Source organism: Pecten maximus, chromosome 11 (assembly GCF_902652985.1).
Source record: "Pecten maximus chromosome 11, xPecMax1.1, whole genome shotgun sequence".
Classification (NCBI taxonomy): domain Eukaryota; kingdom Metazoa; phylum Mollusca; class Bivalvia; order Pectinida; family Pectinidae; genus Pecten; species Pecten maximus.
Genome location: NC_047025.1, coordinates 20,892,766 through 21,158,093, shown reverse-complemented (window position 1 = coordinate 21,158,093; position 265,328 = coordinate 20,892,766). Strand labels below are relative to the sequence as shown.

Genomic DNA, 265,328 nt, shown 5'->3' with positions numbered 1-265,328 from the left:
ATATGACAGAATATTGATGGGTTTTTTTCAGGAATGAAAATCCACATTCCATCGTTATTTTTTCAAGAATAAAAATCCACATTCCATCGTTAAAAATTAAATAGAGGTATATACCGGTATTTCGTCACGATAGAATGTTGTATTTCTGCATGACCTGAACTGGTAAGAAAATGCTTTGTCGTTCCGCGATTTGTCAATTATAGTAACTGAACGAGGTCCCCGTGTTGACAATCATCATGTATATTTGATAGAAAGTTAATTAAATGAATCAAATTTTATTAGCCACGGTTTAAAGTTTGAACACCTCCGTGAATTGCTAATAAACCAGTTATATAATCGATAACATATATATTGTCTGTTATGTTACAGAAAATTACAGAATCTTGAATTGACTTTAGCTGTATTATTTAAATTCATCAAATGGTGATTTCCTCTTTTAAATAGTGAAATGGGGTTAGGATCTAGCGATACACGAGTCTATACCGTACAAAATAGTCTATTAACACTGCTTAATTACATCAGCTAATGTGGTAAAGAATGTTACACGGAGGAAACCGGATAAAGTCACGTGGGTGTAGGGTGAATTCATTCTTGTCGGACCTACCGAATTGTATAGTTATTATTTTACACTGATTTAGATATTTACAAAATAAAAAAAATGGTTCCGAACCCTTTAAATTTTTGCAATTGAGGGAAAGTCTTATGATATATGTTTTGTTTATAAAACTACGCCTGATACTACTTTCCAACAGTTGAAGACACTTTACTTCAACAAAAATCCACTAAAGGAAGTGTATGTAGCATATAAAGCTGGACCTGAAGTTTTAGATTCAATTTTGACAGTCAGCACGTCTCCTCGACTCAATACCAGGACTGACGTTTGTGATCCCATGTCTGGGTAATTACTTTGGTATGCTATAAAGGAATATCCCACAGAGACACCGTTCTTCTTTAGGTGAGTTTGAATGCACCCTTGATTAGCCATTGCTGTGGTCCAAGTGATCACATACACACCGTCCTCTGGACACGTAAACGCGCCCGTTACTGGGCTGTAGCCGTTTCCAGCATTCGTGACGACGTGGTCATATTTGATTGAATAGTCACTTCCAGGTTCTAATATAGTATGAGAGAGATACGCTGTGAAAGCCACGATATTGTCTGTGGGTGCTGAAAAATAAGAATGTAATTCACTTTTACATAGAATTTTCCAAACTTGGTATGAAGGAACATAACACATTATATTCAGTAATTTGTTAAATGTAAAACAATCTTGAAAATATATACAACTTAATTGATAAAAAATGTTTACATTGATGTATATAGAGAATATTGAATGGTTTCCCGTTTAATATAACATATATTTCACAAGTATGACAGAATATCGATATTTTCACGAGTGCGAAGTGCAAATGAAAAATATCGAAATATTCTGTCATACTCGTGAGTGACCTTCTGACCCGGACGTACTTCCTGAACTACTTATTGATTGACGTCAATATAGTTCCCGTGTTGATATTTAATGTTTAATATACGTAAGAGACACAAAGTTTTATTTAATGACCAGATGTACTGTTGTTAACATCAGAAAAAGTATCATTGATACTATTAGTGTCTGTTTGAATAAATATTTTGAAATTATTTTTCCTACCTATATTTGTATGTGTAATGATATTGGTGTGCAATGTTTGGTTGTAATGGGTACTTCTTCAAATGAGGATAGCCATGCGCCGATCATGTGCATTTGTTTACAAACAGACCTCCATCACCGATGGGGTATGCAATTATTTAAGGTTGTGGGTGAAAAATAATGATTCCCTAACTTGGAAGTGTGACAAAGAAATCTCAACCCTCGGGGGAATTCCTAAATGTCCAACCCTCGGAAAGCCTCGGGATGGACATTCATGTATTCCCCTCGGGTTGTGATTTCTTTGCTACACCCCAAGGCAGGGAAAGATTCTTTTAATTTGTGGTTCCAAAGAAGTTTTTATTCATTCATTTTTTTTTGCCACACACATATATATACAGTATATGCGTGCGTGCTTAAAACTATAATTATTCAGTTATAATGACGGCATGATCCGATATAGATACTCGACCGGAAAATGATTATTTCATTGGATGCTTAACAGCTATCAAAGGTGCAAATACAGAGACGTTCATTAAATAACGTGGAGAACGAACATTCAAAATTATTGTAACCTAAAATGTATATCTACCTCCAACGCGCGGAGATGATCCTAGCTTTGGATTTTCAGAATCCATATAACTCCCCGTCCTGGCAGTACGTTGGGTTTTTGTCGATCTTTCTGTTCCAGAAAAGACGTCTCTTGGAGTTCTAGCATAGATCGAATTCCAACTCATCTCTGTTGTATTAGTTATATTATGAGGATCAGTAGCATTTTGCCAGTTACGGATGACATTCATAATGAACTTTCCCGGAGAGTCTAGAGTCCGATTTTCTGGTTGGAGATGTTCAGGCCTAGTTGATTCCTGATGTTCGACAGGTCGCCGAAGGTTCTCAAGGATTCCGACCCTCTCTCTTAATCTACTATTCTCCTGTAGAATGTTCTCATATTTTTGTTCCAGAGATGTTATTCTTGTGAAATCTTCAGTTTGAGACTGCTTTAAGTCCCTAATCTGCTGTGTAAGGTCGGAAACAAGAAGAAGAACGCCTCTGATCTCGGGAGTTACGTGGTCTGTGATGTCAGCTGACTGTCCATGTGCAGCGAAGAACCAGACTACCAATAAAGCAATTCTGGAGAGTCCCATATCTTGTGAGTGGTGAATGTAAAGAAAATGTTTGCCAAATTAAAATGGGGCGCTTAAAAAACGTTAAAGGCGTATACGGATATGTTTGTATATAAATATGTTCAAATTTCAAACTGTAAGTGATATTTTGCCTTGTCACATTTTGACGAAAGTCGATTCTGCTTGATAACAGAAGTATGTATTTACAATACTTGTGCTTTTTCGTATAATCATTAAATTAAAACTTTTTTTTCAAAGTTTTATTTGTCGAAAGTTTTTTATAGCAGACATCCTGCCAAATAAAATATTGAAACAAAAATTAAAAAATAAAAATGTCCGCACTGGCAGATAGCCCGCAAATGGTCTAAAACCTGAAAAGCACTTTGATATGTAGGTAATGGTCTTAATACATAAAGACAATATTACTATTTTTTTTTATTATATACGTATTTCATGATAACGTCTTTGCTCGTTATATTCCGTAAATATGACAACGAACCATTGTACACACGTTTATCAGTTTTGAAAAGTCCTATTCAGGTGGACTTTAAAGATAAGAACTATTTCTCGGTCATTTCATTCAGTTTCAATACTAATTGATTCATTTATTAGTTAAGATATCTTAAGTATTGCGAAGACATGGATATGATTTTAAATATCAAATAAGAGATGCTGTGAAATTGCATTAAACACAAAATCAAAAAATAATAATTATAATAAAAATAGAAAGAATAAGAAAAATATAAAAGAAAGAACAAGAAAAAGGAATTCCAATCATGATACCAAATGGTAAATTAATCATTCACACACAGTTTAAACAACATATTACATACTCAATTTTCCCTATAGGATCATCGAAAATAATATACACTTACTTTTTAGTTACTGTGTCTGTTGTTTGCAGTGTTGACAGTTTTCTATCTTGTGTCCCGTATAAAGTCCCTTATCATGACTTCAAGGCTAGTTTTGTAGACTGATAAAGGCGCGACCGTATTTGTAAGGTTAACGTAGTTGTACAATACAAAATAATTTCACATATGCCATGGTCAGAGAAACAGTAGGTCAAACTCAGATACAAACATCTAATACCAAAGTGTCAGAGAAACAGTAGGTCAAAGGTCAAACTCTGAATTAATAAAGGGAGGGACAAAACATGAACAAAATAACGACTTTAATGAAACTCATGAAAAATGGATGTAAGGACAATGTGTATTTGTCACTTTAAAATAGACGTACAGTTGGGAGTAAACTAAACTTGAAAATCTAGTACAATAACACCAGTTCTTTACAATGCTCTTATGCCTCGAGTTCATTTGTTTGACAAAACTTGGCCCTTCTGGTAAGATCGGGCTCATCTTTTAAACATGTTCTGAACACTAAGGCGCTTTCATTTTTTTCAGCCAGCTCCATAGCCAATGCGTCTTGTTCTGGTGTTCTAACATACATATATATACTGTTCTACCGAGAGCCTCGATGAAAGCAATGAAACAGTTGGAGGCAAGTTGTGTTTTGAAAAACAGCCATGGCTTGAATCGTCCGTGATATGACTCCATTACCCATCTGAAGTAAGCCATATATCTATCAACGTCAGCTTGAAGGTCGTCATGTTGGGCTTGTCCAGGTTTAAGATAAGACGGCATCTTTGTTGTCAAGCCACGTGATTCCAAATCTGACAAAACATCGAACCCTCGATCAACAACAACGTTGTCATCTTTCTTCAGCCAGGAGAGACAATCCATGATGGCTTGTGTAATATTCGCATCATCATCGCTTCTAGGAAAAGGTCCCATTGTATCCAGAATGTTCTGTTTCTTGTGGCCACAATAGGAGAGTCTCTTGAGTTTGTGATAATAACCTCTTATGTTCCGTCAAGTATCACATTCGCCCGCTTGCCAAATGCTTCGGAAGAAACTGTGTTGTGCTCCAGAATGTTTTCTCGTGAACGATGCTCATGTCCCAGGAACAATATAAAAATAGTTATGTCTAATGTTTTTATGGAATGATATGTATTCGATATACTGGAAACTGACATGTTAAAAGAGTTGAACACTGTTTCCCCGACATGTCCGTCTTCACTTTTACCCAGAACAACATTAGTGTATCCTCATGGTTTGGAATGTAGATACAAGTGTTAATAAGGGACAAACAATGTGAAAGACTTTCTAGAAACTGTGCTCTTGTCCAATCTGTCGAGGCTTTAAAATCTGCATCATCCAGAGAGGAGAAACGCAGAGTAAAGGTAGACTCCTGTTTTGATAGCATATCTGGAATGTAGCTGGGTATTCAAAGTTTCTATTTACATCAGTGCTAATTCCAACGTTAGGATTAAGATCTTTCCCCAAGATAATGTGAAATATACATGAGGACCAAGGACACCACAGTTTGTGTTTTTCGTGCTCGGGCAAAACGGTCTAGTTTTGATTGAAACTCTTCAAACATGGTGTCATTTTGGTTGAGAAGACCTGCCATAACATAGATCCTCTATGGATAATAATGGGATGTTCCGTCACGTATCATCATCAACACCAGCGTTTTGATCTTCAGGTTGCGGCTTTCGTTTCTGATAATTCTTGAAAAACTTCGCATACATGTAAATCTCTTTATCATCTGTAAATGTATTGTCATCTGCTTTTAAAACATCAAGCAATTAATTGTGATTGGGAAGTCTTATGTTTCTAGCAAATTGCTTGGTTAAATGGCAATGTTTTGAACTTTGGGCATGGTTAGGTATGCAAATGAGAACGTTTTCATACAACGTTAGGGTTTCACGTCGGGGCAACGTTTTGTTCTTGTTGTATAGACGTTGTCACTACGTCGTACATTATTATTTCCCAATATTATCATGCCTATTATGTAGAACAAAAACGAATATGTTTAGCAATATTTTAATGTCATGGTGTGCATGGGTCCAGGTGCTTGCACTCCTCCCAACACATCTTCTCCTGTCTGATACCTCTTTGATCCAGTTATCACCATTTAAGCTGTAAGAAGAAAATGGTAAAACAAGAATTATTAATATACCGTATAACTTTTCGGCAATAAATCATTAACATGCTCTATATGTTTGTAAATACACGTCAAAAGCAGTGAAATAACGAAAATACGAATCATATTAAACTTACTTTGAATTACTAATCTGTATTTGGAAAGCAAGTTGGCGTTATATGTTGATTTGAAAGTAAATACATAATCGAGTACAGCCGACCAATGAGCATGTGTGTTGAGCCCATTTGTGTTGCAGAACAAAGAACCGCGCAAATATTAAATGCGTTTTTCGGTATAGCCGTATAATATTCTTTTGGCCTCGGATTTGACGCGACAGATGGCGTTACTGGTCAAGATGAAGTATGTGATTGGTCAATGTAGCGGTAAATGCAAAACGCAGATATGCAGTTAAAAATGAAACAAAGTTAAGATTGAATGCAAGCTGAATAAGTGGATGTATCTTTTCAAATGACACATTCATAAAATTATATTCCTGATTCAAATGCAGTCTTATTATCACCAAAAATGATTCAAACTGATATAATTTTGTTATCCGTGCTGAAACGCATTAGTTCGTTAATTTATTTCACTAGCAGGTTTACATTATGACCACCAGCAGTAAAACTATGTCGTTTATCCTTTTTAAAGATAGTTCTTCTCCCTTTCCATTTCTTTCTAGGAAATCTTTGCAATGGTTTCAAACGATAAAGTATATTTTCATGCAATTAAATTTAACCTCTGAGTTCGTGTTTAAACATATTTATTGGTTTATAAAGAGATGAAACAGCAAAATTGGATCAGGAAATTATCAATGATTAGTGTAATATCACTTAAGCTCATTATAGGGCAATTTAGATTACTTTTTAACTAATGTAAACAGATTCATTATTTCTCTTGATGTAGTGTATGGATGTCGGCTTTATCCCAGAGTAAGATGTTCCTTCAAGGCAGCTTCAGGGCTGTTCTCGATTCAATCAGCACGGCGTCACGGTCGCCGACGTCCGGTATGGTCTGGAACCAGGGCTATGTTGTTCAAAAGGTGATTAGGCTAATTGCAGTTTAAGAACAATTTTAAAATCCTGATTAAACAATTTCTTGTAGAAATTACTTATTTCATGAAACTATAGCACTCTTCTGTCCCTTCCAACCTGATTGTTTAAAGAAATATACGCACACAAAGGCTTTAATATAATGGAGAAAAGAGGTTTTAATTAAGCTAATCACCTTTTGACCACCTGGACCCTGGTGATTAGGGTAGGGTTGTTGGCGAGGAAAAGCTCTAAATATCTACAAAAGAAAGATTTCAAAGAATTTACTATATTTCCCCTGTTGTGACCCCGCCCCTCGGGCTCCACGGGGAAGAGGGCAGAAGACCGACCTTTTATACTTTTATAACACTGGTTCCTCTTCATCCAAGGAAGCTTCAGACCAAATATAGACCTTTCTTTCGGTATAAGAAGAAGGATCTTGGAATAATTTGCTAGATATCCCATTCGGGCATTAAGGCACCAGGGGGGCCAGGCACAAAGCTTATACAAATTGGTTCCCTTTCACCAAATTGCCAAGGCTGTTTCGAACCAATTATGACAAAAAGGGTTTTTAAAGAATTTGCTATATATTTAACCTATCTGGCAGCAAACCTTGCCAGGGCACAAGTACCAGGTGACCTAAAGAACATGATAGACAACAATTAAATGGGAAGAAATGTCACAAAGCGTGAGTGAGAACATCATACTGAATAATTGATTATCACACAACAACTTTCTACCGTTATCATCACCAACAAAAGACTAGGAGCATTATTGATGATCCTGATGAACACTTCATTTGGTATCAGCCCGCGGAGTTTTCAGAACAGTTTGCCGGAATCGACTGTCAATGATGGTGGTGAAAGGTCTATCCGACATGACGAGGACTTTATGGACAGTCTTCTCGGTGTTGTGTTGCTATTGCACAAGTAAAAACTACATTTGATAACTATTTCTTATGGTGTTTGTTTACGTATTTCAAGTACTATGCTGCCCTACACGAAACAATGAGTTGAGTGTTAATGGGAAATTGTTTTGAAGACATATCATACCTCCATTTGTGAACTTCAGAAGTACAACCTTTGAGATCCCCTGTCTCACCCCGAAGGGAGGTGAAATATTCTATTAATCTCATGATGGGTCATAACAATATTAAAAAGATGAATATGAATTCGGATTTTTATATCTAAAGATACCCCAAGCGTCAAATCTTTGTATTTCCTTAGAAGCCCAGCTTAATCCATCTATTATCTAATTCGTTTTGCCATAACTAGCTCAATACTTGACCAATTTCTTCGATAGCTCATTTCTCTTGATACGTAATAAGTTGGATTAACGACGCATTACTTAATAAAACAAATAAATGACTTGCTGTAAACGTTGATATTTTAGCGGTAATCTTTCGCGCTAGAAGCGTTCAGTATGCTTACGCTAATTTTACATTGGTTTCTATGGCAATCCTTGTTGGTACGCTAATTTATCAGTTCGTTAGTCTGTTTTAATTTGGCGCTAAAGTTTTGATTGTCTCAAATTAAGTACGTATATAGTGTTCGGTTTTCTCTTTTTAGCATTTACTACCCTTGCTTCATGTATTAAATATATAGAAATTGGGAGAGGTATACCACAAATTTTACACTCACTGTTCTTATATTATCCCTCAAAGTCAAGAGTTTAGTTATCCCTGAGCGCTAGTTTTTATCGATTTTGGGTTAGAACTATGGTTTCGTTTTGAATTTCATAGCTAAATGGTAGTTGCCAGTTTAACTCTATACAATGTGTCTCATATATCATGTATGTCAAAATAAATATACAACAGGGCACACTATGTTTTCGCTACATATCTTAGAACCAAAGTAATATTTCATGGACCATATCGATCGGATAAACCCACGTCGAACTTCACTTCAGACGCTGACCTCGATCTTTACTTACGTTGTTATCATGAGGAACAGCGTCATGATGTCGATTTCCCAATTGTTAGCTTTCTATTTCTAGATAGTTACATCCATGCTTCCCCTATTTATGACGATAAATTGTCCCAGTTTCTTCGATATGCATGGATCTGTTCCCGTTTTTATGATTTCCGTGATTGATGTTGACTACTGACGGAAGACTTACAACACAAGGTTTCAATAGATTCAGGTTGTTAGATACGTAAACCAAGATTTATAGTGGACGCCCTGGTCTCATTAGGAAATAGTTCACCCCCTGTGTCAGTGCTATTTGATACATGATAATTTGCCTGGTGGTTCCGATGTCAATATCTTAATCCTTTGGTCAGTTAGTATCCAATAATGAATCTTCGTCCGACCTCCATTCGGTTCGATCAGTGTATCAAACCTCCATGACTGACTGCGTTTCCCCCTGCTCCACAAATCCAATGTTGGGGTGGCTATCTTCCCTTATTAAACATTACAACGTCTGTACTTCCGGGTGAATTACGTTGATAACGGACGTCTGCTTAATAAAATTTACATATGGGCTAAGCGAAAACGTAATTCGTGGGATGCGCGAGCACTTCGTCTAAGTTAACAATATAATATTCGTAATATTTTGGATCTGGAGATAAGCCTACGCAACATACTATGGACGTTATAAAATCTTTAATTTGGCAGAAGGACGAAAGCGAGTGGTCAACTCTGGAACGATCGGGGTAAGTCCAACGGAAATAAATTACGGACGTATCGGCAGTTTAAGAAGGATCTGAGACCGGAACATTATAATTTAACTTGCATGCCTGAAGCCTACCGTAATGCTCTAACCAAGGTACGATGTGGGAGTGCTCCTTTAAAGATAGAGACTGGTCGCTATAACAGGCCCCGGATTCCTTAAACGAGAGGCTTTGTCCTTTTTGTAGTGACTCAGTAGAGAGCGAAGTGCATTTTCTGTGTGACTGTCCTTTATACAGTGACTTTGATCTCTTTCATCAAATAGAAAACTGATATATTTAATGATTGTGATAGTTACGACAAGTTCTGTTCATTAATGAAACATCCGGATATTCAGTTTTTATCAAACAAAGCAGTGTCTTTAATGTTGCGTAAAAGAAGACGGTTTGCAAACTGATCTAGAAACTGTTCCTTTTGATAATTGTAAATAATGTATTTGTATTTTATAACTAGGTCATCATTTATGTACAGTCTGACAGATACTATATGTGAGCTGATATTTTAATACGCTTAGCATATGTTGATCTATTTCATTGTAACTTTAATCAGTATGAATTGCCAAGATCCCAATGTTGGGGGTTGTGTGATCTGTCGGTAGGGATTGGCCCAACCACATGCTTATTTTTACTCTTCCTTATTAAACTGTTTTTAGAAGTTGGAACACATTTATATGATATATAGTGTCTCATAAGCCACCAAGTTGCTGGATGTTAATATTGGTTTTTCAGGTTATTGTGCCTCAAATACCTATTTTATTATGTAATACATTAACATGTGACTTGCTATTTCTCCATACACCATGTTATTAGCAGTACTCCTTCAAAGATTTAACAGTCTCTTACAAAACTGTAAATAAATCATCCGAACCATATGTAAAAAATGGCAACACTATCGAGTCAAATAAATTTAGATGGATATCAATTGGTAAAGGAAATTTTCTATTTATTCTACGTACTGCAAATAATGCTTTTCGAGTCTGCAGAATTAGTCGTTCTTTCGCTTTGGTAAAATTGGCATTGTAGTTAAAGACAATTTCATGGTACATCAAAATCTGTTTTTTCCTTTTCATAAATATCATATTTTTTTGTTTTCTGTGTGTTAACCGAGAGCTTCCAATTTGAACAATATAATTCAAAAGCATTCAGTGCAAACTGCAATCCTTCTGGCGTTTCTGACATTAGAACGGTAACGTCTGCATGTTGTATAATAAATAACTTCAGATATAGTCCAATGGTATCAACACTTGTATACTATAAGTCCGTGTATTTTACTGTCTAGTTATATACGAATAATGAGTTTTATAATAACAGCTGTATTGCACATTTTTTTCGAAGCACTTTGATTTTCTACATGAATGCAAAAAAAAAATTTGAAGGATTGTACATTCAAAGCAAGGTTTTCTTTCAAATAACTTTTTATTGAACATACATATGATTCTCCCAAATATATCAATCGAAAAACAAATTATCGAAGATCACCCTCGCCATAAGCAGATTTTGTCACATGCCTGCTATATCTACCTGATGCTCATTGTCGGATACCCACGGTTGGTTGCACTAGGCTACGCTACGTAGCCTAATGCAATCAACCGTGCGTATCCGACGATGCCTGTTTCTAGGAAAATTAACATGTACGAGTAATTACGATGTTTACAGAACACGCCCACAAATACTATACCCTGTCACTTACAGCATCTCACAACCAATCCCCTCGAAGCATTCAAGTCAAATAGATGTATCTTTGCTTCTAATCGGCAAATCATACTCTGCCATAATCATGTCCTTATCACGTGATAAAAACATCAAACATTCATAATAAATAAATAAAATATGAGTAAACTAATTGACAAAAGTCCGCTGTAAAATACTGACATTAATGATTAAATGAAGAGTATTATTTCAGTGGTATATACTGACAAATTCATGAACAAATCGATGACAATATTGTGCGTACTGTATAGTGTATTTGTAATTGAATTTCACTAGAAGAACGAAACAGGTGGATGATGTCCCTATCACTACTGACGAGTCCTAGAAGAACGAAACACCTGTACGATGTCCCTATCACCACTGACGAGTCCTAGAAGAACGAATCAGCTGTATGATGTCCCTATCACTACTGACGAGTCCTCGAACGAAACAGGTGGAAAATGTCCCTATCACCAGTGACGAGTCCTAGAAGAACGAAACAGCTGGATGATGTAGTTTCATAAACATGTTTCTGCCTACACTATATGTATATTACTTAATTGATATATCGATGTGCTTTTCACGTTTTTGATTTTGAACAATTCTATTATATCAACATAAATAACGAAACATTCTTTTGTATTTTTCATATTTCTGTTACGATTCAGTCCATTGCTACTTCTCCAGTCGCGTCATTTCTAACGTCGCAACGGAACAAGGCAACAAGCCAATCATCGACATTTAATGCTTCCTCACTGGCTGTGGACGGATTCGTCGACCCTCCAACATGTATGTCAACCTTAGGGACTGGTTACCAGTTGTGGCAGGTTGACCTCGGATCAGTCTACACGATTACGAACGTTTCCATTCAAATAAATATTGATGAGCGTACGCATTTATAGCATTCTCATGAAAATATCTTATTACATGTTTTTTTTATTATCATTATTTTTTATTGATAGAGCCTTTCAGAGGCGATGTTGAAGTTAAATCCCCGAAGAGTTTCGTTAATTTCACAAAAACAAAATGAAAACGAGTGTAATATTTTGTTTATTAAATAAGATATTTGTTAAAATATCCATAATGCATCAGTTTATAAGACTTATATAAAAATCTAAAATGGCGATATTATTACTTATTAACTCTTTCTTAGGTGCCACGTAATGACATCACTATTGTAACAATAAGAGTATACAACAGTTCCGGTTGATATATATGTATACGAGCGTGGTTTCATAGAAGTTAGACTCATACAGTAACAAAAGGAATCTATTTCTCATTGGAGAAGAATTGTTTCTTCATTGATATTTACTGTAGAGTTAAAGTATGGGGTTTGGGGATATAACAAGTTGTTGGTGTTTCGTTCTTCTAGGACTCGTCAGTAGTGATAGGGACATCATACATCTGATTCGTTCTTCTAGGACTCGTCACTGGTGATAGGGACATCGTACAGGTGTTTCGTTCTTCTAGGACTCGTCAGTGGTGATAGGGACATCATCCACCTGTTTCGTTCTTCTAGGACTCGTCAGTGGTGATAGGGACATCATACAGCTGTTTCGTTCTTCTAGGACTCGTCAGTGGTGATAGGGACATCATACATCTGATTCGTTCTTGTTCTTCTAAGACACGTCAGTGGTAATAGGGACATCGTACAGGTGTTTCGTTCTTCTAGGACTCGTCAGTGGTGGTAGGGGCATCATCCAGCTGTTTCGTTCTTGTTCTTCTAAGACTCGTCAGTGATGATAGGGACATCATACAGGTGTTTCGTTCTTCCAGTCGATGGGAAAATACATAGAGGAAATTCCCTTTTTCTTGATTTTCCTTTACATGATTTGATTTCCTTCTTTCTTCCTAGCAAAGTAAATGTGTCGTCTATTTTTTTTTATTAATGTTTCTTATTGGTGATACAGCATTTGTCCCCATACAATATACATGTTACCCATTATAGTCTCCCTTTTGAGAGATATGGGTAATTATAATCATCGTCGTTATCATTGATAAATAATATATAATATCAAAATGTGTGCAAATATAGCCCCCTCTCTACTTTATTGGAAAACATATATTATATGAATGAGTCTGGAGAAGGAATGGTGTTTCAAAATTGGGTAAATGTGAAAGAAGTGAAAGAGACCTAAGTATCAATAAACATCACCATTCTTGGCATTGTCATCTCATTATGATCAGCCATATTTTTGTAAATTGCAAGATCATTACCACCTTCAAATATAATACTTTTTGTATATATATATATAAAACAAAAAATAAAAACAAAATCTGAAATTAAATCACTCAATGTGGAGGATCACACCTGAATATTATGGTAATTTTATAGTGGTGTATTTTGTGGATATGCATCCAAATTGCATAACACTAGCATATAACGTACCTCTACAATACTCTGAATTACATGTCTGCAGTCATGTTGATGTAAATGCATATACATTACAATATGAAATCTAGACATAAATAAATCCAGGAAATGTAATCAGAGCCAAGATAAGTTTTCATGAAAGCAGTGATCTCATTTCTCTAACTTGAAAATTATAAATAAAAAAAAAAAAGTCACAACATTTATAGTCTTCTTCATATACCAGTATATATTTACATATGTTCTCCCAAAGCTGGATGATGCACTTATATATAGGGTACGGATCTCCCCACTTTAAAGAAGTCTATTATTCAATATTTTAACAAAACTTTGCCATTATACTATTGTATAAATTTCATCAGCATTCGACAGAAATCAACCACGTGTCCTCCACAAAGCCAAATATATGTATTGCAGTAATGTGGTGATTTTGGAGTATTTTTTTTTAAATAAGCAAATGAAATTCAAACGAGCGCAAGATTTTAAGTTATACCAAACCCTTTTAAAAACGATAAAATAATAACTGTGTAACAATATATAAGGCATATCAATTTGGCAGATTTTTTAAAGTTTTATCACCACTCATAAATTATTATTTGATGCTCACAATCATCAATTCAACATTATATCATATGCTTTCACCATTATTTATTTCACGGAAAACTAATGATATACTTTTAAATGGATCTAAATTTACATTTGTTTTTGTAATAGGCTGTCATATTACGTGCACGTTGTCTAGGTCTATAACCAACTCTGGTCAAGGTGTGAAAATGAACTGGATATAATTCACAGTCCAATCAACTAGTTAGATTCACATTGTTACAGAAATTAATTTCTATATGAATAATGCTGGGGGAATAACATATTTGTATAAAAAAAATATCTCTTCAGAACGTCCTATCGATGACGCGGATCAGCTAATTGAAGTCCAAATAATAGTTAACGGGGAGCACAAATTAATATCCAAAATCTTGATAGAGGAAAAAGGATTAAGTGTAATTTAGATTACTGAAATAATGGATGGATTAATAGTCGAGTTTTATGTAAAAGAAGACTAAGTTATTAGTCCGCCACTGGTTTCTGCCATAGATTAAATATCTTTGATACTTCATTAAATTTCAGGTACATATCTTTATGGATCTATCTTTTATAAAAATCACTAATTTCGACACAATGTGTCCTTACAGACATGGGATATTTAAGAATTTAGTACATGAAATTCAATTACAAATACACTATACAGTACGCACAATATTGTCATCGATTTGTTCATGAATTTGTCAGTATATACCACTGAAATAATACTCTTCATTTAATCATTAATGTCAGTATTTTACAGCGGACTTTTGTCAATTAGTTTACTCATATTTTATTTATTTATTATGAATGTTTGATGTTTTTATCACGTGATAAGGACATGATTATGGCAGAGTATGATTTGCCGATTAGAAGCAAAGATACATCTATTTGACTTGAATGCTTCGAGGGGATTGGTTGTGAGATGCTGTAAGTGACAGGGTATAGTATTTGTGGGCGTGTTCTGTAAACATCGTAATTTACTCGTACATGTTAATTTTCCTAGAAACAGGCATCGTCGGATACGCACGGTTGATTGCATTAGGCTACGTAGCGTAGCCTAGTGCAACCAACCGTGGGTATCCGACAATGAGCATCAGGTAGATATAGCAGGCATGTGACAAAATCTGCTTATGGCGAGGGTGATCTTCGATAATTTGTTTTTCGATTGATATATTTGGGAGAATCATATGTATGTTCAATAAAAAGTTATTTGAAAGAAAACCTTGCTTTGAATGTACAATCCTTCAATTTTTTTTTTTTTTTGCATTCATGTAGAAAATCAAAGTGCTTCGAAAATAATGTGCAATACAGCTGTTATTATAAAACTCATTATTCGTATATAACTAGACAGTAAAATACACGGACTTATAGTATACAAGTGTTGATACCATTGGACTATATCTGAAGTTATTTATTATACAACATGCAGACGTTACCGTTCTAATGTCAGAAACGCCAGAAGGATTGCAGTTTGCACTGAATGCTTTTGAATTATATTGTTCAAATTGGAAGCTCCCGGTTAACACACAGAAAACAAAAAAATATGATATTTATGAAAAGGAAAAAACAGATTTTGATGTACCATGAAATTGTCTTTAACTACAATAATGTACAGGGGTACTGTCACTCATCATACGTCACACTCTCATACTGTCAGAAGGCAGTGTGGTGGGAGACAATAATGTACAGGGGTACTGTCACTAATCATACGTCATACTGTCATACTGTCAGAAGTCACTGTGGTGGGAGACAATAATGTACAGGGGTGCTGTCACTCATACGTCACACTGTCATAAGTCAGTGTGGTTGGAGACAATAATGTACAGGGGTGCTGTCACTCATCATACGTCACACTGTCATACTGTCAGAAGTCAGTGTGGTGGGAGACAATAATGTACAGGGGAGCTGTCACTCGTCATACGTCACACTGTCATACTGTCAGAAGTCACTGTGGTGGGAGACAATAATGTACAGGGGTGCTGTCACTCATACGACACACTGTCATACTGTCAGAAGTCGGTGTGGTGGGAGACAATAATGTACAGGGGTGCTGTCACTAATCATACGTCACACCCTCATACTGTCAGAAGTCGGTGTGGTGGGAGACAATAATGTACAGGGGTGCTGTCACTAATCATACGTCACACCCTCATACTGTCAGAAGTCGGTGTGGTGGGAGACAATAATGTACAGGGGTGCTGTCACTAATCATACGTCACACCCTCATACTGTCAGAAGTCGGTGTGGTGGGAGACAATAATGTACAGGGGTGCTGTCACTAATCATACGTCACACCCTCATACTGTCAGAAGTCGGTGTGGTGGGAGACAATAATGTACAGGGGTGCTGTCACTAATCATACGACACACCCTCATACTGTCAGAAGTCAGTGTGGTGGGAGACAATAATGTACAGGGGTGCTGTCACTCGTCATACGACACACCCTCATACTGTCAGAAGTCAGTGTGGTGGGAGACAATAATGTACAGGGGTGCTGCCACTCATCATATTTCAGACTCTCATACTGTCAGAAGTCAGTGTGGTGGGAGATTATAATGTACTGCTATATATATATTGAATATACATAAAATATAAGTATCTGTAACAGTTACTTTGATTTAAGTTGAAACATTTAAATACTATACTGAAACGTTGTCCCTAAATACTAGTTTTTTAGTATTATCGTTACTATTTACTTCTAGTAATACTAAACCGATTCAAATAACTTATAATAAATGCTATTAGAATATTAACGCACCTAATCTTGGAATTATCTCTCTTGAGTATAATAGGCAGTGTTTCTAGAATATGTGTTGCTACAGTGCAAGCTATCGAGATTGTCTGACGGGAACGTCTTTCGCGCTCTCTTTTAACCTTTCTCACAAGATCACATGATCTCTCTCAGCCAATCAAATCGTGTCTCACATCCAATCTCATAAAAATTCCTCTCGCTCGCACTATTACAAATCTATTATTTACAACATTAGAAGCCTTAGCAAAAAAATATAATTATGTATTTAAAAGTAATTTAAATACTAATCTATTATTTACAACATTAGAAGCCTTAGCAAAAAATTATAATATGTATTTAAAAGTAATTTAAAGTAAGGAGAGAGAGAGAGGATGCATACATGCATGGAAATTTAATACAGAAAGTTATGTAAATGTACAATAAACATGTATATTAATGACTTTCCCTCGTGGATTTTTCGGGAACACTGTATGTAATAAAATTATCGATGAACAAAGATTGTTTATAGACTTAACGTTACTGAACACAATAATACATATATATATATCGAAATCCCAAGTGGATTTCAACATGCTCACAGTCATTATACCCATCAAGTATAACAATGATATCATTAAATAGAATGTTTTTATTATAATAAAATGGATTTTCCCTACACCTACAGGTAAACCGGTTTCTTGTCCCGACGACCCTACCTGTCGAAAGATGCCAACGATAAGACAACGTGACGACCGATCTCTGAAGGAAATTGTCATGGAGTTGAAAAAACTGTTGTCCGGAACCGGAAGCAGGTGCACATTCAAGAGGAAATGGATCGATGGAGGATGGTATTGGTCCTGGTGGTTCCCGACATCCTGATTTGGCACCCGACAAACACGACACATCATTGCTCTATGACAGTGACAAGGATGACACCATGACAGTGACAAGGAATTCACTGTGACAGTGACAAAGGTTACACTCTGACAGTGACAAGGATTACACTGTGACAGTGACAAGGATTACACTGTGACAGTGACAAAACACTCTGACAGTGACAAGGATTACACTGTGACAGTGACAAGGATTACACTGTGACAGTGACAAGGATTACACTGTGACAGTGACAAGGATTACACTGTGACAGTGACAAGGATTACACTGTGATAGTGACAAGGATTACACTGTAACAATGACAAGGATTACACTGTGACAGTGACAAGGATTACACTGTGACAGTGACAAGGATTACACTGTGACAATAACAAGGATTACACTGTGACAGTGACAAGGATTACACTGTGACAATGACAAGGATTACACTGTGACAGTGACAAGGATTACACTGTGACAATGACAAAGATTACACTTTGACAATGACAAAGATTACACTGTGACAGTGACAAGGATTACACTGTGACAGTGACAAAAATTACACTGTGACAGTGACAAGGATTACACTGTGACAGTTACAAGGATTACACTGTGACAGTGACAAGGATTACACTGTGACAGTTACAAGGATTACACTGTGACAGTGACAAGGATTACACTGTGACAGTGACAAGGATTACACTGTGACAATGACAAAGATTACACTGTGACAGTGACAAGGATTACACTGTGACAGTGACAAAGATTACACTGTGACAGTGACAAGGATTACACTGTGACAGTGACAAGGATTACACTGTGACAGTGACAAGGATTACACTGTGACAGTGACAAGGATTACACTGTGACAGTGACAAGGATTACACTGTGACAGTGTCAAGGATTACACTGTCAATTATACTGAAATAACGACAGTGATTACACTGTGTTTTACACTGAAATAACGACAACAATATTATGCTGCGACAAAGGTAGTACTGAAATAGCAACAAGGATTACACTGTGACAGCGACTAGGATAATACTAGTACCAGCAATAACGACAAGGATTACACTGTGACAATGACAAGCAAGGATGACACTGTAAGGATAACCCTGTGCCAGCCACGTGAATTACAATGCTATAACGACAAGGATGACACTGTAAGGATAACCCTGTGCCAGCCACGTGAATTACAATGCTATAACGACAAGGATTACACTGCGACAATTACAAGAATTACTTTACCATAACAAAAGAGTTTATAATGTGAAAAAACATTACACTATAACACAACAACAAAGACCTCCAAAAATACACACACATTCACCACACATGCATCTCGCACACAGGGGAGGCCATCCTAGTTGTTTGTTGTCACGGTGGCGGAAATATTTGTTCTACATCCCTTTACAGTATATATGATCAATGTAACGATTTGTCCGACTAGAAGTAACTCAAGATTTATGTATGTTTGTAATTTTTGGAAAATTGCAAAAAAAAAAAAACCTGCTACAGCTCTTTTAAAATTAACTAGCAAGAAACAAACATCCAAATCATCGAGAGAATGCTTGTCGAACAATTCGTTATATTGATCACTCGAGTGAAATAAATGTCATATCGTTGTCTATTCTCTATGTAAAACATGTGACGAACGTTTGTTTGAGCTTGCTTGGGCTGGCTCTTTGTTACATATCTAGATGTATGGAATGTTTTCATTGCTTTAATGGCCTATGCCATATAAGCGTTATATCGATTTAGCCATGATAGAATGACACGAGTGTATACTGTTTGTAACACTGTAAAATTGTAACATGTGATACATATGTTTAAAAGCAACAGCTGTTATTATAAACTCGAATGTACTAATTTCATGAACTGACTTGTACATTTTTACATGGTTATTAAGTTGGTGGACCTGTAATTTGTAGCTTGTCACTTAGTTAAAGTGTATGTGTTTATATTAGATTTGACTTTGTTATATACTCTAACAGTAAGTATCAGTGTTATTTAGAACGTTAGATTTAGACAGAAAAAACGATTGTTTGTCTGACTTCATGATTTGTTCTATGTGGGAAGCCATTTCCTGTGTCTTTGTGGTGATTTTTCATTAACCTCACATTGGCCTTTTGATGATATGTACTGAGAAGATCTTAGATGATAATTATGCATTGAAAACACTAGAAGGATATTTCATTTTATTTTCTTATTAATTTATTTATCGTTCGCCTTAGCCATAAAACCTTTATCGTTTCTGAGAGGACGTCTGATTGGTCAGTTCAATTCAATGGATGCTGAAGCTCCTTTTATCAGTCAACCATCTTTTATTTTAGCTGAGTCAAAGTACCCATCACAAAAGAAGCGATTTTTATTCTACAAAACACTTGATCTATACGTCCCTTGTAATTTCATTTTCTTCTCGATAAGACTCTCTCTTGTTAACCCCGCACTACTGTTTTATGACACGTTCTAAAATCCTATGAACTGGCGGATTTATTTTAAGTCATTTCATCAAACTGATGTAAAAAAAAAAAAGTCCTTGAAACATAACTGCATGACATGCATAAAAACATGCATCTGTTTACATCTTACAGGAAGAGATTTCTTATTTGAGGAGGCATATGTGTATAAGTGAATAGGGTTGTCTTCAATTCATATTACTAATGTGTACGATTTGCTGTCTTTTAAATTAAGTCATTTTATCAAAAATATGAAAACAAACTCAAAATATCATTAAAAATGTGAGAATATAACTTCACTTTCAACAACCCTTTACATTATCAAGGTCTACAATATTCGATGAAATTGTATATCTCTTACTTAGTTAAGAGAATATATCGTTGTTATTTTGTCCGTGTGTACGTCTGTGCTTCAGGCAGTCCTTGCGTCCGTACATAGATGATAACCTAGTGCATTAGATATTTCAGCGGAGAATAAGTTCATACCACATCATAGCATAACACTATCAGAGTATACATCGATTTAGGTTCAATGTCACAGGTCGCCCTTGGCTAATACTAAATAAAAATTATAAATTTCATGAAGACCTGAACATATCTAGTTCATATTCACATCACATCATCAAATATCAAGGTCTAAACCTGATAAGAGTTAAAGTAGTCATCAGTCACGTTTAGAGGTCAAAGGTCGCACTTGATCACTTCTAAATTACAACATAGCTTATGTACATGATATATCATGAATCTTAACACAGATTATTCACTACGGGACTACATCATCAATATCTATATCAGATATAATGTTGATGACTACCACAGCATTACACCATCAAGGTCTACACTAGATATAATGTTGATGACTACCACAGCATTACACCATCAAGGTCTACACTAGATATAATGTTGATGATCACCACAGTATTACACCATCAAGGTCTACACCCGATATAATGTTGATGATTACCACAGCATCACACCATCAAGGTCTACACTAGATATAATGTTGATGATTACCACAGCATCACACCATCAAGGTCTACACTAGATATAATGTTGACGATCACCACAGCATTACACCATCAAGGTCTACACCCGATATAATGTTGCTGATCACCACAGCATTACACCTTCAAGGTCTACACCCGATATAATGTTGATGACTACCACAGCATTACACCATCAAGGTCTACACTAGATATAATGTTGATGATTACCACAGCATCACACCATCAAGGTCTACACTAGATATAATGTTGATGATTACCACAGCATCACACCATCAAGGTCTACACCCGATATAATGTTGATGATCACCACAGCATTACACCATCAAGGTCTACACCCGATATAATGTTGATGATTACCACAGCTTTACACCATCAAGGTCTACACCTGATATAATGTTGATGATCACCACAGCATTACACCATCAAGGTCTAAACCCGATATAATGTTGATGATCACCACAGCATTACACCTTCAAGGTCTACACTAGATATAATGTTGATGACTACCACAGCATTACACCATCAAGGTCTACACCCGATATAATGTTGATGACTACCACAGCATTACACCATCAAGGTCTACACTAGATATAATGTTGATGATCACCACAGTATTACACCATCAAGGTCTACACCCGATATAATGTTGATGATTACCACAGCATCACACCATCAAGGTCTACACTAGATATAATGTTGATGATTACCACAGCATCACACCATCAAGGTCTACACTAGATATAATGTTGACGATCACCACAGCATTACACCATCAAGGTCTACACCCGATATAATGTTGCTGATCACCACAGCATTACACCTTCAAGGTCTACACCCGATATAATGTTGATGACTACCACAGCATTACACCATCAAGGTCTACACTAGATATAATGTTGATGATTACCACAGCATCACACCATCAAGGTCTACACTAGATATAATGTTGATGATTACCACAGCATCACACCATCAAGGTCTACACCCGATATAATGTTGATGATCACCACAGCATTACACCATCAAGGTCTACACCCGATATAATGTTGATGATTACCACAGCTTTACACCATCAAGGTCTACACCTGATATAATGTTGATGATCACCACAGCATTACACCATCAAGGTCTAAACCCGATATAATGTTGATGATCACCACAGCATTACACCTTCAAGGTCTACACCTGATATAATGTTGATGATCACCACAGCATTACACCATCAAGGTCTACACCCGATATAATGTTGATGATTACCACAGCATTACACCATCAAGGTCTACACCCGATATAATGTTGATGATTACCACGGCATTACACCTTCAAGGTCTACACCCGATATAATGTTGATGATCACCACAGCATTACACCATCAAGGTCTAAACCCGATATAATGTTGATGATCACCACAGCATTACACCTTCAAGGTCTACACTAGATATAATGTTGATGATCATCACAGCATTACACCTTCAAGGTCTACACAAGATATAATGTTGATGATTACCACAGCATCACACCATCAAGGTCTACACCCGATATAATGGTGATGATCACCACAGCATTACACCATCAAGGTCTACACCCGATATAATGTTGATGATTACCATAGCATTACACCATCAAGGTCTACACCCGATATAATGGTGATGATCACCACAGCATCACACCATCAAGGTCTACACCCGATATAATGTTGATGATCACCACAGCATTACACCATCAAGGTCTACACCCGATATAATGTTGATGATCACCACAGCATTACACCATCAAGGTCTACACCCGATATAATGTTGATGATCACCACAGCATTACACCATCAAGGTCTACACTAGATATAAAGTTGGTGATCACCACAGCATTACACCTTCAAGGTCTACACCCGATATAATGTTGATGATTACCACAGCATTACACCATCAAGGTCTAAACCCGATATAATGTTGATGATTAACACAGCTTTACACCATCAAGGTCTACACTAGATATAATGTTGACGATCACCACAGCATTACACCATCAAGGTCTACACAAGATATAATGTTGATGATTACCACAGCATTACACCATCAAGGTCTATACCCGATATAATGTTGATGATTACCACAGCATTACACCATCAAGGTCTACACCCGATATAATGTTGATGATTACCACAGCATTACACCTTCAAGGTCTACACCCGATATAATGTTGATGATTACCACAGCATTACACCTTCAAGGTCTACACCCGATATAATTTTGATGATTAACACAGCATTACACCATCAAGGTCTACACTAGATATAATGTTGACGATCACCACAGCATTACACCATCAAGGTCTACACCCGATATAATGTTGATGATTACCACAGCATTACACCATCAAGGTCTACACCCGATATAATGTTGATGATTAACACAGCATTACACCATCAAGGTCTACACCCGATATAATGGTGATAATCACCACAGCATTACACCATCAATGTCTACACAAGATATGATGTTGACGATCACTACAGCATTACACCATCAAGGTCTACACAAGATATGATGTTGATGATTACCACAGCATTACACCATCAAGGTCTATACCCGATATAATGTTGATGATTACCACAGCATTACACCATCAAGGTCTACACTAGATATAATGTTGACGATCACCACAGCATTACACCTTCAAGGTCTACACAAGATATAATGTTGACGATCACCACAGCATTACACCATCAAGGTCTACACTAGATATAATGTTGACGATCACCACAGCATTACACCATCAAGGTCTACACTAGATATAATGTTGACGATCACCACAGCATTACACCATCAAGGTCTACACAAGATATAATGTTGATGATTACCACAGCATTACACCTTCAAGGTCTACACAAGATATAATGTTGATGATTACCACAGCATTACACCATCAAGGTCTACACTAGATATAATGTTGACGATCACCACAGCATTACACCTTCAAGGTCTACACAAGATATAATGTTGATAATCAAGGTCTACACCTGATACTGTATAATGTTGAAGATCATTCATCGAGTTTAAGATACATGTTATAATGTCTTAAATATTTTTAAACAATGTTGTATAGCATATATCTATTGAGATCGACAGAACTAATGGTCTGTATACTTTGATTTGTTGTTATTATGGAGAGTTAGTCTGGACACTTTAATTTGTCGTTTGACCATACCGAGGGAAATGCAGACAGTCATCCTTTTGCTGAGATGAGGCAATGTAGGAAAGGTTTTATTATAAAACCTGAGCCATATGATGGAAAAAATGACTGGGAAAAATGCATCTAAGCTTGGTCAGAGATTTGGTAGTACTAAACAACAAAACCGGTGGCTCTCAAGACTTGAGATGAGGAAGCGTGCACACGGAGAGTACATAAGCAGTTCTGGGAGACACAAATGATAAGAAGCGTGCAAATGTACGAATGACCTCAAACCACAAGTCAAACTCTAAAGGTTCAACAGAGTCCAAAACAAAATATGAAAACGAAGATGTGAAACAATTATTGGAGAGAATTGCACAGCTTGAAAGTAAAAATGCTGCACAGCATAACAGGGGAGATAACTCATCTCGGCATGTCAGAAAGTGTTATGTTTGTGGGTCCACAGACCATTTGTGTCGTACGTGTCCACAGAAGAACAGACGTCAGCTGAATTACTCCGAAAGTCTACTTTCACTAATGGACGGGAAAACTGAGTTCCGTTGCTACTGAAGGCCAAGAGCTGACGGGTAATTAAAGCCACAAACACAAGATGAAAAGAAGAAACATATTGATCACATTGGAGCTAAGAGAGGAAAATGGGATAATGGACTGGGTTTGTTGGAGAAAATGAGAGTTTCTTATAGATAGTGGGTCCGCTATAACCTTACTATCTTACAGTGCCTACATTAGTATACCTGAAAGTGACAGACCAGAATTAGAAGACAATTCACTTGAAATATTAGACGTAAATGGAAAGGTGTCACTTCTTGAGTTCGTCATGAAACTTGGTGGCGACAAACAGAAGGTATGGACCATAGGATGGGAGAAGGGCCACCCGAAGCCAAACTCTAACACTAGCATCCCATTCACCAGAGCACCATCTATGGAGAGTGAGAGTGCTTTTGTACCTGATCATGAAGAGAACCCTATCATTCATCATTCCAACATCGTCCAAGAAGGCCAGGAGGGATTCCTAAGACCCTGCCAACCCTGATATTGATTAACCAAGGAAGGATGGAATTCATGTTAAATTGAAAGTTATTTCCATCATGTGTGGCAGTGTCTGGGCATCTTTCACCAGAGGTAGCAGTTGGGTGAAAGTCGAGCTTCTGCAGAACATACTGAGAGATCCAAGAGCGATGCAAGCACTGACACGGAGGATGTCCTGGCTAGGCAATGATGTTACTCTGCCAAGAGGATCATGGTACGGGGTGAAGGACCCCCATCAGTTGGCAGAGCTGAAATATGCCACATTCCGGAGCTTGGCAGTATCATCGCCATATTGGAGGGACATATTTAGACAGGTTCAACATGTCCAGAGTCCAGTGCAAATTCTATCAGGACCACGGGGCGTTGTGACAATTCCATCTCCATCATTTCCTGTGATACCAACTACATCATCGCCATCGCCCATGTTACCTTCTACATCATTACCAACTCCTGCGTTGCAAATCCTTGCGTTACCCTCTCCTGTGATGTCTTCTGCATCATTGACATCTCCACTGTTACCATTGTTGCCGTTAACTTCTTCGCCATTGCGATCTTTGGAATTTCCGCCAGCGCAAGCTTCACTGCCGATACCTTCTTCGCCATTACCATCTTTGGGATCCACCAGCGCAAGCTTCACTGCCGTTACCTTCTTCACTTGGAAGCAGAGGACATACTCAGACGATGCTGTATGCCAGTCTTCCCTTATTTATATTCAGTGAACGTAAAGCTGCTTGTAAACCGAAAAGTGAGTTGCCGACTGGAATGTCATGTAGACCTAGCAATTCTTAAAGTATTTCATTGTCCATTTATAACTAAGATAATTATATTAAAGGGCCAATATTGGAATTTGATCATTATTTACAAGTTATATTAAACCGGAAGTGCTATCAATTGGATGTGTTAATTATAACCATACGAACTATATCGTTCTAACCAATTATCTCTATTTTGCAAGTAACATTTTGCACGCCGTCTGCTATTATTACAAGACGCTACATGCCAGAAAACATTTGTCCTATTTATGGATACTTCAATCTAACTTGTCCTTGATATTTAAATTACTTTTAAATACATAATTATAATTTTTTGCTAAGGCTTCTAATGTTGTAAATAATAGATTTGTAATAGTGCGAGCGAGAGGAATTTTTATGAGATTGGATGTGAGACACGATTTGATTGGCTGAGAGAGATCATGTGATCTTGTGAGAAAGGTTAAAAGAGAGCGCGAAAGACGTTCCCGTCAGACAATCTCGATAGCTTGCACTGTAGCAACACATATTCTAGAAACACTACCTATCATACTCAAGAGAGATAATTCCAAGATTAGGTGCGTTAATATTCTAATAGCATTTATTATAAGTTATTTGACTCGGTTTATTATTACTAGAAGTAAATAGTAACGATAATACTAAAAAACTAGTATTTAGGGACAACGTTTCAGTATAGTATTTAAATGTTTCAACTTAAATCAAAGTAAATGTTACAGATACTTATATTTTATGTATATTCAATATATATATAGCAGTACATTATAATCTCCCACCACACTGACTTCTGACAGTATGAGAGTCTGAAATATGATGAGTGACAGCACCCCTATACATTATTGTCTCCCGTCACACTGACTTCTGACAGTATGAGGGTGTGACGTATGATGAGTGACAGCACCCCTGTACATTATTATCCCCACCTAACTGACTTCTGACAGTATGAGAGTCTGAAATATGATGAGTGACAGCACCCCTGTACATTATAATCTCCCACCACACTGACTTCTGACAGTATGAGAGTCTGAAATATGATGAGTGACAGCACCCCTGTACATTATTGTCTCCACCACACTGACTTCTGACAGTATGAGGGTGTGACGTATGATGAGTGGCAGCACCCCTGTACATTACTGTCTCCCACCACACTGACTTCTGACAGTATGAGAGTCTGAAATATGATGAGTGACAGCACCCCTGTACATTATTGTCTCCCATCACACCGACTTCTGACAGTATGAGGGTGTGACGTATGATTAGTGACAGCACCCCTGTACATTATTGTCTCCCACCACACTGACTTCTGACAGTATGAGGGTGTGACGTATGATTAGTGACAGCACCCCTGTACATTATTGTCTCCCACCACACTGACTTCTGACAGTATGACAGTGTGACGTATGAGTGACAGCACCCCTGTACATTATTTTCTCCCACCACACTGACTTCTGACAGTATGAGAGTGTGACGTATGATGAGTGACAGCTCCCCTATACATTATTGTCTCCCACCACACTGATTTCTGACAGTATGACAGTGTGACGTATGAGTGACATCACCCCTGTACATTATTGTCCCTACCACACTGACTTCTGACAGTATGAGAGTGTGACGTATGAGTGACAGCACCCCTGTACATTATTGTCTCCCATCACACTGACTTCTGACAGTATGGTGAGTGACAGCACCCCTGTACATTACTGTCTCCCACCACACCGACTTCTGACAGTATGAGAGTGTGACGTATGATGAGTGACATCACCCCTGTACATTATTGTCTCCCACCACACCGACTTCTGACAGTATGACAGTGTGACAGTATGATGAATGTCAGCACCCCTGTACATTATTGTCCCCACCACACTGACTTCTGACAGTATGACAGTGTGACAGTATGATGAATGTCAGCACCCCTGTACATTGTTGTCCCCACCACACTGACTTCTGACAGTATGACACTGTGACGTATGATATAAGTGACAGCTCCCCTGTATATTATTGTCCCCACCACACTGACTTCTGACAGTATGACAGTGTGACGTACGATGAGTGGCAGCACCCCTGTACATTATTGTCTCCCACCACAGTGACGTCTGACAGTATGACAGTGTGACGTATGAGTGACAGCACCCCTGTACATTATTGTCTCCCACCACACTGACTTCTGACAGTATGACAGTGTGTCGTATGAGTGACAGCACCCCTGTACATTATTGTCTCCCACCACACCGACTTCTGACAGTATGACAGTGTGACGTATGATGAGAGGCAGCACCCCTGTACATTATTGTCTCCCACCACACTGACTTCTGACAGTATGAGAGTGTGACGTACGATGAGTGACAGCACCTCTGTACATTATTGTCTCCCACCACAGACTTCTGACAGTATGACAGTGTGACGTATGATTAGTGACAGCACCCCTGTACATTATTGTCTCCCACCACACTGCCTTCTGACAGTATGAGAGTGTGACGTACGATGAGTGACAGCACCTCTGTACTTTATTGTCTCCCACCACACCGACTTCTGACAGTATGACAGTGTGACGTATGATGAGTGACAGCACCTATGTATATATATGTTATACAGTACTTATGAAGTTATCAAAAGTATATAGAACTGTTCCTATGGTGTTTGTCAAGTATTGTCATACTTCGCTGATGACCAATGAAGAGCGACAGTACGAGAGTGTGACGTATGATGAGACGCAGCACCCCTGTACATTATTGTCTCCCACCACACTGACTTCTGACAGTATGACAGTGTGACGTATGAGTGACATCACCCCTGTACATTATTGTCCCTACCACACTGACTTCTGACAGTATGAGAGTGTGACGTATGAGTGACAGCACCCCTGTACATTATTGTCTCCCATCACACTGACTTCTGACAGTATGGTGAGTGACAGCACCCCTGTACATTACTGTCTCCCACCACACCGACTTTTGACAGTATGAGAGTGTGACGTATGATGAGTGACATCACCCCTGTACATTATTGTCTCCCACCACACCGACTTCTGACAGTATGACAGTGTGACAGTATGATGAATGTCAGCACCCCTATACATTATTGTCTCCCACCACACTGACTTCTGACAGTATGTCAGTGTGACAGTATGACGAGTGACAGCACTCCTGTACATTATTGTCTCCCACCACACTGACGTCTGACAGTATGACAGTGTGACGTATGAGTGACAGCACCCCTGTACATTATTGTCTCCCACCACACTGACTTCTGACAGTATGACAGTGTGACGTATGAGTGACAGCACCCCTGTACATTATTGTCTCCCACCACACTGACTTCTGACAGTATGACAGTGTGACGTATGAGTGACAGCACCCCTGTACATTATTGTCTCCCACCACACTGACTTCTGACAGTATGACAGTGTGACGTATGAGTGACAACACCCCTGTACATTATTGTCTCCCACCACACTGACTTCTGACAGTATGACAGTGTGACGTATGAGTGACAGCACCCCTGTACATTATTGTCTCCCACCACACTGCCTTCTGACAGTATGACAGTGTGACGTATGAGTGACAGCACCCCTGTACATTATTGTCTCCCACCACACTGACTTCTGACAGTATGACAGTGTGTCGTATGAGTGACAGCACCCCTGTACATTATTGTCTCCCACCACACCGACTTCTGACAGTATGAGGGTGTGACGTATGATTAGTGACAGCACCCCTGTACATTATTGTCTCCCACCACACTGACTTCTGACAGTATGAGAGTGTGACGTACGATGAGTGACAGCACCTCTGTACATTATTGTCCCCACCACACTGACTTCTGACAGTATGACAGTGTGACGTATGAGTGACAGCACCCCTGTACATTATTGTCTCCCACCACACCGACTTCTGACAGTATGACAGTGTGACAGTATGGTGAATGTCAGCACCCCTATACATTATTGTCTCCCACCACACTGACTTCTGACAGTATGACAGTGTGACGTATGAGTGACAGCACCCCTGTACATTATTGTCTCCCACCACACTGCCTTCTGACAGTATGAGAGTGTGACGTACGATGAGTGACAGCACCTCTGTACTTTATTGTCTCCCACCACACCGATTTCTGACAGTATGACAGTGTGACGTATGATGAGTGACAGCACCTATGTATATATATGTTATACAGTACTTATGAAGTTATTAAAAGTATATAGAACTGTTCCTATGGTGTTTGTCAAGTATTGTCATACTTCGCTGATGACCATTGAAGAGCGAGGTCATGCCTGTTATATACATAGTCTTTGGCATAGCGGGGTTATCGGTTTGGTATACCAGTTACTATACGTTTATTCGAAGGAAGAATTCGACGATGGTTTTTCGGAATATTACATTCTATACTTGTACTGTTCACGCGACAATGAATGTTGGTATAGTCTGTTCTCAGCTTATTGCCATTAATATTAATGTATAACCAGTATCACTCCAGGTTCCCTTTAACGAGTTCAGCCTATCAACACATTCTAACAGAACTATGTACAGATGATTTTAACACTGAATTATTATTACCATCAAATCCAAAATTAGTAGGATTAAAATCTAGTTCAATCAAAAGAATTTTAACTCTTGATTTCCACAAATCGCCCATTTGACATCTACCAATTAGTATAAGTTCAACTTCAATTGTTTATTAAAGTGTCATACACCTTACAATTTAACATATAAAATACATCATAAAATATTTCTCTCAAAGTAAGTTATGTCCAGCCATTTATGACTTATTTAGACACTATAAAACAAAATAAAGTATAAGTTATTCCATGCTAAAAGTTAATAATATGCAAGCCTACCCCAAGCTACAGTACGTAGCCACGTTATGTTACATAAATAAAAAGCTACGAAAAGTTGCTTCTTCTCCTCCACATAGCATAAAGTTGATTGGCTAGAAGATTTGGTGGAGATTTATCTACTAGATATTTGAACTGATTAAAACTGTCCATACTATTAAGATCAACATACTTGTTAGCGTCAACTAAAAGAGGCCAGCGTAAATCATAAAAACTACATTGTATGAATAAGTGAACTTCGTCTTCAACCTCATTTGATAAACAATATTTACAGATTCTGTTTTTTATGGGTAAATTCGGCTTGGCATGCCGTCCCTTTTCAGTTTCTAGGGAAAGTGAACCAGTACAACAAATCTATCAGCCATGGTCCCCTGGAGGCGTAACATGTATCTAACAGACACGTGACCAGTATAATTTTGTCATACACAATTAGAGATCGAAACGTAAAGGTTATAGTACATGATCTGAGGCTGAGGCTGAGGCTGACCTGGGGTTGATAAACCCGCATATTAACCGAATACATATTATAATTCCGAGAAAACAATTGTATGTTGCGATAATAGTGCGATAACCTCATAAAGTGTAGTTTATTGTACATACTGCTTACCTGAGATTATGTTAAAAGTGCTGAGTGTACATTTTCATCTATGTACTGATGGGCTATAAGGTCTAAAGTTAATGAAATCACATGCCACAATGAATTCTAAATCTTAGATTTTAATTTGAAAAAGGATTAAAGTTTGACAATGGCCCTAAGCATGCTTATAGCGAACGTTTTTCGATATCCGCTAACCGTCGTGGATTGATAAACCTCTTACGAATAAAAGTCCGTGGTAAAATTGATCGATAAATGCAAACTTTCAATAAGTCAACCGAGAACAGCAGTTTCAAACATTTAATTTTCAAATTAGATTCCAAAATACAAAAATGTAGTTGAATTGTCATAAGATCTACATGTACATTTTCCCGCCGTGAACATTCCCAAAAGTGCATGGACAAGTATCTGTTATGATCGTTTATTTTTTAAGTGTTTTATAGTCTACTGAAAATTGAATGAAGTGATATATGACTCGATTTCTTATAAAAAGGGGGTCTTAATTAACGTTCTATAGATATATTAATTGGTAATAATTGATTAATTGCTGAATTATCCTCTCAATTTTTACTCCCCCGGAAAAAATGTTAGCAGGTAAATGCAAAATCCTGCATTCTAGTGTATTTCACGATAGATTCATACAATTTTAGAGGGGGGCGTCCCCCTTAAATCCGCCAGTGGTTTCGTTCTACTATACAGCCATGTCATGAATATCCTAAGTCACGCGCGTTGTAACACTATTGTGACGTCGCAATGACTTTTGACGTTAACGCCACAATGATTTTGTGGCGTCGCACGATTGTCTCTGCTGAGAAAATCGTACCGACCGAGTCGAAATTCACTATACGAGTTATGTGATAAACAGAATCTTGCACTCGTTGCTCTCTGTAATACGAAATTTTATCAAACTCGTTAAGTAATTTGATATAGATTGCATGTGTCTAGATATACCACTAGCCTAATTAATTTTCTGTTGTCGTATAAAAGATTTTTTTTGAGTAGAATCTCATATATTATCTGGCATCAGATAAGTGATTTGTTTTATTAGTCTATATAAGAAACTCGAGATATCAAAAAACATCTTTTTCTTTAAAAAAAAATATAATTCATGATAACATTATATCAAAATCTGATTTAGGTACTGTAGACTAGTATAGAGACTTTACATATGGATATGCCTATACTTTAATAGGCCTATATTTGTTTCAGTATATTAAGTTAATAAATCATCTGCTTATTTTTGCTTGTCAACATTAGCTAAATGGTCCTTCATACTTCAGAACGTCACACTCTAGCTTAACTTTCGCCTGGAAGAAAGTAACAGGCTCTTCGATGCTAGCTGCGCATGTCGGGTGACCTTTAAGAAAGGTCATATATATTTTACTGGAGACACTCGTAGGAGTCCCCACTACGATAGGGGATTGGCGACAGTCTGGCCACACGATGGCCACGGACACGAGTTTACGATAACCAGGTTACCATCGTCAACTGGTAACACTGTTTTTGTCTTCTGTTCAAGAGCATTTGTCAGAATGAACGGGAAAACGCGATGGCTGTCTTTGTTGGCGATCAGCTGTGCGTTTGTGTATTGGGTGCCCGTGAATGGCCATGACTCCGAAGGACAAGAATCAAACAACGAGACAGAGCGATACCAGCTGGTTGTGTTCGACTTCGCTAGAGTGGAACTACCTTATGTGATATGTCTGTGGATTCTGATTGTTAGCTTGGCCAGAATAGGTAAAAATACTAAAACACCTGTGAGATTGGTGATGAAGAAAGGGGGGTGGGGGGGATATTGTACTAAAAATACTCTATCCCCTCCCCATGCTGTTGTACCTTCAACGTTTCTGAATAGTATGGATATGAGTTCTTCAATAAGAAAACAGTTTAAGTCAACAAAATTCAGAAAAAAATGATAGTTAAATTTCTAAAGCCTATAGCTAGTTCTAAAGCCTATAGTTCATACTTCCATGCTTGAGTCTGACAGTTAAAATTCTGCTTTTAAGCGTACAATGAATCACAGGTAGACAAATATAGCAAGAAAGAACAAAGAAGTCGTGTAAATGTATCGTCACAATAAAACCGGATACATGTTAGCTTAAATTAGAGGTTATTATAAAAAAAACAAAGATGAAGACTCGCGATGGCCTGCCGGTTATTGACCATGCAGGTAAGTTTTTCTACATGCTATACACACAGCCTACGCACACTATTGTAAACAAGGTGGTCTTCTGTATAGAAATAAATCGTGTCATTTCCCATAATTCTATGGTGACGTACGTCAACAAAACAGCTGGCCACTCTCCACACCTTGATTACAAATATCTACATCACTGTAACAAAGATTCTATAGCATTGTTCAGATTGAATCAGATATGATGGATATTGAACTGATTCTCATTGAATATCATTGTATTTATACTTCACTACTGCAGTATAGTTTGACAATTTAAAAAAAATAAAATTTCACGAGTATGAAACACCAAAACAAAATATCGGTATATATTCTGTTGTGTGATTGAAATACAATGTATATTATATAACATTATATGATAATCAATAGAAAATCATTCATTTTCTATCTATCAGACAAGTTATTTTGGTTTTTACCTATTTAATTCAGATATCTATTTTTAGATAGATATATCTCTATTTATTGACAAATTAGATATCTGTTTTTGAAAAAGAATATCCCTATTTAAAATAATTTATCAAATGAGTAATTTCTTATACATGTATTTCACTGGTAAAATCATTTCAAAATGGCCTTTTAAGCTCCAATCTTGGTGGAACTACAGTTTACAATGTCTGGGACCCGAAAGCAATTGGCACAGATCAACTATAGAATAGTTATAAAATCAGATTCTATCATTACATGGAAATGATTGAGAGCACCATTCTTCTAAACCCTGGCCTACTTGCTGGACGCCCCTTGCTGGACAAAATGATAAAATAATGCTACTAGGATAAGCCTCCTGCATCAAACAAGCTCATTAAAGCAATCATTTATACAATGTAGAAACATCTTTATTCTTAACAGCAAATTTAATATTAATACTTGTTCTTAAAAAGATTCTCTATTCTTGACCCAATAAACAATAAACACCAGTTGTTTACCTTGCTATCTTAAACCTATTTATACTGGTTTGGTTTGGTTTATTTTGTTTAACGTCCTATTAACATCTAAGGTCATTTAAGGACGGCCTCCCGTGCATGCGACATTTATGAGACAGCCTTTGGAATGTCTATAGGGTAAACACTGTCTTATGTGGAAACCTTTTTATACCGAACTGAAACTTCCATAGTTACACCATAGTCTAAGTTCTACTATACACAATATACCAGGCTGTATATAGTGCATGTACAGACTCATAAAGTGCAACTAGTGTAACATTTTCAATAGCAACTCCGACATGTAAAACACTTCAACATGCACCCTGGCACCTTCACAAGATAAAAGAGTAGTTGAATTATAAATGTACAAGTTAGTTGACAAGTCAATTCAGCTTGGCTAGGTATTGTAGGTGTATTTTTCACTGATTGTGCTATATTACATAACATGTATATGTAAGGGTTGATGATCGGTTCTTTTTCCTCTTGACACTGTACATGTGTGACAAAACTAGTGCCAAACCAAAGCAATAAACAAAGAAATAATGTCACTCCATTATGAAAATATCTCGATGCACCTTGTCCTTGGATTGTATCTATCAATTTAGTCTTTATTGTAAGGATATATCTTTAATTAACACGAGCTTGTATTGTACAAAAGCTTTTTCAGTGGTACAGCATACTGGTCACAATTAATGATCTAATATATAAAATTACTGCTATCTCAAGTTCTGCTAGTCATTATTAAAGGAAGCGTATACATAAGTAGTAGGGAATATACTTGCTTATACCAGTGAAATATAGGTAAATAAAGGTAAACTACTAATTATAGGTAAATAGAGGTAAATACAACTTAACTACTAATTACAGGTAAACAGTAATTACCATACACATGATTATAAATACAGATGAATACAGGTAAATGACCAATTACAGGTATATGCAGGTATACAGTACTAATAACATGTAAATACAGATGAATACAGGTAAATCCAGGTAAAGCGTAAGAAACATTCATGGCACACGTGAACATTACAGAGTACCCTTGCACTAACAGTGAACAAATACCATTTAAAAATACACATTTTGATGTTGCCACATGGTGTAATTATGTAAATGATAGCTGCATCTTTATGGGAGAAGAGATATGATACTCTATAGGGAAGATATTTAACCAGCCTGAAGAAGAAATGTTTTAAAATACTGGGTTTTGATAATTTTGAGGAAAATAAAATGGATATAGAAATATTGTGGTCAATATAAGATTTACAGCTTTGGAACAACTTATTAAAAATGCTGAAACAAATTTAGCTTTAAATTCAATTTCAACTTCAGCCTGACGCTACAGACATGTCAACAAACATAATTGTTGACAAACCCTGTTGACTCTTGCTGAAGGATTAATTTGGTCGGAATTATCTGCTGAGCAATAGAAAGATGTTGATAAATATGGAGGATCTAGTTGTAGACTAATAACTTTGTACCTTGGAGATAAATCAAACCGTTTTACTTGTAGTAGTACATGGTGTGGTGTGATTTGACAACCGAGGAATTCTCTATCTGGTCAGCGGAATGTTTACATTGTCCAGTAATTAGGTCATACAGTATCCACATGTATTGTCGTACTAATAACAGCCAGTCGTAGTAAAAGTCAGAGCGACTTGTGATTTACTAAGGAGGTAAAATCCTGATAAAATCCTCCTCGGGCCCTTATCCTCAATGACAGATATAAATAATATTATCAGTTTATATCGATGACTTTTGTTAGCCCAGATGAACAAGTGGTCAGATAGGTGATCATACCTTTTCATAACATAGGAGCTTGTTTCTGTTGACAAGTAAGTCAAAAATTTGAGTCCAGCAGCAAATATATATACACAGCAATGCTCTATAAATCATGATTCTGAAAAATATTATTATTGCTAATGAATGGAAACAAGCTCCTGTGATAAGAATGTAATCAAAGAAAATCGATGTTATTTACTAATAAAGTAATAATAAACTGCTATGAAATCTTTGTCACCTCAGCATGTACCATTGTCCCTCTAGTATATATATGTTTGTTAAAAAAATCTCACAAGAAGGGGGATGACCTGCAGTATATTGTCTGTTTTGTAAGACATTCACTCTCAGTTTCTGACCAATCTTTTTGAAACTTGATAGATATATAATTAGGCTTTGCTTAGCAGTGTCTAGATGCATTAATATTTGAAGGAATTATTAGCCATTCTTTAGTATTATAAAACTTGTCCGGTGATCATCCATTCTGTCCGGCCCTTTCCCTCGTCCTTTCTGTTCGAGCCTTTCCCTCATCCTTTCTGTTGGAGCCTTTCCCTCATCCTTTCTGTCCGGCCCTTTCCCTCGTCCTTTCTGTTGGAGCCTTTCCCTCATCCTTTCTGTCTGACCCTTTCCCTCATCCTTTCTGTCCGACTCTTTCCCTCATCCTTTCTGTCTGACCCTTTCCCTAATCCTTTCTGTCCGACCCTTTCCCTAATCCTTTCTGTCCGACTCTTTCCCTCATCCTTTCTGTCCGAGCCTTTCCCTCATCCTTTCTGTCGGGCCCTTTCCCTTGTCCTTTCTGTCCGAGCCTTTCCCTCATCCTTTCTGTCGGGCCCTTTCCCTCATCCTTTCTGTCGGGCCCTTTCCCTCATCCTTTCTGTCCGACCCTTTCCCTAATCCTTTCTGTCCGGCCCTTTCCCTTGTCCTTTCTGTCTGACCCTTTCCCTCATCCTTTCTGTCAGGCCCTTTCCCTAATCCTTTCTGTCTGACCCTTTCCCTCATCCTTTCTGTCCGACTCTTTCCCTCATCCTTTCTGTCCGACCCTTTCCCTAATCCTTTCTGTCCGACCCTTTCCCTTGTCCTTTCTGTCCGACCCTTTCCCTCATCCTTTCTGTCCGACCCTTTCCCTCATCCTCTCTGTCCGACCCTTTCCCTCATCCTCTCTGTCCGACCCTTTCCCTCTTCCTTTCTGTCCGACCCTTTCCCTCATCCTCTCTGTCCGACCCTTTCCCTCATCCTTTCTGTCTGACCCTTTCCCTCATCCTTTTTGTCTGACCCTTTCCCTCTTCCTCTCTGTCCGACCCTTTTCCTCGTCCTGTCCTGTTATATATTGTCTCCCTCGAGCTCTGATAGTCACCACTCCTGTCCTGTTATATATTGTCTCCCTCGAGCTCTGATAGTCACCACTCCTGTCCTGTTATATATTGTCTCCCTCGAGCTCTGATAGTCACCACTCCTGTCCTGTTATATATTGTCTCCCTCGAGCTCTGATAGTCACCACTCCTGTCCTGTTATATATTGTCTCCCTCGAGCTCTGATAGTCACCACTCCTGTCCTGTTATATATTGTCTCCCTCGAGCTCTGATAGTCACCACTCCTGTCCTGTTATATATTGTCTCCCTCGAGCTCTGATAGTCACCACTCCTGACCTGTTTTAAGTTCTCCACACCGATGGTGGCATTAAACTAAAGATAATATTTTAAGAAAATGTTAATATTTCCCTCTCGGGCGAGGAAAATGCCATTTTTGTATTCCCCAGTGCTCTGATAGTCACCACTCCTGACCTGTTTTAAGTTCTCCACACCGATGGTGGCATTATGCCAGGATTATACTTAAATACGTGAACTTTGCTTAATCTGGTATAAAAAATGTACCAATTGACAAGCCCTAAAGGTCATTAAGTGTAGGTTTGATGGACTTTTGAAGGTGATCAGTAGACATATTTAGAACATTGTGTTGTCGGTTATTCAGAATGGAAGTGTTATTGCGTCAAGATGTCAGAAGCAGTAGTTATGCACATGAGATAACAGAGCTGTTGGTCTCTGAAAGACACTGTTCTTAACCACACATGCTAATAAAATGAAACAAAAAAGGAAATAAAGTTTTATTGCTGGTACACATTTAGTTCACTAATGATGCATGTATACTTCACTGTTGGTACCTTGCTTTACTCTGTAACAATTTAAGAGATAAAAAACACCCTGATTTTAAGTAGTTTTTACTGTCAGCATTCCTGTATGTTGGTATAGAGACACGGTAGAACATTAACATCCCCATCAAGCTTGCAGTATTGTTGAGAATTTACTCAAATGTTCCAATAAACCTTGTAAAAACGGAAAGTGATGAAAATGCTGGTCTGCAAATGGCATCATTGCAAACATTTAATGTCAAAATTGATCTGAAATGTGAGTATATGATGAAGGTCAGTCACTAGAACAGTATACAATTTTCCAGTGGAAGGATGCAGCACAAGTTAGAATATGAATTTATGAAACAATGATACCATTTGGTCATGTGATCATTATTGTGATGTCACCACTCTCATATAGGAGAGTAAAAAATAATGTAACAAAAGCTTTTAAATTCAAGCCTCACTACTGAGAATCATTTTAAAACAAAAGGTAATTTTTGATCTGTTTCCTGTATTTCAGCATTCCATCTTCATCACAAGCTACCTTTAGTTATCCCTGAGAGTTGTCTTCTCATCGTGCTGGGCCTCATTGTCGGTGCTATCCTACACTACAGTCATGTCGCCACAACCAGCGAGTATGTCCTTGACGCCGACATCTTCTTCATCTACCTGCTTCCTCCCATCATCTTTGAGGCGGGTTACTTCATGCCAGTCAGGTCTTTCTTTGACAATCTTGGCACCATTCTGCTCATGGCAGTGGTTAACACCTGTATTAGTGCCGGTCTCATCGGAGCATCTCTATACGGCTTGTCCTGCTGGGGACTGTTCGGCCGCCAAATCAGCCTTCTCAGTTGTTTTATTTTTAGCAGCCTCATCTCAGCCGTGGATCCAGTTGCTGTCCTATCAATTTTTGAAGAAGTCCATGTCAATCAGATGCTTTACATCATCGTGTTCGGTGAATCACTCCTTAATGATGGCGTAACTGTGGTAAGTGTTTATACCAAAACATAACACATTCCTGCTCACTGTCACTACAAATATAGTATAACCAGTTAACCTGCTCTAAAGGCCACCATATATATATATAAACCTGTCTACAAAGACCACATATTTCAGTTCCAAATATATAATGTAAATAATGAAAATTTCACTCTGTAGCATAATTCATTTATAATATGAACATCTATTTTAAAGGTTCTATAAAGATCTCTCTACTCCCTTGAGTGGCCTGTATATTAAAGTCACCTGCCTATCAACGCCAGTTTTTTCTGTTCCTTTGAGAAGCTTATGTAGAGGTTAATTGTTTTCTAAATGTCATCACATTTCATAGCTGTATTATACCCAAAAAGATACAGAAAGAATGTGTGAAATGTTAAAAGTTTCCTACCTTAAACTTGACATGTACATGACACCTACAGAGAAAATGGTTAATCTTTCAGGTACTCTACCATATGATGGAAGGATTTATAGAGATTGGAGAGGATAAACTCATCGCTATCGATATTGCCACCGGCCTGAGTTCCTTCTTTGTGATTGCCTTTGGCGGTACTCTCATTGGAATCCTGTTTGGATTATTCGGGGGTTTCATCACCAAATATACCCAACATGTAACCGTCATTGAACCACTGTTTGTCTTCGTACTTGGCTACTTGATGTATCTTACGTCGGAAATGTGCCACCTGTCAGGGATTCTGGCGTAAGTCCTCAATAAACGTAGACATATAAGGTCAAAGTTGATTGACTATATCCAATATCTTGAGGCTTGTATCTGAAGTATTGTTGTTATGATTGATGCCAGTTACATTTTAACCTGTCCTAGAGGCCACCTGTACATGTGTATAACTAATACTTGCCTATAAAGGCTGCTTATGCTTATTCCTGTTCCCAGGATAATATGATTAATAGTAATTAAACCTCTCTACAAAGGCCACCTGCCTATAAAAGTCACCTGACTGATGTAGATACATTTGACAGTAGTTTTGTTTGAGGTCACTTATCCATGATCAAAGGCATTTCCAGTAAAACATTTTATTACATTTTTACCAGTGAAATATCAAAAATTATTCATTCTATAAAAGTGATATTTTTCACTAGTGAAAAATATCACTTTTGCTGATTTGACCAATCAAATTAATGATTAGAAAATACCAAAATAATTGACCAATCAGAAAGCCCGACATATATGTCAGCACCTGGACAGGGGAAACTACTTTTTTTGTTTACAAATTATCGCTGTAGGCCTAGTTAGCATACGGGGTAGGTTTTTCGTTGATAAAAAATGTAATAAACAAAATATTTGCGCACTCGTGAAAAATATCAAAATATTAGCCCCACTCGTGAAATATATTTGGTATTACTGAAGACAATGTACTGTTAGATATCCTCTATGGATTATAACAAAATTACAAAGTTCACTTCCTCAAGAATAACTTGATGGATTGAATAACAATGATATATTATATCAGTATTCAGTAATCGTGTTGACATGTTTTCCAGGCTATCCTTTGGAGGAATTGTACTCCGCCATTATCTGGAGGCAAATATTTCCCGTAAAACCAAAACCAGCATCAAATACTTCATGAAGATGTTGGCCAACATCAGTGAGACGATTATCTTCATGTTCCTCGGTCTCTCGACGATGGTCGACACGCTTGATTGGAATTTCAGCTTCATCCTGTTTGCTCTGCTCTTCTGTCTATTGTTCAGGGCCATTGGTGAGTTTAGATTTAATCTGTCTATTGTTCAGGGCCATTGGTGAGTTTAGATTTATTCTGTCTATTGTTCAGGGCCATTAGTGAGTTTAGATTTATTCTGTCTATTGTTCAAGGCCATTGGTCAGTTTAGATTTATTCTGTCTATTGTTCAGGGCCATTAGTGAGTTTAGATTTATTCTGTCTATTGTTCAGGGCCATTTGATGTAAATTGCAGAAAGTCCTCAGGGAGGTAATGTCTTAATTGTTGTATTAAAACTGTTATGGATGGAATATTACTGGAATGTTGCATTAGCACATAGCTTTTGGACATAGAAATGTTGCTTAATGGAAGTCAAACATGACTAATTATCTGATATTCTTGAAATAACATCATCAAAGCTCTCATTTATTTACCTGTTCTAAGGTACACACAATGTTGAAGTTATTTGCTTCATAAATACCTTTTTATCTGGGTTTCCTTGATAATTTTGTAAATTCATTCCTACTTTGCCTGATTCTAGTTGAACTTTGTTATAAATATGTGTGGCAGGGAAACAAAAGGAAATCCGCTATTTTATTTAATCCTTTATCAAAATGGAAATATGTCTTGTAATTCAGAACAATATGAAATATGATTTAAGGTATGGTATTTATTTTCACAGTATCCATGAGGATCCTTTTTTTAACAGTAGAAATAAAATTGTAATATCACACATTTCTATTACAGGCGTTATAGTTCTTTCCTTCATCCTGAACCGTCGCCGCCTGGTAAAATTAACAGGAATTGACCAGTTTATCATGGCCTACGGGGGCCTCCGCGGAGGAATCGCGTTCTGTCTGGCTTTATCTCTCAAGGAAGAGCTGGTTCCAGAGAAACGCCTTTTCATCACAGCGACAATAATCATTGTGTTCTTCACTGTTTTTGTACAGGTAGGGTTTGATCAAGGAAAATAAGAATAAGTTTTACAACAGGAAGACATTAGTTAGCTGTATGTTTGAGAAGTTGTGTGTTTGAGAAGATGCGTGTTTGAGAAGTTGTGTGTTTGAGAAGTTGTATGTTTGAGAAGTTGTATGTTTGAGAAGTTGTATGTTTAAGAAGTTGTGTGTTTGAGAAGTTGTGTGTTTGAGAAGTTGTATGTTTGAGAAGTTGTGTGTTTGAGAAGTTGTGTGTTTGAGAAGTTGTATGTTTGAGAAGTTGTGTGTTTGAGAAGTTGTATGCTGAGAAGTTGTATGTTTAAGAAGTTGTATGTTTGAGAAGTTGTGTGTTTGAGAAGTTGTATGTTTGAGAAGTTGTATGTTTAAGAAGTTGTATGTTTAAGAAGTTGTATGTTTGAGAAGTTGTGTGTTTGAGAAGTTGTATGTTTAAGAAGTTGTATGTTTGAGAAGTTGTATGTTTGAAAAGTTGTGTGTTTGAGAAGTTGTATGCTTGAGAAGTTGTATGTTTGAGAAGTTGTATGTTTGAGAAGTTGTATGTTTGAGAAGTTGTGTGTTTGAGGCTGTGAAACTTATATGGTAGGGATAATTAAAGTTTAGTGAAAAGATGTTTTACAAAATTTTATACACATAAAGTCTTTTTAAACATTTGTAGTTTTACATTTAAATCTGTATAAGTAACATTTGGGAACATCCTTGTCAGATCTCTACCTGTGTCATTCCAGGGTATTACTATAAAACCAGTGGTCAATGCTCTGAAGGTCAAGAGGGAAAAGCATGGAGACCCATCACTTCATGAGAAAATCAATGAAACAGTAAGTACTTTTCACTTTTCTATGCTCCCTTGAGTGGCCTGTCTATAAAGACCCCTTTCTATGCTCCCTTGAGTGGCCTGTCTATAAAGACCCCTTTCTATGCTCCCTTGAGAGGCCTGTCTATAAAGACCACTTTCTATGCTCCCTTGAGAGGCCTGTCTATAAAGACCACTTTCTATGCTCCCTTAAGTGGCCTGTCAATAAAGACCACTTTCTATGCTCCCTTGAGAGGCCTGTCTATAAAGACCACTTTCTATGCTCCCTTAAGTGGCCTGTCCATAAAGACCACTTTCTATGCTCCCTTGAGTGGCCCGTCTATAAAGACCCCTTTCTATGCTCCCTTGAGTGGCCCGTCTATAAAGACCCCTTTCTATGCTCCCTTGAGTGGCCTGTCTATAAAGACCCTTTTCTATGCTTCATTGAGTGGTCTGTCTATGTGAACACCTATTTAAGAATTCTTTTTTTGATTATTTTATTTTGAAAATCAAAAGTTTGTATCTATTTTTTGGGGGAAAACAAGTTTATGTCGACTTTTGACCTTTAATTATAGTTCATTGACCACTTGATGGCTGGTATAGAGGGCGTGACAAAGCGATCGGGACATAACTTGATGCGAAGCAAGTAAGTTACAAATCACAAGGGGGAATCACATGATATGCTTAGCATTGATATGGGCAGATTTTGAAATGATGGCATCTGTGCGAAGCATTGAAAACTGTACACATAAAAGTTCATTGATTGCTGGTATGTGTAGAATATACAAGAGTTGCTGGTATGTGTAGCAGCATCACCTCAGCTGTGTGTCAGCGTACAAACACTTAAAATAATGTACCTTGATCACTTTCTCAACATTTTCCCTACTATTACCTGGTATAAATCCTTGCTCCATATCAACTGTATATTATCGCCATTGTTCATATCATAAATCCAGAATAAAGATAGTGGTACCATGGTAACAAGGATGAAGATGCAGTAAAATAAACAATGGAATTAATTACCATGGCAACAATAACACCTTACAAAGGATTGCTGATCATTGATTTCTTTCTATGCTGTTTAAAGAGAGTTGGTGGAGAAGAGTACCGCAGGGAAATATAGTTGTGTCTTTTTACTTTAGTTAATTCATAAATCATTCTGATGCTGGAGTATACTTTTATCCTAGTGCTAATGATCTCTCTAATAACTTCTCATTTTGTTCAAGATTCCGGCATATTAACCACAAGTATATCAAACCATGGCTTAATCGTGAATCTGTCAAACTGACCAGTACCAAGGCCGATAAGGTCCTGGATATCTATCACAGTATAAGTGTCCAGGACGCCCTCCACCAGATGGGAGATGGCGAGGCTGTGGAGGTCGTGGGGGGACACAAGCTCCCTCTACTATCAGCTGAGTAAGTTATCTCCTTTTTTACCCTTTTCCTGTTAATAACATAAATAATGGTGACATTAACGTAAGAGATAATTCTCTTTAGGAAATCTTGTGTAATTTGAGTTTTTTCACCTTAAGCTTTTCCTGTTTATTAAGATAAGTGATTTTCAGCTTTAGCTTTTCCTGTTTATTAAGATAAGTGATGAAATCAACAGAAAGCCAATAAATTTAGTATTTTATGTTTAAATATTTTTTGTAATAAAGCTGAAATTTGTTTTGTTGTTTTCAGGTCTAAAATGAATGGATACCATCAGGACAATGTAAAAAATGGCCAATTTGTGCCTTCATCAAATGCTGAGAAAAGAAGGAAAACCTTCACCACCTTCTGAATGAGGGCATGCTTAGACCTCGACCTACTGTGAGTACAGTTACAATCTGTCTAAAGCTGAAATTTATTCCAAAATATGAAACATTTTCCCAAATTATGCATGATCGATCCCTACCCAATGTAAGATTCTTTTAATCTGAATCAAGGGGGTGAATGATTAATTTTCTCTTACCCTGTTTACCCTCTTTATTAATGTATCTAATTTTGACATTAAATCAACGCATGACATGGCAGGATTTAATTATCAACATGACGTCATGATAGGGTTGCCATGACATCCTTCACTGCAAAGGAGAATCCCAGCATCTTAAACCGAGGGTGAAATACGGAAATTTCACACTGGTTATTTAACTGGTACAACTGGCAAGGGTTATATGTCTTGTCCAAGGGTTAAGACAGTAGCATTTCATACATTTCGTTTTCTCACATTGTGGTCCATGTGGCTATATATTTGTCTTTCAGTCAAGGTCATTCAGAGTTTTCACCTGTTATCTTGCAGTGTGTAGTCAACCAGAAGAATTCTGTCCCTGAGATGGAGGAGAGCAAGCGCCATGCACGTCCAGCAAAGCTCTTCACCGACACCAGCGGCAGTCATCACAGTGTTTCCACACCAAACTCGCATAGCAACAGACACACAGAACATACGTCGTTTTCTCCAGAAGTTGTAGGTAGGTATCTAACCATTGTTACACAGAACATATGTCGTTTTCTCCAGAAGTTGTAGGTAGGTATCTAACCATTGTTACACAGAACATACGTCGTTTTCTCCAGAAGTCGTAGGTAGGTATCTAACCATTGTTACACAGAACATATGTCGTTTTCTCCAGAAGTTGTAGGTAGGTATCTAACCATTGTTACACAGAACATACGTCGTTTTCTCCAGAAGTTGTAGGTAGGTATCTAACCATTGTTACACAGAACATACGTCGTTTCTCCAGAAGTTGTAGGTAGGTATCTAACCATTGTTACACAGAACATCCGTCGTTTTCTCCAGAAGTCGTAGGTAGGTATCTAACCATTGTTACACAGAACACCCGTCGTTTTCTCCAGAAGTCGTAGGTAGGTATCTAACCATTGTTACACAGAACATATGTCGTTTTCTCCAGAAGTCATAGGTAGGTATCTAACCATTGTTACACAGAACATACGTCGTTTTCTCCAGAAGTCATAGGTAGGTATCTAACCATTGTTACACAGAACATCCGTCGTTTTCTCCAGAAGTCGTAGGTAGGTATCTAACCATTGTTACACAGAACATATGTCGTTTTCTCCAGAAGTCATAGGTAGGTATCTAACCATTGTTACTGAGTGCACACTTTGTTTGCACATAGATCACAGGTTTAAACTTATTTGATTTTCTTTCCTCATTGATGAGAATCTTAGACTGGAGTTGATATAATCAGGAAATGAATCGGTTAAATATTTTTCACAATTTGCAAATGAGAACAAAACCGCAATTTTGAAACCTTGGTCAGAAGTTGTCATGAAATTTTCTTTCTTTATTTTTCTAGATGAAGTCTTTGATAATGATTCAGATGAACATGAAAATGTTACTTTGAACTTCAAACCCAATGCAGAAGATTTCAAAGAAACAACATGTAAGTAGCACGGGGAGATAACTCTGTTGGATTTGAGTGGATAAGACAGTGTCAAAGTATGTTACAGGGAGGTAACTATGTTAGATTTGAGTGGATAAGACAGTGTCAAAGTATGTTACAGGGAGGTAACTCTGTTAGATTTGAGTGGATAAGAAAGTGTCAAAGTATGTAACAGGCAGGTAACTCTGTTGGATTTGAGTGGATAAGACTGTCAAAGTATGTTACAGGGAGGTAACTCTGTTAGATTTGAGTGGATAAGACAGTGTCAACGTATGTTACAGGGAGGTAACTCTGTTAGATTTGAGTGGATAAGACAGTGTCAAAGTATGTTACAGGGAGGTAACTCTGTTAGATTTGAGTGGATAAGACAGTGTCAAAGTATGTTACAGGGAGGTAACTCTGTTAGATTTGAGTGGATAAGACAGTGTCAAAGTATGTTACAGGGAGGTAACTCTGTTAGATTTGGGTGGATAAGACTGTCAAAGTATGTTACAGGGAGGTAACTCTGTTAGATTTGAGTGGATAAGACAGTGTCAAAGTATGTTACAGGGAGGTAACTCTGTTAGATTTGAGTGGATAAGACAGTGTCAAAGAATGTTACAGGGAGGTAACTCTGTTAGATTTGAGTGGATAAGACTCAAAGTATGTTACAGGGAGGTAACTCTGTTAGATTTGAGTGGATAAGACTCAAAGTATGTTACAGGGAGGTAACTCTGTTGGATTTGAGTGGATAAGACAATGTCAAAGTATGTTACAGGGAGGTAACTCTGTTAGATTTGAGTGGATACGACAGTGTCAAAGTATGTTACTGGGTGGTAACTCTGTTAGATTTCAGTGGATAAGACTCAAAGTATGTTACAGGGAGGTAACTCTGTTAGATTTCAGTGGATAAGACTGTCAAAGTATGTTAGAGGGAGGTAACTCTGTTAGATTTCAGTGGATAAGAAAGTAAAGTATGTTACAGGGAGGTAACTCTGTTGGATTTGAGTGGATAAGACAGTGTCAAAGTATGTTACAGGGAGGTAACTCCGTTAGATTTGAGTGGATAAGAAAGTGTCAAAGTATGTTAAAGGGAGGTAAATCTGTTACACAGGTAAGACAGTGTCAGAGAGTGTTAAAGGGAGGTGACTCTGTTAGACTTTGAAAAATCAAGAGGTATACATGTAATGTGCGTACTAACATGTTTATTAGAATATCATTGGGTATAAAAATGTACTGTGACAATGGAGTTCAAATGAAGAGATTTTTTGTGTTTAAAGTGGAAATTCAGTTAAATGAAGAATTAAAAAAAAATTATTCTAATAATGTCTGAAATTGGATTACAGTTGAGCCGTTTCCACCAACAAGCACAGCTACAGAACTGGAGTTGCCATGGAAACGACTCTTGTCACAGGAGCCAATCCCGTCATCATCACATCTGTCAGCGTGCGAGGAGCCATTGCCAGCTGAGGCCCCTACCTGGGTAAACAATCTGTCATATAATCACCTGCTGGCATCGGGGTCACCTTATGCCTCACCTGAGGTAACAGTTATCCCCATTACTAAGGAAACCAAGGTGCCTGTGTATGCGGTATTCCCTCCAGCTCCGTGTAATGAAGGCAGTGGCTTGATGCCTCCACCTTGGTCCACTCACAGTGAGTGTTCACAAGAGGACGATGCACCTCTCACTTCAGTCAATACGTGTCACCCAGGTGACAAAAGTAACAATTACTTATTGTCAAATCATACATCTCCTCCTCCCTCCCATCACATCATAATTCCCACCATACACCACCTGGACGGCTCCGTATCGCGGGGTCAGGTCTGTGAGGAAGGGGATAACAAACCCCTCCGCTCTTTGCCAGGGTCAGCCTCTGCACCTGACCTTCCCAAACACTGGACACACTTTAACCCCAAAGGTAGACTACACTCTGAGTCTGTGTTGGAGGAGGCCAAGCTCCAGGAACAGCTTCAAAGTCGTGTTCAGGAATGGCTGTGTACGAACAATTCAAACAACGATGGTATCATCATCAATCTTATTGGTCATGGCACCCCAGACATTGTCAGCGACAATGATGCAGATGATGAGAGCGATGATAAGGAAGATGACAACGAATTAGAGAGCAGTCATTTATAACAGTAGTAAACAGTAGGAGCATCCTAATGTGCCTGATACTGATGCTGAGGAAGCAGCTGACCTGATGTTTTAACTTCCGCACACACCAGACTTATCTGGTTAAAGGTTTTATCCACATAGATTCCCGAAAAGTTCATGGGGAACATTCCAACGACATGCAAACAAGTTCCTTAATGAGATGTGGTTAAAGTGGTCATGAATTCCTTTATGTGTTTTAATAGTGATTAATGTCTTAATGGCATACTGATAGTAAGCCACCAGGTGCTGTGTCAAGCTTCACAAATTAATTATGCATTAAAATCACTTGTAGAGACAACTCTTTATCCTCCTCAAAATCATTAATTGAATCAAGTGTGTATACTCATTAAAATCAGTTGAATTTCTTAATTGAATCAAGTGTATATACTCATTAAAATCAGTTGAATTCCTCATTAAATCAAGTGTATTTCCTCATTAAATCAAGTGTGTATACTCATTAAAATCAGTTGCTTTTCTTAATTGAATCAAGTGTATTTCATCATTAAATCAGTGTATACACTCATTAAAATCAGTTGAATTTCTTAATTGAATCAATTGTGTATAGTCATTAAAATCAGTTGAATTTCTTAATTGAATCAAGTGTATATACTCATTAAAATCAGTTGAATTTCTTAATTGAATCAAGTGTATATACTCATCAAAATCAGTTGAATTTCCTCATTGAATTAAATACATACACTCATTAAAATCAGTTGAATTTCCCCATTGAATCAAGTGTATATACATACTCATTAAAATCAGTTGATATTCCTCATTGAATCAAGTACATACACTCATTAAAATCAGTTGAATTTCCTCATTGAATAAAGTGTACTGTATACACTCATTAAAACCAGTTGAATTCCTCATTGAATCAAGTGTATATACTCATCAAAATCAGTTGAATATCCTCATTGAATCAAGTGTACAGTATATACTCATTAAAATTGTATTTCCTCCAAATCAGTTGTATATATGTGAATGTACTTATTGAAATCAATTGTACATTGTTGTCAAAACAAATAAGCTGTGTTTGTTCATACTAATAGTCTTAGGACAACATGGATAACGTTTCACACATATTTTGACCATTTTCAAGAAGGAATGATTTGAAATTTAATGTATTAATAACATAATGAAGTTTGACACAGCTGGACACTGGTGTGCTGGTGTATATATATATATATAGTACATATGTATTTATAAACATGTGATATTTGACCTTGTTTTTAAGTCCTACACAACATACATGGATATACTTGTAATGTGAACTTTGAGTAAGTTGAATCTCCAAGTGTATGTATGTTGTCCATGTTGACAGGAATGTGTGACAGGTGTTTACAGCCTGCTTTATATTTAATATACACGTATTTATTGTGATATGAACACGTGTTCAGTATTATCAACTTCACCTTTATCATTAGTATTAAATTTATATTTCAATACAAAATTACAAAACTGGCCAATTTGAGTAGATCTGTATAAAAATTACTAGTCATGTTCGGTGGTTAAATCCACCTCCTATTTATAATTTCATAATCTGTCGCCATGACTTCAATATGATAAACACTATTTATTTAAAAAAAAAAAAATATGCCAGTTCTTTGCCAGGATTCCTTTTTTTCTTGTTGGTAATACTAGCCCTTGACTCCTGTGGAGACATATATGCTTTTTTTGTAGGATGTGACCATGTGAGTGATAACTCGCTTCGTATTGGTGTAATATAACGAAAGTGTTCCAGAACACTTCGTATTGGTGTAATATAACGAAAGTGTTCCAGAACACTTCGTATTGGTGTAATATAATGAAAGTGTTCAAGAATTTTGTTCTTCAGTGTCTCCTAGTTTCTCTTTGGTATAAGTATTGGTGTTGAAACACCAGTGTTAGATATATGTTTAGATTGTTCTGGTTATAACTAGATCTACATTACTAGTCAAAGCTGTCTTACACGAGGTTTGTACCAAAGATGATGATAATTATATATATGGAAGCTTTACAATCAGGGTGTATTTACCAATGTGACACCTTATTTTTTACTGTCAGCTGATTAATCCCCGGTAATTTTACTTTCATCTGTACACCACTGTACGCCTTCCTAGTATTTCACTAAAATGTTGCCTTTTGTCTTTCAAATGTATTTGTCCTTTGCTAGAATTGTCACTCATATATCAGTTTGATAAATTGAAGAAAAACAATTTGACCCCTGATTGACACTTTATCAAATATGCCGTCTTTAAGTCTTCATCTCGATATGTAACAGAGGTGATTATTGATTGTATTTATTTTGATGGCTCTTATCACAGGGGCTTGACACATTCCTTTCCCATAAAATTAAATATTTACCCTCGGGATCCATCCCCCAGATCACTTATAATTGAACATTAACACAACTGACTGAAGTTTTCAATCATAAGTGATCTGGAAGTCTGAACATTGGGTTCAACATTTAATTCTGCGTCATAGAAAGGTGTCAAACCCCTGTGGTTCTGATAGGGATAGCACCTGAGAGTTTTTTGCTCAACCTATCGACATAAAGAGTAAAGAGACATTCTCTCTAGTTGTACATTAATTATGGTTAGTGTTACAAAGAGGAGCAAAATAGATGGTTGTCTTTTGTTTAAAGGCTTCATTGTTGTCACTGGATGGCAGGACACATATCAGTTAGGGAGTTAACACTGTTACACCTGTAACAAATTATATAGGTTACCTGTAATAGTGTATTTAGTAACCCTCAGCTTCGGCAGGAGTTAACAATGTTACACCTGTGACAAATCTAATGTAGGTTACCTGTATGTTACATGGTGGAGTTAACACTGTTACATCTGTGATAAATTATATAGGTCACCTATAGTAGTTAACACTGTTACACCTGTGACAAATCTACTGTAGGTTACCTGTAGGAGTTAACACTGTTACACCTGTGACAAATCTACTGTAGGTTACCTGTAGGAGTTAACACTGTTACACCTGTGACAAATCTACTGTAGGTTACCTGTAGGAGTTAACACTGTTACACCTGTGACAAATCTTCTGTAGGTTACCTGTAGGAGTTAACACTGTTACACCTGTGACAAATCTACTGTAGGTTACCTGTAGGAGTTAACACTGTACACTGTGGACAAATCTACTGTAGGTTACCTGTAGGAGTTACACTGTTACACCTGTGACAAATCTACTGTAGGTTACCTGTAGGAGTATACACGGTTACACTGTGACAAATCTAATATAGGTTACCTGTAGGAGTAACACTGTTACACCTGTGACACATCTACTGTAGGTTACCTGTAGGAGTTAACACTGTTACACCCTGTGGACAAATCCTAATATAGGTTACCTGTAGGAGTTAACACTGTTACACCTGTGACAAATCTTCTGTAGGTTACCTGTAGGAGTTAACACTGTTACACCTGTGACAAATCTACTGTAGGTTACCTGTAGGAGTTAATACTATTACACCTGTGACAAATCTACTGTAGGTTACCTGTAGGAGTTAATACTGTTACACCTGTGACAAATCTTCTGTAGGTTACCTGTAGGAGTTAACACTGTTACACCTGTGACAAATCTTCTGTAGGTTACCTGTAGTAGTTAATACTATTACACATGTGACAAATGATATAGGTTACCTGTATGAGTTAACACTGTTACACCTGTGACTAATCTACTGTAGGTTACCTGTAGGAGTTAACACTGTTACACCTGTGACAAATCTACTGTAGGTTACCTGTAGGAGTTAACACTGTTACACCTGTGACAAATCTTCTGTAGGTTACTTGTATAGTATTATTTGTAATGAGTGATTGTATATATACAAAGTGGTTAGGTGTGTGTACCTTACAGCTGTGCTATTTTTTATGTATGATATACATGATGTACGTATACTTTACTGGTTAATTAACATAGTCACGCTTTCTGAAATCTTTAATATAATTTTAATACTTGTTATTGTGTTTATATTAACTAGTCGCTCTTAAACTTCATTATAATATTACAATCTATATTTGGCTGTAGGTGAATTCTTACTATGATATACAGATATTATACATGATATATTGATATACACGTATAAACCTTCACCATATATGTCGAGAGATAATATACATTATATTACGATATTTATTCAGATATGACTGTATGTTATTATGTATATTAAGAAACTATTATTAAGATTAATTGTTAAGACACATTAAAACGTCACTAAAATTATGCAGAATGATGTGTTTTAGAAATATGACTTTTAACTAATGTCCATATCAGCAGACTAATACTGTAATAATGTTTAATGTTTTAGCCTTCACTTAATGTTAAATGTCTTAATTGTTCAAGTATTTTATCATTTTTTAATATCTTATCTGTTCCGATTTTTTATCAATGTTTAAACTGTTTTGTATTTTTTGTCTTTGATATTCATGGCTGTCTTACTAGTAGTTTCTGAAAACATGTCACATTTCATGATGTATATAACTATTGGAAACCTTTTTCTGTCCTACGCTACCCTCCATTACACCATGAGGCTGTCTTACACCGCCCTCCACTACACCATGAGGCTGTGTACCACTGCCCTCCACTACACCATGAGGCTGTCTTACACTGCCCTCCACTACACCATGAGGCTGTCTTACACCGCCCTCCACTACACCATGAGGCTGTGTACCACTGCCCTCCACTACACCATGAGGCTGTCTTACACCGCCCTCCACTACACCATGAGGCTGTCTTACACTGCCCTCCACTACACCTCAGGCAGTGGTCCATTGCCTTCCACTACACCATGAAAGTTTCTTCACTAGAATATACACATTGTAATACTATAAGGGAATGTGAGGAAGTCCATGACATCTAATGATAGTCTGTGATTAATGAAGCCCTGAAGTTCTCCCCACACTTTTGTACTTTTACCATACCTTTGAAATCTCCCGTTGTGGATCTGAATATCCTGTTTAATTAGAAGTCTCTAGTGGAAAATTGGAGATAATTCTATAGAACTTTAAACTATGGTTTATCTTTTAACTTGGGTAAATAACGGGTTGTATGAATAATAATGCTAGGCAACAAAAATGATTGCATGGAATTAAAATAACAAACATTTTTTTTAGTTTGTGAAGACATTTTCATATCGGAAATCTCCAGTTTTTTAGGTCACCTGAGACGAAGTCTCAGTTGACCTATTGCAATCGCCTTTTGTCCGGCGTCGTGCGTCGTGCGTCGTCCGTCGTCCGTCGTGCGTCGTAAACAATTTACATTTTCAACTTCTTCTTAAAAACTGCTGAACTAAATTCAATGAAATTTTACAGGAAGCTTCCATGGCTGAGGGTGAACCAAAATTGTGAATTATATGGTCCCCACCCCCCAGGGGCCTGAGGAGCGGGGCCAAAAAGGGTCAAATTGACTAAAACTTCAAAAATCTTCTTCTCTACTCTCAGATAAGGTGGAATCAAACACTCTTCATAGATGAAAGGGTCTTAAGGTGCTTTACCAAAATTGTGAATTTCATGACCCTGGGGTCTCATGTTTGCCCCTGGGGAGGGGGTAAACTTTACTATAGTTTATATAGGGAAATCACATTTTTGACTATTATTTATTGGATTTGTATTGGAATTCATTCTAACTTGTATCAAATTATCAGCATGGGATGACACTTTGATGGTATGTACATGTTGGCCCTAGTTGACCCCCAGGGGCTGGTGGGCGGGGCCAAAAATGGTCAAATTGACAAAAATTTCAAAAATCTTCTTCTCTACTCTCAGAGATGGTAAAATCAAATACTCTTCATAGATGGAAGGGTCTTAAGGTGCTTTACCAAAATTGTGAATTTCATGACCCTGGGGTCTCATGTTTGCCCCTGGGGTGGAGTAAACTTTACTATAGTTTATATAGGGAAATCACATTTTTGACTATTATTTGTTGGATTTGTATTGGAATTCATTCTAACTTGTATCAAATTATCAGCATGGGATGACAGTTTGATGGTATGTACATGTTGGCCCTAGTTGACCCCCAGGGGCTGGTGGGCGGGGCCAAAAAGGGTCAAATTGACTGAAATTTCAAAAATCTTCTTCTCTACTCTCAGATATGGTAGAATCAAATACTTTTCATAGATGGAAGGATCTTAAGGTGCTTTACCAAAATTGTGAATTTCATGACCCTGGGGTCTCACGTTTGCCCCTGGGGAGGGGGTAAACTTTACTATAGTTTATATAGGGAAATCACATTTTTGACTATTATTTGTTGGATTTGTATTGGAATTCATTCTAACTTGTATCAAATTATCAGCATGGGATGACACTTTGATGGTATGTACATGTTGGCCCTAGTTGACCCCCAGGGGCTGGTGGGCGGGGCCAAAAAGGGTAAAATTTACAAAAATTTCAAAAATCTTCTTCTCTACTCTTAGATATGGTAGAATCAAATACTCTTCATAGATGGAAGGATCTTAAGGTGCTTTACCAAAATTGTGAATTTCATGACCCTGGGGTCTCACGTTTGCCCCTGGGGAGGGGGTAAACTTTACTATAGTTTATATTGGGAAATCACATTTTTGACTATTATTTGTTGGATTTGTATTGGAATTCATTCTAACTTGTATTAAATTATCAGCATGGGATGACACTTTGATGGTATGTACATGTTGGCCCTAGTTGACCCCCAGGGGCTGATGGGCGGGGCCAAAAAGGGTCAAATTGACTAAAATTTCAAAAATCTTCTTCTCTACTCTCAGATATGGTAGAATCAAATACTCTACATAGATGGAAGGATCTTAAGGTGCTTTACCAAAATTGTAAATTTCATGACCCTAGGGTCTCATGTTTGCCCCTGGGGAGGGGGTAAACTTTACTATAGTTTATATAGGGAAATCACATTTTTGACTATTATTTGTTGAATTTTTATTGGAATTCATTCTAACTTCGTTAACATTATCAGCATGGGATGACAGTTTGATGGTATGTACATGTTGGCCCTGACTGACCCCCAGGGGCTGATGGGCGGGGCCAAAAAGGGTCTAATTAACAGAAATTTTAAAAATCATCTTCTTACAGCCCAAATAAGGTAGAATTAAATACTCTTCACAGATTGAAGGGTCTTAAGGTGCTTTACCATAATTGTGAATTTCCTAGCCCTGGGGTCTTGCGTTTGCCCCATGGGAGGGGATAAACTTTACTATAGTTATAGGGAAATCACTTTTTTGACTATCATTTGTTTTATTTGTTTTATAATTCATTCTTTCATTCAAATTTACTGAAATATTTCAAAAATCAGGTGACCGTTAAGGCCCATGGGCCTCTTGTTTTTTATAGTTTTGACCTCTTGACCTGTTAATATAACATGATTTCTGTAACTTGCCGGGGTTAAGGAAGGTGATTTAGATTATAGTGTTGGCCAGGAGTGTGTGCTACATTCCTGAGGTTGTCATATCCTGATCGAAATTTAGCTTTATTGATGCACCAATCAATCAAACGGATGATTATGTAATAAAACATTGAAATGAAACGTGTCTGGTTCACTTTGTCTTTCTTATAAGAGAGTCTCCACACAGCGTTACTTTGTTTGGAGAGTTCAAACAAATTGTATTGCTTTGTTCAGTGACTTCGTTTAGAGAGTACAAACAAATTGTATGGCTTTGATCAGTGACTTCGTTTGGAGAGTACAAACAAATTGTGTGACTTTGATCAGTGACTTCGTTTGGAGAATACAAAAAAAATGTGTGACTTTGTTTGGAGAGTACACACAGATTATGTGACTGATCGGTGACTTCGTTTGGAGAGTACACACAGATTGTGTGACTTTGATCTTTGACTTCGTTTGGAGAATACACAAAAATTGTGTTACTTGTTTGGAGAATACACACAAATTGTGGGACTTGATTAGAGGGAATACACAGCGTGTGACATGGTTGGAGAGTATATCGTACCATGAGGCTTGGTTTGAGTGTATACGTATACAGTTGTACTGTGTCGTTTTGGTTGGAGAGTACACACAAATTGTGTGACTTTGATCAGTGACTTCGTTTGGAGAGTACACTCAAATTGTGTGACTTTGTTTGGATTGGAGAGTACACACACATTGTGTGACTTTGATCACCGACTTTCAATGCACAAGACCATAACTATTTGTAACTTGGAAGACATGAGCACACAGAACAAAGGAGATTAATGAGGGTTTTTTTTATCAATACCTTCAACCATTATACAAATCAATGTTTAGAACACATTATCACATTATGTGTATAGACATTGCCACTTTTTCTGTCATGAATACCACTTTAGCAGTTGTCAGAACTATTTCTTGACTACGAATGTTGTATCATCATGTGTAATTCACAATCATTACATCTTCCGTTTTAATTCGTATGATGGCGACAAACTGGAAAGGTCTAAAACTTATCGGAGTACATGTATTACATTTCCAACGTTTTAAAAGTGATAATTAGCACTGTTTGCATGTGATGGGTCACATATGTCCCACTGACAACCAATGATACAGGATAACTTCCTGTTGTGTGATTCTGTCCCTCGGGACTGTTCATAGTTGTTATAATATTCCCTGTCAAAAGTTCCGATAGCTGTACCACCTGAGATAAATGGTCTCAGCTAGTGATCGTCCAGTTAGGCAATAGAAATGTGTGGAAGTTTTAATTGCTCCTCCAGTCTCTAGGCTGATCACAGCAAACACGTACATGTAAGTAATACTGATATATACATCACAAACGTATACAGGTAGGGTCGAGTTCAGTAGCCCAGTAGCATTAGATCCTCACCAACTTAAAGCGTATTTTATAAAGTTCTGTCGACTTGTGTCTGACGCTTTACCAACATTGGTAACAGGGGTAAATCTATGTTTTGCCGTTGGGAAGACTATCAGAAGTCAATACACTTTCAGACCTGTTGTTCCCTGTTGTGTTTGCCCCCATTTCTTGGCCTTCCACTATATCGGCTCCTGATTTGATTGCCTCCAGTCTTGTGTAATCCAATACATTCGGTTGCGTTTTGTGTCTCTCCAGTCTGTTTTGGTCCGGTATGTTGCCTTCCGGTTTACGAGAATGTTGAGATTCTTTGTACGTTCGAAAATCTCGAAATATTGCTGAAGTTGTTTTTCGTCTTTCAATGAGTTGCGGGAGACGCGCTTTTTCAATCATTTTGTCCAATTTTGCTTTGTCTTTCTTTGGTGATGAAAGCACGACAATCCTATTTGACACTTCACGTTCAATGAACTTCTTCATCCCGAACACCGTTTTACAGTCTCCCGGCAACAACGAGGATGGTCGTGATAATGGTGCCCGGATGTTGGTTGATGGAGGAGCTTCACCTGTAGTCACTTTCCGGACAAATCGTGGACGTTCCGAGACAGCTCGTTCCGGAATCTTGTGCATTTGTTGCTTCCACATAACCAAAGCGTGCAACTTGATTGCAAGGATTGTAGATAGGGCCGATGTTATTTTCTTTTCTTCTTCCTCCTCGGCATTTGTAATTTTTTCCTCGGGGATAGCTTCCATATCATTTTCCAGATCGTCTATATCAATGTTTCTATTGTCCACGGGTGTGGAAATATCACTGATATTGCTCTCGGCAATAGAGGAAAATCTGGTTCGCGTGTAAACAGTGTCCGTTCGTCTGATCTCGGACACATCTGATTTACTCCTTCTGATAGGGTTCCTCTTCACTATCCTCACATATCCCGGGGCATCATCGATGTCAGGTAGTTGTGTCGAACACAATGAAGTTTGTCGAGAAAATGGAGTTAAGTTGTTATTCTGAATGTTGTTTTTCTCTGTCGTTGGTCGTCTATTCAAAGCGGGGTCATACCTCTCGAAGCCATGCTCCTTATACACACGGCCACATGCTATCATCTTTGTGTACTCGTCTCGCAGCATCTCGAGCTCGCGACTATTGTGTATCCGTGCTACCTTCTCGTTAGAAATCAGTTGTTTAAGTTCCTTCAGTAATTTCCATCTCTCATGTTCGTTTTTCATCTTTGTCTGCAGCATAGCCTCATTGCTCATCCGCAAGATAGAACTATTAGCTGTTTCACCAAACAGGTGGTCCGACAGCAGTCTTCGGGGCATGGTTCTTTACTTCTGAAAGTATACAAAGTAACAGTGACATTTATAACATGTTCATTTATAACATACAAATGTTCTCGGTTAAATAATCTCTCATTTCTGTGAACGCTAATAATTATCTGGACTCTCTGCAAGCACAATAATACTGATAACAGAGTTACGATTTTTATGCGTGACATTCCCTGACTTACACTTTTGGGTTCATGATATAGCTAACCAGTGAAGCGTTTGTACACATGTGAATTATGAAATATTAATGGACAAATCTTTCCTGCTAACCATATGCACATTAATGTATGACAATGCTTATACCCAAATTGATTTGTTATTCCCTTTGAACTTCCCTTCTGGATTTGTCCCTAGCATCACTTCGATTCCAAAATAGGATGAAACCACGCTTTGATTTTATTTTATCTAGTACAGTAAATCACTATTTCGCGTGGGATTTATTTTCGCGTTTATACGCGCGAAGAGTCAATCGCGAAATCAAATCCTTCGCGATTATTTGTAAGAAAATAAGGTTTTTGGATGGCGCCCAAGTTATCGGTATCTCATATAGGAGTTTGGCAGATTCCATGACTAATATTTCAACATTCGAGATTTTAACGTAATTTCTAGATAAGCGCACGCGAAATCGTGTATGTATTCACAAATATGTCTGAAAGGTAAGTTCGCGAAATAAAGTATTCGCAAAGTGATTTACAGTATTTGGAATTTACATTATTTTTATACACGGTTCATATTTCAGAGTACTTTTCACTAAAGGCGTGTGTTGAACAATTTCCTGAGGGTAGATCCATTACCTCCAAATTAGCTGAATTACTGCAGCAGCATGTTTCTGTTCTACTTCTCGATACACCCACGGTCCAGTTGGACAGTAACTTTGCATTCCAATGTAAGCTTCGAGAGTTTTTCACGAAGGGTCAGAATTAACCATTAAAATGGGATGTGAATTATGTGAGTTACTTTTGGATTCCGTCGAAGAATACGCCTGAGAATAAGTAAATGATGACATGCTTCAGTGGATTCACTTTCGGAGTGAATTGAATCCATAATTCGTAAAAGAATAAACAGCTTAAAATGCTAAATGAAAACAAAAACACAAGTCTAAACCCCATAAGAATCATTATAAACGACATGTATTGCTGGCTCGAGTAGTTCATAAACTAAGTCTTTACCTAAACATTCTTACGACCATTCTTGGTACAGTTATGTCGGGCTGAAGTCGTATTAGGATATTGTTTACTCCAAAAGTAAAATTAATGTAATGTGGATTTTGAAAAACTCTTCATTAATCTTGAACATTCGCCCGAAAAGAACGTTTGATTGTCCTGCTCTTTTTGCCACCATTTCCCATTCCAAACTTCGTTGTCTTCGTATGAGAACTTTTTAACTTCATAGCTGTGGACTACTCGGGAGCACATTTCGTAAAACAGACGACTAGGGCCATAGAAAATAGACCGAAGATGAAATCTTGGGATTGATTAAATTTCAAATAAACATATTTGTTGCGTTTGGTAACCAGATCTGCCAACAGACTATTACCATATCCATGGGAACGAACTGGTCCCTCTGATGGCCGACTTGTTTCTGTTTTCATGCGAAGCTTGATATATATTAAAGAGCTTATCAGAACAGATAACAGAAACCAAGCTAAGTCCTTTAATTTCGCCCACATGTATATTGACGATGTCGTTTCTTTAGATTACAAAACCTTCATTGGCCATGTCGATCGGATATTCCCTGAGGAACTCACAAACAAGGACACCACAGACTCGTCAACACCACGGACTCGTCAACACCAGCCGCATAGTTCAGTCCTTACTTACAACGCAACCAACAGGGGCACCTTACAACTTACATCTAAACTGTATGATAAGCGTGACGATTTCAATTTCCCAAATTGTTATTTTTCCATTTTTAGATAGCAGCATCCCTGCTTCCCGTACCTACGGTGTTCAAGACTTGTTCCCATTATCACGATTTCTGTGACAAATATCAACTGATGGAGAAATTAAAACACAATGTATCCAATGATACAGGTCGATAAGGACCATGGGACAGTGTTATCGTAGACATCATGATCCCATTGGTAAATATTCTATTTTATTGTGTGATATGAAGTCTGACGTGTTTGATGCTTGTTAAAATGCCTAGTGCTTCAGTTGTCAACGCCCTTACTCTCATTTGAGATTGTGGCAAACCCGGATTTGACCTAGATGAGAATTATGATTTCGTTATTATGTCGATATTCTTTGTTGTTTTTTGAAGAATGAGATAATGATATGTTCGCCCGCTGACAGCATACTAAAGTAGTCTCATATTACCATATCGAGGGCTGAACGTCAGTGATGATACTCTAGAGACATAAAGTGACCACAGTTCTCGGGTGACATTCTTGTGTCAAAACTACTGGGTGATAAGCCCTAATGCCATGTACAAGGCAGCGGTTCAGAAGATTGAAAAAAGGCATACAACAGCTGTATATGATACAGTTTGACAAGTCGATAGAGAATGCCGAGGAACCCTTGAGATAGCAATGGATGAATTGTAAACAAACAAAGCTATGATAGCTGAGCGATATACAGTAATTGGCAAAATTGACGGAAATCTGCAAATTACTATTACTTGGTTTGAGCATGAACGAATCTTCCAGCTATTATTAGATAGTGCCTCGCACAAATAATCATGATATAACATAGATCCAATCTGTAGCTTTTTACTTTATACGGTTCCTATATCATTAGAATATTATTATATAGCTTCACACCACCAGCGATATACTGAATAAAATTACATTCAATTAGCAGGTGTCCAATTAAATTATCTACAACTGTAATAGTATACATTCGCCGGGTTTTTAGTACATTTATAAGTCATATGTGTACCTGTATTGTAGTTAGTAATGCAAGACACATCCGTGGAGAAAACATGTCGTGAGTCATTAATAACATAACAGCCGACATTGATATAAACTGGTCCAATACTTACATCAGAGAACAACACAAGTCATTGAAACTCCCAGCTCGGATAAGTACGGCGGGTTTGTCAGATGAAACCAATCAAACTGTCCTTTCTGTGATGGCGCGGAAGAGCATGTGAACTTATTTCTTCGAGACGCTCTCTGAATTCTCAACTTAAAGTAATATTTATAGTTATAGTAATACCAAATGCTACAAAAAGGATTTGCTCCTGGCACTTGCATTACAAATATTCATTTTGTTGATCATTTTTAGACAAGTTTATCCCGTCATTAGCAAATCTTCAGTCCTTTTTTCCGCCGCGATATGTAAATGTTCTTCACCGTTGAATTTCTTTCACAGGAATCACCCAGTCTAAAGGTGTCATTTCAGTCGATTGTTGATGGTATCGAGAGTGAAATAAATTCATAAAATCACAATGCTGCATGTACACTCTTCTGTCCAGTGATGTATTCGCAGTTATATCAAATGTCAAATATTCAAAGTTCATATCTGCTGGCTTCCCAATCACAAATGTCCCTCAAGAGGACACCTACCTTAAAGCAATCTCACATCTAAATTGAAAACTTTTGTATCGACAAGAATACACCTCGAGATTTTTTAAGGTTATATGCCAATAATCAATTAACTGTATAAAGTGAACTGACGTCCTTTAAAAAATATACTCCTGTCGCTACCAGGCCCGATATTGACAACTTAAGTGAAATTTGACCTTCTACTATTTTTATATTGGCTAACACTATACAGTCGTCAAACGGGAATTAAATACTTTACAGAAACAAACTTGCCATACCTCAAGGGAAAGTGTGCGTTACTCTATCACAAAGCTTATTGACAACTTACTATCGAATATCTTAACGGTCAGGTCAACAGATGCATGGCAGTGCTAATGCGTCATAATAGAGAAAGGTCGGGTATGAGACTTTTTTACCGACTGCCTTTATAGGTAACATGGATCATTAAGTGGAAGTGTAAATGTTGCTTTTACACAATAGGTTTATTATTTATTGGGTTTCCTGTGTCTTTTGTGCCACACAATACACAATGGAATCATATAAGTATTGTTTACCACGTGATCGAGTTTTGACGATGATTACCCGACGGCCATACACGGAAAACCGTTTATTCTCTAAGTAAACATCCAGTACGGTACGCCCTACATGGCTGCTCGTGAGGTCTTTTAGAATTAATCTTAATTATTAGAAATTTTAATATTACGTGCATGCTTGTCTCTCGTAAACTCATCCCATATTAATTATTCCATTTCTATATAGCATTTTTTCCTTGTGGAGTTGGGGTTTTTCGTGCGTGTTTCCGTTTAACGAGATTGAATGACTCATCGGAATTCCAAGTGTAAGGGACTAATTAATATTTAGATTATACATAGAAGTGATATATTCGCAAGTCGGGTAAATTTCATGTGAAGTGTATACCAAATTATATAAAACTTCAATTGACCCAGTACGTTTTGTGGAATATGAGGTTTGTACTACATAAAGCCTGTAGATTCGTGTCCTTATGGAAATTTTGGTCAAAATTGAGTTACATTACATATACCAAATGTAATCAATTTTGTCTGGTGCATTAACAGTGTGGGTTTTTTTTTATCATAATCTTATTTTTTACTTTTATCAAAATTACTGCATAAACATTGTCTATGTAATTTGAGTTTAATTTTAGTTTCATCTATTTCATTGCAAATTTATTGGACAAAAGTTTTCAGAACTTATCACAGCTTATCACAGCTTATATGGCATTCTGATGTATCTGACAACATATTGTTAATAAATAAAGATAATGTTACGTTCTCACAATGATTGGTGGTGACAACAAACCTAGCAGGTTTCATCAGCATCCCTTAACTGTAGGGAAAGCCCTTTACTTAAAAGTTACCATAGAAAGCAGTATTGGATCTAGATAGAAATATTATTTAGTTCACGATTTTCCCCTAAAATTCTGTAATTCTTTCCCATTTACAACTTTAAGTAAAGGAACCAGACATACTACTGGGCAATACGAAAAAGTATATCGTATTTTCGTAAAAGGAAATCAAAACATCCCATTCAGCTCACATCAATCGAAACATATAATTATTGGAGTTTGATGGAACTTAATTAGCCGATAATTATTTTCCCTTCATTGTCATATTTTCTGATAGGGGGCGTTGTGGTTGGGTTCGTGCATGGTATGTGGCTGATAGTCGCTCCGGCAGTGCACATGTTAGTTTTTTTGTTGTTTTTGATTTAATATATATAAGCCTAAATAATAGTCATTTAGGTGATTGAGTGGAAATTTACAATTAATAAAAATTTTATAGAATGTGGTTTGATAGGATATCAGAAAAGTGAGGTGTGTGAGTTGATGACATATTGTACATATCTGTCGGCGATTATGCGCTCCTTATCAATAAATATTATTATTTATTATTGAAGAGTTGAGTTTTTCCTGACAGAAGGTAAGGTTTTGGAGGGAAACGTGTTCCTCGATGGTCGACGTCAGGGAAATCACCATACTTGGAACAAAACCCCGAATAATGCGGGGCACTGATACAATCATGGAATGAAAAGAAATACAATACAAATATTGAAATAATCACACGATTCATTTAACTTATAGGCATGTATATACATACCGTGTTTTGGTGGTCCCGTTTTAAATAAAGATCTTATAGACAGCTAGTGCAGGAAAATAGTTTTACAAAGTCTTTGATAAGATCTTTGTCGAAGTCACTTTCACTTAAGACAAGTTGGCCAAGAGTGGGGCAAACTCTGTTCCCATGTGTGTGTACATGTATAATGGAACAATCTAACCGACGAACCCAACACGAATATAGTCAACAAGAAATTCAGTTTTCTCCGCGTCATCTTTATTAAAATTAATCTTTAAGTTTACCAAATATATGCTCTAAAACAATTTATAACAATATGTTTAATTTCATGAGTTTTAATAATTAGATAAAACCAGAAAACCAATACGGTCCCTGGATTTGTAATGGGGTATTACAATGTGGAGAGAAGTCAAATATTAGGAGTAATATGACTGAGACACTGACGCTCAAACTGACTAAAATATCTCTGGAGTTCTTCATACCCTCGTCATATTAAACTCCACCCCTGAAGTACACAGTACCACAGTGGTTTTACAATCAGTCCCTAACGAGGTTAGTACCTATGGTCGACGAAGGGCACAATCAGTCCCTGACGAGGTTAGCACCTATGGTCGACGAAGGGCACAATCAGTCCTTAACGAGGTTAGTACCTATGGTCGACGAAGGACACAATCATTCCCTAACGACGTAAGTATATATGGTCGACGAAGGAGACAATCAGTCCCTAACCAGGTTAGAACCTATGGTCGACGAAGGACACAATCAGTCCCTAACGAGGTTAGCACCTATGGTCGACGAAGGGCACAATCAGTCCTTAACGAGGTTAGTACCTATGGTCGACGAAGGACACAATCATTCCCTAACGACGTAAGTATATATGGTCGACGAAGGACACAATCAGTCCCTAACCAGGTTAGAACATATGGTCGACGAAGGACACAATCAGTCCCTAACGAGGTTAATACCTATGGTCGACGAAGGACACAATCAGTCCCTGACGAGGTTAGCACCTATGGTCGACGAAGGACACAATCAGTCTCTAACGACATTAGTACCTATGGTCGACGAAGGAGGCAATCAGTCCCTAACGAGGTTAATACCTATGGTCGCCGAAGATGACAATCAGTCCCTAACGAGGTTAGTACCTATGGTCGACGAAGAAGACAATCAGTCCCTAACGAGGTTAGTACCTATGGTCGACGAAGGACACAATCAGTCCCTAACGAGGTTAGTACCTATGGTCGACGAAGGACACAATCAGTCCCTAACGAGGTTAGTACCTATGGTCGACGAAGAAGACAATCAGTCCCTAACGAGGTTAGTACCTATGGTCGACGAAGGACACAATCAGTCCCTAACGAGGTTAGTACCTATGGTCGACGAAGGACACAATCAGTCCCTAACGAGGTTAGAACCTATGGCCGACGATCTATGGTTAGCTCATAGTTAATGCCTGGTAAATCCGTATTCGTGTCCTGGTTAGCTCGTAATTAATGCCTGGTAAATCTAGTTAGTGCCTGATAAATCCGTGATCACCGCCCTGGTTAGCTCGTAGTTGATGCCTGGTAAATCCATGTTCGTGTCCTGGTTAGCTCGTAGTAAATGCCCGGTTTATCCATGTTCGTGTCCTGGTTAGCTCGTAGTAAATGCCCGGTTTATCCATGATCATCGCCCTGGTTAGCTCGTAGTTAATGATCACTGTTCTGTTTCCCATTTTGAGGACATGACATAACTTAAAGAGGGCCTTCGTTGAAGGCCCCTTTGATGAAGCAGGCTTCATTCCTTGGTTGATTTTAATCAAACATGATGATGAAGGATCATAATATCTCATTGATTTCTTGCTTTAGCAGTAGCCAGCATGTTTGTTATCCTTGTACTTTTTCGATGGTCCACTGCTTCATTTTATTAATATTTTCTCTCGCTTTATCAAGGTTTGAGTTATACTTATGATTTCATTTACATATCGATATTCTCTGCTTGTTTTAAAAGAACGGAAAATTATCATTAATTTCTATATCGTTGAGCAAGCCAAAATCATTAACAGAAAGTGGTCTGCTATATAAATTGTGTTATATACTGTCATGACAAGCCGTTTTGATAAAATACAGATATCTGTATAAATTAGTGATATCTGTTTATATAATTAAGAGATATGCATATGTTTATTAACAAGATACATATATCTGTATCTAAATTAGAGAAGTCTGTATTGAGATTAAAGATAGCTCTGTTTAAAATCTCTATTAAATACAGACAACTGTTTTATGTATGTGTTTGTACTTAAAATAGAGATACATGTATCTAAATTCTTCAGTAGGGATATCTCTATTCAAAACACACGTTAACTTTATTTTATTTTAAAAACACATATATCTAATTATATTAGATAAATAAAGATATCAGAATTTAAATAGGGATTTATCATAATTCAGTAAAATCCCAAATGTTACGTTACAGAAATAAATGGAGCGATGAGTATATCAGTAAATATAACAATGATCCAGAGTAATTATTAAGTCCGTGGCTTATAGATATATACTTATTTAGAAAAAACATTCTATGTCAATCCATGGGAGATCATTGCATTCAAAAGATAACAGTTACCTCCCCTTCGTCAGTGGCGTCAACGTACAGTGTACAAACGAACAATGACTAAGTGATGACTTTAGAGAACTATATATATAAATGTTGAGGTTGACGAGATGGAAGTAATATATAGAGGATATTGAATGGTTTCCCGTTTAATATAACATATATTTCACGAGTATGACAGAATATCGATATTTTCACGACTGCGAAGCACGAGTGAAAAATATCGAAATATTTTGTCATACGAGTGAAATATATGTTATATTTAACGGGAAAACATTCAGTTTTCTTTTTATTGCATTTCATATATTTAAAAACAAAACAAAATGAAAAAAAATGAAAAACTAATATTGCCAAAAGTGCGGGAATCAGTAATGACGTCATCTCTTTGTGACGTTACTCCACGTCAACTTCAAAGGACTGATCAGCGCATTTTAAGCGTTTTCTGCTGTTATCGGCGAAACTGTGCATGAATAGCTAACGTCAAGTGAGTATTTTGTCAAAAACTAGTCAGAATATTTCGGAAATACAGCAAAATAACCAATTTATCCATCTCCGCTTCGACTGGAAAAATCAGCAAGTTTCAACGAGGTGAATACAAAGGTTAGCTCTGATTTGTCAAAAACGGAAAACTTATTTTTTTCACTGCAAAACTTATATTTTCACTGCAAAATCCTATATTTTCACTGTTCATAGCTGCAGTGAAAATACAAGTTTTATTAGTTTGATAAATTTCTATATTTCACTGGCAAAAATGCAATAAATATAAAACATCATGATAAGTGACAAAAGAAGACCTTACATATCGCACTAGCGCTGTCATTGTTACTATGCACCAGAATGTCCAATACAGTGAAAGCGATAGTGAAAATGTAACGTCTTCTTTTGTCACTTATCAGTCATCACAAAACTGCATTGTTCTAATAGACGAGATATATTAGTTGCGTTTTGCTTGTTTTCTCGTTTAATTACGACCGCTGTAGCGTTGTTGTTTTGTTTTGTTTTTGTTTATGTTATATGAACTGTATTATATAATTCATCTTTTTCCTGTTTTGTTTTAATTGTTAGTTACATCAGAGACGTGTATATCCCAGAGATTGTGATATATATACACGTCTCTAATAACATATCTGAAAACTGGTCCAATATTAAAATAAGATTCGTGCCACGGGAAAAAAACAATGAATTGTGACCTATGGGTATATAAAACCTTCAATAAAGTTACATTACAGGTGAGGTCATCCAGTGGAAGGATACATGTCAAACTCCTTAATGTGTTGGCAACAAAGTCCCAGTTATAATGTCCAGAGTCCATCTACCATTTATGCACACAACGAATACAAGTGTAAAATATGTATGAATGCGGTTTATGTCAAATCATTAAAGTGTACCCTGAATGATTTTGTTGTTATTTATTGTTAGATAAAGTTGTGTAATAAAGTACTGTAAAGAAATCATTATATGTTGATGTTATTAGTTCAGACTAAAACAGTTTATTGACCACGTGTTAACAAATTCCAACTAAAACGAGGTTAGAATAGGAATAAAAGAACGATTTCACATCGGGGTGGGGGCTACGAGGAGAATAAGACCAGGGGTCCCAGTAGTGTAAGCGTCTCACTCCTCAATATATCAATGGTATCATTATTTCGACAGTAAAACTTCATCAATCTGCATCTATTGAAACCCTATCTTGTAAATTATTTTCTATCAGCAGTAGGACTGTCGTGGGAATCTTAGATATCGAATTAACTGTCAACATAGGTTTCTATCTATGAATTAAAATTTGGCATTAAGGTGATGGTAAACATCGAGCTACAAGACATACAGACCAGTGGTTAGCTGTACCTGTATATGTTATTAGGTCGAGGTAAGTAGATGTGGATGAGTGCGTTGTGTTTCTAATTTCACGAGTTTGAGGGATTGAAAAATCAGTTAAAGATGGAATGAAAAGGGTTGTATAATACTACGGAGAATTAATATCTGACAAGATACACGAGTCCGGATGGAGCGAGACACTTGAATACATATGTACCATACAAATCATCGTATCTGTAAGTGCTTTCACAAGGAGAGACTTTCACAAGGAGACAGCCACTTTAAAATTTTGTCTGTAGTTACAAGAAATCTGGCAGAACCACATCTACTATGCCAACATTTAAAGCCGGACAGCGAATCTCAGAAACAACAGGCAGAGGCATGTTGGGACTAGTAGATAACTAAAAAAATCACAAGAGCAAGGAATTAAGTGATTTTTTTCCTCCTTCTTTCATGTACGGAGACAAATGTAGTTTTCAACATAATATACATAGACACACCTCCCCCCTCCCCTTGATTGATGGGACTTAACGTCCTTGTTCCGGTTATAACCGAGCCTATGACACTATTAAACTATGGACTGCAAATGACTATACATGTATACCTGTATAATGGATTATATTTTTATCTGCTCATCATTCGTAGCAACATAAAATATGATCATTTCTAAATAGCCTGTATTGCACAATGACGGACGCAGTCTCATTCTGCAAGAACAGCAACTTACAAATATTCTATTTTCATCCATTATCAATATATGTATTATTTATTTATTTATTTTGTTGTGATGGGGGTGGTGTATGTAGGGTGGGGTGGCAGAGATGATGATACTTTAGATGATATTTTTTTTTTAAATTAGAATGTCGTTGACAAATCAAACAATTAACGCGGCTGTAGAAAAAACATGCAAATTTGCAAAGGGTAAATATTGTTTGTTTAAATATGAAAAAGAATAATATTCTGATAAGCTTTTTCTATAAATGGCACCTTCTGTAATCGAATTTCAAATATATCATATTAAAACAATATATATATTGGAAGTTCGCACCTGATATATGCACCTGGATGTAACAAACACACGCTTAATTAGTCTTATACATGTAAAAAAATACGTTTTCATCAATTGGTCAGTTATATCATATAGTCAAATGGGTACTTGCATACAGACCTTTATAACTATGTAATTATATATCTGTTATAGGTCCTCTGGTACAAATCAAGTTATAATAGTATAATGGGTCATAACTGTATATGTTAGGTAATTAAATATACATGTTCAGGTGAGTATATATATTTCGTCTATTACAAAGCAGTCTATGACTAAGTAGACCTAAACGACTACAGATCACTAACTGATATTGTTGTTTTTTATAAAGAAATAATATATTGACCACCCGGTCGATCGTAGCATAGTGAGCTGGCTAATTTCTTTGTAATGTCAGTTCCGTATGGGCTCCTTAAGAAAAAAAATACATATGAAGGTACCCGTCTTAGTTATGTCCATAGGGGAGGAAATGAAGTTTAGGAGACAGGCTATTGTTAACTGGATTGATTTGCGCCTGGCCATTGAAAAACAAATTTAGTAATTGCATCCGGGGATCTTTTGAAAGAGTCCATTGTGATTGGTTTATCTTCGGACAGCGAAGATATGCCCATTGCATTAAACGCATTTGTAACAGCTGATCTGATTGGTTGACACGGCGAAGCGTTCAAGGATAAAAAATTATGCGGACACTGTAAAAAAATTGCTAACACATCATAAGTAAAATATTACCAACTTAATTTTAACTAATTCCACCTGCTCTATTGATATATCACATTGTTAATTTATTGCAAAATATATAAACATTGATTTTTTGCTAGTTCCAAACTTCATCCTCTGGCCAATCAAAACCGTCCTTATGGAAGGGCACTTGCTATTCACACGATGCATGATGTTGAGGTTATAAGCGGTCTAAACTCAACAAAATCATCCGGTTGAAAATTGTCTATTTTTCTTGACAAAGGACAGGTAGGGTGTTTATATGTTGTTTGAATTGTGTATTTATTTGTTAATTATATCATCCTCTGTGTCATTTACCTTGGAGTAACAACATGCCCCTTACGGTGGTCCCTATTTTGTCCCTGGCTTCTGTTGGATAAAATTCTCCAAAAACTACACACCGAAATGGCGTTCAAAGAAAACTTTCCATTGTTGTGTGGTGACAGAGATAGGTAAATGTGCATTTTGGTTATGGCTTATGTTTTAATTTATGAAATATGAGTTAATTAGTGAATAATAATCAGTTGTTGTCACTCGGAAAGCGCTGCACGTGCGTCGGTAAATACACAATACGGGTTGTCCCGTGGATGGGGCCCAAACAGAAAAATCATTATCTTGGTACACACGCGGTACACTAATGGCCGACCTCTTTGTCTTCGTCAAAATGTTGGTTTATATTTCGTGAGTTTACCATGTTTTTTGGTTTATTATATGTCTGAATTTGTGTCTAGATCTTATTCTGAACGTCGTAGTACAGGCAAGAGAGGTTCATTCGTGGTTCATCTCGACCTCAAATGGGGCCTCCAAAGGGGTAACTGGTCAGCTTTTGGACTATCTTTATAATTGTTCTGTGTTGTTTAGCTATTGTTGGAGAAAAACAAATGTTGGGCAAAATTACGTTTGGTTTTTGTAACCTGTCTTATATTTTACCACATTTTCTATTCATTTGTTTTGATGTCTTTGTAATTTATCTAGGAAAGCCCCTTGTAGTTTATGAGGATGGGGAAAACCCCATTTATTTGTGAAGATTTACCTTTATTTTTACCTTTGTACATTGCTGAAGTGATACTGAATGAAGTAAATATCTGTAAGTTGGGATTTATTTCTTACTTTAAATACTGACATGCCAATTTTAGGACAAGTTTGAAGTATGAACCTTTGTTGCTTCAAGTATTGTATTTCAATATATATCAAAATAACATTCACTTCCTTTTCATTCCAGATATGATATAATTCCTGTTTAATACTTTTTTGTTGAAGCAATCATTGTTAGCCAGGATAAATTATGAATTAAGGATATGCTATGCCTATTCAACCTTTCATTTCGTCATATAAATGTAATTCAGCTTTTATTTACAATCATAACAATGCAAAACTAGAATCTTTAGTGGATTGAATTGATAATTATATAAGAGGGTTGACGTTCTCAGTAACGAAACATGCTGATGCTGGTATTAATGAAAAAAGTCAGCATTTGGTTTAACATTTCTGATAAAAAGTATTATTCTATTGAAATAACAATTTTGTTGATTGAATCTTCATTTAAAATGCTGATTGTTAAAAACATGTACGTAATCTTTTATTTGATTGGGAATATTTTGGTGTAATTCAATGAAATTTATTAATATTACAGACCAAATGAGCATCAAGATATTTCAGATAGAAAAAACTTTTAAAAAAATCAGGCTTACAGTTCTCATATCTCGAATATTTAAGTCCAACAATATTGCTATAGAAGAGAATAATCTGTTTAAGTTAAGTCCAAACCGTGCAGATATTTTTTCATATTAAAGAGAAAATTATAATTATTCAGATTGATATGAAGGGGTAAAAAAATCATCTAAGGTATACAGTTTACATCCTTGTATGTATGTCTGAAATTGAAACATGAATTATCTATAGCTTTTATATAACGGAACTTAGGAAGAGATAAAAATGCTAGCTTCATACTGACTTTGAAATCGACTGAAGAAGGCAGTAAAAGCGATTGAACTCGCACATTTTATTGATTTTTAGCCCACCTGGCCTGAAAGGCATCTTGGATTATTCTATAGAATAGTGCTTTGCCATTTTTAAGCTTGAGTTATATTGTACAGTGTCAACTGTCAACATTGATCTACAGTGAAATTTCTGTCCATTTTACCATGAACTTCTCCGGTCTTCATGTATCACAGTGCTGTAGTGTTTTCCATTTCGTCAAGTGGGTTTATTGTTTTATTCAATTCCATTCAATTCAACTTTTTTCAGTGATCGACCTGTAAATTTGTATTGTGTAGTGTGGTGCAGTATTTGTCAAGTTTGTTTTCATGTATCCTTAAGCTGTGCCAGCACCTTGTGATAAGGCCTAAAAATGTAATACATGTGTTTCCGCTAACATGCCAGAAAAAGTAGGGTAGGTAGGTGGGGATATCTTTTTATTTTTGTAATAGTTTTTACTAGGGCTGGGACGATACAGTGATGCCCCGATCCGATACTAGAGCTACGATCCGATACATATCGCGATACATAGAGAAACCATATTCAAATATTATACATTATTTGTTTCAATAAAAAACAAAGTACCTTTTGTAGCAAATGCTTTATTGACATAAAAACAACAGTGGACTGGACTAAGATATTAATGACTGCAGAGGCAAGTGAAATAAACCTAAAAAAAAATCTTCTTTGGGAAATAAACCAACAACAACCAGCAACAACTGTAAAACATTTTATTAAAAGGTAAACCAGTGGACTAGAGTATTAATGTTTAATGGTGATCTCGGTGCTGTCATTATCTATGTTTTGGTACAAGAACCTTGTAATGTTGTATTTTGTACCCGGTATTAAGGCCGCTTTCTTCAAACACTGGAAGGCCAAACGTTTTCCATACATCGGATTTTGATCCGAGAGGTGATTTCAAAGCTACCCATTTGTTCGCCATGATGTTTTCGGTTTGTTGTGAACGAGTATGTGTTAAACGCTTTCTGTTTGGCCTACTGCAGTTGGCTTCAAACCAATCATTTAACTGCTTTCACTTTCAGAGTAGCATTCTGGTTTCCCGGAAATCGATAACACTTTCGTTTTCGACAATTTTTTAATTTCCAATTTTTAATATCCAATTTTGCCAGATGTTTGGTTTTATCAGATATATGGTGCCTTAAAGTACAAATCAGTTGAAATGTGGTGTTCTAGTTTTTAGTGGTGTAATGATTCGCTGACGCATCAATGTATTGGATCACAGTGATTCATCGTCTATCCATGATTTGTATCGCAATACTTGTAAATTTGTAGTTATCTCCCTTGACCAACGTTAGCTTACGTTTTGTAGTAAACAACAGGGCTGGCAAGGCTGATCCAGTGGCTTATAAAGCTGCCTCTTGGAGTTCTTTCAAAATCAAATATCTAAATTCAAGAACGCTTTGTGGGAAACTGACAAAACATATGTTTTTTGTAACAAATGTAGACAAAGACTCTAATATTCCGGAAATACCACCAACACAAACATGACTACTGTACGATGGAATACCAGGTATCTGATGGGTCATCAGCTTCTCATATATCGTGATACGTATTGTGTCTTGACCCCTGTATCGCGATACGAATCATATCGCTACCTACCTTGAGATACACAGATCTACTAGTTTTGACAGAAGTTTTTCAAAATCAGAAATGTCTTATGTATTAAGAAGTCTGTTTCAGTATTTTATTATATTATTATTTTTGTAAATTTGAAATATGATTATTTCTTCTGTTGATGTTAAAGGATAGCTGTATAAAGGAATATGGATTTGCTCCCAAAAGTATTAATGAACAGAAGGAAGGCATGTTTCTTGGCTCAAAATATTTTTTTTAACATAAACACTACTTTAATATTCAAATATTTTTACAGTTAAGTAGATTGTAGTTTTAACATTTTTATCATTCCGAATAAGGGGATACTTGAATAACTTACTTTAAAAAAATTATTAAATCTGTACCGCTATTATATTTTTCAGGTGCTAGTCAAGTGCTGGTCCTGTCAATGCTACTACAATGGACTTTATAGAGAAGTAGAAGTGGACGATACATTGATTGGGATCAACCAGACACTTGTGTGCCTGGTGTTCGCCTCACAATGACTGACGAATCCATGCTCAGTTTGTTTGATGCGGACGGCGGCTTTTTGGATGAGTTGACGGGAGGAGACACTGGAATTGGGGGTCCTGGAAATGGGATGGACTCTTCCATACTCAGCCAGAATACGGGTATGGGAGGCATTCAACCTGATCCACTGCTCAACACTGGCTATGGTGCATCTCATTCTCAAATGCCTAACCTCTCAGGGAACCAATTTTCTGGAATGTCTTATCAAGGTACTGGTGCACCACAACAATTTTCTTCAGAGAATTTTGCTGCACCACAGTATAATGAACAGCAAGGGATCCACCAAATAGGCAACGTAGCCATACCGGGCATTAATGGTGGACAAAGACAACCAAGAATGATGATGCCAAACCAGCAGATGACAAATCAGTCTCAATTTGGTAGCTCATCGGCTGGTAGAGGATTGATTCAACAACAGCAGACCCCAGGTGGGTATCAATCGTATCGAATGGGCAGTGCACCGATGGCGGGACCTCGTCTTCCTAATCCCCACCAGCGCCAGATCGGGATCAATCAGAACATATCACAACCGACCAATAATATGTGGAACAGCAGTCAGACTAGTCCTAATCAAGCAAGTACTTTTCTTCACCAGCAGAGGCCGCTGCAGTCCCAGCTTCAGCAGACCCCACAACCTCAGCAACCACAAATGGCACCGTCACAACTTGGAGACGGAACCCAAATGACAACATACCTCACTCACCATGACTATGCCTTACCTAAATCCTCTTCAAATATTGTTCCCCAAGTAAATGTTAGTCAATATCCAAACACTAGTGCAAACCAAGCGGGTGTGTACAATATGCAAAGGTTAGCCTCGCCGCCTGGTAATCATAATGTTATGTCTAATGTGCCATTGTCTGCCAGCAGTGCTTTGAATGCTATGGGCCAAATGCAGCAACAGCAGCATGCCATCCCACAGGTACAGCCATCATTCCAGCAACCCGGCATTAGTACGGCAAACAACGTAAGGCTTACTTACAGTGCCAGTACACAGATGCAGAATATGCCACAACAGCAACCGTTCCAAGGAAATTATTTGCACCAGCGACCTCAAGTGAACTCTGTTCCAACGTCGAACTATCAAAGCTTTCCATTCCAACAGACACAGAATGCTATGTCACAAGGGATCGGAGACACATCTAGTCGTCTTAGCCATTTCCAGAACACCAGTCCTAATCAGACCAGCACACTCATACCTGGTTTCCCTGGTGTGAACTCGCAGCGTGTGACCACCCCCTCCCCCAGACCAACCCCACCTCCCCGGCCCACACCTCCTCCATCCCATACCCCTGATATCACACATACCTCCCCTACATCTCAGGGAAATGCCAGACAGTTACATCAATCCCAGATGGAGCTGATGTCACCGCCCTCTGGTGGCCAGACCACGCCAACTGCCAGTCCTTACCATAGCAGTGATGGCAGTAACTCTTCAATAAACCAAACTCCTATTAAATCTAATACGTATGCCCCAGTGGGGAACAGTCAGATGCCATCCGTGGGCATGAGAATGAGTGTCGGCACTACTGTCCAGAATAGAGCTACAGGTGGGGCACCTGGAAGTCCCAATGTTAAAGGTCTTGTTCAGGGTATGGTTCCTCCCACTGTAAACATGGGTGGTCAGTCTGCTGTAGACGTAGGTGGACCAACCGTTATGTCAAACATGAATATGAGTGGTCAACAGAATGTGAATATGAATGGACAGAATAATATGAATATGGGTAATGTTCAACAAAATGTGAATATTGAAATTCAAAATCTCCAGCAGCAGATTCAACAGCTGCATAGCATGCCCCAGACCAATCAAACACAACAGGGTATGTTGGATCTACAGGAACGAATTCGGACGTTACGTGCAAAACAGGAATTAACACACCAAAGACAAAAGCAACTGCAACAACAGCAGCAGCAGATGCAGCAACATATACCAAATTCAAATATTGTTTCCCAGCAACAACATCAACATAATCAACAACAGCTGGTGTTTCAAATTCCAAATCCACAGCAACAGCAGCAGCAACAAGACAATCCACAGGCACAGAAAGTCATCCACCTGCAGTCCAGTGTAAGTGGTACAGGAGTAAGACAATCGTTTATACAGATCCAACGACCAAACCTCCCGAATCAGTCACAAAATCAACAGCAGAAGATTGTGATTGTGAGTTCTCAGCCAGGAGGGGGCGGAGGAGGATCTTTGAGTATGCTCCAACAACACCCTCACACTACCCAGCCACAAGGTCAGCAGACAGGGCAAATTGACCCTTCTCAGGGACAGTTCACCCAGGTGATGTCCCAACAGAATCAGCAAAATCTACAGGTGATCATACAGGTGAGTCTTCATGATTTTACTGCGAAAACTTTTATTGGAAATGCTCATGTTTGATGTTTTAGGTCCGAATTGGATAAAAAATTCAATTCTGTGTCTCATTTGCTTTTACTAATTTCAAATTTTTAGAAGTTCCAAATCCCATTTTGAAAATGGTATAAAAAACTAAGTAGCTGTATTTTCTTCGAGGTATGGAGGCTTTGAATAGATCATTTTAAGTAATCTTAATGTTATAAGGACTAGATTTAGCTTTTTGAACAAATCTGCGATGAATAGCAACATCTTTCATATATGATATCCGGTCAAGTTGCATTGTCTTGCTTCACTCATCAAAGTTGATGGGTTGGGGAGGGGATATAGAGATCTTTTCTTTGTCTATCCATTCTTCAGGACATCCAGAAGACCATTGAGAATATGTTTTTTTGAATCCCTAAAATGAGACCCAACTCTTGGGATTAAAGGGACATATCTATTTGACTGTATATCTATAGGATTGAACTCTTGAAATATTTGAGAAATAGTTATTTGACTTCTGAAATTGCTAAAAACCAAGGTCAACTGGCCATGGATGTCCTTTCATTAGGTGGTTGAGAACATTATTCTGTTATTATTTAGGTAACCATATATATATGTAGGTGGTGCATATGTATGCAGCCATTCGGGTTGGTCCACTCTTGTGGGATATTCTGGAAGAAAAATGTTCAGGTACCTAAGGCCATTATTTTTTAACCCATGACAAAAAACCTAGGAAAAGCCCCATTCAGTCGGATTTAGAATGATTTTTCCCCTAATCGAAAGTGAAACCGATTCCCATAGCTAAAATAAATTAAAAATAAAAAGAAATTTTTTACATTATTACCATGACTTGTCTTAATCTTCACCTACATGTAACCTTTTCAAATGTTTTTTATGTGATGTGCACAAAGCTGTGAAACATTGTGTGACATTAAAAAATGAAAAGTAATTTTAGATTATCAAAATGTATACTTATTACATTTTTACCCTATGCAACTTCTTGTTGTTCTCATATAATGTGATTAATATCTCCAATGAATATCAGTATTCTTTATAACTTCAAAAGTTAAATAATTGCTTTATAATTGAGTGAAAATGTCAATATTCATGTTGTGCACAAATCTTTCTAATTTTAGGCAGAAATCCCTTAAAATAGTCATCAGTCTCACTCTTGGTCTATATGGCGTATATGTCAGCTGCAAAATGATTCAATGAAACGAAACAAAAAAATCACTGCATATGTTGTTTTAAAGTTCAGTGTTGAAACTTTTTGCGAATTAAAATGTACTATTTATGTTTTTGTATTGTAATTATATAATATATGCATTATGTTAAAAAAAACCTCAATAGTTTGAGTAATGTAGCAATATCTTACTGCAGTGTTCCAGCTAGGATTTGAAAAGGGCAGGGCGCTGCCTAAAAAAGGGGCATTTTTGTGCGCAAAATTTTTTCCGGGCCTATCTATCTTCTACCTTATTTTACAGGACAATTTAAGTACATCCATGCATTACATATGACCTGATTCATAAGAGACAAATAGAAATCTGTTGATTTTTTTTAATTATTTCGTTTGTGTGTAAAAATGTCTTCTTTCTTCTCTTTATTCTTCAAATATTGTTTTAAATTTTGATGGTAAAAGTTATGACCTAGAGTAATTCAAAAATAAAATGATATTAGCATTATTTCAATTTGAGGGTGTATTGAGAGAATCCATATACGATAATTACGTCCAATCAAAAAGTTACTATCAGATTATAGTCAACAGAGCGATATTTTCAAGTTTCAACCAGAAGTTAGTCAGTCCGTTGTGATTGTAAGACGACTAATTGTAAGTGAAGATATTATAGAGCAAAAGAGAAAAGGTGATCAAGCATATACGACAAAAAAATGATTAAGTAAAAGAAATTATATTATTTAATATCTGAATAAACTTCGTCCAAATAACTGCGATGTATCTTGTAAGCGGCGGTTAATTTCTACTTTCACTTTAGACTCTTTAGAAATAACGGTAAACTAAAATCAGGAAATTATAGCAAGTTAACATTTTCTTGAATTAATTATCAGAAATGGTAAACGAATTAGGGCCGATCATGATTCGCAAGTTTCTGATCAAACATTTGTTCCGTTGCTCTCGTAAACAAACGGCCCCCGCGTGTTGTAGAAATGTAATCACTTGGCTATCACATGACCCGCAGTTAATGCAGAGTCGGCATTTCAGATACGAAAATAACACAATATAAACTAAACTTTTGCAACCATTATTCACATGAGCAGATATTTTTATGTGTCCTTTATTTATTTATGAAAAATAAACATTTTGTATAGAAATCCGTCAATCCAACAAGGAATTTGCGACATCTGCATTTACAACGAACCATTTCCGGCGTCCCGCCAAACTTCATTAAATAAAATCAACCGAAAGCTAATTTTGATCACTGGAAAATCACTGGAAAGTGATCTCATGATCATTTACTTAAAAGTTGCTTGGTTAAAACCAGAAGGATTTCGTGTTGTCATGTGAAGAAAATTTCAAAGATATATAGATCGATCGCCAATTGCACACGTGCTCATGGGATAACTTTACGACAAACGTGCGGCTCTTTTCGGTCTTGACAAAAGTTGTTTACATAAAACAACATTTCCATCCATTATCATTACTTTGTCCATCTTCAAAAAGCCTTCGTGATTATGATTTAATTGGATTACCAACCGATCCTATCGACTTGTCACGGTTAAATGAATCTATAAAACACCAGCTCGATCCCCAGCTGACCGATCTCTGCCTCGGGCAGCGTCCATCAGTACCGTGGATAAAGGTCTACAGGTAAGGGGACTGGTGTTACAGGTGGCCAGTTAGTGACTGACTGACTGTATATTGCATGGCTTCAGCAAATCGGATCTAGAGTATACGAGGCAAAATGAGCATCAATGACACTTAGAAAAAGGGCAGTACTACAGGAAAAGGGGCGGGGCGCATTTCTAACTTTGAATTAGGGGCAGGGCGCCGCGCCCTGCTAACCCGACCTAGCTGGAACACTCGTTCTTGTGTTCTGTACCAGTCAAAATAAAAAACAGCTTCTTACACATGACATGATCTACAATTAAGTCCTACATTGAAAACAATACCCTGACAAGTTTTATGTGTATATTGTCCAGGGATGTTGTTCAGAAATATTAACAACACATTGTAATTTACACTAAAATCTATATAGACTTCATAATAGTTTTTAATCGAGGACCCCTTCCGAATTAGATCATGGACTTTGACTTAAATTTCAGACAAAAAATGCAAAGTAGATAAGATATATACTATTGTGCAATAATAAGTATTCCTAGATTAAAGGCTTCCCCCATCTTTCAAAGGGTTTTTTAATTTTTTGAAAGCAACTGCAACAACAGCAGCAGCAGATGCAGCAACATATACCAAATTCAAATATTGTTTCCCAGCAACAACATCAACATAATCAACAACAGCTGGTGTTTCAAATTCCAAATCCACAGCAACAGCAGCAGCAACAAGACAATCCACAGGCACAGAAAGTCATCCACCTGCAGTCCAGTGTAAGTGGTACAGGAGTAAGACAATCGTTTATACAGATCCAACGACCAAACCTCCCGAATCAGTCACAAAATCAACAGCAGAAGATTGTGATTGTGAGTTCTCAGCCAGGAGGGGGCGGAGGAGGATCTTTGAGTATGCTCCAACAACACCCTCACACTACCCAGCCACAAGGTCAGCAGACAGGGCAAATTGACCCTTCTCAGGGACAGTTCACCCAGGTGATGTCCCAACAGAATCAGCAAAATCTACAGGTGATCATACAGGTGAGTCTTCATGATTTTACTGCGAAAACTTTTATTGGAAATGCTCATGTTTGATGTTTTAGGTCCGATTTGGATAAAAAATTCAATTCTGTGTCTCATTTGCTTTTACTAATTTCAAATTTTTAGAAGTTCCAAATCCCATTTTGAAAATGGTATGAAAAACTAAGTAGCTGTATTTTCTTCGAGGTATGGAGGCTTTGAATAGATCATTTTAAGTAATCTTAATGTTATAAGGACTAGATTTATCTTTTTGAACAAACCTGCGATGAATAGCAACATCTTTCATATATGATATCCGGTCAAGTTGCATTGTCTTGCTTCACTCATCAAAGTTGATGGGTTGGGGAGGGGATATAGAGATCTTTTCTTTGTCTATCCATTCTTCAGGACATCCAGAAGACCATTGAGAATATGTTTTTTTGAATCCCTAAAATGAGACCCAACTCTTGGGATTAAAGGGACATATCTATTTGACTGTATATCTATAGGATTGAACTCTTGAAATATTTGAGAAATAGTTATTTGACTTCTGAAATTGCTAAAAACCAAGGTCAACTGGCCATGGATGTCCTTTCATTAGGTGGTTGAGAACATTATTCTGTTATTATTTAGGTAACCATATATATATGTAGGTGGTGCATATGTATGCAGCCATTCGGGTTGATCCACTCTTGTGGGATGTTCTGGAAGAAAATGTTCAGGTACCTAAGGCCATTATTTTTTAACCCATGACAAAAAACCTAGGAAAGGCCCCATTCAGTCGGATTTAGAATGATTTTTCCCCTAATCGAAAGTGAAACCGATTCCCATAGCTAAAATAAATTAAAAATAAAAAGAAATTTTTTACATTATTACCATGACTTGTCTTAATCTTCACCTACATGTAACCTTTTCAAATGTTTTTTATGTGATGTGCACAAAGCTGTGAAACATTGTGTGACATTAAAAAATGAGAAGTAATTTTAGATTATCAAAATGTATACTTATTACATTTTTACCCTATGCAACTTCTTGTTGTTCTCATATAATGTGATTAATATCTCCAATGAATATCAGTATTCTTTGTAACTTCAAAAGTAAATAATTGCTTTATAATTGAGTGAAAATGTCAATATTCATGTTGTGCACAAATCTTTCTAACTTTAGGCAGAAATCCCTTAAAATAGTCATCAGTCTCACTCTTGGTCTATATGGCGTATATGTCAGCTGCAAAATGATTCAATGAAACGAAACAAAAAAATCACTGCATATGTTGTTTTAAAGTTCAGTGTTGAAACTTTTTGCGAATTAAAATGTACTATTTATGTTTTTGTATTGTAATTATATAATATATGCATTATGTTAAAAAAAAACTCAATAGTTTGAGTAATGTAGCAATATCTTACTGTCGTTCTTGTGTTCTGTACCAGTCAAAATAAAAAACAGCTTGTTACACATGACATGATCTACAATTAAGTCCTACATTGAAAACAGTACCCTGACAAGTTTTATGTGTATATTGTCCAGGGATGTTGTCATCTTGTTCAGAAATATTAACAACACATTGTAATTTACACTAAAATCTATATAGACTTCATAATAGTTTTTAATCGAGGACCCCTTCCGAATTAGATCATGGACTTTGACTTAAATTTCAGACAAAAAATGCAAAGTAGATAAGATATATACTATTGTGCAATAATAAGTATTCCTAGATTAAAGGCTTCCCCCATCTTTCAAATGTCTGTGAATGTATTGATGACAGACTTTGCTGTATCTGTCCAGTGTCTATGTGGCTGTATAGATGACAGACTTTGCTGTATCTGTCCAGTGTCTATGTGGCTGTATAGATGACAGACTTTGCTGTATCTGTCCAGTGTCTATGTGACTGAATAGATGACAGACTTTGCTGTATCTGTCCAGTGTCTATGTGACTGTAGATGACAGACTTTGCTGTATCTGTCCAGTGTCTATGTGGCTGTATAGATGACAGACTTTGCTGTATCTGTCCAGTGTCTATGCGACTGTATAGATGACAGACTTTGCTGTATCTGTCCAGTGTCTATGTGACTGTATAGATGACAGACTTTGCTGTATCTGTCCAGTGTCTATGTGACTATAGATGACAGACTTTGCTGTATCTGTCCAGTGTCTATGCGACCGTATAGATGACAGACTTTGCTGTATCTGTCCAGTGTCTATGTGACTGTAGATGACAGACTTTGCTGTATCTGTCCAGTGTCTATGTGACTGTATAGATGACAGACTTTGCTGTATCTGTCCAGTGTCTATGTGACTGTATAGATGACAGACTTTGCTGTATCTGTCCAATGTCTATGTGACTGTATAGATGACAGACTTTGCTGTATCTGTCCAGTGTCTATGCGACTGTATAGATGACAGACTTTGCTGTATCTGTCCAGTGTCTATGTGACTGTATAGATGACAGACTTTGTTGTATCTGTCCAGTGTCTATGTGACTGTATAGATGACAGACTTTGCTGTATCTGTCCAGTGTCTCAGTGACTGTAGATGACAGACTTTGCTGTATCTGTCCACTGATGACAGACATGGCTGTATCTATCTAATATCTGTGTTACTATTTAATGACACTCTCAACCATCAGTCCTCTATATGTCTGGTATAAGGTGTGTAGATGGTGTTGTGTCCCTGGTCTTGCATATATCCTTCTATGTGACTAAGACGTATGGAAGCGACCGATCAATCGTTAAAAATGTGTAAACAGGTTGATGGCGGGAGAGCTGTATTGAGCTTGACACAGTGGTGTAGAGAAAGGCCACTGCTGCCAGCTGAGTTGCGAGAGGACACACTTGTATTGGTATATCTGTGCTGGTATTGATTAAACTGACCAATAATCTACCTACACCAACATACACGGACGGCTGACCTGAAATAATCTCCCTCTATTCACCACTGTCTAGCAAAAAAGTTACTTCATTGTCACTGATCCAGCTTATTGAATCCTATCATGGGAGTAAGGCTTGACAAGGGCCAGTTTCATTTGTGACAGATTAGATCTTGCAATCTTCAATTGTTTTTTCTTCAGTCTGAAGGCATATTGAGATGCTGATCACAAAATTAATAATTAAGATGTTTGACCACAAACTCAAAGTCTTAGATTTGAAATCAATATTAGATTCATCAAGGTCATACCTAGGTCATTTTTTCCAAGTGCCTTATTGGGGCTTGAACCCAGGTCTACATATTACAAGTCTTGAAAAACAAGAAATAAGATATCTAATGAACCTGTTTTACGATTTATTTTTCAAACAATAATCACACCAGTCATTTTCTACACCTGATCAGATTCCAATTGATTGGTCAATGTTAAAGGTCAAAAGTCACACTTGACCAGCCACTTTAAAAATAAAAAGTGTGTGCAACATTTAAATATGGAATTCAAACTACACATGTGATATTTTATGAATCAGAATATTGGTTTTCTGTGTGGTCAGACAACTACTTTGCACTGCCTGGTAGACAAGCAGAATTAAGGTAGACTTAAGCTTGGTCCAACAGAACACTGTTAGTGTTAATATATAAACACTGCATCTGAAAAAAAAATATATTAGGCCATACAAAAATAGCCTGAGAACCAACTAATTAATTTCATATGACCTTAATATATATGTATAAATTATATGTTGTGTATGTTAAAGAAAGAGCTAAATCCATGTTTTCCTTTTAAAGTAGAATGGGGGAGGGAGGGGCATATAATGAAACAGTTATTAACTACAAGGTGAAACTTTTAAATGAAATCTCTGTAAATTACTGACAAAAAATGCAATAAATCTTTGTTGACAATGCCCCACACTTAGAGGACTAGCTTCTGTCTCACTGTTATTTATTCCTACTATGAAATCAGATGTGCTATATAACGTGTGTATCATTGTGTGTGTAACTGTAACATTAAATACGGTATATCTGGAAATGACTGGATCATATACCTGTACCATTTGGTATCAATTAACTAAATAGTATTCACTGGTTACATGATTCACAGACTTGTATGACCAACTTATGTTGTCACATGATCAGTCTGGTCACGTGACTTAGAGTGAATACTGTTTAGCTGATATGAAGACCAAAATGTTTAGTTTGAACTCCACCACAGATCATAAAGGTATAAAATGTGGTATTTTGTTGTAAAATGTTTCTGATTAACAATTAAGTAATGTGTTTTTGATAACTGTATGTTACACAGTCCTAATTTATTTCAACATCAGTACTCCAAGCGAAAGAATGCAATTCATCTTCAAGTGTGCAAGTGTAACAGAGCACATGATTAAGTATCTACCTTTCATATATCTTATAGCATAAAAAAAAACAAAAAACTTTCTAGATTTCAGAGTGTTTTTCTTTAAGCTTTTTTGGGACTATGATCAGCCCATTTCCCAATCAGATTTCTTCTCAAGAAGGGCAAATACCAAAATAGTGAAAAAAGAAAACTTGGGTTTTGTTTGCTCCATACAATGTTGGCCATTTTTGTCTCAAATCATTGAGAAAAGGGGAGAATTATTGTTGTTGGCAGCAGGTTTCTTATGTAATATTGGTTTCCATGGTTATCAGCTTTAATGATTTATGTGATAATAGGTTTCTGAACTTTCTGTCTTAACAGGTGTATTCAATTTCATGTTTATAGTAACATGCTTATCCTTATTTTGAAGCTTTTTCGGAGATAGATCTATGATGCAAATATTTATAAGTACAGGAATTAATTATTTAATTGAGTTGAGCATTCAAATGAACCAGCCGACTGTGTTAGTTTATAGTGGTTTAAGTGTTTGTCAAATGCATTAAATGTTAATGAAATGAAGCCGTTGACTCCAGATGCTGCGTGTCCTGGCTAGCAGCTGATTGTACATGTACAGCAGTACTCTACATTTTAACTCGATCTAATGATATCAACTGTTATTCTAAGCAATGGCCAATTTGTTTGTTTCTGTCTCTGTCTACATGCTATTGGCTAAAGGCCTGACTATTTTGTGCCACACAGGTGACACTTCCACATCACAAATTGGTTGACATAACTTTACTCATTCTTTGTCTCCCTTGTCTATACATACAAAATATTTAGTAAAGAAGTTTTACAGAGTTGGCTATTCACTTATTGATAACACTAGGATACTGACATTTGCATGAAAGTTCTTTATGATCAAATATTGTTGTGAGGTCAAATTCATTGGAATTATTTTGATTTTGATTTTGGAGATATTATGATCTTGGGTAAAAGCTTCAGTTACTGTCGGCAAGAGCATACATATATATATATATTTAAGCATTGAACGGCTTTCAGTTGGCATTCATATTGACTATGAATTCCAACTGAAAGCCGTTCAATTCTTATATTTACCATCTGCGATTTTTTATTTGTCATGCGATTTTTGTTTTGAAATTTTCAAATTCAAATTTCCCGCGCTTACCAGTAGCAGAGATCACTTCCTGTTGGCAGTTCATAGGCTGGTGAACTCGCAACTGAATTGGTAGGGTTATATAGTGGCAGTGCCATACAATGGTAAATATATATATATGCAAGACTATTGCAGATGTTGTTTTGTGTTTTGCAGCCCCAGCAACAGCAGTCTGTATTACAACAGCAGGGCCCGTCGGTCATGATGAGTCCCCCTCAAGTGCCTACTTCATCCTCTAACATACCTCAACAGCCCCCGCAAGCCAACATGGCTGGCATTTCTGGTCCTCTCATGCATCAGGCCGTGGCTTCCTCTGTACAGCAAGCGGCACCACCCAATATGCCTTCCAATATACCAGTGCTACAGATCCAACAGCTGGGTCAGGCTCAGTCACAGCCTAATTCCCAAGTACCTCTAGTAGGTTTCCAACCAATGGACCAATCAGAGCACATGGATACTAGTCAGATGACTGGTTCAGTTACACAAGGTGCAACCGGTGGTAAAAAGTCCAAGAAAGCTAAGCAACAGCAGGAAAAAGCGAACAGGATTGTAGCTGAGGCGGTGGCTCGCGCCCAGGCTGCCGGAAACACTGGGCTACCTCCCCTCTTAACCCAGAACCCAGCAATTCCTTCCACCGTTGGGGATGTGACAACACCAGAAATACGGGACGAGGATGACGATGAAGAAGGAGGTAAGAAAAAGAAGAAAACAAAGCGGAAGAAGAAACCATCTGAGCCGAAGACTCCAAAGACACCCAAAGTAAAAAAATCTAAGACTCCACCTGCATCTGTAACCTCTGAACCTGCTGAAAAGGTGGAAGCATACAATACAGACAAAAGTGATGAGCTTATTGTAGACATAGAGGCTACTACCCCTACAACACCAGAAAAGAAGAAAGTTGTCAAGAAGCCCAAATCAGAATCCAAACCAAAGTCATCAGTCAAAAAGAAAAAGAAGTAAGTACAATATGTAATTGGCTATATTTTTACCTTGTCTGTCTGTTTGTAATCTATTACTGCTATTAATTTGATGGTATGTTAATGGTATTTTGTGATTTGAAGTTAACTATACTTACAATTTAGTGTGACTGAATTCTGATGAAGCATGGTCAGCATGAAATATACTATAAGGGAGACGAACAGCTTAAGTTAAAATTAGAGCATATTGATAAAATATCTACCTACAATTAGTTGGCACACAAGCCTGTTGTGATGGAAACGAATGATTTATAATTAAACAGTGAGAGGTCCATGGGAAGCATTTATTTACTTCTGATTTTCTCGGCTTTACCAACATTCATCCATTCATGGCAATATATTTTCACCATGATTGATTTCTTGATATAGATACTACCGGTATAGTAATGAGGAATTGTTTTAGTGGTGTGCTTGGTAGATGACTATGATAATAAGCAGTAGGCTGACCTAATGTATGTAATTTGGGGTGATTTATAGTTTGGGGAAGTTGACTTGTCAGACTTGTGTTAAGTTAGGTAGGATTTAGGCGTTGGAGCATAAAACAAAAGGCATTAATGTGATAAATACATATATCTAGGCCACTGGGCCATAACTGGCTAAACAATCCAACGTTGTTAGGTACATATATCGGATTATTCAGAAAACAGGTAAATTTCAAAAGGGAAACATGTTAAGCTGGCACGTAGGAGGGCATTGGAGCATGAAACAAATGTATTAATATATGAGAAATATATATCTAGGCCACTGGACCAGAACTGGCTAAACAGTCCAATGTTCTTACATACATATCAGATTATTCAGAAAACCGGTACAACTTCAAAAGTAAGCATGCTTAGCTGACACCTGGCTGTAAAGGCCTTTATAGCACATAATCATATATGATGGTCCACTGACATCAATTGTTGTATTCTGCCAATTAATTCATCGAAACAATTATAGAATATGATGTCAATAAGGATCCATGAAATTACCAACTATGGACTATTTAACTTTTCAAAAACAGTTCTTTTACCGTTCTGTTTACAATTCTGTAGATTTTATACATTATTTTAATATACCTAATGAGGATTCTGAAACATCAAGACTGGTGATATTTTTTATATACCTAATGAGGATTCTGAACATCAAGACTGGTGATATTTTTAGGTCACCTGAGACGAAGTCTCAAGTGACCTATTCTAATCGCCTTTTGTCCGTCGTCGTGCGTCGTGAATCTGTAAACAATTTACATTTTCGACTTCTTCTCCAAAACTGCTTAACCAAATTCAGTGAAATTTGGCAGAAATTTTCTATTGCTGAAGGTCAAGCAAAATTGTGAATTATATGGTCCCCACCCCCAGGGGCCTGAGGGGTGGGGCCAAAAAGGGTCAAATTGACTAAAACTTCAAAAATCTTCTTCTCTACTCTCAGATATGGTGGCGTCAAACACTCTTCATAGATGGAAGGGTCTTATGATGCTTTACCAAAATTGTGAATTGCATGACCCTGGGGTCTCACGTTTGCCCCTGGGTAGGGGGTAAACTTTACTATAGTTTATATAGGGAAATCACATTTTTGACTATTATTTGTTAATAATGTTATGATTTGTATTGGAATTCATTCTAACCTGTTTACATTATTAGCATGGGATAACAGTTTGATGGTATGCACATGTTGGCCCTGACTGACCCCCAGGGGCTGAGGGACAGGGCTAAAAAGGGTCAAATTGACTGAAATTTCAAAAATCTTCTTCTCAATACCTATATAAGATAGAATAAAATACTTTTCATAGATGGAAGGGTCTTATGGTGTTTTACTTAAATAGAGAATTTCATGACCCTGGGGTCTCATGTTTGCCCCTTGGGAGAGGGTAAACTTTGCTATAGTTTATATAGGGAAATCACATTTTTGACAATCATTTGTTTGATTTCTATTGGAATTCATTCTAACTTTCTTAAAATTATCAGCATGGGATGACAGCTTAATGATATGCACATGTTGGCTCTGACTGACCCCCAGGAACTGATGGGTGGGGTCAATTAAATTAGATAAAATAATTCAAATCTCAGGTGACCGTTAAGGCCCATGGGCCTCTTGTTATATACCTAATGAGGATTCTGAACATCAAGACTGGTGATATTTTTATATATCTAATGAGGATTCTGAAACATCCAGACTGGTGATATTTGTATGTATCTAATGAGGATTCTGAAACATCCAGACTGGTGATAACAAGTACCTTGATAGTGGAAGCATAACATAGACAGATTTTGAATTCTTTAAACAATTAAGGGTTCCAGTATCAGACATAAAAAGAATAAGATTTGTAGGGTTCCAGTATCAGACAAAAAAAGAATAGGATTTGTAGGGTTCTAGTATTAGACATAAAAAGAATAAGATTTGTAGGGTTCCAGTATTAGACATAAAAAAGAATAGGATTTGTAGAGTTCCAGTATCAGACATAAAAAAGAATAGGATTTGTAGGGTTTCAGTCTCGGACATAAAAAGAATAAGATTTGTAGGGTTCCAGTCTCAGACATAAAAAGAATAAGATTTGTAGAAGTCAAAGCATATATACATATTCTATATATATATTCACCCATATTAGCATAGTCCCTCCTAAGTTTCCACTGTACCACGGTTGACCAATTCCACCATACTGTTGATCTCTAACACAGCTTTAATTACACACATTGTGTTTGAATTTCAGACCACCAGCCACCTTTATGAAGTTGAAGAAAAGGAAGAGAGGTGCATCTTCTGATGGCTCAGATGTGGAGTTAAAAATAACTCCGCCCCCTTCACCTATGGGAGATGATGACGGACTACAGGTAGAGTAAAATAGTACTGACATGCCAGGTGTACTCTGATTTTATCTTACAAATGTAAGATTTCCTTCTTGAGACCGAGACCATACTTAGATAGATATGACCTAATGATTTGCAATCAATTTAATCATGGAAGTGTCAGATGAAGGGCCTGTACTTAAGGTGAAAGTTACATTTTCAAGGTTAACTTTTAGTAACATTTCATCTACTGAAGTCTTTTTTTTTGACAATTAAAAAGTGGCCACATTTAATGAGAAATGTTTATCCCTGTTTCTATAGAAGCGTCGATCGGCCAGAAATACCAAGCGGAAGAAGTACATGGATGATGTGGATCTCAACTTATCTGACGACGATAATTTAGACATTGATGTGGAAGGCACAGATGGTGCCGTTATGAAGGCTTTGGACTCTGTAAGTCACCTCACGACCTCATTACTGCAATATTTGAAGACATTTGTGAAATTATAATGCAGTGTACTGAATTTCTTTATATTGTTTTAATTGGCATAGAAATTTAAGAGTATGCTCAAGATTAAAAAAAAAAAATCAATTTGTTTTGTGGCTCTACAGATATTTGAAAAAGAAAAGTTTGTATTAATATTTATTTACAGAAGAGTGAATATTCTTATCCATGATATTTACAAAATATGTTTTGTCAACAGGAAAATGCTGTCGAGGAAGACAATAACATTGTAGTGGAAAAGATTCTGGGAATGAGGATGAGGATTAGTGACAAAGATGTAAGCTATTTGGTTATTGTATATTTATACCATACATAAACAGGTTAATCACTGAACAGGCTTTTTATACCACGTCATACAGCCATGCCATCGATATCACAAGATACACACAGATTGCTTCACACTCATGAAAATATCAATATTCAGTCATACTCGTGAAATACATGGTATATTTAATGGAAAACCATTCAATACCCTGTACATAGGTTTGATTCTATATAGACATGCATAGTAACACTAAGTATGATATAAGAGGGGTATGTGTGTTTCAAACAACAAGTCCCACAAATATCTCGGACAACAGGAAAGCTATTCTCATGGACATTATCTTTGAATAATTAATGAGTTGCTGACTCTGTCTCTCTTACTTTAGGTTTTGTTTTACAGATTTGTTATAGATATTACAGATGTTTTAAAGTCTAATGGTTTTCCCCACATTGTAATAGAATGTAAAAAGTCTGTTAAGATGTTGAAAGGGTTCATTGTGACAAGAGTGTTAGCAGTTTGATATATTTGAAGGGTTCATTGCAACAGAGTGTAAAAAGTCAGTTGAGATGTTGGAAGGGTTCATTATGACAGAGTGTAAATGTTTGATATATTTGAAGGGTTCATTGCAACAGAGTGCAAAAAGTAAGATATATTTGATCAACAAATATAAACTATAGAATGATTATGCTATTATAGTTAGTTGACCATAGTTGATGCCCTAACATAAGTCTATAACTTCTATTATATGCCCTGGCAATGTTACAGGTGGACGTGGAGAATGAAGATGAACCCCCAGAAGAGGAGGTGGAGGAATATTATGTCAAGTACAAAAACTTGTAAGTTCAACAGATTTTTCAATTGGTTACCATGGGAACAAATTGGGGCCTTTGATTAATTTGAAATTTCCCCCTTTGTTTGATCAGAACAATTCTTGATTGAAATTAAGATATTGTCTGTTTTCCAGTCAATTGTATTGTATGTTAGTCCAGATAAAAATAAAGGTTATGAGTCAAAGGTTAATCAGTCAAAAGTATTTGTATGTAAGTCCAGCTAAAATTGAAGGTTATGAGGCGCAGGTTAAATCTATTCCCTATTTTGATGAGTTTCATAACTCTGAACTGTTGTGATGCATTGTTCACATTACAAATGTAGTTTAGGGGAATGCTGTAATTGTGTCCGTTACAATAATTTACGGTTTCACATTAAAAACTTGCCTGTATATCCTTTCAGTTCTTACCTGCATTGTGAGTGGAAGACTGCAGTGGAGATGTATAGAGATAAGAGGATACACCAAAAGATCAAACGCTACAAGATGAAGAAGCTGCAGTCCAACAATTACTTTACTGAGGTATGTAATAGCTCATGGAAGGAAATAACCTTTCTTGTGCTAATTTTAACTCATCAACAAAGAAATTACCTTCATTGTGCTAATTCAAGCTTACCTGCAATGAAAGTACCCTTCCCATGCTATTTTTAGCTCACCAGCAAGGAAATAACCTTTCATGTGCTAATTTGTAGCTCACCTGCAAGGAAATTTCTTTGTGCTAATTTGTACCTCACCTACCCAAAGGGCATTTTGTTATTTGGTGTGTTGCACCAATATTGAATTGTACTATGAACACTGTAATCAGGAATGTTATCCCATTACAGATTGATGATGAAGAACTCTTCAATCCTGACTATGTGGAGGTAGATAGGGTGCTGGAAACCTCGGTAACAACAGACCCAGCTACAGATGAGAAGACCACTCATTTTCTGGTGAAGTGGCGAGGACTTCCATATGAGGATTCCACATGGGAACTGCAGCAAGATGTTGACCCAGAGAAAGTTAAATTTTTCAACTTGTACAAGGACCCACCAGACGAAGACGATAGAGAAGTATGTGGTGGATCTATATGTATTACTGCCACACATATTGATAAAAAGGTTGAATGTTAATTTAGGGTCACTTATTAGTCCCCAACTGGTAAAACTAGCGGGAATGTAGGTTAACTCCTTGTCCGTCTATCGGTCAGGCTGTCTGTCTGTCCATCTGTCAGTTTGTCCCCTCAATTTTCTGACTAGCTACAGATCATGTTTGAGTTTCTTGATTTTTGAGTCAAGGTTGAGGTCACTGTTACTATTTATTAGCAGGGGCTGGTAGAGGACATGTATTGCTTTTAATAGCAATACCCAGCATGCTTGTTTAAATAACAAAAACTTGCACAATTCTAAGGGTTAAGTTATAAAGTGTTCAGAGTTTATTACTGAAAATAGAAATGAAAAATAAACAAATACAGGTCACATGGGCCTCTTTTGTTTGAAAAAAATACTTATTACAGATATTTTAATATAGAAATGTCTTATATTAATTGATAAAGTACTACAATATTAAAACAATGTCATATCACGTTTAAAAAGTATTAGTTTTAATGTTTAGCCTGTGGAGCGTCCCAAGGCCAGCAACTGGAAGAAGAGAGACGAGACCCTCATATACAAGGGAGGTAACACAATCCGGGAGTATCAGTTGGAGGGCGTTAACTGGCTCACATTTGGCTGGTATAACGGGTATGTGTTAATATGAATCCATATATGCAATAATAATAAATTGAAAATTTGTATTATTTTATGTACAATGATAATTTCCTGAAAAGTAAATAGTTTCGACAGAGTCATGTATGTTTGAAAAAATAGTTTAAATTAATGGTTTAGTCAAAAAGAAAGCCAAATAAGGTACATTAATCTAGTCAATTGAGAATTGGTCAGATTAATTAGTTTGTATAGAGTGGTGTTCCCTCAGAAAAAATTCTGTCCTTGTTGATAAGAGTCAGGATTTGGACACGATTTCTTTAAATACAATTTGTGATAATCTTTGTTTCTTAGACAAAACTGTATCCTTGCTGATGAGATGGGACTTGGTAAGACGATCCAGAGTATAACATTCCTGCATGAGATATTCCTCACTGGCATTAAAGGTCCTTTCTTGGTCGTCGTTCCGCTTTCCACTCTTGGTAACTGGCAAAGGGAGTTTGAAACCTGGACTGATGAGAATGTTATAGTGTACCATGGAAGGTAGGTTTCATACCTGTTAAAAGTTGTCTGGACATTAATAAGAAAACACCAAGTTTCCCTACAAAAAATCACTAGTATTAAACTTTCACAAATCATCACTTAATAATGTTTCATCTCATTCTCATCTATGAAACGGACTAGGAAATGTATTTTAGTTCTATAACAGATACTGATGTTTATTAGTACATAGTCAATGATATTTCATGTCTCGCCATTCGCTAAGTCAAGGCAATTTTGTTTTATTCATTCCTGATTATCTTGCAATATTTATCAACCAAACCAGGATGCAGATGTATGTATGATATATTATCAAAGTTAACAAAGAGAATCAGGTTTTGTAGTTCTTTGCTTTAGATGTTCTTTGGTAAGATCATGTGAAATAAAATCTTGTTTAAACTAAGATTACACAATGTCTGTTTGTAGTTCTGTGAGCAGGAGTATGCTGCAGCAATATGAAATGTACTACCGCAACACAAATGGCAAGAGAATCCCCAACATCTGCAAGTTCCATTCTCTGATCACCACATATGAATGTATCATCTCCGACTGTGATGTACTGAGCAGTATTGATTGGCGTTGTCTCATCATTGACGAGGCCCATCGCCTCAAGAACAAGAATTGTCGACTTATGGAGGGCCTCCGAATGGTTGACTGTGTAAGGCCAATTACCTTGCAGTTATATATCAATTAATCTGGCCCTGGTTTCATCAACATTTCCACATCTTAAAATTTTCTATAGGAAGACAATATTGGAGTTAAATAAAAAGTCTTACTGAAGGAAATAGTCTTTAAATTCTGTAATACTTTCTAAAGGAAATGTCTGACATTTTCTTAAGCTCAGGAATGTTGATATAACAGGGACCTGGAAAGGATTTACATTAAACAGTTATAATGGTCCTTAATAACATGTTACCCAAAGTTGAAATCTTTAGGTAAACAGGATATCCAGTCACCAGTGTCATAGTTCTGAAAGGAAGTAGATCTGTTCAGCACAGTTATTAAAACCCAGACAATGTACAGTTTTAAGCCTGTATTCTTTGTGACTGTCAAACTTCTCAAATCTCTACACATAGTATGCTATAGATGTTATCCTCTAAAATCAGATTCAAGTTTCATCATTATTCCTAAACTGAGATTTTTTTTACAGCATTTTGGGAGTAGGATGACTCGTTTGCCCAGACTACTTGCGAACCAGTCATCCTTGTGATACAAACACAAGCGTACTATAGCCTCCTAATATACGTACACCACAAAGGGGAGGCCATTCTTAAATGATCATAACTGTTGATAGGACATTTAACAGTGCAAAACCAAACCAGCCATTAAAGTGTGACTGGCGGACTAGTACTTGTAGTAATGTCAGGCAGCTTTATGTTATCCTTCAATCCTATTTAAAGAGATGAACTTAATTTAAGAAACATTGATGAAACCATGGCCAAACTGCTCTTTGGGCATTTTTTTTGTAAGCACATAACCTACAAATCATAGGCAGTTACCACTTAAAATTCTGAAGCCGATACTTTTTTCAATTAACTATACCATGTCATCCCTGGGTTATAATAAATGCAAGATGATTAGATTCACTTTGAATATCCTACAGGAACACCGAGTGCTGCTTACGGGAACACCTCTCCAGAACAATGTTGAAGAACTCTTCAGCCTCCTCAATTTTCTGGAGCCAGAACGGTTTAGCTCGGTCAGTAGTTTCATGGCGGACTTTGGTGATCTGAAGACCGATGCTCAAGTAGACAAGCTGAAAGCGGTAAGAGATTAGCTTAATCATTGAATTAGTGAAAATCACATTTCTTCTTTACTTCAAAACCTGTGTATGTATATATTCCATAAAATGGGCAGCTAGGAAGAGACTGAAAAGTGCTATGTAATTTGCAATTAACCTAATCACCTTTTGAACAACTGGGTCCTGGTCTATGGTGCATTCACATCTAATTTAGAAAAAAAAAATCATTGAGATATGATCTAACATCTTGATGATACTTTGAGTGACATTGTTCTGACTATATTTCCATAGCTGCTGAAGCCAATGATGCTGCGTCGGTTGAAAGAGGATGTGGAGAAGAACCTAGCCTCTAAGGAGGAGACCATTGTCGAGGTAAAAATGGCCATCTCTATTTTAAGAATGATTGTAAATTGTGTCTATTTTGAAACATTTCCACATACAGGCATTCTCAAATTTATCGGTAATGTCCGAGCTAAACATTGCTCACTTTTCTATCAAATTATCTTTTTCTTCCTTTTATAGGTCATTATCAGCTCATATGAAAGGGGATTAAACAAAACAAAAAAATCAATATTGTAGTATGATGGTACTATTTATTATTATTTTATTCATAATTTCTTTGAAGATTAAAAATCAATAAAACAGCAAAGATTTACAAAAATATATTATAGCAGTAAAAATTAAAAAAAATCAATCTTAAGTAACATATTTGAAATTCATTTGTTTTAAAGGTGGAACTAACCAATATACAGAAGAAGTACTACAGAGCAATCCTGGAGCGAAACTTCAATTTCTTATCTAAAGGAACGGGAAGCTCTACTAATGTACCAAACCTACTTAACACAATGATGGAGCTCCGCAAATGTTGTAACCATCCATTCCTTGTCAAAGGTAATTTGTCATTTATCTAAAATATTTCTAATATTTTATTGAAAATAAGATAAAAGTGGATTTAAGACTGTCAACCATATTTTGTATTAAATTTTATTGCTTCCCTTTGTTCTGAAAATAATTGTTGGAGAAGGCTCTGTTAGTTATTTAAAGAAAAATTATTAATTGAATAAGTTAATATGGATTTTAGGCTTTTTCTAAGCATGACACACATTAGCATTAAGTTATTTTGAAATATATGTACTACAATTATATCATTGTTGAGATTGTAACAAACACTTCAAAAATAAATTGTAGGTGCTGAGGAGAAGATAGTGAGTGAAATGAGGGAGAAACATGGCGCCACACAGGAAGCTACATTCCTTTCCATGGTCAACTCTGCTGGTAAACTTGTCCTGTTGGACAAATTACTGCCTAAACTCAAACAGAACGGTCACAAAGTTCTCATCTTCTCTCAGATGATAAAAGTGCTAGATATCTTGGAAGACTACCTCATTCATAGAAAGTAAGTACTAAGGGTTGTGGTGAGATGATTGGTTATTTATGTAATTTAGTCCATTACTACAGTAATTCTGCTGACTTCTGGTAGATAACTTATTGTAGTTGAATCTACTTTTGGTTTGTTATTGTAAAAATTCTTAGGTTTGTTATTTTGAGATTTGCTTAATCATTTACTTTTGATTTCTAGGTACCTGTATGAAAGGCTTGATGGAAGGATTCGAGGAAACATTCGTCAGGAAGCTATTGACCGCTTTTCCAAGCCTGAATCAGATCGGTTTGTTTTCCTCCTGTGTACTCGTGCGGGTGGACTGGGCATCAATTTGACGGCAGCAGACACAGTGGTCATCTACGATTCTGATTGGAACCCTCAGAATGATCTCCAGGTAAGGAACAAACACTCAGAATGATTTGGAGGTTTTCTTTTTCAAAGATGTAAACAACAGATTTAAGATTTTTAAACAGGAAATGTGATAACATCCGTGAAATGGTGAAAAAATTGTTTAACAGAAAACAAAGAATAAATGAATGAAATTTATAATTTTGTTGTTCTTAGGCCCAGGCACGTTGTCACAGAATTGGACAGAGTAAAGCCGTGAAGGTTTACCGACTGATTACAAGGAACTCCTATGAACGCGAGATGTTTGACCGGGCTTCCATGAAGTTGGGTCTGGACAAAGCTGTTCTGCAGTCAATGGGCGGGGAAAAGAACTCGCCGGTAAATAGACAAAATATTTGAATCCGTAGCAAAAAAAAATTACTATTAAATGTATTCTTCTTTCAATAAATTTCATTTCCATGATTTATAATGTCACTGGTTGGTGTGAAAAGACAATAGTTTACCACAAAGGATACTAAAGGAGTTGTTTCAACATTCTAGCAAGCCCAGATGTCTAAGAAAGAGATAGAGGAGCTGCTTAAGAAAGGTGCATATGGAGCTTTGATGGAGGATGATAATGATGGCGACAAATTCTGTGAGGAGGACATCGACCAGATCCTACAGCGTCGTACTCAGGTCATACAGATCGAGTCAGAAGGAAAAGGATCCATATTCGCTAAGGTTGGTTATCACTACCGAGCAATATTTCACTTTACCCAAGTTTTTGAGTGAAATGGAATATTGGTACATATATCATGTTGTATAACTGATTTCGTCTTTCTGTTTACAGGCTAGTTTCTCAATGACTGGTAACAGAGAGGACATTGACATCAATGATCCCAACTTCTGGCAGAAATGGGCCAAAAAGGCTGACCTTGACACAGATGAAATGAAAAACAAGGTAAGCATGATCCAAGTCAGGCAAATTATGGAGCTTTACTGTCAGTGTATTGTGGTAGCTTGCAGGGAATTTATATTGTTTGTATTTGATAAAAGGTGTGAGAAATGATGGTGATATTTTGTAATGTCTATATAGGCGATATCAAATTGATCTGAGTTGTTGTAGTGGAGTATTTCTCGGTAACATATTAAACATTTGATGAGGATACAGAGCATTGTATGGGAATTGAACCTTTTTTTCCAGAATGAATTGATCATTCAAGAGCCCCGCCAGAGGAAGAAGACAGCTCGCTTTGGTAACGATGAGTCACTACTTGACATGTCAGAACTGGAATCGAGCTCCAGCAACACAGATGATGACGAGGAAGGTGAAGACAAAGGTTCAATGCGGGGTGGTCGCGGAGGGCGCAAGAGGCGGCGTGGACGAAACAAGAACAAAGATGATGATGACTTTGATGGAGATGACTACAATGGTGAAGGCTACTCGCGATCAGAATGCTTTAAAGTGGAGAAGCACCTGCTGTTTTACGGGTATATACATTCTCGCAATGGCTCCTGTTATCTTGATGAGATTTTAGCTTGTTTAAGACTCTCCTTTATCTAAGCTATGAGGAAGCAATATTTGCTCAGTAGACACCTAGTAGTACATTGTATATAGGCTACTTGTGTTAGCTGCCCAGTACTTTTGTATCTGCAGTACAAAACCCGAGACAGAATGCAAAAAAATTGTCATCTTTCCTTTCTATCGGAATTTTGTGCTTAATGAAATGTATAATACATTACAGATGGGGACGGTGGAAGGACATCATTGGTCATGGAAAGTTCAAGAGGAGACTGATGGAGAAAGATGTAGAAAACATATCCCGGGCATTGGTAGGTTCTAGTACAAGTTATACAATGGTTATATTTATCAGAATCTTAAATTTAAAAAAAAAAGGAAATAAGAAATATTGCAAAATCTGTTGAAAACGTTACATAAAGTTTTTACTTGCTGTGGGGGGCTGCTGTTTGTAGTATTGAAAGAATAGCAAAGTATTATAAATGAATTTTGTGGTAAGTACTAATTCTGATTGTCTGTTATTTCAGCTTATTTACTCACTACAACATTACAAAGGTGATGACAAAATCAAGGAGTTCATCTGGGATTTAGTGTCTCCATCTAGTGACAGTTCCCTCAAAAACCACTCTGGTAAAGTACTCTACTTTGTCAATTTTATCAATTCTTTTTTCCATTTAGAAATTTTGTTGATGAGATCTTCAGTCATTTTCTCATTAAGATTTTATCAATCAAGGACCTATGTGAAGTTTTACATCAACAGAAAATTGGTGTTAGGTTTAGAAATAATTTTTTTTACGTTGTATTAAAATTGGTAAAATAAAAAAAAGATATTTTGTTTACATAATTTTGATTCCTTATACAGGATTGTCTGCTCCTGTTCCAAGAGGTCGCAAGGGAAAGAACAAGAAAAAAGAGGCACTTCAAAACATGGACCAGTCTTTTGCATTGGATAAAAACAAGCTTGATCTTGACCCCGAGGTCGTTCTAAGAGATGCTGGTTACCGCCGTCACCTCCACAGGCATGCTAACAAGTAAGTTATTGTAAATTTATCAATAATGGTCAGTTTGGGCATCCGACAATGCAAATATCATTAGGAAGGACTCTTAAATGGAAATTTACTTCAATATACAATATCACAATATACAATATGATGGGTAGGTTTTGATGTTATGGGTTTGCTGTTGTTTTAGACACATTTGATATTAATACCCATTTTACAGGTTTATTGTGACAGTCCGTCAATGTTTTTACCAGCTAGATTGTGTTTTACAGGGTCTTACTCCGTGTACGATTGCTGTATTACATCAAACAGGAAATCATAGGAGAGGAGGCAGAGAAGGTGTTCCAGGGCTTAAATCCAAAGTAAGTGGACATTTCCTTATCAACCTTATCAAAGATACTTGCTTCATGTATTAGTTTGAGAATTTCTTTGAATGATTAAAGTCAAAGTAAGCTCTGATGATCAAATTTATCCATTGTTGAACAACAGGATCTCTGGATATTAATGGTTGTATTGTTAGTTAACCTGCATTAAGTATTTATAGGGAAAAGCTACAGAAAAATAGAAAAATATTATAAAACGTTATATTTTCAGTGAAATAGACATTCCACAGCCCAATGCTGACGGGGAACCTCCAACTGCCTGGTGGGATGATGAAGCAGACAGATGTCTCCTTATTGGAGTGTTCAAGCATGGTAAATTGATTTATGTGCAACAATTATGAAACGAGTTTTATTACATTTTTACCAGTGAAATATCAAAAATTATTCATTCTATAAAAGTGATATTTTTCACTAGTGAAAAATATCATATTTATCACTAGTGAAAAATATCACTTTTGCTGATTTGACCAATCAAATTAATGATTAGAAAATACCAAAATAATTGACCAATCAGAAAGCTCGACATATATCTCAGCACCTGGACAGGGGGAACTACATTTTTTGTTTACAAATTATCGCTGTAGGCCTAGTTAGCATACGGGGTAGGTTTTTCGTTGATAAAAAAATGTAATAAACAGAATATCTAACAGTGTCTTCAGTAAAATGAAATATATTTCACTCGTGTGGCTAATATTTAGATATTTTTTCACTCGTGCTGCGCACTCGTGAAAAATATCAAAATATTAGCCCCACTCGTGAAATATATTTGGTATTACTGAAAACACTGTTAGATATCCTCTATATATCAACTATATTAATAGCACTTTTGCTAGCTGAGATACCAACATGTTGAATTTCTTATGAAAACCAGAGAAACCAACAGATAAAGTCAGTCAACCAAACTGCGGCCTTTTGAAAAGAGAAGATTGGAACAAATACCTCTACTTCCTGCTCTGATATTTACCAATGATTTTATTTTTGTTCCCAGGTTATGAAAAGTTCAATGCCATTCGATCGGACCCATGTCTGTGTTTCCTGACAAGATGTGGACCGCCAGATGGCGCTGCCCTCGCTGCCGAACAGAATGACGACGAGTAAGGAATTGAAATCTTGACAAAAAATTTACATTAAAGATATGTCCTTGTGAGTTCCTATGATGACTTGTCATGCTAATACAGAGGGCCCGCTGTGACGCTGGATGTGCTGGTGACACCTGGGCCGCCATGAGTTGACACTCTCTAACTGAGGAACATCACCTGATCTTTATTGATACCTTTGTAACAAAGTTATAAGTAGTTAAAGTGTGAAGGGCAATACTGGAATCAAGAGCCATTCCATCTCTCTGTCCATGGAAGTTTGTTTGGAGTAAAAATTATTATGTAATCAAATTTTCATTAAGCTTGGTGGTTTTGAATCGACAATTGGTTGTCACGGGAGCTGAACTCTTTTTATTTATATCCTTCAATATAAAATAGAGAATGGTAGTGTTAAAGTTCTTAAGCTCACAGTTGTATTTTTTACTGACCGTGTGAATTTGATTTGACAGTGATGATATGGACGATACTCAGGGAAACACTAGTATATCTAAAGTGTTGGATACACCAGACGAAGGATCAGTTAGCTCCATGTCTGATGCTCTCAGTAAAAAAGGACCTGCTGTGGGGTCAGTGGGAACTCCACAACCACCTGAATCTGAGGGAGACAAGCTTCTGTGGCCAACTCCCTCTGACCTGAACACGAGACTGAGACGAATGATCACAGGTTATCAACGCAATCACAAACGTCAACTGGTGAAAAATGCTCAGAAAGTCAAGGTGGGTTTGCATATACCTTCTTGAAAATAATTCTGTATTTTTGGATATGGCAGAGCACGAATTCATTATAAAATTGTCAGATATGAAATAAACATTATTTCGAATTGATGATAAGTGACAGCTGTATAAGTTGATGGCATTTTAGTGACATCTAAATGTTGAATATTTATACCCTCCTTGGTTATTGATAAAATTGTTAAATTAACAAACTCTTGTGATTTTGATGCAACTAGAGATGATGTTGCAATTCTCTTACAACTAATGGTAATATTTGTCATGTGTACAGCAACTCCAGAAGCGTGATCGACTGGAGCAGGCTATCAAGGAGAGAGAGTCTCAGCGTCGGCAGTTCCAGCAGTGGTAAGTTTACAAACGGTTATCATAGTTACAGAGAATTTGTGTAGAGTTCCTGTGTAACAAAAACTGGTGCATTCAAAGATGCTGCACATCACATTAGTTTTCCCTAAATCGCTTTAAATGGCAACCATGTTATAGAAATATACTTAATATTATCTAATATATATCTAATTAGGCCATACCAATTTAATAAATTGTTCTTCGGATTTCGAGATTTCAAAATTGGAGCGAGCGAGCGAAATTTTTTTGTTTTTAAAATAATTTTGAAGTCATGAAAATTTGGAGCGAGCGAATTATTTCAGAGGTCTCAATATCAGTAAATGTCTTTGACTGTGAAAATAATGTGAAAACATGTGTTAAACACTTCTTAACTGGTTACAAATGTTGTAAAGAAATGACTTGCACAGCACTGAGATAGTGTATAGAGCTACACAAGAGAGAAAGGCACTGTTTAATAGCGTTTTAAATAGAACTATCCATTGAAATTAAAAAATAAAGCCACAACAATATGGAGCAACCTTTTTGCAACCATATATTAGGTACCTATTAATTTCAAATTTTTCTGCATGAGCAAATCATTTCAACGATAAACTCTATCATTCATTAAGAATGCATATGTATAACAATAATAAATTCTATGTACCGGTATGGTGTCTCTATCAACCAAATCCTGAAGTCTAGTGATATGAAAGATGTTTTGATGAAACAGACCAAGGTATTTCACTATAACAATGGCCGCCATTTTCACGACATGGTTGCCGTGACAGACCATCTCAGAAAGTTTTTTTAGCTGAAATAGAACTTATTAAACGCAGTGAGTAATGGTTTATGTTTGTCGAGTGTTAAATGTTAGCGGCATCTGTGTATACCAACAATTATATTGTAAATCGTATATTTTTCCCGTTTGCAGAGATTGTTGACATCGGAGGCGTTGCATACCTGTTCTTTTTTTCTAGTAGATACTCTTATTTTTTATATAGTATTATATCTCGGTTTACTGCCGGAACTTCAGACGCCTGTGCATAATTATTAAATGCAAACAAAAATACCCATGTTGACAACTTTTCTTCGGGTAAACCCTCGTGCTTTCATTGTGTTTGACAGTTCACATCAGTTACTGTACTGTGACCTTCGTTTCAAACGTTCAATTGATCCAGAAAGGCGCTTTCTAAATTTTGAAATCGCGAGAATTTTTTCCGGATTCGTCATTTATCGTTGACGAAAAAATAGGAGCGGTAAATTCTTTTTTTTATTTTAATTTTGATTTTGATAAAACAGGAGCGGTAAATCCGACGAACAATAAATTAAATTGGTATGGCCTAAGCTACAGAAAAATAGAAAAATATTATAAACGTTATATTTTCAGTGAAATAGACATTCCACAGCCCAATGCTGACGGGGAACCTCCAACTGCCTGGTGGGATGATGAAGCAGACCGATGTCTCCTTATTGGAGTGTTCAAGCATGGTAAATTGATTTATGTGCAACAATTATGAAACGAGTTATATCAACTATATTATTAGCACTTTTGCTAGCTGAGATACCAACATGTTGAATTTCTTATGAAAACCAGAGAAACCAAAAGATAAAGTCAGTCAACCAAACTGCGGCCTTTTGAAAAGAGAAGATTGGAACAAATACCTCTACTTCCTGCTCCGATATTTACCAATGATTTTATTTTTGTTCCCAGGTTATGAAAAGTTCAATGCCATTCGATCGGACCCATGTCTGTGTTTCCTGACAAGATGTGGACCGCCAGATGGCGCTGCCCTCGCTGCCGAACAGAATGACGACGAGTAAGGAATTGAAATCTTGACAAAAAATTTACATTAAATATATGTCCTTGTGAGTTCCTATGATGACTTGTCATGCTAATACAGAGGGCCCGCTGTGACGCTGGATGTGCTGGTGACACCTGGGCCGCCATGAGTTGACACTCTCTAACTGAGGAACATCACCTGATCTTTATTGATACCTTTGTAACAAAGTTATAAGTAGTTAAAGTGTGAAGGGCAATACTGGAATCAAGAGCCATTCCATCTCTCTGTCCATGGAAGTTTGTTTGGAGTAAAAATTATTCTGTAATCAAATTTTCATTAAGCTTGGTGGTTTTGAATCAACAATTGGTTTTCACGGGAGCTGAACTCTTTTTATTTATATCCTTCAATATAAAATAGAGAATGGTAGTTTTAAAGTTCTTAAGCTCACAGTTGTATTTTTTACTGACCGTGTGAATTTGATTTGACAGTGATGATATGGACGATACTCAGGGAAACACTAGTATATCTAAAGTGTTGGATACACCAGACGAAGGATCAGTTAGCTCCATGTCTGATGCTCTCAGTAAAAAAGGACCTGCTGTGGGGTCAGTGGGAACTCCACAACCACCTGAATCTGAGGGAGACAAGCTTCTGTGGCCAACTCCCTCTGACCTGAACACGAGACTGAGACGAATGATCACAGGTTATCAACGCAATCACAAACGTCAACTGGTGAAAAATGCTCAGAAAGTCAAGGTGGGTTTGCATATACCTTCTTGAAAATAATTCTGTATTTTTGGATATGGCAGAGCACGAACTCATTATAAAATTGTCAGATATGAAATAAAAATTATTTCGAATTGATGATAAGTGACAGCTGTATAAGTTGATGGCATTTTAGTGACATCTAAATGTTGAATATTTATACCCTCCTTGGTTATTGATAAAATTGTTAAATTAACAAACTCTTGTGATTTTGATGCAACTAGAGATGATGTTGCAATTCTCTTACAACTAATGGTAATATTTGTCGTGTGTACAGCAACTCCAGAAGCGTGATCGACTGGAGCAGGCTATCAAGGAGAGGGAGTCCCAGCGTCGGCAGTTCCAGCAGTGGTAAGTTTACAAACGGTTGTCATAGTTACAGAGAATTTGTGTAGAGTTCCTGTGTAACAAAAACTGGTGCATTCAAAGATGCTGCACATCACATTAGTCTTCCCTAAATCGCTTTAAATGGCAACCATGTTATAGAAATATACTTAATATTATCTAATATATATCTAATTAACACAAAATTTAGATAAAAAAATTATTGACTGAAATTTACATACCAGATATAAAGGTGGAGTAAAAGCTGATTTGTTCAGGTCACAATGATTTAATCACTTTGAATTTAAATGATTAAAATACGAGCTCAAATTTTTGGGGGTTGGTTATAGTGTATGATATGTAAGTTTTGGTATTGTATATAAATATACAACAGTCTAAATTACTCTTTGTTTGAGATATAGTACCTTCAATAACATACCTACAGTAGCAAACATCACCTGTAATTATTACTTTACTTTGTCCTGTCATTCTCTCATCTGGTGGCTAGGAATACTTTAATCAAACTCTCCACTGATTATGATTTCAGTCGCTGGTCTCGGCGTGAGGAGGCAGACTTTTATAGGGTGATATCAAGCTACGGTGTGGAGTTTAACCTGACAACAGGCAGGTACAAGTGGGACAGGTTTAGAGCACTAGCCCGCTTGGAGAAAAAGTACGACGAAACACTGACCGAATACTTCCAGGCCTTCTACCACATGTGTATGAGGGTCTGCAAAAAATTCAAAAATGATGACGATGGTAAGAATATTTTTGTGTTATTATTTGTTTTGATATTTCTTTAGAGAGCGTATTGGGCTATTCCAGTAAATTTCTTTCTGAACAGAAGGACTCTTGGTTTGTCAACAGGGATCACTGACTGAAATGATTTAAATTAAACAGTACCAACCATGTATAGAAGTTTTTTTACCGGATTCCTCACATAGGATATATACTTTACTTACTTACTGGAATAGCTCTCAGTATAATGACTTATAAGGAGACATTAAAATGCTGCTTATGTAATCACTTAAAAACTAATGTAATGAGTGTTTGTGAATCTGAAATATTATCACTGAACTAAATTTCTTTATTAACGTGTCATGCATATAGCATTTACTGTGAAGCTTGATATACTGACACTTTGAGCTATAAGAATTGAAAAATATTGGCTGACCATCACTATACAATTCTGTGAAATAGCACATTATGTTTAAGTAATAGTAGGCTACATATTTGAAGAATGGCTCTGATATATAGTCTAAATGACACTACTTGAAAAGACATGATCGGATACGGGTGATAATTGTAGCATAGCGTAGCACAATCAATCAGTAGGTATCTAACGATGTTAAGAAGAATGAATATGGAATATTTGTTTCTCTATCAAATGTTGCAATGTAGCAAGAAAGTACGCATAATCAATTGTGACTTTTACTGAATTCAGTATCTTATTTGGATCAGATGTATTGTATACAAAGTAAGAGTTAGGCATTTGTGTTACAGCTTTGCCTCCAAACAACATCTACGTGGAACCAATCACAGAGGAGAGAGCGAGTCGATGTCTGGCCAGGATAGACCTGCTGAATAGGATCCGTACCGACGTGCTTCCCCACCCTAAGTTTGAGGAGAGAGTGAAGCTATGTCAGTCCTCCTATGATCTGCCACCATGGTGGATACCAGGCAAACACGACCGTGACCTTGTCATAGGTGCTTCCAGGTAGGCAAATATGTTTCTCATTCCAGGATCTTGGTTTTGAAGGTAGGGGCCTGATGGTAGATAGTTTTGTACATAGGTAGGGGTCTGATGGTAGATAGTTTTGTACACAGGTAGGGACCTGATGGTTGATAGTTTTGTACACAGGTAGGGGCCTGATGGTAGATAGTTTTGTACATAGGTAGGGGCCTGATGGTAGATAGTTTTGTACACAGGTAGGGGCCTGATGGTAGATAGTTTTGTACACAGGTAGGGGCCTGATGGTAGATAGTTTTGTACACAGGTAGGGGCCTGATGGTAGATAGTTTTGTACACAGGTAGGGGCCTGATGGTAGATAGTTTTGTACATAGGTAGGGACCTTAGGGCTGATAGTTTTCAGCTTCTGATGAGAGAAAAGTTGTACATTTTGGAAATGTCTCGTGTACAATAGCGGTGTTTTTCTGTTCCCCATAGCACATGCATATCTGTCATAGGTTGATCATTATTTAATCACTAATTGGCAGAGTCTTGACTATGGTAACACAACACAGACAGATAAATGACAATTTAATAATTATGAGTTTTCAGTTTCTGTTCTGTCATTATTTTGAATTTTGATTTTACAGACATGGTGTTGTGCGGACAGACTACAACATTCTGTATGATCCAAGCCTGTCATTTAAAGATGTGGTGAAGAAAGGGGTTTTCCCATTCACAACCGAATCTCCTGGTCCTCAAGCAGCCACAAAAGGTTTGTAATTCTCCTGGACAATTCAGAAATGCTGAGTTTGCTCCAATGAAAATTAATTTACATTATAGGTTTGGGTTGTGACTAGTGCTGCAACGGTAATCCGTGGTACGGTACATCGCGATATAAATGGCACGGTTCGGTTCACAGTATTTTGATCTCGCATCACGGTACGCTCACGGAAACTTTTCTGGATCCGTGTAGCTGAAACAGGTGATTTAAATTTATTTAAAATCATTTAAGAATCAAAATTGTCGAGACGAAGTCTTCCCGATGTACTGTCAGGAATCCTTTATTTTGATTGGCTGATTACAACTCACAGATCTAGGTTATTTCCTAACCTGAATAATGTTTCTCGCTTCTTCATCAAAGGCGTAATTTTGCTACAGATCGTACGGCATACACCAATCATGTTTATCCTGCGTAAATCCCGGAGCCGTCTACGAAAGAAAAATGTTCACTCATCAATAACAGGGCCGTTTTCGTTTTTGCTTTACAAAAGGTTGGACCAGTGTTGTTAGTTAATGAAATAAAGACAGACCTGGTGATTTTATATTACTTTCAGACGAGCCTTGACAAAGACTTCTTAGGCATGTATTAACATTTGCAAGTCCGTTAAGATAAGCCTACTGTCAGTATTATGTTTGAAATATTACATTTAAATACTGACGAACCGGTTTGTCCTCATAAACAAACAGGCCCAGATCAATTGTAAATTGAGTAGAGTTCTAATTAAAAACAAAATAATTCAAGATGTAAATTAGATAATTTAAGAAGAAAACAGTTAATCTTTGTAAAACATATATTAACCTAATGTGTCAATTGTCAAAATGCCTTATTGATAATAATAAGCATGTCAAAACTTCTAAGAGTCAATTTTTAAAAACTTAAACTTTATTAACATTTTTTATAATTACAGCTGTAATGTGATGGCTAAATTTGTACAAATAAGTAACTTTGATAAGTGAATTTGTGATAGTACCCCTGGATTTATGTTTGTATCCCTCCAATTTTACACTTTACCCCTGACAGGATAAACTAATGGGGCACTCTGTAAATGTACCGTGATACGTACTGTACCGTGAGACCAGTATCGCGATATGTATCGTATCGTGAGGGAAGCGTATCGTTGCAGTACTAGTTGTGACTCTACATAACGCTGCCAGTGTGTTCATTAAATTGGAATTCAAACTTGCATTTCTGTCGATCTATTATTTTTAAAAGTGTTTAATATTATAATTTTGATTTGAATCATAAAAATTATTATTAGGAAAAGTAATCTAATAGTATAAATTAAAATTGATTTGCACAAAACTCAGACTACTTGACTAGAATAATTGTGTGAAAAAATATCTTTTGAAGGATGAAATATTTGCTTTCAGAAAAAGATGCCGAAAATGAATCCTCCATAAAGAAAGAAGATTCAGACGTAAAGGATGAGATACCGAAAATTGAAAAAATTGAAGGTGAAACAGAAACAGCAGAAAGTACAGAAGTATCCAATGGAGTTAAAAAGGAGGAGGATCCATCAGAAGCTGAGATAAAGGAGGAAGTGAAAGAGGAGCATGAGGTGAAGGAGGAAAAGGAGGAACAAGATGAACAGGACATGTCGAAAGACCAGAAAAGCATGGAGGTTGAAGAAATGGACAAGGAGGTGAAACAGGAGAAGGAAGAGGAAATGGAGGTGAAGACAGAAGCTGTTACAACGAATGAGGAGAATAAGGAAGCTGAAGACAAGCCAGAAATGGAGAAGGAGGAGGAAAAAGGAGATGTAGAGGTTAAGATGGAGGAAGAGGAGAAAAAACCGGTAGAAAATGGCCACCTAGATGAGGAGGATGAGGATGAAGGAAAGCAGGTAGATCTTGGAGTAAAGACCGAGGAACGGGAGGAGCCTAAGGTTCTTAGTGATACAGAGATGGTGCGTAAGGTGATAGAGGCTGTGAAGGAGCGACGAGAGGACCAACTCATGGACAAGAGGTTCTCCAGGGAGGATGAGGTAGGGCTTCAGCTCAGATGATTTAATACTTAAATACAATATTTTGGGTAAGGCTTAGAACACTAGGGTGATTTAGGAGATGTATCTTAACTGTAAGTAAGGAAGAAGAATTAGGAATTATTTTGGGGACTTCATTATGGTGGTGAAATTCTCGCTTCACCTAAGTTTATATTAACCCCATTAAGTCGTTTGAGAATACAATAGAAGAATACTTTCTACATCATTTTAAAGTAAAGTCTTGGACGAAATGAACAGTTAAAACGATTGTTATGAAATATGTGCATAAAAAACGGCGAGCCAAACACGGAGATTCATTCAATGGTTCGATTTATTGGCTTTAGGGTAGCAGTCATCAGAACAACAAGTATAAACATAAAATGATGACGTCATGAGCAAGTACAAAAAAATCAACCGCTAAACGGCAATTTAGCGGAGAAATAGATGCGTAGATGAAGTTGACAGTTGAATGTTATGAAAGTTATTCATTCTTAGTTAGTATGAAACCAGTTCTGTGGCTAAACTTTTATTTACAAGATAATTTCCTTGTTCAGGAGCTGCAGAATTTTATGATTGCTGAAGACTATGATTCAGAACTACCTCCAGGGGAATTCAATGCTTTAGGAGTCTCCCTCAACTGGCCAAAGGTAAAAATAGCATGAATATTGGAACTGATTAACATTGGTGAAAGTGTTCAGTTTATTTACTGAATTCAGTATTTTGGAAATAATTTCTGCCATGTGTCAATGTTAGATTTTGACAATACAAGATATTTCAGTATTTCGAGATTTGGATAATTTCACTCATGGATTAAGTCTATTGAAACTTCCAGAATGTGTTTAAATCATGTTTCTTCAGTCTGGTGTATTTAGGTATATATATTCAATAGGATATTGTCAGTAATGTTTTAACATAACGGTTTATGGTTCACATATCCATGTCAGAAATATTACCACACATGTGAATAAGATTGGCATGTAAGCTAGGGTGAATGGGTCATTGATAGCAGAAAAAAATCAGGAATACCATATCTACTCAAAATGCAGAAAATTACCTGTTTTAGAATGAAATATAATATCTATGCAGAAAATTTAGTATTGGGTAGAATGTTGTGTTGGGTAAGAAAACTATATTTGAGTGAACTGTAGACCTACAGATGTCCGATTTACTGCAGAAAATAACATCTGATTTGCCTGTTTGTAGGATCGTGTAGTATTTCACCGCTTAGAGCACATCTGTTACTGTGTGGAACAAGGAGAATGGCCTTTCCCCAAGAGAATGAACCCGCTGACTGACTCTCGCAGTGGCACTCCAATGGGCTCAATGACACCAAAGGAAGACGCAGACCTGAGTCATTCCGATGCTGGCGACTCCGTGTATGATGGAGTGAAGGTGATGAATGTGGGCGTAGATAGATTAGATAAGGACTTTGAAGTTCAGATGACAGAGGTAGGGACCGACATATGTCGGTGAGGCTTTGGATTGATTTGTCATGGGATGCCAGCTTCAGTATTCTCTTGTCGTTGGCTGTTTGAATGGCATACTGCTGGACTCATGTTTGCTGCATAATTCTTTGCCTGTGGGTTCATGGTTTGATGATTGACTTAATCGCCTGTTTTAAAACTAAGTTTGATATCGGTTGATCTCCTGGAAACCACCTAAACAACAAAATTCTTACATTTCTTATTTAAAGTCTGCAGCTCCTCAACTCTGGCTTTCAGACTTCAAAGTTGAATTTTCTTTATTAAGCCTTTAAATTGCTTTGTAAGAGTTCAAAAAGAAATGAAAATTGTTTTACAATTTTGTCTGTCCATCTTTCACAATTTCCGTTAAATGACTGCTAAAAGTGGTAAGTATACAATGTATAATTGTATATTACTATATATGTATACAAAATCAACAGGATTACTTCAATAACTTCCTGAAATAGTTGAAGTACAACCAAACTATATATATAGATCTATATTTATCCAATTTGGTACCCAGGAACTCATTGACATTATCCCTATTAAGTGGAAGATATATATTTTCAGGTTTTACTGTGGAAATGGAAGACTTTTTTTCTGATTACAAAGTTTTATGTTGTTTCTAAAGTTTGCTATAGAAACCATAGAGTAGTTAGCTAGATTTAATTTGTAAAGATTCTCTGTTCAGAAAAAAATTCAGTGTAATTTGTAGTATTGTTCAATAATTTGTTTTAACCCCTTTCTTTTCATTATCTTTACTTGTTTGTTTGTATACCGTATTTATCCAACAATAATCTCATGCCTAGTAATAAGCCCAACCATATTATTGCTCAGTAAATTTATACCAATAATGTAGTTTCACTTTGTAATAAGCCCAATCTCGGAGTATGAGAAATAAGTTGTGTTTGCCTCCTGGACTTATAACGGGATAAATACGGTACTTCCTCTAATTATTTATACCTGACTTTGATTTTTTTAATCTGATGCAGATGTAGCATGCAAGAATCTGTTCACAGTTAAACATTGTACATCTGTCTGACTTTTCCTTACATTTTCTTCTTTCAGTCTGTCTATGAAAATACTATTATGCATGAATGCCCTTAAATTTGAATCTTGAATCTGTATTGATAATTATATAACATAATTAATTTCCCAAAATGAATTGCAAAATAAGACATGATTGCAGGAAGTGAGATTTATCATGAAAAAGGTAATGAATGTTGCGAATTAAGGATGATCCTCTTCATGGTTTGGTTGTCATGGTTACAGGGAGATGGTTTGAAGATGACGTTCCACCGACGAGCTGCAGCACAAAGGAAATATGAAATGGAACTAGAACGAGAAAGAGAACGGGATGTTGGTATGTATCATAGTAGATTTGGAAATGGTATTTTTCTGATATCTGTTTAAATATCAATACACTTGTTACAGGAAAACTAGTAGTAGGCATGTTGGTGGCACCAGGAGCAACTAGAGGAATATCTCAACTTGTCAGACGGGGCACGCCATACCTTTACATGTCTGACCCAGCAATTAAACACTGGTATCCACTGATTTCCACAATCTGAAACTCAAATAATTTTAGGTACTTGGGTATTGAAGGAGTAAAGTTATATAAGTTCATCTTTGATATTTCATTGGTTACAATCACATAAGCTCTCTTCATGTAAGTGTTTGTAACCCCTGGAGTATCCAGGATATATTGGGTTGTATAAATCATACAGATGATCGTGTGCAGGACCAGGAGAGCTTCAAAGTGATAAAGGGGGTATCAAAATGATGGTTTCCTTTTGTATTTGATAATTTTTATATGTAAAATGAGCGACGTTGATGCTAGAAACTCTTTTTCACATTTTGAGTCCTTTCTGTGGCAGGAGGTCGTGTTCAACAGATACTCAACCAAAGTTTACAGTCAACAGCCTCAAGTGACGACAGCCAGTCCGACGTGACCCCTCGTTCTCAGGTACTCGGTCATTCACCACGCCAATCACCTCATCAATACTACTATCCCACAGGTTTGTCAAGTGTCCATCCAGGGTATACATACAAGCTGCCTCTGTTGTGTCTGCCTGTGTGTCGCTAGGTAGTTTTATACTTTAGTCTACAATTAGGCTTTGTAACTGTGTCTCCGTCCATTCTACAACTGTAATTATGTCAGGTACAGTCATATTAAAAACGCTGTACTGTGTTCTTAACACATCCAGGTCTATTGTATGACAGCACTATTGTGTTAAAAATGTTGTCTCGTGTTGTAAACACATCGCCGTTTATCATATGACTCACTTTGAGGGCACTGTCATGTTAAAAACGCTGTTTCGTGTTTTAAACCCCAGTCAATTATGACAGCACTGTCATGTTAAAAACCGCTGTGTGGTGTTGTAAACACATCTCCGTTTATCATATGACTGCACTATGGGGCACTGTCATGTTAAAAACCGCTGTGTGGTGTTGTAAACACATCTCCGTTTATCATATGACTGCACTATGGGGCACTGCCGTGTTAAAACGCTGTCCCTCTCTAGTTCATATTCTATAGCCAACAATTACACTGTGTAATGACTGCCATGTTAAAACGCTGTCCCTCTCTAGTTCATATACTAGAGCCAACAATTACACTGTGTAATGACTGCCATGTTAAAACGCTGTCCCTCTCTAGTTCATATACTATAGCCAACAATTACACTGTGTAATGATACCCATCATTGTCTTTCTGTACAATGTAGCCGAGACTCGGGTGATATACGTTGATCACGTTATCAAGTTATCTCTCTGTTGTCATATACACCATAGTCAAAAGTAACATTTGTGTTGTCGGTCTCTTTCATATGCTCTAGTCCTCCGACTCTATAATGATGCTGCTATATTTCCAAAATTTGATTAAAAATTCTTCTTTATCTTACTTAACCTCCCATTAAAAAATGATGGCATAAAAGACAATTTTGTAGAAATTTTAGAAGAAACTAAAAAAAAAAGGTTAGTGTAAAGTTAAAATCAGTATAGCTATTTCTGTGTTATACTGAAATTCATTCTGAATGGGTATTTGATTCTATACGCAGACATAACAGGAAGTGAAACATATGCTTGATGATTAGAATAAAAATCAAGCTTAAAATATGTATGTTAGACTCCACTCTACCAGTTCAAAGCCTCACCGTTTGTAGGCCTGAATCGTACTGTATTTAAACCAAACCCGTGTTGATGACTATCCTCTGTCATACTGCATGTAAGCCTTAGTCGTTCTGTGTGTAAGCCTCAAGTGTATCGTTGTAAATCTGTCATATTAGCTTGATAGTAGATTACTGCATGCCAGTAGATATATATTCATAGTGAACAGTATTATAATAGTATGTATAATAGTGAATTTACACAGACCTGAGAGTGTGGGTATCTGACTGAACTGTGTATGACAATGTTGTAACCTGTACTACAGTGTATGACCCTGCTGTGACCTGTACTACAGTGTATGACCCTGTTGTGACCTGTACTACAGTGTATGACCCTGCTGTGACCTTTTACTACAGTGTATGACCCTGTTGTGACCTGTACTACAGTGTATGACCCTGTTGTGACCTGTACTACAGTGTATGACCCTGCTGTGACCTGTACTACAGTGTATGACCCTGTTGTGACCTGTACTACAGTGTATGACCCTGCTGTGACATGTACTACAGTGTATGACCCTGTTGTGACCTGTACTACAGTGTATGACCCTGCTGTGACCTTTTACTACAGTGTATGACCCTGTTGTGACCTGTACTACAGTGTATGACCCTGTTGTGACCTGTACTACAGTGTATGACCCTGCTGTGACCTGTACTACAGTGTATGACCCTGTTGTGACCTGTACTACAGTGTATGACCCTGCTGTGACCTGTACTACAGTGTATGATCCTGTTGTGACCTGTACTAGTGTATGATCCTGTTGTGACCTGTACTAGTGTATGACCCTGCTGTGGCCTGTACTACAGTGTATGACCTTGCTGTGACCTGTACTACAGTGTATGATCCTGTTGTGACCTGTACTAGTGTATGATCCTGTTGTGACCTGTACTACAGTGTATGACCCTGTTGTGACCTGTACTACAGTGTATGGCCCTGCTGTGACCTGTACTACAGTGTATGACCCTGTTTTGACCTGTACTACAGTGTATGACCCTGTTGTGACCTGTACTACAGTGTATGACCTTGTTGTGACCTGTACTACAGTGTATGACCTTGTTGTGACCTGTACTACAGTGTATGACCCTGTTGTGACCTGTACTACAGTGTATGACCTTGTTGTGACCTGTACTACAGTGTATGACCCTGTTGTGACCTGTACTACAGTGTATGACCCTGCTGTGACCTGTACTACAGTGTGTGACCTTGTTGTGACCTGTACTACAGTGTATGGCCTTGTTGTGACCTGTACTACAGTGTATGGCCATTGTTATGACCTGTACTTCAGTGTATGACCCTGCTGTGACCTGTACTACAGTGTGTGACCTTGTTGTGACCTGTACTACAGTGTATGGCCTTGTTGTGACCTGTACTACAGTGTATGACCCTGTTATGACCTGTACTACAGTGTATGACCCTGTTATGACCTGTACTTCAGTGTATGACCCTGCTGTGACCTGTACTACAGTGTGTGACCTTGTTATGACCTGTACTACAGTGTATGACCCTGCTGTGACCTGTACTACAGTGTATGACCCTGCTGTGACCTGTACTACAGTGTATGACCCTGTTATGACCTGTACTACAGTGTATGACCCTGTTATGACCTGTACTTCAGTGTATGACCCTGTTGTGACCTGTACTACAGTGTATGGCCCTGCTGTGACCTGTACTACAGTGTATGGCCCTGCTGTGACCTGTACTACAGTGTATGACCCTGTTATGACCAGTACTACAGTGTATGACCCTGTTATGACCAGTACTACAGTGCGTGACCCTGCTGTAACATTACTACAGAGATTAGTGTAATGCTATATGTATGTATGACCCTGGATGGCACATTAGACCAAGAACAAAGTGTAGTGGTAAGACCTCCCTACTAACAACCTCACTTCCTTAGCTCCACACTAATAGTAATCATCTGCCCTCTAAACTTGCCTCCCATTGCTTAATTCACTTCCTATTCTATCACAACACTAATTTCACTTCATATTTTGTGCATCATCTCTGTACAGTAGTATCCAAGGAACCTGCAATGGTGTATTTTATTGTTTCATTGATATATTAATGTTTCATTATATCACTGATCACTGGACCATATCAGAATTATATATAGCCCTAGTATCCACCAGCAAACTTGGATCAAACATCCATTAATCACTCGACCATAGCAAAATTGGATCATAGACAACTTGGTCCAAGCAAACATGGATGAAAGCACCAATACTCAATGAACCATAGCAAGCTTTGCTTATATATATCCCTGATGGCAACTGGGCCCTTTGATGTGGGGATCAATATTCTGACAACTATACATCCTAAAACTTATATCCATAACTATAGCAGGTTTTATTTTCCTTTCGTTTGTTTCATCTGCTTATTTTAGTAAATATATATCCATAACCATAGCAGGTTTTATTTTCCTTTCATTTGTTTCACCTGCTTATTTTAGTAAATATATATCCATAACCATAGCAGGTTTTATTTTCCTTTTGTTTGTTTCATCTGCTTATTTTAGTAAATATTAATGTGAGTAGATTTTGCATGGCCATCACAGTCATTTCTTCTGTTCATTAAATAATGCTAAAAAAATATGTTCACATTGACAAAGTCATTTATACTCTTGATTCAGATAATGATTTTGAAATTACAATGTATGCAGTAATGTTGCTGAAAAACAAAGAAATAATTAAAAAAAAAAGAAGAAAACTGTCTTTTAGATAATAGTAAAAAACAAAAACATTTTTAAAATCCATTTGTTTATTTCTGTTTACTTACACTTTTCAAATACTGATTTCTGAACCATTAAGTGACTTGCAAATCTCTACTTCAATCTTCTGATCTCTAATCTTGTATGATGTGTCTAATTATATTGATGTTTTATTTTGACAGACTCCTGCTGACCTGATGACCAATGGTGGGCCAGAGTTTGATCCGGTTCTGTTGAAAAGGAGTTTGGTAAGCTACAGATCGTATTGTCTCTGTAGAATTAAATGATGTTCAAATCTTTGGTATCACAACAGCTTGCATCAGCATAAAGATTGTATCACATGTAACAAATATCTTGTGGTAATGAAACAAGGTCAGATCTAAACAGTGTCATTACTGAATTGTAGATTATAAATTTTGATTATTTCATTAAAGATGGAGCATGCGCTAATGTTCCCGGAGAGAAGACGAAGAGGTCGGAAGAGGAAAGCTGAAAAAATGGCAGAAATTGCTATGGCCGAAGCACTGGCTAGAAGGAGTCAGGCGCGAGCCATAGTAAATTTAGAATGTGGTAAGTGTATATTATTTTGGAAGCAACTATGTAATGTTCTTACTGCTTTGTATTAGTAATCAATATTTGCTCTAATTAGCTTTAATGGAGTAGGTTTTGTTGAATTGAACCAAGGTTCTGTTGAAATCATGGATGCAATATCTTGTGTGCAGAAGCGCGGGTCCCTGTGATAAACTTGGAGGATGGTAGTCGCCTATCTGGGGATGAGGCTCCATTGAAAAAGGACCTTGACAAGTGGCTAGATCGTCATCCTGGATACATGGTGGACAGGCCGGGCGAAATGGAGGAAGTTGAGGACTTCTCAGAAATGGCAGCATTACAGCGGGTAATACAGGGTTTCCTGGACGTTTTGGTGGGGAATAGATGTTTTCCTTTATTGAAGAATAGAGGTTTATGTTAGAAAGCAGGTTTATATGTCCGTTACCGGTGAAACCGGGGGCAACTACAGGTTTTCACTTCGTTCTTCTTGTACATAACATTTAAGTTTGTCAGCACTCTAGCGGCTTCATTCCTCGAGTGATTTTTTTGGTCAAACTTCACACAATAAAGGACCATATCTTTTAGTCAAGTTCACTGTTTCTATGTTTAGAAAATCTTTGTCAGTGGTCTAGTGATTTCAAGGTCACTGTTACTATTTTTAATAAGGGCTGGTAGGGGACAAGTATTGCTTTAGCCATACCCCAGTATGCTTGTTCTAATCTGATGCTGTTAATTTGTTGTAGTTAACTGCTGTCTCTACTCTCAGCCAAGTTGATGTTACAATTTATACTTATCACTGTCATTTCTTACTCTCGGCATTGTGCCATGTTAGTAGAAATCAGCATGTTTAACAATCAAAGATAAAAGCTTTTCTAATATTTTGGATTTGGTAATTTAAAATTTTACATTCTTTGCATTGGCTTAATACATTGCCAAAACTAAATTTACACTAAATTCAACTGCCATAAGGTGTAGTAATGCAATTGTACATATGATTGGAATACCTAGTTTTAACACTAATGATGTTGTTAGTTACAGGAAACCCCAGAGAGGAGAAGAGGGCGGCGACCTCGGGTTGACCCTGCTATGCTGGACCATAATAAGTTAACAGGAGAAGAAAATGTATCTGTTATTCACAGATTGACTGGAAAAAAGGTGAGTTATCATTGAACATCATTAAACCAATAACTACGCTTGTTTCACAAGTGATATGGCGATTAATAAAATTTGTAACGGTGTGTTATTGTTTTTGTTTACACACTGCGGTGTGTAATCACTTTCAACGCCTCCGATAGGTCATTTGTGATTCTAACAATTTTGATTGGCTAATCTCTGGCCACAGATTTTTTTCACTATTTTCGCTTATTCTTTTTGTCGTCTGTCATTCAAGAGATCATTACAGACACATCTGTGAATTTTCTGCGGATCAACATTGGCATAACTGGGTGAGATGGGTATCCTCATGGAAAGGTCGATTAATCTGGGGTTTGAGTTGTACAAAATAGAATTTGATATGATGTAAAATAGACTACGCAAGGAAGCGAGATAGATCTATTGCAGTGATCATGTTTAACGAAAAAAAACTTTTCAAATTTAGAAAACACACTAAACTTAACTAACTCTAGTTAGATAAACATGATAAACAACCAAACTCTAGTTAGATAAACATGATAAACCGTCACTTATTGGGTACCTCTTTATAAAAAAAAGAATTATAAAGATTTATCAGTATTTCATTGGTGAATGTGATGGCCCCTGGACTTATTGCATGATAAACGTGGTAACATGTAAACAAAAACGCTGGGTAAAGGTACTAATGATGATCAAATAATCATGTTCTTTATTTCTCAGATAACTGGTGCTAAAGCTCCGCCGCTGAAATACCTAGCCGAATGGTTAGAGCAAAATCCTTTCTTTGATGTTGACTCAAAGTGGACAGACCTAGTCAAAGCAAAGGTAAACCACTCTTGTGTTTGCCAGTTATCTTTCATTAATATATTCGGGCATTGTGTTTGCCAGTTATCTTTCATTAATACATTCGGGCAAACAATTATTGTCTTGTGTAAAGTTTACACCTTGTGTTAATACAAAAGACTTGTTTACTATAAACATCCATTCCTTGTTACTCATTCTCAGTGTGTTCCACACTATTGTGTATGATCTATAAATTGTGTCCACTTGATTTGTGTTAATTTTACACCAACATGTTTTTTTCATTTTAAAACTTGTGTTGCAGGGCAAGCTTCCCAAATCCTTAATGTCTCGCGTGATCACACCTTCAGAGAAAAGAGGGCGTGGAAGACCACGTGAAAACCTTCTGTCACAGTCAGTGCTGGCTGGGGAGAACCCCTTCACATCCATGGCAGGATTTTCTGGGATTCCTTCTCCAGGCATGATGGCTGGCTTTCATAAACTACCTCTAGGGATGCCCTTTGGGTCTCTACCTCCACTTGGAATGGCCAATCCGATGCTTGGGTTGGCTGGCTTTATGCCTGGACTACCTACCTCATCACTTACCAAAGAGTTTGAATCTTCTTCTAAGAAAGACAACTCTCCAAATAAAAAGGACAAGTCAGATTTAAAATCTGCATCTAGTAGTACCCCGACACCCCACCCATCATTCCCAAACCTCATGTACAATCCACTAATGTTTAACCCCTTACTGGCGGCCCAGGCTCAGCACCTTGGTTTCTCCCTCCCTACCAGTCTTCCCACCTCCTTCGCCTCACTGGCTGCTCAGTCGGCCATGATCAATGGTCAGGGAGGTGATTCTGACCTGGAAGAAGGGGAGATAAAACGTTACACTTCAAAACAGCAACAGGATATTGCGCAAGATCTCTCGGTCAAAAAGAACTCTGAGCCTTCTCTGAAGCGACATCGTGAAGATCGTGATAAATCCTCAAATTCTAAACTGCTGGTTGACCAGGAACAGCCATGTGATCTCTCAATGAAAGTTAAACCCAAGGAACACTCGTCTCATAAAGAACAATCAAGGGTTCAGCAAAGAGAGCCAAATAAATTACCTCATCACAAAGTACCTCATAAAGATCAGCTACATAAGGAGCATCACAAAAGTCACCACAGGGAACACAAGGAATCGCACCACAAGGAATCGCACCACAAGGAGTCGCACCACAAGGAATCGCATCACAAGGAATTGCATCACAAGGAATTGCATCACAAGGATTCGCATCACAGAGAACATAAAGAAACTCACCACAAGGAAAAAATTGATAAGGAACAAGCTTTAGAACTGTCTCAAAAAGAATCCAAAGATTTCACGAAGGTAAAGACTAAAATACAAAGCTCATTTAAACTGAGCCGGATTGTTGACTCTTTGAAAGACAAGGTGAAAAAAATGGAAGATAAAGGAAAAAGTAAAAAGTCGAAACTTGACAGTATTTTATGTAAACTTGGTTCCAAGATGGATGGAGACGAGGAGAGTAGTCAGTCAAGTGTGACACAGGAGGGTAGGGATGAGGAGGCCAGTGTAAGTATGGAGGGTATGGAGGAAATGGGACCAGATCCAGAGGAGTCTGGTCTGGAGGGGGTGGGACCTGAGCCAGAGGAGGCTGGGGAGGAAGAACCAGAGGAGTCGGAAATAGCAGCCAGTGAGACTGAAAACAAGGAAATGGCTGAGAATTCAGTAGGTGTCGTTGAAGACACAGAGAAAACTGGTGGGGAGGAGGAAGAGGAGGCCGATTCCTGATGTGGAACTTGTGTTGTATCATTGTCCTTGTAGTGCAATACACTACAAACCTCCCCAACTGTTATTAGTGGTTTACACCAAAGCTCCCTTACCAGTGTGTGTGTGTGTGTGTATGTGTGTACAGGAACGAGTGTGTCTGAGTGATATACTGTGATTATGCATCAGATGTGTTGTGAAACTTGTAAAAACAGTCATCTCTCATCATGTCTGTTATTCCTGTGTCAAGTGTGATTTCAGCCATTCGTCAGGATATTCTTTCTCCAATCGTGGATTTTTTTGGTGAAAAGTGCATATCAGTGAACAAATATGGTGTATTTTTTTGAGTGCCCTCTGGATCTTACCACCTGCTGGTAAACTGTTTACTCTGGTGTGGGTCACCTACTTCCAATTTAATATTCACCGTTACCAACAGTGGGTGTCACTATTCCTCTTCAGGCCAGATTTGTTTGGCCAATGTCAAATTAATTTTGCTCACCGATGATTGATTTTGCGTTTGATACGTTTTGTAAATATGAAGTCAGAATTTATTTTGTCTACTTTGTCTATAATACTTTATAGTTGTTTTGATTTTAAATGTTTCCCAGGTATAATTTACAGATAAGATCCAGGTAACCGGTCATTATCAAACATAATATTATGTTAGTGTGTCTGTTGTAGACACAGGAGTACAGCATGCTGTATTTTGAACCAAAGATGGCATGAGAAACACACAATCAAATTATAAGTAGATTGATGAGATGAAATTTATTAATAGTGTTATATTAGTAATGATGAAATATTGATTCAAATATACAGATGAATTGCGAACAAACATAATTTTGAAGACCATGGTATTGGCTTTAGAACAAGATTTGTGTGTTTCTGGTAACATGACTGGTTGTAGGGTAGGTAGCACAATATGTATGATCTCAGCAAGGGTTATTGGTACGACTGTGTCCCCCCAGAACTGACCGCTTGTATCGAGGGGACAACGTCTTAACCATATTTCAGGGCTACCCTCGCAGTTTTAGTATTGATTTGTCAAGCTCTTAATTTATTGTAAACATGCTTATATTAGCACAATCCTATTCAGAAAAGTTCTTCAGCAGATCATTTGTTGCACATCCGAGTGAAACATAAAGATGACCGAGTATAGTATCAAGATACTGGAGCAGATTTAAGTGCTAAAAATTTGGTTGCTGCTAACATAGGTATGTTGACAGCCATTGTAGTCATTCATATCTAGCATTAGAAATCATTTTCATATTCTGGTCAACACTGTTAGAGGAGCCTTTTCTTCGGATATGAATCAATGCCGCTGACGGAACACTGAGCCTATGTTATGTAGTCGGTAAACCAGTAACTAAGATGTAGCTTGGGGTTCAAAGTCATAAGATCTATGATATTTTCACACAAAAACATTGTCTGTTTTAATTGATATAATGTGTAATGGAAATAAGTTTAAACATTTTTTTTTACCTTGAATATAATGTGAGAAATGTGTTTTTGTATGTTGAAAATTTGTAGGAAATTATTATCTGTATAATAGTAATTAATCGTCAATATCTCATTGATTATGATTATGACATTGAAAACAACAATGTAAGGTATCTTTTTAATTCATGTATTGCCATTTCCCTGAAAACTAAACATAGATTTTTTTACTTGTATATCATAGATACTATGACTGTTAATTAGATTACTGTAATGAATTGAACAAAGAAAAAGTAACTGAAGATTAAAAAAAAAAAAAATCTGAATGAATTAAATTAATTTTAATGAAGTGTCGAATGGGAGAGGGGGGGGGTCCAGATTTATTAAGGCTTTAAAACTTAAAGGGAAACAGGCTTCCTTTCATCAGTGTTGTGCCATCCATACATTGACCACCATCATTATTTTTCTGTACTTGTATACTTAAACCATTCAGACTGTACAAACCTTGCACTGTCCACCACCTGACTATAGGTAATGGTATTTATCAAAGCTCTGTCTATACTTACACTGCAAGACCATAGTAAAATATATTAAAGTGACTATAACTGTAAAAATCACAAATCACTTAGAAAACATTGTCTGGTGTAATATTTTCAAATAATGTTTCATAAAACTAGTGCTTTCCCTTGATTACGAAAATTAAAATGCTCACAATCATGGTTTTTAAATACCTAAATCACTGAAAAGCAGTACCATTACAATTCGGTAGGTCCTACAAGAATTCATTCCTTTAACACATACATTTAGAGAATATTTTTGCAGTATAGGCTCCTGTATCTATAAGAAGAAATCCTTGTTTAATGAGTATGAAGTCTACAGTTATAGTCGCTTAGTGGACAGAATTATTTGTTCTACATTTGTTTTGCATTCACTGTATACAAAGTCTTTTTAGTGGTATTGGACAGTGTGTAGAATGTACAGCACCTAGTCACAGGGACTTGTAGGTTTAGAACGCCTGAAGATATACCCTGGTACACCAATTAGTGTGAAAAGGTATATTCCCTGACATTCAAGTAGAAATTGATTTTATAAATTAACTCTTTACTGTCTGGAGTCTATTTTGTACTGCACTCCATGAACAAGGCTATAACTATTGTCTTGACTGCTGTATTAATAAACCTACAAATCCCTGTGATCCACTCATGAATTGCTCAGTCTCACTCAGGTGTCTATGTAAAACTAGTCGAGATGTGATCACCATGTCATACGAAATGCCAAATGCAGTGCAATTCCCTTTGATTCTATAAATAAGTCTGATTCAGAATGAAATAATCAATTCCATAATTATTATGAGTATTGCATAAGTTAATTGTAGTATACCGAGGTCCCTCTTGTGTTAACTGAGCTACAGGTAGCTTGGAAGTACACAGTTATGGACATGCGGCAATGAAATAGTATGTTAAGACATTTAAATTTAATGAAATGCAAATTGCATTAGAAAAGCATCTTTGATATTGATTATTTTTAGTTTATTTTTCCCCTTGTGTAACCCTAGTTACTCACTGCTGTACGATGTTTGTGTAAAACTGTACAGTGTCTGTGTAATGTAATATGTAGGCATACATATCTAAGTGTAAATATCACATCTCACCTTCACAAATTGTTCACACATAAAGACAGATATGAACTTTGACCTCTGGTCACAAGATTCAACAGTAAGAATTTATATTGATGATGTAATATTTTCCAGATACCATGGTTACATGTTTTTTTTTTTGTTCTCTTAAATCAAAATATTGATTGTACAATGAAATGGGTGATGTAAGTTATTGTAATCTGATAAATTATTGACGATGTTAGTCACATGGTTGCCGCTACATGAGAGATTTTCCTACTGTATTAGCAGTGTGAACTGTATGGGTGTATTTATTGAAAATGACAACAGATTGTATGCATCATTATTTTTTATTAAAAACATGGATTTGGTGTTGCTTTTTTCCTTGTCTTTTTACTACTTCATTATATATATATAATTGAAACCTGTATCAATCTTGCTCCCTTTCTGCCACAATTTGTCAAATTAACCTGTATAATTTGACTCCTTGAGGGCACCAGGCCACTCAGACTTTGAGGGTACAGATTAAGCCAAGACCAACCTGTCTAATCAGACTTTAGAAAACAACCATAACCCATCATATTGGACTATATGTCACAAAAGTTTTGATTGGATTACAGATGCTGGATTTGACTGGATGATTTGGAGGTTAGGTAGGTGTTCAAATTGCCTTTCGTCTGTGGTACGCTCATCCTTTGGTTCATTATGCATACAAAATGGCAAGTGTATTTGAAATTACTTTGTTTCAACAGACACCAATATTTTGTAAGGTCACCCATTCGTAAACAATATACTTTACCGACGTCTCAATGGCATAGAGACCTGATATTGGGCCTATAGCTTCCGTGGGGTGAATGGCTATCGAATGACATGACCTTCATTCAAGGTCACGGGTCAAATATGCTTAAATCTTTAGACTACTTTTCATTAACAAGAGACCTGATTCTGGGCCTATAGCATGCTTGGCTGAAGGGCTGTCAAGATTGTTCAAATGAATGACCTTGACCTTCATTGAAGGTCATTGGGATCAAATATACTAAAATCTTTAAACGACTTTTCCTGGTTAGGCTAGAGGACCAGAGATCTGATATTGGGCCTTAAGCATGCAGGGCAGAACGACATTGACCTCAAATTTAATGTCACTCATAGGAATCTAATTTGCCAAAGTATATCAACTCGGGGCACAGATAAAGCCCATAGGCCTCTTGTATTTGATTTGTACTTTGTCCCCTGCTTGTTCTGCGATTATTTTGAGAGCGATGGTCATCCTGGATTTATTCCGGCATAAAGAGCTAGAAGAACAAAATGGTTACTTATAGTCTAACAGTCTCCTCTGTTCCCAACACCAGATGTTATATATAGTTTTACGGACAAGTGTCTGGTGTAGAAATGTGGCTGTTAAAACGTAAAACACTAGGAATTTGGCCATCTTGGAATTCAACCATCGGATTTGGTGATTTACCACAGGCAACTGCTTTCTCTTTCATAAATATTTCACATGATGTGCAATAGGGGTTTTAAAAATACCAAAGGTCAAGGTCGCTGTGACTAAAATAGAACCGAGAATAACACAAGATATATATGGTCTTTACAGAGAGCTAAACTTTTACATAAAACTTTGATATACAGATGTATAGGGGTTTAAAAGTTCCAAATGTCACGGTCACTAACACATAACTATCACAGAGATTTGTATTGCTTATTAGTTTTGCGGACTTGCAATATTTCTAAATTGGTTGTCATGGTATGTTGTTCTGTTACATTTTTTTTTTTTTTTTTTTTGTTAAAAATGGGAATAATGTTGAGAGGAAAAATAAAGAAAATGAAGGAGAGACGATGAAGAAAATTTTGGTTGACAACATCGACCTTATGTGGAGTCTTGGTTCCATAATTAAGAATTATCGGAACAGATGACAAATACCATACCGATCGTAGACGTTACAGGCTTAAAGCAGCCGTGTACCTTGACTAAAGCAACGTTACGAATATGGACAGCAATGTAATTATTGTAGTACCCCTATATTGAAATGTGTCGCAGTTGAGTCTGTATTCATTGGCTTGGTCCCGATATCACGATTTATGTGATGGGCATCGACTGCTGGCCAAAAACTTGCAACACATTTTTGGTGAAATTTTACTATCGCTCTGATCTCATTGTGAACTGTTCCAATTCCTTGTGTTGTATGAAGTTTGTTGTGTGCACAGAGTGCTTTAATGCCTGGTAGTATGGTTGTCGCGTTCCGTAGTTTTTATTTCCGTAACGTTTTTCTATTTGGTTTACTACAAATGATTGAATGGTCTTGTGGTTAAGATAAAATGTGAAGGAAAACTGAAGACATCAATCCGATCCCACTTCAATATTTATTTTCTTATATTGAAGTAATTCCTCAACTTAAAAAAAAATCTGTAAAAATCTGGGGTCTGATAGGTCAACAATAAGTGTACTAAAAGGAGTAACCGTAAGTAGAACACCACGTTAAATTACATAACCATCAGGTTAATCAAGGGTAATTATATTCCAGGTAACTGTCACGTTTAATCATGGTTAGATAATGTCCCAGTTAACCATTAAGTTTTAATCAGGTTAGATAATGTCCCAGTTAACCATTAAGTTCAATCAAGGTTAGATAATGTCCCAGTTAACCATTAAGTTTTAATCAGGTTAGATAATGTCCCAGTTAACCATTAAGTTTAATCAAGGTTAGATAATGGCCCAGTTAACCATCGCAATTAATCAAGGTTAGATAATGTCCCAGTTAACCATCACGTTTAATCAAGGTTAGATAATGTCCCAGTTAACCATTAAGTTTAATCAAGGTTAGATAATGGCCCAGTTAACCATCACGTTTTATCAAGGTAAGATAATGGCCCAGTTAACCATCACGTTTAATCAAGGTTAGATAATGTCCCAGTTAACCATTAAGTTTAATCAAGGTTAGATAATGGCCCAGTTAACCATCACAATTAATCAAGGTTAGATAATGTCCCAGTTAACCATCACGTTAAATCAAGGTTAGATAATGTCCCAGTTAACCATCACGTTTAATCAAGGTTAGATAATGTCCCAGTTAACCATTAAGTTTAATCAAGGTTAGATAATGGCCCAGTTAACCATCACAATTAATCAAGGTTAGATAATGTCCCAGTTAACCATCACGTTAAATCAAGGTTAGATAATGTCCCAGTTAACCATCACGTTTAATCAAGGTTAGATAATGTCCCAGTTAACCATCACGTTTAATCAAGGTTAGATAATGTCCCAGTTAACCATCACGTTTAATCAAGGTTAGATAATGGCCCAGTTAACCATCACGTTTTATCAAGGTAAGATAATGGCCCAGTTAACCATCACGTTTAAACAAGGTTAGATAATGTCCCAGTTAACCATTAAGTTTAATCAAGGTTAGATAACGTCCCGTTAACCATTAAGTTTTAATCAAGGTTAGATAATGTCCCAGTCAACCATTAAGTTTAATCAATGTAAGATAATGTCCCAGTTAACCATTACGTTTAACCAAGGTTAAATAATGTCCCAGTTAACCATCACGTTTAATCAACCTTAGATAATGTCCCAGTTAACCATCACGTTTAATCAAGGTAAGATAATGTCCCAGTTAACCATCCCGTTTAATCAATGTAAGATAATGTCCCAGTTAACCATTAAGTTTAATCAAGGTTAGATAATGGCCCAGTTAACCATCGCAATTAATCAAGGTTAGATAATGTCCCAGTTAACCATCACGTTTAATCAAGGTTAGATAATGTCCCAGTTAACCATCACGTTTAATCAAGGTTAGATAATGGCCCAGTTAACCATCACGTTTTATCAAGGTAAGATAATGGCCCAGTTAACCATCACGTTTAAACAAGGTTAGATAATGTCCCAGTTAACCATTAAGTTTAATCAAGGTTAGATAACGTCCCGTTAACCATTAAGTTTAAACAAGGTTAAATAATGTCCCAGTTAACCATCACGTTTAATCAACCTTAGATAATGTCCCAGTTAACCATCACGTTTTATCAAGGTAAGATAATGTCCCAGTTAACCATTAAGTTTAAACAAGGTTAAATAATGCCTCGGTTAACCATTAAGTTTAATCAAGGTGAGATAATGTCCCAGTTAACCATTAAGTTTAATCAAGGTTAGATAATGTCCCAGTTAACCATTACGTTTTTATCAAGGTTAGATAATGTCCCAGTTAACCATTAAGTTTAATCAAGGTTAGATAACGTCCCAGTTAACCATTAAGTTTTAATCAAGGTTAGATAATGTCCCAGTTAACCATTAAGTTTAATCAAGGTTAGATAATGTCCCAGTTAACCATTAAGTTTAATCAATGTAAGATAATGTCCCAGTTAACCATTAAGTTTAATCCAGGAGATAATGTCCCAGTTAACCATCACGTTTAATCAAGGTAAGATAATGTCCCAGTTAACCATTAAGTTTAATCAAGGTTAGATAATGTCCCAGTTAACCATTAAGTTTAATCAAGGTGATAATGTCCCAGTTAACCATCACGTTTATAATCACCAGTCCATCATTCATACCCAATATATATATACCACGGAGCACGAGAGCTCGTTTGAGCTGATGTGCACGTGGACTTGAAATTGATATATAAACTAAAATAATGTAGTTAATTGCAAATTGAAATACATTCTGATGGACATTTCTTAATATATATATAAACATGAAATTTGGAAAATACATCAAAAATTCACTAGGGCAAGGGGCCATATTCGGCCCCAAATGTTCCCAAACAAAATCACTGCCTATGTCTTTACGTACAGAATAATTACAAGTTTTAGGTAAAAGTTTTGCCGAAATACAGAAACATATAATTCCTGCCAATGGCTAGAATATAATGGCACTTGTTTATTTTCTGCAATTCGATCTATACTAAAATTAAAATATTGTCAGATTCGCTAGGAAAAATATCTAATCATGTCCCTAACAATAAGCTTTTTAGCGTGGTTTTATTTATTTATTTATTGTACAAAAATGTGAACGGAGGTGTCCCAAAAATATGTCAGCAAAGCAAGGAACACAATTAAACCAACCTAGCTCTCAATCTTTCCATATCAAAAGTAGAATTGTTGCAATATAGCAGTAATATCTTTTGGAAACATACAACGGATCACTTAATAAAAATTTAATTTTACTGTAAAGTCATCATTTTTATAGAGGGTAATACTCAACATATTCACGAAAAGATGTGCGTACACACACGTACGTAATTTAGGCCTATATAGCAGTTTTCCTAGAGTAAGAACTTTATTTTATCACGGTAGTTGTACATGTAGCATATTCATCACGGACCGTAAATATCAATGTTTGAGTATTTAGTATTTACAGGGACGTAGACGATCTAAATACATATGACTTGATGTTTTTTACTATTTAACCATCCCCCCCCCCCCCCCCCCCCCCAAAAAAACAACAACAAAAAACAACAACGTATACATAAATGTATGTTTGTGAGTTATTGTTATTTTTTTAACTGGTCTGTATATCTATTATTATTATTATCATTTATTACTATTGTTATCGTTTTCCATTGAAAACCAGATCACAAATTGTCAATAAAAAGCTTAGTTTGCTTGTATGTATACATGTACGTAATGATATGCTCATGCACCTAACGCTTTCTTACTAAGGACTTGAGCAAGTCTTTATTATATTCTTACGCGCCATGATCTAAAATTAGTTACAATTTTAATGCCTATATCAGATATTATCACACAGCGTTTGTGTGAAAGCTTTTAAAAGTAAATCTCATAAAATGATCATGTCTGTGTGACTTTTTAATGTTTGTCCATCTATTAAACTATTCCTTAGACGAATACCCTGGACTAGTTTTTAAAGCGTAGTGATAAATACTCTACGTTTTCTAACTTGTCCTAAATTTCCCGCCACTTGGTGTGTTTAGAAATCGACGGCCATTGTTGATTCTTCCCCTGAACCGGAAGGGGTCTATTTGTAGTAAAAAGTTGTGAAGATGGGCTTGTCGGAGGACGGAGAAGAAGCCGTGGAGCGGCGATTTGAAGAAATATGTCTAGATTTGAACATGGATAAACATCCACGGGAAGAATCGTGGAACAACTACAGAAAGATTCGTGAAAATTACACATTGGAAGTAAGTTTCTTTCATCTGAAATGCTGACATAAAATGTTCATTTACAGTGCATGCCGGCTAATAGACAGTGTCGAAATATGTCGATCTCTGTGTTAAGACTGATGGTTTCTGAATCTATTTCTATGTTAAGATATAACGGGATAATGCTTATTTGTAGAGTCTTACTGGGTTGTTTTATTTTGTACGATAACAGTAACACTAACAAGTTTACATTGTACACAGGGAGATCAGCTTCACTGGCTGGCATGTGCACTGTACGAGGCTTGCAGGCGTAGCGTCGTGCCGACAGTGGGGAAGGGAACGATAGAGGGCAACTGTGTCTCCCTAACCAGACTGCTTCGCACCGCAGGAAGATTCAGGTAACGGCACGATCGACTACTATGAAGTAGTCCATGTATAACGCGAACTAGGCATAACTTGTTATGATCGAACGACTTATGATCATGTCCATTTCCATCAATTTCATGCTGCATTGTCTTATTCGACAATGAGCTATGTCGAATTACTGACCCTCGGCTATTGTCATAACTCAAAAAGTTGAAAATTCATGACTCCACTGAATTTAATAAAGGTAACTGATAATTGTTCACATCAGATACCATGGATTGATGAATATTGATTATTGCAATAGTAATTTTACTTCGGCTAATACAAATATTCTCAACAGTATCTATTTCATTCCATCTCGTCCTTATGCATAGCAAAATCCCACCTGGATATACTCAAGTAGGAGGACTTACAGTAACTCACAGATACAGATACACTAGACTGTGATCTAATTACCATGTATAAGAGAGATATATAGCTATATATTCTGGCTAGACCAGCTAAATCTGATGTAGTAGCTACTACTGGTTAATATTGGTGGTATCATGAACAGTGTGAGTATAGACTGGTTTGGTAAACATTATCTTGAACTTGAAGAAGATAAGTAATTTTGTATGAGAAATAAGCAAACAAACCCAGAACTCATGATATTACTGGTATAGTATATATGAAGTTAATTGACTTATCCATATGATAATTATATTCAGAGATGAAGTAGATTATATGTGGAGGAGCATGAGGGGATCCAATTTGTTGAAACTTCCCTAATAGATGCTTCAAAATGCACCTTATATTCAGTTTGAGATAGGGGTGCAAAAGGAAGTCCTACCTTTACATCAAGTTCAAATCTGTACTTATTTCTGTATTTTCTTCAGTTTAATCCAGTTTTTCAACAAAATGAAGAAGTGGGCAGACATGGCCAACCTTCCCCAAGAATTCAGAGATAAAGTAAACAGACTTGAAAGAAACTTTGCAGTGTCTACAGTGATCTTCAAGAAATTTGAACCCATTTTCCTGGATATCTTCAGGAATCCTTTAGATGAACCTCCAAAACAAAACAGAAGCAGGAAGCAAAGGTGTGTTTACAAGAACCCCAACTGAGATACTTATTAAATGGCCAGTTGTATGTTTCGAAAAAGATAATAGTGTTATTACATTTCCACTTTTGATGAGGAAAGAGAATAATGTTGTTCCTTGCTTTGCTGACATTTTTTTTTCTTTTTTTTGGGGGGGGGGGGGGGGGGGATATCAAATAGTGGTGTGCAATATTACCGGCAATACCGGTTATTGCGGTATTATTGTCGGCGATGATATATCGCGATATTTTTTTTAAATACCGGTATTTTCACTTTATTTTTAAACACTTACATAACGAAAGTACATCGTAAAAGGACATCGTTTTTTTCACTTGGCATGTTCGCGTCAACCGGAAAAAAACATAACAGGAAGTATCTTAACCTATACTAAATTTAAAACCAGCTGAAGACTATAATGCTACGTTCCGGTAGGATTAAAAAAGATATTATCTCCCCGAAAATTATTTAATAAATGTAGTTTAAAATCTAATTATTTCTTCTTCTAAAAGATCGTTTCACGGTTTGTAAAAAATAATGATCCGGCCGTGAACTGTTCGTGAGAGAAATATTCATCTATAGCACAATTTTACGAAATCCGGAATTTTGTCCGCCATTTTTTCTACCTTTATTATATGCTTTCAAACATCCGTCAAGCATGGCGGAGAAAAACAAGTTTGATATTGTGACCAACCGAAAAGCAAAATCAACGGTTTGGGAACATTTTGGACTGAAAAAAATTGAAGGCAAGCTTGTTGAAAATGTTGCCGTTTGTAGGATGTGCATGGCATCTGTTAAATACTCAGGTGGAACGACAAATCTGTCGTCCCATATCAGAGCCCGTCATCCAAATCTACGTGAGCGTAGTAATGACGACACTGACAGTAAAAATACACAACAATCTGGTTCCAGTGGCTTAGCTTCTACTACAAAGGAAACTCAAGTTCACGACAGAAAGACGTCTCAGTGTACCTTGCCAACAGTAATAGCAAATAAAACGCCATATCCTCCAGGCTCAAGACGTGCAACAGAAATAACGGAAACCATTACCAATTTCCTTATTAATGACATGAGGCCATTTAAAACAGTTGACACAGACTGTTTCAGGAAGATGCTACACACATTAGATCCAAGGTACAAAGTTCCAGGTCGGAAGCATTTTTCACAAATTGCAATTCCAAAAAAATACGAACAAGTAAAGGGTGTTGTGAAAGGAGAACTCCAAAGGGCTGATCAGGTGAAATTATTTTTTAAAATGGAAATTACATTGATCATAAATATTTAATTCCAGATTTTAATTTTTGAAAATAAAATTAAAAGTATTTGATGAATTATGGAATATAATAAATTAATAATGTATATTGTATCAAAATAAAATGTGATCTAGTGTTAAATTTATATTATTTTAAATTGTTTTTATTTCATTCAAATTAAAGAAGAAACTAATCAAATTACTTGATTTTCAAAAAGAAATTAACAAAATTTTAGGTTGCCATCACAACTGATGGGTGGACATCAAGAGCCACAGAAAGTTACATTACCATAACCTCAACCCATATAAACAATGAATGGCAGATGGTGAACTATGTGTTGATGACAAGATGTATGCCAGAAAGCCACACAGGTAAGTTGAATAAAAACATTTCAGTAGAAATTTAGAATACATCATATTAGAAATTAATAAATTTAAAAATGTGAATCTTCTAAAATTGAAACTTTGATAATTTAAGTCTAAAATGTAAAAAAGTAAAAATTATTAAAAATATAAATATAATATACTGTAAAACATGTGATGGTCAGATAAAGCTAAAAGGAGGCATTGCACATTTCCATATTTATTATTAAAAATTAAAATAAAAGCTATTGCTCAGATGTTATTTGAAGGTTGACTTACAAATAATGTAGGTCTTAACTGTTTGTTGACCTTTTTGTTGTAGGAGTAAACATTGCAGAATTTTTGAAGGAAGCTATTGCAGAATGGGGTATCAAAGAAGAGCCATTGTACCTAGTGTCTGACAATGCCAGTAATATGAAGAAGGCAGCTGAAGTGCTTGGTTGTGATCTTCACCTTGGATGCTTTGCTCACACACTGAACTTAGCAGCCCAAAAAGGGCTTAGAGTTAAAGCTGTTTCAAACCTGTTAGCAAAAATTAGGAAAATTGTTGGCTTTTTTCATCGCAGCACAGTGGCAGCTGCTCGCTTGCAAACTCAAGCTACAAATCTAAATCTGCCAAATCACAAATTGGTCATTGATGTTCCAACCAGATGGAACAGTGCATTTGACATGCTAGAACGTTATCTCGAAATGCAGGTTGCAGTTGTAGCAACTCTCATGTCTCTGGCAAACAAAGACAAAGACTTAAAGTTTCTGTCTGATGAAGAAATAAGCCTTGCTGAAAAAGTAATGGAGGCAATGAAACCACTAAAACAGGCTACCACCATGCTGTGCAATGAAAAAAGTCCAACAATTTCAATAATTCTGCCCCTTCACCACAAACTTGTAAGTGTCTATAAAACATCAGTGACTGGGGAAACTACTGCCATTGTCTCTTTAAAGGCAGCTATAGTTGGTGACCTAGAAAATAGGTATGATGAGAAAGCTCATCCATCTGCAAACAGCTTGTTAATGAAAGCCACTGTGCTTGATCCCAGGTTTAAGGCACTGCCTTATCTTGAGGAAGAAAGAAGATTCACTGTTTACAATGATCTTGTGAAAGATCTTGCTTCCCTGAACCCTCAGTGTCTGAATATGATGATAAAAAAAGAGCCAGGGGCACTTTCAGAGTCTATAGTCCCTAATGTTGAAATTCAAGGTGAAAGACATGTAGACACTCTTCCCCCTTTACCCTCTTTACCTAAACAGGAAAATCAGTCAGCAGTTGAATCTGTTCCTTCCACCATCGATATACCATCAACCCCCAAAAAGGCAAAACAAGAATCATTTTTAAATGATTTACTTGGAGATGTGTTTGTCACCAAAGTGGAAAATGTAAAAAGTCCATTACAAAGGGCTGAAATTGAAGTGCAGAAATATAAAGATCTGCCTTCTCCAACCCTTGAAAGTAGCCCACTGCAATGGTGGAAGGAAAATCAGAATCTGTTTCCTCTTCTCTCTTGTGCTGCAAAACAACTACTATGTATCCCAAGTACAAGTGTTCCCTCAGAAAGGGTATTTAGTACTGCTGGGGATATAGTTTCAAGCCAAAGGGCAAATCTAAAAGCAAGCACTGTTGACATGCTGATATTTCTTAAAAAAAACTGCCAGTTGTAAATTCTACTTGTGTTGGCACAGTTAGTCACTTTACTCATTTTAAAATAAACAATATACATCAGTGGACTTACTTATGATGATGTAGGCCATAAGTAAATAAATATGTATACATACTTGTGTGATACTACAAAAGTATGATTCTATGGACATTGGTCAGTTGTGATTTATAAACAAACCGAGATTTGTTAGGTTTTTTTTTAGAATCTAGTCCATTTTGTACTTACCTGTGATCTCAAAATTTATTTTTTTCAAAGCATAATATGCTATGTTTACCCTTGTTTTGTTTTGTTTAATGACTTGTGGAAGTCTATTAAAGTTATTGCTACATACCCTTGTCTTCTGTTTTTATATTCAGGCTAGCAAATAATTTCTGCAATATATCGCAATATATTGCAATATCAGGTCAAATATTGCAATATATCGCAATATTGAAAAAGGTGGCAATACCCATCCCTAATATCAAACCAAGCTTATTGTGGGGGACATAAGATATTTGACAATATTTTAATTCTAGTACAGATTTAAGATTTATGTATTGGGCCAAATAAAATAATATGTGTGTTTCCGGTTCCCCGACCTACCTGGAAAAATGTGCCCGACCTGAAACATTTTTTCGTTGATTTTTCGTTTAAAAACTATTTTTTCCGGAATTCGACCCGATTTTTGTATTAGTTTCTACTAGTCTTTAAAGCGCTTTACACATACGCTACGTGTAAAGCGTCTCTGTGATTCAATTCACTGACCTCGACCTTGATGGCAATGGCTTGTATACAGTAACAAAATGGCGTCTGCTGTGCTGGCATTGAAGTTTGAGAAATGCCAGCACTCACAGGAACATCGCGTAATAACAGCTTGTCCATCTATGGAATTGATTTCCGACATATTTAGATCACACCGCTCGGATCATTCAAAGACGTGTCAAGTTACAATTAGGGCAAGCGTCAATTCTGACGGCACCGGGAGATCTTTTGATGTTGGGACAGGGCTGTTGGTAGCTGATATTGTTGGCTTGGGTGTTAAGTTTTTAACATTCGAGTGTCAGGGAGATCCTGAAGATACAGTAGCTGAGTTGTTTGAGCTGTTTGCATATATTTTCGCCTCCGCTCATGTATTACAAAACATGTAAAGCGTAATATGACAGTTGAAACTATACTCCCTTGTCTGTTTTGGGAATTGGAGAAACCCACATCTAAATACTAAAATATATACCAATTTACACGAACGTAGACTTGTCTAGTGTCTGGCTGTTTAATATATGTGTCAATTGCAACTCCATTTTAAAAATACAGGTATCTGTAGACATGCAGATATTAAAATTTTGGTGTTAAATATTTAGAAGAGACTATAGTAATACTATTTACAATAAATATCAATTAAGTATCATATTTTCAATATCGACTTTCTTTTAAAACATAAAATTATGTACTTTTTCAGTAGAGCAGCAGATCATGCAACAACAAAAGCCATCAATGCTTTTGAAGTATTGATGAAGTATCAATATTTTCATGTGTATCTTTTGTTACATCATTGAAGAACGACAAACAACGACAATTTTCTATTTTTAAACGAACATTAATGTTCGGTTATTGTGATCAAGAACTGGACTGAGAAATATAACCATATATGGTAGCCACATTCACCAATACGCCATCTACTGTCTGTTTCAATGAAATATGGCTGCCTCCATTGCCTTACACTTCAAATAACTTACTTGCAAAAACATCTTCGTTTTATATAGTAGTTTTACCGAAAAGGTTGAAATGTATTCAGTAGGTGTTTTCAAGATGCATACGATTTGAGAAATGCATAACGCTAGCGAAATGAGAAGACTAAATGAACCTGAACTTTGCGATAACTCCGGTCCAGGTCAATATATTTATGTAAACAACTATTGCGCAGGCGCATTCGTCTCCGGATGTTTAGAAAGTTTTGCTCTTCCGTGTTCTTTCCAAAACGGCTGACATTATAGCATAGGTCTGCAAATTTGTCCGCGATTTACTTAAATGTGTAATATATATATTCTAGAATGTTACATCATTATCAACTAGGTGTGTATTTCTATAATTTAGAGAAAGAAATATATCAATGACGGCATACGAGACGATACATTGTATCATACTATACTGTAGTTACTGTACGTGTTTGCGAGAAAGAACTGTACATATGTATAGGCTTACAATTAGGTGGTATTTGTGGTCAGGGTGACTGGTCATAGCGTTAAAATTGTCATCGATTTCCATATACCATTTTCCTTTGACGAAAATGACCCAATAAATCAAATGCAAATGATAATATCTTGCTATGTGCACGGGATTGCTTGTTGTAGGCGATACTTGGAACGTATTTACTGTTGTAAGGGAGGTAACTGCAAGATTTACGGAAATCAAAAATAAACCAATTTGATTGGTCGATTCTTCCTTCACTTTGGCATGGGGTTTACAATCGAAGTGACAGATAACTACGGCAATATTCAGATGATATCAACAATAACATTTTTGGATACGTGTGGTTGGCAGTTGTTGTCATGTTTAAAATGAACAATTATATAGCTTGTTTTTATTTCGGCAAAGACGAGAATATTTACTGAAACGGACCACACGTGAAGCAGACTTGGAAATACCGAAACGAAGAAAAATCGGGCTTAATATAATATAAATTGGCATTATTTTCAGAGGATTGACCAAAATATATGTTCTGCAATGACTGATTGTATCATATATAAAATATTAGAGGTTTATTTGACCGAATTTTAAATTAATTATTCATTTGCGAATCGCGGCCCGATTGTCCTTGGAGTTGAATTACCGAAATGGCCGATAGTCGACCCAAAATCGATATTTTTACGAGAATTTTTGTTTTTTTTTACCTGAAAGTATTTTGAAATAATTTGCAAAATACAGAATTCACGACCAAATTTTCGATTGCGACGAACTTCTGTGACGGTGTTAAGTTCATGTTAAGTTATATCTGATTAAAATCAGCTGTTACATGGCTACGTTTACTATGCACTACGTCTACTAGGTATTTTTTTTTAAAGACGGAAATCCGGATTATCTAAAAACAAATGCAAAAATACTTGTGATATTCACTTAATTTGATATTCATTCGTTAATTGTTATCTGTAGTTTGATAACCTTTGATATATTGTAATTGATACTCTATATAATATTGCTGTGGAACTTGTGTTATTTTTCAAACAAATTCATTTTAATAATTTGTTAATTTAGAATTTTCATCGAGTCATAATCAAGACTTGAAATTCTCACTACACCATACTTCAAACACAGAGTAATCGATGAATTGATAAACTGAAAATTTAAGTCAAGCAAATGAGTTAATATTTACCTTAAATATTTTTTCAATATACAACAAATGTTCAGATGACTATTTGTGCCATGCTGTTACAAGATTTCAGTTACAATTCTAAAATTGAATTAGTATGTAAATATATGTTATCCTGTCAATATCCACAAAGCGAGTGTAGTCTACTGTACTCAAAGTCATGCCAGTAGATAGCGGTACATATACTTACTGCTTACATCTAGTGCTTACTTGTGTGAACTATTAATCAATAACAAAATGGTTCATATATTTCTATATATGATTTCACAAATTATGTGGTGTCTGAAGATCTGAATGAAGTGAATAAACGATGTATTAAATTATTTTTATGAAATATTCAAGTCACAGATCATTCTCTTTTTTAAAATATTGCTTCCAGGTCCATTTTGGTAATTAAAATATGACGGCAATCAGGCCTCGAATGGCGAATGATTACAAACATTTTAAATACGTCTCGGTCAAATAAACCCCTAATATTTTACATATGGTTAATTTTGACATTGGAGAACATATAATTGTGTCCATTCTCTAATATAAGCACTGGTAGAAAGTACAGAATAGAGCTTGATAAATATATAATCAAAATTACTAATTACCCCGGTAAATATAACATTTTACGTAAACCTCCCATGACTGATGGTGAACTTAAACTTGCAAATCTCCTGTGTCATTCCAATTTTGATATGTGTAAATATATACACGAACGGTATATATATAGATATAGATATGGAATGATTCACAAATTTGCATACAGTTATGGAATCTTATAACACCCCGAAAACTGTTCTCTCCACATAAAGGATGTGATTTGTGCAATTACATTGCTGAACTGTGTGTGGTTCACTATGATTGGATGGTCAACATTGGAAAGGGACAATAAATAGGGAATGTGTCATCCCATCGAATGGACTGTAACCTTTATCAGTTTGAAGTTGAAAATGAAGCTTGAAGTTTTCTTTTCCTGTTTGCTGAATTATTTGATGAAGATAGTCTTTATATGGTTGTTATTCTTTATCACATTGTGTACAATGCTGTAATTATACCAGAAGTATATCTTCTCATATAAAGATTTATTAACATCAAATGATTCCTGAACAAAAGGAGTCAAGTTTTTTGTTTTGAAGTACCATACATGCTTGAGTACAGTTTCAATAGGATACATTCCTAATCCGGGCCTTGATTAGTAGCTCTGGTTTTGGTTTTCAGTAGTTCTTTATGTGTGTTTCATCATATTAAGTTGAAATATGCTAAACTAACGATGGAACTAGCCTAAATTTAGTGCATATTAGAAGTTGGCATCAATAAGGTCACAGAGTCCTGGCTGTATTATAACTGATGATGGCTTCCCGAAAGAAAGAAGACATATTTTATTTTCATCCATCCAAGATAGATCAATAAACTTCCAATTTCAATCAGGACCTTACAGAAATATGCATGTGTTCAATCATATCAGAACAGCTGCAAACATTTCAAATAATTTGCAATTAATTCCTAAACCAATATCAGTAAATTTATCGACTTTAAACTTAGAAGATTACTGATTTTGCATTAAACAATAATGTTCGTTTACAGTACTTCCAGTACTTTGATTAGTATTATAAATCATAAATAATAAGGACAGTTTAAAGACAGACATGTTTAAAGTCTAGCATAAAGCTTCAAGTAAGTCATATCACTGCGACAATCTGTTTGGCTGGAAAGTGATCTTGGCTGTCCATGAGCTGTAAAAAAACACCTACTAACAAGTTTTAAAGTAATTATATATTAAATACACATTTATCACATGATTGGCATTGATAACCCTGTTGTACTGTTTCGAAAAGGCGATATAAAATGATTTGATAAAATAAAATGTTTTTCCTACCTACCTACCTGGATTCAAATTTCGAGGGAATAGGAAACGCACATATTATTTTATTTGGCCTTACAGAAAAAAACAAGTGCCATTATTTTAGCTATTTCTAAAGTTTCTTTATTTCTGTAAAACTTTTAACAAAAAATTGGAATTATTTTTTAGTTTGTAATTATTGTGTAATGTGTACAAAGATCATCTGGAATGGTTTGAAATGAAAATAGTAATTCATTTTCTTGATTAATTTGTAATGTTTACAGAAAAGAAAAAAAATGTTTTAGAAAGTATGACCGCATTGAATTTCTGACAGTTTCATTATGTTTTATGGTTACATACTTTGTTATTGCATGGGTTGATGTAAGCGGTATTGTATACCCCCTAATCATAACATTTTCCTTTATACAATTTCAGAAAATGTATATATTTTGTTAATACAGGAGACTGCCTTGTTCCTCGACGGATGTTTTTAACTTCTGTTGGACAATGTTTGTGCAAGTCAAAGGTAAGTATTGTTTAGTCCAAGAAAGATGTATTACTTTTGTATTCGCTTTTTAAAACAGTTATATAGGCAACAAAATTAAGTTTTAAAACAGAACAATTTCTGTACAACAGATTTAAAACTATTTATGTTTGAGACTGTACCAGAGGCTGAATGGGGGATGTATTGCAGATATGAATTTGATTTCATCTATACCCAGTACTAGATTTTGGTTGCAACAACCATGTTGTAAGGTCAAAATATATATTTTCGTAACTTGTGTGGATGTGTAGTGGCAGTGTAAATGTATTCATTAATGGGAACCTTGTTCATTTTGTTTCTGTTAACTCTTATTTCAGGAAATTTTCCTGCTATTAGTGATGACCTGGTCAATTCCTATCACCTCCTGCTGGCCTGTATTGACTGGTTCTTTGCAAACGCTCTTCTTGGAGGCAGAAAAGATTTACTGAATGCAGAATTTACTGGTGTGTGACTTGACATCTTCGTCATCTTATCATTGTTCTTCAGCCATTTCAGTCCCAGGCCAATTTTTTAATGATCCTGCTCTAATAAGATATGAAATTACTGGTGTCTGGTGGTACTCTGATGGTAGAACAATTTGGAGATAAGCTTTTGGTGTGAATGCTTGAAGCCAGTGTAATCAATACATAATCCTGTTTAATACCAAAATGTAATTCCAAAACAAATATAAATTTTATTTACTTTTTACTCTTTTTTTTCAAATTTGAACAGGTATTCGTTGGACAAAACAAAAAAACTTTTTTGTCTTTATTTAGGTTTACCCGACAGCTACCACTCCAAGGACTGGAAGCCCCCAACAGAGCCACCCTGTATAATCAAATTGCTGTGTGAGAAACATGAGGGACTGGAGCTAGAGGCCAAGGTTATTAAGGAACACTGGTGGAAACCTCATATTAGAAAACTATTTGATAAGAAGGCAAGTTTTCTTCTTTTATAATCTGTTATATTCCCATCTTCGACGTGTAACAAATTTCAGTGTTATATGGCATTATCTATCTGAGTAGTTCAGAATGATTCATCAGGTCTCGGGTCAAATTTCTTTCTTTAAAATTTATGTTAAGTCTGAATTTGGCTGTGTAAAATTTTGCAGCTTGTAAAGTAGCTGTTGAATAGTATGTAATGACCTTTAACATTTTATTCTATGGCAATTTAATTTTCCTGAAGAATTTTGTAATCTTCTCGAAGATCCTAGAAGTTCAACAACTACCCTAGGTTATAGTTCAACGTCCCTGGTGATAAATTTCACTTATCACATAAATATTTTGAATTTAAATACATGCACAAACAGCTCTGATTGCCCATTGAAGGTAGAAAACATGGAGGAAAAATTCAAGACAACTAAAATCGTAATAGATCACCATCTAAAAATCTTGCTTAAGTATTTTAATCACTTTAATTTTAGGTATTAAAGGGAAAACCAGACTCATTATCAGCAATATTGGAAATTGGAAACTTTGAAGCAAACAGGTAATTTCTTAGTTTATTTTTTTACATGTTTATTTGATTAAAACACATTTGAAAAATCACCATTTGCTTGGTTATAGGTTAGATGACAACTAGGTGTGTTTGATGGGTTAGATGACAACTATTTAAGTACTGTAGTATACACTGTTCAGCTGTTGGTATGCCTTATGGGTTATATAACAACTTGATTTATTTAATTGGTTGTATAACTAGGTTCTGTTTGGTTTATGTGTTAGATCTATGGCAGTTAGGGTTGGTTTTTGGGGTTGGATGGCAACTAATTTTATTATTTTTTTAAGGGTTAGATGACAACTGGTTTGGTTTTTAGGTTAGGTGACAACTGGGTTTGTTTTATGGATTAAATAACTAGATTTGTTTTATTGGTAAGATGACAACTAGATTTGTTTTATTGGTAAGATGACAACTAGGTTTGTTTTATCGGATAGATGACAACTAGGATTGTTTTATCAGTAAGATGACAACTAGAATTGTTTTATCAGTAAGATGACAACTAGGATTGTTTTATTAGTAAGATGACAACTAGGTTTGTTTTATCAGTAAGATGACAACTAGATTTGTTTTATCAGTAAGATGACAACTAGGATGGTTTTATTGGTAAGATGACAACTAGGTTTGTTTTATCGGATAGATGACAACTAGGATTGTTTTATCAGTAAGATGACAACTAGAATTGTTTTATCAGTAAGATGACAACTAGGATTGTTTTAGTAAAATGACAAATAGGATTGTTTTAAAAGATATATGACAATGGTTTTTATGTAGCATACTCTGTTGAATTATTGGTTTATTATTATGGGTCAGATGACAACTAGGTTTGGATTATATAACTGTTTCAATACTCACTGTTGCAGATTATGACAACTGCTAAGATATACCTTTTAAAACATGTGGAACTGAAATTACCAAACTAATTGTCAAAATCCAATATTGGGACAAAAATTCTACAACCTGATGCAAAAGATAGCCACAGAAATGCACATTGTCAGCTGTACTGACATAAGACTGTAAATCTATTAAACTGAATGAGGTGGTAAACAAATCTGTTGCCCAACGTCATCAGTCACAGTGTTAAACTTCAGAAAATACGAACAAGTTCTTGACACAGTTCAGAGAGGATCCAATTTGAATGTTAGATGTTGATGCATGCTTTAATTTGTATTGTTCAGCTTACCTTTATATAGATGTTTAAGCTTATTGTCCACAATCAGAAAAGGAGAACATATCATTTGAGTTAAATTTGATTTTGTAATTGATCAGTTCTGTTTGATATTGTACCTGTGGGTTTGTTAATGATTGATGTCATGTGTGTATTTCTTTTATGGATGTAAGAAGGCTCCTTAGTTGTTGTAAGTAGTTGTTTTTTAGAGCTCTAACACACATCCAATGCTCCCGTTTATAGGGCACTGACAGGAGCAGTGGATTACTGTTATTTCACCTGTTACACATAACATACCTTCCATGATATTTGTGATTGCAAAAATATTTCATATATTTAGGCAAAGTTTTTAATGTGCAAGTTAAAATATATATTTAGACTAATGTAATTGTTAATTTGTTTGTGTCTAAAATTTCAAATTGCTTTTTAGAAACATTCATGGTTAAACTTTATAAGGTCTGAAATATCATTAGCTAACCTGCAATACTTGACTTCAGTCATGTGGATAGCATTTCAAAATAACTTTTTAAAAATCTTTAATTTCTCCACTGTACCATCAATATTGCCTTGTCATGATCCACTTTGTCCCATTGACCTGTCAGTTCAAAACTTTAAAGCTGAATTTTTTAACATAACTACAATATATATTATTGACATTAATTTTTAAACGACCAATCTGAAATATCATGGAATGTTCAGTTTAACGTTTTATCTCTTGTTCAATCACCTACTGCCTGGTACATACAGATGGACTGTGATACCACTGAAGACGGCACAAACAGCTTCACAACAGCTGACAAGTGTACAATGGTTTAATAGGGCTTGACTAACCTTGTTCGATTGTCGAGGACAAGTAAAAAATCATCGTCAGACAAGTTAGATTCAGAAAATGAAATAAAATCTTGACTTCTCCGACCAGAGAAGTTGAATTTTGATGTCAATGCTAAATAGTTGTTTGCTTGGGTAGAGTAAACCAATGAAAAAAAAAAAATAAAAAAAATTATAAAGCTCTAAAAACTTAAGGCCGACATGAGAGTCTGTTTTGTTTCTTATGTGACTCAGTTTACGTGGTCCTTCTCGTGGTGGTTCTAAAGCACTGACTTCAGCTGGATGTGCGAAAACGAAAGTACAATTCAAGCAAGGACGATGTCATGCTGCCAGACTCTTGAGCTAGGAAAATGCAACTATGAAAAGAGACTCTTGAGCTAGGAAAATGCAACTATGAAAAGAAAGAAGCTTTCAAATTAAAATAGTTTCCATGATTAAGTCAATGTTGCAGCGGGGAAAAAATCTATCGGTTCCTTTTTATGGTGACTGATTCCTTAGGATAGATAACAAAGGCAAACAAAAAATAAATGAAAATAGTGAAGGACAGGTATATCACACGATAACTATAAAATCTAGTCACATTCAAACCTATAATTGATATTAATTGAATAAATAATCATTCGCTAAACTTTTTTCAACAAAAAACTTTAAACTTGCAATTGGGGACAAGTAATGTTTTTCTCTAGACAAGTAGATAAGCAATTCTACTTGTTTGGCAGGACAAGTTTCTAGGGTTTGTTGACCCCAGTGAGTGTAAAGTTTTATTTCTTCCTTTGGACATACATCATCTGTCTTTTGTGTTATGTATTATACATTATCAACATAGCACTTCTCTATGTCTTGCAGACCAGTTCAAGGAAAAATGTATGATTCCAATATTTAAAAAAAGGTTTGAAATGAAAACATTTCCTGTAAACATAGCACTCCCCATAAAGTGTAGAGAGTTGATAATATGATGTAGCCAAAGTCTGCTGTGGTGAGACAAGCCAGTAATACATTAGAAGCTATATACCTGGAATGAAAACAACAGCATCTGAGCCCTTGAGAGAAGCTCCCTCCCCAAAACTAATATACAAATGTTCAGTTCTACACAATGTTTTAGAGTCGGATAGGGTACAACACAACCCTACACCTAAGAGTGGATTAGGATGCCTAGAAAACACTATTACTTTTCAGTGTGTTGGCATACTTTTTTTATACGAAAGGCTTGGTTCTTGTCAGTGTCTTTGCATAAATAGCTGGTATCATATCACATACTTTATTCTTACAAATATATCTTGGCATCAGTGGATTACCTCCCTTTACGTATTGAAATGGTGCATATGAGTTTTGTGCTGTGCTCATAATGGAAGGTTTGTCTTAAACCATCAACAATGATTCCAGGACTATTGTACTAGCTCTATCAGTATTAACTGAAATAGATCAGGCATTTTATGATTTTAATATTTAGATAATCAATTTATGGCAGATTAAATCAAAATTAGAGAATTTTTGATATTCCAGGTTTTGATGACTATTCACCATTTTGGAAATATATATTGACGGTATGTTTCCTTAAACAGACAGATAAATTCAAACCACGTGTTCTATTATCTAACCATCACTCCACTGACGATTCCCCATCCCTGTTCGTGCATGTCATTTTGTTTCATGATTGAGTTATTTGATGTTGTGGTTTTAATGTCCAGTTTCTCCACTGCTTTTCAGTATTGCTATCAACCAAAGTTATGAAGAGTTTCCTTTACGATACAGCAGGTAATTAGTTCTCCCATAATGCTGCCTGTTGGAGGTTGACAAATAATGACCAGATTTTCATATTTCAGTCATCCTGCTGATTTCACTTTCATCTTTATCATCATAATCATACTTTTGTTTTAAATTTCACTGGTAGTCTTGTGCCAAAACTAAAAGAGAATTTCATTTCATGTTTTCCTGATCAAATGATTTTGGAAGTTTAAATCTGAAACTGAAGATTTGGTCACTTAATCCCTCTGTTTTGGACACAATGTGTTAGTGAAACTCAAATGCATTCAAACAAAATGTGTTTTAACATTTGATGCGAAATATATTTTTATATTTAAAAAAAAAAGACATTATTTTGATTTTTAATAATTGTTATAAAGTTTTTGCGCACATTACTACAAAACTGGGATCTTAGACTCCATTCCATTTGCAAATTCCTCCAGTAAAGCTTCAGAAAATAAAGGTTTATTGTTGACAATTACTTATACTTGTAGATTACTTTCAGGATTGTTCTGATAATTATATTTCTCAGTAACATCAGTTCTAAGGTCTTCATAAAGATGTCTAGTGAATTTTAATCTCTATATCATATTCTATCATTGGCTCGTATTGTCTGTTGAGAATATAAGTTGTCTATCTTGTTTTGTTTAAGAAATTATAGTCTTAAAAAAGGGTTACCAGGTAAAAAGACTTTCTGAAATTTAAACCAGAATTGCAGAGTGGAAATCATGAGTCAGACCATAACAGACATAGGACATTAAACAGAATTGGTTTTCCTTGATGCAGTGTCAATTAATAAAAGAATGTCATTTAAGAGGAAATTGCAAGAAGAAAGGCGTGTAAGCTCCAGGTATGGTTATTTCCATGGGAACAGTGTTTATTTTTCAAATTCTTCTTTAATATAATTTCAGTAAAACGATAAACAATCAGTATGAGGAGTATGTCCTGAGTGTTGGAGATTTTGATGAGCGGATATTCCTTGGAGATGATGCAGATGAAGAGATCGGAACCCCTGCGAGGGCCTCGGAAGAGGTCACAGGAGAGTTTTCAGAGAGGATGAATGTAAAGAATAATCTCCAACAACATTTTGAAGAAGTAAGTGAATTATTTGTTGGAAAAAATTGTTAGTCTTGATATTTGGAAGCCTCGACATTTCCAGTCTATCATATTTAGGAACGTGTCCTTTTGTTGGTTAACCAGACCACTGAAACATCACTTGTCACAGTAAATTGTACATTTCTGCAACCTTTTGCTTGAATGGTTTGTTCTATGATATATCTGCTGACTGCAGCAGCTTGTAAGTTCAGCCACCTAAAATGATACATGTTGCTGTTGTATTTAGTGTAGACCTGCGATTTTACATGTATTGTCAGATGACCTTGAAATGAGTCGGACGCGATAATGTTATGCTGTGTTTGCACAACCAAAATTTTCAGTTGCTGAGGGGTGGAGCCAAAAAGGGTCAAATTGACTAAAACTTCAAAAATCTTCTTCTCTGCTCTCGGATATGGTGGAATCAAACACTATTCATAGATAGAAGGGTCCATTTTGAATGCATGTGCGAGCACACAATACCGTTCAGGATCGCTGATTTATTGTCATGCGAGCACATGACATACTGAACAGACCTGTTTTTGTTCTCTTCCTGTACTATATGTGGTGATGATAGAGGTGTAACTATTCATTGATGCATTTAATTACCTCTATTGGACCATACCGTCATTATTTCTTTCAGTCGAACTACGTAATATGTATCATAATCTATTTTACCTATATTGTGATGCAGTATATCCAATCTGTTGTTTAACGTCAGGATGCCTTTGGCACCTGCCGTTATAGTCGTGGTGGGTAAATTTTGTTAGTCACACTTTTGTTTCCGGCTAACAACTTTTCTGTTCTGTAATACATAAATGATATACATCCGTAGCCTAATATACTTCCTATTTTGACAGCAATTATTGACACGATTTAACTGATGGTTCCCGTGTTTACTGCAATTATTTTAAATGAAATATGAATGTTTGGTGTTCTAGACTATTTTAGATTGTAAACATAAACAATTCCTCACCAGTATATGCAATTTTGTTGGTGTAGGATTACGTAGTTCTGTCTCAATCCTGCCTTGAAAACGAAAGTAAAAAAATCAGTTTGATCGTCGTGGAAATTTACATGCGTCCCCAGATAAACTATCCACATGTCTTGGACTCATATGTTCATCCTGAGTTCATATGCATGAACATTTCATATAAGCCTAAAACCAACCGTGTTTACGTAGTAAAATGTGTACAATTCTATAAATAGCTTTGCAGAGGAACAGGGATAACTTCAGCTGTCTGTGTACAATTCTATAAATAGCTTTGCAGAGGAACAGGGATAACTTCAGCTGTCACGTGACTAATCACGTGATCATCAGCCAAAATGGCGGTTATGTCTAATGTAGCTAAACTAGCGATCGTTCACAGTTTCATATTTATTTGTATGTCGCTAGAATACAGAAGAAATATCAACAGGAATTGAAGGCAAGTTGTAACAAACTACATTGCCGTTTTTTATGAGGATTTTATTAAATAAGATTATTATTTGTTAATTTGAAAAGAATCTAACGGTTATGATCCGTGACTGATGTACTGGCGTTTTGTTTGTCAAAACTAGGCCTATTTAGTATTGTCTCGTCGGACAGCGTGACCGACAATGCGACCGCAGTTTTCTATTGGAGGTAAAATATTTGCTTTTTCGATGTCACTAGGGGTCATAAAATAGATGTTTGCTGGGCCTAATTAACATCTTATAATATAAATAAAAAACTTAGGCTGTGTACATCTTGGATTTTATCTCTGATTGTACATGTAACTGTTAATAGACCGATTGTCTTTAAGTTGATTTTTTTTCCAAAGTTTACAAGCAGCCATTACTGATTCAGAAGAATATCAATAATCTTCCACAAACATTGAATAATTACGTCAGGGGAAAGAACTATACTCAGCCATTGGAAAGTTTTCAGCAGATAAATACATGTTTTCTTGAATATATATAGAATAGGAATAGCCATATTAAGACATTTCATCTGATACAAATGTAGCTGTCTGACTATAAAATCCAATTTTAAATCTCTTATTTCATGACCTCAGACCCTGACGTTTCTCAGGGCCTTTGGCCCTTTGATTTTGATTGTTCATATTCTGTTTTTGTTTCTGTCTCTGTGTACTCGTATTGTTCCTATATATATAACAGTTTCATGTTCTATGTATTTGATCATTTGTGATTTACTGGGTCATGATAAAGGTGCAGATTGTCTGGAAAATTCACAATTTACTTGTCTGTGCTGTCGTTATTACTATGTGACCAATCATTATATATATTATATATAGCGAGCTGTATTGAATTGCTAATAGTCATTTGTATTGTGATACCCAAGAATCAATAAAATATGTGATTCTTTTCCCTTCATTCATCCAAAAAATACATATGGGTAGTCGCCAGCACACATGTTGAAGTAGTTTCTCAAACAGGAAACTTAATTGGTTAAAAATAATTGTGATCATTAGAGCTGAAACGAATGTTCGCGAATGAATACCAATTCCCTGAATATTCGAATAGTGGAATCGTATTCGAATATTCGGTAGGATATTTACTTCCCTTACTCCTTTGATCTGAAACATGTACAAACGTTCCATTTGAGTTTGGGAGCATTTCCAGCTAAATTCCAATAATTCTTAAGCAGAATGTAAGCTATGCTTAGGGGTTTTAACGTACAAAGGTACTATACATCCAACATAGCAAATCATCTGCGGGCCAATCTCATTGAAAACGTCAGATTTCCGTTCCAATCCAGCATTCAGTTTAACATAAAAATACATGTATATACAACTATTTTGACATGAATAGGTTCCAAAACGCGTGAATGAAAAGATATAAACATTTTTCTGACATGACATCGTAAATAAGGTACAGTGCCGCTATCTTTTATATCCGTACTGTGTACAGTACTGTCAACCATGTGGTGCGCCATATGCATTACGTTAGTGTCAATAAAACGCTTTGAAACAATAGCAACATTCCCGGTTACAAGGGCTCAACTGACAGAGGAAAATTAAATTACCATGTGGACAGTTCGCGGTTGTTTTATTTCATGTTATTTTACATACGGACCCAATGTAGTGAACGTTGATTTTTTTTATTATATATTGGTCTTATAATGCAAATATTCCTTCTCTTGACATTGACACAAGCTCGTCGATAAGGTAGGCCAGCCATGTTTACGTTGTCGTCAATAGGCGAACTTGGTGATTTTTTTACGATTATTAAAGTGAGCTTCCGACTTAGTTCTGGCCATTCTTCAGTTGTATATATATCACTGTTACTTATTTAAAGCTTTTCAGTCGTCTATCAAGCTTAGTAAATCAGAAATAATTACATTTTCTTAAGTATCGACTGTACACTTCCGAATAATTGAATACTATTCGAATATACCAAACGAATATTGGAATGCCAAAATCTGCTATTAGTTTCAGCTCTAGTGATCATACGTATAAACAAACACAGCTGCTACAGTTTGTATTGAAGTTTAAACACCTGTCCTGATATCTTAAGGTTTCAATTTCTCTAACAAGCAAGCACTAACTTAACACAAATGAAAAAGGAAACAATGCAGTCATACGATGGCTGAGGTTTATATTGCGAGATACTATTGACCAATCAGCTATTTGATAATAATGTTTGATGATGAATCTTGACAATCAGCGGCCTCTTTATGTTAGGGGAGAAGGAACCTGTTGTGATTTAACTCTTTCTGTACTCACGACGACTACAGACGTCACAAAAATGTGCTCTTGTATCCTTCACGACGACTACACACGTCGCAATTAACATGCCTTCCATCCTTTGTGACGACTCAAATCGTCGTAAAACATCGCAAAAGATGTTGATATTACTTGCTGGTTTAGCATAGTCATACGAAGGAATTGACACGGAAATGATGTTTTTAAGAAATAAAAAGCAATGTAAATATTGTATTGATGGTATATTTTACGTACTAGAAGCATAATTCATTCGTTAAGATTGTCTATTTCAAAGAATTCCGCCGGTTCATGCCGAGCTGTTTACATAGCTACAAAATGGCGGCCTCAAATTTACTTTCGTTTTCTGCGAGATTGTTGAGGTGTTAAACACAATAAAACAATTAAAAACGATAATATATATATAATTGAGTAACGTTTATCATCAAAATAAGTAAGAAATACGTAAAATATTTTTACACACCGAAAAAACGATGTTTTGGCTGCGTGATTTCTTGCACATGTGTGACACATGTGCCGATTAACATGTCATTTCCCGCGATTCTGCCTGGTGATTTCGCCGTATTTCAAAGGAAAAATTGGGTAAAAGAGTTTCCGTACTCAGTACTTGTTCCATATGATAAACTTCATTTAATATTAAGCATTATACAACAGTAAAAGATCAGTAAAAGATCGTTTTATCGACGTCTGATGTGATAGCCATATGCTCCAATACACAAAGGACCTACCCAGCATTCACTTCCGGTAGCGACCGCGAAATTTGAATGAGTACGTAAAGAGTTAATAGTGTGAAATTTTATTTAACACAGTACTTATCCAGCAACAAAAGTAGTAAAATAAACATTTATTGCATTTATTTATAATTTTCAACTCGATAAAATACTTACTCATCACTAGGATGATAAACTTTTGTTTTAGACCAATCAATAATAATAGGACGTTCAAAAACAAAATAAAACAAAAATCTGTCTCTTACACACCTACCGTATTTGACCTAATAAGGGCGCCCCTACTTTTTTTCAAGGAAATAAATCTTTGACTGAGTGTCAAAATGGTGTTCAAAAGTAATAATTCATGTGAAATATTTTGCTACTTTATGTGTTCAATTTTCTTCGGCAAATTAAGTAACTGGAACACATGTTTTCGCCACATTTTGTGTATTCCTACAGGCTACAGATGACATGTCAGTGCAAAGAGCACCCAAAACTAAACACACATACAAATAATAACTTACCTCTTTATTTGAAGATAAAGTAAAGACTTCATGACTTCATTCTTGTAGGTATGCCACATGATTTTTAAAAATTAAAAAAACACATTGTTTGCTAATTGCAATGCATGGAGGCCAGGGTACTGATCATTTTGTTCTTTAAATTTTGAAAATATCTTCACAAATACCAATGTTATGGCTATTTTAATGTCACGATTTAGGGGGTATTGTCGGCCATATTGGGTTTAATTATGCATAAATTGAACAAAAGACGTCTTTAAAACGCTTATAAATAAGCCATTTTATTGTTAAACTGACATGATTTTACATATTACTCAACTATACAGATAGGTAAATGAGTATCCAATTGCATATACTTGAAAAGTTAAAAATAACCTGATTATTTATGTGCAAAATCTTGAATTCGTTAACTTAAATTACATGTCCACATCAAAATTTGACTAAGTCCACCTAATTAATATGCATAAATGGTATAACTCGAAAACTAATAACATTACAGTTACCAAATTTGGCATGATGATTAACAGTCCATATCCCTAAATAATGAGCACATAAATTATGCATTTTACACCCTAATGCAAAATTATTATTGAAATATGTTGCTATGGCAACCGGTTTTCATGAAAATGTACCTAATTAATATGCGTAAATGATATAACTCGAAAACTAATAATATTACAGTTACCAAACTTGGCATGAAGAATAACAGTCCATATCCCTAAATAATGAGCACATACACTGGTACCCAGAAAAGTACTAATTTCCTCGTGGAATGCCTAATAATTAGGCATTCCCGATTATATTAGGCATTCCACGAGGAGATTAGGTACAAAATGAGGAAATTAGAACTTCCACGAGGATTTTAGGCCTAACTGAGGAATTTAGGCATTTCGTGAGGAGATTAGGTATAAACCATGAGGAAATTAGGCATAACATTTTTAAACGTACCGGTGTGATCATGTCACGCACCAACGCCCACACAGCGTGGGGTAGCCCTAGGCGAGTGCCGATCAGCCAGTGTTTACCTGTGTTCTGGTCTGACATGGTCACTCTGTCAGTAGGCCTATTATACGTGTAGCTTGATGTTTAGTGTAAAGTCATCACATTTATGTCATCACATTTATGTAACAGTGTCTTATTTTATGTTTCAGGTATCAACAGCAGTCGGAAAGAAATTCAAGTGTATTATTAAACATTAAAATTCAATCTAAAAAACGAACGTGTTCAATTTTTTTCTAGTTTGTTTGCATGTTTCATCACCCGGCGGTCATTACGTAAAATTAAAGATTATAGCTTAAGTGGCTTCAACACGGCCCTGTATTTAATTGATTTTGTCATTGAAATATATCATAGCACTCGAAAATGATTCACCATTGAAGCGATCATTTTGGCCATACGATGCTGCGGTCGTAGATTTATGTTGTTTTAATGTTTACCGAAGGCCGCCCTAGAAAAAAAAAATGAGAATAATCATAGACATCAACTCCTTCCACATTGATTACTCCGTAAATAAGGTGTTGTTTAATCGTTTTGTTTCAATATTGCAGTGTTATATGTTTCAGGTATCAACAGCAGTCGGAAAGAAATTCAAGTGTATTATTAAACATTAAAATTCAATCTAAAAAACGAACGTGTTCAATTTTTTTTCTAGTTTGTTTGCATGTTTCATCACCCGGCGGTCATTACGTAAAATTAAAGATTATAGCTTAAGTGGCTTCAACACGGCCCTGTATTTAATTGATTTTGTCATTGAAATATATCATAGCACTCGAAAATGATTCACCATTGAAGCGATCATTTTGGCCATACGATGCTGCGGTCGTAGATTTATGTTGTTTTAATGTTTACCGAAGGCCGCCCTAGAAAAAAAATGAGAATAATCATAGATATCAACTCCTTCCACATTGATTACTCCGTAAATAAGGTGTTGTTTAATCGTTTTGTTTCAATATTGCAGCGTTATGATACCGTATAGATTCCGAAGTAAATTGTTTGTTTACACGCATCAACTTCACGTTCCGAGTCTCAGAGAGCCATGCGGTAATCGATAGATCCCGATAGATGGTGCTTAACAAGAAAAGGTAACTCTAAAGTCATACTTCACGGAACATATGTTTTACTGTACTGTACATACTTCAGGAATAAGAATAAAAACAGAAAATTCAAATACAAATCGTTTGACTTTTTGTTATTGTGTCCGACCGGACATGTCAACGATCGCATCAAGCCTATACAGGTAAGTTATTGTGTATGTGATTGTATTATATTTGCTTTTCAGAAATTGGACGTATGCGGTACTGCACATACAGACATTCAGAAATTAGTGTCGTTTTATGACCGACACACTTCGATACATGTCCGGGTTATGTCATTGTGCTTGTGTATATGTTTATCACCGGATCGACAGATGGCGCTTAACAAGGAAAGTTAACTCTAATGTCATACTTCATACTTCAGGAATTAGATTTTCTAGAATAAAAACAAAATTCAAATGAATTTACTTGTTGTTATTTTGTCCGACCGGACATGTCAACGATCGCATCAAGACTATAGAGGTAAGTTTTTGTGTATGCATGAATTATTGTATGCAGCATAGAGTTACATTTGCTTTTCAGAAAGGGAGATAGTTAACTAGTACCAATTCAAAGTCGTAACGTTACCCACAAACCCGTACCCAAATTTTGGCGAAGACGTACCCGCAAAAACTGGCGAACCCGTACCCTTCTTTTTCAATTAAAATAATAAAGAATATTAAAGTTTGTTTGATAGTAAAAATGTTTTTATCTATTCCAGCATGTATCTCGTTATTTTAGGTACATACAATCTATGTAGAAACATACACTACACGTATGTACATGAAACCAGCCAGCTATGATTTCAATTTGACAAAATGAACAACGACCAATTTTTTGTTTGTTTTTGTTGTTGTCCTTTTTAATAGAAACCGGCAAATAAAATGATGTGTGTGTAATGAAAACACGTGTCGTACATGCTATTGCAGTGTAAACTAAAACCGCGCACTAGCAAAACTATTTTCCGTAAAATGAACACGGATAACACTTATGTACGGCTATTTTTTTTTCTTTGATGTACGGTACGGTAAAAAAAAACAACATTTATGTAGCGTAAAAAAATGTACAGGGGAGTCCGCACGTTAAAAATGACGACTTCACAACTAATTCAATATATTATTTATTTCATAGACCCTTTTATGTCGAATACAAATATAGCCTGTCAAATTGTATTGCAGTATTTCAAAGTTAGAGCCTGTAAACAAATTGTGAATCATGACACGAGATCCGTATTAAATAATAAAAAAGGTCGATTAATATTTACTGAAATAAATGATGATATTTCGTGCCATTTGTACATGCAGGGACATACCATACTCCTACATTTGTGTAACCACGGACAGAGCAATTAAAAATCTTAAGTTCCTAATATCTAACATAAAAATGCCGCTGATTTTATTTTGTATCCGACCTTATTGGGCCGATACCAGTGTGATTAGAACCATCTTCTTGGGATCTAGATAAAATTTACCCTACCGCATTGTCCCGACAGTAAACGACCAGTACCTCTGAAAACGGCCCTTTTCAGGGCCGACCTCTCTTCACGAAATGTGAAAAAAAATTGAAAATGCACAACCTAATATTTCAAAACGCCAATCGTACGTATTACGTAGTTTCACTCGGGCAACAAACGATCATTTTTGTACACGTGTTGTTGCAGCAGTACAAGATGGAGAATATTACATTCGGTATTAAACTAACGTTATTTTTTATGTTTCTGGTATCAACAGGATATTCTTTTTATATTAGAAAAGACATAAGCAAACTGATGATGTGGGACAAACAGCACGACACCTAATTTGCTAGTTACGTGACTCCGCCTATTGACAGATTTCGTCACCTGTCACCGTCTTCCAATGAACACAAGTAGGCGGAGACGCGGGTTAGTTGACAGCTAGACAGGCGCCAAAGTTATATAAACTAATCCAATTAGACTACACCGCAGGTGGGCGGAGTCACGGATAGATGATCTGTCGTGTCAGATGATCACTTGTCTCAATGATTGTTATATTCAATATTAATGCATTTATTGATCACTTATGATCACTATGTATGTATTCATGGTCATGATGAAATAATAAGATTTTGTAAGTATTGTATTTCAGGTTTCAGATTTGAAATTCTGTAATTAACATATCCCACGGACAGTGAAGTGATCACCGAAGGCTGGATTCACAAAATACATCGATATACATTCGTCCGATTGCAATGAAATGTCGCACGATGTTAGATATAAGTACAATTTGTATGTTACAGAAAAAGAATACTCTAAACATATTAATTAACGAATTCCTGGGCGTGCAAAAGTCACTGGACACCGATATATGTATTTAATTCTATACAATTTTTCATTAAAAGGACGTCATTTTCATTTAATTAATTTTGTAAGATGGGTACGACTTCGCCAATTTCCCTGGGTACGAGCCCGCCAATTTTAAGTACGATTCCGCCAACGTTGGGTGCGATTCCACCAATTTTGGGTACGAGTTTGTTTGGGTACGGGTTGGAAAGGGTACGAGTTAGCCATAATTCCGTACTGAATTCGTACTCAGTAGGCATTGAGAAATTAGCGGTCCACCTAATGTCCTATGAGGTTTTTTGCACGCCCTGCAATTCGGTAAGTGATATTTTAAGATTATATTTTCTGTATCATGCAGATGAACATAGAACCTATAACATGCAAAATTTGATTTTGATTGTACAGGCGAAGTTAAATGCAAGGTGAGTGTCCCGCGATGTGTTCGCACGCCACATGATTTTGAAATGTGCCGATCAATTACAGTATGTACCAGTACCACCTAGTGAGTGTCCTGTGGCGCCGTACCTTGACGTTTGGTTACTGTCACTGATTTGGTCACTGATGATTTAACTGCCAAAATTTAAAAACTACATGTTTGTCCGTTATATAAGAATTATAAATAATATTCACATTTCCCTCCACAAGTTCGTTTATAAGAATTATAAAAGAAATAACTTCAAACGTATTTCTCTCCTATATCCGTTTATAAGAATTATAAAAGAAATAACTTTATCATACTCAACATTAATATCGGGGCTGTATTGAAACCCCATACTTAACTGCTATACCCCGCCACACTTCCTACATATATGTGTCGAACAGACTTAGTCATATAGTAAATCCGATGTCCTTTCAATGGAACAGATATTATTTTGGAATTTGGTGGTATTTTCTGAACTAGATTATTTTTTTTTATAATTATATTCTATATATCATGCATGTATTGTCACAGTAAAACTTATAGAGTTCGCACCATAGTGGAGCTCATGCTTGAATTTCTCTTCTGTGTCAATTGCACAATGTGTTTTTATATACATGTATATACAAATAGATAAAATATTGTTTAAGTATCCAACTGCATATACAAATAGATAAAATATTGTTTAAATATCCAACTGATTGTTCAATTTATCGTGATCTTTAGCCTGTAATTATATAAATATCATGGAAGCATCCAACTTATACCTGCAATTAATGCGAATTAGACAAAAAAAATCATGCAAGTGCTGATTAATTTTTTAGTTATATTTGCGAGTAATATATATATAAGTTAATAACAAGTGCTACCGAAACCAGAGACATAATTTTCTATTATAACGGGCCGTATATAACATTAACATCTTTCTAATTTTCTATTATAACGGGTCATATATAACATGTAAAATTTGAATAATTTCCCGTTTTAACGGGTTGTTTATAACTTGTAAAACATTTGAATAATGTTCTATTATAACGGGCCGTTTATAACATGTAATGACTTACATAATATCCTTCGGATGGTATATATAAAAATACATTGTTCAATTGACACAGAAGAGAAATTCAGAATGGCCATTTATGGTTCGAACTTTATAAGTTTTACTGTGACAATACATTCATAATAGAAGTTTGAAATTAATTTCAAACATGATGTGAAAAAAATGTTGAAGAACTTAAATTCTTTCTTGCCAAAACAGCGAGAGTAATTTTTCAACATATCTACTTGACCTCCCTTCTAAGCTAGCCTATTCCTATTGTAAATTTCGAATTTGTAACATTTAATTACCAATCGAATACATAAGATGGAATAACATCCTAAGGGAAAATAGAATCTGTAGTCTTCGTAACCTGAATGAAATAGGAGACGAATTCCATTACCTATTAAATTGTATCATCAAATAGCATTAAACAGAAAAAATATGTATTTAGATACTATTATGAAAGACCTTGTCATTAAAATTTAATACACTTTTTAATTTTGTAGTAGACGATGAATTGAAATCACTTGTGAAATCAATTAAAGAAATAAGTATACGACTCAACAATATTTAACATAATCTCTTGCTTAACAAATGTATCGATGTATTATATCATATGTCTTGTACAAATTTTGTATGTATATACAAATGTAATTCTCTAAACTTTATATGTTTATGAGAATAAAATATTGTCATTTCTCAGTTTTGGGTATATGAAGGAGCCAATTAAGGTTAATTATTCTATAGGCAAATCTTCGAAACTCACTGAATTAAAAAATATATATCTGTTTGATTTGAACAAAATATGCATTTCCTTCAAGCTCCGTGTACGTACTAACAAGCAATTATTAGCACGTGCCGATTAAACCGCCAAAAATCACGGACACCTGTGGTGCAGTGACAGGTGTGTGACGAGTTTGTGAGCCGTAATTTCACACCTGGTATTTACGTAATTCTCCGAACATGTTTGTATATCATTTTAGTCCGGTTTTAAGAGAAGACATCACTTACGACACATCAATGAAACGTAAAATCTCACGGATCCCAATCACTTCACGATATGTATACAATTAAAAAAAAAAAACACACACACACACAAAAACATACACTTTAATTGTTGCGAGTTTAATAAGTTTTAGTTTTAATCGTAATTAGTCACGGTCAACTTAATTGTAGGCCTATACTTTTTCATCATAAAAACAACCAAGTTAAAACTATGGTTTTAATCAGAGACTTATGTACATACAGAATACATGGTCAGTGTCTTAAAATATAAGCTGTATTTTGGCGAGGGTAAATAAAGACCACTTTTGTCTTTCTGTCCCGAGCCAAAAATACAGCTGATATTTTAATACACTGACCATGTATTCTATTTATCCTACAGCAGTCATCAAAATAATCATCATTTTGAAGTGAAACGGTGTCAAAAATGATTGAAATATGTTCGCCTTTTAAACGTAGTTTCACTTTCAAGTAGCTCAGTCGAACTTACGCACGTGCTAAGATTCCAAAATACGACTGTTTTCCGTCACTGCCGCATACAGCGAAAATATATATGGTGGGTGTATTCCGACATTGCGGTGGCATTTGCACGATAAACATCTATATATGTCTCTGTTTTAATAAGTAACTATGATATGTACCTGTACGCAAACTATCAATAATGTTATAATTTTTGGAAATCACCTTTACATGTATCTTTCTCAGACATTTAATCGTCGGCAATCCATGAGACCATGACATGTTAAAAACGGGATGAAAATATGTTTCTGTAGAAGTACATTGTAAGTTCCAACACCGATTTTTCATTCTGGAGATATTTAGTCTATTGTACATCATAATTAATCTACAATATATTTTTTACCTTTTGAATGAATTAAGTGTCCTTCATGACTAAAAGCAGATAATGCGTTAGTTTACTGTACGTGTGTATCGTCTTTACTCGCAAACCAGTATCCAGACCTGATTCATTGTTGGTATGTTTATTTGAATACCAATTTGCGAATAAAATCGCAAATTATTTTAGAAAAAAAATGATGCCGCGTTCCTTTTTATAGTAATGATTTATAGTAAGAAATGGTAAACACATAACTAATATACATTAATTGGTGATTGACAAAATATTGAATCGTGTATTACATATGTATGTCCTTTGAATAACACACACTTACCTGCGATAACGTAGCTCTGGACGACGGACGGACAATTTCTGACAGATGGTCGTCGTCAGCCTGCCGGAGAACAGTGATCATGAATTCTCTTACCTGTATACCTGACATGCCCAGTCGCTCATAATAACAATTTTTTTTAAAATTTCAAATTCATTTTATTCTCTTTTCACATATTGACATGATATAGAGAGAAAAACATATTTACAATATAATATATACAATTAAAGTAGTGTTCGTAGTTGATACATGGCACAGTTTCACAACACAATATTTTCATTCTTATTTATCAAGGAGGACGAATCATGTTGTTAATTAATCTGATAAAAATACACATTTTCATTAGTTTTTTAACATCAGTCATATTCATTAATTTGTTAATTCAATAATATTTGGTCTCGACCAATAGTATTTGTCTATATATAAAATAACAAAAACAACGCACATTTTATTATTGTTTTTAAGCAATTAAATATAGATAAACATATACACAAGCACAATGACATAACCCGGACATGTATCGAAGTGTGTCGGTCATAAAACGACACTAATTTCTGAATGTCTGTATGTGCAGTACCGCATACGTCCAATTTCTGAAAAGCAAATATAATACAATCACATACACAATAACTTACCTGTATAGGCTTGATGCGATCGTTGACATGTCCGGTCGGACACAATAACAAAAAGTCAAACGATTTGTATTTGAATTTTCTGTTTTTATTCTTATTCCTGAAGTATGTACAGTACAGTAAAACATATGTTCCGTGAAGTATGACTTTAGAGTTACCTTTTCTTGTTAAGCGCCATCTATCGGGATCTATCGATTACCGCATGGCTCTCTGAGACTCGGAACGTGAAGTTGATGCGTGTAAACAAACAATTTACTTCGGAATCTATTTCGGTATCATAACGCTGCAATATTGAAACAAAACGATTAAACAACACCTTATTTACGGAGTAATCAATGTGGAAGGAGTTGATGTCTATGATTATTCTCATTTTTTTTCTAGGGCGGCCTTCGGTAAACATTAAAACAACATAAATCTACGACCGCAGCATCGTATGTCCAAAATGATCGCTTCAATGGTGAATCATTTTCGAGTGCTATGATATATTTCAATGACAAAATCAATTAAATACAGGGCCGTGTTGAAGCCACTTAAGCTATAATCTTTAATTTTACGTAATGACCGCCGGGTGATGAAACATGCAAACAAACTAGAAAAAAAATTGAACACGTTCGTTTTTTAGATTGAATTTTAATGTTTAATAATACACTTGAATTTCTTTCCGACTGCTGTTGATACCTGAAACATAAAATAAGACACTGTTACATAAATGTGATGACATAAATGTGATGACTTTACACTAAACATCAAGCTACACGTATAATAGGCCTACTGACAGAGTGACCATGTCAGACCAGAACACAGGTAAACACTGGCTGATCGGCACTCGCCTAGGGCTACCCCACGCTGTGTGGGCGTTGGTGCGTGACATGATCACACCGGTACGTTTAAAAATGTTATGCCTAATTTCCTCATGGTTTATACCTAATCTCCTCACGAAATGCCTAAATTCCTCAGTTAGGCCTAAAATCCTCGTGGAAGTTCTAATTTCCTCATTTTGTACCTAATCTCCTCGTGGAATGCCTAATATAATCGGGAATGCCTAATTATTAGGCATTCCACGAGGAAATTAGTACTTTTCTGGGTACCAGTGATAAAGTATGCATATTACACCATAAAGCAGAAGTAATTTGAAAATGTGTTGCTATGGTAACCGATTTGCATCAAAATGTACAGGTAATTAATATGCGTACATGACATAAATCAAAAACTAATAACTATAATCATGTAAAACTTTGTATAAGCTGGTAGACAAAATTATTGTCTATTGATATGCCAGGAGAACAAAACATATAATGGTTGAATGTACCACAAATCATTATTGTTTACACATATGTAAGGCAATGTTATTGTACACATGAAGACAATTTAAATCAGAAATATTTCTCCTTGTACAATTCAAAGTCGGACACAATATCCTCAAATTCAGGAATGATAAAATATCTTAATCCTGGAGTAGGTACAACATCAAAATGTGAATATACAATGAATTTTTTATCTACATCTTTAACATCTTGTTTAGTTGGCCAAATAAAAGTGTTCGCATTTGTCCTCTTGGGATGCATAAAATTGACACGATATGAAGTTTCATCGGTTTCATCAAATATCTTGACCACCTCACCAGGATACCACATATCTTGGTATGCAACAGACACCCAGGTTCCAACTTTAACAAGTTTGATTTCATCTAATTTCAATACTTCAATAATGTACTCCCTTAAATTTTTCAGGGACTGAGAAGAAGCCATCCGTTTTGTTTCAAGTTCACGTTCATTAAAATGTTTCAAGTATAATAACTGGTCACAGAGTTTTCTTTTTTTCTTAACAAGACCTTCCTTCACCGACAACAAATTGTGTAAGTCCTTCAGGGACTTAACTATACCACCCATTTGTTTCACACTTTGTTCTATCCGCCTCATTTTATTCAACTCTTTCTGTGCTTTCTCCATTTTCTTTTTTTTAATTTCTTTAATTAAATTTTGTCTTTCAATTTTCACTTGGTTTTCATGGGCCTCATGATTTTTACGGAGAGTTTTTGCCTTCTGCCGTCCAAATTTCAGTATGGTCTGCCTTGCCATTTCTGATTTGTGCTGCAGCCATTTCACAGTTTTGTTTCTTTTTAACATAATAATAGATGAGTGATGATGTATGGTTGCATTTCTTTTACGGGTCATGGAAAAGTCAAGATCACCAAATAAATTTTCTGATTGTATGTTTGTTAGTTTTGCACTTGTTGTTCTGCTTTTTGTTTCCGGGGATGGTTGATGTCCATATTTTTCACCCTCGAGATAATCTTTTAATTGACGTTCCACTACATCTAAAAGACACTGACACAATATTGATGTAATCGATTTTACCTGGTCACAACATGTTTGAATTTGTATGGATACTTTTCTTGTGACATTTTTATCGTGGTGAAATTTGTCAAATATTGGTTCTATGTACATTGTAGTAAGTTCACTGGCATCAGTTGACCAAATTTGCAGTTTTTCATGTAATGGTTGAATGTATTTATATAAGTCAAGGTGATGTTCTTTACTGTTAATGAGATTCCAATACGGATTGGTAATGATACATCCAATAATTGATAAGGACAATAATTGGTGATATATCTCCTCAGACTGAATGTCCAACAGCACAGATTGTAATTTCAAATTTGGACAATCAAGATAATTACTTAGAAAGTCTATTATATCACTTCGATGGTGTATTAATGAATTTGCACCAACAAACAAATTATCAAATCGATTGGAATGGTACGATGTAATTATAGACGGCTTTTTCTGAAGTCTTAAATATGCTAACCATTGTTCTCGGACACCATTTTTCTCATCACCTCGTGGACCCATCACATCTGATGCTGTCCGAATAGTTCTTAAAACAGCAGGTTCAGCACTTTTAAATCTGTTAAATTTGGTGTTCATATCACGGCCTACGGCATTTCCAGACTTTTCATTTTGTCGAAGCTTTGAATCAATTTTATTGTGAAATCCCAATAATACATGGGCAGAACAATATAAAAATTCCACCTTCTTGATATTTTCAGGTTCAATAATTTTAGACAATTCGTATTTCCTCCATTCATCAAGAATAACATTTGTCCTTTTCATAACACTAGCTCTGTCGGACATAAAACTAGATAAATTAGTTAGATAGTTACACACGTCTCCATGTTCACTTAACTCGGCCGTCTCCCCAATAACATTTCAAATTGTAGTAGACACAGTTTCTGCATCCTCACGAGCGACTGGTGTGTAGCCTAAGCTGAGAGATCCATCATCAACACTGACACCAAAATTCAAAATCTTTTTCCCAACCCGACTTGTTCCATCGGAAAATAAACTCCAATTAGGGGCTTCTATAATTTTTTCTCCAATATGCTGCTTGGCTATAACATGGCCTTCATCTGTAATTTTTTGAACTGTTGTTTTGCATGGTATTTCCATGTCCTTGTTAAACATGTTTTTACTGACAGACTTTATTACTTCAGGTATTTTATTTGTTGCAACGTCCATTCCTGCCAAATCCATTACACACACTCTCATTTGATCAGAAAATCTCCGACCGTCCTTACTTGGAGCCACGTTCGACAAACTTCCAACTTCTGCTTTTAAAATATCATTTTCTGTCTGCAAATTTACATTAGACTGTTTTAAGTTGCCTAATTCAACGGATAAAGTTATTTTGTTACGATTTGCAGACATATGACACTTTTTTAAATAATAAAGTTCGTTTTGAAGTTTGTGTAATTTTAACTTAAATTCACGTTTTAACTGTATGTTGTGTTCTTGCGACGTTTTCAGTTTTTGTTGTAAAGTTAGTTTAGCAGTTTTAATTATTTTAACACGTTTTTTCCATTTCAAAAGTCTTTTTCTCTTTTGTTCTGTTTTGTCATTTAGTTTCTTTTCCCTGCGTTTTATTTTTTTGTAGTAGTTTTGTTTCTTAATTGATTTTAGTGATGTTATTGTTTTATCTAAATCTACACGCAACTTCACATTGTCCTTCTCCAAAGTTTTTGTATTTTGTAATCTTTCTTTCAGTTCGTTGTTTTCATCAGTTGTCTCTGTTAATATTTCTTTCAACGTTTCCTTTTCTTGCAGCAACACATCATTTTCATTTCGCGTTTCCCTTGCATTCTTCAATAAAGTTTTGCTGATTTTGGTCAACTGTTTTATCTTCTTTGATTTTGTTTGTGTATCTGTTGCACATGATTGACACTGGGGATATGTCGCAGTACATGCATATGAAAAAAAATCCGTTGATTTAAAACATTCAAGTTCAAATTTCATTTTTTTTCTGGACAGTTTTTGGACTTTTTCAGATATTTTATCATTTAGATAAATTAATTTTGAAACATTAAAAACAGTTCCTTTTATATTTGGTGGCTGTATTTTGTCAACTAAACATTTGATGTCGTTCCAATTTCTGTGTTTCCTTGAATATACACATGCTTCATAATATGACCCAACAGTAAAAGGATGGCCCGGTTCCAATTCTGCATCTTTGTTTAGCGATCCAACTGTGATCCCAACCTTTTTACATGCTGGGCCAATATCCGACAGGTCCTTGTTGGGAAACACCAGATGACAAAGATTGTCAAACTTGTCCAAATACTTTTTGGCTCGTCTTGTAATGTCGGAGAAATGTTTTGGCTCAATGTAATCAGGACATATGTTTTTAAGGCAATCACTGATGGTTTTATGAACGGGTCCACCTTGCTTCTGCACCTCACAATACAACAACACGTAATCCGCATATGTGATTGCTGTACTGGACATTGCTGAAAAAAAAAGAAAAAAAAAAGTGATTTATTGAAATGGTATTTTTAACATATTATATATGAAGTATTAATTTTGTATAATTAATATAAGCTTATACCTGTTTTCCAACCCCTCATATACAATGTTTCAAATAGAATTGATGAAATAAAATGTTTGAAATAAAATACTATTTAAACTGCACAGCCCCAAAAATCTATTTGTTTCAACTACAGCTGCCACATGTCAAATAAATCCAAGTACAGACCCCCAAAAAAATTGAGCAGGGGAACACCTTAGCCCGAAGCTTTTCAATAATCCCCCCATCCCATATCCCAGGCCATTAAAAAGTGTTGGGCAAAAAAAAAACGTACGGAAATAGCCGTGAGTTTGGGGAATGACTGCAACCGGCTAGACAGATTTTGAGAATGTTAGCTTATTTTGAATCAAACATATTATTATTAAATTTTAATTAAATAAATGAATAGATATTCTTACCTTCTGTCCATGTTTTTGATACGATCCGATCAAGATCGGTCGCATTCCAAGATGATAGCTGAAGCAATTCTGCGTAGGAATCCTCGGTGACCTCCATTATTGTTTACGGTGACGACAGATGTCACATTTTTGCCGCGTGGCGGCGCTGTAATAAGTTTGAGGGGAATTCCGCGGCTGTTCCCGTTTTAACCCAAAACACAGTGAACCAGAAATGATATCCTGAGATTCTCATCTTTATTTTGATACCATGGACGTGAACATATTCACATTTTAAGTCCTCAAATTCCATCTTTGAAGTTTTTAAACGATCACTACGAAAAGACAACAAAAGCTAGCGGGAAGCCGACAAAGACCCCCAAAAATACGAAACTAACTCTTTCGTATGATATCCATATCAACCCATTTTTTGAATGAGAACACCCGCGGATATTCCTGTGAAGTTGACAAACCATGGCGTCAAAATGGCGCTGCGTTTTATGTTGATTACGTGAGTGGCACGGAAGGGCACTTGCATGAAAGCGTTACTAAATGGTTTGTTGACGTTGTGTATATTTTTATTCCATTAATATTGAGCAAATATGTTGCTGTATGCTCTATGACAAAACCAGGTCACAATATGCAAGTAAACACGAAAAAACATCGGGATCACTATTGAGTCCCGTTTAGTGAAAGTGAAAATCTGAAAACAAAATGGCGTCATGTGGCATACCTAATTCTTGTTGATAAATAACTTTTGTTCAGAACAGAAAGCTAGTAAAAGACATTGTAAATCAATTATTAGGTCAAAGAAAACGATGTCTGATATGATCTGGGAAATCACCTGTTTCTATAAATAGAACACAAAAGAGTTCCATTTGAACATAAATGGTGGAACACAGGTTCTCTGGTCTAAAGTTTGGTTTGGTTTATTTTGTTTAACGTCCTATTAACATCTAAGGTCATTTAAGGACGGCCTCCCGTGCGTGCGACATGCAGGCGTGTGGTGAATGCGTATGTGTGTTGTGGGAGGCTGCGGTATGTTCGTGTAAATCTCCTTGTGATAGGCCGGACTAAATATCAGCTGGCATGGTTTACAAGTTTACAGGAGTATTCAAGTGATGTTTAAGCTTAATATATGATAATGAATAGATATCTTCTGAATAGCTTACCGTTTCCACAACCTTGGGTATTCTGCTATAAGGTATAGTCTCTTTCATAAAACTTCAGAATAACTAATCTTAATAAGGGCGCCCTCACTGTCAATTACCCGCGCCCTGCGCCCTTATTAGGTCAAATACGGTATTTGGTGAGGGTATATTTAGCACTAACAAATGTCTTCTGAGTTAATTAGGGCCCTGTAATTATCACTATTAGCGCTTTTGTTTCAGGTTTCTGAAACTTCACCTGGGTTATACTGATGTGAGAATGTGCATCAGGGGTTAAAAACGTAATGTCAAAGTCTGTTTAAATGGATTGTTATGTACTGATCACATAGAATAAGCAACATGATTAGAACAAACTTTATAAAAAGGCCTTATTTTATAAAGATATCTTTGAAGTCATAGAATCTACAATATTCACATGAAAAATATATTAATTTATATGTCCAGTTTTCAGAGGAACTAATCTCGGGTGAACATTCTGTTTTCCCTGTCATAAAAATATTTTAAAAGATATTGATGATTGTTTTCTGCCAACTCATTTTAATTTTACCAATAATCATTACCTACTATTTTCAACTTTACAAAAATTGTATTTCTCAAAAACATTCAAAGTTAATGAAAGTTTCTTAATTTTTTTTCATTTAAAATTTTCATTTTATAGTTATATCAGTTAATACAGCCAATATTTTTGTGAGGATATATCATAGATCCTATATGTCATTAGTTAAAGGAGACGGTTCCAAAGAAAATCATTAAATAAAAAATAAGATAGCAAGCTGTGAACTGAGGTACTGAACATGTACACAAAGTTCAAGAACAGGAGAGATAGCAGTGTTAAAACTGTTGCATAAAGACTGATTGAATTGGTACCGAAAAATAAACAGTATAGGATGAGTTACAAATATTTAAACTGGGCTGATATCAGAAGTTTAGAGTAATTCTATGATTTTATCCTGATATCTGTCTGAAGTTAAGTAATTCCTCTGATTTTATCCTGATATCAGAAGTTAAAGTTTTCATTCCTCTTATTTTATTCTGATATAAAAAATTGAAATGATTCCTGTAATTTGATCAAATTAATATTATTATCACTAATATGAATGATCAGTGTATTTGATTGATGTATATCACAATGTAATTTAATACAATTTGTCAGTAGATATCTATAGAAACTAATATAGTGGTTGCTAATACCATCAATTACTGTGTCATTTTAATAGCTCATCAGAAGAAAGTAATTAGCTTTGTTTAAAAAATCACAAGAACACCACTTTCCACACCACATATATTCGTCAAAGCATCGTAGGCTACTTTAGCATTAGTATACTTATTACTTTGTCGTAACTCATATCCAACTCTTAAAAACTAAAGAATTTTTTTTTTAAGTCTTATTTTAAAAGTTGACAAAACAAATATTAGAATTACAAGAATTACACTGATCCTCTGATTTAAGGGGCTGCGGTGGCCGAGTGCTTAAGGTGTCTCATTATCACATTATCACTAGCCCTCCACCTCTTGGTTGCGAGTACAAAACCTATGGGGCAGTTGCCAGGTACTGACCGTAGGCAGGTGGTTTTTCTCAGGGTACTCCGGCTTTCCTCCACCTCCAAAACCTGGCACGTCCTTAAATGACCCTGGCTGTTAATAGGACGTTAAACAAAATAAACCAATAAACCAATTAGTATACTTATCACTTTGTCGTTACTCATATCCAACTTTAAAAAAATAAAGAATTGTTTGTTTTTAAATTCATTTTAAAAGTTGACAATAAACATATTAAAATTACAATAATTACACTGATCTGCTGATTTTCACCTATCTTTGTGCACTAGTCGAATCTTATTATTGCCTTTATTTCCTCCAAAATGAAGAGCATGACATAATAACAATGTTCAAAACACATATATGTTAAAGAAAATGCATGACAATATGATAAGGGTCAATGTACATAGAATATATATAATATATATACTTGGTAAACATAAATGGTATGATTGACAATACACATATTAAAATGACAATAATTACACTGATCCGCTGATTTTCACCTATCTTTGTGCACTAGTCGAATCTTATACAGTACATTCCACTTAATCGGGTAACGCTTAATAGGGTATTTCGTTTATTGGGGTAAAAATTCAAAAACCAAAACCATTTTCTCTTTAATCATGTTAAAAAAAAATCGTTTAATTGGGTTGGAAAAGTCGTATTTTTCTGTTATTCGACTATGATAATCCGACCAAAAAAATAGAAATGCTCAAATTTTCACGAAAGTCGTCACGTATTTCTTTCAGTTTTAGACATTTATAAAACAAAAAATGGGGTTATTTAGATGGTTATAATGTCAAAAAAAGGTAAAATATTACCTTAAACAATAACGTTATGTCGGGTTTTCGTCATGTTTAGAACTGTGTTGTTGTTGTCTGCCTCATTGGGTTTTTCCCCCCAACAGGAAATGGGTTAGGCATTGTGGGTAAAATTAAATGCTATTTTTAGAGTCAGCAGCAAGCCCATGTAATGGGGGTTTTAAAGCATAATTAAGCCACTAGACAATTAAACTTTTACTTCTGGGATGTAAAATCTTCGAAGCAGAAATCTAAACAATGGGTTTTGGCATGGGTCTGACATCGCTACAGACCGATTGATATTACCGCTAACTGTGGCAGATTGAAAGTGAGGGGTTCGCCACTGGGAAATGTGACGACACCGGTACACAGGTGAGTTATTAAAAAAACAATAGCGAGCAGATAAAAGGACAGACGCCCGACGTTAGCTTATAAATCCTACTCGGGTAAGGATTAGAACGGATTAATAAAAACACCAAATTGGATTTCGTGTTGTTTTTATCAGTGACTGCTAGTGTCAAGATCGTATTTATACTGAAAGAAATGACCCAAATAAACTCGGTTTCTCCAGAGACTTTTATACACGTCTCTGGTTTCTCCAATCTCTGTGCTTTGGCAATTGAAAATAATATGGAATATTAAAAACTTCATAGCGAACAAAAGAATGCCTCTATGATAAACATAAGGGATTTGAGCTTAAGTTGTCGGCGAGTCCTTAGATCGTATGTCAAATTCGGAAGACATGGATGAAACATGGATGCACGGCCCCGATTTGAGGTGCTACGATTGTATGGTACTGGGTCACGAATAACAAAAAAGCTGTAAGGTTTTACAATCTTAATACACGTTTTTTTATACAATATGGAATAATAATCTGACAATTTGACATCAGTAAAAGCACAAACAAACACACAGTTTATTAACAATAATAAACGCAAATATTTTCATCCAAAATCGACCCTAGTCCAACAACCATTACGGACCAAATCCAAGATGGCGACGTGCATTTTGGCTTATTGCATAAGTCGGTTAATCGGGTAAAAAGCCCCCGCAAATAGGCAACCCAATTAAGCGGAATGCACTGTACTTTGGAATGCTCGATTGAAGTTCAAAGTCATTGTAACTTATTCAAGTCAAGTTAAGTAATTCACTTGAATATTAAACCAGAGTATCTCAATAAGTAAACCCAGGGTAAAAATATCTTCAATGTCATTATTACTTATTTAAGTCAAGTTAAGTTAATTCACTTAATTATGAAATCAGAATATCTCAATAAGTAAACACAGGGTAAAAATATCTTCATGTTAAATTGCTATACTTAAATCATTAAATGATCAGACCCTCAGAACTTTCATAAACAAATCTCATTCTCTGGCATTTTAGATTTGTAACAATTTCATTAAATAATCATAATAAACTATGATTGTGAACCCACTTCGTTGGTAATTATTTTCCCATGTAATTATTTTAAAATTTAAATTAGAAAATTTCAGTCCAAATAACTTTTTCTTACATCAATTGCCTTAAATATTAACGAACACCTGATAAGGTGATATATAATGTTATTGAAGCCAGACAAGGCTTGGCATGTGTGTAGGGTTAGTGATTGGGCTGCTGTGAGTGTGTATATAGTATGTAGGTGTATATATTAAAAGTGTTGATACCATCACCTGTGTATAAGTAACGGGTCTGGACCTGTCCACCAGCTTTCCCTCTAGTGGAAACAAAGACACAAAGAGATAGTGAAGTTAGTGTAGTGGGGACCCCCTTAGTGTTACGATGTTACAGGGACACACTTTACTGACCATAGCCGGTGGTCAGTCAGGGGTAGTACTGTATAATTCACACCTCAAGTTTAATGGACATCAGTGTGTGGAAGTCAGCTGTCAGATCTATGGATAGGATCTATATTTCTTCACTGGGAATCTACTGCATTATGAAACTGCTTCATGATATTTCCATGGACTTCAGGCATTTATTTTGAAGAAGTACTTGTCTGCACAAGACTTTTAAGGAATATTATTTATGCTAGAGAAAATATGCTATCCTGCTTATATGAAGGACTTATATTACAATGTGAAAAATACCAATAGGTTATTTTTCACCAATTCACCATTGGATAATCTGGAAGAGTGGTAGTGTTATTCAAGTGTATTGAAATGAATGAACTTGGACAGTGTGGGAAAAAAATTACATGACACCGCTTTGAAAACTGAACTGGATATGTCTGATTCTAAAATGTTGTGTGTACCAAGATTTAGAGGAAGGAAGAGACGGTTCTTGAGACCAGGGACATGCCCATGTCGAAAGAATGTACAACGCTCTTGGCCTAACGCTAATAGTCCATGTGTTTTTTTGTCATTTGAACAGACGAGAAGTCTGGCCCCTCTCACACCTCTAACTGGAAGACGATACCTTAAGGAAAAGGACCACAGTATTACCCCAGTATCCACAGCAACTCAGAGTGTCGGCCGACTCCAACATCTCCTGTCTGGACGTAAAACTGGACCCAGCGAAGAACTTTTGCAATTCTTTCAGTAAGTCTGTTGAATTAACATGAATTTTATCTTAAAAGTAAAGGTGTATGAAGAGTATTTAGTTCACTAGTCACAAAGAAATATTCACAATCTCAATTTAGTGTAAATGTCACAGTGTTACCTAATTTATTAGATACTTGCTAAATGGGGAAAAATACAGGGAATCACTACTTAATTTATAAAAGGTATGTTAAAAGAGTGGGGCTGACAAAACTTTGTTGGCTTCATTTCAGAAAGACATGATTGAATGAAACCAACTCAAGTCTGGCAAAGCATTGTTAGCTTCATTTCATATTTTCAAATAGATAAATTACAGGGGTAAAAATGCAGAATGATGATGAAGTTGAATAGAACCAACTTCACTAGTGAATATTTTGCACAGATATGATGTTTCATGTGGTGATAGTCTATGCGGGGATATTTGTTGTCAACTTCAGTTTGTTAACATTTGCCATTTACAGGTCATGGAATTATAGTTATAGTTTTGCTAGTGTCTGTAAGTTCAGTGCATTTTCTCTTCCACAGAGTGTCTGGAAATAAAAAAGAATCTCCCTAAATAGGTCCTTAATGTGTGTGTTTTTGCCCAACCCAGAAATGGCTGGGGCATTTTGTGATCACTCCACAGATTGGATAGACATATAGGTCCATCAGTTGTAGGATGCTGGTCTTTGCTAGGATGTTCTTTATCGTGTGTTAATAAGTTTTGGATCAAATTATGTTTGAAGCATAACTGGATGAAGTAGACTTCAGGGAGGACCTGACTCGCCATGTTGTTGACAGGCAGAGCCAAATAGGGGAAATGGAGAAGTCCTTTTGTGTAGTTTGATGGATTTTGCATTCAGCGGTGTGTCTTTTTACAATTAAAAAACCAGATTGTTTTGTATACCAAATCAATTTAGGCTTATATGATAATATTTTTGGTTATTTGCAGAGAATGCAAAAAAGATCCCAACGATTCCATTGTTCCACGGTTAAAAGAGATGGGTGATGTTTTTTGCAGTCATTATGTGCAGGTTAGTTTACACACTATTTAAATCAATGATGGTTAGTCGGCTTTCAATCTATAATGGTATTTATTATAAATTGAAATTAACTGCCATCATTCTAATTTTTGTTTTTAGCCCACCATCATCAGATGGTGGGCTATTCAAATCGCCCTGCGTCCGTGGTCCGTGGTCCGTGGTCCGTCCGTCCGTCCCTCCGTCCGTAAACAATTCTTGTTATCGCTAATCCTCAGAAAGTACTGAAGGGATCTTTCTCAAATTTCATATGTAGGTTCCCCTTGGTGCCTAGTTATGCATATTGCATTTTGAGACCAATCGGAAAACAACATGGCCGACAGGCAGCCATCTTGGATTTTGACAATTGAAGTTTGTTATCGCTATTTCTCAGAAAGCACCGAAGGGATCTTTCTCAAATTTCATATGTAGGTTCCACTTGGTGCCTAGTTATGCATATTGCATTTTGAGTCCAATCGGAAAACAACATGGCCGACAGGCAGCCATCTTGGATTTTGACAATTGAAGTTTGTTATCTCTATTTCTCAGAAAGTACTGAAGGGATCTTTCTCAAATTTCATATGTGGGTTCCCCTTGGTGCCTAGTTATGCATATTGCATTTTGAGACCAATCGGAAAACAACATGGCCGACATGCAGCCATCTTGGATTTTGACAATTGAAGTTTGTTATTGCTATTTCTCAGAAAGTACTGAAGGGATCTTTCTCAAATTTCATATGTAGGTTCCCCTTGGTGCCTAGTTATGCATATTGCATTTTGAGACCAATCGGAAAACAACATGGCCGACATGCAGCCATCTTGGATTTTGACAATTGAAGTTTGTTATCGCTATTTCTCAGAAAGCACTGAAGGGATCTTTCTCAAATTTCATATGTAGGTTCCTTTTGGTGCCTTGTTATGCATATTGCATTTTGAGACCAATCGGAAAACAACATGGCCGACAGGCAGCCATCTTGGATTTTGACAATTGAAGTTTGTTATCGCTATTTCTCAGAAAGTGATGAAGGGATCTTTCTCAAATTTCATACATACGTTCCCCTCAGTGCCTTGTTATGCATATTGCATTTTGAGACCAATCAGAAAACAACATGGCTGACAGGTAGCAATCTTGGATATTGACAATTGAAGTTTGTTATCGCTATTTCTCAGAAAGTACTGAAGGGATCTTTCTCAAATTTCATATGTAGGTTCCCTTTGGTGCCTAGTTATGCATATTGCATTTTGAAACTAATCAGAAAACAACATGGCCGACAGGCAGCCATCTTGGATTTTGACAATTGAAGTTTGTTATCGCTATTTCTCAGAAAGCACTCAAGGGATCTTTCTCAAATTTCATATGTATGTTCCCCTCAGTGCCTAGTTTTGCATAATCCAAAAACAACATGGTCGACAGACAGCCATTATCGCTTAATCTTAAATTTTATATATAGCTTCCCCTTGTTTGAAAAGTACTAGCTATAGAGGGCTGTTTCTGAATTTACACAGATTAGTAAGACTTAGAAGAAGGGAAAAGTAGAGAAAAGATCAATCTGACATGGAACCTATGAAGATCATTCAATGGTGGGCGCCAAGATCCCTCTGGGATCTCTTGTTAATTGAACTCATTTCAACTCTTCAACTCAAACCATGTTTAATTAAATTTTTAATCAAATACTGAACTGAAAATTACTTTGGCTCGGTCATTTGAACACCGACACCAATTCCTTATTACTATTTGTTGTTTCTACTTTTCTACACCAGCCCACAGAGGATCACCCTGGTGCCCACATCGACTTTGCCAAGCGTCGTCTCCAGCTGGGCGAGAGCCTATACTTCAAAACCTTGGAAAGCATTATACTGTCCGAGAGGAAGCGCAGGCAAGGCAGTAAAGAAGGAATGGCAGCAATTTCCGTAAGTGTAGCTTACACAGAGGTCAAAAGGTTAAGAGGCTATCGAATGCCAAAAGGAACAGGTTGGGTGGGGGAGGATTTCAATTTGAAGTCCATTTTATCAAGGTGGGAGCGAAGGAGTATATACTTCATAAGCAATTTCTAGGTAAATCTTAATTTGTCATTACTATGTAAAGTTGAATATCAATGTTTGATAAAACCACCAAAGTTGAATATCAATGTTTGATAAAACCACCAAAGTTGAATATCAATGTTTGATAAAACCACCCAAGTTGAATATCAATGTTTGATAAGGCCATCACTGATAACAGGCTGGTTTGTTACAGGCATTGCTGGAACAGGATATGTTTCACAGATCACTGATTGCTTGCTGCTTGGAAATCGTAATATTCTCATACAACTCTCAGAGGTGGGTGTAGCATTGTATTTATAGTGACATTGACTTTAACATTAAATGTTTGTGGTGGTACAGGATGTTTCCATAGAGAATAAAGATATTGTAATATTAAATGTTTGATGCAGGATGTTTTTGTAGATAGTAGATAAATTTGTTGTAATATTGAATGTTTGACACACAATGTTTCTGTAGATAGTTGAAATTAATAGAATCTAACATGTGTCTGTTCTGTGGGCAGGGATATCTCAACCCGAGTGTAAGAGTTTGGCCAGTGAGCACAGGGCTTGCCGAGTGCTTACCACCCAAACTCTTACACGAGGGTTGAGATATCTTTGTTCGTGAAACAAACCCATGTTTTATCATTTTTCTCACATACTTGCAAGCAAATGAAGTTTTCATGAACATTTTCATCGCACCATCTTCAATGCTCCTTGGAATGAGCGTCAAAATTGATGAAGTCATCATTTACGACATGGTTACGCAGCGTAAAATGATGACGATACGTTGCTGTGAGCAGCGTCATACAGCGCATGCTAGCTGTCTTTACCCACCCTGTGTGAGATCGATTTATCTTTTCCCTAGCAACCACACGGTAACCCTGTGAAGTATGTGAGAAATAGTAATATTAAATGTTTGATACAGGATGTTTCTGTAGATAGTGGATACATTTGTTGTAATATTGAATGTTTGATACAGGATGTTTCTGTAGATAGTGGATACATTTGTTGTAATATTAAATGTTTGATACAGGATGTTTCTGTAGATAGTGGATACATTTGTTGTAATATTAAATGTTTGATACAGGATGTTTCTGTAGATGATAGTGGATACATTTGTTGTAATGTTGAATGTTTGACACAGGATGTTTCCATGGATAGTGGAAATATTTGAGCTGAATGCCTACCACTTCTACAAGGTTGTAGAGATCATCATCAGGGCAGAGGAAGGTCTTTCCCGGGACATGGTCAAACATCTCAATCATGTGAGTCCACCACTATTCCCCCTTAGGGACTTGACGACTGTTTTTCCTCCCAAAATGTTAAAAATACGTAGAGCCCGAATACAAGTTTACAATCACAAATATATTAGTTACAGATATCGAATGACTACAGGTAAGTCAGGGTAAAGATAGAACAGAGATGAAAATGTTCAGCCGGTTGGCTGATTTCAGCCTTTTTGAGAATATCAGTGTAATGTAAACTTGTAATTTTTCCCATTGAAAAGATTGAATAATCTAATTTTCAGCCTTTTTGCCCTTAGTCCATTTTCATCTCTGATTGAAGGTCAAGGTTAATGGTGATAAATGTTACAGATACTATTGGGAGGCCATTGATGCTATAAGCTTTGTGATGTAGTTCAGAGTCCCATGGTTGGAATTGGTGTCTTCATGATATTTATATTAGTGTAACAAAATTTTGATGCTATATTTTAATACCGGGTGTTACTTTTTGTAAACACCTGTATGTTTTACATTGAATGAAACAGTTTTCTCACAAAGAAATTAAGTGTATGTGAATCAAGTAATTTAAGACATAATATATTTTAATGCAGATTGAAGAAAGTATTTTGGAGTGTCATGCCTGGAGGAATGAATCACCTCTCTGGGACACCATTAAAGACCAAAATAACACGGTCCCAGCTTGTGAAGAGGTAAGCATTATTTCCACAAATCATCAAAGTTGTTATTTCCCTGCTGGAAAAAGATATAAATGTTTGTATACAGTAATGGCTAAACAATAATTGTAAACACACATCTTTAATTGATAGGAGTTGCCAGGGTTGGGAAGCCGTAGGTTCATCTCCTTGAACAATAGTGTTGATCACATCACAGCTTTAACAATTATGTGAATTAAAATATGCAGGTAACTTGATGAATAACATGATATCTTTCTGATGGTGAAGGTGATTTTACCAAGTCAGCTGGAATCTGTACAAGCAAATTCTCCAATGGTGCACCCTGCTGTGAAAAGACTGGTGGATGAAGGGCGTAGTGGACAGCAGCAACAGCAGCAGCAACCATCAACGACTCTGAAAGGTACAGTATATGACTAAATTCCACTAGTTTTAGATGGGGGCTTATTGAATTGGAACATATCAATGCAGAGTTAATTGCCAATTTTGGGACTTGGTTTTGATATGGAATAGTTTAAATGAAGAATGGGCCCCTTTGTAGGCCCAATATAGCCCAGATGGTTCAAATATCTACAATATGATTCTAATAACAATGAAAGGTACAGCTCAAGAGAGGCATAGCATTATCCGCATATTTTCAGTGGTGCTACAGGGATTGCTACCTTTTCATTAGGAATAATACATAGAAGATAGAAACACAGTTTCACAGTAGTTTTACCAGTAAGTATTAATATAGATTGTCATTTGTTGTACTTAGATTCACTGCCCTCCCCTCCTGGAGCCACTACTATGGCGAGTGATCGGTTTATTAGCTCTCCCTCCCCTGGAAGTGCCAAGAGGCGTCTTTTTATTACGAAGCATTCTGTGACCAGCCACCTGGAGAAGGAAGGGTCGGAGACTAACACTTCAACAACTACAACGACTTCAACCTCCTCCCCTGTACCTACACAGATCATAGCATTCCAACAGGCACAGACTGAGGATGGTCGACAGGTAAGATTTCACATTATGTACCAGTCAGTTACATGCTGTATATCCCAATATAGCAGCAAGTTGTCATTGTAAAACTGTATCTTCCTTGTTTAACAGTTATGATTCTATAAACTCACCTGGCCTAAAGTGTGAATTAAGGGTCATTTGAACTTGTGTGTTGGCCTATTTAATTGTTCTTTAAAACTGCTAAATGTATAAAACAGCAAAAGGGAATTTGACTGAATTTGAGCATCCTTGTTCCAAGGAGTGGTGGCTGTGCTTATGTACAGAAGGCATTCCATCATATTAAAATTGAAATATCAGTGAACAAATATATAGGCAATTTGCCTTGCTTTCATGTTTGTAGTTTAAATAGAAATTCCTGGAGAATTCAGGTTAATAAAATAAATAAAGAAGACTATGTGGATCTTTTGTTTTACAGGTGCTGATACCTGTACATACCATTTTACCCCAGAAAAGCTCTAACGCGGGAACCTCGACTACAGGCTCCACCACACCAGCCAAGAACACCACATCCACACAGACACCGACCAACAAACCAAAGAAAACAGGCTCTCTGGCACTCTTCTTTAGGAAGGTTGGTACTCTTGGAACAATTTATTGGAAACTCGCGTATTAAAAGCCTTCAATTACAATTACTTAAATTCTTTATATGTACTGTTGAAATTTAATATTATTTTGATAATTGGAAAAATGCCAATCCTTCAGATGTACCACCTGGCTAGTGTGAGACTGAGAGATTTATGTGACCGACTGCAAGTGGACGATGACGACCTCCGACAGAAGATGTGGACCTGTTTTGAGCACACGCTTGTCCATCATACTGAACTGATGATGGACCGTCACATAGATCAGATGATCATGTGTTCAATATATGTGATGGCCAAGGTGAGATGACATTTCTTATCTCCCAATTGCAGACAAAATTATTTGCATGATTATGTCGGTTAAAATCAAGGTAATCGTGTAAATACATTTATCCTGGTTCTGTACCTCCTGTCAAAGTTCATATCTGATTACATTTGAGATTTTAAAAAAATCATACAAAATATTTCAACCTCTTAACTGATATAGATTCTCAATATATTACAACTTCGGGTTGTACATCTGATCAGATTTTTGCAGTGATCAAACACTGAAGTCGAAAGGGGAAAAAATTATACTACTGGTCAATTAACATATAGCCATCATCAGCAATTTAAACAAGAGGAGTGGAGTATATACATCTCTGCCATGAAAGCTTATAAAATAGGAAAAGTTTCAGACAAGAAAACTGCCTCAATGGAGTCTTTTGTCTTAAATAATGTGATCAGATATGGTATTTCACGCTTAATGCTATAGATATTGTGATATAGTCACAAGCATTATAAAATGATGAAACAGCAAATCTTTAGGAATCTTGGTACTCGTGTAATGATATTGGTTATCCTAGATAGTTGTGAAATGGAGATTTCATTTTGTACTTGAAAAATTTTGTGAAAAAATTGTTCACCATATATAAATCACGCATATTTACTGTTGATAACTTATGCAGAGAAATATTTAAATTTCTGTTAACTTTTCTTTTCCAGGTGACCGATCACCCTCAGTCTTTCCAAAATATCATGAAGTGTTACAGACTTCAACCACAGGCACAAAGTCATGTAAGTACCAAAAATAATGATGTCCCTACTTGGCAAAGAAAGGGTATAAAGCGATCACTAAATGTTGGTCTGTCAGTCCAATAGCACAAACATTATGTACAAAATATCTTGTGGTATGTTTTAATAGATCCTAGTAAAATTATTTCATGTTTATGTGGGAAAAAAATGTCTCTGGTTATATGTGTATATCAAGTACACAATTTATTTATCATAACAGCAACATTTTATTATTTCTTGGGTATCAGAATTATCTAAGACCATTTTCTAATATCATTTGGAGCAAATAATATTATAGCATCTTCTGTATTTAAAGGTATATCTTAAAATATGTGTAGAATTTATCATATTATGAATAAAAAGGAAAAAATAACCTGTAATTTAACTTAACACACCTGGATATAGTCACTTAGGTAGAAGTTTTGATGAAACATACTGCAACTGAATACCCGAGATTCTGATGTTCATTTTAGTATAAAATACTTGAAAATAGAACACTAATTGATGAAACAATGAAATTCAAAAGAGGTAGACGTATTTTAACTAATTAATTGAAAGTTACCTTGTGTTGAAGGACAGTTGCAATTGAAAATTATGTACTGCTGAGAGAATTAACGGCATCCTGTTTATATACAGGTATATCGAAGTGTGCTGATCAGTGGAAGGCGGCGACGGACGTCGGGCAGCAGTGACAGCAGTAAAAATGGAACCAGTGGCTCGTCTTCACCAGTTCCAGAAATTAAGGAGGAAATGGCGACAAAAAGTAAATTTTTATTAGATATCCACAATATTTCTAGGTTAGAGGTAGTATTTAAATCTTATACCCTGCGGGCTGCAGGATTTCAAAATTAGGAGTGCTGTCCCTGAATACTAAAATAGTTTGTACTGAGGTATTGAGAGACTATTTTTAACGTCGGGAACCTTTGGTTTTACTGACATTTTAGGAGTTTTGAAATTTTCTTCTTGGGGGGGGGGGGGGGGGGGGGGTCTATACTATGTCAAGCAGGAAATGAAACTATTGAATATTGAAGTGTCTCCAGCCTTTCACTACATGTATATTTAAAACATTCCAAGTTAGCTATAGTCCCCATTTCAACTGCAGTTATTGGCACTAAATATAATGTATTTATACTGTCCTTGATTATCCTTCTCTTTTAACTGCTTAAATTCGCAGAATAATCTACAAAATAGTAGTATTGATTCTTATTTAGGTTATCTGCCACAATTACCAGTTTTCAATAACTTGTTTCTTGTATAAATCAAACATTGCTCGATTCTACATGCCATTCCTCTTGGTGGGGTAGAAATTTTTCCTTTAATTTCTTCTATATTTGATGCAGAAAAAGGAGAAATACGTTCCTCGAGTACTTTACCTGTACCCCACCCAAGTAGTCACCCTCCCACACCCACACGCCTACTTACTACAGGGCCAGGCTTTGATTTAGGGGAGGAGCGAGGAGATCTCATCATGTTCTATAACATGGTAAGTTTTGTTGGAGATTTTTGTTTTTTGTTTGTTTAAAGAATAATCCATCAATTTCAAGTAGCTCACTAGAATTAATTCAGAAATATATCAAATGTTTCATTAAAAATATTTTGGAACACTTTAATACAAATCCTTGCAAATTACACTTTGAAGCTAAATTAAAAAAAAAAGGGGGGGGGGGGGGATACTAATTTAACAAAGTGATTTAGTTAAGATGGTGATTTGGCAGTTTGTAATTGTGGTGTGTCAGGAACTGGGACTATTATGTTGTCTAAACAAATTGTGTGAAACATGTTTCATTGTATTTCAGGTTTATGTAGGAAGCATGAAGAAATTTGCTATGAAGTTTTCTTCACAAAGTCAATCTGAGGTTTGTAGTGATTTCTTATTTGATAGGTAGTCTCGTAAAGATTTCTTTTGATTTGTCAAGTATCATAGATATTTGATCAAATTTCACGCAATGATAAAGGACCATAATATCTAATAAATTAGATTATATAAATGTTATAAGGTAGATTGTATAAATGTTATAAGGTAGATTGTATAAATGTTATAAGGTAGATTGTATAAATGTTATCAAGTAGGTCATATCAATGTATAAGGTAGATCGTATAAATGTATAAGGTAGATCGTATAAATGTTATAAGTTAGATTGTATATAAATGTTATAAGGTAGGTTGTATATAAATGTTATAAGGTAGGTTGTATATAAATGTTATAAGGTAGATCGTATAAATGTTATAAGTTAGATTGTATATAAATGTTATAAGGTAGATTGTATATAAATGTTATAAGGTAGATTGTATAAATGTTATCAAGTAGGTCATATAAATGTTATAAGGTAGATCGTATAAATGTTATAAGTTAGATTGTATATATAAGTTAGATTATAAGTTAGATTGTATATAAATGTTATAAGTTAGATTGTATATAAATGTTATAAGGTAGATTGTATATAAATGTTATAAGGTAGATTGTATAAATGTTATAAGGTAGATTGTATAAATGTTATAAGGTAGATTGTATAAATGTTATAAGGTAGATTGTATATAAATGTTATAAGGTAGATCGTATATAAATGTTATAAGTTAGATTGTATATAAATGTTATAAGGTAGATCGTATAAATGTATAAGGTAGATCGTATAAATGTTATAAGTTAGATTGTATATAAATGTTATAAGGTAGATTGTATAAATGTTATAAGGTAGATCGTATAAATGTTATAAGTTAGATTGTATATAAATGTTATAAGGTAGATTGTATATAAATGTTATAAGTTAGATTGTATATAAATGTTATAAGGTAGATTGTATATAAATGTTATAAGTTAGATTGTATATAAATGTTATAAGGTAGATTGTATCAATGTTATAAGTTAGATTGTTTATAAATGTTATAAGGTAGATTGTATCAATGTTATAAGGTAGATTGTATATAAATGTTATAAGGTAGATTGTATCAATGTTATAAGGTAGATTGTATAAATGTTATAAGTTAGATTGTATATAAATGTTATAAGGTAGGTTGTATATAAATGTTATAAGGTAGGTTGTATATAAATGTTATAAGTTAGATTGTATATAAATGTTATAAGGTAGGTTGTATATAAATGTTATAAGGTAGGTTGTATATAAATGTTATAAGGTAGATCGTATAAATGTTATAAGTTAGATTGTATATAAATGTTATAAGGTAGATTGTATATAAATGTTATAAGGTAGATTGTATAAATGTTATAAGGTAGATTGTATATAAATGTTATAAGGTAGGTCATATCAATGTATAAGGTAGATCGTATAAATGTTATGAAGTAGATCGTATAAATGTTATAAAGTAGGTCATATCAATGTTATAAAAGTAGATCATATCAATGTTATAAAGTAGATCGTATCAATGTTATAAGGTAGATATTTTAGTATGAGTAATGGTTTGTGTGACAGGACTGCCCACCGCTGTCGCCACTACCAATGTCCAAAGTCCATCCTTCGTCACCTCGCCGTGTGTCTGGTAACCACTGTGTATATATATCGCCCCACAAGCTCACAAACAACCTTCCCAGTGAGAGGATGTTGTACTGCTTTCAGAAGAGTCCAGCAAAGGTTTGTTTAATTCATCATCTGAGCCAGATTTCTTCACTTTTGTACTGGTGAAGCATATTGGTGTACACAGCTTGTTATTAGCTATCCAGTCTGTAGGACCTATTACCTTCATTCATTAACTTTTTAGGTCACCTGAGACAAAGTCTCAAGTGACCTATTCTAATCCCCTTTTGTCCGTCGTCGTGCGTCGTCCGTCGTCCGTCCGTAAACAATTTACATTTTCGACTTCTTCTCCAAAACCCCTAAACCAAACTCAATGAAATTTGGCAGGAAGCTTGTATGGCTAAAGGTCAACCAAAATTGTAAATTATATGGTCCCCAACCCCCAGGGGCCTGGGGGCGGGGCTAAAAAGGGTCAAATTGACTAAAACTTCAAAAATCTTCTTCTCTACTCCCAGATATGTTTGAATCAAACACTCTTCATAGATGGAAGGGTCTTAAGGTGCTTTACCAAAATTGTAAATTTCATGACCCAGGGTTCTCACGTTTGCCCCTGGGGAGGGGGTAAACTTTACTATAGTTTATATAGGGAAATCACATTTTTGACTTTTATTTGTTTTATTTCTTTTGGAATTCATTCTAATTTGGTTAACATTATCAGCAGGGGATGACAGTTTGATGGCATGCACATGTTGGCCCTGACTGACCCCCAGGGGCTGATGGGCGGGGCTAAAAAGGGCCAAATTGACTGAAATTTCAAAAATCTTCTTCTCTACTCTCGGATAATATGGAATCAAATACACTTCATAGATGGCAGGGTTTAAAGGTGCTTTACCAAAATTGTGAATTTCATGACCCCGGGGTCTCAAGTTTGCCCCTGGGGAGGGGGTAAACTACTATAGTTTATATAGGGAAATTACATTTTTGACTTTTATTTGTTTTATTTCTATTGGAATTCATTCTAATTTGATTAACATTATCAGCTTGGGATGGCAGTTTGAGGGTATGCACATGTTGGCCCTGATTGACCCGGAGGGGCTGATGGGCGGGGCTAAAAATGGTCAAATTGGCTGAAATTTCAAAAATCTTTTTCTCAAGACCGAGATAAGGTAGAATCAAATACTCTTCATAGTTGGAAGGGTCTTAAGGTGCTCTACTAAAATTTATTAATGTAATGACCCTGGGGTCATAAGTTTGCCCCTGGGGAGGGGTTAAATTTTACTATAGTTTATATAGGGAAATTACATTTTTGACTGATTTGTTTGATTTCTATTGGAATTCATTCTAACTTGGTTAACATTTTCAGCATGGGATGAAAGTTTGATAATATGCATATGTTGGCCCTGACTGACCCCTGAGGGCTGATGGGCGGGGCCAAAAAGGGTAAATTAAATTAACTGAAATATTTCAAATCTCAGGTGACCGTTAAGGCCCATGGGCCTCTTGTCTTATAAATGCTACTAGTCCCAAAAGACTTTGGGCAATTGTGGGTAAAGGGTTGTATGTACAGAAGACGTAGACCCCCCCCCCCCCCCCCCCCCCCCCGGGGACAAGGCCAGCTAATAGGTGAAATAGAGTACGAGCAAGGTACCAACTGGAGTTAATTTGATTTGGGACATCCTTCAGCAACTACATCCCTAAAAAGTTGGTCTGCCTCCTTTGGAGCAAAAGGGAAGGCCGGAATACAGAAAATATTTGAAAATTTCTAAATTTTACTCAGAGCATTTTTTGATGAAAGGAAGTTAAATAGAAGGTTTCTTCCAGAAGATAAGGAGTGTTAAATTGTGACCATGTTTGCTATGAATCAACAACAAGACCAGGGAAAGAAATGCAACATAATCGATGGTATTTTGTCATGTGATGCTGAAATATGAAGTCGAAGGATGTAGGCTCAGTTGGTTTCTTGATATACTTTACTACACATAACATAGAAATTTATGGGTTTCATCTCAAAAATTTGTTTCACCATTGTCTGGCAACATCAATCTATCTTTCTTTTTGTAATTCGAGGCATTTAATGACAAAGTTTGAAATAAAAACTCTTATGTTTTCCTTACAGGACTTGCGTGCAATAAACAGAATGATCAAGATGAAAGAGAATACATCTTTCCTTGGTAAAAGGATACTTAATGTTGATAAAGACAATGAAGGACCTAGTCCAGCCAAACAAATATATCAGGGTATTTCACTAATGCGACGTCTACAGAACCTCAACAGTGACCGACAGGAGAATGCTCAGTGACATACCATGCTAGTGGGAGAAATGTCTAGAGCCCGGGAGGGAGAAAGTAGTGCTGTGATGATGGAAGTTTTGCAAGACATTAAACACAATGATGTTGCTTTCTCTTCTGTGTATATTTCTATTCTGTCAATAGTTTTAATTTGTTGAAAGATTCCCAAATTGTCTTCCCAACACAATTCAGGATGATTTGTATCTAGAAATGACCAAACAAGTGTTAAATGTCATTTTCTCTCCCAGAGCTCACTGATTTTATGAAACAATAGGGCAGTTTTGAATGTTTACTAGGAAGTATTCAATGGGAGATATCTATGTATTTGGTAAATCATTATATTTGTCAAGCATTTACACAAATGGTACTGTGATTGTACAGCCGACAAAAGTGAATTAAGACTATTTACCAGTATCTGTTGTCTGTGTTGTTGGGTGTTACTGAAGAATACTTTGTTTATAAAGGGCTGGGGTTTGGGTTCAATGATGATGAAAAGATTTTTTCATTGATGAAGGAAATTTAACTCTTTCTCTTTTTCTGATGAAATTAAAAACTGGGAAGCCTGTAAGACTAAATGTTTTATTTTTAAAGGTGCGGGAGGGGTTTGCAATCCCTTTTTGCATCAATTCATCACAATGAAAAGATTTGCATATCATGAAATTTTCGTTTTTGATGAAATTCAAATAATCTTGGGTCAAATTTATGCAGCTGTAATTTTCAACTTTAAAATTAATAGCCAACTTTGAAATGGTCGAAGTTTTGTGCTCTTTTGCATGATCATGATTGTTGTTTTTTTTTTTAAATTGTATTATTTTCACGTGATTTGATCTCTTATTGACCATCATTTTCTGGTCATGACTGTATAATTTGTAGATGTATATATGTATAGGCTTTGTACATAAAATATCCAACCTGTACATTTTGAAGACTGAATATATATATATACAAACAATCCTTTAAACTTGTGTGGTGCAAGATGCACAATGACTGTGATACAAAGTAAAATTTTAATAGGAGTTTTGATAATTATATATTGTATAATTTAATTTTTAAGAACTTGATAAGTGTACAACATACTGAAGACTTGTTTGTAGATTTATATACATTTACTGAACCACTGGATGGCAAGACAGAGGATTGGAGAGTGACTGAACTCAAAATTGTAAATAGTCTATATGGCACCACCCTTCATCAGACAATGGTGTGTGTTGGTGGTTCAAAGTGATTTTATTTTGAACAGATTTTCATTTAAAAACTGTTCTCAGAAATATTCAAGTGGCAACTTAAAATGTCCAAAATACTTACGGTACATATGGAATATGAAAGTAAAACTATTGAATTTCTGGGGGGAAATTGAAATATATTGTTTGAAGACTGAAAATATGTTTAAAAGTGAGGTTTTGCGACTACCTGGTGGCTCATGTGATGATTTACTGTTACAAGGATGTTTGGTACTGATGACTGAAAGTAGAAATCATTTTAACTGTTCATTGTGCAGCTGATAAGAATATGCAAACAAATAGTTTATAAAAACAGGAAATAATTTGATGAAATGAAACTGGCGATTACAGTTCTAATTGTAGATGTCATATCTGAAGCTATGGATTGGCCGTTGATATATTGATGAATTTAAACTTCTTTATTGATTTGCTTTTTTGTACTAGTGTACACTATTTAAAACAATAAGTTTTATATCTAGGCAGCAAGACTTGTTTAGGTTACATGGAGCGAACTTGTCACCCGATAAAAGTTTCATGCAAAGGAGTAAACTCTTGCAGTTTTACAAAATAGCTCTACAAGAGTATTAACAAGTGTAGGTTCCATTATGCAGTATAAGTTTGGTGCAAGGGAGCAAACTCTTTCAGTTTTACACAAAAGCTCTACGAGAGTAACAAGTATAAGTTCCATGGATCAAACTTGTTAACGCAGTTTAAGTTTCAAGCAAGGAGTTTCGAGCAAGGGAGCAAACTCTTGCAGTTTTACAGAATATCTCTTCAAGGGTAACAATATTTTAAAGGACCAGTTTGTTTTATTTAATGATTTTAATATGCATGTATAGTGCTTTTACATTTATTTAATGGGAAAAGGAGAATTTTCCAACTTAGATACTTCTTAATGATCAGGAAGATTGTAATTATAGGGCTTTGTGGACAGGAACTTGGATAATTAGATAGCAAATCATCACCAGTCACAAGAAAAGTGAGAAAATAAAGCAACACCATATCCATTCCTTGTTATCATGGTTGTTATTTCACTCTGAAATACAGTTTTCCCAAAATAACTCAATTGTCAAATGACAATTGGCCGTAAACAATACAATACAGTTTCCATAAATTCACTAGTAGTCTGAATGGCATAATCAACCTTTGCTTGATTAGAAATTTTGAATGAAATGATGTAAGAATTTATTAAGGTTTGCAGACATCTCCATTTGATAACAAATATTGAAGGATCATTCACTTAGAATAAATTTAAAAAGATAAATTTAGAGGAATTACTTGATAATTTTTTCCACACAATTTCTGGAATTAAAACTCACTGTAATCCAGAATACTGCTGTATACAAGAACATTGGCAAGGGTAAATTAAATGGTTTAATTTAATGATTTTACAAGCATGGTATTAGGTAGTATGCAGAAGGCTCACACATATGTTAAGTTGAAATCTTATTTCTATTTCTCAATACTGACCCTGTAGTGAGTATTTTCAAGCATATTTGTTTTTATTGTTGCCAAATGATCCATTTAACTTTGATTGTACATAGTGTGTGTGGGTAAATTGATATACAGAATATTGTATGAAAGGCTCCACTATAAATAAAAGAATACAATGTGAAACAAAATCATGATATTGTAGTCAAAAATAAATCTTTTCAACACCTGTTTCTAGTTTTGGTTGTTATTCGAGGGTGGGATTTCTGGAAGTCACCATGTGGTGATAAATGCCGTAATGAAGTTATGAAGATGTCAAATGGAATGTATAATCCAGTACAATATTTATTGCATGTATCCCACACAATTTATGCTGCATGAATTATTGACAGAATTTGCATAACTTGTTTGATAATGTAATGCTTAAGTATGTGCATACTAGAATTGTTCAAAACTGGGATATTTGCTTTCCCATAGAAATCTGCTGTGTAAGTTCGTCTAATTCTATTGATAAAACAAAATTTAGTATTTAATGTTACTGCATCAATATCACCAATGGAGGTCGGTTAGTGTTCGACAGGAAAATTATGTGTGGCAAGCAAAGACACTAGCTATATAAAACTTTTAGTACATTCAAGGTCACAGGAGTGAAATAGGCTTAAATAATTAAACAACTTCTCAAAACCAAGATACCTGATATTAAGCATGCTGGTTTGATAAGGGCTACAAAGTTTGTTCAAATGAATGACCTTGACCTGAATTCAATGTCACGGGGTCAAATAGGCTAAAATCTTTAAATTACTTTTTAGGTGCTATGCAAAGCAGTCGCCTCTAGCTATATCATGGCTGACTTCAGCGAAGACAAATTCATTCGGAATTCTTACGTGGAATCAACTGTCGCATTTCTACAATAACCTTGAGAGTTCAGAATGAACCGAATAAATTCTTGCAAAAAAAAAAAAAAAAATGTACACTTCCTCTTCCCCAACACACAATTATAGAAATTCTGTTTGGAACAAATTATTTCGGTGATATAAGCTATACATGGAACAAAGGAATACACACGCAAGAACAATCATATTGTAAGTGATTCAGTGAGCATCTGAATGTGACTAAATGGATTAATAATTTGTGATTATGGTATAGGCATATATACTATATTTCAGGTCTTATTTATCCTATTTATTCAGATATCTAGAATGCTAAATACGGTACAAATTGATCTCTATTCCTGACAAATATTCAGATATAATGTACATGTTTGAACTGAATACTGAAAAATATATAGTACATAATAATAATAGGGGCCCTATTCATAAAGATATCTTTACACGTTTATATATAAGACAACATAAATGTCTATAAGACAACATAAATGTCTATATAAGACAACATAAATGTCTAGATAAGACAACATAAATGTCTGTATAAGACAACATAAATGTCTGTATAAGACAACATAAATGGCTGTATAAGACAACATAAATGTCTATATAAGACAAAATAAATGTCTAGATAAGACAACATAAATGTCTATATAAGACAACATAAATGTCTATATAAGACAACATAAATGTCTATATAAGACAACATAAATGTCTAAGACAACATAAATGTCTATAAGAGAACATAAATGTCTATATAAGACAACATAAATGTCTGTATAAGAGAACATAAATGTCTATATAAGACAACATAAATGTCTATATAAGACAACATAAATGTCTATATAAGACAACATAAATGTCTATATAAGACAACATAAATGTATAAGACAACATAAATGTCTATATAAGACAACATAAATGTCTATAAGACAACATAAATGTCTATATAAGACAACATAAATGTCTATAAGACAACATAAATGTCTGTATAAGACAACATAAATGTCTATATAAGACAACATAAATGTCTATATAAGACAACATAAATGTCTAAGACAACATAAATGTCTATAAGAGAACATAAATGTCTATATAAGACAACATAAATGTCTGTATAAGAGAACATAAATGTCTATATAAGACAACATAAATGTCTATAAGACAACATAAATGTCTATATAAGACAACATAAATGTCTATATAAGACAACATAAATGTCTATATAAGACAACATAAATGTATAAGACAACATAAATGTCTATATAAGACAACATAAATGTCTATAAGACAACATAAATGTCTATAAGACAACATAAATGTCTATATAAGACAACATAAATGTCTATAAGACAACATAAATGTCTGTATAAGACAACATAAATGTCTATATAAGACAACATAAATGTCTATATAAGACAACATACATGTCTATAAGACAACATAAATGTCTATATAAGACAAAATAAATGTCTATATAAGACAACATAAATGTCTATAAGACAACATAAATGTCTATAAGACAACAAATGTCTATAAGACAACATAAATGTCTATAAGACAACATAAATGTCTATAAGACAACATAAATGTCTATATAAGACAACATAAATGTCTATAAGACAACATAAATGTCTGTATAAGACAACATAAATGTCTATATAAGACAACATGAATGTCTGTATAAGACAACATAAATGTCTATATAAGACAACATAAATGTCTATATAAGACAACATAAATGTCTATATAAGACAACATAAATGTCTGTATAAGACAACATAAATGTCTGTATAAGACAACATAAATGTCTATATAAGACAACATAAATGTCTATATAAGACAACATAAATGTCTGTATAAGACAACATAAATGTCTGTATAAGACAACATAAATGTCTGTATAAGACAACATAAATGTCTGTATAAGACAACAAATGTCTGTATAAGACAAAATAAATGTCTGTATAAGACAAAATAAATGTCTGTATAAGACAACATAAATGTCTATATAAGACAACATAAATGTCTGTATAAGACAACATAAATGTCTATTTGAAATAAAGATATCTTTAATGAAATAGGGTTTCTTTTCCATGTTAATTGAAATGTCTGTGTAATTTGAATACTTCTAAATTAATATGCAGTATGCATCAAACCATAAATGACTGTTAGTTACAGTGCTTCTGTATTGCTGCACTTTAATAAGAAGGTTTATTAAACAATACATTTTTAAAATCTTTTTATTGGATATTGCTATTGGTCATATGTACATGCCAGTATGTAGTGATCAGTTTACACTATGTACAGTATAAACACTGACCGTGTACACGTGGTTTAGGCCCATGTGGTTGTGTTTACAGCAGCAGCAAAGGCTGTTGTAGCCCCTCCTACTCCCTTATCGGCTTAATTGCTAACCACCCTGTTTTTTATGTAGGTCATCCCCGGCCTTTAAGTGTCATCCCCGGCCTTTAAGTATTTGTTTGAAGACATCTGTTTAAGATAAATAAATTATTTATGTATGAATTTATAGTCTCGGATTTTCCAGTTAGCAATTCGATAAGTGAAATCTGATTGTTTCTACATTGGATGCTTAAAGTGAAAGTGGAATATTTCCGATTCTCGATAACCAAGAGGCCCGTAAACCTGATATTGAGCCTGCAATTGTTTTAACGATTGCTATACAAACGCCTTTCAAACCATTTTGAAGTACATGTACTCGCAAAAGTAATACAGGATACTATCGTGGTTATCCAAATTGAATTTCATGAAAACTGACAAGTTGACGAATTCGTTTGTTTGCTGGGTCTAAATCCCACATGAACAGCCAAGTCATTTTGGGGCGGAGTTTTATTGTAGTAGTTGGTGACCTCGTTGAACAACATACGGGATGCCTGTCGCATGCTATCCAGAGCAATTATGGTAAAGCATCATATCCAAGGACACAATCACTACAGCACAGATCGGCCTGTTTCTGGGCTTCCCGAGAAACCCAAATAGACACGGACACATTTTTGAAGGATATTTAACGTGAATCCAATTGAGAATTAATGCCTTCAATATGACAATTCTGTGTGGTAAAACATATATCTACAGATAGAATGTGTAGACTTTGAGTTAGATAGTACTTGTCAGCAATGATATCCTAACATTATATAGAATTGTGTTCCATAATGAGTGTCACCAATCAAGTGAAATGCCCCTAAACCAAAGCCAAGGACAAAACATACCAGTGTCAACAGAAGGCAAAATATACAAGCGTCAACACATATAACAGCGTCAATACACAAAAACATTATACAACAGCGTCAACACACAAGGACAAAAATTACAACAGCGTCAACACACAAGGACAAAATACACCACAGCGTCAATAAACAAGAGGCCCATGGGGCCTGTATCGCTCACCTGGTTGGATAAGACCAAACGTCAAAATAATGTTCATGTTCAATTCGTTTTATCTGTAAATCTCAAACAATGCTATATATGGTTATAGTGTGGGGATCCCAACTGCTTTAAAGAAATAATGAAGTCCAGACTCTCTAAGGTCTGAAAGATCTCAAGGATTGTTTTCAGAACATGCATTCATCACTTTATGATTAGTAGAGATTTAGATGAATTACGTTTATTTCCCCTATTGAGCTCCGTCCCTTTGGCCCTTTGAGGGTCAGAGCCACCATTTATGAAAAATCTGTTCCCCTTCCCCCAAGGATGTTTCTGACTATATTGGGTTCAAATCCATTCATAATTTTAAGACAAGTAGCGATTTAAAGGCATTACCTCTATTTCCCCGACTGGGCCCCGCCCCTTTGGCCCCTTGGGGGTCAGAGTCATCATTTATGCAAAATCTGTTTCCCTCCCCCCAAGGATGTTTCTGACTAAATCGGGTTCAAATCCGTTCATAGCTTTATGACAAGTAGCGATTGAAAGGCATTACCTCTATTTCCCCTATGGGGCCCCAACACTTTGGCCCCTCAGGGGTCAAAGTCACCATTTATGCAAAATCTGTTAACCTTCCCACAAGGATGTTTTTGACCAAATCGGGTTCAAATCCATTCATAACTTTATGACTAGTAGCGATTTAAAGGCATTACTTCTATTTCCCCTATTTGGCCCCTCGGGGTCAGAGTCACCATTTACGCAAAATCTGTTCCCCTTCCCTCAAGGATGTTTCTGACCAAATTGGGTTCAAATCCATTCATAACTTAATGACTAGTAGCGATTTAGAGGAATTACCTCTATTTCCTCTATTGGGCCCGCCCATTTGGCCCCCTGGGGGTTAGAGTCACCATTTATGCAAAATTTGTTCCCCTTCCCCCAAGGATGTTTTTGACAAATTGGGTTCAAATCCATTCATAACTTTATGACAAGTAGCGATTTAAAGATATTACTTCTATTTCCCCTATTGGGCCCCAAATAAACAACAGCATCAACACACAAGGACAAAATATACCACAGTGCAACACACAAGGATAAAATATACAACAGCGTCAACACGCAAGGACAAAATATACAACAGCGTCAACACGCAAGGACAAAATATACAACAGCGTCAACACACAAGGACAAAACATACAACAGCGTCAACACACTAAGACAAAATATACAACAGCGTCAACACACAAGGACAAAATATACAACAGCGTCAACACAAAAGGAAAAAATACACAACAGCGTCAACACACAAGGACAAAATATACAACAGCGTCAACACACAAGGACACAATATACAACAGCGTCAACACGCAAGGACAAAATATACAACAGCTTCAACACACAGTCACAAAACATACCACAGCGTCAACAGAAGAACAAAATATTCAACAGCGTCAACACACAAGGACAACATATACAACAGGGTCGGTCAACACAAAGGGACAAAATATACAACAGCGTCAACACACAAGGACAAAATATACAACAGCGTCAACACACAAGGACAAAATATACAACAGCGTCAACACACAAGGACAAAATATACAACAGCGTCAACACACAAGGACAAAATATACAAAAGCGTCAACACACAAGGACAAAATATACAACAACGTCAATACACATAGATCGCGTTTTATGCAGCACGGACATACTATAGATCTATCAGAACATCAACCAGGTCATTGTGTCTCATCTTTATGTAAACATTATGTATCGATCTATGAGTAGCTGAATTATTTTTCACACCAATATAATGCAGTGTACCGCGCAAATAAAAAATGTGTGATGTCAGCATTGATTTCACCGACTTAAAAGGGACATAAAAATGCATTCCGACCAAAACAGGAAGTTTAAAACGTGGGCGCTTATCAATTAAAAGCTTTATAACGAGGCCATGTATCACCATTTCAACGCGAGGCTTTGTGTAGAGAGGACGCTATTTCTGTGTCCTCTGAAATTAGCACCAGGAAAAGTGATATTGTGATACTATCTTTCAGCAAACATAAGCCGAATTAATGAGAAATAGAGACAAAAATGTAAGTATTTTTGAGCTATTGATTTAAAAGTGAGAAAAGGAATCTGTCGTATTTCTTTAATAAAATACGTGTTCACATACATGTATATATATGTACAAATTAATAAACAAAACATGCAATAGGGTCCTTTTATTATGCTGATGTATTGTTAATTATCAAAACATTATTGATCTAGTTTTTTCTTTCAATACTTAAGTTATGTCTGTATGTTTTATGTATTTAATGTATATATTTCTGTCTGTATGTTTTATGTATTTAATATAATATACATTTCTGTCTGTATGTTTTATGTATTTAATATATACATATACATTTCTGTCTGTCTGTTTTGTGTACTTAATATGTATATATTTTTGTCCATTTTATGTATTTAATATATATACATGTATATATATTTCTGTCTGTATGTTTTTAAACCTCTGTTGTTGAAGTGTTTATTCTTTGGCCACAAAAATGGATAGTGTTCACAGTGATTATAATTAGTCATTATAATTGGCCAATCAAAATTGTGCATTATACGCTCCTCAACTCCAGGGGCCTTAATTGCGGGGCAAGAAAAGGTCAAAATAACCAAATTTTGAAGACACCTCTTCTCAAGACCCAGATATGGTAGACTATTATACTCTTCATAGATGGAAGGGTCTTTCAAGTGCTTTACCAAAATTGAACAATTCATTACCCTGAGGTCTCAAGTTTCATTTGTTGAGTTGCTTTAGAAATAATCAAGATTAGGTTAGAATTATAGCATTGTATGGTAGTTTAATGGTATACACATACTGGCCCTGACAGACTCCCAGCGGCTGATGGACTGGGCCAAAATACGTCAAATTGGCAGAGCTATATTAGACCACATTTGACCATTAAGGCCCATGGGCCTCTTGTCTTATATACACGTTTAACTTTTTAGAATGGTAACATTATAAACATGGTGTTTTAAATAACATATAAAGGTCACTTCACGCTAATAAATCCGTTTCTGATCGCATCACGTGGACACGTCATCGGCCAGACTCGTGCCGAGAAGCCAAACACTTTCACTCGGGTTGAAATATCCGTGTTCACGGAACAGATCCATGTACGATTCTATTAATCCCATTTCTAGCAACCAAGGGATCATCCTATTATGTATATGTGAACAAATTGATCTCATCCCATGGAACGAAATGACTATTCAGTCCAATAAAACCCTTCGCAGATAAAACATCAGTATTTCAATAGATGTTATCAAAATCAATACGAGAAGAACAAACTAGGAAGTAAGCATTAATCAATATGCTACCTTTCGTAATTAAAAAAGCAGACCGAATCAGGAAGTTTAAAACGTAAACAATAATTATACAATAGCTTAGCAACAAGGCCGTGTGTCACCATTTCAACACGAGGCGTTATGTATAGAGGACGCTATTTCTGTGTCCTCCGACATTGGCACCAGGAAAAAAAAGTGATAATTTGATACTATTTTTTTCAGCAAAAAGAAATCGAATTCATGAGAAATAGACACCAAAACGTAAGTATGTTTGAAATATTGATTTTAAATGGAGAACCGAAGTCTCAAGTAACCTATTGCAATTGCTTTTTATCCGTCATCGTCCGTCCTACATCGTCCGTCCGGACACATTCTTACGTCTTCGCCGAAAACCAAGACTAAGATCCATTTTCACTTAACGTTTGCAGAAACCTTCCATGGCCAATTGCCATTCGGAATTGGTTATTATATGGTCCGCAACTCCAGGGGGCCTTACTGGTGGGGGCAAGACAAGGTCAAAATGACTGAAATATCAAAAGACCCAGATATGGTAGATTCAGATACTTTTCATAGATGGAAGATGTTGAAGTGCTTTACCATAATTTAGAAATTCATTACCCAGGGCGTCTCATGTTTCATTCGTTGAATTGTCTTTGGAAATAATCCAAACTCGGTTATAAATACAAAGTATTTTAAACATGGGTAACAGCCCAATACGGGAAATTCAAATAGCTACTAGTTGTGAAAGACTGACCAAATAGTCGGAAGCATCTTTGGGCGAAGAGGAACAATGTTTTCCACCCCGATAATCCGTTAGTCCGATAATCCGAAATTTATAAACAGTAATTATATCTACAAGACACACTACTGATGTTTTTTTTTTTTTTTTTTTTTTTAATATCGGGCCTTCCGACTAACGGACAATATGATTTGCACCATAGAAATACAATAAGTTCTGTGAACGATATGAATGATATGTATATCGAGCAAACCTGACGATTTTTCTTAGGTCATACAACGTAGTGTCGGATTATGGGACCTTCGGGCTATTAGGCCTTCTAACTGTCTGGACTTCGGTATACATGTTTAAATATAAGGCACTCACTGCTTAGGAATTTAAACTATTATTGTCAGACTTCTTTGGTAATCTTCCATCATCCTACATTTAAAACAAGATCGATCCGGGTAGACCCTGGTTCGCTCTGTAAATCCGGACGTCAGAGAGTCAGATGAAGGAACTACCTGTCCCCAGACCTCAGTGAGGTTAATATTCTGGATACAGTGAGTTTACAGGTAATTTCACTTTGTGTGTTTAATGTGTGATTGTCGTGAAACTCCGGGATAAACTTTTCATGATAGTTTGTCTGGTTTGATCAGGCTGTCACCTCGCCTGTGTACTGTAGTCACTCATCCGTTAATTCTTTACAAAATATTTCCGATACGTTGTTTATACTCAGCCGAGCCAGTTGGCTCCCCTCCAAGTCTTGCAACTAAAAAAATCAAAGTACTATGTAGCTACACTTTCCAAATTAAAGAAGGTATTTTGTGATATGGGTATACATGTATTAAGATTTGATATTAGGAATAGTAATTTTAATACTAACTATATATGGATTGTTGTTTTATCATGGTGGACATATGTCTAGCGGAAATTTTCCAGTCTTTCATTTACTGATAAAACAACTTCTATTTCATATCAATCTTGGTATCTGGTAATGGAATGGACATTTATATAGATTAACATTTCTACTGAATATGGACTCGATATACTTGCTAATAATTCCAGTTCGCGTTTGAATTTATTGACATATTGTCAATATGGATTATCTCCCTTTGTCCTGAACTAATTTAAAATGAACAGTTCGCAGAAAAAAATGTCCCAAGACCCATTGAGGTTTATACCTCATAAACCTCAACAAAACTGGATTCAACCCTTATCTTAACTCTAATAAATCATATTGTACGTTTCTCTTTCCGTTAGGGTCGGATCAATATGCTTCTAAATCAAGAATATTACCAAAATCTGTTAAGATGTCCCCCATGATATCTTTTACGTACCACATTACTTTCATACCGCTACCGGTGTACCTATGAAGCGTCTCATTGATCCTTTCCTAATGTTATAATTGTATACCTTTCAAACGTATCATTGATTAATGTATTTAATGCAAATTTCAAACGTTCGGTTACCCTTCAATCTTGTCAGTCTATTTTGTTGACCAAAATATCACGGGCTATTAAAAATCATTGGTCACCAAGAGGCACATATGTCATTGTATCTATATGAAATACAAAAATTGCGATTTATCTACAGAAAAAATAGGAAACAAAACGAGACATCCCTGCTATCGAAATAATCCAAGGATTATCCTGGGAATGGAGCGAGTTATTCATGTCTCCTGACAAACTAACACTAGACGAAGTACCGGGGTACCAGTCTCGTTTAGCAGATCTCGTATGTAGGACCACGGATGGGATAACCAAGATTAAGGGTTATGTTGAGGACATAAACGATGACATCGCCACAATGACAGGCCAAGTCAACAAGTCAGTGATAGACAATGTCCAACTAATGTCGGATCTCGCCAAAAAACTTGGTCAGTAATCCGATATCGACGCCAGAATTATTTACGTATGCAGATCTGAATGAACAAAATAGTCATTACTTACGTGTGGAATGTTTGTATGTGTGACATGTTTGTACGTGTGAAATGTTTGTACGTGTGACATGTTTGTATGTGTGACATGTTTGTATGTGTGACATGTTTGTATGTGACATGTTTGTATGTGTGACATGTTTGTATGTGTGACATGTTTGTACGTGTGACATGTTTGTACGTGTGACATTTTTGTACGTGTGACATGTTTGTATGTGTGACATGTTTGTATGTGACATGTTTGTAAGTGACATGTTTGTATGTGTGACATGTTTGCATGTGTGACATGTTTGCATGTGTGACATGTTTGTATGTGTGACATGTTTGTATGTGTGGAATGTTTGTATGTGTGACATGTTTGTACGTGTGACATGTTTGTATGTGTGGAATGTTTGTATGTGTGACATGTTTGTATGTGTGACATGTTTGTATGTGTGACATGTTTGTATGTGTGACATGTTTGTATGTGACATGTTTGTATGTGTGACATGTTTGTAGGTGTGACATGTTTGTATGTGACATGTTTGTACGTGTGACATGTTTGTATGTGTGACATGTTTGTATGTGTGACATGTTTGTATGTGACATGTTTGTATGTGACATGTTTGTATGTGTGGAATGTTTGTATGTGTGACATGTTTGTATGTGTGACATGTTTGTATGTGTTGTACATGTTTGTATGTGTGACATGTTTGTATGTGTTGTACATGTTTGTATGTGTGACATGTTTGTATGTGACATGTTTGTATGTGTGACATGTTTGTATGTGACATGTTTGTAAGTGACATGTTTGTATGTGTGACATGTTTGTATGTGTGACATGTTTGTAAGTGACATGTTTGTATGTGTGACATGTTTGTAGGTGTGACATGTTTGTATGTGTGACATGTTTGTATGTGACATGTTTGTTTATGTGACATGTTTGTATGTGTGACATGTTTGTATGTGTGGAATGTTTGTAAGTGACATGTTTGTATGTGTGACATGTTTGTACGTGTGACATGTTTGTATGTGTGACATGTTTGTATGTGTGACATGTTTGTATGTGACATGTTTGTTTATGTGACATGTTTGTATGTGTGACATGTTTGTATGTGTGACATGTTTGTATGTGTGGAATGTTTGTATGTGTGACATGTTTGTATGTGTGGAATGTTTGTACGTGTGACATGTTTGTATGTGTGGAATGTTTGTAAGTGACATGTTTGTATGTGTGACATGTTTGTATGTGACATGTTTGTATGTGACATGTTTGTATGTGACATGTTTGTTTATGTGACATTTTGTATGTGTGACATGTTTGTATGTGTGACATGTTTGTATGTGACATGTTTGTATGTGACATGTTTGTTTATGTGACATGTTTGTATGTGTGACATGTTTGTATGTGACATGTTTGTATGTGACATGTTTGTTTATGTGACATTTTGTATGTATGACAGAATTATATGTGTGACATGTTTGTATGTGTTCCATGTTTTCATGTCCGAAGGTTACATGACCGTAAGTTATAAATTTAATGCTGTAGAGGACGGTAGAATTTTTTTTTGATATTATTAATTATTGACTCATCTTAATTAAAAAAAATAGATATCTTAATTTTGTGGGGGTAATTGTGAAAAGTTTTTAACTTTTGTGTTGTATAAAAATATTCCATATCCTATTCTTCATTTTCAATCAATGCTAATTACGTTTTGTCGGAGACACAGCATTTTAAAGACAAATATGTTTAATAACTTCCAATTTATCTTTTCTCGTGAATAATGGTCTGGAGAATACATAACCCGTAGCAAATATATAAACCTTGATAAAGTATAGTTTTGTATTCTATTTTACAGTCCCATCAATGAAACACGGCAGCAAGAGGTACGTACGGAATTATTCAGAAATATGTTAATTAATCAACAATTTTCATTTATTTTTATATCCTCCATAATTGAAGATAATATCAACAAAATAAAAACAATTAAATTACAAACAACGTATAGACAAGAATAAACACAATCATTGTGATTCAAGTTGATGATAAATGGACTTTTTCCTGGGGATTATCCAGATTTTAATTTATCTTTTCTCGAGATAACTTTCATATCGGTTATACATCTCTGTTGCCTTTTGATATTATATATAATTATATCCTCCTGAAGATTGAAAAATGAAAACACTAAGTCTATGTGTTGTTCAGATTTATTTTGATATACATGGCTACCAACATGGAAATATCGCCGACCTGTTAACGTCATTCGCGAATTCAAAGTCTTTTTGAGGTGAGAATTCGCGAAATTATGTATTCGCGAATAAGTCGAATGAGGTGAGTTCGCGAAATTAAGTACTCGCGAAATATAAGTGATTTACAGTATACTGTCCATAGAAGCAACATACACATTTGAATAATTTTCTATATTGTAATACATTCTTGTAAATAAAATGATGCACATATGCTTTAACGATTATTGTAGTGTTCGGACTGATGTCTGATGGGGAAAATGTCCGGATATAAATTGCTTCTACTTTATATCGTTATGTCAGATAGCTTAAACGTAACTGGTAGCACCGTAATGCCACAAAAGAATTAGGATCATCTTTTGCTTTTCCATGGCATTTATGTAACGTGATAACTATTCCTTTTTTTAAATGCTTTGGAATATATTAATTTTTAATTACTTTATTAACCATAAACGATGCTATCGTGCCCGATAGTTCGGTTGGAATTTAGTTTCTTCTTTGGGGCCGCGGTGGCCGAGTGGTTAAGATGTACCGACACTTTATCACTAGCCCTCCACCTCTGGGTTGCGAGTTCGAAACCTACGTGGGGCAGTTGTCAGGTACTGACCGTAGGCCGGTGGTTTTTCTCCGGGTACTCCGGCTTTCCTCCACCTCCAAAACCTGGCACGTCCTTAAATGACCCTGGCTGTTAATAGGACGTTAAAAAAAAAAAAAAAAAAGAAGTTTCTTCCACGATGCCGCTATTTCTGTTGGTGCAACAGCTATATTTAAGACATTATCATTTGCTGCATCAAAATCTGTCCTGACCTTCACAAGAAATTCGTCTCATAACAGAATCCAAATGGTTTATATCCGAAAGCCTCTAGATCTGGTACGCAATCGCTAGCAATGCTACGTATCTCATAAATTATTACCTTTTTCGGGTATCTGGAAATTGTGGTACGTTTTGATTTCTCTCTTTTTCGGAAAGCTGAGAAACGGACCGATCTGTTGTCATGGTTGTGTCCTTGGTCAAGAAAAGTTAACCTAATTGCTTTGGTGTCCCGAGACGGGCCTCTTTTAAACAAACCCAGCAAACAATCAAATAAATCTCTCATTCACGAAATTATTGTGCTGTTGAAGTTTGGTTTCACTATCCTATCGATGTTGTATTATTCTCCTGTCTTTATGTGTTTTTACCTTGAATATTGTTTTACATAGACAGATAGTTACAATGTACATACTGTCAGTTACATTGATTATGCAGTGCACAGAAAAGAAATGAAGAAATTGCAAGAAAGCTACAAGAAAATGCCAAGTTGGTTGAGCAACAACAAAGATTGGCGTTGGTCCTTGAATCTATTAAATGTGTATGTGTTAAGGTAAGATCACAGAAAGGATTAGACGACATCGACATAAAAGCGTTACAAGGTAATATAGATAATTACGGGAAGACTTTAGAAAACGAGAAAGAACGGAAAGAAAGGCAGGAAAAACTGAAAGAAGCGGCAAAAGAGAAGGAACGCAAAGAAGAAAAACGAAAAGATCCAGATAGCTGGGATCCTCTAATGTAAGTTTTATTTTTGTGTACCTACGTCATTAAGACATTGCTAAACATATTGATACAATAGATACTGAAACGTAAAAACACAATTACATGTAGAAATGTCGAATTTTGTAAATGAAATATAGAGAACCACTCTGTCTTCTGTGAAAATTTCACCCATGTATGTTAAATACCTCGTCAAATATAAGGTTGGTCCAAGGTTACCCTTTTTCAATGTGAATAGGTTTCTCGGCACATCGATATCGTGTATCATTATCTGTAGCGGACTCTTTTGTGTATTGAATTGATCAGGGTACTGAACTTCCTTATTGGTATATTGTTCCGTTCGTCATCCAGCGCCAACGTCAACTGAGCAACGTTGAGTGGAGGGTTCGGCGTAGGTCGTATTCTTCTGTCCAAATTGTCCCATAAATGTTCTCTCGGGAGAGGTCAGATCAACCCAAACTTTGACTGATGAAATGTTCACAGACGACAGAGTGGTTCCCTATCTTACAATTACTACATTATATAACATCTTATTTCCGTAAACTGGGCAATTTCTAATTGTTTCTTTTTCCTTTCAGTATAGAATATATATAATTATAAATTAGAGACTACATGTTATATTACAGTTCTACAACAGCGATATATAGCAATTATTATAGCATATAGTTATAATTCAGAGACTACTTACGTTATATTACAGTTCTGGACATGGAAATGTAGTCCGTCAATCAGAAGAAAAGAGAATTAAAACACAATTTGTAAACATGTCATTGGAGTTAGGTCGCAAGTAGAATAAATAATTCACTGGTAGTTATATTGATTAATGAATGAGGTGGGTCAGGTGACTCAATGATAGGACACTCGCTTTTCATCGGCGACCGATGTTCGATTCTCCGCTGGAACGTGTGGCGCTCTTGTCCTACCTCATGGGTTTTCTCTGGGTACTCATGTTTCTTCCCTTCGTAAGACCCCTCGCGCATTTTCGTCCGGACAATTGCATTTTGCCATTGAAATCTTACAACTTTAATTAATATTGTTATCAAATGGTCCCGATCTCTAGCAGTATACCAGCACAAATTAAATATTCGGCTTCTTTGAAATCTTCCTTTACATCAAACAATTCACGTTATATAATAAGTTTGTTGACATTCGGAATCTTTTGAGTATCTATCCCAGTACTGTGATAAAAGTTAATATTTCAGATTAAAGGATGGGTCCGGGGGAGACCGATTTACTCAAACAGATGTGCTCTGTGTGGTGTATGCCATGGAAGGAAGCTTCACCTCGCTCAATTGCGCCAACATGGAAGGCCAGATCAAAATGTACGACTGGCTGGATATCCATCATGAAGAACAAGCATCGTGTCCAATTTTGACGAAATGCACGAAAGATGACGCTGTAAAGCTAGAGGTTAGTACGGATATTTACATGTATAAACATAATTTAATATCGAGTTACTAACTCGAAAGTTCGACTTATTATTTCCAACTTTTAAGACGAAAAAATCACTTTGCAGCAATGCGGTTACGTATTTATATGATGATTCGTCCGAAAAAGAAATCTTCAAGCTAGCGCTTTCTTTTTGTTTTGATGATATCATTGTTACTTATACTCCTTTTCTACACCCTTGTCAAGTAACGATAAAGAAAACATTCATCGCTTGTTTGTTTATGACTCTCCAAATGCCATCACTCATTCTTCGTTATCTAAGTACTTTATCAGAGAAAGGATTTGAAAAGTTCCTACTAAATTTGTATATAGAATTTAAATGAACACTTCACAAACGTTTCATTTGCAAGATGCCAATGGAGGTGTACGTGCCATATTCCATCAACGGTACTAAACATGAGCCAGAGATCAAAGTCTCCATCGACAATGGACCCTGGACGACCCCGGACATACTTACCAAAAGGAAAGTTGACGTCTTTCCGGTACGTAAATTTAAGTTTTAACATGTAACGTTCATTCCGAGTACCATTTTGTACTGAGTGTGCATTCTACCGTTTAAGCGTACCGATATCTTGTCGGATATTCAGGATCATATGCAATGAAAGACAGAAATTTAAATCAATTGTGTGGTATTATAGGTCATTGTAAGGACAGTGGTATGGTGTAAGTTATAGATTGAGGTTAGGAAAGTGGTTTAGTGGAGGCTACTGGTATGGGTAGTGGCTATGACAGTGGTTTGGTGGAGGTAATGGGTGGTGGGGAGGACAGTGGTTTGGTGGAGGTTATTGGTGGTGGGGAGGACAGTGGTTTGGTGGAGGTTATGGTTAGTGGCTATAACAGTGGTTTGGTGGAGGTTATGGTTAGTGGCTATAACAGTGGTTTAGTGAAGGTTATTGATAGTGGCTATGATAGTGGTTTGGTGGAGGTTATGGATGGTGGTTAAGACAGTGGTTTGGTGGAGGTTATTGGTAGTTAAGACAGTGGTTTGGTGGAGGTTATGGTTAGTGGCTATAACAGTGGTTTGGTGGAGGTTATGGGTGGTGGTTAAGACAGTGGTTTGGTGGAGGTTATGGATGGTGGTTAAGACATTGGTTTGGTGGAGGTTATGGGTGGTGGTTAAGACAGTGGTTTGGTGGAGGTTATGGGTGGTGGTTAAGACAGTGGTTTGGTGGAGGCTATGGTTAGTGGCTATGACAGTGGTTTTGGTGGAGGTAATGGGTGGTGGTAAAGACTGGTTTGGTGGAGGTTATGGTTAGTGGCTATGACAGTGGTTTGGTGGAGGTTATGGGTGGTGGTTAAGACAGTGGTTTGGTGGAGGTTATGGTTAGTGGCTATGATAGTGGTTTGGTGGAGGCTATGGGTGGTGGTTAAGACAGTGGATTGGTGGAGGTTATTGGTGGTTAAGACAGTGGTTTGGTGGAGGTTATGGTTAGTGGCTATGATAGTGGTTTGGTGGAGGTTACAGATGGTGGTTAAGACAGTTGTTTGGTGGAGGTTATGGGTGGTGGTTAAGACAGTGGTTTGGTGGAGGTTATGGTTAGTGGCTATAACAGTGGTTTAGTGAAGGTTATTGATGGTGGTTAGTACAGTGGTCTGGTGGAGGTTATGGGTGGTGGTTAAGACAGTGGTTTAGTGGAGGTTATTGGTGGTGGTTAAGACAGTGGTTTAGTGAAGGTTATTGATGGTGGTTAGTGCAGTGGTCTGGTGGAGGTTATGGGTGGTGGTTAAGACAGTGGTTTGGTGGAGGTTATGGTTAGTGGCTATAACAGTGGTTTAGTGAAGGTTATTGATGGTGGTTAGTGCAGTGGTCTGGTGGAGGTTATGGGTGGTGGTTAAGACAGTGGTTTGGTGGAGGTTACAGATGTTGGTTAAGACAGTGGTTTGGTGGAGGTTATGGTTAGTGGCTATAACAGTGGTTTGGTGGAGGTTATGGGTGGTGGTTAAGACAGTGGTTTGGTGGAGGTTATGGGTGGTGGTTAAGACAGTTGTTTGGTGGAGGTTATGGTTAGTGGCTATAACAGTGGTTTGGTGGAGGTTATTGATAGTGGCTATGATAGTGGTTTGGTGGAGGTTATGGGTGGTGGTTAAGACAGTGGTTTGGTGGAGGTAATGGGTGGTGGTTAAGACAGTGATTTGGTGGAGGTTATGGGTGGTGGTTAAGACAGTAGTTTGGTGGAGGTTACAGATGGTGGTTAAGACAGTGGTTTGGTGGAGGTTATGGATGGTGGTTATGGATGGTGGTTAAGACAGTAGTTTGGTGGAGGTTACAGATGGTGGTTAAGACAGTGGTTTGGTGGAGGTTATGGATGGTGGGTAAGACAGTGGTTTGGTGGAGGTTATGGATGGTGGTTAAGACAGTGGTCTGGTGGAGGTTATGGGTGGTGGTTAAGACAGTGGTTTGGTGGAGGTTATGGGTGGTGGTTAAGACAGTGGTCTGGTGGAGGTTATGGGTGGTGGTTAAGACAGTGGTTTGGTGGAGGTTATGGTTAGTGGCTATAACAGTGGTTTAGTGAAGGTTATTGATAGTGGCTATGATAGTGGTTTAGTGGAGGTTATGGGTGGTGGTTAAGACAGTGGTTTGGTGGAGGTTACAGATGGTGGTTAAGACAGTGGTTTGGTGGAGGTTATGGTTAGTGGCTATAACAGTGGTTTAGTGAAGGTTATTGATGGTGGTTAGTGCAGTGGTCTGGTGGAGGTTATGGGTGGTGGTTAAGACAGTGGTTTGGTGGAGGTAATGGGCGGTGATAAGGACGGTGGTTTGGTGGAGGTTTTGGGTGGTTAAGACAGTGGTTTGGTGGAGGTTATGGTTAGTGGCTATAACAGTGGTTTAGTGAAGGTTATTGATGGTGGTTAGTGCAGTGGTCTGGTGGAGGTTATGGGTGGTGGTTAAGACAATGGTTTGGTGGAGGTAATGGGCGGTGATAAGGACGGTGGTTTGGTGGAGGTTTTGGGTGGTTAAGACAGTGACCATTGAAGGACATAGCTTGTGGTTAGGTCCGTAGGGGTGGCGAAGGTCACGAATGGTGGTTACGAAAGTTTTCATTGGATGGTGGTTATGACCATAACCTCTTCGCTTCTGATGTCAGCCTTGGCTATAACTCCGATTCCATTTTGTACAATAAATGCTAAATATTTACTTACAGAAAGGGATTAAGTACGTCGGGACTAAAGTTGCAAGCTTTAAGTCCTTCAGAATGATCGTCGCCGCTGTGCCAATGAGAAAAAAACTGTTTGTCGACAGAAAAGGCTTAAAAATCGCAGAAGACTGTTTGAATATCCAGGTTCCAGCAGACTATGGAAATGATAACATCAAGATTAGTGTAAGCAATGATTTATATTTTGTAATTTTTTTATAATCCCGTTTTTGAATTATTGATTTATGTGTCCGTTTGAGATATTTGGAACTCATTATATCCCAACAGTCGCCAAGGTAATCAATAATACTAGTAGTTGTATTCTAGTATTTCCGGCTGTCCGTAATAAGTGGTCCTACGATTGGCGTATTGCATTGATGACGCTTAAAATATTCCCTGACGGATTTCCAGGCAGTGACAGCTAACATCCCTGAAGTGATCTGGCAGAAGGGCAGACATGATGCAGCTCAATATTAATAATTCGACACATTCTGTATAGATAAATTAATTCCTGTGTAAAGGTGCTAGTAACGTTTATTTTGCACAATCTGGAAGTCGTAGGAAAGATATCGCGGCTCAGAATTGATATGTAAAACAGTATCCTAGTTTTGTGCTGCAGGTCTCGGATGACAATGGAACACAGATGGGTTGTCCAAACTTTCTTGGCGCACAGGTACATGTGGATCTTGACTGTGGGCATAAAACGACCAAGGATATCAATGTTAACATATCTGAAGAAAAACGTAAGTTTCCTGACTAGTTCATGGTATTATTATCGTGATCACGAACCTCGTATGTCAAACCAACATACGGGGGCTGATTGATATGTTGTGAGCCTCATATTGAAGGATTTGAATTTTCCGAACATATTTTATTATTTTTCAACATAATCCCCTTCAGTATCTATACACTTTTGCCCGCAGTGTTTAAGGGCATCAATGTCACTTTTATAGAGCTCCTTTTCTTGGCTGTTCAGAAAGTCATCCACTGCATGTATGACATCATCATCGGACTGAAGGTGGTTGCCTGAAATAGCTGTTTTCAGATTTGAAAATAGATGAAGGTCTGATGGAGCGAGATCAGGTGAATAAGACGGATGCTCAATCAATTTAAAGCCACAATCATGAATGGCAGCCGTGACAACGACGGACTTGTTGACAGGAGCTTTGCCCTGATGGAAAAACACACATTTAGTGAGCTTTCCGTGGCGCTTTAGTTTATTATTTTCCAGTAACTGCCTCATAAGTGAAGCACAGTATGTGCCATTGATTGTTTGTCCCTTTTGGAGATAATTTATCAGCAGAATACGATCTGCATCCCAGAAAACCCGAGGCCATAACCTTCCTAGCTGACGGAACAGTATTTTCCTTCTTTGGCGGGGGAGAGCCGTAACCTGATAGACCCATGTTTCATCCAAGATTAGCACACGATAATGCGTGCATGGTGTGAATTGAATGTACTCTTTCATGTGAAATGCCAACTCTACTGGTTGTATATCTTTCTGTGACTCGTCTCTTAGTCATAACAATATCATAAATTTTATTGACCATTCCTGGGGTTGCATCCTTGACAGTCCTTCCAGGACGGGGTCATCCTCAAGGCTCTGCCGACTGCGCTTAAATTCCGCCACCCACCTTTTCACTGTAGCATATCATGTGAAGGGGCGCCTTTCCCTAGGGTTGCTACCATATCTTATGGATGGTTAAACCTTTCTTTATGCAAATATTGGATCACTGCTCTTTCACCGATTTTGTCCATTTTGCAAAAGTCGCTTGTCTTGTTAACTTTAGAGTGCTACCTCGTCGATATAAAGTAACTAAATGAGACCAGTCATTGGACACACGGCCCTATATAGTCAGAAAATAGTAGGACTTAAAAAGAACATCATTGATTACCTCCTTCAATACGAGGCTCACAACATATCAATCATCCCTCTTAGCTGTATTGTTTTATCTCGTTATCAGATTTTTTGCGTCGTCTCACCATTCTTATGTTTTTGCAACTTTGGATTGAGTATACCCAGTAATTCTTGAGTATTGTAATAATGTACAAATCATTCGGGAAGTTAGATAAGCATGTATTTTGAATATGGAATAGTTTATATTAATACTGAAATATGAAAAAAAAAATATCCCTAGCCTGAAATTGTTCAGTATAGCCCAGAATTCATGTTGATAATGACTTGAATCAGCTTGTCTCTCTGTCCGTCCGTTTGTCCGTCTGTTCGTAGAAAAAATTGTCCGCACCACTCCTCCTAAACCGCTTGGCCGATTTCAATGAAACTTCACACAAATATAAAAGACCATGTGTAAATGTGCATGCAACTTTTTTTCCTCAAAATTATAGTTGCTATGGTAACCGGTCACTATAAACAGATTGTCCGTATATCTATTACACCTAAACCGCTGGGCCAATTTCAGTCATTAGCTTACAGTTCTAGTTTCTCATTAGTATATATACTGTAATAATTAAAGACATTAGAAGAAAACAGTACACTATTTTACCCTATAATTGTTAAGTATGATTATAAATTGAAACACCATTCGAAATTTTTGTCATTCTAAGTACATGTGTTCAGAACCCTAGTCGTAAATGTGAAGATACATGCTTATTTGTCTCTGTCTAAAATACTTACATTTGTTTATTCTATATATCAAAATACTAATATTTCAACAAATTGTAAATATCTACTAAACTGGCTGCCGTTGGTTGAACTTGTGACGTCACATCCAGATATACTTACTTTAACTTATTTTGATATACTAATATATCTACAAAATCGATTGTAAATATCTACTGAACTGGCTGCCGTTGTTTGAACTTGTGACGTCACAGCCAAAAAGCTGTCACTCAGCGTGATGGACCACTTCGCGCATTTTGGGGGTCGATATCCTGGTACTGGTTGGACCGATTTTAATACCGTTTTCGACTTCTGTCTTTGGGGAACAAAAGGAATACATCTAAATTATATAAAATTTCATTCCGGGTACACTTTAAAGCTTATATTACAAAATACTCTGTGGTAGGCAACAACTTGTTTACAAATTTATAACATCTCCAGTAAAAATCCACATTAATATTTTTCACAGTTTCGTCTCATTACAAGGAGAGGAAGGCGGTATACACGGCCCTGAACCAGATGGTGACTTCCGGGACGGATCTCTCTAACTTCCAATTGGACTTATTCCTTGAGCAGTTGCTTAAAGAGGATGTGGTGACCACCAAGGAAGTGAACGACAACAAAGTACTTAGATACAGATGAATGTTGTGTCTGTGAAATAACAAAGAAATAATAATAAAAAAAAAATCTAAAGGCATCTATGAAATTCTATAATAGCGGAATTGATACCATTGTATAATCTAGGCTGAAATGCAGCGGACATGTAATTAACCGGCAATATAACTAAAATAATAAAACTGCTGGCGTTTTTTTTATTTCCAGAACCAGCAAGACATTCATAAAAGGACACAGCATCTACTGGAAATGCTACTCCAAAGACCGTCTATGGCTAACAAGGTCTTGGTATGCTTAGACAAGTCAGGAAACAGTCACATTTCAAAACAGATCCGACAGTTGATTCCAGCGAAATCCAGAAATTCGGCAGCCGAAGGTAACACATATTGCATATCTTTATATCGTTAGATTGTTGATATCACAATTTACCTACAATTTGCTTTGTTTTCATTTACTATACTATATATATATGTGTTTTTAAATGTACTATTGACCTTGATATGTACTATCTGTGGATTATAAATACCTCATGTACTCGTTTCATGCTTATTTTCTACAATGAGATGATGGTGTATTATCATGCCTTGGTTTCCTTACTGTTTTTTTGGTCTGTTCCGAACGTTCTTATGCGTTTTATATCGTATTGTTTGTCATTGCTGTATAGTGTATTGTTTGTCATTGTTTTATAGTTTATTACATGTCATTGTTTTATAGTGTATTGTTTGTCATTGTTTTATATTGAATTGATTGTCATTGTTTTATATTGTATTGTTTGTCATTGTTTTATATTGTATTGTTTGTCATTGTTTTATATTGTATTGTTTGTCATTGTTTTATATTGTATTGGTTGTCATTGTTTTATATTGAATTGATTGTCATTGTTTTATAGTGTATTGGTTGTCATTGTTTTATAGTTTATTACATGTCATTGTTTTATATTGTATTGTTTGTCATTGTTTTATATTGTATTGTTTGGCATTGTTTTTATAGTGTATCGTTTGTCATTGTTTTATAGTGTATCGTTTGTCATTGTTTTAAAGTGTATCGTTTATCATTGTTTTATAGTGTATTGTTTGTCATGTTTTAAAGTGTATTATTTGCCATTGTTTTATACAGTATTATTTACCATTGTTGTATACTGTTTTATTTGTCATTGTTTACAATATTACTTGCCTTTGTTTTATACTGTATTTCTAGTCATTTTTGATAGAGGAGAAATGGTACATTTATTAGAAATTTTAACCTCCGTAGTCATTTTACAAAATTATTAACAAACTTATCAAAACTATTATTAAGATTTTTTAACCATTTCTTAGAAAACTGGCGTTCTGTGATGGCATTCCGTGAGGATGGTGGGAAATGGAAAGTCTTGGATCCAAAAGTTACAAAAAAGCTCCGTAAAGAGTTAAAATGTACTCTACAAGCAGGAAACAGGCGATTTGAGTAAGCTACATTCTAGTTTACTAAAAAAACTGTTTGAACAGAAAGTACTTTATATCATGATCAGTGCTAAAATGACCAATTTTAATTTCTAATAATATTTTATCAATCTGACTAAATTATCTTACCAGCTTTCAGACTATTTGTTTAACACTTCCACGGGGTATTCTTAAGATTTAGTTTTACCTTCCTTTTAAATAATTCAGTATTTATTCGAATGAGACGTCACGTCATGATTGACATCGGTCAATTAGAAATACAATGTGAAGGAAACAAACGAACGTTTCTGGTTGGAAGATATTCACGTTTACTATTTTCTCCTGTTGTTGGCTTAAGAAATAGTTTGGTTGGGGAATATTCACGTGGAATAGTTTCTAGTATTGTTGGCTAAAGAAACATTTTTGTTGGTACATGTAGTTATACTAGTATCTAAAGAAAGTAAGCTGATACATAAGTAATATTAAATGATTGATGATTGCTGGATGTTAAATGAAAATCATTTCATTAAACGACATAATAAACAAAAACAATTTTATCAAGACTACCAGTATTAAGTTATTAATGCATTTCTTTCCAATCCTTTCAGGATGATATCCCTTACAGTTTCTGATAGCTCCTCTGAGAAAGATATTGAAGACATTGCCGATCAGTTTATAAACCACGAGCTTGGTACGACCGTTACACTTGTCTGCAGGCATAAATCGGACGACTATCAAGCCGAAACCTTTGTACATGTTCTTCCGTCGAGGCAGGCATCGAAAGAAATCAGTCGACTGCAGGAACAAGGGTACACCAGAGGCCCGATGGAGTTGGCCGATTTCAATATAATGGATGGAGAAACTGTCGAAATTTACATGTCTGGTAACATTGGCCTGGAGTACCTTGGTAGACGACTTCGTCAAGGAACAGTGGAGAAATTCAAATACAAAGCGCACAAGGACATCTGTAAAGTGAATTATAATATATACGTGGTGGACAAGAAATCCCTGGACCAGATGGATGACGACAGATACCGAGGTTTTCTGCACTACAGGGTCAGAGCTATGGAACCACTGAAGGAAAGGACGGACGCGGTCGAGGTTACATGGATGAAGGTAGTTTATATTCAGAAAAAATAATAGTTTAGCGGGAATCTTACTTTAGCGATTTTCTTTCTGAAAATTTTCCGCGAAACCATTAAAGAACTAAACGCGGTATGGTTATGTGGAATAAGTAATTTTGGTACGCTTATATATCATTGCACTGATCTGTTAGAATAAAATTGGGCACTTTAATTGGAGTGCGCCGAAACACGTGTATATTATACTTTACTTGTACTACTTTTCGTTTTACTTACACAAGGTATTTACATCTGACATAACCATATTTAGTAACAGTAAAAGATAAGCCTGAGACAGGCGTTATTTTTAGACAAGCTGGATTGTTACCAACCATCCTAATCCATTATAAATAAATGTGATTCTGTTGTATTTATTTTGTAGATGACGAAACGTTACCTTTCCCACCTGTCCGTGAATGGCGATTGTAAGAATATGTTACACGTTAATTGCTCCGGTCAATTATATTTACTAAATGTCAGCATGTCTTTGAAAAAATTATTGCAAATAGAATTTGATCCTTAAGACAGATGTGAGAACTGGGAAATATAAGCTTTCACAGTATTACTGTTATGGATCACTAGTTTTATCACTCATTGTGAAGACGATCTAACAAAAGTGTTTGTATCAGCGTGAAAAAAATTGAAATATCAAAATATCAAAACAAAACATATTAAAACGCACATAAATATTTTTCCATGATAAAGTCTACTTTTTCTGTGTAGTGCAAGCGCTCGGAAAATTCATCAGTTCCAACATAGCCGGCAGAAAGGAGATGCATAGTGTGTTTGTTACTATGGATACGCCAGCTACGGTAAAGGAAATAGAGCAGCGCGTGGAAAGACAATGCAAGAACGATCCTGACGTCATCAAATATGAGACAACACTTTTTATATGGGCAAATCAGAACAAAGACGAAAACGACAAAAAGGTATCAGTAGGGCCCACAAGAAAGTGCGGGTGCCCGATAGTAATCACATTGTCTGTCTGTCTTTTTGTTCGTCCGTCTGTCTTCCTGTCCGTCCGTCCGTCCGTCCGTCTGTCTGTCATTCTGTCCATCAGCACTTTTATTTCCTTGTGCCGATCGAACCCCAACTTTATACAGTGCTTTCTTAATGAAATGCTTACCTAGGATTTGCTTTTCATTGTCAAAGGTCAAAGGACAAGGTAACTGTTGTTGAATATAGAAAATAATTTTCAATGCAATATCTTACGTTTGCTTTTTCTTACTGATACTCCATTCAATGCTTCTCAGCTTTGAAGGTTGAAGGTCAAGTTTACACTTACTTAAGATAGAAATAAAGTGATCAGGGTTATAAGCTCCATATTCTACTGTCGAAAAATGTATTAGTTATAATATCTTTTGTTGGCTCTAATGACAGAGTTTTGCCAGTAATATCTCAGTATGACCGGCCATCCATACTTTCGAATTGAATGTGTTTTTCATTGAAAATAAAACCTGGTGTTACACTGATGTGAAGATGTGCGCCAGAGGTTTAAAATACCGAAGGTCAAGGTACTAAAAATAAAACCCAAAATATACTGTCAAGAAATATTATCAAAGGCCCTATACAAAAGTTCAAACTTTCTGAAATTTCACATTAGAATGCACAAGGAAATGCTGATGCATTTTATTGGTTTAAAAACTCAAGGTCATGATCATGGTAGCTGTTACTAAAAATATAACTAAGAGTATACTTTAAAGTAAATCATATAAGGTCCTTACAGAATGCAAAATGTTCTGAGATATCACATACATGATGATACTCTGTGATATACAGATGTACAATAGGAATTTAAAAAGTTGCTAATGTTAAGGTCAAGGCCATATTGCAATTTGTATATTTGCAGCATATAATTAGTAATTATATACATACGAAGACAGTATTCGGTACATTTTCTTAAGAACTGATTGTATATAGCATTGTCACATATTGTAGTATGTCTTACTAATACCTGTTTTGTAGATTGAGAGAATTCTACACGCAGTTCAAAGTTACCCTTGGTGTGAAAAGGCCCGACGGTTTGTCACACTGTACACTAAAGCAGGTCAGTCATCATATAGATGTTAAAACTGCATACGAAATGGAGAAATGGACACGATAAAATTCCTTCGGGAAGATCAGTTATCGAGTTTAAATTTAACAGATAAAATCAGAAACTTTAACCTTGGGAGGATGGGTTATCGCGTAAACTTTTGGTATTTAATAAAATGTTTTACAACAGCCTGTCAGTCACCTCTTCTTTGTAATCAATCAACATTACATTATATCGGTGATGTTACATCTTTAGCAGAAGCTAGAAGGGTATAGAAATACCATACTCACTTAGAACGATATAGAGAGGCCATACTCACTTAGAACGATATAGAAACTTCATACTCACTTGTTATTTTATGTAGGTCTGTTTTCGGAGATGTCTCTCCTGAGCATGTCGAAACTGTTAGGACCAGAATGGAAGGATTTGGCGATTGTTCTTAAACTACCAGAGGCACAAGTCGATTACATCAAGAGCATGGACCTCAGTGAACAAGACGCCAAGGGAAAAATGCTTGATAAGTTCCGCCTGTCCCATTACGCTATCGGTATCGGTGACAGACTACCGGGAGTATTCTTAGAGTCCCTCCGACAGTGCAGTTGTAATCAGGAGCTACTCGCGTACGTGGAGTCCAAAATGAAGTGATCAACTTTCAAAAGACTTTGCCAAAATTAATCAAAGCACTTTTATGAAACGTGAACAACGGTTCCGAATATATTTGGTGTTATTATTACAATGTAAATCAAGCAGGTGTGCACCTAATCTCTACATTTTATCATTTCCCCAGTCCTGTTTTAATCTAATAAGCATCCATTCTGATTTTCAAAACTTGATGCTCCAGACCCTTGGCACCACCGACTAGTCCTCAGTGGGACGAATCAAATGTATTCAGGTCTGCATAAATTGTCATTTTTACCAACACGTTTCTAACAGAATGACTTATTTCCTTTTAGTTAACAAGCAATATTTTAATTTGAATGTGTGATATAGGTTATCAGTGTGTCGTATTTCTCGTTCCGGATATTAGAGGTGATTCTGTGGCTCTGATATTATACGCTGTTTCCGATAATGTGAGGTAGACATATTATAAATCTAAAGCAAATGTGATGATTTAATATCACGAGGTGACGTCTAATGATAATGACAATCATTGTAGATTAAGTAGTATTATCTCAATGAAAACAGCAGTGACATATAGAGAAAATCCATATTAAGGAATAATATCTTAATGAGAATAGCAGTGGTATATAGGGAGAATCCATATTAAGTTGTTCAATTTTGCTTAATATATTCTATTTGAGAAGAAGAATAGTAAAAACACGTAGTTATGTTATTTTCATTTGTTAAATAACGCATAATTTAGAGCACTGAAATATTTATCTATACAATTAAAATACACACTTATACATACAAAATTTAAAAATATAATACATCCTACGGGTACGAATTCACATAAATAATATTGAGATACGATGATTATAACAAAACACCTAATTTCCAAAACATACTTATTAATTAATATTTACATTGGTATAACAACGGTGTTAATTTGTATTTGGGTAATAGACGCCAGCTGAGATTAACTTAGGTAGTAGAGTACCCTCAATACAAGGAACATTGTCATATTTGTCTTATCAGCCACCTTGAATGTGTTACATATCGAAATTCCATACACCATGGTCAAATGATGGAGAATGTTCAAATCTTCGTTTGTACGACGGGCTTGCTCGACCGCTTGAGACTGTGCTATCGATCAACCGTTCGGATGACTGGTACCCCGCTGTCACTTTACCAGCCATCCTGTCGGAGAGCTCTTGAACGGAAATTGACTTGGCTGTTCGTGGTCTCTCGTGACTATACAGCCTGCATATATCCTAATAATGCAATGCAATTTTTCCCGCATTTCCATCAATAATTATACGTTACATACAGAAAATATCAACAAACAGTACAGGATCAATTTGTTACACTTAGAAACATTATTAATTTTAAAGTAACTTTGTAAAGTAATATGCAAATTCCTTATGTTTCAAATTAATAAAGAAAATTGTATATAAAAAGGAAAAATAAAAAAAAACAAATAGAATAAAAGTGTACATTTGTTTGTGATAATTATCCCTTTGGGTAATTGGTAATAACAAGAACGAGGATGAAGCCACTGTTAAGGAAATGTCCATAAACACTAATGTAACTGTATAGTTAGAGGGAGTGTTTTCATGTTAAGATGTGTTAATTATTACTCAAAGATGCTAAAACCAGACGTAAGTTATAATTCCTTTTCCGTACAAATATATATAATTAAGTCTGCTACAGCCCTCTTTTATATCCACTTGGTCAATGAAACTTGAACTCCTCTTTTCAAAACAAGACACAATCTATGTCCATTCAACATTTCTTGGCTTATAGAATTTAAAGGGAAATCTGACGGCCAGACGGACACCAGTGACGGACACTCACGACATAAGTCTCGTCCGTCGTTAGGAGCAGAACCAAAATGTTTAAGAGGCGCTGATGCTAAAAGCAACATATGACCTATCATAGTCCTACCTCAAACTAGAGCCACGATTGTTGTTTTTTAACCAACTTATTTAAAAACTCAACATCGTGGATGTATGTTTTTTCACAATGCTCACTTGTGATAACGAACGGCCTGTTCCACGGACTACCTTCAAATGCCATTTCGGTTTTGTCCAAGACTTCAGACAACGTAGATAGGCAGAAGGCATCATACTTCTCTCTGGTTTTCTTGAAGTAAGTCACTTCGTCATGGAAATCAGGATTCTGAGCTTTTATGATTTCTCTCAATTTGTTAACGAAGTAATGGTACAGACGATAATCTATGTATCCACATTCCTTATAGAGGTTTTCCTCCGTTGATCCGAACTTCAATCTGGGATCTTCTTCTTTGTTCACGCGAAGTTTAGCGTATAAAACATGTCTGAGATCCCAGTTTAACATTCGTCGCATCAACACAATTGATTCATCAAGGTATTCCAACACCAATACGATAGCCATTTCCTTGTCGAGTTTAAGTAAATAATCCCCGATTCCAAGTTGATATTTCATCTGATACAAATTCCCGGGAAACCCAAAGTATTCTGACATAGTATTACACATTTTGATACTATTGCCCGTTAATTTGGTATATCTTTCTGCACCAGAAAGATACTCTAAGACTGGATTGTTTCCTGGTATTCCTAGCACGGGTTTGGGATGGAAAAATCGAATGAAGGATTTAAAACGGTTGAAAGGCTCCCTCACGATTCCTATATATTTAGTATCATTATGGAGAACTTTACTAAACTGTAGTCTGTTGTACCTGACATGTGCACATGTTATATCATAGGTCCTGTTGTTCAATGGGGGATAGAAATATCTTGAAGTCAAGCTCAGACCCCCTGCTTGGCGGAATCTCGGCAAAGCAAAAACGAGATTCTTTTCATCGCCGTAGCGTAGAAATATATTCTGAACCGTAGTGCTGGCGGCCTTGTGTACTTTAAGGAATGCTATGTGATTGACAGGATCGCCATTCCCGGTGTATTGCGTTTGGCTGGAAAATACTTCACTTCTGTAGAAAATTGTATTCCAGTTAATCTTCCTGACATCAGCAATGAAGTAACGCCTTAAACTGTACCCCGTCACCCACAGACAGCATCCTAGCAACAATAGCCTGCAATGTAACGTATTTATTTGTGAACGTGGTACATTTAAGCCTTGAACTATAATTTGTTGCGGGTTATAGGCGTATGAACGTCCGCTGCATTGCATGTAAGTAGCATGAATAGCGTGATTCTCTGTGAACACGGTAGATTTACACATATTAACCTGCAATATCATGTTTTTTTTCAGTATAGACATGGAAAACTACACAGAAGCTGTTAGATATCATGCATGTTTACAGCCTTTCGTTACGATAACAGTTCCCCGTTATTGGTTATAAAGATTTGGTCAATAATGCAAAATCATATTTTGAATGTTGATTCGTATTTAATTTCGAAACGGCATACTAATATAGACTGAAAGAGCTGGGATAATACCAAGACACAAATGATGTTCGCACCTTTAACTTTAATAACAAAAACGATTTGCCATGTCGATCAGATATAAACTGAACGACCTGAAATCAGGGACATTATGGACTGTTATCATCAGCTGTTTACCTAGATCTTTACTTACAACGTAACAATCAGGGACAGCTTACAACATCAGCTGTTTACCTCGATCTTTACTTACAACGTAACAATCACACAGCTTACAACATCAGCTGTTTACCTCGATCTTTACAAACAACGTAACAATCATAGAAAGCTTACAACATCAGCTGTTTACCTTGATCTTTACTTACAACGTAACAATCATAGACGGCTTACAACATCAGCTGTTTGCCTCGATCTTTACTTACAACGTAACAATCAGAGACAGCTTACAACATCAGCTGTTTACCTCGATCTTTACTTACAACGTAACAATCATAGAAAGCTTACAACATCAGCTGTTTACCTCGATCTTTACTTACAACATAACAATCAGGGACAGCTTACAACATCAGCTGTTTACCTCGATCTTTACTTACAACGTAACAATCACACAGCTTACAACATCAGCTGTTTACCTCGATCTTTACTTACAACGTAACAATCATAGAAAGCTTACAACATCAGCTGTTTACCTCGATCTTTACTTACAATGTAACAATCATAGAAAGCTTACAACATCAGCTGTTTACCTCGATCTTTACAAACAACGTAACAATCATAGAAAGCTTACAACATCAGCTGTTTACCTTGATCTTTACTTACAACGTAACAATCATAGACGGCTTACAACATCAGCTGTTTGCCTCGATCTTTACTTACAACGTAACAATCAGAGACAGCTTGCAACATCAGCTGTTTACCTCGATCTTTACTTACAACGTAACAATCATAGAAAGCTTACAACATCAGCTGTTTACCTCGATCTTTACTTACAATGTAACAATCAGGGACAGCTTACAACATCAGCTGTTTACCTCGATCTTTACTTAAAACGTAACAATCACACAGCTTACAACATCAGCTGTTTACCTCGATCTTTACTTACAACGTAACAATCATAGAAAGCTTACAACATCAGCTGTTTACCTCGATCTTTACTTACAACGTAACAATCATAGAAAGCTTACAACATCAGCTGTTTACCTCGATCTTTACTTACAACGTAACAATCATAGAAAGCTTACAACATCAGCTGTTTACCTCGATCTTTACAAACAACGTAACAATCATAGAAAGCTTACAACATCAGCTGTTTACCTCGATCTTTACTTACAACGTTACAATCATAGACAGCTTACAACATCAGCTGTTTACCTCAATCTTTACTTACAATGTAACAATCATAGACAGCTTACAACATCAGCTGTTTACCTCGATCTTTACTTACAACGTAACAATCACACAGCTTACAACATCAGCTGTTTACCTCGATCTTTACTTACAACGTAACAATCACACAGCTTACAACATCAGCTGTTTACCTCGATCTTTACTTACAACGTAACAATCATGGACAGCTTACAACATCAGCTGTTTACCTCAATCTTTACTTACAACGTAACAATCATAGACAGCTTACAACATCAGCTGTTTACCTCAATCTTTACTTACAACGTAACAATCACACAACTTACAACATCAGCTGTTTACCTCGATCTTTACTTACAACGTAACAATCATAGACAGCTTACAACATCAGCTGTTTACCTCAATCTTTACTTACAACGTAACAATCACACAGCTTACAACATCAGCTGTTTACCTCGATCTTTACTTACAACGTAACAATCATGGACAGCTTACAACATCAGCTGTTTACCTCAATCTTTACTTACAACGTAACAATCATAGACAGCTTACAACATCAGCTGTTTACCTCGATCTTTACTTACAACGTAACAATCATAGACGGCTTACAACATCAGCTGTTTACCTCGATCTTTACTTACAACGTAACAATCATATACAGCTGTATGATAAGCGTGATGATTCAATTTCCCCATTGTTATTTTTCTATTTCTAGATAGTAACATCCTGTTTTGATGTTGTGTGTTATATATGTTGTGATGTTGTAAGTTATATATGTTGTAATGTTGTGTGTTGTATATGTTGTGATGTTGTGTGTTATATATGTTGTGATGTGTGTTATATATGTTGTGATGTGTGTTATATATGTTGTGATGTTGTGTGTTATATATGTTGTGATGTATGTTATATATGTTGTGTGTTATATATGTTGTGATGTATGTTATATATGTTGTGTGTTATATATGTTGTGATGTTGTGTGTTATATATGTTGTGATGTTGTATGTTATATATGTTGTGATGTTGTGTGTTATATATGTTGTGATGTGTGTTATATATGTTGTGATGTTGTATGTTATATATGTTGTGATGTTGTGTGTTATATATGTTGTGATGTTGTATGTTATATATGTTGTGATGTTGTATGTTATATATGTTGTGATGTTGTATGTTATATATGTTGTGATGTTGTGTGTTATATATGTTGTGATGTTGTGTGTTATATATGTTGTGATGTTGTGTGTTATATATGTTGTGATGCTGTGTGTTATATATGTTGTGATGTTGTGTGTTATATATGCTGTGATATGTGTTATATATGTTGTGATGTTGTGTGTTATACATGTTGTGATGTTGTGTGTTATATATGTTGTGATGTATGTTATATATGTTGTGATGTTCTGTGTTATATATGTTGTGATGTGTGTTATATATGATGTGATGTTGTATGTTATATATGTTGTGATGTTGTGTGTTATATATGTTGTGATGCTGTGTGTTATATATGTTGTGATGTTGTGTGTTATATATGCTGTGATATGTGTTATATATGTTGTGATGTTGTGTGTTATACATGTTGTGATGTTGTATGTTATATATGTTGTGATGTATGTTATATATGTTGTGATGTTGTGTGTTATATATGTTGTGATGTGTGTTATATATGTTGTGATGTTGTGTGTTATATATGTTGTGATGTATGTTATATATGTTGTGTGTTATATATGTTGTGATGTATGTTATATATGTTGTGTATTATATATGTTGTGATGTTGTATGTTATATATGTTGTGATGTGTGTTATATATGATGTGATGTTGTGTGTTACATATGTTGTGATGTTGTGTGTTATATATGTTGTGATGTTGTGTGTTATATATGTTGTGATGTTGTGTGTTATATATGTTGTGATGTTGTGTGTTATATATGTTGTGATGTTGTGTGTTATATATGTTGTGATGTTGTGTGTTATATATGTTGTGATGTTGTGTGTTATATATGTTGTGATGGTGTGTGTTATATATGATGTGATGTATGTTATATATGTAATATGTATTATATATGTAAGCTAAGGTATATTCTGATCCCGGTATAAATCTCAGTTGAATAATACAACAACATATACATACATATAAATGTTTACTTACCTCCACCATATTTTACCACGCATGACGCGAGCCCAAACCGTAGCCATAACGGACAGGATCAAGTTTTAAAGAGATAGAAATACTGTTTCCTCTCTCATTTAGCGACCTGGCGAGGGACTTGCTTTCATCGACATACCACAGTACATATTAAAACAATTGTTTGTATGTACAATGGAGTAAGGGTATAATAGGAAAGAACTGCAATTATAATATTTCTTATCAGTGAAATGGAGAAACACAATACTTTAAATGTCATTTATGTGACAGGTAAGACACCTATACAAAAGACAATATGTCAAAAACATATATAATTGTTTGTGGAGATCAACACTGTCAATACATTAAATGTGTTCTTACAACCATAGTACCGAACACACCATCGACAAGGCAGAGTTTGAATAACTCGCCAGTAACAAATTATCAACAAACCAATCGTTAGAAAAACAATAGAGTAAGAGGGAAAATACTTGTATTATATATCTATCTCTTTGACAAATATGTAGGAACTGTGTCGGGTTAAAGTAGTAAAGTATGGGGCTTCCAAACAACCTGATATTGAGAAAGAACAATTAGATTTTATAAAAAATATTTAAGTCCGTGTAATCATATTCTACTGGGGTTACCTCCCGTACCACCACAAACCGGCGATATAGATGTTAAAGTATTAACATGAACACAATGACAAGGCAGTTTATTTGTTAAATATTGACGTTTGTACGACAATGGTTATACGTAACTTAACTGGAAAATGTGTTATTTAGAGACTATCAACGACTTCTAACGCGTGACAATTATTAAACGTCACGTGACACTAGTAGTTATTTTAGGGGGTCGGCAGCACACCGTCAAATGTAGATAATAAATAATTTATCTTATTTCAAATTGTTTAGAATTGCATATACAACATTATAAAATACCAACAGTGCTTTACATGTAAACATTCCTTTGCATTCTGACGTGAAGCTCTGTAGATAAACAAAATAATACGTTTACAATATCCAACATTTTAACCAAATAAACTGTCTTATTTTCTTTAAAATACAATTCAATATCGAAACTAAGCTGCCCAATATTCGAGTGTTTTGACATTTTATTGGTGCCCTCTGTCGTTGAGATTTAAACATTTACAAGTTTTGGGCCTAATTCGTTACATTTCACCAGTGATGGTAGCACGGCTGTTATTTTGACAGAGCTATCACCCGTACGTAACACTCTCTCTCACCCGGAATTTGGTGTTATCCAAATTATAATCAATATCAGAAGCAAACACATTAACTGTTATATTCCATATCTCGATCGCCTTGTGTCCAACAAGGGCCTCAAATACCTCCGTGACAGGTAATCCCTAGTAGAACGTTATTTTCCTCACTTTTTATTTTAGTATTCTTACAAATAACACCCAGAATGCAAAATCTACAGTTTTTCAAAATTTTGCAGATTTTCCTTAGTTCATCATACAAGTGACGATGAACGGACGAATTGTCATCTTCTTCTATTAGAATTTTCTAAGACAGTGACATGTTGATATTTTGTTACTGAAAGGGATGTACAAAAAAGGGATGTACGAAAATTGGATATATGGAAACTCGTACGTAAATTGCGAACAACGTACCGCTAAATATCAAAATCGTTGTTCAACCTGTACGTATTGTATAAGTGTGATGTACCTCAATATTTGTGTTAGCCGTTTAGTACTAGTGTGATGTACCTCAATACTTGTGTTAGCAGTTTTGTACTAGTGTGATGTATCTCAATACTTTTGTTAGCAGTTTAGTACCAGTATGATGTACCTCAATACTTGTGTTAGCAGTTTTGTACTAGTGTGATGTATCTCAATACTTTTGTTAGCCGTTTAGTACTAGTGTGATGTACCTCAATACTTTTGTTAGCCGTTTAGTACTAGTGTGATGCACCTCAATACTTGTGTTAGCAGTTTTGTAATTGTCCACTTTTATTTAGTGTTCATGTTACCTTGATGTAATTAGTAAGTGAGGGGTGACCGTGTTCTGATGTTGTTTTGTTACATTTAAAGCTTATATACGAGATGATAATAGACTGTAATGATGCCTTCCGTGATACAGACGGGGTGTTAGAGGCCAGGGAACGGTGTTAGGAACCAGGGAGCGATGTCGGAACATACAACAAATATTATCATTACCTGTTTTATTGCAAATAACGTAGCACCTACAAACTGTGAGAGAACAGAAACTCCTTCCCAGTTGTTTTCTGTCCTCGTGTAAACAGCGTGTTAGGTGTCGGTGATGTATAATTACAGGGCGGACTTGTTAATGCCGGAGGAGTAGACTTACCATATTAAGATACACCAGGCCGATACCCGATACTCTGACCTCTGTCTCAGGTCAAAGTAGCGTTTGATCGCTGAACCGTAAAACATAACGCTTTTTCGTGTATGGTGCCGAGGTATCCCATATCGCAGCCCACGCGCATCTGCCCCCTGCCGACTAAAAATCACTTGTAAACATATCTGTTTAAGGTATTAAATCTGTAACTTGCCAATTCCTCTATTGTCACTTTTTCGCACCTGGTAATTTTGATACCACAAGTAAAATGAAATATGTTAATTACTTTTTTTCTGAAACCTGACTATATGTCTAATGACCTATCGACACACACCAGCATACGAGTTCGCTTTTGTGTTGTCTAGAATCTATTTACCTCAAAAGTACTCTCAGGACAATCCCATATGCATCGTTATCAATGAGTCTAGAAATTGCAATTTCGAAAATTCAAACATACACGCGCATACACAGTTACGCGCGTGCGTTTCGAATTATGAGTGTGAAATCAACAGCAAATCAAGGCAAATGTTCGCGTTGTATACCTCAAAAATCAACTGCTAAAGACCGGACTTTTGTAATAGCCGAATATAACATATAAAGGATATACATAAATAAATGCACTTTTTAATTGTTCTTCGCTCAGTTCAACTGAAATAATATGTTGACTTTTAGAGAGATCACGAGTCCTATAACATAAATAACAAAAAATGTAATTATCCGATAATAAACATAAAAAAAATCACGATATGAATCTTCGAAGTCTTATACTATAGGACTAGAGTGATCACATTCAGCTGGAAGCACAAACTTCCAACTGATTATCGATAGAACGGGGAAGAACACGGAAATATGACCATAATGTTTGTCGTAATAATAACTCTCCAGAGCGCTCATTTTATTTATCTATATACGACACAAAATAAAATATCCTGTATCTTGTAAATAGACTGCTTTAGTTAACTAGTCTACAGTTCGGATTTGTGATATGAGGTTTTACTTTAACCTGATAATACCGTGAAATAAATAATAATAAAACGTGACAAAATATAAACACAACAGAGACCTACACGGAGGCTCATGGAACAGTGCCAGGAGATTAAGACCAGGTGTCTCGGAAGAGTTTGTATCGATTATTATTAGTATTTCTTTATTTCCTCCAAATTTGAAGAGCAATAGAAATAACACAAAAAAAAAAAAAAAACAGAAATCTCAAACAACATAGAAGGAAAAGAAAATTCGTTCACACTCAGGTTTACATCCTTAAATAGTGATACACGCTCTGACATAAAAAAAAAAAGCATTATAGAATGATAATAACATGCGCAGTTCACTATACACGACACAAGAATATAACAGGGGCAAATATAATCGTACGGTGATATTTAATGACATACATTCTATCACTCAAAATAGACAACTTCCACTCCTCGTACTACATTATCATCATAGTGTGTACAATAATATATACACTACACAGCAATGTAAATAGCATCTTGTACACTTTGCAAGATAAGTTCGAACAATCAAACAAATACAATAATCAGACTAGTAGTGAGTTGCACTAATCGTGCAGGCTAATTGTGCAATACAATGCAGATTAAGACAGGTGTCCTGGAAGAGTTTGTATCGATGACAACCGCCTTTAAAATATCGATCAATTCCAAGTAACGTTCTCAAACTGTACACTTGGTAGTGACAACGGAACCACCAACGGGTATCAAACACGTCAGTGACTTTATATCACGCAAAAAGAAGAAGGGGAAAAAACAGCAAAGAAACAAACAAACATAAATAAATAATAATAATTAAAAAAAAAAACAAAAAAAACCCCAAAAAAACAGCAAACAAAAGTCAAAACAAAATAAAAAAAACAATAACAAAAACAGAACTTCCTGGCGAGATGAAAAACATTGCCCGTGGTCTTTATCAGCCTTGATCTCGAAAATCTTTTCTATCAGCAGTCTATAATAATGAAATAACTTTTTGTATTATTGATATGCTTCATGGTTTCATTGCCACTCGTCCGGTTTCTCTTTTGTGAAGATTAAAATGTCGACATTACCGAAGCAGAATCCCATATACATTAAGGTCTTCCTGTCTATAAACTTATTTTGTTGTTTCCCCTCTCGTTAGAATTATACCATTACCACAATTCCTTTATTGTCACTGTATACCTGCTATCGGATAATATAAAAAAAATAAAAAAATAAAAAACCCAAAAAATAAAAACAAAAACAAAACAAAAACTAAAAAACAGTTGCAAAAAAATCGATGAGTGTTTTACTTTTAAGGAAATTTATTTCCTGTTAATTGACCATAAAGTACGGCAATGCTTTTTTTTTTGGCAATGTTTGTATTAGACAGCATCAAATCTGCCAATTCCGTTCGGCATAGGTTTGGAATTTTTCAAGAGAAGGTTTTTTTTTTTTAACAAATGGGCCGACTAGATGAGTTTCCGCGAATATTTCAATAGACGGGCTAGGACATTATTTCGGAGCAGTTTTCTTCCTTGTGATTCCGTTTTCTTTTGTTTATAGAGTTGATTTAGGTGATACTGTCTGATAGGACAAAGTACGCTTGGTATAAAATACTTTAAAAATGCAATACCCCTTTCTGCTTATTTCTTTTTATTTTTGTACTTCCTATGACTAAATCTATTTATTTGATTAAATGGAATATTATTATTGATAAACTTCCAGGAATCAAATCACTCAAAACGTAAATGTTGAAAATAGGAGACCTTTGAAAACATGTAAGGCAAGCTAACAAAACCTATGAGGATACAATCCTTTCGCTGCTCTGGATGCAGCTTTGAAATGGCTATAGTTAATCACTGTTTTATGCAACAAATATAATCACTCAGAATTTGAAAACAGCAGAATTTATTCCCCAAAATATCAGTATATACTCTGGTGGCTCATAATACTTTAATACAATGTATTTGTTTGTAGGGTGATTTGATTATCTCTGTTTAGCTTAATTTCCCATGCTCTTTGTTTACCAATATTTTATAATTCCGAAACAACGCCTTTCAAATTAGCTGTGATTTATATATCGTAGGTCCAGTCAAGCAGAGAGGAATCATTGTAACCAGGAACATAGCTTTGGTCTAGACTCGCCGGGGGACCAGCAAACAAGATCGGAACATATGTAGTTTCATACCAACTTCTAATATGTCGTCCATCTGTCTTCACATTAAATACGTTCGCTGTGCAGTTGTAGGTCCTTCCTTACACAGATCGCCATCTTGTCAGTTCAAATGTCCACCACAATGGTGTTAACTGTCGTCAAAAGTTTCATATTTCTCCAGGAAAGCGCTTTACCTATCGAATACAAAAGTCTCCTGAGAAGTCTATCAAGCTTCACTTTTCTTGTTTAACATTTTTTCTGTACAAATATTTAATGTAAAACCAAACAGAGAACATGCGTATTACATGAAAAGTAAAATAGAGAAGACAATTATAGATATAGCATTGTCGTACAGTATGTTTCAGGACATTTCTAAGTGTTATTTTGTAATGACATTCACGTCTGTGCCCCGCTAAGCTGACAAGACTCCGACTGTCCAGGGTCGGTAGCGATGTCATTGACGGGCTAAAATGTCCTTCCCGGGACGACCACGCTTACGGCGCACAGTTGGAGCCATCGCCTCATTAAACACGAATAACATTAATGCTAGATTAATATGATATACTACTGTTTTTAATCCGGTAAATTGTTCTTTTACATTTAAGAGAATCGGATTGAAGCAAGTGGGGAATTGACGTGGACATTTCAAGTAGTAGGAACTCGGCGGCAATAGAATAAAAATTGAATAAATACAATGATGAGGGGTGGTGGTGGTGTAGGTGCCTCCTCAATGACATCCAATGCGAAGGTTTGGTCCTTAAGGGGAGAGCGAAGGCTCGATACCAGCCCCGAAATTGCCATTTAGGTAATTGGCCAAGGATGAAATTTGATGTTTGGGTCTTCTGTGTCATATCCTAACCACAATTTTCATGTATTTACAATTCTCAGAGCTCCGCTTCTCTGTAGTCTGAGTGGCGAGCATTGATGGAAAAAGTCAATTCATATTCCGACAAATTAGATTGAAATAATGCATCTTGGGGTTCTTTGTTTTGTGTTAAATGTCAGAAATAGCCGCAGTTCAATAACATCTCTACCACTCACACGTGCAGATGGTGGCCTGATACAACACAGCATATGATGTGTAGCGTTAGCAACCTCGATATTCTCTATCCAAAAAACGTTTCTTTGTTTCCCCTTTTTTTACCTACAAAATCTACGGATTGTTCACCCTGTATCGTATCACAGTATACCTGCTTTCAACAAGTCATTTATGTGATATCGCGATGCATGAAAATAAAAGGATTGCAGATGACGTGGATTTGGCTAAATTTTAATCCTGACATTGTATCAGTGCCGACGTTAGATATTGATATAACTGCTTATCAATGATAGATAACTGGATGTTATTGGTTTTAAATTCGTACAATGATCATTAATAGCATTTCAAAATTATTCTTATCCTATTAGAAACATTCATTTTCTTTATTCACATATGTGTACGCTATATGTAGAAATATAGAAATAACGTCTTTATTTCTTGCGTTGCATTTTATTGGCTAGTACATATAAGTAATTTTGTACCGAGAAAAGAATTTTACAGAAACTGGAAAATCATTCGATTCAAGCTAGAGTAAATATAAATTTATAATGTAAAGATTGAATTGCATGTATTTTACTTTATAAAGTCGTTAAAAGATAATACTGTTATCATACTGATTAAGTCGTCCGATAACTCACAAAAGTACCTTCAGAAACTCTCTGTTATCTAAAGTATGTCCGATAGCTCATATTCGAGTTAATTTACAAATACTCGATGAGCAAAAGAAACTCCAACAAAACCCCAATTTAAAGAAATATTTGCATTAAAAAGTATTTCTGTTTCGTGTTTACAGTATGTAGACCTATACCTGACTATACTCAGAATTTGTGTTTAGATATAAACAATTTACAGTATGTAGACCTTTACCTGACTATACTCAGAATTTGTGTTTAGATATACATTTTGTATCTTGTAACTATCTCCTGGGGCATCGAAAGGACACAATTTAGGTAGAGTCGATTGAAATAAAGCTGTCATCCTATTCCAGTCAGTTTCTCCCATGTTTGATTTACATTGATCATTATCTGAAACACTTGTCCTACTGTTTTACCTCTCACGATAAACTCTGGCTCAAATTATGGAGAAGTGGAATTAGGGGTAGGTTGTTTAAAGTAATTGAATCAATTTACGAAAATGTAAAATCCTGTACAAAATTGAGCGGGTAATTATCTGCTATGTTCGATTTGCATGTCGGACTCTTGGAAGGGGAATCTGTATCCCCGATAATCTATTCTCTTTTTGTAAATGATATGGAAAGTGCACTAATTAATTCTTATTGTCATAGTTATCAATTGCAACATTTAAATTTGTTCATTCTCCTGTATGCTGATGATACGATTTTATTCACCGAAGATGCTAATGATCTCCAAAATATGTTAGGTTGTTTGCAAACTTTTTCTAATAACTGGAGTTTAACTGTTAATACAGAAAAAAACCCAAAATAGTTGTTTTTAGAAAGAGCAAGCGTTTGCTACCCAATGAGCATTGGCACTTTCAAGGTGGAGAATATAGAGGTAGTTGATAATGTTTGCTATTTGGGCCTAGTCTTTAATCATAACGGAAGATTTACCATGGCACAGAAAGCATTAGCATCACAGGGAAGGAAAACGTATTATCTTCTTAAAAGTAGAATTAAAAATTATAAACTTGATACTGAAACTGAATTATCACTATTTGATACATATATAGCATGTAATTATTGTTGTGAGGTGTGGGTCATTACCCAGCATCAAAAATAGAATCTGTGCATCTTTTATTCCTTTAAACACTACTAAATGTGAAGAAAACAGTAAAGATCGCCATGGTGTATTTTGAGACTGGTAAATATACTTTATATGTACATCGTAAAATAATGATAATGAAATATTGGTTAAAGTTGATAAGAACAGATAATTGTATATTAAAGTCGTACCATGATGCTCTATTTGAGCTCAATATCAGACAACCTGATCATAAATTAAACTGGGTCTGTGAGATAAAAAATGAGTTATGTCGACATGAGTTTAACTATGTTTGGATTACTCAAAAGGTACATAATGAAAAACAGTTTTTGAAAACATATATGCAACGCCTGCATGATATTTTTATTCGGGAATTACATTCGATAGTTCTTTAAAATGCCAAATTTATAAATACCTTGCTGAAAATTTTGAAATTCAATATTATTTGAAAATACCAAAACCAAACAAATATTAAGTAATTTTTTCGTATGCAAGCACACTCTCTTTATATTTAGTCCGGACTGTTCCGAGAAGTGAAAGAATTTGTACAGTCTGTAACAAAAATGATGTAGAAGATGAAATGCATTTTATTCCACTATGTCCAGCTGATGCAGAGTTAAGAGTTATGTATATAAAACAATATTATTATAGGCATCCGAGTGTTTATAAGCTTATAGAACTATTTTCATGCAAAATTATTAAAACTTTAAGTAAATTTGGTAAATTTTTGATGCAAGCAACAGATAAAAGAAAATGTCTTATGAATCTGTAGTTAGTGATTATATAAAGTTCGTTCATTTAATTTAATTGTATTAAGTAATAATGTGAGGAATTATCCTCCGCTATCTTGAGAAGTATGTTCAGTATAATTATTGTATTATGCATTTGTATAACCTATATGCTGTATTGCATTTGGTGAATAAAAAACTTGAACTTGAAACCTCTGTGTCATTGTTGGATTCAAACCCACGATTGAAAAATAACATAGGTCTAAATTCAAAGTTGTGTTGTCAAATTCTGGTTGTTTTGTGTAGGAAAACACAAATTATGATTCTGTTTGCGACATTACATTATGTGGAAGGCCTCCTGATTAACTAATGGAAGTGTTTTAACAATAAACACGAATTAAAATCGCGACCCTTTTGGCTGAACATTGAAGAAGATACTTCGGGATATTCTTGTTAGAATCCAATTAATGAAGGTTGACGTTCTGCGTCTAGCTTTCAAGATATATTTTATCAACTTAATTGACTTTCTAAGTCTGGAATCAACCTGCCGAATTTAAGTGACTTTACCACCGATCCTTTGTCCTGCCACAGACATGGTGGATCTGATAGTGTTTAATCTATGGGCTCCCATTGATCTCTGTTGTGGATATCTGTGCTGTTGGTTTTCATCTGCTTAACTCATCAATCACAAAAAGTCCATCATCCAGATATTTAATCTTTTATCAAATTTTACTTCACTTCAGAAAACTCAGTCAAACGGAAAATTATTTGTTTATTGTTTAACGACTTAGTGTTTTCCGGTGATATTCATGTGCCCTCCCGTCTCGTTTTCACTTCATTGGGGTCATCCCCTTATCATTGGTAACGTTAGACGTCATTACGGACCTTAACAACCATTTTATGAAAAAGGGGATAAAACCTTAATGTCCCTGTGCGGACCGTCCAGTCGTGTCTGTCCACTGTGGTCAAGCTATCAGCAATCTGCATGTTGACCACAGATAATGGCTACAACAATTCAATGAAAGTGAGATTAGAAGATGGATAGCCATAGGGGCGCGCGGATGAATACAAACATCTGTTCACTGTGTAAACAAGCCCGTGCTATAGGGTGCGTTCGATACAGTGTTTTAGTGGTCATTATAATTGTATCAATGATACCCGGGTGTAGGGGACGACAGGAGATAGGATCTGGACTAGCGGGACCAGAGTGTGTCTAGTCGATCTAGTTAGGTGTCAAATGTAGCCATAGACATGACAACAAATAAATCATTTATAAATGTTTATTGTCCTTTATTTTGTTGTGCGGGGTCTGTAACTACGAGTACAACATATGAGTGTTACTTCGCCTAGATCCAAGCCTTATAGCATGGAGTGTATCTCTTTTACAACCAAAGGCATTTCTTTGGTTCGACAAAATCCCAATTAATGAAAAGTGTTTCTAATTATTTTTATTCAAAGTAAAAGCAGTACTTTGAAATATTATGGTTTAAATTATTGCTAACATTTTGTTAAATACAAAGTACTAATCCGAAGGTTTCTGATGTTTTCTCTGCCTTTTAAAAGTATGATATGGGCCGACTAATATTGAAACTTCTGCCAAACGCACGTAAAACATATAAACTACATCGGCAATATCATTAAAAAAAAGAGCTGCATAAAACCGGCATTAACATTTCCCTCCAATTTTCTATTTTCATTTTGCTATATGTACCGCTATATGTAGCATGCATTAGAGAAATGACCTTGTAAAAACACACATTATCTTAATGCTTCAATACGAATTATAGCAATAACTACCTGAATTGTATACATTGGTTATTATTGAGCATAAACCTCTACTTTTCATTATTGAATATTTCAATTTTACTCAAGTTGGACTCAGCGAAACTACCAAATTTAATCTGTTTCATTTGTCCTTGAATTTGACCAGAATAACATCATTCTACGCGTATGAAAATAAATTATAGTGCACAGGCCGTCCAATCTGTAGGCCATGCATCAGACCAATGTGAAAATCTGAAAATATAAATGAATTTTTTAACAAAAACATGGGTGAAAGTCTAATTCCCGCTACTGAATAATGCCTGATTTTTTTATATATTCAGAATTAGCTCAAAATGCTTAATTTGCCCATTTCCAATTAAATAAATTCGTAATCTTCACGATCCGATTCTAAATAAATTACAAAGAAGTTCAATCGATCAAAAAGAACTACATGTAGCCTATCAGTAAAGATTCAATAAATGAAGCATCGCCTTTTTATTAGTTGCAGAGCTCGTATCAAGGTCATAACCAACTCCGTAACATATTTTCGAATCGTAAAGATGACTGTTCAGTTCGTATCGAAGCGGGAGACAACCGGAGAACATAGACTAGTCATTATTCCTCCGCTCCGCTGGCGGAGTGTTTTTATAATAAATTTTAAATTAAACGACAATCTTAATATTTCAATTAAATCATGTTATTTTTGATATTTTTGATGGTTAATGTATTGCGTAATCGCATTTTTGTCTTAATAATATAGCTTGGTCATTATCTAATGACGGACTATTTCTTTTAGCACTAACCATTAGATTTGAACAAATTCTAGTAACTGAATACTTGTACCTCTTATTTTTTTGGGGAAAATGTGTGTTAATTGAAATATAAGGATTGAATGTTGCTTTGGTCGATTTCATGGGGTGATTAATTGAGTTGCATGACTTACCCGATTTTTACCGCGAAAATAACCAGTCGCCATCTTGCAAAGTACTTTTGGTGATAAAAATATCAGCCAATCCAAACTATGGTACTAGAATTCCTTATTTCTTGGTGTTATAGAAAGAAAAAACAAAGCAAGCAATAATTCACATGTTCGACAGTTTGTTGCATACTACAGCTTACAATACACGTTCATATCTTACTGGGTATATAATTGTGCTAAGAAACATTGCCAACATGACATAGACACGGTGGGGAATCACGTGGTCTGAAGATACAAATTCAAAATGGTGACCACCAGTGTACAAAGCATAAAATGAGGTAAGATATTGAAAATACTCATAGGTTTTTCATTGTAGCGAGCATATGTCATACTATAATCTAGACATATCCATACACCATGCATGCTGGAACAGTCCGTAGTTTTCCGTAACATTCTGACCAAAATTTTGAATCGAATTCGTCAGTGGAATCCTTTCGATTCGAAACTTTGGTAAGAATATTATGAGGTATGACTATGTCTAGATTATAGTAAAGTGAATTCTCACAACTATGAAAAGCCTATGTAATGAGTATTTTCGATGTCTTACCTCATTTTATGTTTTCTGCACTAGCGGCCGCCATTTTGAATTCGTATCTTCTGACAACGTGATTCCCCACCGTGATAGACTACCAAATAAAATCATTAAACTTGATTTTGTATGGTGACCCATTGTAAGCAAGACTTGAGCAAAGGTTCTAGAATTGTTTCTGTTAGTTTCATATAGGACTTCTAACTAGATATAAGCCTACAGTATCGTACAGCATTTGGTATAGGACCTTCTACCATATATATATATACCTACAGTATCGTACAGCATTTGGTATAGACCTCCTACCATATATATACCTACAGTATCGTACAACATTTGGTATAGACCTCCTACCATATATATATACCTACAGTATCGTACGACATTTGGTATAGGACCTCCTACCATATATATACCTACAGTATCGTACAACATTCGGTATAGGACCTCCTACCATATATATACCTACAGTATCGTACAACATTGGGTATAGACCTCCTACCATATATTTACCTACAGTATCGTACAACATTGGGTATAGGACCTCCTGCCATTTATATATATATACCTACAGTATCGTACAACATTTGGTATAGGACCTCCTACCATATATATACCTACAGTATCGTACAACATGTGGTATAGGACCTCCTACCATATATATACCTACAGTATCGTACAACATTGGGTATATGACCTCCTACCATATATATACCTACAGTATCGTACAACATTTGGTATAGGCCTCCTACCATATATATATACCTACAGTATCGTACAACATTTGGTATAGACCTCCTACCATATATATACCTACAGTATAGTACAACATTTGGTATAGGACCTCCTACCATATATATACCTACAGTATCGTACAACATTGGGTATAGGACCTCCTACCATATATATACCTACAGTATCGTACAACATTGGGTATAGGACCTCCTACCATATATATACCTACAGTATCGTACAACATTGGGTAAAGACCTCCTACCATATATATATACCTACAGTATCGTACAGCATTTGGTATAGGACCTCCTACCATATATATATATCTACAGTATCGTACAACATTTGGTATAGGACCTCCTACCATATATATATATACCTACAGTATCGTACAACATTGGGTATAGACCTCCTACCATATATATACCTACAGTATCGTACAACATTTGGTATAGACCTCCTACCATATATATACATACCTACAGTATCGTACAACATTTGGTATAGACCTCCTACCATATATATACCTACAGTATCGTACAACATTTGGTATAGGACCTCCTACCATATATATACCTACAGTATCGTACAACATTTGGTATAGGACCTCCTACCATATATATACCTACAGTATCGTACAACATTTGGTATAGGACCTCCTACCATATATATACCTACAGTATCGTACAACATTTGGTATAGGACCTCCAACCATATATATATACCTACAGTATCGTACAACATTTGGTATAGGACCTCCTACCATATATATACCTACAGTATCGTACAACATTGGGTATAGACCTCCTACCATATATATACCTACAGTATCGTACAACATTTGGTATAGGACCTCCTACCATATATATACCTACAGTATCGTACAACATTTGGTATAGGACCTCCTACCATATATATATATCTACAGTATAATTTCTCCGGTCCTGTTTTAATCTAATAAGCATGCATTCTGACTTTCCACACTTGTTGCTCCAGACCCCTGGCATCACCTACTAGTCGTAGAGGGACGAATCTAATGTATAAGCTAGTCTGACATTGATGCACTCTTTATCATCTTTACACACTATACATAACTAACTTCATATTAAATGCTTGTTACCTGTATATTCCACTGGTTATTGAATGACGTGATGTATGACGTAATTGATTATAATGTCCACATCATACACCTTAGCGCTGTGTTGTGGATGATGGCATGGTTACTCGTTGCTTGAAATTTCGATGGTTGTGTTTATTGTAATTCAGAATATAATAATTACTCGTATATACCCTATTTTCGTTATAATTATTACATAATTGCAGTGTCTCCAGTAGAGCCGGCGACCTAAATCTGGTCTATGAGGTCATTATCAAATGATCGCAGGTATTCAGGTCTGCATAGATTGTCATTTTTACCAACACGTTTCTAACAGAATGACTTATTTCCTTTTAGTTAACTAGCAATAATTTAATTTGAATGTGTGATATGGGTTATCAGTGTGCAGTATTTCTCGTTCCGGATATTAGAGGTGATTCTGTTGCTCTAATATTATAGGCTGTTTCCGATATTTTGAGGTAGACATATTTTAAATCTAAAGCAAATGTGATAATTTAATATCACGAGGTGACATCTAATGACTATGGCAATCGTTGTATATTAAGTATATTAAATGAGAATGGCAGTGGTATATAGAGAAAATCCAAATTAAGTAATAATATCTCAATGGGAACAGCAGTGGTATATAGAGAAAATCCTTGTTAAGTAATATTATATCAATGAGAACAGCAGTGGTATATAGAGAAAATTAAGTAATACTGTCTCAAAGAAAACAGCAGTGGCATATAGAGAAAATGCATATTAAGTTGTTCAATTTTGCTTAATATAGTCTATTTCAGAAGAAGAAGAATAGTAAAAACACATACTTAGTTATGTTCTTTTCTTTTGTTAAATAATGCATAATTTGGAGCACTGATATATTTAACTATAAACTTAAAATACACACTTATACATACAAAATTTAATAATATAATACAGCCTACGGGTAGGAATTCACATACAAAATATTGAGATACGATGATTATAACAAAACACCTAATTTCCAAAACATACTTATTAATTAATATTTACATTGATATCACAACGGTGTTAATTTGTATTTAGGTAATAGACGCCAGCTGAGATTAACTTAGGTAGTAGATTAACCTCAATACAAGAAACATTGCCATATTTCTCTTATCAGCCACCTTGAATGTGTTACATATCGGAATTCCATACACCATGGTCAAATGATGGAGAATGTTCAAATCTTCGTTTGTACGACGGGTTTGCTCGATTCCGTAAACCCGCTTGACACTGTGCTGTCGATCAACCGTTCGGATGACTGGTACCCCGCTGTCACTTTACCAGTCATCCTGTCGGAGAGCTGTTGAACGGAAATCGACTTGGCTGTTCGTGGTCTCTCGTGACTATACAGCCTGTATATCTCCTAATAATGCAATGCATGTTTCCCCGCATTCCATCAATAATTATACGTTGCATACAGAAAATATCAACAAACAGTACAGAATTAAATTGTTACACTTAGAAACATTATTAATTTTAAAGTAACTTTGTAAAGTAATATAAACATTCCTTATGCTTCAAGTTAATAAAGAATATTGTATATAAAAAGGGAAAATAAAAAAATAGAATAAAACTGTACATTTGTTTGTGATAATTATCCCTTGGAGTAATTGGTGATAACAAGAGTGGGGATCAAACCACTGTTAAAGAAATGTCCATAAACACTAATGTAACTGTATGGTTAGAGAGAGTGTTTTCATGTTAACACGTCTTAATTATTACTCAAAAATGCTAAAACCAGACGTTATAATTCCTTATCCGTATATATAATTAAGTCTGCTACAGCCCTCTTTTATATCCACTTAGTCAATGAAACTCGAACTCCTCTTCTCAAAACAAGACACAATCTATGTCCATTCAAACTTTCTTGGCTAATAGAATTTAAAGGGAAATCTGACGGCCAGACGGACACCAGTGACGGACACTGTCTCACGACATAAGTCTCGTCCGTCGTTAGGAGCAGAACCAAAATGTTAAAGAGGCGCTGATGCTAAGAGTAACATATGACCCATCATAGTCCTACCTCAAACTAGAGCCACGAGTGTTGTTTTTTAACCAACTTTTTTATAAACTCAACATCGTGGATGTATGTTCTTTTCACAATGCTCACTTGTGATAACGAACGGCCTGTTCCACGGACTACCTTCAAATGCCATTTCGGTTTTGTCCAAGTCTTCAGACAACGTAGATAGGCAGAAGGCATCATACTTCTCTCTGGTTTTCTTGAAGTAAGCCACTTCGTCATGGAAATCAGGCTTCTCAGCTTTTATGTTTTCTCTCAATTTGTTAACGAAGTAATGGTACAGACGATAATCTATGTATCCACATTCCTTATAGAGGTTTTCCTCCGTTGATCCGAACTTCAATCTGGGATCTTCTTCTTTGTTCACGCGAAGTTTAGCGTATAAAACATGTCTGAGATCCCAGTTTAACATTCGTCGCATCAACACAATTGATTCATCAAGGTATTCCAACACCAATACGATATCCATTTCCTTGTCGAGTTTAAGTAAATAATCCCCGATCCCAAGTTGATGTTTCATCTGATACAATTTCTCGGGAAACCCAAAGTATTCTGACATAGTATTACACATTTTGATACTATTACCCGTTAACTTGGTATATCTTTCTGCACCAGATAGATACTCTAAGACTGGATTGTTTCCCGGTATTCCTTAGCACCGGTGTGGGATGGAAAAATCGAATGGAGGATTTAAAACGGTTGAAAGGCTCCCTCACGATTCCTATATATTTAGTATCGTTATGGAGAACTTTACTAAACTGTAGTCTGTTGTACCTGACATGGGCACATGTTATATCATAAGTCCTGTTGTTCAATGGGGGATAGAAATATCTTGAAGTCAAGCTCAGACCCCCTGCTGGGCGGACTCTAGGCAAAGCAAAAACGAGATTCTTTTCATCGCCGTAGCGTAGAAATATATTCTGAACCGTAGTGCTGGCGGCCTTGGGTACTTTAAGGAATGCTATGTGATTGACAGGATCGCCATTCCCGGTGTATTGCGTTTGGGTGGAAAATACTTCACTTCTGTAGAAAATTGTATTCCAGTTAATCTTCCTGACATCAGCAGTGAAGTAACGCCTTAAACTGTAGCCCGTCACCCACAGACAGCATCCTAGCAACAATAGCCTGCAATGTAACGTATTTATTTGTGAACGTGGTAAGCCTTGAACTATATTTTGTTACGTTATATGCGTAAATAAGATGAATAGCGTGATTCTCTGTGAACACGGTAGATTTACACATATTAACCTGCAATATCATGTTTTTTTCTGTGTATGGACATGGAAAACAACACAGAAGCTGTTAGATATTATGCATGTTAAGAGCCTTTCGTGACGAATACAATACCCCATGATTAGTTATGAAGATTCGGTAAGTAGGCCTAATGCAAAATCATATTTTGAAATTTGATACGTATTCAATTTCGAAATAGTATACTAATAGAGATTGGAAGAGCTTGGATAATACAGAGACAAATGATGTGCGCACCATTATCTTATAACAAACACGATTGACCTTGTCGATCAGTTATACACTGTACAACTTGAAATAAGGGAAACAAAGACTCTTATCATCAGCTGTTTACCTCGATCTTTATTCACAACGTAACAATCAGGGACAACTTACAACATCAGCTGTTTACCTCGATCTTTACTTATGTAGCGGAACTGGACCGGGTCGATCGTCGGCGACCAGGTAGCTCAATCGGTAGAGCATCCGGCTAGCGTTCGGAGGTCCCGGGTTCGAACCCCGGTCTGGCCGTGCATTTTTCCACTCCTATTACATTTGGTGCCTGTGACCAAACCTTGTTTGAAGTGAGGTGAATACTTGACAAGGGGATGCCCGAACCTGGGTTGTGAGTTGTGAAGTCTTCGGGGTCGAAGACTTAAAAAATGGGAGGGAAGAGTATAGCGGAACTGGACCGGGTCGATCGTCGGCGACCAGGGTAGCTCAATCGGTAGAGCATCCGGCTAGTGTTCAGAGGTCCCGGATTCGAACCCCGGTCTGGCCGTGCATTTTCCCACTCCTATTACACTTACAACGTAACAATCAGAGACAACTTACAACATCAGCTGTATGATAAGCATGATGATTCAATTTCCTCATTGTTGTGATGTTGTATGTTATATATGTTGTGATGTTGTGTATTATATATGTAGTGTTGTATGTTATATATGTTGTGATGTTGTGTGCTATATATGTTGTGATGTTGTATGTTATATATGTTGTGATGTTGTGTGTTATATATGTTGTGTTGTATGTTATATATGTTGTGATGTTGTGTGTTATATATGATGTGTTGTATGTTATATATGTTGTGTGTTATATATGTTGTATGTTATATATGTTGTGATGTTGTATGTTATATATGTTGTGATGTCGTATGTTATGTATTTTGTGATGTTGTGTGTTATGTATGTTGTGTTGTATGTTATATATGTTGTGATGTTGTGTGTTATATATGTTGTGATGTTGTGTGTTATATATGATGTGATGTGTGTTATATATGTTGTGATGTTGTATGTTATATATGTTGTGATGTTGTGTGTTATATATGATGTGATGTGTGTTATATCTGTTGTGAAGTTGTGTTTTATATATGTTGTGATGTTGTGTGTTATTTAAGCATTGAACTGTTACCAAATGGTAGTATACAGTCGATATGAATACAATTTGGGTGACAGCTAAATAGAATGTCGCCCGTTAGGCTGATATTTACATTCATAAAGATTTTTTTTTATTTACTATAGGTAATGACGCGTTTAAATTTGCCGCTTACCCTATCACTGACGTCATCAAGCTCAAATACCGGAACAGCCGAAATTTCCGGAAGGAATAATATAGTCCCTCATGACGTTATTTATAGTAAACACATATAATGGGTTTTGCACAAATTTGGCTTTATTTTATATTTCAAATACGTTTGTAGGTATTGTCAAATTGTTCACAATTGCATAATTTCTGTTTGTTTAAAATCGAAACCGTTTTTCTGCGCAATGATATACGGTTTACATTTAGAAGTGATGCGGCGTTGAACGAGCATTGCACAGGACAGACTCAGTTCCTCGGAAACACTTATGTTTCTATCGACTGGATTTACGTTATTTTCAGAAGAATATCATCTCTCTAATTCTTAATGAAAGACGTCTTGACCGTAGGTGAAAACGATTCCAAAGGTATTTCGTTCGAAACAGATTCAAATCTAACCGGTCACATCAGTGTCGCTAACTTAGCAGACGATTTTCAACTTCACAGGGGCTCGCTGTTGTAAGGTACCAGTAGGCAGCAGGCTTTGACATTGATCAGTGAATAACCACAAAACTAAAATCCAGAATACATTCACAACCGGAAACTATGTCGATACTCCCGATTTTTTTTACAAGATTTTTTTTTTATGAGTATTTGACTTTTAATGTTGTCGTGTCTTCCATTTCTGAAAGTTCGGAAACGAGCCCCTGTGAGTTTGACGACATTGACAATATTGATAATTTCGTAAAGGTCAAGAATGACGCTTTAAGTAATTTCGTGTTGACTACATTATTTTTAATTATAAAATTATACTCTCATAGCTTGTGACGTTGCTTTACTTTTGGTTGTGGCTCCTGTAAAAAAATGCTAGCATTCGAAAGCCCTCTAGGCCGAAAGTAACTGGAGGCCATTGTTTAACCTACAGCACCTGAACTGTATTCCTACACTGACCGAATCACTGTAAATTGTAGTATACAGTCTCATGAATACAATTTGGTTTACTAACGACATATAGACAAATGCAACACAGAATGTAAATATATATGTTGTGAAGTATGTTATATATGTTGTGATATGTGTTATATATGTTGTGATGTTGTGTGTTATATATGTAGCCAAGTGTTCATATTATATTCAAAATAACGCGATGTTGTGTATTTTGTAAATTATATCCGCGAAATTTAAATATTAATTTCGGACTGCATCGGGTGTTAACGCCATTACTAGCTGTGTTGTCGTCACTTCCGTAAAGGGAGACTGAATGGTTGTTGTGATCGTAGCTTAATTTGAGTTCGGATATAAATTTCCGAGTAATGCGTGCACAACAGTTAATAAATGATGGCCAGCTAAGAAGAAAAATAATTTCTGAATCGATAACACAAAGGCTTGTAGCAGTAAAGCAATGCATATTTCAGGGAGAACAGGGATTTCCTCGAGAGGGTAGGCGGTGACCTAGATTTTCGATCTTTTACTTGCTTACCTTTTAGTATTTATAAGGCCGAGGTACGATATTTTTTTTCAAATTAAGCATGCGATTGTAATACAATTATTTACTCGTCAATAATGAAACATTTGAATTAGAAATATCATAATCATGTCCACAAGTACCTGTGGTTCTGTCGTCGTTATATGATCATGATCCAGTGAAGGAAGAGTTACTGTATATATACAGGAGACTGTTGACTGCTGTGAAAAAAAAAACCTGTTTTCGATATATATATTCATTTGTGTTTAAATAATAACTTCATTGCTTTCTATTATATTCTGTATAATTTAATTTCGTCTTATACACACCAAGATATTTCACTTTCTTTGGCGAACTCTTTTCTGTGATAAATTATTACGCAACGTCATCAGCCAATCAAAAATCACGTTACATTTCGCAACGTCAAAAATTTTGTTATGGAGGTATAACAAAATTATTTCAGCCAATGAAAATGCGTGTTTCATACAAAATTAAATTATATATGTTGTGATGTATGTTATATATGTTGTGATGTTGTATGTTATTTATGTTGTGATGTTGTATGTTATATATGTTGTGATGTTGTATGTTATATATGTTGTGATGTTGTAAGTTATATATGTTGTGATGTATGTTATATATGTTGTGATGTTGTATGTTATATATGTTGTGATGTTGTATGTTATATATGTTGTGATGGTGTGTGTTATATATGTTGTGATGTTGTGTGTTATATATGTTGTGATGTTGTGTGTTATATATGATGTGATGTATGTTATATATGTAATATGTATTATATATGTAAGCTAAGGTATATTCTTATCCCGGTATAAATCTCAGTTGAATAATACAACAACATATACATACATATAAATGTTTACTTACCTCAACCATATTTTACCACGCCTGACGCGAGCCCAAACCGTAGCCATAACGGACAGGATCAAGTTTGAAAGTGATAGTAATACTGTTTCCTCTCTCATTTAGCGACCTGGCGAAGGACTTGCTTTCATCGACATACCACATTACATATTAAAACAATTGTTTGTATGTACAATGGAGTAAGGGTATAATAGGAAAAAACTGCAATTATGACGTTTCTTATCAGTGAAATGGAGAAACACAATACTTTAAATGTCCTTTACGCTACAGGTAAGACACCTATAGAAAAGACACTATGTCAAAAACCTATATCATTGTTTGTGCAGATCAACACTGTCAATACATTAAACCATTGTACCGAACACATAATCGACAAGGCAGAGTTTGAATAACTCGCTAGTAACAAATTATCATCAACAAACCAATCGGTAGAAAAACAATAGAGTGAGAGGGAAAATACTTGTATTATATATCTATCTCTTTGACAAATGTGTAGGAACTGTGGCGAGTTATAGCAGTGAAGTATGGGGCTTCCAAACAGCCCCTGATATTGAGAAAGTACAATTAGATTTTGTAAAAATACTTAAGTCCGTGTAATCATAATTTACTGGGGTTAACTCCCCTATTACCACAAACCGCCGATATAGATGTTAAACATGAATACAATAGCAAGGCAGTGTAATTTTTAAATAATGACGTTTGTACGACAATGGTTATACGTAACTTAACTGGAAAATGTGTTATTTAGAGACTATCAATGACATCTAACGCGTGACAATTATTAAACGTCACGTGATACTAGTAGTTATTTTAGGGGGGTCGGCATCACACCGTCAAAATGGCTTTACTAGTGGAGATCATTGTAGATAATCAATAATTTATCTTATTTCAAATTGTTTAGAATTACATAAACAACATTATAAAATACCAACAGTGCTTTACAGGTAAACATTTCCTTGCATGCTGACGTGGAGCTCTGTAGATAAACATGATAATCTATTGCGCTAGCAATATCCAACATTTTAACCAAACAAGCTGTCTTATTTTCATAAAAACACTGTTCAATATCGGAACAAAGCTGCCCAATATTTGAGTGTTTTGACATTTTATTGGTGCCCTCTGCCGTTGATATTTAAGCAATTACAAGTGTTGAGCCTAATTCGTTACATTCCACCACTGATGGTAGCACGGCTGTTATTCTGACAGAGCTATCATCCGTACGTAACACTCTCTCTCACCCGGAATTTGGTGTTATCCAAATTATAATCAATATCAGAAGCAAACGCATTAACCAATATAGGTATAGACCTCCTACCATATATATATATATATACCTACAGTATCGTACAACATTTGGTATAGACCTCCTACCATATATATATATATATACCTACAGTATCGTACAACATTTGGTATAGACCTCCTACCATATATATATATATATACCGACAGTATCGTACAACATTGGGTATAGACCTCCTACCATATATATATACCTACAGTATCGTACAACATTGGGTATAGACCTCCTACCATATATATATACCTACAGTATCGTACAACATTGGGAATAGGACCTCCTACCATATATATATATATACCTACAGTATCGTACAACATTGGGTATAGACCTCCTACCATATATATACCTACAGTATCGTACAACATGTGGTATAGGACCTCCTACCATATATATACCTACAGTATCGTACAACATTTGGTATAGACCTCCTACCATATATATATATACCTACAGTATCGTACAACATTTGGTATAGACCTCCTACCATATATATACCTACAGTATCGTACAACATGTGGTATAGGACCTCCTACCATATATATATATACCTACAGTATCGTACAACATTTGGTATAGACCTCCTACCATATATATATACCTACAGTATCGTACAACATTGGGTATAGGACCTCCTACCATATATATACCTACAGTATCGTACAACATGTGGTATAGGACCTCCTACCATATATATACCTACAGTATCGTACAACATTTGGTATAGGACCTCCTACCAAATATATACCTACAGTATCGTACAACATTGGGTATAGACCTCCTACCATATATATATATATATACCGACAGTATCGTACAACATTTGGTATAGACCTCCTACCATATATATATATATATATACCGACAGTATCGTACAACATTTGGTATAGACCTCCTACCATATATATACCTACAGTATCGTACAACATTTGGTATAGACCTCCTACCATATATATATACCTACAGTATCGTACAACATTGGGTATAGACCTCCTACCATATATATACCTATAGTATCGTACAACATTTGGTATAGACCTCCTACCATATATATACCTACAGTATCGTACAACATTTGGTATAGACCTCCTACCATATATATATATATACCTACAGTATCGTACAACATTGGATATAGGACCTCCTACCATATATATATATACCTACAGTATCGTACAACATTTGGTATAGACCTCCTACCATATATATATATATCTACAGTATCGTACAACATTGGGTATAGGACCTCCTACCATATATATCTATACCTACAGTATCGTACAACATTTGGTATAGGACCTCCTACCATATATATACCTACAGTATCGTACAACATTGGGTATAGACCTCCTACCATATATATATACCTACAGTATCGTACAACATTTAGTATAGGACCTCCTACCATATATATACCTACAATATCGTACAACATTTGGTATAGACCTCCTACCATATATATACCTACAGTACCGTACAACATTTGGTATAGACCTCCTACCATATATATACCTACAGTATCGTACAACATTTGGTATAGACCTCCTACCATATATATATATACCTACAGTATCGTACAACATTGGGTATAGACCTCCTACCATATATATATACCTACAATATCGTACAACATTAGGAATAGACCTCCTACCATATATATACCTACAGTATCGTACAACATTTGGTATAGACCTCCTACCATATATATATACCTACAGTATCGTACAACATGTGGTATAGGACCTCCTACCATATATATACCTACAGTATCGTACAACATTTGGTATAGACCTCCTACCATATATATACCTACAGTATCGTACAACATTTGGTATAGACCTCCTACCATATATATATATATACCTACAGTATCGTACAACATTGGATATAGGACCTCCTACCATATATATATATACCTACAGTATCGTACAACATTTGGAATAGACCTCCTACCATATATATATATATCTACAGTATCGTACAACATTGGGTATAGGACCTCCTACCATATATATCTATACCTACAGTATCGTACAACATTTGGTATAGGACCTCCTACCATATATATACCTACAGTATCGTACAACATTGGGTATAGACCTCCTACCATATATATATACCTACAGTATCGTACAACATTTAGTATAGGACCTCCTACCATATATATACCTACAATATCGTACAACATTTGGTATAGACCTCCTACCATATATATACCTACAGTACCGTACAACATTTGGTATAGACCTCCTACCATATATATATATATATATATACCTACAGTATCGTACAACATTTAGTATAGGACCTCCTACCATATATATATATATATACCTATAGTATCGTACAACATTTGGTATAGGACCTCCAACCATATATATATATATATATATATATATACCTACAGTATCGTACAACATTTGGTATAGGACCTCCAACCATATACATCTTGTATATATATATACCTACAGTATCGTACAACATTGGGTATAGACCTCCTACCATATACATCTTGTATATATATATACCTACAGTATCGTACAACATTGGGTATAGGACCTCCTACCATATATACACCTACAGTATCGTACAACATGTGGTATAGGACCACCTACCATATATATACCTACAGTATCGTACAACATGTGGTATAGGACCACCTACCATATATATACCTACAGTATCGTACAACATGTGGTATAGGACCACCTACCATATATATATATATATATATACCTACAGTATCGTACAACATTGGGTATAGGACCTCCTACCATATATACACCTACAGTATCGTACAACATGTGGTATAGGACCATCTACCATATATATACCTACAGTATCGTACAACATGTGGTATAGGACCACCTACCATATATATACCTACAGTATCGTACAACATTGGGTATAGGACCTCCTACCATATATATACCTACAGTATCGTACAACATGTGGTATAGGACCTCCTACCATATATATACCTACAGTATCGTACAACATTGGGTATAGACCTCCTACCATATATATACCTACAGTATCGTACAACATTTGGTATAGGACCACCTACCATATATATACCTACAGTATCGTACAACATTGGGTATAGACCTCCTACCATATATATACCTACAGTATCGTACAACATGTGGTATAGGACCACCTACCATATATATACCTACAGTATCGTACAACATGTGGTATAGGACCTCCTACCATATATATACCTACAGTATCGTACAACATTGGGTATAGGACCAACTACCATATATATACGTACAGTATCGTACAACATTGGGTATAGGACCACCTACCATATATATATACCTACAGTATCGTACAACATGTGGTATAGACCTCCTACCATATATATACCTACAGTATCGTACAACATGTGGTATAGGACCACCTACCATATATATACCTACAGTATCGTACAACATTGGGTATAGGACCACCTACCATATATATACCTACAGTATCGTACAACATTGGGTATAGGACCACCTACCATATATATACCTACAGTATCGTACAACATTGGGTATAGGACCTCCTACCATATATATACCTACAGTATCGTACAACATGTGGTATAGGACCACCTTCCATATATATATATACCTACAGTATCGTACAACATTGGGTATAGACCTCCTACCATATATATACCTACAGTATCGTACAACATTTGGTATAGACCTCCTACCATATATATATATCTACAGTATCGTACAACATGTGGTATAGGACCACCTACCATATATATACCTACAGTATCGTACAACATTTGGTATAGGACCACCTACCATATATATACCTACAGTATCGTACAACATTTGGCATAGGACCTCCTACCATATATATATACCTACAGTATCGTACAACATTTGGTATAGACCTCCTACCATATATATACCTACAGTATCGTACAACATTTAGTATAGGACCTCCTACCATATATATACCTACAGTATCGTACAGCATTTGGTATAGACCTCCTACCATATATATACCTACAGTATCGTACAACATTGGGTATAGACCTCCTACCATATATATATACCTACAGTATCGTACAACATTGGGTATAGACCTCCTACCATATATATATACCTACAGTATCGTACAACATTGGGTATAGACCTCCTACCATATATATATACCTACAGTATCGTACAACATTGGGTATAGGATCTCCTACCATATATATATATATACCTACAGTATCGTACAACATTGGGTATAGGATCTCCTACCATATATATACCTACAGTATCGTACAACATTTGGTATAGGACCTCCTACCATATATATACCTACAGTATCGTACAACATGTGGTATAGGACCTCCTACCATATATATACCTACAGTATCGTACAACATTGGGTATAGACCTCCTACCATATATATACCAACAGTATCGTACAACATTGGGTATAGGACCTCCTACCATATATAGATACCTACAGTATCCTACAACATTGGGTATAGGACCTCCTACCATATATAGATACCTACAGTATCGTACAACATTGGGTATAGACCTCCTACCATATATACACCTACAGTATCGTACAACATTGGGTATAGACCTCCTACCATATATATACCTACAGTATCGTACAACATTTGGTGTAGACCTCCTACCATATATATACCTACAGTATCGTACAACATTGGGTATATACCTCCTACCATATATATATACCTACAGTATCGTACAACATTTGGTATAGGATCTCCTACCATATATATACCTACAATATCGTACAACATTGGGTATATACCTCCTACCATATATATATACCTACAGTATCGTACAACATTGGGTATAGACCTCCTACCATATATATACCTACAGTATCGTACAACATTGGGTATAGACCTCCTACCATATATATATACCTACAGTATCGTACAACATTTGGTATAGGACCTCCTACCATATATATACCTACAGTATCGTACAACATTGGGTATAGACCTCCTACCATATATATACCTACAGTATCGTACAACATTGGTATAGGACCTCCTACCATATATATATACCTACAGTATCGTGCAACATTGGGTATAGGACCTCCTACCATATATATACCTACAGTATCGTACAACATTGGGTATAGACCTCCTATCATATATATACCTACAGTATCGTACAACATTTGGTATAGACCTCCTACCATATATATACCTACAGTATCGTACAACATTGGGTATAGACCTCCTACCATATATATACCTACAGTATCGTACAACATGTGGTATAGGACCTCCTACCATATATATACCTACAGTATCGTACAACATTGGGTATAGACCTCCTACCATATATATACCAACAGTATCGTACAACATTGGGTATAGGACCTCCTACCATATATAGATACCAACAGTATCCTACAACATTTGGTGTAGACCTCCTACCATATATATACCTACAGTATCGTACAACATTGGGTATAGACCTCCTACCATATATATATATATATATACGTACAGTATCGTACAACATTTGGTGTAGACCTCCTACCATATATATACCTACAGTATCGTACAACATTGGGTATAGGACCTCCTACCATATATATACCTACAGTATCGTACAACATTTGGTTGAGACCTCCTACCATATATATACCTACAGTACCGTACAACATTTGGTATAGACCTCCTACCATATATATACCTACAGTACCGTACAACATTGGGTATAGACCTCCTACCATATATACCTACAGTATCGTACAACATTTGGTATAGGACCTCCTACCATATATATACCTACAGTATCGTACAACATTTGGTATAGGACCTCCTACCATATATATACCTACAGTATCGTACAACATTTGGCATAGGACCTCCTACCATATATATATACCTACAGTATCGTACAACATTTGGTATAGACCGCCTACCATATATATACCTACAGTATCGTACAACATTTAGTATAGGACCTCCTACCATATATATACCTACAGTATCGTACAGCATTTGGTATAGACCTCCTACCATATATATACCTACAGTATCGTACAACATTGGGTATAGACCTCCTACCATATATATATACCTACAGTATCGTACAACATTGGGTATAGACCTCCTACCATATATATACCTACAGTATCGTACAACATTTGGTGTAGACCTCCTACCATATATATACCTACAGTATCGTACAACATTGGGTATATACCTCCTACCATATATATACCTACAGTATCGTACAACATTTGGTATAGGATCTCCTACCATATATATATACCTACAATATCGTACAACATTGGGTATATACCTCCTACCATATATATATACCTACAGTATCGTACAACATTGGGTATAGGACCTCCTACCATATATATATACCTACAATATCGTACAACATTGGGTATAGACCTCCTACCATATATATACCTACAGTATCGTACAACATTGGGTATAGACCTCCTACCATATATATATACCTACAGTATCGTACAACATTGGGTATAGGACCTCCTACCATATATATATACCTACAATATCGTACAACATTGGGTATAGACCTCCTACCATATATATACCTACAGTATCGTACAACATTGGGTATAGACCTCCTACCATATATATATATATACCTACAGTATCGTACAACATTGGGTATAGGACCTCCTACCATATATATACCTACAGTATCGTACAACATTTGGTATAGACCTCCTACCATATATATACCTACAGTATCGTACAACATTGGGTATAGACCTCCTACCATATATATACCTACAGTATCGTACAACATTTGGTATAGGACCTCCTACCATATATATATATACCTACAGTATCGTACAACATGTGGTATAGACCTCCTACCATATATATACCTACAGTATCGTACAACATGTGGTATAGGACCTCCTACCATATATATATATACCTACAGTATCGTACAACATTGGGTTTAGACCTCCTACCATATATATACCTACAGTATCGTACAACATTTGGTATAGGACCTCCTACCATATATATATATACCTACAGTATCGTACAACATTGGGTATAGACCTCCAACCATATATATACCTACAGTATCGTACAACATGTGGTATAGACCTCCTACCTTATATATATACCTACAGTATCGTACAACATTGGGTTGAGACCTCCTACCATATATATATACCTACAGTATCGTACAACATTCGGTATAAACCTCCAACCATATATATATACCTACAGTATCGTACAACATTGGGTATAGGACCTCCAACCATATATATATACCTACAGTATCGTACAACATTGGGTATAGACCTCCAACCATATATATATACCTACAGTATCGTACAACATTCGGTATAGACCTCCTACCATATATATACCTACAGTATCGTACAACATTTGGATTGCTCACTTGTCCCAAAGTCCGGAAACGATAATCAACGATGCTTCCATACACTCCATTACCTAAAGAATGACAGAAAATGTACAATAACTACTTCCACAACGTTGTGTTTATGTTATTCAAAACGCAACATAAGTCTGTTGGTAAAATACATGTGGGTCTCCTTGCCAAAACACTAAAGGCCGTAAAACGTAACATAGGGTAGCAAAATACATGTGGGTCTTCATGTGAAAAAGACTACAGGCCGTAAAACGCAGCACAGGTTTGCAAAATTGGTCCTCTTGGCAATTGCATTCTTAGAATATATATTAATTTCCATTCCAGTTTTTAAATGATTTCCAAAGACGTACTGTTTACATCCAATAATTTTCCAGGAATAAATTATGCACCGAGCATAACAATGAAAGGGCCGTCTTAGAGAAACCATTATTTTTATCAAACATCTCTCGTAAAACTAGTATTTTCTGATCACTCCGAGCAGTCTAAGCTTAGTATTATTCTAATCTTGCAATACTACAAAATAGGCTTCATATTTTAAATGTTAGTTGATAAGGATTTATTATCCAGCAGGATATGCACAAAATGTTATTCAAATATCGAAAGAACTCCGGACTTATAATCCATTAAACACATACAGCATACCGTGGTTTAGAGAATGCGTTGTTTTTACACTAACTATTATTTTGCTATATATTTATATTGTGCATTTGATGTGTGACACTTTAATAATAATAATAAAAACAGTGTTTACATTTATAATTTGATGAAACATATATATCCCACCATCATATGATTTTATAATCCATTAAACATAAATACCACACATTATGTAAACGTAATCGTCGGTAACCCACGTTCGGCTGTCGTTAGAAAAGATACACGCAACGATACTATAGCAATCCATTTATATGTTCTCTGTCGTTAGATACAGGACTATTTATCACAAAAGACAACCCAAAGTATCCGACAAAAAACGATATGATTACCATAACTGTTGTCACTGGTGTTATAAATGTGTTAAAACCAAGTCCCGGTACATCTTCATGCCTTTAAGCATTTGCTTATTTCTATTAAATATTAAATCTCTAGATATCAAGATCAAGCTTACAGAGATAAAAAAAAAATGATAAAAAAAATATATGCAGGTACATCGCTTTATCAAACAATTGTCTTTTGATTTTTACCGCTTTTAAAAATACCGGGAAATTTAACCCGCAGCGTGTGACGCTAACAAGACGTGTAAAGATGTGTCTGTTCTATTAGCCTTTGGCTCATTTAATCGAGAGACTGAAATCCGTATTATACCCGGGGCAACTCGAACAACAAATATCTATATTCGGTGAACATCTGAAAATGAGATCTGTTGAGTAAAATAAACAATGCGTATATTTATTTTCTAGCTCACTGATGTAGATGTATGTATGTTGACATTTACACAGGTAAACAATGCCGTTTTATTTAACGCTCTCGGGAATGTTCTCCATTCCGAACTTGATCAGCAACTTTATTAGGGTCTCCATTACTATCTTCCCGATCTTATTTACATTAACAGATAATCTACACTTTCATATGTGACGCACAATTTATTAAAGTACGCCATCGACCTCAGTTAGGTATGTACTTGACTGTGACCCCCCCTCCCCCGAATCCTTATATTTGTTGATTTCGTGTCTCCTTTTTTCCGTTTTTAATCCCCGCAAATTGGAAATAAAGAGTGACGACGACGACGACGACGACGATGATGATGATGATGATGATGATGATGATGATGATGATGATGATGATGATGCACAATTGATCAAGCTATGTCACCGACCTCAGTTAGTGAGAAACAGTCGTGAAACAGTCAGAACAACGTGAACATTGGAACATTTCATCGTGATTTCCTTTCCAGTTGTTCTGTCCGCCCTCTCTCATTGTCTGTACTATCTTTAACAAGGTTTTGTTGTCCAACTAGATACAGAAGTTTTTTTTACATCTTATGAATCCATCTCTAAATCATGTAACAAGATAAAACAATACGTTCTTCCATAGACAATGAAAATCAATAAAGGAAAATATCAAAATGAACTCATAGTTGAAATATCTTGTTTCGATAGAATTTGTCTTTCATCAAAAGTAATGTGCCTTTTAACAACCGGGTTCAAAATGTATATTATTACCTTAAACTATATGAGTAACACGAAAAATATGATATTCTTAAGAATTACATTGACTTAGTCTAGTATTCAATTATCTGTCGTTATACACGTAATAAATCGGTTGGTCTCTTGGGATAGTACAGGAGAGCAATGACTTGTTGATAGTGTGTTAAGTATTCCAAAATTATACTCCATGATGCGATTTCAGTTTGTGGTTATAATGTTTGATGTTTGTAAGAGGTATGGAAGTATATTTAATAAAAGGGAATAAAACTCGCAATCTCATACTCTTATATGTCAATCTTTAGGCGGAATGTATCTGCAATACCATTATAGCTTGTGTTCACTCCCACAGGGGCTTGGCACGATTTTCCAAATGATAGTCCATATATATATGTATATAGTATAATACATATATATATGGACTATCATTTGGAAAATCGTGCCAAGCCCCTGTGTTCACTCCTATTACTGCAACTGTGGCAAACTATATTTAGATACAATATCCGGGCTTAGTTGTTCAATGGTTGATTGGGTTACCGTAATTTAAAAACAATTTCAAAATCTTAATAAAATAATTTCTGCTAACACTAACTTGACAACGTTACGAAAGTATATATCACCCTTCAGTGTCTTCCTTCCTGTTTTAAGTAATATCCACACATGGGATTTGAAGTAGAGATAAATGAGATTTTCACTAAACACTCGTTAGGCTAATCACCTGTTGAACTACTTCGCTGATAGATAATCGGATACCTGTTTGTCTATACAATAATCATGCTTTTCTATCAGAAAGTAGTTCTAGTCCAGATTCTTTGTACAGGATGAAACATCCCATCATATAAAGGTATTCCTGTGACAATTCTAGCTTCTTCCTCTTTTTGTGTAAATTTTCTGAATATTTATAACGAGTGTATAAGTTTGGTACTGTTGAGCTATGTAGTAAGATTTACGAACGTGTGTCCAAACCTATCTTTTGATTTCGATGAAATATGTTTTTATGATGGTACTATGGCTTCTATGCAATTAAAAAAAAAAAAAGAATCAATGAGATGTCGAAACGTCAGACATTAAAAACATCAACATGAATTTGCATCATTGAGTATAATTTTAATTTTCTTTTCCGAAAAGTACCAAAGTAAAGTAGCATATTCCAAAATAATACACTCATCAATAACTTTTCCGTGTGCTTTCGAAAAATCAATTAACGTTTGTTAATACATGTGTATTCGTCTTTTTGGGGCGAAAATACGAATAAACAAACAAGGTTTGTCGAAAAGATGAGATTAATGAACTCGAAAAGTCGCTTATTTGCGTGCATTTATTTCGTCTTTTCGCCTATGATGTTTCGTCTTTTCGGGGCGAAAAGACGAAAGGGCGAGAATTAAGATATTTAATTTTCGTCTTTTCGAGGTGAAAAGTCAAAATAACGAAATGACGCAAATCAGTCACCGTACTTAACGCTCTTTTACAAATTAATATTTTTTAAAAATTGCTAATTGATTTTAATAAAACTGTAATTAACGCCAGTTTGGACCTTGAAAAGTGATTATCTCATATATCTACGATTTCGGAGCCTCCACGACCTTTTCTTTTTGCAGTTTCGTGAAGCAATCTATTATCAGATATAGAAAAGTAGGCAGCATTTTAGGTCATTTTAACTCCTTTAATTAACATAATTTGTATACGAGTCTATCGATATGTCGGAGTTATAAAAAATGACATCATTGAGCGAATATCTTATCGATGTCTGTTCTGTATATCTGCAAGATGCATTTTAATCAATTGATTTAGTTACTATATAAATTCCAAAAATCATATACATTATTTTTATTTGTATTTAAGCCAGGTTTGTTAATCATTTGTCAAAGTAGCTCCCAAAATTCGTTGTCAGTTATTAACATTTATTTCAAAATAACCTATACAAACTTAGATAATTGAAATAAGACATTTAGTTGAATTTGAAAATTACCACACACAATTTGTAAGTAAATGCTTCCAGATCTTAGGCAATCGACAGATGTCAGACTCAGGATGACAGCTAACGAATCAGAATTGCAATAACAGCTTAATTCTAAATTTAATTTTATCGTTAATATCTATTCCATGGACTTGTACAGGTACACATTGGCCGAAGGCAGTATCCGAGTGCTACCTGCCCTCTATCTGGACACATGCCATCGTCGAACTGCCCGTTGTCGATTATCACAGAGTCTGCAGGAAACAATGGCACAATCACTAGACACAAGTCTTATTGTGTTCAAGTGTTTTAATGATCGTCTAATAATAATTACAGACGCAAAAATAAAATTAGTTCATAATAGAAATGGGAGCTGGGAGCGTGTATACAAAAGATATTTTTGACAAAAGAGAAATTTGGATTCCTTTAGATTTAATTTTTTAAATTCTCACCTGTCCTTACATATTAACGGTGTCGTAACTGGAACATAACACGGGGCCAATCGCAAATTTTACAAAGTCAAACAACTAGCACCTCTAATACAGCGAATATTGTCCCTAGCATTCAATATGTACTACTACTATCCACTGTCATATGTTTTACATTGAGTTTAAGAACTATCACATGCCGTACAGTAAATACTTAGTCAACTTGTCCCTAGCATTTAGTATATACTACCACTATATATCAACTGTCATGTTTTTCACATTTAGTTTAACAATTATCACCTGTCGCTAAGTAAATATTTAATCCCTAGAATTCAGTACAACAACCGTTCAATGTTATTAAGTTTGCATTAGTCCAACAACTGCCATCTGTCGTAAACCTAGTTTTTTTATTCCGATATCTACCACGTATACTAAAGTTTACAATTAATCCCACAAGATTTGGATTACACGTACATGTACTATCACACTGTTACATAATGTATCACATTATCACACTGTACCAACACCGGCAACTCTTCTCTGTCAACAATAGATAGGAGTAATAAATAAGAAAGCATTACTTCAAATCAATAATTTATTAAGTGTATATGTCAATTTAACGGTACTAAATGTCACATTTAACAACACGTGCGCAAAAACACCTGGCAGATATAACACATATATAGGTAAAGTACATCCTCGAACTGTGGCCAAGTGTCTCAATATTTAGGTAGTCCATCACTAGACAGCGGAATTCTTTAAGTCTCCTCAGTCGATATAATCAAGAGGCAATGTTTTCCTCTGAGGACAAACCGCCTTTCGTCACAGTGTTATTGTGTGGCGATGCTTTGCCTCCCATAATGTCGGAGATCGACCAGATCCGGGATTTGGGAAGGTCGGGACTCGTACTCGGAGAAATACTCGTTTTTGACAGGTCTGCGTTTTCCTTGTCGGAGTCATCACTGCTGGACGAGGAGACGTCTTCATGTTTCAATTGATAATGTCCAAAGTCCTGAGTGCTGACCATCGCTGAATATTCATGATGTGTGTGAAGATGTCCAGGCTGGTAATAATGACTGTTGGGGTATACATTTGGGACTTGTCCTGTCATTACTGGACTTGGAGAAATGTTCGTATCGGGATGTTTAACTTGTGTGAAGGTAGCGAAGCCGGGTAGAGTTCCTGATGCGGTGTTGGCGGGTTGAAAGGTCATCGTGCTGGGCGTCCTTTGATTTTGAGACATTTCAGGAACTGCAAATAAAAAGGAAAAGTTAGTTAATGATGTATGGAGATATTTACCAATACACTTGTTCATACAAGTCACTGGGTCAAGATAAATTAAATTACTAGTTCATACTTACTGTTAACTGACAAACATTTTTGCGGTTCCGACCGTGATTTTTTTTTGCCTCGTATAAATTTATATGTTGTTTTTCCACAACTTATATCATAGGTGCGCCAAAAAATCCAGTTAAAATTGGATGATTTACAATCGTTATTAAAGTTAACCTATCTAAAATAAATCAAGAATGGATGGGAGACATGATATTTTCAATGTGTTGTACTGCTTACCTTGTCCAAGTCTTTGAGCAATCTCGTCCCTTGATTCCTGGTCATCGCTTGTTCGTTCTTCTTCATCACTGGACATGGTCGAATTGTCCAAACTGTTGTCCAGTGACCAATCACCTTTCGTCTCTTTCTTCAGTCTCCTTCTGGCGTTGGCAAACCACGTGGACACTTGTGTCAAGGTCATTTTAGTGACAATGGCCAACATGATTTTCTCGGCCTTTGTAGGGTAGGGATTCTTCTTGTGCTCTACAAGCCATGCTTTCAAAGCGCTGGTGGTTTCCCGGGTGGCGTTCTTACGGCGAGCTCCACTCAAGTCAAACATAGCTGGGTACCTGGATAAAACAAAAATATAGGAACATTAATTAACAAGCTGATGATAGATAAATCTTTTTTTTATTTTGTTTGTCATTTGTTCAGTTATTAAATAAAATACCAATAAATACAGCATTGCATGAAACAGCGACGCCTCTGTTATACGACCCCATTTGACGTGTTAATCTAGAGAAAACATTTGATTTCCTGATAAACTGATGAGAATGTTGTAGACTTACATGTAATTGTACATCTGAGAGCGAAGCACGTTCTCCATCTGTGGAACGCTTGTACCGGCCGGAAACGGAGCGGAATAACCGGAAGTAGAAAACATGGATGGATCCCAGCGACCACCATGAGCCTGAAATTATTAAACAGTACAATTTTATAGCAAACGGCAAATAAGGAATTCCGGAAAAATATTTTTTTCTATTAAGTAATATCAATGAATATCAAATTGGTCAGCTCAGTTTCTAATCTATGAAACCATTATGACAAAAATCATTACAACTAAGAGATACCATTGTTGATATTAATGTGTAAAGTTTAAATCAGCATCAACAACTTTCGTGAAAACTTAAGCTTCATGATATACAAAAATATACATACATTGTATATAGCATTATATTATGTATTATACCCAGTATCTCTTAGTGTCCTCTCGGTTTGAACATATTGCTGTGCGTTGATAAATTATTTCATTTGTAAATTATTTTAACTAAAACATCAACTTTTAACGGACATATACTGAGAACTTACCAGTGGGTTTGTGACGGGTGATGCGGCTTCCAGACCATAATGAGGAGGATATATCCCCGGGTAGGGTGTCTGTGGGGAGGGGCTGGACATGTGTGGGAGTCCCGAGGGGTCCCGGGACATGGGTGGCATCCCTATGGGGTCACGGGATTCCAGGCTCTGGTAACAACGACAGTAGATTCGACCTGAATATGGGTCAGCTGATGTGGGACAAAGGGGTTCGGCACACACCTGGAAGGATACACGGAGAAAAGAGTTAAAAGAGTTATAAATAACCAATATTTCATATAAGATGTTGTTTATATTTATATAATTATCTCATCGTCTAAAATACTAAGCAACAATTACCCATGTAAGTAAAACTTATTTTCACACATGTTTGTTAAATCATTAGGGTTAATTAGATTGAAATTATGTTAAAATGCAGCAAGCGTTGTGTGTAAAACCTTGACGAATCTCAGGTCAGAGGCACGGATATTTAGATATTTATTTATAAGTTAAATGTGGAAAAAAAAGAAATAATGATAGATGAACGAATAAATAGATAAATAAATAAGTAAATAAATTAATTAATTAATAAAACTATCAAACTTATATTAACAATAATTAAAGAATTTGGGATATGTTTTAAATTTGAAGTTTATATCATTAAGATTAATTTGATTGAAATAATGTTAAAATGCAGCAAGCGTTATACGAATAAAACATACCAAGTGTTCTTGTCTAGGTGCAGCCGTAATTAAATGCGGACTTTCCTTTCCCATAGACATTGTGGTAATATCCAACACTATAATCCAAGGAAAAGTTCACAGTATTTAAATATCCACTTAGGAAAACCTTAGGACCGTGTACACACTTATCTTCACACTTGGGTTGTTGAATGACACTGTTTCGTTGACATAAATTGTTTTGTCAAATTCCGAGGCTGATCTGTATTTATAGCTAAACCGACATGGTAAATTAACTTGCACGCGCTCTCAAGGCAACACCGGGATTCCATTTCTGTATCCAAGCTTTCTGATTGGTTGATTCCGAGAATCAGTGATGAAGCGATAGATTACATGTATAGGACATCAGAATAAATCTGGATATATGATCAGATTTGCCGGAGGGTCTAAAAAACAGGTGTCGGAGAGAATGGAACAGGATTGTGATATGTATACGGACTGTGGCCAGTGGCAGGCACCGTCGGGTAGCGGTCAACAATAGCAGGCTTTACAGTCCCCGGTGTGGTCCAAGTGGCCCGACCCCCGGGGGACAGCCTACCTGTGATAGATGTACACACACATATTAACCGCCGGATTGATTTCAGATAAGATATCTAGTGGCTTAATTTAGAAATATGAATTTATCATTTCGATACCATAGCTGCTTACCTGGGCAATTATCTATTCATTTCATCACAGTTTGGCTGCGGGTCTTGTTCGTCCGATTGCTATTAACGACCCTTGGTTTTGTTAAAGAGTCATAAAATATCAGATACTCGGCCGATAAAATGTGTATACACGGGTAATTACTGCACTGACACCAATAAAGCACGGAGAGGATTACAATTTACTGCAGAATATAGACACATTCAATTGTCATATCATTGTTATGACAAGCTGTTGGACCTGGTCATAAACGTTAACACGACTTCTGTTTTAGAAATCTTGACATCGACACCAAATTATTTATTATAACAGAATATAATCTGTTCATATTGTTATCTTTCTGAAAGATCTTTTTATTTTAAATATTTAGAGCATATTGTGTGAAGAAGAAATATCTTATCTCGACGGTTCTCAGTTTTTATTTCCCAAAATATAATTGAATTTTAATAATTTTAATGTTGAATAGTATATATGAATACATTTCGTGAACGTGCATCGTTTGAAATTACGTCGCTCAGACCAGAGACCTCTAGGTCTCTATTCAGACTACTTTCACATTTCAATACTGATTTGTCTGTATTTACGATGATAGAAACTGGCTGAGAGATAAAGCTATTATAAATAAAAGAATAAATAAAAATGAATGAATGAATGAAATCCTCTCTAAACTGTAATTAACACGTGTTTACGTTATTGTGTGTCCCTGTATGATAAGATGTACTAATGACAGCCAGGACCTATACGTACTAGTTTACAGACGAAGTACTGACATCGTGAATACATTTAACAAATATATGGAATAGCAGTGATTATAGTGAAAATAAATGTCTAAAGAGAGTTGGTAGGGGAACTGATTTACCTGCTAAAAGTTCATCAATATTTGACGAAGCAGTTTAAAAAAAATATTGATACATATTTCTGGCTAATCAAACGTCATTCAGCTCAATAAATTAATGAATACTACAAACATTATTTTGAATTTTAATTAGAATAATTTACAACTATAATTACCCTTCCCAAAAGGAACCTATCGATGAATTATTACTGGGGATTACCAGATTTCAGGTTTCAGATTTTATTGATCACTCAGACACACACAGGTGTTACAAGAGGTCAAACATAAACAGCAAATATTTTACATGACGGGACACAACAAATCTCATACACTCTTTATAATTTTTTCAAGCCTTTCAACAAACTTACTTACATTTGAGAGCACACGAACATTACATAGAGAAACTAAACCTTTCATTTTTGTCATATTAGTGTATGTACAATAATAATTTGGTATATATACATTTCTAATTTGTATACTAATTCATGATTACAGATAAATAAATAATGATACTCATCACCAACACTATTAGAACACAAAGGACACATTCTATCATTACGATGTATACCAGCCCATCGTCCCGTTTCTACGGGCAAATGTAAATTTGATGTACGGAATTTTAGAATATTTTTTCGTTCTCTTACATTCAATTTAGTAAAATAATCTTCAATTTGAAATTTAGTCTTAAACATGGAGTACATCTGTCCTCTAGATGACACATCTACATCATTAAACCATTTCTGAATAAATTGGTCCTGGAGTCTCTGCTTTAGAATAAACTTTAAATTATCTTTAGTTAATGTACAAATTTCCCGTAAATTCCATATAAAGTTCAAACCAGTATCAAAAAAGTTTTCACATAATTTATCCATTTAAAACTCGTGTTTCCATTTTCATGTAAGTGGTACATTAATCTATAAATATTGACAGGACATGTTGTCATACATTTATATCGTATGATTGAAGGGAAATATTAAATACAAATGTCTAAAACCATTAGCAACAGTTTATTAATAATCTATCAATCTATCAATAATATTATTAATATATATATATATATTTATATAAAGAAAAATAAAAAAAAAAAAAACTCGACAACACGTCTTAAGCGTTTTCGTCGCGTCTCGGCAATTCTTCAGACTGATTTATTCCAATAAGTTCATTGTGACATCATATAATATGATTATAATATCTAAAATTGAGAACTGAGGAGGAGAAAGAATCTCAAAATGAGAACTGTAGAGGTGAAAAAATCTCAATGATAACTGGAGAGGTGAAAAAATCTCAAAATGAGATCTGTAGAGGTGAACAAATCTCAAAATGATAACTGGAGAGGTGAAAAAATCTCAAAATGAGAACTGGAGAGGTGAAAAAATCTCAAAATGAAAACTGGAGAGGTGAAAAAATCTCAAAATGATAACTGTAGAGGTGAAAAAATCTCAAAATGAGAACTGGAGAGGTGAAAAAATCTCAAAATGAGAACTGGAGAGGTGAAAAAATCTCAAAATGAGAACTGGAGAGGTGAAAAAATCTCAAAATGAAAACTGGAGAGGTGAAAAAATCTCAAAATGAAAACTACGGCTGTGAAAAAAACTTGAATGAGAACTTGAGCGATGATTAAATCTTAAAATGAGAACTTGTGTGATGAATAAATCTTAAAATGAGAACTGGGCCGATGAATAAATCTTAAAATGAGAATTAGGGTGGTGGAAAAAATCTCAAAATGAGAACTGGGGCGGTGATAACGGAACAAGAAAAGCATATATGACTTATACCGATCAATGAAATAAAACATTTCTAAATGAGATGATGATATCGATTATAACTATTCCAATAGTATCACGTAGTTCACAACTTGAACGATTGTGAAAAGAGAGTGATTACCAAAAGCTTTTGAATAAAAGAAACCATTTTATTTTACAATATGTTGATTCGTACCCGGGCACCCCTTCCTGAGTTGATTATACGTGGTGTTTCCGGAAACATGACTCAACTTTTAATGATAATGACGTTATTTGTTAAGCATTACGAAAATATAAGACTTTTGTTTTGCTTAACATCAGAAAATTAAGTGTAATGTTGCACCGAAAGTTATATACTTATCAAATTATATTGACGTCCCCGTTTGACCGATCAACAATTCATTTTCCTGCGTTTCCATTTTTTTTATTTTGTTAAGCAACACATTCGGGAAACGTTTTATGAAACATCCTGTAGTATATCTAATATGGGCGTTTACTAAAATACCCTGTAGTATGGTAGTATGAATATGGACGTTTACTGAAACACTCTGTTTTTGTAATTTCACTTTAAATTTCAAAACTGGAAACTTTAATATGCAGTCCTGACCACAAAGTTCTTACATATCATATTACTGGGCATTCAAAGAAATGTTGTTTTTTATTCTATTATGACTACTTCCCCCATTAACCATGAACAGGTGTAGTTTTAGGACTGAGTATTTCGTTAGGAGATTTTTCTACTCGTAACTTTTCGTAGATTGCCCCTAATCGTTGTCGACAGTTTCTGCCCTGTAATTTGTGAGGAAGTGAGACCGGAAAAACGTATTCATTTATCAAATTTGGCAGATTTGTATCTTTTGGTATCCATCATGTTTTGTAGTAAATCTGCCTGGCTACAACACGCCGTTGGCTAATCTTAATATATTTAGATGAAAATGAAGGGAGAATCACCTCGCTTGACTGGGCCTGGTCAGTTACAACCGTAAATCAGAGGGTGTATTTTTGGATTGCTGTCACGTGTCAAAAATCGATTTCAATGCTGAATTGAAAAATTAGCTATCAGTTTTAACCGAGTCTATTATGATGAGCACCTGTAAAGCTAGATCGTTATCGACTAAATTAGATTCTCTGGTGTCCTCGCTATCTCGTCACCTTAAAACCAAAATCTGGAAACTTTAGCAGTTTTGTGTGGATGCTATTTATCGTAAAATCAACAGTGTTTGGGTAATGAGCTGGGTACACGAGGATGGGAGATCCAGCACTTAACGTGTTTAGTCATTTCAATACAAAATCGTTCATCTATGATAATATATCTTGTCACTTTCTTTTTCATTATTTTAATTTATTGTAGAGAATATTAAATTACACCAACTTCATTGTCTACTGCGTTTTGAAACACATTATGTTTGAAGTAGATGAACTGATAACAACTAATATAAAGGGAAAAGTTGATTTATATTACCGCACACCTATACACTCTTTATCAATACGTCAAGTCAAATATTTTATTTACATCTCACCTGTATATGCAATTTACACAGGAAGAGTAAAAAGTATTATTTACACGATATAAAAGTATTTACCACCACTCTGAATAAAGTCACGAGAGATGATATAAAAATAACAATATATTCCCATTAGCAAATTATGTAACTTAGTCAACAAGTGACTAGGAATTTTACCTATATAAACAAAAACAAAGATCTTGTAAAATATGAAAACAGGTTTTTGCACTACTTTTCAGAAAAGTCATCATCACCTAAAATTATTATTAATTTTTTCGGAATCATTGAGATCCATAAAATGAGGACATGTTTCAGATGTCTTCAGTTCATGTCCTAAATCATTGATTAAACTTCATTTTCTATCTTATTATTACAGCTACAAAGTTCGACAGTTTGTACCAAAACATCACCCCTGACTAATATATAACGGAAAGAGACTCCCGACGGATCAGTCTGTAACGGCTTTCAGAGCGAACTCTTTTTCGAATTTCAGCATAAAAATCTGTTGAAAGTGGCGCACGAATAAAAATAAAGGAGAAACGTTAATACACTCTGCACTTTATAACAGCATTTATCGCCAGTCAGGAATCCGTCTACAGTAACTATAGCTGTTGTGCCGTTTTTTGTTTATCTTTCCGCGTTTCTCTCCCATTTACAGAGACTTATACCTGACATTTCTCAAGATGAGACAGCAAAAATAAATTGAGAAAGACAGTATATGACAAGAAGCAGGAAATTTTTTACACACGACACGTTAGAAACATATTACACACGACACGTTAGAAACATATTACACACGACACGTTAGAAACATATTACACACGACACGTTACAAACATATTACACACCACACGTTACAAATATATTACACACGACACGTTAGAAACATATTACAAACGGCACGTTAGAAACATATTACACACGACACGTTAGAAACATATTACACACGACACGTTAGAAACATTACACACGACACGTTAGAAACATATTACACACGACACGTTAGAAAAATATTAGTGTCAACATGTTAGAAACATATTACACACAACACGTTACAAACATATTACACACGACACGTTACAAACATATTACACACGACACGTTAGAAACATATTACACACGACACGTTAGAAACACATGACACACGACACGTTAGAAACATATTACACACGACACGTTAGAAACATATTACACACGACACGTTAGAAACATTACACACGACACGTTAGAAACATATTACACACGACACGTTAGAAAAATATTAGTGTCAACATGTTAGAAACATA

At 35.9% G+C, this 265,328-nt stretch overlaps 9 protein-coding genes and 3 non-coding genes across 19 annotated transcripts; 9 read left to right on the top strand and 3 right to left on the bottom strand.

The window, feature by feature from the left end:
• Nucleotides 1–384: 384 nt before the first annotated feature.
• Nucleotides 385–2,267, bottom strand: LOC117337083 (collagen alpha-2(VIII) chain-like). The gene is made up of 2 exons (XM_033897868.1): nucleotides 2,217–2,267; nucleotides 385–1,167 (listed from the first exon to the last, which is right to left on the bottom strand). The coding sequence occupies exons 1-2, from the start codon at nucleotides 2,260–2,262 to the stop codon at nucleotides 764–766; spliced, it is 450 nt and encodes a 149-aa protein (XP_033753759.1). The 5' UTR covers nucleotides 2,263–2,267; the 3' UTR covers nucleotides 385–763.
• Nucleotides 2,268–32,935: 30,668 nt separating this feature from the next.
• LOC117337349 (sodium/hydrogen exchanger 3-like) lies at nucleotides 32,936–45,386 on the top strand. The gene is made up of 10 exons (XM_033898304.1): nucleotides 32,936–33,289; nucleotides 39,094–39,560; nucleotides 40,013–40,269; nucleotides 41,070–41,287; nucleotides 41,994–42,196; nucleotides 42,925–43,014; nucleotides 43,565–43,635; nucleotides 44,216–44,407; nucleotides 44,675–44,803; nucleotides 45,273–45,386. The coding sequence occupies exons 1-9, from the start codon at nucleotides 33,085–33,087 to the stop codon at nucleotides 44,772–44,774; spliced, it is 1,803 nt and encodes a 600-aa protein (XP_033754195.1). The 5' UTR covers nucleotides 32,936–33,084; the 3' UTR covers nucleotides 44,775–44,803; nucleotides 45,273–45,386.
• Nucleotides 45,306–53,593, top strand: LOC117338494. The gene is made up of 5 exons (XM_033899850.1): nucleotides 45,306–45,441; nucleotides 45,524–45,553; nucleotides 46,285–46,371; nucleotides 47,697–51,590; nucleotides 51,884–53,593. Exons 1-4 carry the CDS (start codon nucleotides 45,306–45,308, stop codon nucleotides 48,485–48,487), a joined length of 1,044 nt encoding a protein of 347 aa, XP_033755741.1. The 3' UTR covers nucleotides 48,488–51,590; nucleotides 51,884–53,593.
• A 2,197-nt stretch (nucleotides 53,594–55,790) lies between these two features.
• LOC117337350 lies at nucleotides 55,791–62,205 on the bottom strand. 2 transcript variants are annotated; one of them, XM_033898305.1, is made up of 2 exons: nucleotides 61,554–62,205; nucleotides 55,791–58,577 (listed from the first exon to the last, which is right to left on the bottom strand). In XM_033898305.1, the coding sequence occupies exon 2, from the start codon at nucleotides 58,563–58,565 to the stop codon at nucleotides 57,336–57,338; it is 1,230 nt and encodes a 409-aa protein (XP_033754196.1). In that variant the 5' UTR covers nucleotides 58,566–58,577; nucleotides 61,554–62,205; the 3' UTR covers nucleotides 55,791–57,335. The 2 variants fall into 2 exon arrangements, with proteins under 2 accessions (XP_033754196.1, XP_033754197.1); XM_033898306.1 differs by having other exon boundaries at nucleotides 55,791–58,574; nucleotides 61,554–61,649.
• An 8,260-nt stretch (nucleotides 62,206–70,465) lies between these two features.
• On the top strand, nucleotides 70,466–124,382 carry LOC117338071 (chromodomain-helicase-DNA-binding protein 8-like). Of its 6 annotated transcripts, none has more exons than XM_033899258.1 (44): nucleotides 70,466–70,569; nucleotides 74,295–76,357; nucleotides 80,195–80,611; nucleotides 86,179–86,978; nucleotides 89,689–89,809; nucleotides 90,086–90,217; nucleotides 90,469–90,546; nucleotides 91,300–91,370; nucleotides 91,765–91,882; nucleotides 92,185–92,412; nucleotides 92,954–93,081; nucleotides 93,397–93,585; nucleotides 94,009–94,240; nucleotides 95,186–95,347; nucleotides 95,615–95,695; nucleotides 96,055–96,214; nucleotides 96,512–96,719; nucleotides 96,903–97,098; nucleotides 97,269–97,430; nucleotides 97,593–97,772; nucleotides 97,882–97,992; nucleotides 98,236–98,522; nucleotides 98,777–98,864; nucleotides 99,078–99,180; nucleotides 99,413–99,581; nucleotides 99,824–99,913; nucleotides 100,146–100,246; nucleotides 100,923–101,028; nucleotides 101,481–101,748; nucleotides 102,035–102,108; nucleotides 105,502–105,713; nucleotides 106,458–106,671; nucleotides 107,275–107,399; nucleotides 108,779–109,392; nucleotides 109,944–110,036; nucleotides 110,593–110,838; nucleotides 112,125–112,215; nucleotides 112,730–112,865; nucleotides 116,903–116,972; nucleotides 117,159–117,294; nucleotides 117,447–117,619; nucleotides 118,306–118,428; nucleotides 119,125–119,229; nucleotides 119,510–124,382. In XM_033899258.1, exons 2-44 carry the CDS (start codon nucleotides 74,414–74,416, stop codon nucleotides 120,980–120,982), a joined length of 10,815 nt encoding a protein of 3,604 aa, XP_033755149.1. In that variant the 5' UTR covers nucleotides 70,466–70,569; nucleotides 74,295–74,413; the 3' UTR covers nucleotides 120,983–124,382. The 6 variants fall into 6 exon arrangements, 5 of the variants coding, with proteins under 5 accessions (XP_033755149.1, XP_033755151.1, XP_033755150.1 ...); XM_033899260.1 differs by having other exon boundaries at nucleotides 106,443–106,671; nucleotides 110,593–110,781; XM_033899259.1 differs by having other exon boundaries at nucleotides 106,443–106,671; nucleotides 112,730–112,818; nucleotides 116,907–116,972.
• LOC117338680 lies at nucleotides 101,083–101,185 on the top strand. Its single transcript, XR_004535019.1, has one exon. It is a non-coding gene; the product is annotated as a small nucleolar RNA U6-53/MBII-28 (small nucleolar RNA).
• LOC117338679 lies at nucleotides 103,956–104,058 on the top strand. Its single transcript, XR_004535018.1, has one exon. It is a non-coding gene; the product is annotated as a small nucleolar RNA U6-53/MBII-28 (small nucleolar RNA).
• A 5,558-nt stretch (nucleotides 124,383–129,940) lies between the features above and the next one.
• Nucleotides 129,941–187,887, top strand: LOC117338222 (retinoblastoma-like protein 1). 2 transcript variants are annotated; one of them, XM_033899485.1, is made up of 25 exons: nucleotides 129,941–130,147; nucleotides 130,370–130,506; nucleotides 131,350–131,550; nucleotides 140,450–140,514; nucleotides 140,850–140,975; nucleotides 141,288–141,448; nucleotides 141,935–141,999; nucleotides 145,709–145,756; nucleotides 146,656–146,839; nucleotides 171,512–171,678; nucleotides 172,610–172,691; nucleotides 174,437–174,586; nucleotides 174,912–174,994; nucleotides 175,844–175,964; nucleotides 176,534–176,632; nucleotides 176,885–177,017; nucleotides 177,372–177,607; nucleotides 178,029–178,184; nucleotides 178,316–178,495; nucleotides 179,179–179,250; nucleotides 179,884–180,010; nucleotides 180,588–180,730; nucleotides 181,044–181,103; nucleotides 182,676–182,834; nucleotides 184,834–187,887. In XM_033899485.1, the coding sequence occupies exons 1-25, from the start codon at nucleotides 130,010–130,012 to the stop codon at nucleotides 185,014–185,016; spliced, it is 3,276 nt and encodes a 1,091-aa protein (XP_033755376.1). In that variant the 5' UTR covers nucleotides 129,941–130,009; the 3' UTR covers nucleotides 185,017–187,887. The 2 variants fall into 2 exon arrangements, with proteins under 2 accessions (XP_033755376.1, XP_033755377.1); XM_033899486.1 differs by lacking the exon at nucleotides 145,709–145,756.
• LOC117338223 (zinc finger BED domain-containing protein 1-like) lies at nucleotides 131,739–135,147 on the top strand. Its single transcript, XM_033899487.1, has 3 exons — nucleotides 131,739–132,784; nucleotides 133,036–133,171; nucleotides 133,485–135,147. The coding sequence occupies exons 1-3, from the start codon at nucleotides 132,206–132,208 to the stop codon at nucleotides 134,816–134,818; spliced, it is 2,049 nt and encodes a 682-aa protein (XP_033755378.1). The 5' UTR covers nucleotides 131,739–132,205; the 3' UTR covers nucleotides 134,819–135,147.
• An 8,456-nt stretch (nucleotides 187,888–196,343) lies between the features above and the next one.
• On the top strand, nucleotides 196,344–216,151 carry LOC117338221. The gene is made up of 16 exons (XM_033899484.1): nucleotides 196,344–196,553; nucleotides 197,575–197,857; nucleotides 199,756–199,783; nucleotides 201,390–201,692; nucleotides 202,877–203,084; nucleotides 203,474–203,605; nucleotides 206,267–206,443; nucleotides 206,877–207,000; nucleotides 209,347–209,501; nucleotides 209,700–209,868; nucleotides 210,809–210,935; nucleotides 211,519–212,026; nucleotides 212,414–212,456; nucleotides 212,755–212,960; nucleotides 213,997–214,078; nucleotides 214,431–216,151. The coding sequence occupies exons 2-16, from the start codon at nucleotides 197,653–197,655 to the stop codon at nucleotides 214,709–214,711; spliced, it is 2,748 nt and encodes a 915-aa protein (XP_033755375.1). The 5' UTR covers nucleotides 196,344–196,553; nucleotides 197,575–197,652; the 3' UTR covers nucleotides 214,712–216,151.
• A 23,164-nt stretch (nucleotides 216,152–239,315) lies between these two features.
• On the top strand, nucleotides 239,316–239,387 carry Trnaa-agc. The gene has a single exon. It is a non-coding gene; the product is annotated as a tRNA-Ala (tRNA).
• A 17,144-nt stretch (nucleotides 239,388–256,531) lies between these two features.
• On the bottom strand, nucleotides 256,532–259,476 carry LOC117337078 (homeobox protein araucan-like). The gene is made up of 5 exons (XM_033897864.1): nucleotides 259,298–259,476; nucleotides 258,591–258,818; nucleotides 258,071–258,192; nucleotides 257,523–257,851; nucleotides 256,532–257,201 (listed from the first exon to the last, which is right to left on the bottom strand). Exons 1-5 carry the CDS (start codon nucleotides 259,355–259,357, stop codon nucleotides 256,732–256,734), a joined length of 1,209 nt encoding a protein of 402 aa, XP_033753755.1. The 5' UTR covers nucleotides 259,358–259,476; the 3' UTR covers nucleotides 256,532–256,731.
• Between the last annotated feature and the right edge of the window lie 5,852 nt (nucleotides 259,477–265,328).

Excerpts from the sequence above, each read along its gene's own strand:
- LOC117337083 (XM_033897868.1), bottom strand. The coding sequence starts at position 2,262 with ATGGATTCTGAAAATCCAAAGCTAGGATCATCTCCGCGCGTTGGAG. Across the intron at positions 1,168-2,216 it reads ATCATCTCCGCGCGTTGGAG|CACCCACAGACAATATCGTG; the intron begins GTAGATATACAT and ends CTTATTTTTCAG.
- LOC117338223 (XM_033899487.1), top strand. The coding sequence starts at position 132,206 with ATGGCGGAGAAAAACAAGTTTGATATTGTGACCAACCGAAAAGCAAAA. Across the intron at positions 132,785-133,035 it reads AACTCCAAAGGGCTGATCAG|GTTGCCATCACAACTGATGG; the intron begins GTGAAATTATTT and ends ACAAAATTTTAG. Across the intron at positions 133,172-133,484 it reads TATGCCAGAAAGCCACACAG|GAGTAAACATTGCAGAATTT; the intron begins GTAAGTTGAATA and ends TTTTTGTTGTAG.
- LOC117338071 (XM_033899256.1), top strand. The coding sequence starts at position 74,414 with ATGACTGACGAATCCATGCTCAGTTTGTTTGATGCGGACGGCGGCTTT. Across the intron at positions 98,523-98,776 it reads AAGCACCTGCTGTTTTACGG|ATGGGGACGGTGGAAGGACA; the intron begins GTATATACATTC and ends AATACATTACAG. Across the intron at positions 99,582-99,823 it reads CTCCACAGGCATGCTAACAA|GGTCTTACTCCGTGTACGAT; the intron begins GTAAGTTATTGT and ends TGTGTTTTACAG.
- LOC117337349 (XM_033898304.1), top strand. The coding sequence starts at position 33,085 with ATGAACGGGAAAACGCGATGGCTGTCTTTGTTGGCGATCAGCTGTGCG. Across the intron at positions 41,288-41,993 it reads TCTATTGTTCAGGGCCATTG|GCGTTATAGTTCTTTCCTTC; the intron begins GTGAGTTTAGAT and ends TTTCTATTACAG. Across the intron at positions 43,636-44,215 it reads CATAACTTGATGCGAAGCAA|ATTCCGGCATATTAACCACA; the intron begins GTAAGTTACAAA and ends ATTTTGTTCAAG.
- LOC117337350 (XM_033898305.1), bottom strand. The coding sequence starts at position 58,565 with ATGCCCCGAAGACTGCTGTCGGACCACCTGTTTGGTGAAACAGCTAAT.
- LOC117338221 (XM_033899484.1), top strand. The coding sequence starts at position 197,653 with ATGTCTCCTGACAAACTAACACTAGACGAAGTACCGGGGTACCAGTCT. Across the intron at positions 199,784-201,389 it reads ATGAAACACGGCAGCAAGAG|TGCACAGAAAAGAAATGAAG; the intron begins GTACGTACGGAA and ends TTGATTATGCAG. Across the intron at positions 207,001-209,346 it reads TAACATATCTGAAGAAAAAC|TTTCGTCTCATTACAAGGAG; the intron begins GTAAGTTTCCTG and ends TATTTTTCACAG.
- LOC117338222 (XM_033899485.1), top strand. The coding sequence starts at position 130,010 with ATGGGCTTGTCGGAGGACGGAGAAGAAGCCGTGGAGCGGCGATTTGAA. Across the intron at positions 175,965-176,533 it reads TGGTCAAACATCTCAATCAT|ATTGAAGAAAGTATTTTGGA; the intron begins GTGAGTCCACCA and ends ATTTTAATGCAG. Across the intron at positions 182,835-184,833 it reads TTCAGAAGAGTCCAGCAAAG|GACTTGCGTGCAATAAACAG; the intron begins GTTTGTTTAATT and ends TTTTCCTTACAG.
- LOC117337078 (XM_033897864.1), bottom strand. The coding sequence starts at position 259,357 with ATGTCTATGGGAAAGGAAAGTCCGCATTTAATTACGGCTGCACCTAGA. Across the intron at positions 258,193-258,590 it reads CACCCGTCACAAACCCACTG|GCTCATGGTGGTCGCTGGGA; the intron begins GTAAGTTCTCAG and ends TAATAATTTCAG. Across the intron at positions 257,852-258,070 it reads TCTCAGATGTACAATTACAT|GTACCCAGCTATGTTTGACT; the intron begins GTAAGTCTACAA and ends TGTTTTATCCAG.
- LOC117338494 (XM_033899850.1), top strand. The coding sequence starts at position 45,306 with ATGGAGGAGAGCAAGCGCCATGCACGTCCAGCAAAGCTCTTCACCGAC. Across the intron at positions 45,554-46,284 it reads GTTTTCTCCAGAAGTCGTAG|ATGAAGTCTTTGATAATGAT; the intron begins GTAGGTATCTAA and ends TTATTTTTCTAG. Across the intron at positions 46,372-47,696 it reads AGATTTCAAAGAAACAACAT|TTGAGCCGTTTCCACCAACA; the intron begins GTAAGTAGCACG and ends ATTGGATTACAG.